This window comes from Pieris napi, chromosome 6 (assembly GCF_905475465.1).
Source record: "Pieris napi chromosome 6, ilPieNapi1.2, whole genome shotgun sequence".
Classification (NCBI taxonomy): domain Eukaryota; kingdom Metazoa; phylum Arthropoda; class Insecta; order Lepidoptera; family Pieridae; genus Pieris; species Pieris napi.
The window spans coordinates 3,257,724-3,546,081 of NC_062239.1; the positions used below are offsets into that span (position 1 = coordinate 3,257,724).

At 32.2% G+C, this 288,358-nt stretch overlaps 15 protein-coding genes and 1 long non-coding RNA gene across 29 annotated transcripts; 8 read left to right on the forward strand and 8 right to left on the reverse strand.

Moving 5' to 3' along the window:
- Positions 1-1,043: 1,043 nt before the first annotated feature.
- LOC125050553 (bumetanide-sensitive sodium-(potassium)-chloride cotransporter) lies at positions 1,044-32,009 on the reverse strand. Its single transcript, XM_047650476.1, has 20 exons — positions 31,802-32,009; positions 26,268-26,412; positions 25,672-25,957; positions 22,713-22,784; positions 22,197-22,377; positions 20,586-20,845; positions 17,045-17,153; positions 16,713-16,852; positions 13,888-14,112; positions 13,177-13,408; positions 12,451-12,572; positions 11,684-11,819; positions 10,527-10,738; positions 9,841-10,082; positions 8,724-8,935; positions 8,274-8,452; positions 5,488-5,645; positions 5,101-5,243; positions 1,812-1,945; positions 1,044-1,603 (listed from the first exon to the last, which is right to left on the reverse strand). Exons 2-20 carry the CDS (start codon positions 26,342-26,344, stop codon positions 1,490-1,492), a joined length of 3,234 nt encoding a protein of 1,077 aa, XP_047506432.1. The 5' UTR covers positions 26,345-26,412; positions 31,802-32,009; the 3' UTR covers positions 1,044-1,489.
- On the forward strand, positions 28,322-35,279 carry LOC125050558. The gene is made up of 2 exons (XR_007117157.1): positions 28,322-28,409; positions 35,129-35,279. It is a non-coding gene; the product is annotated as an uncharacterized LOC125050558 (long non-coding RNA).
- Positions 35,280-35,980: 701 nt separating this feature from the next.
- LOC125050415 (40S ribosomal protein S15) lies at positions 35,981-37,557 on the reverse strand. The gene is made up of 4 exons (XM_047650262.1): positions 37,420-37,557; positions 37,177-37,262; positions 36,733-36,955; positions 35,981-36,173 (listed from the first exon to the last, which is right to left on the reverse strand). The coding sequence occupies exons 1-4, from the start codon at positions 37,426-37,428 to the stop codon at positions 36,048-36,050; spliced, it is 444 nt and encodes a 147-aa protein (XP_047506218.1). The 5' UTR covers positions 37,429-37,557; the 3' UTR covers positions 35,981-36,047.
- A 2,607-nt stretch (positions 37,558-40,164) lies between these two features.
- On the reverse strand, positions 40,165-41,383 carry LOC125050576 (tRNA-uridine aminocarboxypropyltransferase 2). 3 transcript variants are annotated; one of them, XM_047650506.1, is made up of 2 exons: positions 41,053-41,383; positions 40,165-40,848 (listed from the first exon to the last, which is right to left on the reverse strand). In XM_047650506.1, the coding sequence occupies exons 1-2, from the start codon at positions 41,133-41,135 to the stop codon at positions 40,173-40,175; spliced, it is 759 nt and encodes a 252-aa protein (XP_047506462.1). In that variant the 5' UTR covers positions 41,136-41,383; the 3' UTR covers positions 40,165-40,172. The 3 variants fall into 3 exon arrangements, with proteins under 3 accessions (XP_047506462.1, XP_047506463.1, XP_047506461.1); XM_047650507.1 differs by having other exon boundaries at positions 41,057-41,382; XM_047650505.1 differs by having other exon boundaries at positions 40,165-40,851; positions 41,053-41,381.
- Positions 41,384-42,063: 680 nt separating this feature from the next.
- Positions 42,064-87,041, forward strand: LOC125050040 (histone-lysine N-methyltransferase ash1). Of its 2 annotated transcripts, XM_047649593.1 has the most exons (23): positions 42,064-42,192; positions 42,536-42,631; positions 42,907-42,974; positions 43,072-43,569; positions 62,121-62,303; positions 62,879-63,011; positions 63,216-69,054; positions 69,588-69,781; positions 69,969-70,107; positions 71,590-71,755; positions 71,993-72,149; positions 72,756-72,856; positions 73,264-73,608; positions 74,965-75,250; positions 75,816-76,033; positions 77,520-77,619; positions 78,785-78,939; positions 79,959-80,213; positions 80,382-80,551; positions 81,058-81,160; positions 81,542-81,709; positions 82,490-82,618; positions 83,192-87,041. In XM_047649593.1, the coding sequence occupies exons 3-23, from the start codon at positions 42,909-42,911 to the stop codon at positions 83,345-83,347; spliced, it is 9,561 nt and encodes a 3,186-aa protein (XP_047505549.1). In that variant the 5' UTR covers positions 42,064-42,192; positions 42,536-42,631; positions 42,907-42,908; the 3' UTR covers positions 83,348-87,041. The 2 variants fall into 2 exon arrangements, with proteins under 2 accessions (XP_047505549.1, XP_047505550.1); XM_047649594.1 differs by lacking the exons at positions 42,064-42,192; positions 42,536-42,631; positions 42,907-42,974; positions 43,072-43,569 and adding an exon at positions 46,389-47,175.
- Positions 87,042-89,305: 2,264 nt separating this feature from the next.
- On the forward strand, positions 89,306-112,006 carry LOC125050458 (synaptic vesicle glycoprotein 2B-like). Of its 4 annotated transcripts, none has more exons than XM_047650337.1 (11): positions 89,306-89,479; positions 105,692-105,820; positions 106,553-106,612; positions 106,953-107,045; positions 108,055-108,188; positions 108,836-109,026; positions 109,298-109,446; positions 109,600-109,999; positions 110,117-110,379; positions 110,599-110,758; positions 111,001-112,006. In XM_047650337.1, exons 2-11 carry the CDS (start codon positions 105,784-105,786, stop codon positions 111,182-111,184), a joined length of 1,671 nt encoding a protein of 556 aa, XP_047506293.1. In that variant the 5' UTR covers positions 89,306-89,479; positions 105,692-105,783; the 3' UTR covers positions 111,185-112,006. The 4 variants fall into 4 exon arrangements, with proteins under 4 accessions (XP_047506293.1, XP_047506291.1, XP_047506290.1 ...); XM_047650335.1 differs by lacking the exon at positions 89,306-89,479 and adding an exon at positions 95,385-95,530; XM_047650334.1 differs by lacking the exon at positions 89,306-89,479 and adding an exon at positions 98,917-98,998.
- Positions 112,007-112,780: 774 nt separating this feature from the next.
- On the reverse strand, positions 112,781-122,282 carry LOC125050457 (titin). The gene is made up of 5 exons (XM_047650333.1): positions 121,868-122,282; positions 121,481-121,557; positions 120,904-121,086; positions 119,955-120,013; positions 112,781-119,406 (listed from the first exon to the last, which is right to left on the reverse strand). The coding sequence occupies exons 1-5, from the start codon at positions 122,038-122,040 to the stop codon at positions 113,959-113,961; spliced, it is 5,940 nt and encodes a 1,979-aa protein (XP_047506289.1). The 5' UTR covers positions 122,041-122,282; the 3' UTR covers positions 112,781-113,958.
- A 2,493-nt stretch (positions 122,283-124,775) lies between these two features.
- LOC125050291 (ejaculatory bulb-specific protein 3) lies at positions 124,776-131,921 on the reverse strand. Of its 2 annotated transcripts, XM_047650032.1 has the most exons (5): positions 131,040-131,921; positions 130,478-130,637; positions 129,433-129,551; positions 125,346-125,523; positions 124,776-125,226 (listed from the first exon to the last, which is right to left on the reverse strand). In XM_047650032.1, the coding sequence occupies exons 1-5, from the start codon at positions 131,043-131,045 to the stop codon at positions 125,087-125,089; spliced, it is 603 nt and encodes a 200-aa protein (XP_047505988.1). In that variant the 5' UTR covers positions 131,046-131,921; the 3' UTR covers positions 124,776-125,086. The 2 variants fall into 2 exon arrangements, with proteins under 2 accessions (XP_047505988.1, XP_047505987.1); XM_047650031.1 differs by lacking the exons at positions 129,433-129,551; positions 130,478-130,637; positions 131,040-131,921 and adding an exon at positions 128,711-129,299.
- Positions 131,922-132,819: 898 nt separating this feature from the next.
- On the forward strand, positions 132,820-135,207 carry LOC125050292. The gene is made up of 2 exons (XM_047650033.1): positions 132,820-133,608; positions 133,774-135,207. The coding sequence occupies exons 1-2, from the start codon at positions 133,108-133,110 to the stop codon at positions 134,365-134,367; spliced, it is 1,095 nt and encodes a 364-aa protein (XP_047505989.1). The 5' UTR covers positions 132,820-133,107; the 3' UTR covers positions 134,368-135,207.
- Positions 135,208-135,863: 656 nt separating this feature from the next.
- LOC125050214 (protein pygopus-like) lies at positions 135,864-141,531 on the reverse strand. Of its 4 annotated transcripts, none has more exons than XM_047649909.1 (3): positions 141,412-141,531; positions 139,482-140,963; positions 135,864-139,207 (listed from the first exon to the last, which is right to left on the reverse strand). In XM_047649909.1, the coding sequence occupies exons 2-3, from the start codon at positions 140,816-140,818 to the stop codon at positions 139,087-139,089; spliced, it is 1,458 nt and encodes a 485-aa protein (XP_047505865.1). In that variant the 5' UTR covers positions 140,819-140,963; positions 141,412-141,531; the 3' UTR covers positions 135,864-139,086. The 4 variants fall into 4 exon arrangements, with proteins under 4 accessions (XP_047505865.1, XP_047505863.1, XP_047505862.1 ...); XM_047649907.1 differs by having other exon boundaries at positions 141,265-141,519; XM_047649906.1 differs by having other exon boundaries at positions 141,237-141,519.
- A 1,471-nt stretch (positions 141,532-143,002) lies between these two features.
- On the forward strand, positions 143,003-145,402 carry LOC125050217 (39S ribosomal protein L2, mitochondrial). Its single transcript, XM_047649913.1, has 6 exons — positions 143,003-143,359; positions 143,441-143,553; positions 143,689-143,824; positions 144,575-144,655; positions 144,836-144,967; positions 145,165-145,402. Exons 1-6 carry the CDS (start codon positions 143,134-143,136, stop codon positions 145,368-145,370), a joined length of 894 nt encoding a protein of 297 aa, XP_047505869.1. The 5' UTR covers positions 143,003-143,133; the 3' UTR covers positions 145,371-145,402.
- A 314-nt stretch (positions 145,403-145,716) lies between these two features.
- Positions 145,717-149,944, reverse strand: LOC125050216 (ubiquitin-like modifier-activating enzyme ATG7). Its single transcript, XM_047649912.1, has 11 exons — positions 149,540-149,944; positions 149,181-149,376; positions 148,674-149,108; positions 148,341-148,441; positions 148,011-148,155; positions 147,622-147,780; positions 147,311-147,499; positions 146,909-147,061; positions 146,607-146,722; positions 146,062-146,341; positions 145,717-145,893 (listed from the first exon to the last, which is right to left on the reverse strand). Exons 1-11 carry the CDS (start codon positions 149,734-149,736, stop codon positions 145,861-145,863), a joined length of 2,004 nt encoding a protein of 667 aa, XP_047505868.1. The 5' UTR covers positions 149,737-149,944; the 3' UTR covers positions 145,717-145,860.
- Positions 149,945-149,988: 44 nt separating this feature from the next.
- LOC125050215 lies at positions 149,989-155,924 on the forward strand. 3 transcript variants are annotated; one of them, XM_047649910.1, is made up of 9 exons: positions 149,989-150,171; positions 150,480-150,552; positions 150,733-151,529; positions 151,595-152,004; positions 152,075-152,977; positions 153,071-154,401; positions 154,474-154,674; positions 155,250-155,327; positions 155,632-155,924. In XM_047649910.1, exons 3-9 carry the CDS (start codon positions 150,781-150,783, stop codon positions 155,770-155,772), a joined length of 3,813 nt encoding a protein of 1,270 aa, XP_047505866.1. In that variant the 5' UTR covers positions 149,989-150,171; positions 150,480-150,552; positions 150,733-150,780; the 3' UTR covers positions 155,773-155,924. The 3 variants fall into 3 exon arrangements, 2 of the variants coding, with proteins under 2 accessions (XP_047505866.1, XP_047505867.1); XR_007117111.1 differs by lacking the exon at positions 149,989-150,171 and adding an exon at positions 155,037-155,101 and having other exon boundaries at positions 150,288-150,552; positions 155,632-155,686; XM_047649911.1 differs by lacking the exon at positions 149,989-150,171 and having other exon boundaries at positions 150,298-150,552; positions 152,090-152,977.
- A 1,820-nt stretch (positions 155,925-157,744) lies between these two features.
- On the reverse strand, positions 157,745-160,204 carry LOC125050128 (40S ribosomal protein S6). Its single transcript, XM_047649744.1, has 6 exons — positions 160,055-160,204; positions 159,546-159,750; positions 159,196-159,341; positions 158,712-158,882; positions 158,177-158,323; positions 157,745-157,860 (listed from the first exon to the last, which is right to left on the reverse strand). The coding sequence occupies exons 1-6, from the start codon at positions 160,058-160,060 to the stop codon at positions 157,774-157,776; spliced, it is 762 nt and encodes a 253-aa protein (XP_047505700.1). The 5' UTR covers positions 160,061-160,204; the 3' UTR covers positions 157,745-157,773.
- Positions 160,205-160,410: 206 nt separating this feature from the next.
- LOC125050127 (geranylgeranyl transferase type-1 subunit beta) lies at positions 160,411-167,759 on the forward strand. 2 transcript variants are annotated; one of them, XM_047649742.1, is made up of 5 exons: positions 160,411-160,758; positions 160,962-161,089; positions 163,909-164,082; positions 165,262-165,425; positions 166,174-167,759. In XM_047649742.1, the coding sequence occupies exons 1-5, from the start codon at positions 160,652-160,654 to the stop codon at positions 166,651-166,653; spliced, it is 1,053 nt and encodes a 350-aa protein (XP_047505698.1). In that variant the 5' UTR covers positions 160,411-160,651; the 3' UTR covers positions 166,654-167,759. The 2 variants fall into 2 exon arrangements, with proteins under 2 accessions (XP_047505698.1, XP_047505699.1); XM_047649743.1 differs by lacking the exons at positions 160,411-160,758; positions 160,962-161,089 and adding an exon at positions 161,710-161,831.
- A 30,397-nt stretch (positions 167,760-198,156) lies between these two features.
- On the forward strand, positions 198,157-201,587 carry LOC125050434. The gene is made up of 4 exons (XM_047650287.1): positions 198,157-199,176; positions 199,822-199,890; positions 200,240-200,399; positions 201,052-201,587. The coding sequence occupies exons 1-4, from the start codon at positions 198,532-198,534 to the stop codon at positions 201,216-201,218; spliced, it is 1,041 nt and encodes a 346-aa protein (XP_047506243.1). The 5' UTR covers positions 198,157-198,531; the 3' UTR covers positions 201,219-201,587.
- Positions 201,588-288,358: the final 86,771 nt, after the last annotated feature.

Here is a 288,358-nt window from a genome sequence, read left to right on the forward strand (position 1 = left end):
TAAGTTAAATTTGTTAAAAAAGTGTTTAATGATGGAAATAAATTATCTTTAATACAAATGAGATTAGTGACATAACAGACTTGTGTTTGTTTGGTCCTTAAGGTTTTGAAGTGAACAAATGAACGTCTCAACGATGGTCTCGTGAGAGTCACAAGTGATTATTTAAACTGTTCATACATAAATAATAATATTTTACTATGGTTAAAGGCCGATTTACATTATCTTAGTGTTTAGAAAAGTGCTTTAGGATAGTACTTTAGTTGAAACATGTAAACGCTACTTGCTTTAGTACGGTTCTACTTGACTTTCAAGTTGAATCAAAATAGAATCGCTTTTTATTTTTGTTTCAAGTGATACCCCTCCCGCGCCTGCGCACCCCCCGAGATCTTCTCTCGTTGTGTGTAAACACGTAATTTAGTCAAATTTTTAGGAGAGTGCATAAGTGCTGTGAAACGCGTGCGTGTTTTTTGATTTTTAAAGATGGCTAATTGGTCGGAAGATACAACTATCAAATTTGTGTCTGAATATGTTGTTCACGAATGTTTGTGGAACGTTAAAAACAATTTATACAAAAACAAACCGGCTAGGTATTCGGCATACACTGCCTTAAAAGAAGCTATTTTGTTTATTATTTATATTTAGTTTATTTATTTCGAATAAAATCTCGTATTCTATTTGTTCCATAAGTCATAACTACAGTTAGTATTTTGCGGAGAATAGAGCGTATTTGCCGACGTCGTTGCGCGTTCATTGTGGCGCTGTAATGATACTCTACTGGAAGAAATGTAAACGTTCACTCGCAACGCACTAAAGCACTAAAGAACTTGCCTTTCAAGTTGTACTAAAGCACTCTCCTAAACACTAAGATAATGTAAATCGGCCTTAATACGCAAGGGTTTTAGTCGCTTTTGACTTCGCACTAATGTCACACAGTTGGCGCGGAGTGATCGGACTTTTTCGTTCAGAAAATATCACAATCCTGAGACAATGTTTTGTAGGAAAACTTATACTTACTTTTACTGAACATAAAATTATTTTGAACATAAAAATGTGTTTCGTTCACACTCAGGAACTTGAACGCAGCCTCGTGTTAATAATGAATTAGAAAAAATAAACAAATTACTTAATTATTATTTAAATACTGATAAATTAAAATTATTATATCTAATGTTTCTATATGAATAAATAAAAATAAGCTATTATGTATTAAATAACAGTTGCCTTTGGTCAAAATTGCTTTGTATTAAAGGATAAAATTAAGTACCTACCTAAAATATAAGTCAGAGTTTATAAGTACTAAGGGTAAGACCTGCAAGGCCTTTGTGCATATTAAGTTGTACTTAATAAAAATAATACTCACGGCACATTTGTTCTGGTAAAAATTAAAGCTATATGAAATAACAATAAACTTATAACTAATGTAACCTTAGGTTTAAGTATTTTCCTTACAATTTAACACTTAACAGACATTTTAAATATATTTAACTGCCTATGAATAAAAGGTAAGTACGGATGTTTGGTTTCCTCTTACGAAAAGCATCGGAGGGAGGTCTTTGCTCATCATCTCTAGCCAGGACATATATAGCGGAGCTGATACGGAACCCTGGAAACAGATATGTGCATTGTGCAATTAGAAATTATTTCTTCACCTTGGAATTATAATAACATTTTGTATGAGTAAAAATTCAAAAGGAACGGAAAAAAAATAATAGTTCGCTCGTCAAATATAGCGCATAAGGTGTGTATTTATAAAAAAAATAATAAGAAGAAAGATGGGAAGATGTGAGATACATTAATAGAATGGAAATAACCTTTCTTGGCATCGGTAAGGACATGACAACGAGGCGCGCATCCTTGGAGTTAGCCAGAAGCAACTCTCGCAGACGGAGCTGTCTGTTGGTCTTCTCACAAAGTGTCGATAGTTCCGTTTTGCTGATTAAGCAATCTAGAGAAAAAAATAATAATAAATAAAATATTAATCGGTATAAATACATCTTTGGTATTTAATATATGTGACAAGTGTCTACCGATAAACGCGCAATCAATAATATTTTTTTTAAGAATACATTCTGTCAATAGATCCTGTAGTCTAGTCGACAAGTTGAAAATGGAACAAAATAGAGATACTACTCTTAAAATTATGTGCGATAGCTCATTGGATCCGGAATGACGTCTAGAAAAATGTGCTAAAAGCGTGTATTAGCACATAAAAAATTGCAAAAGTTATAGACCATTAAAGATGAAAAAATAATGGCATTTAGTTTTTTGCCAATATTTAATAAACTATTAATATTTAAGAAATTTCAAATAAAGATTCTGAAAGAGGAGGAAATTTCTAATAAAAAACTCCTAACTCCCAGAACTCTATCTCCATTATTTATAATGTTAATTTAACGCTGAAAATAGGTCTGCGGTTGACATTTTTAGGATTCGCGCGTGGCGTCAAAAGCGACTACGGCACATTAATTAATTTATTTAAGGTATTGAATATTTTTTTTTAAATTTGAAAAAATTATGGTGTGTTCTGAACACTATAATTAATTTATTCCCGTTGAAAATTTTAATTAAAGTTAATTTTTCAACAAGTTAAATAATTGTTAACTAACGAAATTTTCTCGAACGACCGTCTTAATTGTAAGTGAAAAAAAATGTTTAAATAATGGTCGTAAAAATATTTCGCTTCGTAGAGCCTTTCTTACATACATACTTAACAAGATCGTGCCATAAAAGTTAAAAAAATATTTATACTTTGTTTATAACAATTTTTTTACTTAAACAAAAACTTAAAAATCCGTGTAATGATGTTAAAAAAAATTTTTTTTTTCTAAATCATCATATAATCGTTTTTTTATTAATACAAAATATTTATTGATTTGCAAAAAAAAAAATTCCCGCCATTTGTTGATAAATTTTTTTTAAACAAATTGATTAAATCAATATTTTTTAAAAAAATTTTAACACAACTTTATTACATTAAAAATTTTATGATTTTTAAAAAAAAAATTTTTCCTTAATAACAATTTTTAATTGTTTATAATCGTTTTTTTTTAATTTTCTATTGTTTAAATAATTAGTTAAGAAATTTTTTTTTTCCTAAAAATCATAATTGACAGTCTTCTATAAAGTAACAGAAAAAATTTTTTTTTTAATCAACAATTCTATTGTTTATTTACTTACCAATTTGTTATAAACAAATATTCAACTTTTGTTTATTTTTTTTCTAAAACTGCTAATATTTAATATAAACAAAAGTTGAATATTTGTTTATAACAAATTGGTAAGTTAATAAACAATAGAATTGTTGATTAAAAAAAAATTTTTTTCTGTTACTTTATAGAAGACTGTCAATTATGATTTTTAGGAAAAAAAAAATTTCTTAACTAATTATTTAAACAATAGAACATTAAAAAAAACGATTATAAACAATTAAAAATTGTTATTAAGGAAAATTTTTTTTTTAAAAAATCATAAAATTTTTAATGTAATAAAGTTGTGTTAATTTTTTTTAAAAAAATATTGATTTAATCAATTTGTTTAAAAAAAATTTATCAACAAATGGCGGGAATTTTTTTTTTTGCAAATCAATAAATATCTTGTATTAATAAAAAAACGATTATATGATGATTTAGAAAAAAAAATTTTTTTTTAACATCATTACACGGATTTTTAAGTTTTTGTTTAAGTAAAAAAATTGTTATAAACAAAGTATAAATATTTTTTTAACTTTTATGGCACGATCTTGTTAAGTATGTATGTAAGAAAGGCTCTACGAAGCGAAATATTTTTACGACCATTATTTAAACATTTTTTTTCACTTACAATTAAGACGGTCGTTCGAGAAAATTTCGTTAGTTAACAATTATTTAACTTGTTGAAAAATTAACTTTAAGTAAAATTTTTAACGGGAATAAATTAATTATAGTGTTCAGAACACACCATAATTTTTTCAAATTTAAAAAAAAATATTCAATACCTTAAATAAATTAATTAATGTGCCGTAGTCGCTTTTGACGCCACGCGCGAATCCTAAAAATGTCAACCGCAGACCTATTTTCAGCGTTAAATTAACATTATAAATAATGGAGATAGAGTTCTGGGAGTCAGGAGTTTTTTATTAGAAATTTCCTCTTCTTTCAGAATCTTTATTTGAAATTTCTTAAATATTAATAGTTTATTAAATATTGGCAAAAAACTAAATGCCATTATTTTTTCATCTTTAATGGTCTATAACTTTTGCAATTTTTTATGTGCTAATACACGCTTTTAGCACATTTTTCTAGACGTCATTCCGGATCCAATGAGCTATCGCACATAATTTTAAGAGTAGTATCTCTATTTTGTTCCATTTTCAACTTGTCGACTAGACTACTGTACGGTTTCTGGATCAACGGGATGCTTTTAATCATAGAGGATTTCATATCATTACTCACTTACAACAATAGAATAAATGCAGATAATTAAATGTTAATTGCTATGGAACAATGTAACATAAATATTGAAAAGAGTGTTTGCGTCTGACTATATTCTCGAGGCGTAACTGCCACGATTTAGGAATTCGCCGCGCTTAAAACTAAGAAAATCTGAGTGAGCAAAATGTACAGCCTTGACTCTCATAGATCCTGAATTTTGGATATCATATAAGAAGCCTATGAAATCGGGTATTTTGTGTTACGTGCCCATTTGTCAAACTCGATATAGATGAATTATAAAATCTTTAGAGTACTTTATCTCTAATACAGTGGCGTAACTATACCATCTGGGGCCTGTGGCAAATTATTTTGATGGGACTCTATCAGTAAAAGTCACGTTGTACTCAGTTTAATTTTAATACTAGTATCGTTTAATTTTAGTACTCAATTACACGTTGTATATGTCCCACTAATGGCCATAGGCCTCCTCTCGTAGGCGAGAGGGAATGGTATGTAGTCCCCAAGCTACCCCAATGCGTATTGGAGACTTCACATTCATCCATAGAACATAATATCTCTTGGGCAGGGGCCCTCTTGGGTCGGGGGCCGGTGGCATTTTGCCAGCCCTGCCACCCTATTGTTACGCCACTGCTCTAATAATACTCAATGCTATGATATTTATTTACTTTACCTTCACCCATAGCTTCCTCAGTGAACTTTTGAATTGTGTCCTCAAATAACTGTTTAGTTTCCGGTTTGGGAGGTTCAGTGATGTCCTGCACCATTGTCAACGAAGAGTAGTCAATACGGAATTTGCCTAATAAGTTTGCCATGCTGAAATAGAATAAACCGGTGTTCTTAAACGTGTCCTAGGAGTGATAAATATATACTATATTTAAGGCTTAATATAAACCAGTGATATATAGATAGGTGCGCGGTGTCTACTAAGATGTCGAATTACTCACCGTATATAATACGCATTAAAGTATATTGTGGAATATTGATTTGATTTTATAGTATACTTTATGCTTAGCTTTGTGTCACAACCTAACAGCGTACTTTAAAAAAAATGACTTACTTTCTTTCCTCAAGCTCCATTTCATGATGTCGGTTGGCGAGCGCGAATATTCTCAACTTACAGTTAGACCAGGCGCTACGCTGAGATATAATGTATGGTAGTAGAATTGTCAGTCCACCATCGTCATATAACCACCACACGTCTAGTGTACCACTTTCCTATAAACATTGATATACATATTTGTAGTTTTATATGTATGTGTGAGTCGGGTAATAATGGCTAGACCAATGCTTCCCATGAACAATTGTAATATAAAAAAATTAAATTGGTTACTTAAATGATAAGTTTTAGTTAACGTTTAATGACTAGGAAATTGGGTAACAGTTAGTAAATTTTCAAAATATAATGAGTAATTCAAATTCCAAATAATTTTAATAAATTTTCAAATTAACAATCAAATTGCCCCCTGTGAGTGAGACCAATAATTTATTTTCATAGAGCTGTCTAGTTATCAAAAGTTTTAAGAATTTAAAGATATAGGATGTCATTTACGGCCAAAATTAATAATGTATCCTCAATCTATGATTATAACCAATCTTGGACTGATTCATATCTAAAGACCGATCTCCAATCTGCATGCCAATAAACATTTCTGCTATCCGATTGTTTATTTGACAAAAGATTGACAGCAATCTTTTGCGTGATCCTTGCCTCTCGACCGCGTTTCGTTCAATGCAATATGTTGTGGTCAAGCATACCAAAAGTTTGCTGTTTTTGGAACGAAATAAAATAAGTAAGACTAATAGGGTCTGTTTCACAATGTATGGATAAAGTAGCAAATAGCTATGCAACGTTTTGTTTGTTTTTTTGTTACGAACAAATAAAGTTACAGAATTCTATAGAAAAACATAGAACCTCAACCTTTTTGTTGGTCATTTAATATTACTTGTAACGAAACGGGCTGTCATTTTCATATGGTATTTTTGTTTGTTAGGTTATTGAGTATTTTAGTACATATTATTACAAATATAAATTTTCTCTGAGTAGTTTGTGTATCTTGTTTTTGTGATTCGAGGTTGGTTCTTTAACTTAAAAAAATGTCTACGCAAAAACGTGAAAGAAGCGTCAATTTCAGCCGGGAAGAAGTTGACCTTCTAACTTCGCTTGTTGCTGACCATAAAAATATATTAGAAAATAAAAAGAGTGACTCAGTCACCTGGCAGGAGAAAGAGCAGTGCTGGAAGACGCTGGAGGCGCTGTTTAATAGCACAAGTGGGGTAAACTTTCGCAGTGCTAAAGCTTAAAGAGGGCTACAAGAAAAACGTCTGCCTTGATACATGCTGAAACATATCGTACAGGAGGTGGCCCTAGTGCTGCTACTCCTCTTACCCCGATCTCTATCGAGGAAAAAGTCAAAGACATGATATTGTTGTCTGTCGAAGGAAATGAAAGTCAATTGAAAGGAAAAGCTTCTAAATAAGAGAAAGCAATGGGCATTTGAAGAGGAAGAAAGAGAGCATAAAAGATAATTATGGGCCATAGAAAAAAATATATTGTTAAATAAATTAGAAAAATAATAGATTTTGTGCCTGGAGCGAGGATGTATTGTATTAAAAATTTGTATTTTTATTTAAATAAAAGCATTGAATTTTTATTTAATTTATCTCAAAAATGTTGTAATTTATAAAATATTATAGTAATAAAGCAAAATAATCACTTATAAGATTACTTCGCACACTTGCATTTCCCACGTTGTCAATTGCGCTTTGATCAATATCATCAGCTTGTTCATCTACTTGTTGCAGTAGTTCAAAATGTTCATCTCGCATATCAATAGCAATATTGTGCAACACTGCACATGCCACTATCACGGCTTGTACACGAGATACTTGAAGCAAAACCTTTTTTGACAAACCGATTTTTTCCAAACACCATATTATGTCCTTTCCACCACATTTCTGCTTCGTATTTGAGATTCGTTATAAAGATGTTCTGCTGGAGTCTTGAGGTTTTGAAGTGGAGTTAGTAGGTAGTATCTATAGTAACAAATATTTTTGGTTGTAGCTAATATTTAAATTTTTTTTACAAAAGTTGATGAAAAGATGAAACCTGCAAGAAGTCATATATGATAGACATCACTTTGTGTAAAAGTGTCTCCAAAGCTTCTTTTGTTAAATGTGAATTCGGCGTCATTCAGGCCCTGGATATAATAAATTCTTGTCTTCTTATGTCTTCGCACAGAAGTACGTTGTCTTCTTCCAGCTTCAGAATTACTATCCCAATCGGATAATTGCATTTAAACTTCCAAATCACTATCACTAGAACTGGAAGATGACGAAGATGAATAAATTTTCCCAATGAATATTAAGTTAGGTCGCAATCCCAAACCCAAATCATACGAGTTTCACCGATAGCAATCCGAGATTGATTTGGCCAATCGAAGCACTGTCAAAATGGACAGATAGGTTGTTGGCATGAGTAAACATTCATTTTCATACAGAGGGCAATCTTCAATCTCTTATCCGCCCTCTGAACGATTGGTTGAATAATTAGATTGGTATCTCAGTCCATGTATTGAATATTGGCATGCTTTTCTTTAGAAATGGATTGAATTGTCAGTCTATGACAGCTAAAATTGGATTGAGATTGCATATTGGTTTTGGCCGTTAGCCTACACGAATAGTAGTCAATGGTCTTTTAAATTTCATGCGGTATAAAACAGAAGCGTTACTTATTGTATTTTTAAATAATAATCGTTTTAAATTCAACAACTATTTAAGTTTAGTCTGTAGGGTATTTTGAATACAGATAGAATAATCTTTTTTTAGAACTGAGAACATTTTTACCTGTTTTTTCTTAAATAACGTCATTTGCGATAACTGTTCCATAGATAACTCTATCCCGGAGGCTGACTTATATATTATATTTCGAGGTATATCTGCTATTTTCTTATCTTTCTTCTTTTCCTTTGTATCACTCTTCTCTGATATAGTAAACGAACGAGATGTCGTCAAAGTTAGTAAATCTGTAGATATATTTTATTTATATAGAGATTTTTTAACTTTCTAGAATACATAAGGTTTTATGATTTTCAAACTAATATATAAATATCTCGGGGTGTTTGTGGTAGTATATTTCATATCGCTAAATAAAATAAATGCGAGTGAAGCCGCGCCCACAGTCAAATATTATATATTTATTGTGGACAAGTGAGAAAGTTATGTGGTCCCGAATGAAGAGACAGATTTATCCAGATCTTGGAAAGAAAAGCTTGTTAGTTTAACAGAAAAACTTACTTAAATTATGTCTACTGCTGGGTGTAGAGTCACCACGTATATCAAGGTCTGAATCTGCGTGCATAATGAGTGGGCCGCGTCGCACACGCAGCTCTCCAGTGCTTGAGGTACCTGTGAGACCACTAGCTGGCGTCTCCTCTGCTACAGACCCAAAGTCCAGACCTCCTGCTATCCGTACTATTGCAACTGCCAGGCGGTTCTCAAATGCTGTACTGTAAGTCGTAGAAAGTTTATGAGTTTAAGTACTGGAACTAGAGAGTTTATTGTTGATGAATTAACATTGGATCTAGTAAAAAAAATATAAGAAAGTTTGACATTTTCAATGTTTGAAACAAAACATTATTTTTTTTAGATTTATTTAATCGTTTCCGAACAATTTCGATCGTTACAACATCTTAATACTGATTATATAGAGAAGAAAAATAATAACCTAAACTTTATCACAACAAATAATGGACAATGCCATTGAATGTTGTGAATTCCGACAGTCTTGAACTACGAGTAATATATTGGAAAATTAAATCAAGTTATTAATAAAAGAGGTTGTACAAGTAGCATACCTTCATGTTTGAAAAATAACATGAAGGTAAGCATACCTAGCAAGCAAGTAGCAACTAGTACAAAACTTATCTTAATGGAAATAATTCAAAATTTATTCTTACTTTTTAGTATTATATACTCTTAAAAACATTGAATAATAAAACTAGATAATGAGGTCAAGCGTACTAAATCAACATTTACGTGTATCTAAAAATCCTGAACCTGTTCTATGACGTCCTTTTGAGGTCAATGATTTGTATAGTATGGCAATATTTATGTGATTTTTAATTAGTTACATGGTCACTATCACTTTAATATATTAAATATTTTCCTACATCTACATACCAAGACTAACTTTCGAAAAAAAACCAACCGAACAGAATATTTCGTAGCAATTAGTGTTTTGTTAGAAATTGAAAACTAAATGTCCCAATTTAAATTCTAATTTTTATACAGTTGAAAAACAGTTTTTAGAAATGAACAGTGTGATATTATATATTTCATAAAGTTGTCAATAATATCGGTATTTCATTGTTCTATTATAGGATTTCTTAAGTGTTGTACAGAAGATACGTACTGTAGAACATTGAAGTAAGATTCCAAGTCGGCTGCAGAAGATGTAGTCCAATCCGTCTTGTATCCCATTAACAATACATTAGGAACAAGTCTACCAACACCGGTAGACTGTATCAATGCGCGTGCGCCGGTCTCAAAGCTGTACCCGTTCACATTTGCACAAAACGCGCGTACTTTGCGCTCGCGTAGCCATTCGTCGCTCGCCCGTAATCGATATGATCTTTCTTTGTATGATAGTTTCTTCTGTAATAATTTATCATAATTTAAAACTTTAAGCAAACAAAAATAACATTAAGATTCACTTAAGGTCGTAACGCCAACTTTGATTGAAGTAATTTATCTTACATTAAGGCGATGTTATATAGATTATCAACAATTTGTTATATAGAATAAATTCATAGTCATAGTATTAATATACACCAAGACTCGTTTCCGCAACTATTTCATTGATTATTTTTCTTAAGACAAATCCGCCTTCTATCTGAGACACATGCGGTTTCCTCACGCTATTTTTAAGTTGAAAATACATAATATAAAGAATTGGTACACAGCCTAGATTGGAACACAGGGTAATAGTCGCACTAGGGTAACACTTCCACATATGTAGACGCAAATAATTTGTTTATTACAAAATATGTACAGTTCTGCCTTCAAACTTATATTTCTCTAATACAAAAATGCTTTTACCTGCTGCACGTCACCCACAATCATGAGAGATCCAGACTTCGTAATGAGATTGCCTAGATCTATCAAAGCGGGCCTGTCTTGAGGCTTTCCGGCTAGTATTAACAACTGTGGCCAATAATTCTTTACGTGTTCACTTGTACGTGCCAAGTTGTGTACACTTGACAATGTCGTCTTGTACATTTGCGCTTGAGTGCTGCTGCCCCAGTTAACATCTATGAAAAGTGCAGAAATTAATTTCGTATGCTTTTACAAATAGCTACTTCCAGCTTGGAGACCATACTTCTTTGTGCCTTTTTATGTCAAAAAATTTATTAGTTCCAGAAGATACTTGAGTAGTTTTGCGTCGTGTTGGTTGTAAGTATATAAAGCAATATCTATAAACCTATTCTCAGAATTTCTATCGACACTGGCCCACAGTTTATAAACAGTAATTGCAATACATGAATAAACGTTGAAATTCTTTAGAAGAAAAACTATTTGAGTCATCTATCTATTTTTATTGAAAATGTAATCTTACGATACAATTCTACAAGGCGATTTTCTGCCATACATCATTGATTTATGGTATTTCTATTCCTAGCAAATATCTAAATGTGTTCCGTGGAAAACGATGCCATTACTCAATGTTAGGAGCATATTTAGTTCACTCGTCACTTTGTTCTCGTTTGTAGCCACTTGAAATGATATGTTTTACGTTCTTTCGCGTAAATTCAAGGAATGTTCATAAGAATTAGATCATGATAGAATGTATGAACAAGAGATCTTTAGAAATTTCACCGTCACTATTAAAAATAAACTCCTTATAATGCGCATAAATTATAATTCGCTTATACTATGCAAATTATTTGGCCCACAATAAATGTAATTTATTGCCTTATTAAAAATACTGGTCAAATATCACGTACATAACGAATGACTGTATTCTTAAGCACCTTGTTTAAGGACTTGACTGTGCTTTAAAAGTTTTTAGTTTAAGTTCCACTTATTAAATATAGATGTACCTATATTCAATGTACCTACTTTAAGTTAACTATTTATATGGTATAGAAATATATTATGTTTTCTCGCCTAAATATTTTGGCAATTTAATTTTTTTGTTAACTAATCATATTTATACAATTATTTTTTTGCAGAAATACAAACATCGTAGACATTACCTGGATGGCGGTAGTGAACAATGAGGTATAGAGTGAAGAAGATCGCGAATGTCACAAGTGACATCACCCAACTGATGAGAAGCATTATTGCCACGCACATTAGGAATCCTACCAGGGAGACCCAAACATTGTAATACTGAAAAAGAAATACAGTACTGCTTTAATGAGAAATATATTTAATTTTATTTTAAACTAGATGATCCGGTGAGCTTCGTATCATATATTTCTGAAAAATGTAGTCAAACCTTAGTACAAAATTCCTATCTGCATCATTAAATGCTTGACAACCAAGTGACAATTTCTAAAAAAAGAACAAAAGACATTAAAAAAAATATATATCAAATGTTTCGAAGCTAGAATTGTATTGGAAAATAAATTTATTTACGCTTATAGTTTCGATTTTTTTAAATTATAATTTATTATATATTTAAGAAATACTAATACTAATCATAAACACTAAAAAGCAAATTAAAGTGAACCATTAAAAAAATATTACATATTAAACATGTTTTGAACGATTTTAAACCTTCCCTGAACATCCGCAAATATTTCAAGATCAATATTAGCTAAATCGGTCCAGCCATTCTCGAGTTATAGTTTTACATTTTATTCATCTTTCGTTTTGTTTATGTCCCCCAATATTTATAAAATGTACTGTTATGTTATGAATATTTGTATTGAACGCATACCTGAATTGTGTACATTATTTGTCTTGGATGTCGTATTGTTGAAGAATAACAGTCATTTTTATTTATAGTGTAACTTACCCGGAATGTAGGTCGCCATCCGAGGGGCCGTACTAGTGCTGCGTGGAATGTGCAGAAGTTGATGAGCGCGTAGGATGCCAGATAGAAATTGGATATCAATGGTGCGATTGTATTCAAATCAGCTGTTTAAAAAAATGTTAGGTACCTCGATTAATCGCGTAAATATAGACGCTCATGTATTTATTTAAATGCCTATATCTAATATCTATTAATATAGGCTATCTAGTAATAAACTCCTCCGAAACGGCTTGACAGATTCTCATGAAATTTTGTGTGCATATTGGGTATGTCCGAGAATCGGACAACATCTATTTTTCATCCCCCTAATGTTAAGGGTACTCCACCTCTAAATTATATTATTTTTTTAATTCTATAGATTATTTTTTATGATACCGCTTTAAAAAATACATACAACCCCTAATTTTCACCCCTCTACGATCAACCCCTATTTTGTATTATAAATGATATACATGACAAAACGACGTTTGCCAGGTCAGCTAGTACTATATATAATAATGGCACTAAAAGTGGTGAACATGTTTAGAACAAAAATTACCAATATGATCACATGGAAAAACCATTTACGCGTATATCGCAGCTTGGTTATATTTGAGCGTAATTTTTATGAACTTTTCCTGGTAAGAGTCATAACTGTTTATAACTTAATTGATTGACAAATATTTTTTGTTAAACGTAGGTTGCTGTCTATATAATTTTAGAGCGTACCTATAAGTAAGAACACGAGAGATACGAAGAAAGTCAGAACGTATCCTCTGTAAGGCTCGCCGTGCTTTCCATAAGGCTTTGAGAAGAAGATGAGTCCAGGATAGATTCTGTCTACTCCCAGGGCTTGAATCAATCTTGGAACTGACAGAAGGTTCGTCAGGGCTGTTGATAATGTCGCTGCCCAACAGCCACCGTAGATGAATGGACCCCATGCGGACATAAGTTGCATCACCTGAAAGAAAACTAAAAACTTTAAACTTTCTAGTTATGTCTATTGTCTATTTCTAGCTGTCACTGTTTATGTGTAAAAGATACTTTTATTGCTATAATTGAGATTTATAATAGCGATAATGTCTTTTATAAAAATAGTGTGGATGCTGTTGTATTTTGTTATATGTCCTGGTTTGGTTTAACATATATATATGTACTTGTTTTCCTTTTACGAAAATGCTTGCATGGTAACACAGAGGAAAAACTATGTCAGTTTTTAGTGAATTAATCAAAGAACTGGCTACTCAAACACATCATTCTTATTTGGGTAGCGAGTACATCTTTTTTTTGTGTCTATTAATAAATTATTATAATTCTCATATTAGATAACTTTTAATTTATTTATTTACTCTTTATTGCACAAGAAGAAAAATACTAAGCGGTTTCTATCAGGCAACCCCAATACAAATTACTTAAGATTCAATGATTTTTCGTACTTACGGAATAACTATTGTGAAGTCCAAACTGACATCCACCGGTAATGTTGACACAATGCGACAGAGCGCTATTGTCTATCACTGATCCATTGACCATTATCAGGTCTGTGATATTTCCACTGGCATCTCTTAAAGCCCCAGCCCCAGATATGAGGACCATAGCCGCATAGCTGATCATAGAAATGAGCAAGGCGAGCAGTGTACCTTTAGGTATGGCCGAGGCAGGGTCCTAGAAAATATAAAAAGCGCCTTGTAAGCTTCGAGCAAGCCAAAAAGAAGGTGTGTTGATGACTCGATAGAAATAGTAGGAATAGACTGACAGACTATTGGCAAAGATAGAAAAATCTGAAAAGGGTTGTAGTGAGCCTTCATCCAAGAGGTATCCATATCCACAGGCAACTAACATTTATTTATAGCTATTGGCATTTAGCTATAAATAAATACTTACTACGGTAGGTTATAATACTAGGAGTAAATACTAACTATAAGAAATAAAAAAGGCTTTATTATTATAATATGAACAACAGAAAACATCGGTACTTGGCAACGAAATTGAGTTTTATATAGACACTGTTCGTGGATATCAAACCTAATCCTTCATGAATATTGTTCGAGAAAATCATAAATGGGTAATAAAAGTGTAAATGTCGATTTGTACATCATGATAATCTTCTTAGAATACTAACCAAAGCTAGAGTCTCAATAGGATTGTTGACTTCTTTAGTTGTATGAATCATTTTATGTGAAATCATGAATCACTCGATTATTATTTTCGTTAAGTACAAAATTCTATTTAAACATGTTAAATCTTGAGTAATGTTTGGCACGTTTTAAGATTATATATGCATGTATTTGTATAATGCAATATCGATTTTGACTAATTGAAATCTTTATATACTTTCGTCTATGAAGCGACGGGCGGGCGGGCGTTCTAAATGGCATGCTTATCAAATTGCAACGAAATGTAAGTTTTAACTCCTAATAAAGTATTATAATCCAATAGAAAATAAAATCTTATAGACCAAATGTAAAGTTTTAACGAGTCGATAAAAGAGATAGATCAAGATTTAGGGTTTATTTATATTAAAGAAATACAATACTTTTTTGTAAGACTTTTTTTTAATCAACTTCATGTTTTTCTTATAACAAGTTTGTTACCAAGGGAACTTCTTGTATGCCAGTAATATACATTATACATATTTCACACCAATTTCTATTCCACGCTTGCTCTTACACTACTAAATTTTAACCAAAACAATAATTTGATACGCATTTTATTCCAAAGCAGCTGTTCCAATGAATCATTCATAAAAAGAGAGTTGAATCATCAATATATTCTTATTAAAGCTTGTAAGCAATTGCTTCAATTCCATCAGCGAATTCTGAAAGCTGAGAGGTTAATCGAAATGACATTTGTAACATAAATTTTCTCGTTGAGCAAAAAACCTTGCATAAACAAGACGCCATGTTTGATCCTAACAGCAATTGTCAATCGGTCATTTCTCAAATGCCATATCGAACGATGAGTGTTTGCCAGAACTGTTAACAAATTAACAGGTTATTCTTTTTTATGCCGCCCATTAAAATATCTGGTATAATAGCTCGTAGATAAAAATGTTATAAATCGTAGTTTATAAATAGTTTTTTGCTTTATACGTACTGTACCTAATTATATAACTGAGATAATCACATCTTAAATATTAAAGTTGGTGCTAAGCACCGCTTATCGTATATTCGGACCTTGGGTCATTAAGGTTTATTATGTTTCCCATCAAAACCTTCAAAGTTATAGAAAAACCAAATTGCTATGAAGCATTATTCGAAACATCCGTAAATTTTAGACAATTACATACAAAAATGTCGTTTAACTACAAGGTAAAGGCCACAAGGAAGGTATAACTGTTATTCTATTTTGCCATTAACCGAATCGAACCAACGTGCTATGTGACGTCACTGTTGTCCTCGTAACTTTTTTTCGGGGATAAAAATTGATTCGTAATTTTTGATTAATAAACTCCATTTATATATTAAAAACCGGCGCAACAATAGTACCGGTCTTCTATGCCCCATTGGGTACTTACGGACGGCAAGTTCTCATTATTGAACACGTGTCAGGAAACATATGACAAATATTGACAGTTTTCTTGGAAGTTCCTGGCGCAAAGTGAGTTAATTTGAGCTTGTAACGTCACAAAATCGATGGGACGACGACAAATAGTCAACATGGACTCATTGATTCGTTCCGACGTAGTATATAGGAATAGGTCAAACATATGTATTAACACGCTTGAGGCGCATGCTAATTTCATTAATTAATTTATTAATCATTAGTTTAGAAAGAAACATGTATTCGCTATTTAATCTAAACTAAAATTGAGCTTCTTAAAAATCCGTTTTTATTGAAAACTCGTATTAATTACAACTGCTTTAAACGAAGCGTTAAAAGTAGGTATTACGCAATAATAACAAATACACTTATCCTATTTATACAATATCTTATGTATTCATAAAGGAACTATACGTTTCTACAAGGTAATTAATGTTTTGTCCTGAGTCTTTTTAAACGTTTATGAATAAGGTCGTCGATATACACAAATACTTATAAACGTCGCTTTTGCGCTTGGCTTAAAATATAGTGATAAATAATTGTATACAACATACGAATAGGCTTCCGGAAAGTGTAATCAGTGCACCATCTTTGAACTCCTTTAAAAATAGATTGGATAGTTTCTCCAAATCTCAAAATACACGCGCATCAGCTTATTAAACTGCTAGTGTGTTTATATACATAATAATACCATAATGTTGCAAAATAATGCTTTTACTTACCTTCAGATCACCAGATATATTGGCTCCAGCTTGGATGCCCGTCACAGATGGAAAGAATATAGCGAACACACTGAAGAAATTTTGGTCAAGATTCTCGCTGTACCGGAAATCGGGATCAAAGTTCTTCGTGAACGTTGTTGCTGTAATACGAAGATTACTATAATTTAAAAACTGTAAGATTGTATTGTAATATATGACAAAACTTAACGACTTCTTTATAATAATAACGAGGGATCTATGAAATGTATATTATATACCTATTCCTCAGTACTTTTAAATATATAGTAATATATTTACATTTATTATTACGAGCGATCAATATATCTACGTACCGCTAAATCCAACAAAGCCTTGAGCTATTTCCGTTGCATCTTTCGGCCCCATAATTGTTCCAACGACGAAGTCGACCAATGCTCCTACGATTATTGCTACTAGGAAATTCTGAAAAAACAGTCCAGTTAAGCAAAATTGAAGGTCGAATTCGTTACAAACATGTGCTAAGATACATTTTATGAGTTAGCTTGCGTATTAACTATCTTATTTCGTATTAAGCTTCAACCTTAAATATAAATAACAATGCGCTAGCTGGCTTCGGACTAATATTTTTTTTTGAAAACTTTTAAGGCTTATAGGAATTTATTCCTTTTAATCAAAATGTTGTCCTTGTTTATTTTGTATAAAACATGGGTATCATGTATATCTACAACTTATGACAAGTATCTGAATATCTTAAACATACATATAAATTGAGCACTTTACATTAATTAGGTTTAAACAGTTTTCTGTAGTTTTAGTCAATTTCCATGGTAAAATTACTTAATAACCGACGTAATGTGAAAAGTGGTGATAGTTTACAAATATGTTAGTATTTTTCCAATCCGTTTTTCCCTTGGACCAAGGTACTCACAACATAATGGGTATCTCTTATTTTTTTACACCTTAATTAATGAATCTGATGTTATTTAATAAAGAATTTTTATATCTTTGAATTCACAGTGCCCTAATAGAACGATAGCATAAAGTTGCGTCTTAGTAATTTTGACCAAAATGCATTAAACATTTAGTACTTAAATCATTTACCAAAAATTTTTGACACGTCGTTAGGAAATTACGTTAATTCAAATAGTATAAACAGATTGTTGAAGTGTAACAGGGGATATAAAAGTTACAGATTCTAACTTATGAAAATAAATTCTATTGACAATTATTGAAATTTAAGTTCGTTTACTTTAGATAGATTTAAACTCCCCAATATACATTATTCTTAAGATATTTTCAGCAAGGTTTTCGTAAAAACTTTGGTCTAAGTATAAATGCGCTTTATACATACTTAAGGCGTAAAAACTAATGTAAAAAATATTTTTACGTTATCCATAGCAAAATATATCAGTATTGAATGATTAAAATAAATTAATATTGGTATATTCTCTTCTATGGATCGGTAGGTATGATTCAGTTTACGCTTAAACACTAAATAACGGTGTAGCACTAATCTTTTACTTAAACAAGAACTATTTCTACGTCGTAGTTATAGAGAAATCAACAAAGAAACAGTAGGAATAATCTATATTTAGTATTATTTTTCTAGAATTTAATACAGTAGAACCTCGATAACGTAAACCTCGGTAACATAAAAACCTCTGTTACTTCAAAAAATACTATGTTCCCTTCCCATCAGAGCCCAAAACCTCTATAACTTAAAATACGCAACCTCTATAACGTAAATAAATAATCTCTGTATAGGCCCTCAGTAACTAAAAGAAATGTTTCCACAACCTCTATAACATAAAATTGTTTGTGAATGAGTCATTTTATAAGAGTGTCAAAACAAATGGTTTCGGTATTTATTGCTTGCACGTGTTTACTAATGTATTGTTAACGTAAACAATACATTACCTATTGTTTGCTTTATCTAAATTCTTCAAAGCTTTGCGGCGGTTAGCTTTGTGACAACGACTTACTTGCATCATAAGTTAATGTGTTAATGTATTCTCCTCTCTATTTGTCATTGAAAATCAAATCGATTATAAACAGTGAATTTTTTAAAACAAAAGAAAATCACAGTTTTTTTTAAGTAGACTAAACCTTTAGTTGTTGTTTTATTTTTATGTAATGTAAGTAAAAATGGGAGGAAGGGTACATAGAAACATGTACATACCTCTATATTAGCCTTTACCTGACATAGAACCTTGATAACTTAAAACCTCGATAACATAAAATATTTTGTGTTTCCCTTGGACTTTATCTTATCGAGGTTCTACTGTATATATAACACAGTGGTGCATAGTAGAAAAGTATTAAATGAACAAATGAATGTTACTACGTATCTTGGCATGACTAAGGTTCCAAAAACATACACAGACACGCTTATAACAACTCTCAGCTACACTCTCACACCTATTCACACTCACACATTCACGCATGTCATAAAAGACTTGTGTTTGATTAGTTGTAACACTAAAATTAATTTTTCTAAAAAAACTGTTTTAAACATGTACCATGTACCTACCACGGAATAATTGTTATCTAGTTACCCACAACATAGGGACTCCCTAGAGTGGGGACTAGCAATAGATGAATTTTTTCACAACCTATTTGTCATTAAAAAAGTTTTTATTATTAAATATTTATGTCTAGGAATTCCGTTTTAACTAATTATAACCTCAATTAAGTGTTACGTATCAAATGATAATGGAATTGTTTCAGAGGGTGTCCATCGAAGGTCGAGGCCCCTCCCTACACTTGTTCATTTGTTACTATTTACATGCTACCATAATGGTAAGCTTGTATTTTAGTATATTTTAGTACCGTTTCGGTTCATATATCGGATATGCTACATGTAAAAATGTATTATTTTAATATATTTTATGTATAAAATGTTGTTTAATAAGTCGCAACTTTATTCGTTACGGGTTGTAAGTAAAGATATTAATTATAAATATCCAGGATGTGAATGTCGGATTACCAACTATAACGTGGTTAATAGAAGATTTAATTTAATACATTTTTATTTCTTTTCTCACAGTGGTTGCCTGGAAGAGATTGCTCGAAAGCGATAAGGCCGCGAGTTGCCTTTCCTTTACATGTAATTATGTTAAATTTGTTATATTATAATTCAAAAAAAATGTAAATAAATAAATCAAAATAAATCAAAAGCGTGAAACTTATATAAATATCTCTAGTAACAGAATAAGTTTTCCAGCCAGCAAAATGTTGGTAAAGAATGTATGATTGTGTATGTATAATGTATAATATAATGCATAAACAATAGCAGTATGGCATCAAAAACATTAACGTACGTTCTATAACTAATTATCAATTATATATGGTGATAAAATAACTTGTACGATGTTTAACCGTAAACATACATTGTTATTGTTTATTGACTTTTCAAATCACCTATAATGGTGTCATACATAAATCTTCTAATGGATAATCTCATAGAGATAAGCAGATGCATTCTTTATTTTGTATTAAAATATACATTGAATTGTTGCTGTTATTACCACAGTTGGTAGTTCGTTATTTTCTTTCTTTGCGTAAACAACAGACTATACAAATTGTTATCAGCTTAATTCGTATTCCATTTGTATAATTTAAGACTAATACTGAAATATTTATTATTTTCACAATAGTTATGTATCTTTCATAATATAAATGTGTATATGTGTATGTTTTTACAACTCAAACACTACTGTACCAATTATTTCTAAATATTTAAAAAAAAAATGTCCATGTGAATCCCAAGGTTAACCAGTAAACCAGTTGTGATAGAAATTTATTTTTTGAATATTCCTTGGCTACTTTCACTTTATTACAAGTTAGTAAGTTTAAGCTACATTTTAATAAATAGAATAAAAAACTTAAAATTACCTGGGCTTTGCTCTCCCAATCCATGCCGACCGCACAGATTATACACATTAAAACTAAAGCTACAGCTCCAACAATTCTCACGTCATTAACACCATTATCTATGATCTTCACACCTTGAGACTTCAATAGGTCATTTAGAGAATCACAAAACCCAATTGTATTCATACTAGCCGCTACCGCGTTTGCAAACGCAAATATGATTCCAACAGACGCTCCAAATTCCGGTCCAAGAGATCTTGATATTATATAGTATATACCACCTATTTAAAAGATAAATTTTTAAGTGAGTTAAAATAGGTTGGAATGTTTCAATGAAAATTTCGCTTATAGTAATATACCTAATAACTTTGCAGACTTAAGTAATTGTTAAAGTAAAATCTTTGTTACGTAGTATTGTCATTCATTGACATAACCTTTACACATTCTTTATTGATATATTTTATATGACATATATATTATTTATACCTTAAGTGATATATATATATATATATATATTATGTATACTATAATTTGAGGCCGTTGCTCTTGTAAAATTCCTTATACATTATTACTAGCTACGTTATAAATGATTTCTTTTTGCATCTTATTTTTCCTTGTGAAATCTCTAATCATCACCTACTGCATACTAAAACAGTCTGCTTCAAGTGGAATAAGTTGTTTATTCAAACCATTTTGCTAAACTCTAAAAACCTTATTATAAAGCGTGTTTCCATGGTTACGATGTTACTTTCATATGAACATTATGGTAGCAAATACTGAACTTACTGAAGTATAATTTAGAAATTAATACTTTGGATTAATTAATCTAAATGCGTGATAATAATGATTTTGAAGAAGTTAAAATATTGACGTAGCATTGCTACGAATAATGTCTACGCACATTTTGTCTATAATTTTTGTAACTATTATTCGTATAGGAATAATGTACATACATATGCAATATGAATTACATTAATTTAATATGTTTTATTATAAATACTATTGAGTGACATAAGAATTTTATAATTATTACTTTGATTATTAAATATCACGGCTACAACACCTTACAAAATGGAAAAATTAGAAGTGGCATAAAAGGTGTTTCAATGTACAATTAACCAAAAATACTCGATCGGGATTTCGAATTTAGTTACAATCAACAAAGCGACCCCTTATTAATTTAGGTGATTTAAAATTATTGTGGGATACGCTTCTATCGAATCCATCTGCCTCCATGTTTTCGGTCGTATTACCTGGTAAACCACTAAAATGCGTCCGTTTTTAGTATCAGGCCAGTCACCTATTTGCTTAATTGAGAAATATTCAGAGACACAAACGGTAGGTTACGGTGTCCTAGTTTATTATAACATAAATGCAAACAATTGACGATCAATTTATGGTGATTTATGCATACAACATATTATGTAATAGAAACAAGTTTATGTCACATAATCAATGAGAAGTAACGTGCTGCGATATTTTATTATATATTTTATTAAAAAATGCAAAATATCCAACTTAATTAAAATGTTTATAAATTCAAAGATTTTATAACTCGCAAGCATTCTATCAGACAGTGACATAATAAAGTTAAATATTAATATTTATGAAGTGTAAACATAACATTCTTACCTCCTTTAACTTCTCCGTTCGTGCAAATAGCACTCATAGAAAGAGTAGTGATAACACACACAATAGCCGATATCGCTATGATGACGAGAGACAAACCAATCCCGGCCTGAGATACCACCCAAGAGATTCTCAGAAACAGCATAACACCCCATATGTTCAGCAGACATGGTATCAGCACGCCCTGTAATACTTTTAATCCTTAATATTAACTATTTTTGATTATAAGGTACGGGTAAAGTACAGGTAAAGTAAGAATCACCAAGAGATAAATATCACTAATGTAAATAGTTAAAAATTATAATCATATGAATTTTGACAGCAAGAAGGACCTATAGAAAATTGATTTACATACAAGAGTCATAGTTCGCACTAAGTCTCTCCTCCAAATATCCTAAGAGAACCCACTGGACCCCCTATTAGATGAAACAACAGGCTCAGACGAAAACCAAAAGATGTCGTACTACTTTTCATAGATTTGAAATAGTCTGCAAAAGTTTTGGTTGTTAAAAATCTTACTTGAATCCATCCTAGTTTTATTCCGATGGCAGGTGTAGGTGATTTTGTGTCCCTTTGACTTTGCTTTTCGTCCTGAAAAAGAATTAATTTTCAAATAGACCATCAATAAAAAACTATAATTACAAACACATCAACAGATCTAATGTTAAATAAATCACAATAACCGTATTACTCATTTACTAATATCATAAAAAAATATTCATTAGCTCATTAAATTCTAATTATATTGTGGCTTGTCCTCATTAATAACAAAACAAACAAATCAGTAAAGTCTTTGCGTCACTAATTATGTATTAGAACATAGATTTAATGCATATTGTTTGGTAGATCTTAAAAAAATATTGCAACATTGGAATGTCGCTTGTTTTTTCCTTTATCAATGTTCGATGTTTGCCATAGTTTTCTTCATAATCTAATGAAAAAACAAGCAAATCGTAGCCCTGTATTCAGGGTCCTTGCAAGGTCAATAATCAATATACGTATTTACCAATATGGCAATCGTATACAGAAACAAGGGCGAACTTATTGAATATTGAATTATTGTTTCTACAATTTCTTATTTTTGAAGCTTAACCATTACCAAGAGAAGTTGAATAATTGCACATTATGCAATAAAGTAAAATCGTTGGTGAATTATCACGCTAATTTAGATAAACTTTTGTCGTTTTAATCTAGAATGTTTTACTTCAAAACATAAAGGCAGACAGACTGTAATACGGCGAGAAAATGCTACTAGCCATATTTATTTATTTCTATTTTGGTACTAAAATTAGTCTTTAAGTTTTTACTTTATGTCATAATGATCTTAAATTCATTGTAGTATTTTATTATTTTACTTATTTCTCAAAACTATAAGAAGTGATTTCGTCATTCATATTTATCTACAAAGAACAAACCAAATGTAAATTATGGATTAAGATCTAGATGCCCTGCATAGAGATAACTCATGTCTTCATTCAAGTATCTCACGATTACGTTGATCATAACAATATAATTATCTCGCACAGTCAGTACATATAATATAATTACATGTTCACAGATAAAGCGCAAACAGGTGAAAATGATTGACACCGCCTGTCCGACTCTCTGTGTTTATATAGTTAATAAAACATTGTTTATGGTGTCACTTTTAGTTGGAGCGATTATCTCAGACTAAACACTGGCCTTGATTACCTGACCGTCTATCAACAACAATTAAAACTATTGGAAACTAATTACTGCGACTGTACAAAACAAACTTATATAAAACTACTAACTTTCGGACTTTTTATACGAAACTGCAAATATTCCGAACTTTCTCAATATTAGGCGATGAATGAAACGTGTTAATTCAGCTTTATATAGTGTAAAATGGGCAGATTTTTCACAAAATAGGCTATTCGGTGCTTGTGAATGAGCATGCCCCTAATTTATCAGTGTGTATAATGAAAAAAGTAATTTTTCGTGTCACATATATTTTTTACGAGGTGTGTAATAGACTCTTGCGCCTATAGTCTTAGGCAAAGTCACTCATGAGTAAGCATAGATGTCTGATGACTTATACAAACAAGCAGACGTGAAACCCGGAAGGTTTCATGATGCTTATCTCTAGAGGGTTGAGGAAAGGTAAGCCTAATATAAAAATTAATCTTTCATCAAAAGCGAGATTTGTTTACAAGGAAAACCATTACATTTTTATAGTTTACTATTCAGATTAATGTATGATTTACAAGGTTTGTTATATAAACATTTCAAAATTTTATTCGTTTGCTGAAATTCTTAACTCGAACAATCAAGGGCGTTATATTCATAAATGTATAAGATTATTTAAGAATGCTTTATCCCGTTTATTTATATTCAAACTGTCACGAGAGAGATAAAGAGCATTTAATATGTATTTAAGGTTTTCGAATTTACGAATCAAGAGGTTATTAATGAAATATAAAACTATAAGTGAAATATTCACGTAAAATTCATTTTTATATTTTATATTTTTTTTATACCTTTCATACGAAACCTACGCTTTTTTAGGTTTCCTAAGAAACAAAGCAAGAAACCGTAAAGGGCCGGCAAAGCACCCGCGAGCTCTACGGTATTGAGAATGTTCACGGTATCACTTAACATCAGATGAACCTCCTGACAGTCATGTGTTTCATCTTGTGTTCCTCCAAACAAAATCAATTTTGTATTGTAGCAATAATTGGTAGCAATGGTGATACTTTTTGTGAATTTCAGTTTTTATGAAACTTGGTCATTAGGTATTATTTATCCAGTTTAAGTCAGTTATTTCTTGTTAATGTCGGATTTTACACTCATTGGCTTAACTCTAAAGATACCTAATCGCAATACGCTAGTAATTCAAGTGCTGCTGTCAAGTATTTCCGTTATGCTTGTAATATTATATTTTACACTTTGTAATTATGTTCTACTCTTATACTGATGGTTTAAAGTTTGACGGCAAATGTATTAAAAGTAGCAATGTTTTAAGGTAAAGAATGTAGTGATTTAATCTCAATAAAATAAACGTTTTTAGTAATAAACGCCTCATAACATGGTATTTTTCCCTTAAATGAGGTGATCATATTACGCGCAATCCCATTAACATTATATACAGAAGCTGATATCAAACCCTAATTACAAAACTGTTTCTATTATACCATAATACTTAATATATTTAAGAAATAAGTAACAAGTCATTTTAAGACCCATAACGATCATTTGAACGCGGGAAATCTATTATCCGCCATGAAATGCGATTTGAATAGTGTACAAATTTTCTGGCCGTTTTTGAATGTAGAATAGAATTTGTAAGCTAAATTTACATGTTCATTACTACCGTATAATGAATTAATTAATTTGTAACCTGGCGTTTATAAAAATATATCATTATTGTAAAAAAATAACTACGACTCACGTCACTTCGTTGAGGTGAAAACAGAAAAGCATATTTAAAAGATATATCTACATAAAGACTACACACCTCCTCGGTTATAAGATGGTCACCGTGCAATTCTCCAAGGCTGGGTCTTTTTAACGCTCTCTTTGAATTCCTATAATTTTCCATACGCGGTAGAGCCTCTCGCGTAAGCTGAGCTAAGGATCTCTTTCTCCGCCAACCAGCGTCATGAAGCCAGGTATCTGGCTGTGGGTTAGGGTCCCCTCTTTCCACAGTTTCTGCAGATGTCCGTAGGGGCCTCGTAATTATAGCAGCACCCATATGTATGCCGTTCTTTTTGCCATCGTTTTCCACTGTTGATACGGAAAATCTAAAAATGGTCGGGTATTTTCATAAACTTGTCAATATTAATAAATTTATTATTGAGTTATACAATAGAAAGGAATTGTTTGAAATCTATATTGGATCTTATGTGAGAAAAACGACAATATTATTTCAGGATTTCATAGTCGTGTTAATTTCAGACCTTTATATGTCAAACTTTAATTCTAGGAAAGCTTATTCCTGGTATTTGTTAAAACGCTTCAGTAAAGTAAAGTAGAAGAAAAATTATGATTTTTAAAATCTAATCTTTTTTCTACGACATGAATTTATGTTTCTATAATTATTTAACAAATTACCTGCTTTCTTCCTTCTTTCCCATATTGGTATACTCCATACCAATATTATTTACACCGCAAGAACTATCGGATACCATTGTACCTACTGACTCAACTCAATTTCATACAATGCTAGCATAATACGTATATATTATACTTTTTAAACCTGAAACAAAAGCATTAAATTAATTGTTTTTCTATATATGGAAAGCTATTCTTAGAAACAAGTGTTAATAATTATATATAAAGTTAAAGTTAAAAAAAATTGGTGAAGTCAGACTATTGATGCAGAACATAGACGGCAAAAGTAGTTGCAATAAGTTTTTATGTGCATTTTAAGATGACCAGTCTTGTTGCCTTGGCGTTGCGTAGATGTGGGGGCTTTCTGCATTTACCAAGGCAGATAACGATTCTGTTGTCCTTCTACAAATGAGCGTCTTTCAAGAGAGAGCGTACCAATTCTTAAAAGGTCGATAACGCACTTGCGAGCCTTCTGACAATGAGAGAGTCCATGGGCCGAGGTTTCACTGAACATCAGGTGAGCCTCCTGCCCGTTTATGTGAAAAAATAAGTAAAAGTTTTTAAAGGATTTTTTTATTACATATTAGCTGATAAAATCCAATATCGCTTTAGGCTATATCGTTTATTACGATGCAGTGAACAGAAATTAAGTACACTTTGTACTGGAAAATAGAGTATTTGAGGTATCATACACCTTGGTTGATTGATAAATCAAGTAGAGTATCCTCTTATATGGTTATTTTCACGGTCATTAATTTTTCATATTGTTATTATTTGCGGTTTTTATAATGGGTCTTGTCAATGTCAACCGAAACCATTTTAAATTGACATCCACACTTCTGCCCTGCGATTCTGTAACTCACTTCACGAACTCACGCAGCGGTTTCGCATCGGCGGTCTCTCTCAAATCAGTCGTAAAGCAGTCATTTTATGATTTGGCATTCTGATAAACAATAAAGTACAAGGTCCCACCTTTTGCTATTGTAAACTCGAGTATCAATATATCTGATGTTTAATAATATTTAAAAAAAAATTAATGTAACAAATAACAAAAAATGTCTTTATATTTACGGTGTAATTTCACAGGACAAGACAACACACTAACAAGAGATTGGTTCTAACTATAATTCATAATTATAGTTGGTAAAGTTAAAGCGATAACTTTTTAAATCAAAGTATAAATGGATTAAAAAGTTTATTTTTTCAAAATGTTATTGAAAGAAAAAGAAATTAATAACTTGATTATGTAATCATTTATTAAGTTTGATATTCAAAAGCTAACATAGGTATTTTTTACTGAAAAGAATTCCCAAATCTTACACATTGAAATGCATTGTTATAATGAATAAACATAATTTTATGTTATATATCCTATTCGAGCAGAGTTAGTGGCTAAAACCTATTCAAAACCCTGAATTCGTTCGTTCGAATACCGCCTGTGCACCAATGGAACATTTAATATTTTCTCATACGGTGACGGAAAATCGTGAGAAACCAGCAGGTCTAACATTTGAAGTATGTTAAGAATGACATCTACTTGACTATAAAGTAAAAAGATCTATAGATTATTTCCTACAGATGACTGAATAATGTATTTATTCAAATATTAATAAACGTTTCCTTGGCTTTTAAATTTCAAATAGTACCGTTTTCGTTCGGCGCTTGCAACAGTCGAGAATTATTTTTATTTTTCCTCCTTGTCAATGCTACGTGAAGGCAATTTTGAAGGAAATAAACTAGGTATTTCTAAACTATTAGTGATAACAACTGACTAATGAGCTCCAACTAAGTACCGAAACGTACTCCTTAAAATATGATATGCTCTTAAAATGTAGCAAGAGCATAAGCTTGCCTCAATAGAATAGAACTACTCCAATTATTATAATATAAAAATAAACATTGAGAATGCTTTTATAGTTAAATAAATAATAGGCGAAATAAGCTCAATAAGTTCATCTAATCACAATGCATTAACTGTAAGTATAATAATTATTAAAAGCTCTCAAACATGTTTCTGAGAACGTCGCCACAGGCTTTCGCGTCAGTAGGATCCAGTTATATCGAGAATTAGCCAGTGTCCAGTATGACGCGACTCCACGCGCCAACAAGAACGTAATTACCATTTGCGATTCAAGTCAACGGGTATGTCCCTAACTTTGTAGAAATTATTCATAAAGCCAATGCTGCCAAAGATGTTGTACAAACTGAACTAATCACAGACAAGAACTGAAAAAATATGCTGGGGTCACTCAGAGCTAACCACTGCCCATGGACACCTGTCTGGACGCTTACCATTCCGTTGCCGGTTAAGAATGCTATTCGCTCTTTTCTTGAAATTTCTAGAGTAGTCTGATGAGCGCAAGAAGCTTTTAGGAAAGCTCATACAATGGCTGGATTGTTTTAAAGATTTAATATTTGTTTTCTTAATGTACTTTTTAATAGAGTGAATTATAAGACTGATGGTAATATAATATGAGGTAATTTGTTTGATGATACCAAAAAGGGACAATTACAAGGTGATATTTGTAAACTGTGAAATAAACAACGAAGATGGCGATTTACGCAAGCGTCAGCCGTTAAAGGACCGTTGTTTTAAGAGTTTAACACCTTTGAGACAACATTGTATTTAACATTTAACGATTAGATCAGATTAAGCATATCGCCATCAATAACAAGGTGCTGCTTTGTTAAACAAACAAGAAAATTTATTTATATTTCGAAGTACCACTGAAACATTCTTAATAATCGTTATTTTTTTCTAATAGGAGTGAATTTTGAACAACCCATGAAGAGATAAGTATGTCAAAAATTAATTTTTGAAAATGACATTTGATTGACTATTTTTTTTAAATTCATGTTTTATTTACCAGGCTCATTAAATTGATTTGTTTCTAAAGATTCTATACCAAAAATAAGTGAAGTAGTTCTTTATAAAACAAAACTTTTCTTTGAATAAAAACTATGCAATATGAAAATAATTTCCCGCCAGTAAATCTAACTACCTACCATTCTCATTATCATCACGTCAGCGTTGACAGGATCCACACGGCTAATTGCCGTCGCCAAAGCATGTGACTGGTATGAAATTCATTAAAATTATAAAGACAATACGCTAACTGATAGGATCTCACTAATTCGAATGTTAACGACATGACAAAAGACAATCGTATGACATTTTACGTAGTTTGATAAATGTAGATGTAACTCAGATAATATAACTCCCGAATTATACAATTTTCGCGACAGTTATCAAGATGATGATAGCAAAAATGTTTCTAGAATATGAATTGATATGTTATAACGAAAAATCGCTTTTCAAAATTAAAACACACCCGCCTGAGGGCGAGACACACTTTGAGCCGCAGAGCCAGAAGTGACTGGTGAATCTGTGATTTTCTTTGGTATTCAGTTTTGTCTTTTAACGGAAAACAGAACTAAGTCCGACGGTCATAAATAAGTTTTCAGCGGAGATCAAAAATTTCATTAAAAAAATAAATTATGTCATATGTGTTGAGTCATGCGTAAATCTTACCGAAATAATAACCCCATATATGTATTAGACATTCGAACGAATTAGAGTTACTTATATAACTTACTAGCGCGACTAAAAAGCGCAATGGAAAATAAATGAAGCCTGTAAATAATTATTAGGTCGTGTAATAGAGGGTGTGTTGCCGCCCGCAGTTTAATCAAGTAATAGACAATAAGTAGAACATAGAGGTATACATTTCTTTATATCATATCATTTTAATCATGATATCTATAGGTGATATACCTACTACCATAATATTATTATGAGATATATAACCTGACCTATAAATAAGAATATAATTTACATTTCGAAGTATCACTGAAATATTTTTAATACAATAACATTATGCAAGGAATGAAAATAAATTAAATTAAATGACACTAGAGATAAATTACTAATCAGACTTCTGTATTTTTGTTTGGAAAAAATAATTACAAAATTCACAGTCAAATAAATAACGACAATGCATAAGTAACGAAACGAGATAATATTAAATTTAAAGTTTCTTATTTAGTTTGTCCCGTAGAGCCCTAATAGACAAATACAAACGGTCTTTTAACACAAAACGGTTAGTTAAAAGAATAACCAAATTTCTTAACTTAGTCAAATTGGCTAGGCATAGCGCATTATATTCCACCTATTTAAACACTGGAGGAAACTAAAATATATATTAGTTATGCCCATATATTTTAAAACGATGCCAAATACTTATATATAATTTCCTGTTTACTTTATGTTAATATAATTTCGTATTTCATATCGTTAAATATACAGGAGACGCTAAACAGACACAAGTTGTTTATATACTGACCAACTGGATTTTACAATAATTTATTTTTCTGTTATTGAAGTCATTTGGAATTTGTTTACTTTTCTCAGTTATAATACCCGATAATTTTGAAGCTCGTGTGGTATTCGGGGGATTATTTTTCCGACCCAAATGTCGGCCAATAGAATTGCACCATGAGACGAAATGTACAGTTAACAAATAAGAATTTCATAATGAATAAAACAACTACTTAATACTTTTCTTGAAGCAACGACCAGAGAAAATTTTCACAAAAAATTATCAGTATAATACCATGTAGGTTGTACCACGTGACGTCGAATGGTGCAATTCTATTGGCCGATATTTGGGTCGGAAAAATAATCTTTGATATTCGTTATTCTATATTCAAAGTTGCAATGAGGGTACTCTGAAAGAGATACTATTAAGCGACCTCTTTAATAAAACACTATCAGTTTTATATTAATAATTAATTGATAAAATATTAGACACTTAATTATTTTTAATTTATTTATTTTTTATAATAATAATTATTAATTTATTTTTAAATTATATAGACTCCATTCGAGATGACAAATTTATTATAATCAAGATAATACTGGTTAATTATCTTTTTGATATCATTATAAAAGGATCTCGTTGAGTACTCTTTTTGACCTAGACCTAAAAATCACATATTGTTTTAATCATGATATCTTTAGGTTATAACATTTTTTTAGTTGTTTTAAAGTTATGATAAGTTAGCGAAATTTATAAATACATATATGTGGAATCAATATAAACTTATTTAAATTTTTAATAGTCGCTCAACATTTCCATTGGTTTATGGGTTTCAGAAATATATAAAAATGTTTCATTTTAGTAAATTAAATAGATTTAATCTAATACATTTGAAGTCTAGAAATAATTAATTATATATATATAATTATTTCTTTTACTTTTTTTATTTTCATAATAAATACGCGGTAAAATGGAATAAAATCAATCAATAATAATTAAATTTAAATATTATTTATCCTACAGATACTAAGTTGAATATATGATAGCAGAAATTGAAGATAGCAGTGTTTCAAATTAAAGCTTAATTTCATTTCTTAGCCATCTCAATTCATAGCAAAATATTAAAAATTATGTATGTTCCATAAATAACAATTTTTGGAAAGCTAAGTTTACAAGAATAAATAAAATAAAAGTTCATATAAATTAAATATTTACCCGCTTTATTTTCTAACAAACACTAGATATGGTCACTTCTCTTCTTTACACTCATCACTTTTGTTTAAAAAATGTAAAACCCGTTTTCGTATTCATAAGCCCGAACGATATACGTTAATCATAATGTATTTTGCAAAGGAAAATTGCGAACAGTGGACGCGTGCGAACGCCAACGCAGTCGTCGCATCAGACTCGCTAAGGCTTTACGCACGCAAATATATAAAGTTATGGCGCCCTTACTCGCACAAACATTTTTAATTACAATAATCATTAGATCTAGTTGGCACGAGATTTCTACCAGTTTCGACTCGGGAACGATCCAAACTTTGCTCCCATATCTTTATTTTTAGTGATTCGCTCATACTCAATTATTATTACTCAATATAAAGAGAATCGATTTCAAAGCGATCATAAATAGGATATACAGAGAACTTGTGTATGTTTTGGCTCTCAAAACGTGGCTTTTTAACGAAACAACCTTATTTGTGTAAATTCCAACTATGCCATACGTATTTAGGTACTAAAGTATTCCTAATACTCTCATGTGTGATGTGGATTACCTTGTCTTGTTTTTTAACTCTTACAGAAATTAATAAGTCTCGTCATAGTATATTTTTAGGTTCAACAAAGATTATTTTGCTATCTTTTGTTAGACATAATTTTAACAAAAACGTTATGTTAATAACAGACTTTTTTCTGTAAAGGTACTTCCTTTACGTGCCGTAAAGTTTTTGTCTTTCCTCAATAAATGGACTAATCAAACTAGTAGTTCCTGAGCACATTTTAACAAACAACCTAACTCTTTAGATTTATAATTTTAGTAGAAATAGTGAACATGTTTAGTTCGATTATGATATTTGGCAACTTTAATCGAATTGAATTTCTAGAGAATCCTACAAGCAAGCTTACAATCAGTATTTTACAGTATATTTTTAGTGAAAATAGCGGTTCAATCCTCCTACGGTTACCTACTGTCGCCAAGGCGACTCGAGTCCATGGTCTAAAGAAGTAGCAAGTTGATATTATAGTTATAACTAATGTATATAGTGTATAGATCATGCAACCATACAATTTGAAGTGCGAATGAAGTTACACGAGTTACTTAACGCACAATTGAAAGATACTTTAAAAAAAGTTATTTTCTGTATTAGACAAATTTAACTTAAATCTCTGGTTTAGGATATGATATATCCACCATCCATTGACGGCCTTGCTTGGTTACTGCTTATCATATACCATTATATATACATTAACCGGGGCCACATACGGGGCCTCCACAAAGCAGGGGAAATAATAGAGATTTCAGAAAAAAAAATTAAATTCCGACTAGTAAACAAGTTTTAGTATTTGTTTGTTTGTTAAATACTAAAAGAATCTACTTGGTTTCACAATAACAATCCCCACTGAAAATAATTGTTCATTTTATTTTTTTAAAAATTTGGGACGTGGGGCCTCTATGCCTTTGTTGCCCCGAGGCCTCCAGAACTCTAAGCCCGTCCCTGACACGAAGCATAATAATATGAACACGAGTACGGCGCACAGCTAACTCAATAATTTCTTAAGTACTTATTTTATATAGTCTTATTGTATTAAGTTACAATAACAATTATTCTTAGGTTTCTATTTATTTTAACTGTCTTGTTCTTACCAAACCTAGCCGCTGCATCTAACTGAATGCCACTTAGCTTTAATTTTTTAAATTAATTTAGATTAACACAAATTTTTAGTTTACTTGCAAGTCTCGTAATGGAACGATACATGTGTCTATCAAGCAGCTTTCGCACTTCCCAACACGAAATAGTAGCCGTTGCCTTGGTATTTGAACCGAAGATTTTCGAACTTACTAGATATACGAACAGATAAGTTTTCAAAGTTATTCAAGCCTTTGGATGGTTGTTGGTGGGTTACTTATTTTATAGTTTCTGTGAAGCTAAATGCCCTACACTAAATGTCTTAGTCTAACCTGTATTAACGAACTAACGAGGAATTTCATCTATTTCATAACGTTTCATGCGATCATAGAATAGTGTAAAATACGTAAATAGAAAAAATCACTATTTGTTACCTCCCATGAAAATGTTTTCAAAAGGATATTTACATAATAATTTTTAAACATTGGCAAATAAATATATTGTTTTTATGATGCACCAAAAAGAAGATAAGGATGGAAGGAATTTTTTATTATTATTACGAAACAATAAAGAAATTTGGTTTGGTGAGCATAATTTTGTAATAGTCGTCTCATTAAACAGTATGCATGCTAAGGGTCGATTCGACCAAACAAGAGTAAACCTTAATCTTAGAATAAATCGTCAGTTAATCGAGAGTAAATCAATTTTACGTTTTACCATCTACAAATTCTAAGAATAGTGGGCCTATTCGGGAATTGAAGATTGAAGATTGAGAATAATTTAATGGCGTCAGTCAGTCCAATCAGCTGATTTCTGTCATTTCACAAATATGTATTCTGTGTTTTAATTTCAAGTCAACGCAACGCACTAAATTAATAGTCTAGCATTGTATAATGAAACGTTTAAACAATTTATTATTTATTTATTTGTTTTTAGATTTTTTATTTTCTATAATATTAGAATGAAATTCAACTGGGCTCAACAGAAGTTCCTTTTTAGACGAAAGCCTCAAACAAACAACAAATAAAAACTTTTTGTTGGCGTTTGACACCTGTTAAAAGCTACTTTTTCACACAATAATACGACGAAATCGAGTTGGCATGATGTATGCTCTTACACTGTCCCGTTGTAGAACAACATTTATTTGCCGAGTTTTATTTTCGTTCACCATTCTCTTTGCTATTCGCGTATTGTTATTTGTTATTCCTAGCGCAATTATACTATCGATTACGTGGAGAAACGACTATGGATTTACTCGAGATTAAAATCATGGAATAGGTTATTCGTGGTATAGTTACTCGTGTATAAATTGAAGTTTGGTCGAATCGACCCTAAGTCGTAAGATAGAAGTCGCGTAAGCTATATTGAACTTAATAAATGGAAATTTTACGAGACATATATTTAGTCACTAGTTTAAACTATACAACATATAATATGTCTCGTATACTAAAAGTTTTATATTGTTGCGGTAGATGTGACCATATATTTTTAAATCAATTATTATTTCATGATAACTTTATAGTTCATTACCTACGTTCTGCAATTGTTGTCAGGAGTTATATGAATAGTTCACAATCACATTCTTAATTAATTTATTTAAAGTTATAAGCATTAGGTGAGTCATCAGCTAATACGACAAACGACGATAGAGAATCGATAAAAAATTTACGATTTATAATTCGTACATCCATTTTAGGAGACGGATACAAGACCAAAAGAGATGTTAGCCAAACAAAGATGTCAATGACGGAATGCCGCGTATTGGTTAAAAGCGGTTTATGCCAGACTCAATCACCCGAGACATCGGAGAATGCATTTGAATTATTAAACTGATCAGACATCAACTAGGTATGCATATCATTTTCTTCGTATTTTTATGAATCATACCGAGATGTCAATTGTATGATGTTTAACGATTAATAACCAATTATTTTAAAAATAACGTTTAAATACGATCAGCGACACGGTTAAACTTCTTTGCTCTTTTTATATAACAGGCGCAACAACCTTGTAAGCTTGTTTAAAATTATATGTAGGTATAAAAATCAGTTTAATTATTATACAGTAACAAAGTGGAAAAATCTGGCACCTCTACATGGTATTATTTTGTTATAGTTTATAATAGAGTAATGGAAACAAACTACAGTTTTGTCTACCTAGATGTCTATAAAGTTTACATTTTATTTACAAAACCAAAAATAATAATTATGCAACATAACAAAATTAAAAGTATGCGGTAGATACTTTATAGCTAAGACCCTCAAAACTTTAATTGTATAATACCACAACTTCTTTAATTTTTCTTTCTTAATACAAACTGCATATGAAGTTGCAGTTAGAAACTTATAGCCAAAATATTAACATTCTATTTATTTTTTTATATCAATTTTACTTGTATTACAAACATACAATAGAGATAAATACTTCACTAGTACTAATTTCATTAAAGATCTACAGTTAAAGTTTATAATTAAATAAAAACCACTTTATAATTAGATGCATGTTTAGGTAAAAAGCAAAATCCACAAAATAGAAATGAAAAAGAAAATTATTGTTTACAATCATTTATTGTTGCAAACACTTTTTTAATAGCTTAAACCTAGGAGAAAGACATCCTACTTAAGAGGAATGAATCTGGAGCTGTGGGTGGCACCAATACCAGGTCTACCGTGCTTGACAGGCTTGTATGTGACTGAAAATTCTCCAAGATAGTGACCAATCATCTCAGGCTTGATTTCAACCTGAAATTAATAAATGTCATGTCACTAAATAAGTCTTATTGATTAATTTATAAATATATATAGGCAAATGGACTGGAGGCTCACCATATGTTAGGTAACAATATGAATAATACCTAAATAAGAAAATTATCTCTCAAAATAAATTACTAACAAATGGCTAATAAACTTCAGATTTTAATATAGTAAAGTTAAATATTATTAAGATAGTTAGAAGTAATGCTAAGGAGATGATCTAAATTACCAAAAAACAAATTAGTGGTTATTATTTAATATTTATATATATCACAAAAAAAATTAGTCACCAAAAAACTTAGATTAGAAAGTTTTAGTATACAATTTTTAACAGTTAATGATTTAATTATGGCAATGTCAGCTTTAGCTAGTGATTTCATGAAAAATTATATAGATATACCTAGTGGGTTGTGAAATTTATATGTAGTCAAATGTAGATATGAGGATGTTAGTGTTTTGCCATTGTATTTCTATGCACAGTATTTTTTTTTGTTGAATTCTCATCTAATTTAAGATTCTGTGGGACTTAAATAAGATACAATTATACCTGGTTGAAAGTCTTTCCATTGTAAATCCCCACAATTGATCCGACCATTTCTGGGACTATGATCATGTTCCGTAAATGTGTCTTTACAATTTCGGGTTTTTCATTTGGTGGTGCTTCTTTCTTCGCACGGCGCAGTTTCTTAACCAGCGCCATTGGTTTCCTCTTAAGACCACGCGCGAATCGCCGGCGAGCGCGGGCATGCATTAACTCCATGAGTTGTTCACTGCAAAATACATGTTTTAAGGTTAGGATAGTTAATGAAAAGAACACAAGGGACAATAACATATAAATTCTTGTCAAATAGTAAGTAGTATGTACTGAATATAATTATGTGGAGATCCTAAAAGTAAATAGATGACACTAATCCGAGTGATACAAAATATGTTACACGAGTAAAAAAAATTAAGACAATATATTTCACATACAGAGCAGAATAGTACTTACTTGGGCATATCCAGAAGCTGATCTAAGTCAACCCCTCGGAAGGTAAACTTCCTGAAGGTACGCTTCTTCTTCAAAGTTTCGTCGACCTGGAAAATGTAAACACCACTTGTCACTCATGAAAATATCACTTAATAAAGATCCTCTACCGACAACCGGGACCGACATTATTAATTAGTTCACAAAACTATAGCCGATTATGGTAGTTGGAACAGATTTATTTCAGAAAATTTATATTTTACGAACCTCAGCCATGTTTCAACACAAATGACAAAACGAAAAGAAATCTATGACGTTGACATCCTACAATTGTGGATTTGGCATATCAACTGTCATTTATCATTCCACATTTGACAACGCTGTTCGGCACTCAGACAGCTGACAATGGTTTATTTGACATATTTATAAAACCTATTTCTTGATAATTTTTAGGGGAACATAAAAGTTGCACTAATCACAAAAAAATAAATAAATAACTTCAAGAATCTGACTCTGCCAAACTCCAAAGGCCAAAGCGTTTCTGTCGTGTGGCAAGTTGTCATGATGGTAGGGGAGCCCAAGAGGGGATTTCGGGATTTACTAAAGCGCGGCAGATTAATATATAGGGGGATACCTTGTACCCGGTTAAGTACCTCCACAAAATATGAGGCCCATATATAAGGCCGCACGTGAAGGAGACAGGATCAGTTTAGTAAAAAAAAATTGACCATCAGAAATTCCCGAGCGCGTCAGATTAAGGTAGGGTGAGTTAATTACATCCTAAAAAGTGTATATTCCACTAATCTGACAATTTGAGAGTGACGGAAAAAAAGGGGAGGGCAACAAAGTTGTAAAAAAAAAACGTCATCTCGACATTCTCGAGCGTAGCTAATTTTTTTTTTATTTTGAAGGAAATAATTCAAGAATAATGAAAAATATATAATCTGACGATTTCCGCAAGCCGAAATAACAAAAATTCGTCGATAAAGTTAAATGCATGCAGCTGCGTGATGCCTACATTTCCTTAAACCGATCGGAATCTACTAAACGGCGTTCTAAATATTTCCCTCAAAATTACATTTCCTGTGAATTTGAACCGATTCGGACCGATAGATTTTGAGAAATTTTGAAAAATCTTAAAAAAATAAGAAATATTTTTTTTAAAGTGGTTTCTTTATCGATCAACTTCAAAAACTAATCCGCCTTTGAGCTTGAAAAACCACGTCGATCGCCACCAAGCTGGTCAAAAGCGGTTGATTCGTTCGAGAGATATCGTACACGAAAGAAACCCGAAAAAGTGTTTTTTCGGGAATACTCCGAAATTTGTGGTTCGATCAATTAAAATTGCAAAATGACTTATGAGGATGATAAAACTGCGTCGAATGCCGCCAACCGCGTGAAAATTGCTTGATCCATTCAAAAGTTATTGCGGTTTGAAAATTCCAAAAATAGTGTTCTATGAAACTTCTATCAGACTTTCGAGCTTGGAGAGCTCAAATGCATAGAAATGTTATTTCTTTGAACTCAGCGAGCTCAAAATATCAATTTTAAGCGCCCAGGAATGGAATTAGCGGGAAGTTGCAGGGATGGCCCTTTAGGTGAACCGTTTTTCTATTTTTTTTTTGTCAGATCAGGCGAATCCCTCTAGATAATCGTCAGATTATGAGACAGTACGTTTAGAACATAAAGATGAACCACATATATCTTAATCTGACGCGCTTGAGTATTTCAAAATTGCGATTTTTTTTTGCAAATTAAGAAAATGGCTGTGGGTTTGCGTCCCATCGAAATCGTCAGATTAGTGAATGAGAGCTTTTTTTTGGTGCACTTAACACTCCCTTAGAAAATCTGACGCGCTCGATAAAAAAATTTTTTTTTTAATTTTCAACCCTTAAATACAACCACCCGCATCATGCAAACGATCAGATTAACATACGTACATTATTAAAAATACGTAGGGCATAGATGCTATCAATATCTGACGCGCTCGAGGATGTCCATGCAACAGTTTTTTTTTACATATTTAACTATCTATAGCCGCTTCCCCCACCGATGAAAAGGAATTTATCATATAACATTTTTTTCTTCTTTTTATGTAAGCTTTGCATCCCAATAGGTCTCTACGACGCTCGAGTAAATCCCCATTTAGCATCGTGGGCTCCCCTACCATGAGTCATCGTACGGCGCCTTAAACGTACAATGCTTGTAACAAGTTAATAAAAGTTTTTTTACGTGTTAATTATCATTCTTAAATTACAAAAATAAATATATTTGATTAATCTGTGCATACATACATATAATTGTCGTATAAAATCGGACATGAAATCAATATTTTAAATTGTGGATTTTTTGTTAAATAAATATCATTTTAAGTTATTTAACGCTTTTAGAAGTTATGTTTTATACAGATTACCATTACTTTCACTCACACTTAATTTTGTATACTGTCAAATAGCGTCTATACATTGTAAATCACATAGCGATAGTCTAATTACTTAAAAAAAACACAACATTTAACCCTTAAAAACAATTTAAAAAAGTAAAGCCAACGATTTCGAAATCCGTCGCCCGATCGATGAAAAAAAATTTTATTAATCGATTTTCATGCTAAAAAAATATCGATTAATTTAAAAACCGATTTTTAGGCGGAATGTCACATCTCTAATATCCAATAGAAAAGTAGAAAATGTATGGTTTGTTAACGAATTTCAATACATTACACAAAATTTTAAATATTTTTTTTAATACTTGTTCACAACTCCGGCAGCAAAAATCAATTGGAGGTGTTCCGATCAAGGTCCCCCGAGACACCTACATTCGGGCGACTAATTAATTACTAGATTAGTTCTAAACCCAACCCAAAGTAAAAGTTCAGTTTATTAAATTAGTTAAAATTAATAATAATTTGAATGTTTACTTAGAAATGTCAACCCTATTGCCAGGGATAGACAAGTGTAAAGCATCAAACAATCCTATGAACTAGTGACACATAGAGTTAAATAAAACTAAGACTTTTAGATTCAAGTTTTATTTTGACTTTCGTCATAATCTTCAGTTTGTCGTAGTAATTTAGATAACCTTTTACCTATCAACTTAGGATATGTTTTAGTTTTAATTAAAAATTCTTTTGATTGATGTGTAACAGCACCATTTTCTAATTGGAATTTGCACAGCATATGCAAAGGTTCAATTAGTTGCTGCCTATAAATTGAATTCCTTTCAAGTTGAGAGAGTGCTTCTGCAGCAGTTTCTAGTGTACTTAAACAGCCTTCTGTTGGTTGCGTCCTTATTATGTAGTTACTTGTACTAGATGTAACAAGCTTTATTTGTTGTATTCTTTGCAATATAGTACTTGATGCATAAATTGCTTTTGCTTGTGGCCATGTGCCATCAATTAATACTATGTTATATGATTTATAGTTATTGTCGAGTTCTTTTATGTCTATAGCGGCTTTACTTGGGTATAAAAGCACAGTATTTTCATGTGCTAAAATCTTCTCTAAGCTTTCATGACGAGGTTGAGGAAACTTCTTCCCTTTAAATATAAGGCACTTGTTTTCGGCTAGTCCAAGTTGTAACATTGGAGCAGTTCGAAGACATCTTTTCTCTTCAGCTGGATGTTGCAAAAGGATTATAGTACTATGGGGATGTAACCTTTCTGGGGGCAATGCAGCACACCAACAAACAGCAGATGGCCTTCTGAAAAAATATTTTGTTGTATAAACTATATATACAGTGCTATAACAAAAACCTATATGCAATAAAAAACAAAATTTTTAGAAATGTAATATTTCTGAATAGATAGCCTGCATTGAATGTTTTAATTTTATTTGTAACAAAATATATTCCCCAGCCATTAAATATTAAGAGAAAATATATTGCAAACATAAAAATTCATACTCGCATTTTTGACACAGCTCTCGCATTACTGGTGGATCAGCAGGTATATTAGATAAATCTTGCCAAACTTGAAGGTCTTCCATTTGATTTTTTAATAAACCATAAACTCAGAGGTAATAAGAATTATTTATATCTTGTTCAATTACACAATTTATCACTTTGTTAGAAAATTCGAAATATTAATAAAATATGTATATCAAAGGTAGAATTCACAGCTTTAGGTATCAGTTAAGCGTATTTAAAGTATTTTTTAAATTATGATAAAACATTCTTATAATAACTTTGGAGCCTACTTTAAACTAATGACAAATTTACAATAATTATAACTTATACAAATGTGAAATGTATGAGAATTATCTCCTACAGAAGAGCTTAGTGTAAAATTAATGTCAACTGCCAACTGTCAATTACAATTTACAATCCACAAAATTGGACCGATTTTTTTTAATATTAAATAATTATAATAGATCAATGTTACAAGAATGTATTGTCAATATCAAGTTGTTAATTATTACAAACTTGGAAATAGTGTAGAACGTTGATTAAAGTTAATGTTAATAATTGTTAACTACGACTACTCCTAACTACATATAAATAATATAAATATTAAAAGTAATATCAAATTCCTGCCATTGGTTGCTATTTATGATATTGAAATTTGGAAATTGAAATCCTGGCGACGAGAAGACTTCGAGTGAGCTGAAAGACCTCAAGACCGAACGCAATAAAGGCTCACAGTGGAAGCCTTTTGCGCCATCCAGGGTGGTAGGATATAAAGAGAAAGGATATTTAAATATATATCATTTCTTCAAAATTTACATATTTCGAGAGAATTAAGAAGTTTACATCAGAAAACGATTAAGACAATCTACTGGAGAAAGACTTTTTTGCCTACCTATTAAAGTATTGTTTCGAAAATACTGTGTCGATGCAGAACAAAAAGTGCTCCTTGCTAAAATTATAAAAATCTTTATTTATACCTGTGGTAATACCTACAATCAAGACTATAATCTGTGATCAACACAAAATTTTTATGTAAAAGATTTGTAAACATGGAGGCCAAGCATTGTGCACTTAAGAACTTGTGTATTTAGATCACAGTAATTCCACAAAAGCAAGTTTTTTTAAGTTTGTGTGCCGGTTAGTAGAAATACGAATACTAAACACTCTAATAATAGACTGTAAAAGTGAGATAGGAAAGTTGTTATTTTGATCTACGACTGAAACGTAGGCATTGTTTGGCGCCAATATAGCCAAAAACCGTTAAACGCTAATTGTTTTCTACATAATCACTGATGATTATTGTTTATCTTTGTATTTGTGTGCGAAAAATCAACTACAAGTGTTATAAGACCAAAATTATATGATGCTTCCTCAAGAAAAACTGGTCCTACGGGTGTCGTCAGATCTGTCATTTGGACAAATTGATGGAAAATTGAAAGCTTCTTTAAGCGTAAATTAGATGTCTTCTTATTTATTTCAGTGTACAGCAGTTCTGCAATGTTTATTTACACCATTATTTGATTGAAATGAAGAGTTACGTCGTACTTTTCTTCGGAGTATCTTGACCAACCTTGAAGTAAGTGTCCCATAATACGATATCCTGTGCGTTCGATCTTATTTTAGACTTCAACATGACTTATACAATGAAATTTTGATTACTTAACAACGAAGACACATTTATAATCCTTTATCATAACTTTACATAATTGGTTTTTCATTGTATATACTATATAGCATCAGCCAGCAATATACCTTTATAATTGATGTGTTAAAAACCTTAACTCCTAAAATGTTAATAAAATTGTGCAATTATATGGAGTGGACATTGTTTCATAGTTTTATGTTTTACAGAAATGGGCACAGAAGTGCCAAAAACACATGATTCAAGTGGTGATTCAGATTCTAACAGTGATTCTGAGGTAAAATATATTGATTAATATATTTTTTATAACATCAATTTTAGTGGTATAAAAAATTTAATCCATTTAAAAACTTTAAAATTCTATTCCATTGCAGAATAGTTCTAGTGACACATCAGGAAGTGACTGGGAATGTTCTGGTTCAAAACAAGTGAACACTAGGAAACCACATTTCTCAGTTACATCTTGTGATACTGGGCTTAAACTTAAAATTGCTGCAATACCAAGAAAAGTAACACCTAAAAAATCAGCAAAGCCTACAGTGAGAAAGAAAAGTAATGATACTATATCAAAGCAAAGACAGAATGAGAAATCTAAAAAGAAGCTGTCAGACAGTAGTTCCAGCTCAGAATCATGTAGCAAATGCTCGTCTGCAACATCAAGTGAAGATGATTTGCCATTGAAAGCTGTTAAAAAATCCTTACCATCAAAAAACTCACTAAAAGTTAAAACAAGTGTAAAGAGTGACTGTGAGGGTAGTGAAAAGGACATAAAAGTCAAGGACAAGTCATGTAAAAGTACATCTACTGTGAAGAAGAATAAGTGTGATGAGTCTAGCCAAGAAGGGAAGAGGCAGGGACGTCAGCGGGCCAAGGTTAGTACTTTGTTATTTTTTACAATTCTTGTTGAGACATCATTACGGTGTGGATTTTCAATTTTATTGAAATGACAATATCGCATATATATGTCATGAGCAAGTAAAACACCAACAAAATATTTCCTGCACCATGTCTTGTTCAATTTGAGCATACATACTAGTGGTCAGTTTCTATACTGCAATGATACTGGTTAAATAGGTTTGTTTGTATGTATGATTGAAAAATATACTTTATATTGGTTTTCACTTGAACTCTTATTTATTTATTTATGCTTTATTACCTTATTCACAAACATACACATAACAAGAATACAAAAAAAAACATGTTACAAAAGTTATAAGGCAACTCTTATTAACTAATAACAGAATATTATATAGAATTACACAAAAATTATCAGATGGAATGTTTATAAATAAAATATTTTGTTTGTTATTCGGGTGAAAGAAAAGGAAAAAAAGCAGAAAATATTCATAGTGCTATGATAGAGAGATAAACTTATTTCAGTTCAAACCTCATTTAAACTTTACTTTAAAATAAAAGTGGACCGTCTTATCCATGAAACCTATACATAGTTTATTACTCCACTGAAAGTATATGTTCCAAAAAAAATTCAGACGAGAATTGTTTTCAGTCTTAATAAATATTTTTTTCTAGTTATTTTTTATAATCTTACATTTTTAAAAAGATCAGTCAAGCACAGCACAACACATTAAAAATTTCATAGTGTAGTTACATATGCCGTTATGTAACTACACTATGAAACCTTGAAATAGCTACAGCAGATGGGGCCTACATTTTAATGTCTTACAAGCCAAACACTATAACTATATACTACAAGACTAAAAATATTTCAATACTACCAACCTATTTTATATCTAAGTCTTAAAACTCCTAAGGTTTGCTAACACTCATATGCAATAAAAAAATAGGAATTCATTATAAATCTTCCTTTTTTACTTGTAAACTAAATTAGCAACTATTTTATCATATATTAGTGATCATATATTTAACTAAATTATATAATTGTATTATAAAACCTAATTATTAAAGCAATGAGCAGTTTGCATGAAACAATTTAAAGTATTCTTTTTATTTTCTTTTAGTGAATCATGCTTCGTGTCACCTTATTACCAATAAGTGTATTTTTTACTTTGTGTTTCTTACCCTTTATTTTGTAACTTGGGGGACTATTAATGTATACGAAGGGTTACCTATGGCTCAGATCTCAAAAGGTACCCCACTTTTCTTTGTGTATTAATCTAATACAGTTATATTCATACATATTTTATTTACCACACTCAGCGTTTTAACTTGGACAATAAAAATATTGAAAAGAATATTTTATTGTTCAAGGGCTTGCAAAGAAGCTACATTGGTAATGATATTTGGAATAACAGATGTACCGTTGACGTACTTAACATTTTAAAATTGCGTCAATGGCTACGTTTTTTGTTTAGCAAGAGTCCACATTTGGTCTTCAATTTTAAATTGTAATGGTAGGTATAGAGACACAATTACACATTACACATACTTTTACAATTTTAATTTTCGATAAAAGCCTCGTGTATTTTTAAAAAATGAATAGAAAAATAAAATATTTCTGTATAAGCAACATATTATAATTTATTAATAATTCTATTACAACTATGAATCTAGAATCAAGTGCTTAGTTAAACAAAGCAATTGTTTCACGACATTTGATGTGGTTGATTTATGTCGCAAGGAGAAAGTTGTAACATGTTTGCATTCCTGGCCTTATTTTCGTATACATCGATTTCCTAAACCTATTGAAACCTATAGAATGGTAGATTTATGTTGGAGGACTGAGTATATATGTGCATTTTCACACTGATATTTATCTTGGGTGATCAATCTATTGTCCTTATATATCAAATTTTGTTTTACCGAGATTAAATTTAGTTAGTACAAAGGAGCCTTTACTTCATAATAGGGGGTGTGTATAATAGTAATTTAATTTCTGTTTAATCAATGTTAAATGAAATAGCGAAACTAATTACAGTGCTATTAATACCGCATTACAGTAAACTGTTACTTTACAGAAGTAGCCAACACGTGTCCTAGATTGCTATTTTTATTCTACCTACACCTAGTTAAATGGAATTTTAAATGGTTCTAGACACGGAGAAATAAAAACATGTCGACAGATTTGTAATAGTCGTGAAAAATCAATATTTAAATTAGCAACGCCTACTACACATTTAATAGCAGGGTCATTCACATTTCGCTTGGTAATACTATTCTTTTGTTGATGGATTTGTCGTGTTTCTATAGCTTTTATATTGCAATTAAATTTTGAAGACGGTATAAAATAAATCCTTTTCATTATATTTAATTTTATGAAGACTAAAAATAATATTATGCTAAGATTTTACCCACATTGAAGGCTCAAGACGATGAATATGTTAAATTAATTTATGTCATCCTGTACATAAAATAATAAAAAAATATTTTGACCACATTGGTATGATATATAATATTTCGTTCCACGACGTATTAAATCTCAATAAAATTGATACAGTTGTGTAATGGTGAAATGCAATTGTATTAAGGGTAGCTTAGGTGTGCGGCGTGCAGGTTTTAATTGAGGCGGTGGGTGCGCTCGGTTCGCGTGCCGGGCTTGCACTTCCGGCGGCCCCGGGGGCGCTGTGCTTTTCCTCGCGGGGGAGGCCGGTGCGAGGAAAGCGCGACCGGTCGTCACCGCGCTAAGGAATTAAAATTTTTCACGTAAACTGGTTTGATAGCGCGAACAGTGGCAGAGTGGGGGTCGCGAATACGCGTCGCGCCATTAGCGGCTAGCGAGCTAGTTAAGCGCGCGCGCGTCTCACGTTTGCGTACGCGGTGTTTCATGCGCACGATATTACGATCGTTGGTTGAAGTTACGGACTTGGAAATTATTGACTGAAATTTTTGTGTGTATTCTGTGTGTTTATTGGTGCCTTGTTGCACTTTTTAGTGTTAATTAAAGCTATAATGTGGGTAAACAATATTATTTTTAAATTTGAGTGAAGTCAACGGTTGGTTTAATGAGTGCGGTGGCACTTATAAATGCAAAGTAAACAGTTTGATAAGGAAAAGATTTAAGCGTTGCCAAAATTCTCTTATCAATTACTTAGTCCGACTCAAGGTCGCGCGTTATCATTGCCATTCGGGCAGAGCCGATGGATTCGTTCAGTGATTGCGCGCAACACTGCAAATTACTCATTTCACTGTGAGACTTAACAATTCAGATCATTTTATTGCAGGATAAAATTTCATTATTCATATTGTTTACCTAGATTTTAGCCGAACACCATATACTGAATCTTTTTAATTGTTAAATAGTATTAAGTATTATTGTTTACAAACTTATATCGTGAGGCCGTGTATGTAGATCGCGACCTAGTTGCGCGTGATTGAGGATAAAACAATATAAATAGATCTACTAGTTTGAGTGTGATGGTTTATAGTTATTCAGTGGCTGTAGTGAATAGTGATGCATGATGAGACACGAAGCAACACCTGCACCCTGGACGGCTCCTGGTGAGGTTTGGGAATACGTCAGCCAACTGGTCAGCTCCTATCACGACCAACATGATTGCCAGGTGCATATTTCATATACTAAACGAGTTTAACTCGGCATTAAAGTCAGATAGATTCGACAACAATTTTACATCTTATAATACAAATTAATCATACAAATTTATTAATTGTAAGGTGACTAGTAAGTAGGTACAATTATTTTTTTTTAAATGACAATTTTCGAACTAAAAAAATGAATTAAAAAAATTATTATTTAAAATCTGTTAAAACAATAATTTAATATGGTGGGCACTATACGAGTTTTACGATTTGATCAACTTAGATTTTTGTAATAGTTTCGATTAATATCTTGTTTATTTAAGGTTTACAGATAAAATTGGCTGGTAAATGTTCAATTTAGAAGCTACGTCACATAATAAAGGTTACCTTTTTTACCTGATTTTGTACATTTCCTACGGGGAAATGTTTTCACAGAATTTTTCATATTTCTACGCGATTGCTTTATTCGGGCCTAGGTTAGATTTAGGAATAATGATAAGCTACGTTCGCTTAAATGATGAATGGATCAGACTATGTCTGTGCTATGCCCCATTTGGGGGCTTTACTTTACATATATTACAAATTCCATCTTGTCTATAGAATATTTAAAAAACCCCGAAGGAGATGTGTGATACCTAACTCATATTTCTTTAGTAAACATATCAATATTAAGAACTATAACTTTGCTAAAGCTAATGATATTCATCTTAGCTCTAAGTATTATTCATTCGAGACCTAGTTACTGTTACTTTACCGATAGGCACCTATCGCTCGCGTGTTCTAACACAGATACGCAAAATTAAATTTTATTACTTTGCTGCGACTAATGTAAACTTTAAACAGGCCAGCTGTTGTGTAAACGAATATATGCAGACATTTAACCGAGTACATACATTTTTATATTAATCGATATTACTAATTTGATTTGGCAAGTATAGAAACATGTACAAATATTTATTTTATTAAAATGCTACCGTATCTTATTAATATTATCCTTAACAAAGTTGAATCACTATGTTAAGGATAATATATTATATAAGTTCTACCGCATTTAACATGGAGAGTGTTCAGAGGAGTTGTTCGGACTAATACCTGCAGCTGAGTTTCATTATCGAAGGTCTGAAGGCAGAATACAAAATACCATCCGTATCACCTCGTCCGTCCGTTCCGTCGTTCCACCACTGAGCGTTTGTTACGGCAGTTTTAGCCGCACACCACCGCTATGTAGAACCAGCTGCCGACTGAAGTATTTCCGAACCAATTCAAGAAAAGGGCGTACCAATTCTAAAAAGTCCGGCAACGCAGTTGCGATCTATCTGGCAATGTGAGTGTCCACGGGCGGCGGTATCACTTGACATCAGGTGAGCCTCCTGCCCGTTTGCCTCCTATTAGATAAAAAAAAACAGTAAGACCAATGGTACAACCCTTTATACAAATAAAAATAATGTTTTAACACCTCTTCGAAAAATTGAGAAATAAAAATCGGACAAATTGAAAACTTTCACCTTATTTAAAATCGTTAAAAGAGGTTTGAATGAGTATTAATTAATATTACATAAATATAAACAAGTTTCTTTTATATTGACACAAAGGTGCACAGATTAGGATTCTAAATGGCGGTATTAAACTATTGACTGGATCAAAACTCGTCCGTAGAATTGTGATCGACTGAGCGTGACGATATTAAAATTGACCGCAACGCGTGTTTAAGATCAATGAACAAATTCGTATATCTAAATATAATTGTTATGTAAATTCATTTGGTTAATATTACGTTTCATTCACGTCATTCCAATCAGATTGATTTATTCAATGGTCATAGTTTTGACCTTTAGTCTCTTAGACTAAACATCTTTAAAATTAGAACGTTTAAAACAATTTAATATCAAAGACATTTATATTTTTATTGACAGCGTAATTATAATAATCGTTTATATTTTGACTAATGTGTAATATGGCTTGACTGCAATACTAGCCATTACCACCTCGGGTGCGTTCTTCATTGTAAGGCATTAGGAAGCCTCCGGGTTCGCTGTTGAGATAATGTTTTAGATAAATAGGAGACTGTCTAAACTAACATAACCTCTAACGCATAATAAAATTAATTAAATTGTTTATTCATCAATGCTTTGTCATTGTCCTCGTGAATCGCAGCCCCACTCGTTCACTAATCAGCTTTAATAAATATACCTTACAAACAACCTCGAAGACAATAAACAACCTATTACCACACTATATTTTAAGTTTTATATGATTAAGAAAAATTGTCTTAAATTCCAATTCCATTACTATTTTAGTTTCAGTTAAGCCTTAATAAATTATGTATTTATTAACTAATAAGAGTACCTAGGTGTTATTTCCAAGAGTTTTTGCTCTATGGTACGATCATTAAAGAAAGGCTGCCACTGTTGATCGAAGCTTTCTGGTCGCTACTGATTGATGTGCGTCGCAGTTAAAGCCCTGTAGATCTTATCTTGTATCTAATAGCTTTAACGAGATTACGGTACCATTCCAGTTCAATTTACATCTCTTCCTGATTGTTATCGCATCGACTTTATCAACGTTTTATTGAACTGTAATATGAGTAAATTGCATTTGTTGGATTTACCAGTTTGATGTCATGTATTATTAAGCTTACCTCGTATGTGTAGCTCTTGTTCAAATTATTTTGACCTTAATGGTTAAATTAAGATATTTCATTCGTCTGGATCTTGCTTCGTTATGCTCCGTAACTAGTTGTAGATATAAACGCTACTAATGCGATAATAAGTTTTATAAAATTCTTATTGTTGCGGTTAAGTACGTGTTTACATTTGGTGTTATATCTGTTTAGAAGTATTGCTTAATGTATGTACTAAAATATTTATCGTCAATAAAATAATGTTGCACTTGACACAGTATTGCGTTTTGCGGTATTTGACGAGTATTGAATATGTAGACGGTCTTATGAAGACGGGAGGTGGTTACTAAACCGGTTCGACACCTTTGAGTCGACGAATGCCGGCTTTTGGTGACATCCGCAAAAAGTGTGCAATACACAATTCAGTACCTTGATCATTTAATCGGTGTGCAGATTTAAGTTAAATGCAAACTATTCACTCTTAACTCGATCATTATACGAGGCATTGATTTCCTTCGCCTCGTCTCGCTTAAACCGGTTAGGCTATCGTCTATGAACATAAACGATTATAGACTCTTGTTCTGTGAAAATAGATTCGCATTGCATTCCCAGTTACACTCGACAGATGGATAATAATGATTCTATTAAAATAACAGACGAGTTCCTTGGCTGTTGAGATCTTTAGAGCGCATTTTTCTCGTTTATGAATCGGTGCCTTAATACATATTATCATGTTAACTGCGATTAAACGCTGCACATGAGTAGGTACGAAGCAAGACCGGTAAAAGTTGTGAGGGAATGCAGGAGGTTTGTATGAGTGAGTGCATTCGACGCATTTCCAAACTGGCACTTTGGTCACATCGATTTTATGCATCATTGCTGCTTACGTATATTCAATCGGCTTTTATAAACAATCGCCGACCCTCATACGGGCTCGTTGTGTTAATAATAAACGCTTTCAATCAGCCTTCTTATATGCCAATTATAAATATGGATGCCCTCATTTTTCCAACTGCCAAAGAGTTAAAACTAAACTTTAAATATAATTCTTGTGAACCGATGTTTAATTATAAGTTATCATGCACGTTTTATGTTATGAATTTTATCAACTGACGCATTATAATGAGTCGGGAAAAGCCGGTCCTACCATCCTCGATCCTAGTACCTCGTTTTCATATATACATGTGACAACTACGCTTCTGTAGGGTTGACAGCCGTATACCTGTTTACATAGGGCCCCGAGACCAGTTAGCAACTACATTAAATTATCCTTTATCATTTACCCAACCTGTTCAACCGTCTATTAAGAACACAGCAGCTATAAACTATTTCCCACGCCTTTTGCTAACATGTGTTTTGTTTTTGTTTTTTACATTTACATCCACGACTTCTGGATGTATGTTCAAGTTAACATGGATCATAAAGAAGAAGACTATAATTATCTGAATAAGATAATATTGTATTGAAACACATAATGCAACGATACAACCCTTGCTTCCTATCGGATAATGCAAAACGAGGCTCGGGAATAAATCGTTTACATGGTTGTCGGCGTAAACTGGTACTGTGCGTTGCAACTAACAACCCAGAATATCGAGGATCTTGTAGAATTTACATAGAAAAGTATCTATTTAAGTTGTATTAAGGTATTTATATCTAAGATATTTAACATATCAAGCGTTTCACAAGATTTATATTGATCTATTTAGTAGATGTAATGAACGGGGAGCGATTATAAAAGGTTCTACTTGACAATTGACATCGAAGTGTACCTCCTACCACTTGCTGCTTATACAGAGTATTATTTACTTAGTACATATGTATATTTGGTGAAGCATGTAGGTGCAGTGGCTTATCTCACCATTAGAGTTATTATGGGCTGGTATCTCGTCGATCGCACCGCACCGCTTCGATTGTTTCTGAACTCGCCACAAAGCCGGGCGCTACCACCGTAATTGACCACTGTTTATTTCCAAGACGAGGTCTTATTTTATGCATTATTCTGTTTTAACGTTAATATTTCAGCACTAACAAGGAAATGTCGAGTTGATTATTGTTGATTGTTCGTTGTTTAATTTTGGTATTAGGCATTGAGAAGTTTTTTTATTTTATCATCTTAAGTGTATTTTCATCAATTGAGGTAGGTACGTTAGGTGTGCGCGGAGAACAGTTTTAGATGTTATCACATGATTGAAACCCACGCTGTTTAAAGCAGACATCGCTCTCAGCTTATGATTATTTGTTATTCTTCATTTATTTTATTTGTATTCGTAGAATTTGTGTTGGTAGCAGATTATCTAAAGCTGTTCACAGAGAATAATTTGTTGTATCAACCCTTTTTAATTTTGAAGGCTCCTTCTTCTCCTTGAATTGTATTGACTTCTCAAATATATTTGTATGGGTTGCATTTGCACGGAACAGAAATTATTTGCTTTAAAGCTCATTCCAAAGATCACGTTCGAAATGTAGCCAGTGACGACGGTAATCGTGCTCTAGCTATCGCATTCAATTAATCTCGAGTAGTTTCTCTGTGACTTTTGACGTGCCGTCCCGATTCCGTGTTGCTGTGACGAGGTACAGTAATATTTTACACATGATTAGAGCGGGCTGTATGGGTAAGCAAATTGCGCCGAACGCGAGGCGAAGTCACGATCTCAACCTCGCGGGAACCCGGGAATTTCTAGAGAATTCCAACGTAAATGCTATAATATATTAATGGAACGATGATATTTAATGTAAAAACACTTTATATGCAACGAAACGAAGGCGGAAACGTCATAAAAGTAGTGAATGATTTAATATTCCCATGGCCGGTATAAGGGAAAGGTAAGGGAATTATCAGGTCGTTGTATATTCAAATTAGACATCGCTCTTAGCCGATTACATCGTTACGGATAAGGAAGTCGCGGCATATCTTGTCATCGCTGGGAATGCTGCCATTGCAGGCTCTTTACAACTAATTTGTTCATAAATAAAATTACTTGAAGTAATCCTTTTTTGGTTTTCATAAATGCCAATAGGAAGTTACATTTAGTTTATATTTTCTATTCTCACCCTAAATTTGTACACCTTAATTAGGCATGGTCAGACTGGGTAGATTGTGATCAGGGCATGGTAATGGGCGCCTAATTCTGAGTCACACGCCGCCGTACCTCTTGACACCCCGATAACAAACATTGCGTGTTATAATATTGCAGTTCTATTATAAATGCAACGTCATAATATTTTTTTTTTAATGTTTAAAACCGTCGAATCGAATATTTCATGACTACGACTGTCTTTTAAAGTCTATGTAAAAGGTTTTATGTATGTTATATAAAGGTATTTTAGAATTAAAGATAAAAAAGGAAAGAAAAATTGCAACAAACCGTATTGCTATGACTACTAAAACTTTGCATAATCATGAGTACTATTATCATGTAAGTAGCACATTTATTTTAATAGTTTTCGACAACCAACAAAAAATATTTATTTTATATTGGATATTGCTCAAAAATTCAAACATCGAACGGGATGTTAGATTGAAAAGATCTATATTAATGTATTGTTATGATTTGTCCGAAGTATTATTCTCAAACAAAACATGTAGAATGAAGGGTCTGCAAAGGTGGGATTTATACATTACCTTATGCAACGGTGTCAATCCGGTTGGAACGGATGGACCCTCCGTCTGTTATGTATGACCTTGGTCTTATTAAAACAGTTGTATTAAATTTGATCAATTAAATATAAGGAATTTTGTTCACTTAAAACTATGACTAATACTATGTGCTAAGTACGCTGCAATGTTGTGACAATTATTGCATAATATTTCAGAAGGCATTTAGTTTTTAAAGCTTTAGAACAAAAACTTTTTAGTATGTTTTAGTAACGCGTCGTAGATTGCCCTTAGAAGTTCGAGATTTCATATCAAAATTGGTACGAATTAGTAGGGTTGTAATTTTCAAAACATCCTTTAGTGGATGCTACGTAATAAAATGCATGCAATGTCTCTTTTTCTTGAGTCTCGTGAAGGTAAACATCGTGAATCGTGGCTTGTTTTAGGGTAAGGTGACACCGGTTTATCAAAAGCGTATTATATTTTGACAAAGTTCGCGCTAATCCTCGGCTCTGAAATTTTACATTTAGACCTAACAACAGACCTTGACCTTGCCTATAAAATAATAAAGAAACAAATACACATAACATAGGCTGTAGCGACACTGGGTTATTATTAACAAGTTATTAATTATGAAAGAGAATCTGATAATTTAACTCTATATTATTCTTGAATATTCATAGTTAAATTATTTTACGTTAGCATTAAAACATAAAACGTTTGTATTTATAATATTTACATCTCAGTGGGTAATTGAAGAAAACGAATTATATTGTTACATACAATCATTATTATTGGCATGCTAATTGCAAAGATAAATGTTTGTCTTCAGATAATAGAGTATTGTTGATGCAACGAGTATTATTCTTTCAAGGAAGTTTTAGTACAGCGGTTTTTAAATCATAGATTAGAAATGAAAGTATTATATAATATGCAATTATTATTGTTGTGATTTATGAATGGATAGAATATACAATTAAAATGGTCACTGGAGATTCGTAGAAAAATAATTGATATATATATATATATAACACTAGCTCCCCCCGCGAACTTCGTTTCGCCTTATTGTGATTTTTTACATATGAAACATTTTGCTATGCTACCCCATAGAGGCTGTTCTCTTTTCAGGGATAAAACTATATGTTTTTCAATTTTTTTTGAAGAGAACTCCATCCTTAGTGTTCAAGGTATAAATAAAATAAAAAAATACTCGAATTGGTCCAGCCATCTTCGAGTATTGCGCTTAGCAACATATTTTGCTATTCATTTTTATTTATATAGATTTTCGGTATTTATTATTATATATATTCGGTTTATACCAATGTATCAGTGATGGTAAGCTTTTGTGAATAAAGTAAGTTTTCTTATTTTGATGGTAACTGAATCAAGTATCTCGGAAACGCGATATTGATACTTAAAGTTTAAAAATGGCCGTCGATGTTTTGATAAATGCATAGGATTTTATTTAAATGTATCTGCATTATCACTTCTGATGCCAAAAATAAATGATACCCTTTAAGTGACTTACAGATATCCTTAATTTTTTATTGTTTTTATTGATTTAGGTGAATATGGTTGGCAAGTTTTTTATTCGATCATGACAGCCATTATTTTTTGACATCACATTAAGGGAGATAAGTTTTTTATGTGCTTTTTAAACATTTAAATATATAAAATGTTTTATTGTGAAAATATACTCAGATTTGCACATATGGGTAGAAAGTTTAATTAGATTTAAAAATATTAGATATCGGTACTTATTGATATTTTAAATTGATGCCATTTTTCAATACATATAAATAATAGACTCTCTGGTAGCGTCTAATTTCTACGTTTAAGATGCCATTATTTAAATGTTTCCTCTTAATATTCGCGTTCCAGTATGTAATGTAAGCCTTCTAAAATTCATTCTCAGTCATTCAATTCATTGCCTATAATTTATCAAACTCATAAAATGTCAAAGAGTTTGACAAACTCTTAAAGTATTAAGTCCGATTATCATTTCAAATCCCTTTAAAAATTAAAACCAGAAATACGACAATGAATTAAATAATAATCAAATGTCCCCTTTATATTTATTATTTATTTTATTCATGTTAACTTTTGACTACGAATATTAACTCGTATTCCAAAGACTTCAAATAGCCTTCATTCAATAGCCTAATATTCATAGTCTTTTAGTCTTTTTACACCTTTTAGGGCTGTGCCTTACTTTTCTGTCATTTTCTATTTATTAATGATATTTATATAGAAATACAATAAATTATCTTGGTAACACAAGACCAATTAATAATATTGTTTTTAATACTTTGTGAGTTGATCGATTTCGATTCGATTATCTTAGTTTTTTAAAGGAATTTAATTTTGAAATTGAATTTTATCACTAAGCATCAGTTACGTAATCGATGTATTCGTCTTTAACCAGACAACCAGATGTTTAATTTGTGATCGCACTGATACATTATATTCTCCATGTTTTGATATTACGCACGGATTGATTATCAGTTTGTTATTAAAGCGAAATCATTATGTTTGGAAATTACATAAAACAGGAATTGTATGGAATAAACAGAAAAAATACTGGATAGATTTCAAAAATTTATTGCTTTGTAACATAGGCTATATTTATATCATAAATGTTTTTAGAAATAAATGTTCAGTCGTGCGAAACCGGGCCATGCATTGGCATTGGAATCTGTTTCGTTATCTTTTTTTTTCTGTGCCTGACACACGCCGTCTGTTTTTGGGTCTAAGTATGGCGGTATCCTCACGATAGTTTTCCTTCACCGTACGAGCGAGTGTACCTAGGTAAAAGTCGCTAAGTATAGAAAGAAAAATCCATTGGTGCGCAGACGTGATCCGAATGCACGACCTCGGTAGAGAGACGCAAACTCAAGCCAATCTCTTATTTTAAAAATATATTTTATTTCAACTGCTAGTGATTAAAATACTGTAAAGTATCTTTTCATGATATTTAAGTCTTCGTAATCAGGTTATCTCGTTCGGCATTTTAAGTATGTGCATCGTGTGATAAAAAGATAAAATATTTGTCTTTTCATCATAGCTGAAAATAATTATATATATACATATATTATTTTCGCCTTCTTTCCAAATGGGTAGGCAGAGAGCACGGTTCTAAACTTGATACGGTCCTGACACATGAAATACCTCTCTCGCTTCATCCACTTTCATGACATTCACCATGCATGCTCATCGGTTACTTTTAACTTGTCTCTTCTCTAGTACCTCCTGGGTTTGATCCAGGTATGTACGACAAGTCCTGCCCAACCGGCCTTCACCATCCACAGTTGCCTTGTATATCCTATTCGTAAGCCGCTTCTACCACCTAAGTATTCCCTTTCGTACCCTTGCCAATACGTTTTATTTTAATCCACACTGTTCACGTATCTACCTATTACTTACAAAAATAATTAAATGTGATATATTGCAACAGCAATACTTATACTATGTCAATTGGAATTGTTCGCATATATTGTTTGATATTTTTAATTCGGGTATAAAAATTTGATGGAAATGTTCAAAAATTGCTGAGAATAATATACATTGAAATAAATTTAGGAATTTGATTTAAAGGTTATCCACCTTTAATAGATATTAGCTGCTTTAATCGTGTAAACATGGTTGCGGTAAACTTTGTCGACAAAATCTTTTGAACCATACACTAAAGGTGGCCTTTCTCATTGCATTAATCTTGTGGCTGCGACTGTCCAATACAACTGTGCCGTTCGGCGACAGAGAGAGAAAAACATTAATCCCATACATTTATAAGGTGCATAACGTTTTCCCTCTCTTTCCTACAGTGGCATAGTTATAATGGCGATACGTGATGTATTGTTTGCACATCACGAGCGTGTATACGCAAAACCGCAGACTACACGTAATGTTTTGATGTCATATGTGTGTTCAAGTGTAATTTCGGACCGTTTTAATAACGTTAAAGTGACCATGCAATCTTTCAAGAATACTTTTTATCTGAATATTCCCTACAATAGCAATTTCCCTAAGCAAACAGAAGTCACGTATCTGGATAATCACGTACGAGGTTTTTTGCAGTTGCAGTTTTTGTTTCAATTAAACACACTGATACTACCTTAGTAATAGTACCTCTGTAGTGCCTTAACAATAGTCTATCTATGTTAAACAATTTCAATTTATGGACTGAGTTATCAGATCATTAAGTTATCTACACATAATCCCAAGGAATGAATTAAATGTATTTTAATATATACAGCGAGCAATCTGATGCTAATTATCTTGACAATCGACACCGACAACATAATTATGTACGATTTACATTGTTTACAGAGATTTATTGCTCATCTTTTAATATGTATTATATTGAAATAAAATAAGCCTATACTTTTTTAAAGAGCCTTAACTTAATATAACATTAATAACTATGGATTGACATGGATCTCAAATAGATATATTTTTTTTATAATTTTAGGACGCTAAAAGTATATTTTTGGTTCGTGGCATTATCTGCTGTTTAAAGGTATGCCGGTATTACTACGAACCGTTAGCTTAGTGACAACATAGCGAGTAAAAAGTATTGTTTTGTTAACGTACCATTATTATTTATCGTAGATTAAAGCACGAAAATTGTCACGATTATGATCAATTTGCAAACAGAGTAATATTCTTCGCGTTGAGGTAACTGAACCGCATTAGATCATGTCGTTTTTTGTTGTTGTCTACACAAATGTCTATAAAAAGCTGTTCAATTATTTATCAAGGATTTTGAGTTGTGCATTTCGCCTAGTGCGAAGTATTAATTAAACGATTAATGTCATGTTGAATAATAACCATTATATTAGTGGTAACATATTATGGTAGTTTTAAGGTCTGTATTTTATTTTATTGTATTATGTTTATATTTTTTACGTTTAGGTTGTCCGGAAGAAGCTGTGTTTAGCAGTAAGACCATTTACATCCTTTGTCTTAATTTATTTTAATAATATATAAATTTTCGAATGTACAGAAAATAAATCTAAATCCTTTTTATTTTGGAAATCCTTATTATACATTTTTTTTAATTCATACTCATTTACGTATACTTCACATCGAATAGACGATTTAGAAACTTATTTACTCCTTATAACTATAAAAATCAAGATTTTTTTATCGTAATAATAAAATGTTATATTAAATACTTAATCTTATCGATCGAGAATAACGCAAAAGAGATTTAAATTGCTCACGGCTAATGGTCGTAGAAAAAAGGTATTTATAGAGATTAACCGTCGATACCACATCATGAATATAAATGAGTCAAGACAAAAACGAGATGTCTGGGAGAAATAATAAGAGTCGATCGACCACTTGTGTCTATGCGTCCTTGAGTGGAAATCCTTGATGAGTACACTCAACCGCCACCGGATAAGCACAGGGCTACCAATTAATATTATTACCATTATACGTGGATAACGCATGATTTATTCACGGCATGTGTCATTATTTTCCTATTGTTATGTATGTTGTATTTACTAAGTACATGCTGAAGTAACTGCAGTTTAAAGATTCGTTTACTAGACATCTGAAGGCATATAAAGTAAATATATATTATTACTTGAATATCTATTTTTATCATTACATATGTGTGACTAAATTTTGAGTTAAATACTTTGTGTTCTTGCTTATTGTATTAATTCAACCCAGGCTAGTATGTTTACTAAAAAACGATATTAATAAAAATTGCTTTGTTTCACGTCAAAGAGTACACGTGGTAAAGCGACCTTTCTCTCGCCCTTCCGCACAATTTGATCAGCCTTGTTCGATTTTCTGAGCATACCGTAGCAGTCAAGTTCACGGTCTCTAATGAATTATTTAACTAGCGTATTTATTCTCATACATATTGGCTATTACTTTGTTTATTTAAGGGCCGATATTTGAAAATTTAAATGTTGATTGTATTTTAACTATAGTTTTGGACTACTGAAATAGTTCAGCATATGACATAAATGTATATTTGGACTCTACGAAATATTAGTTTTACAGTGATAAAATTAGGAAATGCATCAGATTTTTCAATTCTTAAATCACGACTATACTGTTCTATTATAAGATCAACAACGCTTGATCATTGTGAGACGTCCATTATGAGTATTGTTCTCGACATTTGGCGCAGGGTCAACGACTCGTGCAATCAACTATTTGGTTTAGTTTCGCCTTGTCTTAAATGAGCACGATTGTGAGATTTGTCGATAGATATTCTATGCGATCATAATTTTTGGCTTCTGTTGATTATACGGTATCTTACGAATATGAAGATTATGTATCAATTACTTAATCTAAACTGTCAGTTGTAGGTTTTATCTTTTCACGTATATTGGTCAGAATAATTATAGAAAAGTTGTACGCCAAAAGCCGACATGTTCATCTTAAGCTATAAATGTATCTATATACTTTCGGTTCATAAATTTATTACAAGCCTTTTATTTATCTTCGTTAGCTGTCGAGATAAAAAGATCTCATTGTTTGTTCTTTTTTTGGAGAAGCATAATGTGTACGTTTTTTGCTATAACCAATTGTAAGTATTAAATATTAAGCGTTTATGGTCGGCAAGAGACGAGTATTCATTCATTTGTTTTGAAATTTGTGTAAATTGGGCAAATAAAACTGGGCAAGGGCTGGGGTTTTGGACATCTGCAAATTACTCCGCAGATGGTAGGTTAACGTTATGTCGATCAATTAATCAACAGGTGGTGTAACTAGTTCTCATACGAATGAGACTACCAACTACTTAGCAAATATTGTTATTACGTTTTTATTCCTTAATATTAATATATAAACAGCATTATTTTAATTAATTTTATATGTTATACTAACCTTTTCAAAGAAATCTAAAATTGCTCACGCACATCGTATATATGGCTTCGTATAGGATTTGTATGTAAAGAAAGCTATTTGAAAGTATACGTTAAATTCGATAATGTTTGACTGCTTGTCAGATATAAATCTCCACAGATCACGAGGTGGTTAATGTGATATTCGTGTCGGCGCCCGCGCTGTTTCAATAAGTATCTAACCGTTAGACTATTGTTAATTCAAATGCCTTAGGATAACATATTTTCTGTTTGCCTTTGTTGCCGCTATGTTACAAATAGATAATTTGACATCAACCTAACCGGTGTAGGATCGAATGAGCGGACTAAATAGTAATATAATAAACGAAAATAATGAGAAAGAATTAAATTAATAGTCTACTAAACTGTATCGATAAGAATTGTGAGTCATGTTTGAACAAATGCCAATGCGTAAAATTAATAGCACTGTGGTGAAATATTCAAGAATGTTTAATATGCTGTCGAAATTAGATTTAAACTTAATAATCCGACTTTATATGTACTGTCAAGAACGCATACATATTATTTAGGGCATCCTTCATAGTTTTATAGTTTGTATTTTTATCAAAATTTAAATTTATAAAACAACACACTGAGAGCAAACTTTTCTTTTAAAATTTGTATTGACTTCTACCGGAATGATTTTCGTCATCAAACGAATGTCGGGGTAAATGTGTTCGATGCTAGCCTTGATAGCGGCCACACGATACTTTCACCCCTTGAAAAGCTAGGGTTGCATGCCCTTCCGCCTTATTGATTAGCACCTTGCATCTGATTAAAAATACAATACATTTGTTTTAAAGCTTCGTCAGCAATATGTTCAATGAGGCTGCCAGTGCCACGTCGTTCATCATTGAACAAAACGTTTCGTATATTAGGGAAAAATTTAATGCTTAAACGTATATTAGAGATATCTATCGAAACGAAGTTTTTATTCGTTATTTCAAGCGAAGCAAATGGGAATATATTTAAACATATTTGTCAAATGATCACTACAAAAACAGCTAGATCATAATTTATACGTAAAAACAATTATTATTTATTATTACATATTTTGATGATAATATCTACATCGGTCAGTGAACTTATTTGTCACAATATTTAATTATACATATCAAATACATTTTTCTTAGTTGTTTTCCTTTTACAAGCTATATTTGTAACCGTGTTGGCGGATTGCGGTCAGTGAGGGTAGGTTGCGACATTCGTTAGTACTATTTGCAATATATCAATCTTGCAAGTTAATGGCACCTCTCGCTTGGTGCGATTATTGTTGTTACGCTCTTTCATGTTCGATAGTTGGATTAGGTTGTGCAATAAAGGTAAATATTGGTTATAATTGGCTTCTACACGACATTCTTACGAATTATATAATACGACCTGTTAGTGCGACTAGTTAATATTTAATCGACTAAGCGTATTAGCAATCTTGAATTGTTTAAGCTATCGCGGAGTGTGCTTAAAGGAGTACTAAGAATATCCATAGCGCTAAATCACCTGCATTATGATCACACCCCACATACACACCCTCACTTTCACACCATCACACAACACAGCCGAATTAGGTATTAGTTAGTTAAATGTATTTAATATTTTTTATTATATATATAATTTATGTTTGTTTTGTATTGTATTATATATATAATAATGTTTGTTATATATATAATTTATGTTAGCTGTAGGATTACGAAATAAATAAACATATGTTGAGATTTTTTTTAAATGTTTAATGGTGCGATGATGTACGAAATATGATTAATATAGAATAATACACATTAGAGATACTTAAAACACTTAAATTATTTAAGTATAAGTTTATCGTTTCCAGATATCACTTTTTCATAGTTTGTCTGTTGTTACTAGAACTGAAATAATCAATTTCAGTTTGCATCACCGACGGTGGCGAGTGCAGCGTGTGGTAGCAGCTCTTCTTCATCGACTTCCTCGTCGTCGTCATCATCATCATCCTCTTCATCAACATCATCCGACTCAGATACCCCTGATGCGGGCACACAGAACCAGCCCGATGACTCGAATGTTGCCCTTGCCGCGGCCTGCCAGTTACAGGTATTTTGTATTTCATGATCGAGACGAATTAACGTATTTACTAGTCCGTGATTTTATTGTATATATTTTTGATAAAATAAGTATTAAGTTACAATACATATTACTTAACTATCTGATAAATAAATAAACGTTCTATATTACTTAACTATTTGAAATTGTTATGTATAAGACCTTTAATAAATGTATTTGACCTGAAATGATGTTCATAATACAATATCTTTCAAACTGTTTTGTAATTACATACTACATAATTACATAAAATTTCCTGGCGCTTTAAACCAAAATGATTGGATACAATATACGGCTTTGAAGACAGAAAGTTTCTATAGGTACCTTTTAATTATTAATTAAGATATAACATTTAATTAATAAACTATATTATAATAAGTTTACTTGTCTTAAAGTTATTTTTTCTTAAATGTAAGGTAACTTGTGAATATTACAGGATATTAATAGTTGCAGTTTATTTCAATGTAAGATAACTTAGCGACGGTTTATTTAAGTGCTCGCTACATAATTCTTAAATTAAAAAATCTATATATCATATGACGTAAACCACAAAAATAAATTTGCAGGTCATCGACGATGCAGACCTCGCGGAACTATTTCCAGAGCAATCGTCGAGTGCGCCTGTGCAGCAGACTAATTTCACGACGTTCGCTGAACACAGCGCGGCACCGGACGACGATAAATCTACTGTTGATAATGGTAAGTCCTTTGGGAATTTGATTTGGAACGTTAAGCAAATTTCGAGCTTATCTAAATCCAGTGGCTATTAAATGTGACCTTGTAATAGATATTGTGTAAATCTGAATCAAAATTTTCTTGATACGTTTTTAATTATTTCGTATATCGTAAAACAATCATAATTTTAGTGTTATAAACAAAAGTAACTTTATCATTATTTTTCAGGCGACGGATCCAGCAGTGAGATGGAGCTTACGCCCCAGTTAGTTACTGCTGCTATACAGAGAGCAACGGCTGATTCCTCTGGATCGGAAAATGAATGCTCCAATTCGGAGACAGTACAGAATACATCACATTACGCGTCAAGTTTATTACAGCAGTTTGTGGCTCAAACACAACTTTTAAGCAATTCTGCACCTTTAACTAATATAAATTCTTCATCAATATCCTGTGGATTGAATGCAAAAGATGGAAACATTCAATCGACGATCGGGGATTGTGTGCTGGGACAGTTAAATAATCTGCCAGAAATATCACCAATTACACCTAACTTCTTAAGTGGCAGTACTCACTTAAGTCCCCAACATACTGAAGAGTTGTCGCTAATAAATAAAGATCTTGCGGAAATATCATCTGTTGCCGATTCGGTCGATATACCTAACCCACCAAGTTTAGACGATTGTGTTGAGAATAACGACTTTATGAACCTCGATATAGCAGGAACTTCGGTACTGGGTAGTGCAAGTGATCTATTACAGAGTTCACCTATCACAGTCGCCAGCAACGATATTAACTCGTTGAATCAAATTGACGCAAACAAATTGTATACAATCAGTACGAATTCGCTTGAATCTCAAGATGACTCGAAAAATGTTGCCGTTGAATCTAGAAGGAAAAGAGGTCGACCGAGAAAAGTGAAAAAGGTTGAGGAATTTGTTAAGAAAGGAGCTGAATCTCAAAGGGATGACAATCAAGCCGCCAATGTCGTCAATCACTTTCATAATGGTAATGACCCACCAAATGTTTCGCCTGATTCGGGAATTTTATCAAATCATAATTCGCCAACTCAATCACCATTACGTCGCCTTGATATAGATGAGGGTAGCAGCAGAAACCGTAGGAAATCTGTTCAAAAAGAAAATACGTCAGAAAGAAAAAGTGCAAGGTCGAAATCCAAAACGAGATCCCGAACTCAAGATAGGTCTGATTCCAGTGACAATGATTTTAGAAAGAAAAGAATTGAAACTGAGATCAAACAAATCAAAACAGAAGCCCCATCACCCGTCCCACTGAAGCAAGAACCGAATAGATTGGAAAAACCAAAGAAAAACGACCGTAAAATCGATATCGCGGCCTTAGATAGAATGCTATATGCGACGGATAGAGTCCTTTATCCGCCACGAAAAAGGCCGGGTAGGAAGCCACAAGCGAAATCAAAACCTATAAAAACAGCTTCAAAAACACTAAAAGATAAAAATCAGTATAACTCTGGTGACAGTGATAATGATTCAGCTTCTCCGAATAGATCTGTTCTGTCAGGGGTATATGCTAAAAGAAAAGAACTCAATAGTAAACTGGCAGTCTTGCCAAAAAAGAGCAGTAAAACAATAACTAATACTTGGAGGGAAAATCAAAGCGAAAATGAAGCTGCCGCAGATGACATGATTGACCCTACATGGAAAGAAATTGATCTAAATCCAAAGTACAAAGAACTCCTCTCGGGATATAAAAGTGATTATGAATTTAAACCATACAAAAGCTGTAGTAGACTTATTGAATCAGGTTATAAAAGCGATTATGGATTTAGAAGCGGCTATAAAAGTGACTACAATCGCTCTGGTTACAAAACTGATTATAAGTCGGGATATAAGACTGATAAATCGGGATATAAAACTGACTATAGTGTTAGAAGTGGCCGAAGGCGAATCAAGAAGTTGAAAAAGACGAGATCCGTTCGCAATAGGTCATATTATAAAAATCAGAAGCATTTTGTATCTGATCAAGAGATATTATTGTTAAGCAATAAAACATTTAGCAGTCTCACGCTTGGGCATAGTTCAAGTGACTCTGAATGTGATAATTATATGAGAAAATCTGCCGCAAGTCCAAAGTACATTAGTGTATGTACGAAATATCCATTACCATCGAAATATGACTACAGTTTTAAAAAAAATAATCAGAAAAATATATTGCGGGTTAATTCATCAGATCCTTTTGCTCCAGGACCAGTCTTTAGCGGGTTGCAGAGACCAGTTACAACTTATAATATTTTTAAAGTAAGCCATAATAATAACAATACTCTTTTAAAACCTCCAGGGCAGTCAAAGGCTTCAAGTGGAACGTTACTCCCATTAAAACCAGTTTTTACACACAAATTCGGAGTATCGCCTTTAACGTCAACAAAGCAGTCGCAAAAAGAAGTTGATAAAATAAATAGTAGAAATCTCTCTCCGAGAAATCGAAAGCAGGGTAAATTTGCAGCGACAGCCCCCTTACCAACTCCTAAGAAGGAACATGTGAAACCATTACCAAATATATTCGAAAAGGCAAAAAGTTGTTACGTTCCTAATAAGTCTTTATCACGCAATGTTTTTCTAAATTTCAAAAAGTCTGACATCAAACCAACGTATCATATAAAGAAACATAGAAGAACTGTAGTACTTGCTCCACCCAAGATCAACTTAAAACCTACAGAGAGGCCATCTCGAATCACAATTAAAACAGAAAGTAAACATCACAGACATCGAAGTAAAAGACGACACAGGTCGAGATCAGTATCTCGGTGCAGAGAATCTGCTAACCGTAATGAAGCTGAAACAATTGATCAAAAATTTAATACTGATATGGACAATCTCATAAACAATTTTATTAAGCTGTGCCAGGTTGCACCAAAATTATTGACAAACGTCGGATTAAACTCTCCAAAGCATGTAGAGAAGGAAAAGCCTCCATCAGAGACCGCTGCGGCTAAGGTAGTAAAACGAACTTCGAAGAAGCGTAAAACTTCTGACAATTTAGAAACTGCGACACCTACATCAAAACGAAGACATAAAAAGCAGTTAGCAGAATCTCAAAATAAAGGTGGAAAAGATACAAATGAACATAAACTACCGCTTAAGAAAAGGCATTATCACATAAACTCGTCAACCAGCAATTCATTAAGTTTAAGTTTGGTGACCTCTGAGTTTGATGAAAATTTGAAGAATGAAGCTGGATCTGAAAAGTTTTTGTGTACAGAATCTGATTGCCTTGTTGATTTACAAACTCAAGATTCTGAAGATTCACCTAAATCTAAGTCGGTTTCTGAAAAATCTAAAAGACCGGGTGAGAGTTTAAAAATTGTTACGGCATCTGAGAGTAAGATTATTTCAGATTCAATGCCGAAGGAAATTAAAACAGATGGTGATACTAAAAACATAATAATAAAAAATGATGAAAGCAACTCTCCAGTCATGGATGATTCTGCTTCAAATTCAATTAACATTACGGACGATGATTTGTTGATAAAGAAGCCATCGGCAGAACAGTCTGAACTGTCAAAAAAAATATATGAAACCTCCGAAAAATTAAAAGCTGTCCATAAAATGGTTCATGATTTGGAGAAAAGCTTACCGAAAACAAAGGATGTCGATGTTAAACCAGAATCATCAAAATTAGACAATAGTCGAATTTCCTCCCCTAGATCTGAAACGAAATCATCACCAATGCGAAATCCCATAGTGACGCCGAAAAAGCGCCATAGGCTGGAAGCTGAAAAGGATGCATCACACTCCAACCTTAATAATGTTGTGCAGTCTCTATCTAAAAAAATATCCGAAGAAAAGCCTTTGATCTCCGATAAGAAAGATATAAATGAAAATACGTCTCAGGAAGATATTAAGGATGATGAAAAAACGACATCTCCTTCACCAAACACCACATCAGTTCCAGCGTCAGGTACCGGAACTGATCCTTTAAAGAGTATGTCTGCCAGATCATTATATAAGAGTGCAATTCCACCTGCACAGAAATCGGAAATAATGACTCGAAAGAAAAACAGGCTCGAAGGCTTAACGAGCAATTTAGTTTCCAAAATTAATCCGAGTGCCGCTACTAAAGTACTTGATACACTTTTAAACAACAACATAAGAAAATCAATAGAATCACGAATATTGGAAAAGGAGAAAAGTAATTCTGACAGTAGTTGCAGTAACAAATCAGATGATAAAATCAGAGGAAAAGATTCACCGAATAATCAGATAAACACTAGAGCCAGCGTCATTAAATCTCCGGTATCGAAAGGGAAGCTATTGGAGACTAAATGTAAAACCAGAACATCTGACTCCTCGTTATCGGGCAACACTGTGGTTGTAAACGTCGATAATCCCACTGGAATTTTTGAATCCTCTGTAGACTTAGAAGACCAAATTCCTAAATCATCTATATGTGTCAGTAACATACTAGCCGAAAAGAATAAAAAATTGAAAAACCACGATTCGAAAAGTTCTATATTATCTTCTATCGATACTGAATCGGATTTACCATTATCCTTTATCGCAGAATCTTCTGATTCTATTTTAAGACCTAAACGAGGGGAATCTATAGCGGCAGTCATATCTGATAAAATCCAAGAGACTGCTGGTGGCCACAACTTACGACAACCTAAAAGAAATTTAATGACTGATAGTGATGATGCAAACGAAAAGAAAAAGAAGAAAACTTCTAATAATATCATAAGAGAAAGTAAATTAGTTCTTCCCTCTAAAATATTAATTCCGAAAGTTCAAGCAGAGAGGATGCCAATTGGTAATATAATAAAGAAATCTCACTTACAAATTAAGAAATCTGAACAGACTGCTGAAGAACCCAACGATCCTATTAAAACCATTGATCCTGTCAAAAAGAAACCTCGAAGACGAAAAGCTTTCAATAGAACGGGTTTCCCAAATGTCAAACGCAAGAAGAAAAAGGTTGAATCTAATAATTCGGCTAACAGCTCCCATGATCAATTAGGTTCCGAAGATACGGATAGTTCTGCATTTGAGAGAGTGCCGAAAGATGGTGAAGCTATGAGTAACTTCTTAGAACGCACTACTAATAAGCAACCGGAGTTAAAGATTGTTTTGAATAAAGAGGAATGTCCGAAACAAGGGCGGCTGACAGTTGTTGCGCTTGAGAAACTACAAGGAAGGGAGGCGCTAAATAAACCTAATAAACAAGGTGATAAAGCTGTTCCGGAAAAGAAAACTTCATCCATATTAAGAGCGCCTGCTTTACAATTAAAACAAAAGACTGATAAAGAAATTAAAAACCACGTCAATAAATGGGAAGTACTAAGTGAGACTGATAGTATACCTTCGTTAGCGAGTTCTCTTGGCAATGACCCTGAAGACAGTATTCCTTTGAGTTTATTGAACTTGAAGCAAAAGGCCAATAGAGTAGAAAATATTGAGCGATTAAAAAGGAAAAGTCGGGTTCTTTCACCTTCTAATGAAATCGAACAAATCTTTTCAAAACGCAAGGTCGTAGAGAAAACTTGCAAAGTTGGACTTCGGCCGAAATCGAGTCTGGCCGTGTTGTATCCCAGTGAGCGAAGACATACGAGAAGTTTTGATAATACTGCTGATGATGGGAAAATTAAGACAAGAAAATCGGAAAACAAGAAAGTTTTAGAGGTTACAGAAAAAGAAAAGAATAAACCCATGGGCATAATAACTAGGAGAAAGTCGAGATCATGTCAGCTGAATAAAAAGGTGGCTAATGATGTTGTAAACAGTTCAAGAGAGAGTTCATTGGAGACGATTGTTAGTCGTAAACTGCCGCCGTCACGGGAACCCTCTATCGACACACTCTTAGACCATGATGAAAATGAGCCCTTACCGCTCAATGAGAAAGAAATTGATTTCGAAAAAAGCATAGATGTTATATCCAAGAATATTATTTGTAAGAAGAGGGCCGCTGCTTCTCGTGATGGAAGCCCGTCTAACGGAGTGGATAGTAAAGAGAGAATTGTGTCCAAGAAAAATCCAAGGCTACGAAAGAAGTTCTTATTAGCCGGCTTATTCTCGGAATACTACAAGGAAGAGTAAGTTTTTTATTATTTGTATTGTTAATTAGATTCAAGGCATTTCGTGTGGTGGCCATAGAATAAATATTTGCAATAATAGAATTAAACTATGATGTAGAAATAATTAATATAACTTATAAAATACTGTTTTCATGTCAAAAGGAAGAGACTGGCTGCCCACAACACAGGGAATCCTAGTGTGGGGGCCAGTGCACTTTACTTTATCTAAATATCTTGTATATTGTGCATAATAAAGTTTTCTTTCTTTCTTTCTTTCTTAATTAATAAACTTATGTTTTCTGGTTCGTATATTTTGTTTAACAATGCAATCTGTTTTGGCTTTGTGTAACTGTAATAAATAAATTAATTAATTAATAAATATAAATATGTGTCAAAAATTTCGAACTGTATTACTATAAAATAATTAAATTGTAACAGAAAAGTCACTTAAGCAATAAAAATATGTATAAGACATTACAGGACATTAGTCCTAGACATTATTCCAATAATTTTATTTATTAATATAAAATATTAAATTGTATTACTTCTAGTCCAAAGCCAGAAGGAAAAGGAAAGAATCTGGTTACGCAAACAGAATTTCCCCCTGGGCTCTTGGGCCCGCCCCCATACTGCGAACGTTGGGTTCGAAAAAGACTCATTCACTTCACGCTGCCTTACGATATTTGGTGGGAACAACATTATAACCAACCAGTGCCTTCATGGAATTATAAGAAAATACGCACAAGTGAGTAAAATTCTATTCAATCTTCGAACATTGCCCATGTCATTTGATTCAAATAATTATAGCATCTAAAATATCAAATTCCAAATTAAATGCGTTGTAATTTAGTTATGAGTGTAATAACTATTTGCAATAATAATTTAGAATTATCAAAATCTAATTTCCACTATAACATTAATTTTTATTCCAGACGTATACTACGACGTAAAGCCATCAGCTGAAGAATGCGAAAGTGTCGCCTGCAATTGCGCGGCGTCTTCCGGCTGTAACGAAGACTGTATCAACCGACTGGTCTATTCTGAGTGTTCACCTCAATTGTGTCCTAGCGGGTGAGTTTTCATTTTAGGATAAATCAATGGAACTATACTTTTAAGATAAGGTAAAATAAGATACACAAAGTAACCATTTTTTTTCAATTTTGTATTGTACCTCTACCAATTTTTCATAATAAAGAAGTCTTTAATACAAAAATGTAATGTATTCAATAATTATTAGTGCTCGACTGATATTTCACTAATTGCGTAGGTATTCCGTGATCAGTCATGTCAGGAATTAATAGTTTTAATGAACATTTTAGGTCTCGCCCAGTTCGAGGATATTTGTACGTGTACATACTTCTAACTGTGATAGTTGCTTGTATCAACTTCTGCACTCAAATTCAAATTTTGCAGCCTGAAAAGTTGGTTAAATAATATTTTCAATTTGTGTGCACCTGTGGACTTTTATATGTGCCCAATACGCATTCCTACGGTGTAGGAACATCGTATGGATTATAGTGTTGTTGCACTGGATTATTACTATTATTATACCTAGGTAACACTGAAAATGTTTAGAAAATGGCTTAATGTAGAAAGTTGCCAATATGTACTTTTATTGCTTTACTCTCTCTAAGTAATCTCCGTTCCTCTCTACACATCGTCGCATTCGATGAAACCTTTGAGAAAAGCAAACCCATTTTATTATTATTTATATGGCATTTTCGTACGCTTTCACCGCATATTCAAGGGTCGTAAAGCGAATACCTCGAATTTAATCTTTGTTTTCGGTTCGTAACAATATATCCAGCTTTCATCACCTGTGACGATGTCAAATACAGCATTGGAGTCACCGCCATTGAACTTCTAACATTTGGCGACACCAGTCCATGCGAAGGTGTTTCTGGTCGTCGGTTAAAGTATGGGGAATCCATCTTGTACAAAGCTTCCTGACGCCTAATTGTTCGTGTAATATTTTTTGAACTTGACTTATACCAATGCCTAGGCTTGCCCGTATCTGCTGATAGGTCACTCTCTTATCTTCCTCTATCATGCGTCGCACAGCACTGATGTTATCTTCAGTAGTCGCTGTTAAAGGACGTCCCTCACGCGGATCATCATTGATATTGCTACGTCCACGCCTAAACTCGTTAAACCATTTGTAAATAGTGGCACGAGATGGGGCTTCATTAAGCAATGCTAATCCGCAGCTTATCATAGCTTTGTTGTTGAGTAAGCCCACAACGAAAGTCATAATAAATCATTGACCAAAAATTTTCTCGCGTTAGGTTCATTTTCACGTGTAACAAGAGTTTTAGATTTGCCGCCAATTCACAAAAACAAATGACAAATGAATGCAATATACTACATTAGGTTATTACCAAAGAGTTCTAAAATTTAAATTAAAAAAAAGTTTCCATTAGCAATGTTCCTAACTGGCCAGGTCTAAACATTTTCAGTGTTACCCACGTATTTAAATGTTTATTTTTTGTTTCTTAAATGTAATAAAATGCGCTATTATTACTATGAAACATTGCACAAAATTAATATTTTCAGTGATAAATGCAAGAATCAAAGGATTCAACGCCACGAATGGGCGTCTGGTTTGGAGAAATTCATGACTGAGAACAAAGGGTGGGGAGTTCGGACTAAACATAGGATAACGTCTGGAGACTTCATATTGGAGTATGTGGGTGAAGTCGTCTCTGATAAGGAGTTTAAGGTTTGTGATCAATTATTGTTGGTAAAGACGTTTAAAATAATGTAAAATGCCGATAAAATTGCAATGCGATGTTTTTGTAAAAAAATTGTTGTCAACTGAAAAAAAAAGATTAAAAATCATATAAACATTGTTGTAATATTATCTCTTGCCTGGTCGATATTGCTTTAAAAATAATTTAATAATTTGGAATATTTCAAAACCAACCAAAATACAAGTAATAAAGACGAAAATTTTCAGGAGCGGATGGCAACCCGATATGCCAGGGACACACATCACTACTGTCTACACTTGGACGGTGGTTTAGTGATTGATGGACATCGCATGGGCGGAGATGGACGCTTCGTCAACCATTCGTGTCGACCTAACTGTGAGATGCAAAAATGGACAGCTAATGGTATAATATAAATTATAATCTAGCATAAATCTAGAATATAATAAATACTATCAATGTGCTACAAGTTGACATTGTAACTGATACATTTTTTAAAGTAAATTCTTCTAAATGCTTATTTGTTATTGGTAGTATTGTATTGGTAATTGTTATTGGTTTTAGGATACAACAAATTGAGAATTTATCTTTAATTAGACTAGTAGACGCTGTTAAACGATTTTAATTACTATTGAAAAAAAAAGCATAATTTTGATATTTTAAGTTTTTTTTAGTTACTATCTCTGATATAACTTAATCAAAGTTGGTGTTATTTATGTTGCAGCTAAACATCTAAAAAATCTTTAAAGTTTTGAAAACTCTTATTAATCTGTTACAACCCCTATGATGACGTCATTAAAGTCTATTCATCTAAAGACTGATAATTAGGGTGACTCGTTAGAAAGTTTAAAATACCGGAAAGCAAATATTTCTATTTGGAATCGTAAAAGCTTCAAATTTGAAGACAGTAAGGTCTTAAAAGGCCTGAAAGAACTTGATTGGTCTGGCCATCTCGCCTAAAGAGATATAAAAAAATATGAAGTATACAATTGACGTGTAACCTTTTTATAGGTACTTTCAGGATGGCGTTATTCGCACTAAGAGACATCGATCCGGATGAGGAATTGACTTATGACTACAACTTTTCACTGTTCAACCCAGCTGTAGGACAGGTAAACAAAATATTTAAAAATAACTCGGTACACGTTGTACGTATACTTCCGTATACGTTGCTCTTTTGCGTGTACCTCAGAATCGGTAAGGATTCTTGCGTCAACTACAAACTCTACTTAATGCGTCGTAAATGGCTTTAACTCAAATACATTTTACTTTATTTGGTTTTAAATATTTCTCGATTTACATTAAAATTTATATTATAGTTAAATACAAATATCATCAACTAATACGTAACAAAGGTCTTTTTTAACTGGTTTAAAAATTCTGTATCCTAAAATATATTGTTAAAAAATATATAAAATTAAGATTATTTCACAAAGATAAAGATAAGATTTCCAACTTATTTAATATGCATAAAAAAATCAAAATAAAATATAGATAAATATACATTTTTATATTTCAGCCCTGCAAATGCGACTCGGAAGATTGTCGCGGCGTCATTGGTGGCAAGTCGCAGCGCATAACGAAACAGCCACTTAAAACTCAATCACGGACACCGTCTAATGCCTCAAACCAATCCAGTACCTCTAACCAGCCACGGGTTGGAAGACCACGAAAAGCAGTGAAATGTAACAAGAAATCTGACCAATTGAACGTATCGGCTTGCGACATCAAGAACATGACGATTTTGAAGTACCAACAACATTTGAACAAGCTCTGGCAAGAACCGCAGTTAAAACCTCTGACGGCTAAAGAAAGGACGCTGGTTAAGGATAGGCATTGCTTCTTGTTTAGGAATTTGGAGAATGTAAGGAATTTTTATAACTTAGATTTTTTTTTATGAAAATTAATACAGATTTTTGTGATATTGCGTCTATACGCACTTAGTTTTCTGTTTCTGCAAAGGTCTTTAAAGGGTTTTTTTAAATGCGCATTTTAGAAAAACTTAAATTTATAGTCCTAATCCGTTAATAAAGATATAATTGTTTTTCGTTTTTTTTGTTCTAAATAAAATAGATACTACGAGTGGATTGATTTTTTTCTAGTGCTAATTTAGTTTTATTTTGTTGACTACGTTAGGAGACTATCGCTAATCAATATAATTTTGGTAAATTTGTTGTACAACGTATGTATATTTTTAACATACAGTGTCAACTCTTTATAACGACTTTCAAAGGGACCGAGCATGTTTATGCGGGAGGCATTGATATACAAAAAATCCAAGATGCACAGTCTCGAATAAAAGTAACGCTCGAAAGTGTCCCGAAACACTATTTATGTCCCTTTCTATAACAGTATGTCTATAACAGTATATGTTACAAGCATATATTATTGCAAAATCAACCTTACGCGAATTGCTTAAAGTTGTTATTACAACGCAGTGTATACGTACTTAAAGCAATAAAATTTTACGACCGACCGTGGTCGGTAGGACAAGGTATTGAGTGGAGTCGAACATGACTTTTTTATTTACAACTATTTAACATAATTTTAAATTTATCCGACTTTTCGGGTGCTTTACAGCGTGCGTGGTCACGGTGACTGAAGACAAAAGGTGTTGGATGTTAAATAGTTGTAAATTTATAATAAAACATAACTTTAAATCGGGTAAAAAAGTTTTTCTTTAAATTAAAAAAAAATGTTAAATTGGCTACCTCCTGACCTACACTTTATATAGCGTAAATATATTTGTCAAAAACTACACACAAAAAAGTTCAAAAGTACATAAATTTATTTATAAAAAAAAACACAAATAAATAACATCGACTCCACTTATTAGACGCGAGACTATTTGAAATGAGCGCACAATTTAGAATGTTGCGCTCATTTTTTGAGGACGTTTTTTTGACGTTGATTGTGCATCTTGGGTTTTTTGTATATCAATGGCGGGAGGGAAGAATTAATGTATGGGTATAAGGTATAATGTAAACAAATTTAACTCATTTTTACGTTATAGACAGCTTTTCGTTATATCGAATGGTGTTATAAAGAGTTTACACAGTACTTACATTTCCTTACCGCCTTTCCGTATATCGTAGTATCTATTCGATACCTTGCAAAATAAAAATGTGTATTGGTACAGCATACATATTGGACTATTTGCCTTAAATATGCCATTTACTTTAAAGAACAATATTCACCGATTTTTTTTTATATATTTCAGGTTCGTCGTACCCGCGAGAAGATAACACTCCCCATGCCCCCATCGCCCGTATCTAATGTCCCAAGTGTCAGTTTGCCCCCCGTTCCCGAAGTTATCAATGTCGATCCGTTAGCCTTACCCGATACAATGAATCCTCAAGTTTTCCACAAAAAATTGCAAAATCTTCGAGCGTCGAAGGATGAAATACTGAAATTGGCCAAATTCGAAGATGACTCTACATTAGATAGGAAACAACGGTTGGGTCGAGTGTTCAAGGCCCTGTTTACAATTTTAACCACTTTTAAAGGTAATTGCATTTTCACCATTAAAGTAGAAATAGTAGGTTATATGCGGTCCGAGTATTGGACTAATTTTATTTGTTAGACTGTGAGTGAAGTTTAATTATTAATAAATTGTAGATATACTACATAATACTTTCGGCTATACTATAAAATTAATCAATTAAAGTTGTCTTAGTTACCATGGCAACGTAAATCGCACTAACGAAATACATTTTATGCAGACGTGCAATTATTGGGTTATTGAATAATATTTTAAATTGACGTTTTGAATACAGATTTTTTTAACTGAACTGAAATGGGTTTAATTGTGAGTGGACAAATATGATTACATCAACTTGGTTCTTTTCGAGAGAATTCATTATAACGAACCAACACAAATGGTCCTTTAATGATGGTTGACAAAAATTCATGAAAACTAACGCATTTACACTTGAAAATATAGCGTAAATCGATGTTTTAAATAGTTCATTATTATTAGTGTAAAAAAGGCTTAATTATTTCGGTTCACTTTCTTGTACATATACATATATACAAACCTTTTTTAGTTCTAATTTTTTTTTTAATTTTCAGGCGACGAAGACAAGCCAATCTGTACACCATTACTCAAACTTAAGAACCAGAAATCGGACTCTACATCAGATTTAAATGGGATTCAAAATAAAATAGATAACAACGACTATGAAAGCATAGTACAGTTCGACAGCGATGTTAGCGGACTGATGTCTATGCTAATGAGAGAGTATAGTAAAGCCACTGCTGTGGGATCGGCTGCTGCGCAGTTGAAAAAGGTATTTGCCTTTAAACGTGTTAAAATATGCTGTTTTAAAGTATATTGTATTAGTATACAAGTATAGTAAGGGTCGATTCGACCAAACTTCAATTTATACACGAGTAACTATACCAAGAATAATCTATTCCATGATTTTAATCTCGAGTAAATCTATAGTCGTTTGTCTACGTAATCGATAGTATAATTGTGCTAGGAATAACAATACGCGAATAGCAAGAGAATGGTGAACGAAAATAAAACTCGTCAAATAAATGTTGTTCTACAACGGGACAGTGTAAGAGCATACATCATGTCAACTCGATTTTGCCGTATTATAGTGTGAAAAAGTAGCTTTTAACAGGTGTCAAACGTCAACAAAAAGTTTTTATTTCTTGTTCGTTTGAGGCTTTCGTCTAAAAAGGAACTTCTGTTGAATTTTATTCTAATATTATAGAAAATAAAAAATCTAAAAACAAATAAATAAATAATAAATTGTTTAAACGTTTCATTATACAATGCTAGACTATTAATTTAGTGCGTTGCGTTGACTTGAAATTAAAACACAGAATACATATTTGTGAAATGACAGTAATCAGCTGATTGGACTGACTGACGCCATTAAATTATTCTTGGAATAGCTGTTATTCCGTGCGAAACGGCGGTATAGTAGCAATTCCCGAATAAGCCCATTATTATTAGAATTTGTAGTTGGTAAAACGATGATTTACTCTCGATTAACTGACGATTTATTCTAAGATTAAGATTTACTCTTGTTTGGTCGAATCGACCCTAAGTAATTTAAATTTAATAATATAAAAAATAAAAATAAATTTAAATCGAACCCAGGACCCAATTATATGCCATGTATGACAACTAAGAAATCAAGTAGTGTAATTAACACTATATAATTATATAAATTTATTACGATCCGACAGCGTCGTCACCAAGCAAGAGAAATTGTGGGATGCATTAAAAGAATAGAAATATAATATTTTAACATATTTTAATCCTATGAAGGTGTATTCATTTCAAATCTGTATTTATTTATTTTATTTGGGTAGGCAATAATAATTACAAAACCTAATGTATTAACAAAGAATTAACGTGAACCCTAGGAAAATATAATTCTTATAAATATTGGTGTGTCTGTACGGACGTAATAGGACTAATAATGTAATATTCCTTTTGAGACAAATTTGCGCGCCACTGTGTGTGGCAGAATATGCGAACTTACGATTTTACCACCTTACACATTTTTATACCATATCCTTCCAATCAATTATTATTATTACGTATGTATTTATGTGTGTGTGAGTTGTGAGACTATTTACTTAGTATATTATTTCGTAAATCATTCTGGCACATTCTATTTATGGAACGCTCCCAGCGTTATAAGAAAAGTTATTTTTAATTTTGTTAACGGAAAAATGTTATGACCGTGTTAATGTCTCGTTCAGTGTGAATGCATTTAACGTTTTGAAATTACTGAATATAAACAATTTCAGGTCTACACAACCGCCAAATTGGAGTTTGCCGAACATCTAAGTAAAATCCTTGGCTCTCAGGAAAGTCTACCATCTGGATTTATACAAAAAACTAAACCGGGTAAGTTTAATTTCTCATTTTTTAATGTTCATAAGTCATAAATATTAGACTGTATAGGATAAAGTGTATTCTATTATTTTTAAATTACTTCAAAATACTAGTTACTTAGAGTTGTAGATTTTTATATAGATATATAATATAAAAGACAATAAAAAGCTACGACTTAGCAAGTGACAATTATAAGAACGATTTATCATAGATAGAGTAACACAAAACAGGAGAAAATAAAAGTTAAAACTTAACTAGTTAATATAAACTTACATGCAAATGTATAAATAACAAATGTCATTATTGATAGAATATTGTTAAATGTTGCTAAATCGTATTTTTGCTCTGCGTTTAGCTAAATTATTTCCGATATTTTATGAATTTTCTTATTTTTTATTTTCTCAGTAACTTAATACTACTAGACCAGTGCAGATAGCCTTTAAAATAAATAAAAAGTGAAAAAAATTACAGTAAGATGAAACCCATTAGAAAAGCAGGGGAATATGATCAAAATGAAAGGAAAAATAAATTACGGTCGATCTGAGGTTTGGAAGGGGTAGGGGGGGGAGTTTTAAGGGTAAAAAACGGTTTATCTCGATTTCCGGCAAAACTACAAGTCCTATTGAAGAAAGTTAAATGGCAAAGTTGGAGGTAATAAAAAGATCTAAAACTTTTGTATTCACACATTTTTCACATAACCTCAAAATTTATGTGAAAAGTTCAAAAAACCAAGTTTTTGGTTTTTTATTTTTATCTTTAACAAAAATATTTTTTTTTTAACGAAATTTGGTGAAAACTTACCTTTCCATGTCCCAAATACACTGTAATTTATTTGATTAAAAATATTTATTTGTTCCTTTGCCATTTAACTTTCTTCGATAGGACTTGTAGTTTTGCCGGAAATCGAGATAAACCGTTTTTTACCCTTAAAACTCCCCCCCTACCAATTCCCGACCTCAGATCGACCGTAATTTATTTTTCCTTTCATTTTGATCATATTCCCCTGCTTTTCTAATGGGTTTCATCCTACTGTAATTTTTTTAGGTTTCAAAAATTATCGGCACTGGTCTATACTGCAATAGAAAACGTTTTAATACAAACAAGTCAACTAATAATGTTATATTAATCATTAATTTTGTGTTATGTGTGTGTTTATTAAGTAATGGTACTTTTACAGAGGAAGTAATCCTGTGCATCTGCGGTCTACACGTGGAAGAAGGACTAATGGTGCAATGTGGCAACTCGCGTTGTGGTGTATGGCAACACGCGCGATGTATGCGACTCGCTGATACCAGCTCTACGCACTATTGCCATCTGTGTTCTACGGAGCCTGTGAGTTTTTAACGTTGTATATAATAATTCGCTTCGATAACCTTATTTATGAAACTAACGGCCTGATAAAACATTGGAGGCTATTCAAATGATACCATATTATTTATTACAGCAAATGTAGTATTGTAGAACGTCAATCATACTTTAATCTAGTTTTAATACCCGCCTTCCACTGCGAGCGGAACGGACCCATTACGGACTCCACTATACTCGTAACGATGATTTTCATACATGTGCTTCCACCAAAGCGGAGACGAGCGTAGCGGAGAGAGCGAGTTGAAAGAGTCACATATGAGGTTAGCGAGTTGACCGAGTTTCCCACGGAAATGAAAATGTGTGAAATCATCGTTACGAGAATGGCGGAGTCCGTAATGGGTCCGTTCAGCTCGCAGTGAAAGGCGGGCATAAGAGCTGTGAAACCATTTCTGTATGAAGTTTAAGATATTTGACAGTATAAGGTTCGATGTAGGGAATCAAGTAAAGCCGTCCATCTCGTATGATATATCGAGTATAACTCAGTTAATAATTATAGTACATTTCTCTTATAGACTAAAGCGTTACATATACGTATGTTAGAGGTATCTTATTTTATACTGACACCATAACATCGCTCAAAAATAGATTGTAGCTTGAGATACGAATTAGAATATGGACCTTAAACTTGATGTGGCAGTCATTCGCTGACTGTGTTAGCTGATAAACATAAAGACGAGTTATAAAATAATCCAATAAATTCACGTCAAGCCAATGATATCGTCATTGGCTTATAATCTATAATCTATACTCTAAACCTAAAATAAATAAATGTTTGGTCCATTTTATATCGATTTGAAAAGAAATGTTACTAAAGATATTCTACTAAACCAGACTTATAATTCAATTATAAATAAAATCGTTATCTATACCAATAATAAAACTTTCAACTAATATAATTAAAAATAACACAATTGCTTTTGTTTTTCTTTTTTTGTATATGTATCGTTTTTTATTTAATATATGTATTTGATTTCCTGTTATAGGTGGATCGCGAAATTCCTCTAGACGAGTATACAGAGGAAGGCCATCAATTCTACTTATCGCTGATGCGTGATGGCCTTCAAGTAAGACAAGGCGATACAGTTTACGTGCTAAGAGATATACCCATTAATGATAAACATCCCGATGTCAGCCAAAAAACAGGAGATAAAACGGATTCGCCGAAGACAAAACGCGTCGACAGGAAGAAATTAAAGAACATTAAGGGAAAGGAAAAGGAAGATATTACGGTTAATAAGGTAATTTATTTCGCATAGCGCCAGAAATAATGTATGATTGAGATTTTTAAGTTATGTGGCTTATTTCTTACACTCGCACACAGACACACATGCACCCACACACAAACGAATATATAACGAGCACATAAAACGAGTATAGATAGTTAATAGTGTAAAATATATTTTCAGGATAACGAGGTACGAAAACACACATACCAAACCATCGGATGCGTTCCAGTCTCGGAACTGGATATATTCCGCGTGGAACGTTTGTGGAAACACAAGGATACGCAAGAGAGATACGTGTACGGGCATCATTACTTGCGGCCGCATGAGACATTCCACGAGCCCACTAGGAAGTAAGTGTATCTTAATGTTTTTACCTAGAATTTATATGAAAATATGTTTTCAAAAAATAATTACTAGGGAGTAATTAATTGGAGTATTTTTATAGTGAACCCCTTTTATTGATAAGGACTATACTAATGGGTTTTAATACAGCTTTTTATGGTCGGTTAAAGTGCTTTAAGATGATTAAAATTACTTACATTTAGTGACGGATATTAGATATTTTGTTTAAGCCTTTTAGTATAAACGCATGGTTTTATATAAGAAAATATTTTGATCAGAAATTCATCAAAGCTTAAATAATTGTTGGTCTAGGATTTATTACTTTAATTTTATTAACAAACTTGAAACTGTGTTTCCACAGACGTACTCCACATAGAAAACATTTCGAACAAAATAATCATACTTAATAGAAAAAAATGTTGGGGTCAAGAGGTCACTTGCTCCAGTATAAAATTTGTCAAAAGCTCTTGTTTTAATTTACAAGTATCTAAATGTAAGTGTTATGTATTTCCAGATTCTTCCACAATGAAGTAATGCGCGTACCCTTATATGAAGCCGTTCCCATAGAACTTGTCATGTCCCAGTGCTGGGTCATGGATCTCAATACATTCTGCAAGGTACATTTTTATTTTTTTATAAACAAAAATATTTATAAGTCACTGAATACTATAGAACTTCCTTTAGTTTAGGTAACTTTTTATGGTGTTTTTATTGGCCTTGAACAGTCATAGTCAATCACCTAATTGCAGTCTTAATGAAAGTACTACTTCATCTCTCTCTGTCAAATAGTGTTTAAACTGTGATGGAAAGGGACAGATGAATACTTTAGTTAAATCGGTGCCAATGATTTTAGTTTAACAAACAGCTTTTGATTGATGAAAAAATAGACCTACCTACTTTTTAAGCAAAATTATTCGTAAACGTACTATAAATCTCAAATACTACAAGAATTATTTGTTTTTTTTTTGTAGTATTTAAATGCGTTTTTGTTATATCAGGGTCGGCCAGTGGGCGCATCTGAAGCCCACGTATACATCTGTGAGCTACGCGTGGATCGTACGGCGCATCTCTTCACAAAAGTGTCTCGACCGAAATATCCGTTGTGCACGAAGCCTTACGCCTTCGACCATTTCCCGCAAAGGCTTAAAATTTCAAGGACGTACGCGGTAAGCTTATAAAGTCATAATTTATTCATATTGCTAACTATGAACGTTAATACTAAAAAAGGGAATAGGGTCTAAATTTACATTTCGTTACATTCATTTACATTTAATTGCAAAGTTAGTTAAATAAGGAACTGCAATCACTAATGTGGCATTATAGTGAGAACAAAACACAAATACTAGTCTATAAGTTTGAGACATGCTAAGTAACTGGTTGAAATTATTAATAATCTTTGACTGAAATACAACGCGTTTAAGACAATTATATAATTTAATTGGGATTTAAAATTCGTAAATAACTCACTATTAGTAATTAAAATTTTTATTTAGAATTTTTATGAAATGTTCATTTTATTTTTTAAAGTACTTCATGCTAAACTTCGGTTCCCCGCACCAGTGCGCTGCGAGTCAAGGACGCGAGAGCACGTTTAATATTTTTAAAAATCATTATGTCATATTTCATTGTATCAAGTCAATAATAATAAATAGTGGTGTTCTGTAAACATATATATTTCTTTTTTAAAATATAATTGAAGAAACAGACTACCCTAAAGATTCACATTTCTGCGTAATGTACTCGCAGTATGCGCGTATGATACTTCTGATCCGGCGAATTAAACCTAGAACGGATTAAGTAAATAAAGAATGTCAAGAAAAAATAATATAAGTCGACCTCTGTGTTTGTTATACTCAGAACATTTTACTTTAGTATTTTGAAAATATGTATATCATCTTAGTCACTATAATACAATGTTATCTATTAATCATTAATGTTTTTTACAGCCTCATGAGGTGTTGCCGGAATATCTTAAAGGTCGCGCTGGCAAGAATTTCCTCGCTACGGACAAACCGAAAGCAACAAACGAGATTAAGAAAAAACCATCAACAAGTGCAATTTCTAGTGTTAATAAGGTAATTAATATATTATTCATTCACATACAAGTCCCAGAAATTGTAATATGTTAATTTTATTAGTCCTTTATTTAGATTGTTTAACTTGAAATTAACAGAACTAATATATATGGCAATATTTAGGCTCATATTTGTCTATCAACTTGATACGGCGAAACGTAACGTGTAAAAAATTTAATATTCTTGATTTCATCAGTTAAATAAGTTTTAATGATATGTGCAATAAAAATAGCATTTATTTCGGACAAGTTCCTTTTCCTTACACACAATAAATTAGAAAAAACAAACTTAGCCCGTTTGCCGATTCCGACAAACCTTCTGCCCCTTCTCGCCCTCACTCCTGACCAAACCTTGCCTGCAACCAGTTTTATCTTCCCATATCTTGTTCTGTCCGCTTTTTTTTTCTTCTTCCTATATGTGGGTATCATCTCATAGTTTTACTCCACTTCTTAGCTTGCAAAGTGTTCCGTCCGCCTTGTCCTTTCAAAATCTCTTTGTAAATTCCTCTATTCTTGTCTTTTCTTGATCTCTTTTATTTGAGACATGTGTAGTAATAAAGCTTAAATCTTTCAGGCACTATCCCCTGCCCAGCGACGCGAGCAGCAAAAAGAGCGAGTGAATGAAATAGCTCGAGGTCTGCTCACACGGGGAGGTCAACGTGGAGCAGTTGACGCATCGTATCTATTGGCGCCTCGCGTTGCGAGGAGACCTCGCGCCAGGCTCTCCTGACCACCAAGGAGTACATGCCTTACGTGCACCACTTGATACGTAACACGTGCGCAACGTACGAAAATTAAATAATTTATTACTAAATGAAATTCGGATCTATGGATATAGAGAATAACTGACTATTTATATTAATACTAAATGCTGAGAAGCAAAATGTCTAATATTGTAAGTGCGGACTCTAAAGTTATGTATTCGCTTATATCATGCATTTGTGAATATTTATTTTAGTTAAACTGCTTCTTATCACGTATTGCAAGAGCGGTTCGAAGTATATCCTGTACATACATTTCGCATAATCACAAGTAGAATATTAATTGCACGTTATGTGTAAAAATTTTGTTACATATAAGTATAAACATTCCTTATGTTGAAAGTGGACAATAAGAGGAATGGCATGGATTTTCATCGGAATCTCTTGTATATAAAATATTTTTGTAACTTAACGTATTATTTATTTTCTTAGCTATAGAAATCTCAAATTTCGTGTGCTTATGCGTTTACAGATGTATTTCTATATAAATTAGTTATATATTTTTATAGGCTAATATTGTTAATTTATCATAGCGTAATTACTAAACGACCAGTGGTGCGAACTGATGTTGAGAGTTGAAAGATTTATAGTTAGGGAGTTGTTTGGCGGTTGTTATAGTAATGTTAGTATTTCTTCTAGGTTTTTTTAAGGTTTTATTTCTGGTCATTTTCTACGTCCCGAGGACAGTACTTTTGACTTTTCGTATGAAAATTCAGTCGAAAGTTTCGATACTTGCAAAACGTTATACACTGCTATCATGTATTAAAATCTCTCTATTTTTTACAAGTTAAGATTAAGTATGTAGATGGGGTCGGTTGTTTTTAATATATTCGGTTATAAATGGCCGCGCGAAATCTTGCACTATGGTACCCTAGTAATTATCGTTTATGGTATTTATTATGACTTTACGTACGTTTTATCTTTTCCGATCGTTACGTTTATCGTTTTAAAAGTTTTCTTCCCTCTTGACCTTTGCTTGTTTAGGTTCTAGCTTCAATCTATTAAGGGCGTGAACATTTTACTGATATAATTCAGGATATTAGTCGAAGGTGCTAAGTAATTATATAATCGCTTAAATTTTAATTCAGTTGAATTGTTTTGTGTTCGTCCACCGATTTTTCAATATACTAGGGTGACCATAAAGTAGTATGTGATCGTTCGTGAACAAATTGTTTTTGTTTCTAATTTATTTGTAAAAACTGTTTTTTTAATCATATCGCATGCTTTAGTTAAGATTGTGTTTTTATTGCTTTTGCACTTGCTTATACACGATAGGTTTATTGATCCCAAAAGGTTTTATATGTTTAATATTATTTTCCGTGGTTTTAGGATGTAGCATTGACCTAGCTTCTATTATACAATTAAAATAATTCATTTTGACAGTCCGTTTTCGACAAGCGACTTCAAGATTCAGGGACTCGTTTAAGTGGAAAATAACTCGTCCACCTGTTGTGTGCTACAGACGGACGAGTTATTTTCCATTTGGGCAAAATCCATAGCCGTTGGATGATTCAGAGCATAAGGAAGATTAAAGGTTGGATTCAAAATCGAAAATTAGTGCGAACTGACGTATGTCAAAAACGTGCTGGACTTTTTTTGATGCATTTGCCAAATAGTTATAGCTGTTGGCATATAAAAGGTTAAGGATGAATACTTAGGTTATATGGAACGTCCAACTTAAAACAAGTTTAGGAACTCTTAAATTTGTATATGAATTTTGAGTCACTACGAGATTCTGACTTGATCTTATGTTGTCATAATTCTTTGACTAAGCAATTTGTCTCTGAATATTATAGAGAATGTACTGTCAAAGTGTGTTTCTTTAAAAGTACAGTAACACCATTATTCATAAAAACAATTGCACTCTTTTAACAAAATAGTTTGTCTCTTTCCGTCTAGTTGTATTTAGCCTATGATAAAAGAGATATCAATGATTTTGGAAAACTTGGATTGTGTAACTGATTTAGTTTTTATGAATAAGGGGTTTAATTTTCACTACTTCTTGATCACATTAGGTTTCGATATTTTATAAGACAGTAAATGTAATAACTTATATTACAGATAATTAATTTATTAACAACACGTAGTGTTTTTTAAAGATTTAATTTTAATTTTCCTTAAATAGCTTAATATCCGTGGAACTTTGTACAATACAACTTATAGTGTTAATAAGTAAGACAAAATAGCTAGAATTGGTTATAGACACATATTTAATAGGTTGGTGAATTGATACAGTATTTTAATAAGCTCCTCCAAAATTCAGCGGCCTTATAAAACGTAGATAAAAGTATCGTGTTTTTGACTATGGTTACCATAGATAAAGAATGGTATCCATGGTCACAAACAAATTTAATCCACGTTTTAGAGCCGCAGATTTGTTCTCAAGTTCAATTGAGTTCTTGAAACGCGGGCTGAATAGTTCCGCCTGTATATCGTTAATTTAATGTATTCGCCCTACCGGGTGCTGATCTTCCAAATGAAACAGTTATTTAATTATCGAGTTTTATATGATTATTTACGACAATTTGGTGGTATGAATCCTGCACTCAGTTAACCTTTGAATGTCACTTCTTACAATAAGAAATACATACAGTCAATTCTATATAGCGATGCTGAAGTGCTAAAGAGATTATTGAGTTATGGAGAGATATCGTTGTGTGGAAAGAAACATTACATGAAGTTTACACTGTAACCTCTTTATTAATAAAACCTAAATCACTATTGTACACCTCTGTCTCTTTCAAATTATGTGTACCTGTGATGAATAGAGACAGATGAGTACTATAGTTATAGTAATGCAATTAGACATTTAGTTTTTCTGATATGGAATCAGTCACACTGTTTATCGATTTGTCTCTTTCTGCCACGTTGCGCTTATGTTTTGATGAAAGAGATCATCATATCAACGTTACTTTAGTTGATATGGGTAAAATTAGGTCGAGACTGCGGTAAGCATGAGTCCCGTATATCAAATCCTATACGGGTAAGACAAACGGGAGTTATACATACCGCTAAGACTCTGTATCGTACCCGGAATTATTATTAAATTTAATCGGTCTAATTACAAACTAAAGTACTCATCTGTCCCTTTTTATCACAGCGTAAACACAATTTGACAGAAAGAGACGAAAATATACTAAACTTAACAGAGATAATTTTTTATGAAAAAAGAGGTTAGTTAGTCTTTATCGTGAAGTAGTGAACAGAAATTACAGATTTTTCTCTTGCACAAAAAAGCACTTCTTTGCCTTGTAGTTAGTTAAGTATATACCACGTTACATGTTCATGTTTCACACCATATGTACTTAATTACATAATAGATTCCATAGTCAATATTATAAGCGATAGCGTAGATAATACATGCTTTCAGTATTTCAAAGTGTTTAAGGAAATACATATTTTGGGATCAAAATTATACATGTAACATTCGGCAAAACAAAATTGAAAATTGGTCACTTGAATCATTTTTGCTTTTTAGTTATTATAAGCTGGTCTTAACATGCATAATATTAATAAAATTAAAATATAAGCCAATGTTTAAGCAAAAATTTGATTCAAGAGATACAAATTATTGAGCAGCTTTACTATTTTCTAAGTAATATTTTGTTTTAAGATGCCATTTGTTGTAACTCATGTTTTAATATTAAATTAAAATCGATAAAATATTCGTTTTTTATTTCTAAAGTACCATGACCGTGCTATGAACGTAACGCACAGTACGAGCTACTATACCCGAGCGTTTCAACAGCGCATCAAAATATTGCGTAATGATTTTAGAGTACCAACTCCAAAGCCAACGCACTGGCGAGTCTGAGTTAGGCAGTTTTTGTCCATGGGCGACTTTACTTAACATTAGGTGAACCCTTTTCTATATTAAAAAAACCCGCCACATACCAAAATGATGCCGGCGATGTCACAAGAACACATGTGTTAATTTGCCTATAAGTAGATTTAAATAATAAAATATATTTGTGCAAAAGATTTAATGCAAACCTTACAGGTTAAGTGTTGTGCATACAGCTCACAAACAGAAGGATAATGGGGGGATGGCCATTGCGCAGTAATATTCAGAATTAAACTAACATTGACCTTAAATAACAATTTATGTTTACTGTTTGTACTGGCCGTGTGGTCCCAGTGGCTGGGGTCAGACGCAATGAAAAGATTAGGCTGGCGTCCGCCCGTAAATATTGTGCACTGGACTTGTTTAGGTGTAATTAAGCCTAATACAAGCAAACTGAATCTGAGATATACGTAGTCTTTAATGTGATTATCACGAATACAAGATAAGTCAGTAAGTAGGACAGTCGAGTCAAAATCAGTTATATAGGTAACACAATGTATACACTTATGAACGTCAAAAAAGAAATATATTATATTAAATGCTTCTAATTTTACATTTACCTGATAGTAAATGTATCTCAAATCAAGGACGTAAACGAAAGAGAAGAAATGGCAATGAACTCTCCGCCACTCTTTAATGGCCAAGTTTTTGTTTTACACAATGTTTGTAAGGAGCTGCAACCATTACACCATGTTTCACATGACATCTTAAGTAATCAATAGTTAATTAATCATAGTAAAATAAATTAAAAACAAAGATTTGTCCTCTATCAGCATGGTGAAATAGGAGCACGCACTTACATTCTCGTGGGAACAACACGCAAATACATAGTCGAAATAACTAGCATCACCGCATACACGAATTCAAGTCCGACCAGTCACCAGTGAGATTTTGCAAATTACAAGAAAAGTGAATAATTATTATATACTAGCAGACCGGCCAGGCGTTGCCCTGACTAAGGTTTTTGTTATATGTATTACATAGTAGTAAACTATTCAAGGGAAACGGTAGGAGAACTTATGTGAAAGGTAGATAGCTTATGTGAAACGTTGGTACTTTTAACACAGCGCCATCTGTTAGAATTGTATCAAATAATAAACAAATATTTGCAATAAAATAATATTGCGGGTATAAATTGAGATGTAAGCTATCCTATCTTTTAAGTTGGATCAAACTACACACGGTGTGCAAATTTGATTGATATCGGTTTGGTAGTTTAGGAGTCCATTGAGGACAAACATTGTGACACGAGATTTATATATATTATAAAGATAGGTGCATTATTTTGAAAAATATCAAATCAACTACACAGACTTACGTATGTTTTTCTTGTACACAATCCATTGACTACCCAAAAAAATTCATCTGAGCGGTGTGTCTTGAAAATGATAATCAGTGGGAAAATATATTTAAATTAAAATGTCCTGATAACTTGATAGATATTTTAATCAGTACACAATGTAAACCACTCCAAGATCACGATCAATTTAAATTTATTTGTATTATTTAATAATACACACAAAGTGGTTCACACTTTCAAAAATATTGCGATGGGGATTATTTGTAAGTTATGATGCCACCAAAATCTATCCTTTTCATCAATACTTAACGTAAATGCAAAAACTATCTAGTATATTCAGGATTTATGACTTTACTAAAATTCCCATCCATCATAGAATATGAACAATACAAAAGGTAATTTTTATTAAATCTTAGGAATTTTTGGCCCATTCCATTAAGAATATTACTTATATTCCTCGGTCGATCTTAATCCTCGGTCTTCGAACTTAAACCAATATGTTTGTTAAAAATAAAATAAAAAGCATAAATAATATATATAATAAGTATAAAAATATGTATAATTACAACGTTTACCGTTGAATCGTGATTTTGTGCTTACTTAACATGCAAATTAGAAATTCCGTTCATACAACATACAATTTTCATTTAAAACGATATCGAAAAGGTTGTCATCTTGTCCGATGAATTGTCGGCAGGATGTAATCCCGCACTATTATTTTGTCAGTGGCTTCGACTCACGGCTCAGTGCCCTCACACAAGTACACGTATTGTATTACGAGACGCACGTTGACCTACGAATAGCTTGATTCCTAAATTTTTACCATTGCGAAACCGCGATCGTTAGTGAAACCCTCTTATCTCTGGAGGGATGCAAACCGCGTCAGAGAAGCTTGCAAAGGTTCTTTCTCCACACGAAGAGTTATCCGAATTATTGCTGAAGGGAAGCTATGTACATGTAAGTCATTTTAAAGATTATCATTAGTCATACTTATAACAATGGGTCAGTGTTCATCAAGCGTTGTATGCGAAATAATGGCAATAAAATTGCCGTATAATCTTAAACAGTAAGATGTATAGCAAGAATAATAAAAAAGTTAACTTTTATAACGGATGCATACATATGTTGTAAAGCACTCAAAATGTCGTAAAGTTATGTAAAATATCTTTAATAGTCAAGTAAAACAAAAGATATTGTCTTTGAGAGTGTAGATATGTTTTAAACTTTTCGTCCGAAGCGGTCATAGGTCACGGTAGTAGATTTCACAAAAAACTATGATAAGTTATTGTAAATTTAAGGCAATATGTGTATTTTTTGTTATTTTATACTTTAACGGTAAGCACTGGAAATTAAAATTTTCAATACATCTCAAATTAAAATGGTTCTCACGATTGCCTACAAAAAGTGCTCAACTGTTGTATGAGAGTCGCAAAACAAAATTAAATAAAACGCGAATTTGTTACATTAATAACTGTTGCCTGCTTATTTCACCTGCTTTTGTTATATGTATGTTTTTGTACAAGGTAGCGAAGTGTAAATTAAAAAAAATTACTCGATTTTTGAGTTATTTACGTGAACTTTGCACGAGTCACGATATAACGTATTAATTCGTTTATATCTCAAAGAGGTTTTAAATGTGTACGGTACACCAAAGACCTTCTGTTTGTTTTATATTTATTAATGCGATTCTGGCAGCTTTCATTCTATATCCCCCATTCGTCCTGTAAATAAACTACACGACGACGACGACTACGACTTTATCCAATCGATAAAGTTACTGGTCAACAAACAATTTTACTATTACCTAGATCATTTAAAACACCGCCAGTGTAAGGTAATTGGAGTAAAATTGCATAACTTACACGATTATTTGTTTTGGGTTCAGGAAAAGCAAGAATACATTTTCTTATAATTTCAGGGTTGATCCCTTAGATTTCGGCATTTCAAAGGTAAAGTAAGTAGGTGGTCGGCGTTCGCCCTTCGGTACATCGCGGCTCACTTTATAGGTAGAGCAATTTATGGCCACTCTCAGACAAGAACAAATGGGGTCAGTAGTGAATAGATAATTGCGGACGATCAAAACTCTTTATTCATAAAAGACCATTCGTTTAACGCTAGATAAATTTTGTAGTTGGAAAGCACATATTGAAACATACGTTTTTGTGTTAAAACTAAAGGAAACTGTTAACCATGATACGGTATTAGCTGCTTATCATGCATATGTTTCTTCTATACTTAGATATGGAAATATAGTTTAGGGAAATTCAGTCGAAGTAAATAGGGTATTTAAGGCTCAAAAGAAATTTATTCGAGCAATTTTTGGATCAAACTGTTTTGATAGTTTATTTAAGAAGCTCAAAATTTTATTTCTTCCCTGTATTTATATTTTAGAAATGTCCTTATTCGTGCATAGAAACATACATATTTTTAAGTCGAATGTAGAAGTCGAAGTACGAAGTAGACATGGGGAGAAATTGCCTGTCTCAAAAATCCATTAAGGTTTACAATAATTTACCAAAAAAATTAAAAGATCTTCCGACTAGAGTCTAAAAATCAACTTGGTGTATTACTTTTGAAAAAAATAATTATTCAATAAATGATTATTTGCGTGAGACACTGTAGTTGATATACATTTAATAACGTATGATATGATATGTACGATACAAATAATATAAGAACTGACCCATTCATATGTATGACTAATAATGTAAAATTCCTTTAAAGACAAATTTGCGCGCCATTGTGGCAGAATATGCGAACTTGCGATTGTACCACCTTACACATTTTTGTACCATATTCTTGCAATAAATTATTATTATTATTATTTTACTCATTTTTAACCGACTTCTATTTTTTTATGTCAAAGCCTAGGGGGTTGTTTTTGCGGCCAAATAAAGATAAACTTTCTCTGTGTGACTCCAATTGGATGAATTGTTTCCTTGGGCAAGTTTATATGAGACTTCTTTGTTTTTAGACGAGAAAATAATTGATCAACCCCCTAAAGCCTGACGATACATTTATAATTGCTGATTAGCGCAATGCAAAACATAATGTTTGTAATATCGATTACGAACATTTACGACACGTGATAAAGTACACGAGTGCAATTTATTAATTACTGTATAAATATTAAAACTCAATTATAATACTGGAAAATGTATAAAGCCGCCCACGTGCTGCAATAGTTTGAATTATGTTATATTAAATTCAGAGAGATTCTTTAACAACATTCAAAAAGAAAATTATAAGTTGTGTTTTCTTCACAATCTAACAAAAAAAAATACGTTGAATTTCATTCTCTTATCATATTTTCTGTTAGATACATTTAACACGTTGGCAATAACTAGTATAGCTATACATATTTATGTATCAATCATAAATTTAATAAAAAAAACAGTTTTACTGTGAAAAACATAATTTTCGGAACATTTTGTCGAACTTACATCGCGTGATGTATGTGACGCATTGACATCGAGCTACGCGTGAGCGAACGGACGCCTGGCCGAAATCGAGTTACTCCGGAACACTTTATAGTGTCGTTATTGATAAATTGCCGCTGAGTCAATTTTCCCCTGTCCAATCCGTTGCCTGCAATGTATGTAAACGTTAACTCAATTGTCTATAGTGACAAGTAGACAATTTAGAAATAACTCAATAACAGGGCTCTACTTTGCGGAGATAAATGTATGTAAATAATATAATGTAACAATGTATAAAGGACACTACAGAAGTCATATGTTAAAATAGCACTAAGCCTTATGTACTGGAAGATTGCCTGAAAAGTTGTCTAGAGCACACAGATACACCCCACTTAATTTGCTCAAATCTACGCACGTTATGAATTCAAATAGAAGTATACCACAGGGCCTGAACCCATAAGTGACAAAATGTGTTAATGAAATAAATAAACACTTGACCAATGATTAAGAAGACTACCCAAAAACACATTTATATATTTTGGTAATTCCTCTTTGAATCCTATATGTATCCAACAGGATGAAACAGAACATCCCAACTGGAGATTCTTGACTTCGTACTTATACTTATACTCATATACACATAAAATGTATTTTTAAGCCAAGCTGGGATGTGATTACTTGACTCCATAAATTTAAGATAAATGTAATACAATAAGTTACGTATAAGGTATAGAAATGTAGTTTTTTTCTCTGTTTTTTATAATGTTTTCGTTTCGATTTTTTTGAAGTTATACTTCTTTTGGCGCATTAGGAAAAAATGATGATAGTAAATTTTTACGATGCGTGCGCACACCGTCACATAAAACCGACACCCGCACACCGTCACAAAAAACCGATACCCTGGAGTTAGCATAGTCAACATTTTAAAGTAAAAAAGTCAATGTCTTTAATTATGTAGAAATATTTTTTTCGTGAATTTTAACTTAACTTTATTTAACTAGATAATGTGTTATAATAAATCTTTCAATGTATTAAATACCTTTTGTTCTATTATTTGTGTCGTTATTTCTACAAACGTAGAATAAGGCGATAAAATTTTTATCTAGATACCTACGCCAAAGAAGTATAGCTTCTAACGTGTGTACATGAGTAAACACACGTTTTTTTTAATTAATTGTATTTCTTTTTAATTCTTTAGTTTATCAGGAATTTATATTTGTACTGTAGTGTGGGCCTTCAGACACTAAAGTTAACCTTAGGGTTTTTTGTACTTTTAGTTTATATATAGTAAGCAATAAAACGTTAAAAAATAATTATTAAAACATAATTATTAGAATATAAGCAATATATATAACAAAGTTATGTCATGATTTAGAAACTATTACACAACATTACATGACACGTCAATCGTTTTGGACTGTATTGGTTTCCACCATTTGGTTTCCACAATTCGGCCATGAATCCTTCACATTGTCAGCGGAAGTAGATATACAATTTATTATTATTTACTCTAATTGTTATGTATGCTCGTGGTAAATAAAACTACCGGATATTTACAAATCAGTTATGTTAGAAGGAACTTGACAATGGTACGCATTAATGCTATAGTTATAATACTTTTGATCTTGAATTACAACTTTGGTCACACGTAGGTATGTCTAGAATCTATTCAAACAAATATTCCCATTTTTAATATATTTAAGTAATTTAAGACGTTGGCAAACATAAGAAATGTCCTGTTCGTAAAATTAAAACAGAATTTTGTTTTTTTTTGAGTCTATATTTTTTTTAACCTGAAGTATTATCAGTTTAAGAGAAAATACCTAGGTATCTAAATGTGTTTTTAACAATCAGACTGAATGAATTATACAATCAATTTAATGTCTACCAAACCGATACAAAAATAGGTCATTCGCTACGTACCTAGTCATTAGATACTCAAATGTCCGGTTCACATCTCTAATAATAGATAATTGAGTCTATAGTCTATATACAGGAACAATACGGGATATAAACCTTTAGCGAAAAAGTAATTATAGTAGATATATTCTGAAATAAAAGTAATTCTTTAGTTTGGACAAATCCTATTTCGAAATTTTTAGGCGGCAGAATTATGAAAATGATTTAACGAAGTTCGGATGTAATCAAGTAAATTTGAGGTTAATGAAGTTTTTTTAACGCTACGAACAAACTTATGTTTGTAACTTTATAACAAGGTTTTACTCAAATGTTAAAAACACGAACAAAAACTTAAAATTAAGAGTTCTTAACTTAATACCACAGACACACAATTTTTGTAGGACATTTTGGAGTCTTACATTCACAGACAAGTTTCAGTGAATCCTATATCTATATATATGTTTTAATCTTTAAGCCTTAAAAGTTTAAGGTATAGGAAATTTAGGTTCCCACTGAGTCCTTTCTCGAATAATACGATCAAAATGTCATTGGACTGTATATATCTTAATTAATACACATAAAATCGCGAATAAAGTATATATGTTTAGGTACTTCAATTATAGGGATTACATGATTGCCTTGCTGAACATGATCTGCCATGGACGATTTTAGGTTCTTGAATTTGATGTATTTTGTTTAAGACAATAATTTTTAATTTTGACGACAAAATTTGTTGATATATAGGGACCACACATATTCATTCATTCAGTATACATTTTTACTGTTATGGTAAAACAATATATTTTAATTATTCTGATATAGATAAAACGCAAAAAAACGTTTTCAGGTCGTATGTAACGAATATATAAAAAAAATACAACAAACATTTCTTACAAACCAAACAAGTGTTGCTGTGAAATAAATATCATTTTCTAGTGAAAGTGTTCATTTAAGTAGTGTTTCTTATATGTAAGTGTAAAATATTGTAATCAGGCTGTTATTTGACCATAGTAGGTAGATTTTTATGATAATATAAGCCTCCGACTTAATCACTATCTCCTAAACGTCATACTTTGTTTGCTAAGTATTGACTATTTTAAGATTTTATCTTAATTGTTTATACTTTGATAGCTTTCACAAAAATGATTATCTTATAGAATTACACTAAAAAACACAACTTTTGACAATATATGTCCGTTGATAAAAATGCATTTTAATGATCTTAATTTATATATCTATCAATATGAATGAATGGCAAAAAAGGATTAAATTTGCTTAAATTAACATATGTACTGCTTTTCAGTCATTGAATTAAAATGTAATTGTAAACATAAAAAAAAGATAAAATTAAAAAAACACGACATAAATAAATATATATAAATTTGTTTTGTCATCCAAGAATAAAAACAATTCGCACGAACATCTACTTGCGTGGTGTTAAATCTTGAATCCTTAACCAAATAGTATTTAAATGTTGTGTCGTTGTATTTACTGGAAGATTGCCTCTGTTGACACGACGAGGCCTGCTTTTTGATATATACCCGTCGCAGTATCGTCATTACTAACACTCGCACGAGTGTGTCTCCGTCGAACCAAGTTCATCCCATTCTTAGTCACTATCGTTCATAGCCACTTTGTTGGCGGAACACTCAATCTCCATCAGCCAAGAAGAGGCTCATCAGACCGACCGGTAAGTGACCTATGTTAATTTGCAAAACACGACATCTACCAGCCACTGTTCCGTCATTAACACGTTTAGAGTCGATAAATATCTTAGCCTTTAACAATTTAGATCTTAGTGTTATTGAAATCTTCCATGAATCACCTGTCCTTTGTGCATGTACGATGTTATTTGACAAACTCGCTATTCATCAACGTTATTTGTACATACATTAAGTAACAAAAACTGCAATTGGTATTTTATGAATATTTTAATTACTCACAAAGAGGTTTTAAAACTTTATACACGGTGAGTCAAGTTCAGTTGAAACCAATTCATTATCCATCTTATACAGTTTATACTTTTATTTATTTAACCCAATATCACAGTGAATTCTGATCTAAAGAAAAATATGACATAGGTAAAGAATTTAAAAATTCTAGACATAGAAATTAATAAAAATTATAACTAATGCGAAAATTATAATCTAGCCTGATCGTTGAAAAAAATATAAATATCGGGCACCATATTTGGTGATAGGACGGAATTAATAATTCTTGTTCTGTATGTAATTGTAAGTAATTCCAAGTTTATTCGCAATATTTTCGGACCGATATATTTATGTAACCGCGTCGTAGGTAACATTGTTAGATGACATGATATTTGCTTTTACAAATTTACACAAGATAAGTGTCATTTGTTTACAAGTAGTTCGGTAGCTGACAGGCTGCATCCTTCAGTTGATCACGCATAGCTCAAATATGGACCAAGATAATATGGATCATTGTGTCAATATGAATTTCGACATCGCTGTATCTACGTAGATTTCTATCTGGTATTATATGGTAGGCATTTTATTGTACAAACGTCAATTATAAGGTTAACTATTATCTGGTTGACCTTGCTGGCTTGTTTAACACACTTAACGAAGGCTCTAGTTTCGATTCCCAGTGTTTCCCATTTTTGAACTACACAATAGACTTCCTAACGAATTTTAATACATTTATACTCAATTAATACCTATGTGTATTTGTAGAGGAATGAATTTGCTATCCACAATGTTGAATATTTGTATAAGAAACAAAGTAAGGTATGACATGTTTATACCGGCTTTATAAGTATTAATTAATTAATAAAACTATTAAATGCAGTCTTTTACTTGTATATGCTCTTTCTGTCAAATTGTGTTTACGCTGTGATGAAAAGAGACAGATAAGTACTTATGTAGAAACAGCGCATTTAGACTAATTTGTTTTTTTTTAATAAGGGGGGCCATATCGTATATCCCACAATTAACGTAATAAATACGTTGTAAATTACGTAGAAATGCAGCAAAAAATATTACTTGTCAGAAAATATTTCACGTACTAAATTCATATCGTCTTTTTGTTTTAAACAGGTTTAAGAAATACATTCGGTATATAAAGACTAACTTATCATGTAGTTAGCATGTTTATTGAGGGAATTTGAATACTGATCTCATTAGTAAAAAAAGAAAAAAAACATAAAAAAGATAGTGTACCCTCAACTAGGTCGAGGGTTTTATTTTCTACGCCTTTTTTTGGGAGTAAATTGTGTGATGTACAACTTATAATTATATAAAAAGATTTTTTTTATATTGCAAACTATAAATTATTGTTTTTAAATATACAAAAATACAATAACTAGTTAATAATAGTAGTTTAGGTTAGGTTTAAATAGAAAAAAAAAACATATCAAGAAATATACATTCTAATACTTACTTTTATTTGAAATAAGTAAAAGTCTGAGTAGGTACTCATAAATATACACATAAACTCTTGCTTAAAATATTTTCATTTAAAATTAAATTATTTTTTGTCATCAACACAGATTATAATTTATGCAGAACTGGTAATAAAAGACCCAATTTTGTTTTAGTCTTTTACCATTAATGCAGGTATACATTCAAGTTTTGACAATTTTAAATATAATCTTACAAATATTTATTGCAAATATACAAACTACTTTCAGCGGTCATTAGCCTAGTAGCCTTAATTACTTAAATAAATATATATTTGGAGAAAGTATAACGTCAATAAATATAAGAATAAGTTAAGCAGAAGCGATTCTAATACTATATACGAGATACGGATGGAAGGCTACTAATTAATTATGAATGATAAACTGTAGATCTTACCACTTTATATATATCCCTTACTACGTATATACGTACTATAAACTTCAAACTGCTACTGTATGTCTTTATCAGTCTCTTGTCACTATGCAAATTAATAAATGAGACAAAAAATATTTAAATAATTCTACGTATTTTAATTGTCTTTGTTAAACACAAGATACATAAATGTAACAAAATTACCCAATCACACACGGACTAAGGTTGATATTTAGAAACAAGAGTAATCGTGACTCGTGTATGACAAAAAGTATCGAATTTTGACATACGGGAGGTCATACTTCGTACTTTTCTGAACCCTTACTTGACTAAAGTTATTACGCTGGTACCATGGTTTTATTTAAACAGCGTAACCATGGTAACAAGCACGGCGACTATTGAAGTGGTACTTTAATTTTAAATTAAAAATAATATAACTTACTTCTATCACCAAATGAGAGCTACGTAGACGTATGCATTACCTTCACCTTGACAGACCGGTCTACTCATTCACGAGACACCTTCGGAGGTCAGCTCGATTGATTACTTTTAAATCAGTGTCATGTCGGCCCGTCTCTCAACCAGTTATTTCATTTCCTAGTAGGAATCTACCTATAAACTATTATATTACACCTAAATTAAGTGTTTAAAGTAATGGTTAAACTAACAAAACTGCAACACACGGAATTCAAATAAATTTTTATATATTTTACGTAACCAAGAAAATAAACAAAATGACCTTTAGTTAAGAAGTTAAAACTTTAAACAATAATACCATCAAACACCTGTAAATCTAATCTTATCTATTTCGTTACAACATACTGACCTTTCGTCTAACAAGGGTGTCCACATTTGTGGCTTAGTAGTTATCGTTCGAAGTACAGCCAAGGACAGCTCGATTCCCGACAGAACAATTATTGTTTCGCACTAGGCTTCTTGCCTGTATATATGTCCTATGGGAATACTGGACAGCAACGATCTTATTAAATACAGGATACATAAAGGATAATTTTTTGATAGAGCTTTATAAGTATTGTTTTTGTTGTAAAATACCTTTCATAATACAATTATACAACTTCAATTAAAACAGTGCAATGAAACTACTGTTTTGTCGTCGTAATTATGCGAACCTGTACTTCATGATCCACCAAGTTCCCGATGTTTGAACCTTGAGTCAACCGCTACTTTCTAAGGACAAAGCTTTGTTTACAAAAGTTGTTTTAATTAATCACTTTTACATGTTCTTAATCCTTCTTAGACTTCAGACGAAGTTTTGATGTGCTCGAGGGAATTAGATATGAAGACAAATAAAATGATTTATACAAAATGGTTCTATAGTAAATCTTCAAAACGTAACGTTCCAGGTAAGTCCAAAAAACCTGTCCGCTCCGTACTAGAAAATTAATTTAAACTCTAGAACTATTTGTATTAGCCCTCAAAGTAGATACTTAGAGCCTAATGAGGCTGTTAATAACAATAACAATTCGTAAACCACAAGCAATTATTACGCAATTCGTATATTCATTAAATGTAGTAATTTAAATTGAAGTAATTATTTTTAAATGAATACTCTAGATAAATACTTGATAACATAATTAAAATATATTTATTCAGTTCCAATAAAATACTAAATCTATAATAATTTAGTCTCAGTATTTCTAACTAATTAGTTTAACTGTCCTATACCATGGTAACGAAAAAACGAATGGAAGTAGTAACTTTGTTTGAGTTCTTTATTTAAGCAATATAAATACTTATTAGTTTACTTAGTTGAAGAACTATGTATAAATTACGGAATATAGGGTCCCATTTTCAAATTGGTTTAATCTTTTTAAGTTATCATTCACAATACAATGAGTACGGATATTATGTTCGTTGATTTCGTAATTGTTTTCATAAGCAACCCTTTGTTCGTTATTACAACGCTGACAATGGTACATTTGTAAAAGTGTATTATTTTAATTTTATTAACTCATTAGGGACTCCTAATATAATTCACCTTCTTCAAGAATATTCTTGTGAAATATAATAGGAAATAAGTATTGCCCATACAACTCCCAAAACCACCAGTAGTTAATTCTAGAGACAGATTTTTTAAGTTGCCACAATAACATAGAATACGCTACTAAACTCCTCTATATAAAATCCATTTACAAATAATTCCTTATGCTAAAAACATGTGCTACAAATGTTTTAATGTATCTCAACTTCTCTGCTTATTTTGACGCTAAACCTTAAAGAATCGGAAGATGCATATTTGTTTATCAAAAACGTCCTCAGGTGGGGCGGACCGTAAATTTAGCAAGCAAACAGTTTAACAGAGCCTCCACATAACCCGTTGCGATCTCACTTTGATAACACGTCTCAGAATCGATTATAAAAATAAAATTGTGAGCGAAATTTTATTGACGGCCAAGACTCTATGCACTTCTGTAGGACTGAGAGTGACGTGAAATGGTTTACCCAAGTGATATTTGATAAACGTTTTGTTTTTGTGCCTATTAGAACTTGAGGAGATAATATGCTATATTTATTCACGTGCTAACTTATATGCTGTTCCTTTTCTGGTAAGAATGCTACTTGTTTTATGCTAATGAATGCATGAAGGCATTTATTGTAGTTATATTTTTTGACTGTAACTTATTAAAATCGATGTGTAAAACCTTTCGAAATGTTTTAATAGCAGAAAAGCCTGTTTATGTAAAAATAAAACACAACGAACCAAAATTTAGTATTATCGAATAAATGCATTTTCGATAATAAAGATGGTTTTATCAGAAATAAGGAGTAGTATTTACTAACTAAGTTATATGTAACAACAAATTACTAAATTATATATATGAAATTGAAATTACACTGACCAATAAAATTAAACGTTATTATATTGATTTTAAAATTAATTTTTTTTAAATAGTTATTATGTTTGCAAATATCGCATTATAAAAGAAAACGGTTTTTTAAACTATCGATCGATAAATTCCTCTAAACAATAATTTCACTATGAAGCTTCATGTGTAAAATAATTTCAATTTCGAATGAGGATATAATGTTTGTGACACATGGTAAAAGTGGTAATTAGCTGTGTTTGAACTGGCTGTTGGTCCTGCTCTAGCACTCGGAGTATGAGAGTTTTGGATAAGGGGACTTGTGTCTGTGCACAAACTTGTCTTGTATATTTTGGGTATGGCCGGTCCCCCTTGGGACTAGGGATGGACGGGGTTATTTGCCGTGGCGTGGCCCGGAGAACTTATTTCGTAGTAGAACGTGGCCAAGACATATTAAGTTACTGTTTCTCTTTATATGTTAAGGTAGCTTAAACGTGTGAAGTGAAAATCCTTTGTATGAACTACAGGTCCACTCCTTAACTTCGAGAGTCTATTTTCCGGATCACATTATTTGCGTTTGTTTTTACGGAATCTTTAAACGAAAATTATTAATATTTGTAATGCATATAAATTGTAATGAACTTTGGTTGAGATATTCCTATTTCGACCCAAATAATGATGCGCATATGAATTAAATTTTAAGCTTTTTTCTATATGACCCACTTTCACTGTTAATATTCTGTTAGTATATTTATGGTCAGTATTTTTGTTAGGAGAAAGTACCATATCTTTTATTTAAACAGTAATTCAGCGAAGCAAAGTCTATAACACGAATAATTGAAAATGTAATAAATTACAAATTATCCGAAGAAATCTGAACCAAAACCAAGATAACAATCGTAGGTACAACATGTTTTTATAATATTTTTAAGAATAAAACGATGTCCACGTTTATTACTGAAGACTGCCTTTTTACTCGTAAAAACTAAAGTTTTATTAACTTAAGTAGTTTTTTCTTTATTTTTGCCAAAAAATAGTCATTATTTTTTTAAGTACTTTAGATTTTAAACTGCGGTCACTGTTAAACTTGTAACATACTATATATTTTAAATTTATTAAGTCGATTGTTTTATTATTTTTCAATCATTAATATTTAAATCTTGTTTCTACGGTGTCTTAATTAAAACCAATTAAATATGCAATTATTGTTACTCTTGCATAATATTTAAATAATAAATTTATTTACCATTTATAAAATATTAACATGATTAAAGCAATCTCAATTACCAATATTTAAATAACTTTAAATAAATCTGTTCCTATTTAGTCTTCCGTATTTACGTACCTTAATGAAACGCAATCGCAAGTTTGAGAAGTTAGATATGGAAATTAACCGAAGGTGAATTCATAAGATTAAGATTGGATTCAAGTTTTAGACATACAGAGTCACCCAATCCCACCAACCCAGAGTCAGTCAATTAAATAATAATGAGGGCAACGGGCGGCTCATTGCGTTCAAGCGATCTCTCTGGCAACATTTTACTCTAAAGGTAAGGTCAAAATCGAGACTTCGACTTACGGGAACAATTGTTTTTAAGTTTGCGTCTCGCTGAATCTTTCTTACCAGTTCAATCTACCAATTATTATACAATTTTGACAGATTATTTTGATTTCGTTTATCAATCCATCAAGTGCAACACGTTTAAGTAGCCACATTAATAACCTTCAATGAAAATTAAAGCATTTTAAATATTCCGATAAATAAAAGAATAAAGTTACGCTTATAGAAAACTTCATATCGTCTTTCTAATATATCTTTTTCGTTACGTTTAATTGTTCACAATAGGAATAATATAATTTGTTACGAATAATAGTCAAATTAACCTTCAATAGAATATTTAATGTAATTATGTGTGTGCAGTTTTATAAACAATGTAAAAGAAAATAAGAACAAAGTATAACCGGGGTTATAGAAATTTGTTGGTTTATGGAGAGAAACTGTGAAGGAAGAATGGTGAACAGATCCTCCAACTTAACAGGAGGATCCTCGACCAGTTTAACTAATTACCGGCCGGCCCGAAGGTAGATAAGTTATATACCTAACCTTAAAAGTCAAAAGTCAAAAATCAATTATACATATAGGTAACAAAATGTACACTTATGGTACTTTTACATTCAAGGGCGTAGAACGGAAGAGAAGAACTGGCAATAAACTCTCCGCCACACTCTTAGCAGTCGAAATAACTTCTTTAGCGCGTTTCAGAGTATGACGTTATCGCAGTAACTGTAGCCGTAGATTATTATAGGTGTCGCTACAAAACGTTATATTGTATGGACAACGCAAGCTAACCATCGTTTTAGGCAGTTTTACGTGTGACCTGCGTTTCAAGCTGAAGATGGAGTTGAATCCAATTGGATTACCTATTTTTAAATAAAACTATAACGTATTTAATTTACGCGTATGTTTATGAATATACATATGTTTTTATTATTAAATTATATCAAACTAATAACTAACGTCCAATTATTTCTTATAATTATGTAGCAAAGTCTAAATCAATGGGGTCGCCAAGAAGGTTTACATAGAGTTTATCAAATCATTGGCAAAAAATCGTTTAGGATTTGTAGGTCACATACTTGACTTAAAAAAAACATAGACGCATAAATCTCTACCCCGTGTTTTGTGTTTATGTAACTAACTACAAACACATAAACGCTTTCATTCATGATTCGCTAAGAGTTTTTAAACTTCAGTATTTTTTTTCATACTTAGAATGCATAATGGTAATAATTCAACAAACTGATCTATCATAACACAATCACTTCCTGCAATCAATTGCTACTCTACAGGGACGAACATAGTAAAATTTCATTACAAGAATGATTCACACGATGTAGACGTTGTTATGATAAACTACTTTGTAATTGAATGAATTGTTTATTTTTCTTACGATTTTTATCAACGAATGCTGGTAGGATACGCGTGTTTCAATCTATTGTAATTAAAATGAGAATCTGATGACAATCAGGAACTCGACGTTCGTGTCAATTTCAAACATATTTTATACTAGTTAAAATTGTGAAATACTAAAACACGACGCTTGGCATCCCGCAACAAAAGCTTTCTAAGGCATTTTATGCGCCTCCGTAGCTTTCAAGAAAAGGCCGTACCTTTCGTTTAATGCCCGTGACACACCCCGTAAACTGTAAGCCTCTTGGCGTTGCGTACCAACGATATTGCTCGATTGTCCCATAGTCAACCCAAACAAGTTTTCTTTAACACTAGCAAACGACTTTTTTGTATATAAGCAACATGTGTTGCATATTGGGCATCAAATAAAACCTCACCTAGGTTTTATTTGATGCTTAATCTTAGTTCTCAGACCTAATAATATATTAGACAACTTAGTGTGTGAAGAAAGACAAATGAAGCTGCCATAATTAGCATTATAGGCGATATGTGTAATCAGGGAAGGATTAGCTAAGTATATACTATAAGTAAGAGTAAAGAATGCACCACTTCAACATACAATAATAAATTTGACTTTGATTTATAAAGTTGTAGTCGCTTTATACTACAAACTTATAGGATACTAACGCCCTTGAGAAAAGGGCCTTCATACCTTATGAAGCAAAACATGCACTGCAGAAATTTGAGATTCAGTATACAAAAACAGACCATATAACAGTTAACTTTTACGAAAAAATAAATATGATCCTATAAAACTGAAATCGTTTTTAAATTTGTGCAAAGTTGGAATTTATTCATACACACGTTACAATTACAATCGGAATTTTTCGATGGTCTAATTTCAAAAAGGATTTTTTAAGCGGTACCGAGATTTGTAACGGATCTTTAACCGTTGCTTGAATATTGTGTTGTGCAATATTCGTGTGCCTATAACTGTTTGGCTGATGCGTCCTTGTTTATGAACTTCTTATTTAAAACATTAAATAAGCAGATTGGTGTTCCTCTTGGTGAAATAAACTTCGATTAACTAAAAATAAACAAGCAATTAAAAAAGTTTAAATGAATAAAGTTCGAATTTATGTTGCCTTGAGGATCTAAACCTAAAGCATTTTGTTAAAATTAAAATTGGCACGTTCTACTTTGCCTATTATATTGTGTAGTCTGTGGTTCTTTTGCGAACTACACTAGTTACTCTGTTACTTTCTTCTTCTATAACTTTGATACTCTGGCTGTACCAATTGTAATCTCTGCTATATTAGCAATAAAACTTATTCAACAATTAAATGATAATTCATTTACAATCACACTCTGCAAACACATTGAGCCATTAACTTTTTCTAGCCTGAAAGTCCTTGTTTCGAGTTTAGGGGAATTTTTTCGATTATTATTTAACAAAAACAAAAATAATAGTCTTTCATATTTTGCAGCAGAACGTTGTACATGTAAATAGAAAAATTTGTAAAATAAACATAATACAAACAAGTCATTTTATTTCAACTACTAAAAAATACATCGTTCATAAGTGTCGGTAACCCTCAATACCTCAATATTTACTGGTGCTGTGCAGACGAAATAGGTATTTCTGTTGTCCTAACAATGAAATAACCGCAATGTCTTAGTTGCATGATAATTGCCAAATAGCTATTTAGGACACCTATACATAATAAAAATAAACAATTTTGAAATTATCTACATGAAGTTATATATGTAGAAACTATATACTGTGTCTGCCCTTAAATTTAATTTGTTTTGTTGAAATTGTATTATTTTACGCAGTGTTTTTGCGAGCAACTTTAGCTCTATAGACTTTATTGCGCATCACAGGAACGACATAGGCCTAAGTAATATATCTTAACAATAAGTAGATAGCAATGACTGAACAGGTTTCAAAGTTTATTTTTATTGTTTAAAAGCTGTATTGCCTAGTGGCGTGTTACTTTTCTTTAAATATTCTTGTGACAAGACAATATCGTTATCATTAATTTCTTAAATATAAGCTGAGCCACCAAGAAGGTTCCATTAATATTTAATTCTAATTGAATGCATATACATTATACATAGTTCGCCATCTCTAAGACAATTTAAGTTTTTTATTTACACATACCCTTCATAAAAGCAAAAAGAAGAAGTAAACAAAAACTCATACATCAGTTACAATATAAATGATCAAGACTCTTTAGAATATACACATGCAAACGAACATTACAAATTTACTCCATTTTACATATTTTTATTTAAAACATTAATTTATTATTTTGTAGACGAGCCGGACGCCGTTGGAATCGAACTCCGAGCCAGTGATCGTGTGGTTGATCCCAAGCCGCAAACATACATAGTTGCCCGCACGCATAGGATGGTAGAAACTGACCCTGGGCCCAAGAAACCTCACAGTAAGACTTTTTTGTGATTGTTATTTATGAATATCATCAAGATACGTGGAATATAGGCCCCAACTCACACTTGGCGGATGGCACAATACTCAGTTTTTTATTCTAAGACCTGCTGGTTACGTTACGATGTTGAATGAAAACTCTATTAGTGAACAGACCTAGTTTATACACATGATCTCAGGCTTTAGAATTGCGTGCTGAAACATGGGTGTAAAAATATTTAAACCTTAATTTGTTAGGCTAGAAGTTTCTCATTTATGTATTACGATGTTTATATCAGTAGAGATTTTCCAGTTATTCCTTAGTAAACACGCAGCTTTTAATTGTAATATTGACCTTGCATTTTACTCGTGATACACACCTATCAACATAGATAGCAAAAACGCAAGTTCAACTCACGCACATAGCTTATAAAAATTTAATATGATGTATTACATGTAACTTATTAGATTTAATTAACAATCTTCTGTAAAACTTTGGCCACCTGATTAAAGCCCTAAAAATACATATGGACATTAATAACATCAAAAAAATGTACGTCAATCAGTAAAGTTCTGTCTTCAGACTTTTTAAAGTCTTAAAAAAGAGCAGTGATAATAGATAACACTTGAAGAAGGAAGGTTTCAGGCTCAGAGGGCTGATCCATTGATCCAACCAACCAAGGTCATATATTCTCTTCTTTCGAGTTCTAAAGCTATTAAAGTCCTTTTCTAATAATACTATTTTTTCTAGATTGTGATGTAAAAATTGACCACCAGCTTAACGGACCAGGTTCCAAAACTACCGAGCTTGGTAAGTGATAAAATTGAATATTGTATAAGCTGCTTATTGTTATATGTGTAAACTATACTGAACTAAAATATCTCGTTTACATCAGGTAAATAACGTTTTAAACCAATTTAGACAAGCCAATTGAATGTCTGGCGGTGACAAACGCCATTGCTACGAACCGTTTGCAATGAGTCGTAGATTGAAACGTCTTTAAATTTTTTTTACGGTACTACTCGTATATAATATGGTTGACGTTTGATCCGTTTTTGTACTAGTGAAAAATCGTTTATAAAAACATTGTAGGTACTAATAACTATGCTATCTAATTAGATTTTTTTGTAAATTGTATGAATATTTACAGGAATCTCCCCACTAAAATCTCCAACAAAATTCGACCCGGAAAAAGGCGGCCACACTGAGAAAGCTGACTTTGAGAAGGCGATCGAACTAGCCCGTGAGTAAACAACAACAAACGACACGTGTTGCTTACGAGAATTATGATAAGCCTTCGGGAATTGTTTTGATCAGATTCGAGGCGGATTCTTTATAATATTCATCCATGTCTGTGCATAAATATACTGTAAAGAGAGAACTTTTGACCAAATGTTTTATGAAGATTTTGTAAAGATATTTAATATTTTGAACATCATATTCTAGAAATAGTTGTGACTTTTGACCAAAACTTATCAATTTTATACCATGACAACGTAACAATAGTTGTTACGGATTGGTGGGCCTCAAACACAGAAATGTCTCTAGCTTGCGAATAGGAACTTATACGACAATCATAATTATTTATAATAATAAAATCAGTTCATTGTCACTAAGACAAACAACGTGCACAAAAAACTCAGTTAAGCTTAAGGCTAACCGCTGCCCGTAGTGATGTATAAACATTAAAATTTAAAATTCCCAGACCTTTAGAAGCCTTCAAGTAATGTTGTCATGAATGAGTAATTAATGAATGAGGTGTGCAGAGCGCTCACGTAGCAATTCCTTGGAGTACGAGACTCGTAGGCCTTCTAAGAAATACTTTGACACGAGTAAGCTTTGTTTACGTACGTACAGGATACAGTGGCGTGACAATATTATGGTCGTTTATCTGCAGAATTCGAAATACGATCGTTTTTATTGGGACGTTCTCATACTAAGCGTTTCAATTAACAACAAAAACAATTAAATTTTATTGCATGCGCTGTCGAGGATCCAGTTTAGTTTAGTTATATAATATGAATACGTACTATTTCTCTTAAATTATTTACTTTTGATAGACCTATCACATGTTTAAAGTGCCAAAAAAATTTAATAGAACGAGACACATGTGGGCTTTCTATTACAAACTCAGGATAAACAATTCCACTAGGCATCTAATGTGTACCTACTTAATATGACTTATTATACATATACAAGTATTCCCTCAAGTGGTTATATAATTATACAAGATTTTGAATATGGAATTACAGACTATGGCCGCTTCCATTACCTGCTGCTGGCCGTGTGCGGGCTCGTCAGCACCTCAGAGGAGATGGACGTCATCTCCATGTCTTTCATCCTACCATCAGCACAGTGCGACCTAGACCTTACCACTCAGACAAAGGTAAGTGGCATTGAGCATTTTATAAATGCATGTTTGAAAACTTAAATCAATGGGCAAACTCTGGTTCTTATATCTAAAGTGAAATTCACTAAATAATTTAGTTAAAGAATAGTTCTTCCCAATGCGGGCGTCAGATTTCAATGAACATCTCTTTACAATGTAATGAAAATGACTCCACAAGTGCGTTTGAATACAATTTACAAGTTCCTAGATATGTTTTATTAAGATTTTATTAACCTACCAGGAATTGTTTGATATATTAAAATAACCAAAGTTTCTAAGAATAACTATTGTTAATGTTTGAACAATATGTGTTAAAAATGCTTGTTAGGTTATGTGGTTTTGCAGTTAACCTTTTGGGAAATCCACTCATCGTGTACATGACGATTTCGTCAATGCTTCAAATTATTAAAATGTGTCGGTTATACGTTTCATGACCATCAGATGTAATAGTGATATCACTATGTAAACAACTTTCAGCCGTGCGAATTTAAGAACTATAAAAACAATATATCTATTTACGTAATATTGTAGCTAACATAATATATTTAGCGGACGTTCGTCACTTTAAAGGTTTGTCCATCTCATATACAACTATAGACTAATTGCGCGAAGTGAAGTTGAATATTTATATTGTTTGCATACAGGGATGGCTAAACAGCATAATCTTCATCGGCATGATGGTGGGCGCGTACGCGTGGGGCTCCGTAGCAGACACTTTAGGTCGCAAGCGAGTCCTCATTGCTATATCTATCATCAACGCCTTGGCCATCGTCGCTTCCTCCTTCAGCCAGAACTACGAGCTTTTCATGCTGTTTAGATTCATGAACGGAGCAGCGTAAGTATATTAATGTTTCGAAGTAAATGTTTCGTGCTTCAGCTACTGACGTGTTTATATTTTAAAAGATAATATTTGCGTACCCTAAAAAGTAGCGATAAAAGTGTAAATATTAATTTAATTATGCCACAAAACACGGTTTCTCTGTAAGGTTAGCAATTAAATTTAAGAGAAAACATTGTCACTTAAATGACTTATTACGACCCATTAATCGCAATTTTTTTATAGATAAACATAATATTTAAGAATAAAATGTTCATTTTATGTGCAGTTTGGGAGGTTCAGGCCCGGTCATCTGGTCATACTTCGCGGAGTTCCAGCCGAAGAAAAAGCGTGGTGCTATGTTGAGTTTTATGGCTGCTTTCTGGACTCTTGGCAACCTCTTCGTGGCCGGACTCGCTTGGGTTATCATACCAAGTGGTGCGTATCCTAAATACCTATAATTTAAAGTATTCTAGCTTAATCTTATATATACCTAGATTTACTTTTATTAATTTTAAAGTGAGAGTATATTTTAAGAAAAAACTCCAATTTACCTATTAATTGATTTCTTAATTTTCACTTGTTTTACAGAGATCGGCGTACAATCTGGTGCTTTCATTTACAACTCGTGGCGTATATTCTTACTCGTGATGTCACTGCCATCGTTCATAGTGGCTGCGCTTTTATTTCTTTTGCCTGAATCACCAAAGTTTTTGATATCCACCGGTCGCCATGAGGATGCCTTAGAAGTCTTTAGAGGAATCTATATGATGAACACTGGTAGGAGTAAGGAGGAGTACCCAGTTAAGCAGCTGCTAGTAGAAGAGCCGATGCATCCTAAACAAGAAAAACAGATTGAAGCTAAAGAACCGAAGTCTAAGTTAAGGAGAATGTTAAGTGATATTGTGGAACACAGCAAGCAGTTATTTGTACCGCCTATTCTGAAGTTTACGACGATTTCTATCACAATTAATTTCACTTTCCATATCGGGTAAGTAATTTGTTTATTGAAACATTTAGTTTTAGACCATAAGCAATTTTGTTTTTCCAATACAGCGATATATAACCTTAAGTTAATTATGGAATTCTAGAATTTTTATATTTTCAGGTACTACGGTCTAATGATGTGGTTCCCTGAGATGTTTAACCGCTTCGACGAGTGGTCCCGCACGCACGATAACGCTGAAGCCGACATTTGCCAAGTGACGTCTTACGTGACACAATACGGAACACATTCTGCAGAAGCTCAATGCGACTCCCACATAAACTCTGACGTCTTCATGGAGTCTCTAATCACTGTTGCTGCAGCGATACCTTCTAATATTTTCGCAGTTCTTGGAATGGATAGACTAGGCAGGAAGTTCTTTTTAGGTATGTCTAATTATAGCACGTAATGTAGCCAGAGTTTGCGTGGTGAGAAAAAATTAGCACACGTACAATGTACATATTTCTATAGAATAATAGTTTAAAATTTCGTAAGCCCTTACGCATTTCTGTATCTGTTAATTCAATTTTTACCGGCTTACAGTGCCCAACCCAAGCCGGGATACACAACTTCCAGTGATGTGTAATTTTTACCGTAAATTTCAGTATTCGCAACGTTCTCAGCGGGCACGTGTTCTGCCGCCATGTACTTCGTGTACAATAAGACTAACAACTTGATAGTCAGCGCCATCTTTAGTTCGGTAATATCTTGCGGCAACGCGTCACTCGACTGTCTCATCACTGAAGTCTTCCCTACAAACTTACGGTAATAGAAGTGATGAGAAATTGATCAATTTGTACTTTAGTATTTGGCATGTAATGATTTAAAATACTAACCGAGATTCTACTATCGGTAAAAACTTTCCATATGCTCGATTACTGAAAAGTTCTTTTGAGAAAAAGTTTCTTAGAATTTTAAAGGCTAGTATTTTGTGACCCGACTTCGGATCTTATAACTCCGTAACATTTTGCTACATTCAAAATTTAAGATGTTCATAACAATTACAGAGCTACTGGAGTAGCCGTGTCTATGGTAGCGGCGCGTCTGGGAGGTATTATCGGGAACGTGGTGATCGCCACACTACTGGATACCTACTGCCCTGCCCCTACCTTCATCGTAGCTGTGCTGCTGGCCAGCGGCGGTCTGATGTGCCTCTTCCTGCCCAACACTACACGACAGGCTTTACAGTAACACACTCTACCGTGAGTCATTAAGCGATAACGTATTAGTTGTATCATATTTGTAAACAAATGTAAATTAGGAACCACGTCTCAAATCCTTAAGCCCTGAACTTCTATGTACAACTTTAAATATTGCTTATGCCATATATGAAACACACTCAATCTATAGCACCGTTTTTGTGAAGTTTTTTTAAAGTATTTTTTACTGAAGTTTAAAGGCGTGGTTTGATCTTGTTAAGTTTCTTTCACGAACAATGTATATATTATATTTATGGCGAATTTTATTTTAGACAGAGTTCGTCAGAATTTCATCATTCGCTGTATTAATACGTTATTAGCTATGCAACTCATGGTATTCAAACTTGAGTGTTATCGATAAGTAGAAAGTTATTAAAAACACTTTCCAATTAAATAATATGATTGTAAGTTTTTTAATTTGCTAACATTGTTTACGTCAGTCCTAATATCATTATGCATCTAAAACTTTAAAAAATACTTGCCTGTCGCTCTACCATTGGGATTAATGATTGTATAGAATACTTCGTTAATCTCATAATAGAGCTATCTTCACAAATTATCGATATTATAACTCAATTTGTATTGTGAGCCTTGCGCGTATGTGATATTTTTAATTATTGATGTAGATAGTTGTACAAAAACTTTTTTACTAATTATGTAACAGTATTTAAGAATCGTTGAAGATTTGGCATCGTTTGACCTGTCAACCAATCTAAAGAGTATTATAGGTAAAACTTAAGTCAGAAACTGTACAATTATGTTGTTACCTACACATATTTAAAAACGAATTTATAAATTAGTAATTGTTACTTTAGTGTGTAGTTTTATTTAAGTTTAACCCAATAACCATACCCATTACCCGAAACAAATGAAAAAAAATATTTTGACGTTTACGAAAAGACGAGTTTGAAGATATTATACTGCATTTGAAACAGATTATAGCATTCAAGATTTTTTGATTCACCAAAACAGTATAATAGCTCGTTGGTACTACTTATTATATTTTTGTTGCATGCAATTACTTATAGGAAAAAAAATCTTAAATAATGTGATATTTTCTAATACACAAAATAAAGGATATTAAATACATTTCATGATTTATCTGGTTGTCAAAAAGTCTTGAATTAAAAAGAATTGTGAGAATAGACATTAATACAAATAAATACTATAACATATTCGATGTTTTAATTTTTCTATTATGTCCTATGAATAACTACATATTTTTATTACACTTAAATTTTCTTCTTTTAACAATCTTGATTGACCGAAGAAGAGGATTTAATATTTTATTTAGTTACAAAATTTGATTGCCTCTCTTAATAAATCCACTAGCCACATTTATATCAGAGTTCGGGTTCTAAAATGCTAGTAGTAATAATTACAAGTACTTAGACGTACTTTTCTATAAGAGTACGTAACATAGTTCGACATCACGAATGGCACTTTAACCTTTAATATATCTAGTAGATATATATCATTATACAGTACAGTATTAAAAATAACGTCAATATATGGGTTGAAGAATTAGTTGTTCAGTCGAAAGCAAACAGGTAATAAAAAATATAAGAGATACAAATAAAACGATACATAAAATGTTTTTATTTATTAAAGTTTTAAACTACATAGAAGTTCACTTCATTATATTACACATATCAGTGCACTTCAAACTCAGTTTAAAAATTACATCAACAAATATTGTACTTAATATTTCTAGATTACGATAATCATATTCTAACAATTCGATTACCAAATTCTGTCTATTAATCAGAGAGTACCATCGAGACCTACATTTATTGTATTGACTTAGCTACATATTTCCATCACTTTATTTGCTTAAAACAGGCAATATTGGCTGGATCGAGATTTTGTGTCATGAACTAATTATTCAATACTCGTAAGAGGCTAGTAGAAATATAAATAATTCGGTCGTATTCATAAACACTATGAGAGTGATAGCTATCATACTCGCGTCACAAAAATCTTGCACTCTACTGTTATTTGATGGTATAGTACGTTTGTAAATTAAAATTTCGCTGTGGAAATTAAAAACGTGTTAAATCACGTAAAAATATATACCTCTATAAATATATATAAAAGTATGAAACATACTTATTTAATAATTATTTACACAACCAACCTTCGAACTTAAAAAATATGATGGTCTAATATTCTAGTCATTTCGTTTACGCGAGGATTTATACGACCAACACAAACCTAGCACTGTAGGCTTTAAATATTTATTTAAATCCTCCATCAGGCAAATAAACTAACGCAAATACATAGTATTTCTATAAATGTTTTGTAATTTATAATGATAATTTATAAATGTCTCGATGTAAGTATGTAATGCTAATTTATCCACAATTTTGATTGACATAAAAAAATATTACAATATAGCTAACTTTCATATATTACAAATATGATCCAACAATATCATATAGTTATAATAAATTTTTAATTTACATTTAAAATCCTTAAGAGTAAACATGCATTGTGCATATATAATTAATAAAAATGTTGAGATGAATAGCTCAATGATCAGTCACACTTAGTGAAATATTTACATATTTTGTGAATGTTTCTAACACGCACATGATATTAAGCCATTTTCAATACCAATTAGTCCTTTCAAATGTGTAACATTAGCACAAAACCAGATCACATGAGTCGGAAAACTTTTTTGATCAATTGGTGTCTTCCTATTGCACCTTAGCGTCCATAGCTCTCTATCAATCTTGTATTAGCATTAGTTATTAACTTAATCTTTTAACTATTATTATGAGATAGATCACTAACAGAAAGCTGAATTGAGGGCTGCATTGGGATCTCCACTGAAGTTTCTGATATATCTGATCCGGGCGTTAGCAACCTTCGGGGCCACTGGCCATCTTCCGTTTCCGATTCTCGTACGTCGATAGACGACGGCGAGCCTACTGTCGATTCCACAGACGATATCGTTCTCTCCGTTATCTCGTCTATTAATATGGGCATAGATTTACCTACGGAGTCCTCTTCCGTTAAAAGAGGCATAGAAATAGGGCCCACCATCGATACATCACTGTCTTCAGTAACCGCAAAAGTCATCTCTGTACTGGGCGACGGCAACAGGGACGTTCTGTAGTTACTGTTACTCAAAGGGTCTGTAGTTTTAGGTGCTATGCGCGGATCTGTCACGGTAATCGGAAGCTCCAGAGACGTAGGCACAGTGTGAGGTGTCACGCCAATCACAGCCAAACCATCATCTAAATTTGAAGGCACGGCTGGTTCAGAGACCACTTTCGACGGTACTTCGACTGGGGTCATGATTGGCTGATTTAGCGTAGTGCTAGTTTCAGACACTCGGCAGTGAACGGAGACGTTAGCATTGAGATCTCGAAAATCAGGTGCCTCTTCGCGAGTACTTTCAGCGTGAAAAACATCGCTGTTAGCTAGTGCTGCCTCTAGAATATCCCTTCTCTCGGGCTGAGGAGGTATGACGGGAATTGTTTCCGGCATCGGAACTAGTTGATTATTTTCCAAAACTAATGGGCGATTATCAATAGCAGTAAAAGTGCCATTTTCCTCAACACAAAGATAAAAGGACCCCTGAGGTCCCCCAAAATGCTCTCCAGGCACTGCCAGCAGTTGCCCATCGGAAAGGGGCGCCGCAGGAGCTTGTGAGTTTTGTTCTGTCGGAACAAGAACACTCTCAGCAGGACGAGCGATTGCTGTTGTCGGAAGCAATTCTTCGAAATTGTCCATGTTAGAATAGAGGGTAGAATTTGCATTGGTTGGAACATTATTATTGGTTGCAAGTGGCAGATTGGTTGTGGTAGAACATATTGGTGTAAGGGCTGGGACAGGCACAGGAATTAGGGCAGGAGCAGGGGTAGGTACAAGAACAGGGGGTGGTGCTGGCGCAATGTTAATTTCATGTTTAATTTTTTTTGTCGGAGCAGCCGAATCGGTCTGCTGCTTGCGTGCTCTCGGTTTCTGAGCCGGAACTATTGTCTCAGTCGGCGACATTGTAATTGTCTTCTGAACTATAACCTTTTCTTGTGCAGGAACTTTTTGTATAATTTGACCTGTTCTTTGCAAATGTTCAAATTGAGAAGCAGTCAATTGCATTACCGTACCCGATTTTTGCAGGAAAATTAATGGTTCTGGCGACTGTTTTTGAATCATAGGAGCGATCTTTTTAGGTTCAGCAAGACGCTTTGTAGCAGGCCTAATTTCTGGTAGTGGAGCGATATTTTGAGTACTAGGTGCTAATCGTCCACCTACTATGAGTTGCCCTTTTGAGGTTATAATAGCACTTTTTTGTGGCTTTGAAACAATCCTTGTTGGAGTCTTTGCGGCCGCTACTGACGTGATAATGCTTTTTTGCTGTGTAGAGGCATTTGTAGAGATAAGGTGTGTAATTGTTTTTAACTGCGAAACATTTGGTTGTTGTTTGTTTGGGAAAAGAATTTTCTCATGTTCCGGCGTAAGAACTATTCTCGATTGCGTACCTTGCTCATTGGTAATAATCATAACAGTACTTCCAGGAGTCTTTGAGTCTGCAGATGAAGGTATTAGCTTTGCCGAAACAGGTTTACTCTCAGATACAGGGACACTTTGTGGTCCCTTTTCGACTACAACGTGTGCTTTCCCAGTCTGTGGGTCGATGACGATTTTCTGGGTTCTTGCGGGTCGCGGGGAGTTAGGTTTAGGTAAAATAACAAATTTCTCAGTTTTAGGACTATTCTGGGAAGTTTGTATAAGCTTTTGAGGTTGTTTCATACCTTTATTAGCAGCATCAGACTTGGTCATGATTAATTTTTGTTTTCCCGTAGCTTTATCTATCACTAACATAGTTTTGGAAGACCTTAACTTAGATGATTTAGATAATATATTTGGAGTCAATTTATTAACATCATGAACAATATGATGGGTTGAAATTCCTTTATTATCCTGTTTATTCGAAGATGATGTAACTGTTATTTTTTCACTCGTGATTATTTTTTTATTCTTTATTACTTTAGAAGCCGATGAAGTAATTATATTACCATCTGACATAACAATAGGCATTTTTTCAATGCTTTCTGGCGTTAAAACATCGTCAGATATAACAATTGGCATAGAATTTATATCGAAAACTGTATCAGCTTGTTTCCCTGACTCTTTAGATAACTTGTTATTAATTATTGTAGGAAGTGATGTTATTTGTGGTTTAATTTTCTGCAATTTGGGGGCAGTTTTAGTAATTTTTCTTATTTTTGGCTGAATTATAATTGTGTTTTTCTCCGTTTGAATATTGGGTGTTGTTTGAATAGTGTAGCTCTGTACTGCAGATCCATCGGCAGTGGCTTTATTGGTACGTGACAAAATAATTTTATCGGCAGTTGTGACTTCCGTAACATTATTAAGTAATTTGCTTGGTGTCGTACGTCTAATTATAATTTGTTGTTTAGCTACCTGTTTAGGTTTGATCACTGATTTGTTAACATGAGTATTTAAAATTTTTCCCTTTGGAGGAACAATTACTTTTTTATTGACAATCGCATTATTTGTAATAGTGACTCTAGAAGTGCTGGGTTCTTCTAATATTTTTAAGAGTTTCGATGTTGTTTCTATTTTTCCTTTGTTTCCATTTAGTTTATCATTTTCCGTGACATTTTCATTTAATAGTTTAATAGGGGTTTTATCATTATACCTTTGTTTTTTAATATTAATAGGGTCAACCGGACCGGACTTGTCTTTGCATGGAGTTGTAACCTCAGGTATATTTATTTTATGATCAATTGATTCCGACATTTGTACCAAGGATTGAGCTGCATTCAAATTTTCACTTTTTTCTTCTTCGCTCTCAAATCGGATGTCTTTTGATAGTAATGGAACAGAAGTATTTGTTTTATTATCTTCAATAACCTTTTCATGCAAGTCATTATTAAAATTTTCAATAATAGAATCTTTGGAGATAACATCTTCAGTTGATTTACTTTCAAAACTACCTGCCGACGTTATTTCATCTGTATAAGCTATAGAAACTTTATTTTGCATGGTTGTAGAAGGTAAATTAATTAAAGCTTCTGCAATTTGCAAGTCCGATTCAGATGGTGTATTTGCAATAACTTTTAGTGTCTCGTCGTCTTGTTTTAAGTCAACTTCATTTTTCTTTTCATCATCACCATTCTGTATTTCTTCGGAAATTGGTTCGTTATTTTCTACATTTTCATCGGTTTTCGGTAAATCATCCATTTGGATATTTACTTTTGATAGATCAGATTCACAAAGTTGTTGAATAATTTCTTTTTCAGAAGTAAAAGGCTTATCTGATGTGTTTGTATTAAGATCTGTGGCCTGCTGAACTGGTGAGTTAATCCTTGGTATCTCATTTTCTATGCCATTTGATGATATCTCGAATGTGTTAATATTAGAAGTTAGAGCGCTTTCTTTGAGATCATCTTCAAAGAGGTCTTCTGGTGGATCAACACTAATAACTTTTGTTACTCTATCAGCTTCTCTTGAAACACTCAGTAAGGCATCAACGGCAGATGCAGTAGATTCACTCATATACGACTTATATTGTGTTTCAATAACTTCCTGTGCAGTTTCTACATCTTCGTTCATATCCTCCTTATCTATGCTTGATAAAGTACATTCCTGATGACTATGGATAACATCGTTGGATTGCTCTCTTTCAGTAAATGACTCTTCTGGGCTGTTATTTACTTCAGTGTTCAGGTTTTCAGCTGTTGACATATTTTCACTGGAATCTTTATTACTATCATCATTCGAAGGAATATCATTAAAACTTTCTAATATATTGGTTTCAGTAACAATTTTTTGAGTAGTTATTTTTTCTATTGTAGTATCAAGAATCAAATTTTCTTCATTACAAGATTCTTTTTCCTCACCGCCATCTTGTAACTTTTCTAACTCATACTTTTCTTTTTCACGCAACTGTGCTGCTTCTGCATTCAATTTTTTAAGTTGAATTTTAGGAGCTAATCGAGCAACCTTTATGTGTTCTATGGGAGGGGAAATAATGGGCTCTGGCGATGACGACATTTCAGAACCATTTATATCATTATCAAGCATGTCAAGACGCTCGGCTGCATTTAATTGTTCTGCAACATATTTCCCTATTGCATCTTGACTTCTTGAATGTCTACTACGAAAAAACGTTTTAGTTTTAAAAATAGGTTTTTGACTGTTAGCTTCACCATCGACTTTTTTTTCGGGTGGCTCGCCCAATCCAGGAGAATTTTCAGTTTTTTTATCCGGAGATTTTACAATCGAAGGTTCCGGAAAATTTTCCTCTACTTTTAAAGGCTCTGGAACAGATGGTAACTCGGGCACATTGGTTTTAGTTAGCAATACTGCTACTTCTCTAGCCACATCATTTTCATCTATACTGAGGCTCTTCGTGTCTTCTTTTCGTTTTAAGGGTTTAACGCGAGGAATTTTTCTTCCAACATCTGCCTCTACAGGCCAATCTTCGTCTTCACAAAAGTCGTATTTAGCATCATTAGATGTTTCTGGTTTATCTGAAGGTAGAAGTTCAACCTTTTTGTTGTCTGTCGTTTCCTGCTGTTCACATTCACTTGATACTTGATCGGTAGGCAATTCAGCCGATGTAGGAACAGCTGGGGATCCGGCAGCCACAGGAACATCAGGAGAACTGGCTGTGGCAATTGTTTCTTCTTCATTTGAGTCCTCATCTCCATCATCCCAATCAGCTAATAAGCTGCTCTTAATTTCTTCGTCTGTTTTTACTTTTTTTGTATCAGGTAAATTGTTATCAATCCCATTATTTTCTGCTTCTCGTTTCTGTCCTTTTTTATCTGTTTCTATATCTATTTTATCTTGTCGGGGTTTACGAGGCTTTGTAGATTTCGAAGTGGCGGATGCAGATTTTGGTGACTTGCTTGTTTTTAAGGGTTTCTTTTTGATTGGTGTAGGTATATAAGGTGTAAATGTTGTGCTGTGAGTTTTGTTATGTAAAATGAGGACATTCAGACGAGAAGTAGAAAAGGGACAAGAATGGCAAGCATAAATACCAGGACTTGACATTGTGGGAGTGCTATTTGAAGGAATTGATTTTGAAGGGCTACTGTCTGTTTCCATTGGCTTCTCTTCAGGTGGTTCTGAACCAGCTCTACTTGTAGACGGCGTTACTTCTTCCGAAGGGTTTGGTGTTTTAGAACCCTGTACTAATATGTGTACTTGATAGTTGGTCTTCTCTTTGAGCTAGAATTTAATAAAATACATGATATTATATTGACGTGGAATTTTAAAAAAAGAACTGAATTTTAGCAGATATAATAGTATAGATAGTATAGACTAGAATAATAGACTTTTACCATATTATACTTGTATAATATATTATAATTTCATACAATTTTAAAATAAAATATATCTAATTAACTGTAATATTGGCCTTGGAGCTTATTTAACTGAAAAATACAAGAATGAGCATGAGCAATAAGCAGATATAACAGCCAAAGTTCTCATAATGTCTTACTGCAGTTGTAGTGTTTAATAACAGGCAAACCTATTAACATTAACTTAATTTTATATTATCATTGGTAAAAAGTATACAGAATATCTTTATACACAGAATTTTAATACAATGTAAAAAAGGAAAGCAAAGGATTCATTTTAGGTTAATTTACAGGTTATTTGATAAGGTGAAAATTTTGTTTTAAAAATTGGTTCAATGATTTTAGAACTTAAATTACTACAAACAAATAACAAAAGGGCATTATATAATAAGTAAAAACATAAAAATAAATTACCTTTCTAATTGGTGTTGAAATCTTAGAAATATCAGAAGGCCTGCCTTTTGCATTCTTTCCTGAAAAAAAACGGTTAATATATTTATTTATATTAATGACTTATTTATTAGCTCCATCATTTTCCAGATCCTGGTTTTTATATGAGTATAAAAAAAATATTTTGGGAAATCGGAATAGGATTTATTCCACCATAGATTTTACTAGCAAACTATATACAGTGGACTCACAATAATTTGACACTCATTTTCTCCAGTCCCTTAAAAATACTTGAACAATTAAATAAAATCAATGGTAATTCATCCCCTCATGAGTTTAAAATTGAAGGGATAGTTTTTGCTTAACAACATGCCATAATTTGAAGTCCGGGCTTGCCAACTCAATATAATTTAAAGTGTTTATCATGCACAGACCTGTTGTTTATTTACATACATGTGCAGACCTGTCAATTGCATACATAAATGAGATTTGGGTTAGTTAAGTGGGCATTCCAGCTTTTCAAACTTTGTTTATAAGTCATGTTAATGTTTGATGACATCATGACAATGACTGAAGTCGCTCACTCATAAAAAGATTACGGACGTCTTTTCGAAATAAAAAATTGTCAATAATAATTACCGTATTTATTTGTTAATACATAATAATAAAGAAATATTTAGTCACGAGATTTGATCAAACTCTTATATACTTGAGTCCCCTCTTCCCCTCATGATTATTTAAACGCATGTTATTTTGAACTCTTGGTAAATTGAAATTTATCTATCCTTGAGTTTTAAATTATTGTGAGTCGACTGTAAGCAGAAAGATTCCAATTTACACCACTAATATTTCTCAGATACAATATTAAGACATATAAAATAAAAATGTTATAAGACATATAAACATTGATTAATTAAATTGACTTTTAGTGTATACATGACAAGGCGGCGCATAGCAGTAGATATATTTATACCTTTTTTGGTAGAAGCAGGTGTTTTTCTTCTAGGGTCAGCAAAAAGATCAGCATAGCTTTCTTTTTTAGTCTCTTGAAATTCATCTCTTGTCAATATCTCAATATCGCCCCCTACTGCTGTTTCTGCACGGATAACATCCTCAGGAAACTTCTCCATTGGTCCATGTTTCTTTCTGTACATATCTGTAAAATACAATAATAAGTATAAGTAAGGTAATCTTTGCAGACAGTTTCTATGGTTTTTTGAATTAATTATCATACATTTGACCAGACAGGGGTCAACTATTAACTCTATGGTATTGTCTGTCGTAAAATTAAAATATTTCAGTCACAGAACTAGCATTGATTTCATTCAACTAAGAGCAGAAATACTGTAGTGAGTGTTGTATTAACTACATTTTATAACTACTTTTGAATTTTTAACAGTGGTGAACATACTAAATTATAAGAGAATTTAATTAATAAAGGCAAAAGATCAAGTGTATCCCATACATAAATATATTTGTGGTAATTTAAAGTGATTTCAAATATATAAATTTATAAAAACAAAAATGCATAACTACCACATTTTACTTACCTAATCCTTTAAGAATGAATTCATTTTTGCGACTGCAGTCATATTTGTAAATTGCATAGTGATTCTTTACATACTCACTGAAATGAATAATATAACAGTTGAGTGGCGAAGCTAAAAATGTATAATGGTCAAGATGGCTATGAACTGTTCTCGGTAGACAATCTCTATATTATAAAAATAGTTTTGCAATGTCTCAGAATCAAAAGTTGATGCGAAACCCTAAAAATAGTTAATCTAGAAACAACAGTAAGGCTTGTAGTGGTAACTTGCAATAAGTCATCTTTGTTTGATTTTGTTGGTGTATTTAAAAGGTATCATATTGTAAACAAAAGGAGCGTGACATTATAACTATAAAGTTATAAATTATATAATGTATGCCATGCTTACTATGTATCTTCTTGAAAGAATTTTACAACAGCTATAGGTGGCTTCTTAAAAGACGTGATGAAGTCGGTGGGTAGCTTCTCTATGCCAACGACCTCGCCAGGCCAAAAGCAAGAACCCAATTTTACCCACACAACGTCTCCATCAGCATAATTTACTTCAGTTTGATCACACATCTTTTTCACCAGAATTCAAGCAACACACACGACCATATTTCTTCAGTTACCCCAGCAAGAACACTGTCACCATAACATTTCAGTTATCAAATATATATATATATATCAACTGTACTTAACGTCTCATAAAAATCACAATGAGTTAAATACAATCAAAATATATTGCTTCTCAATTGTCATAGGTTGCAAAATAATAGTTGTAAATAAATTCACCGACTGCGTACTCATATACCTAAATTGTGTTGGTTGGTCAGCCTGATGCAATACATGAATTACTTTTAATTTAATTTATTAAAAATATTCAACATTACAGTTCTAATTCTTTTATAATATATAATAAAATATTAATTTTTAAATTAAAAAAAGATTTTTATTTTTAAAACTGTATGAAATTACGAGATGTAATAATAAACTGAATAAAACGACTAACGGAAGTAATTAAGACGACAGCGTCAGCATACACCAACATTAAAAAAATCATGAGATCTGGACATTATTATTACTCTGTGGCCGCACAGTATATTGTGACATAAATTATAGCCTATGTTTTATTTTCCACAGACTCTTAACTGATTTTATGTCGATACTTACAGAGCTAACTATAATAATGATTACGTTTAAAAAAAAATCGTTAACATCACTTCACACTTGGGAGATAAGCATCAATAAATCACATGCATTATTTTGAAAAAATAGTATATGACTAAGAACAAATTTTTTTTATAGGTTTACTCTAAAATAAATGGAATAATATTTATTTTCACTGTGAACTGCCAAAATTTATTATTCTATTTTTTACATATAGCGCAGCGCTGGTAGGCTCTTATTGAGTACAATACAAATATGAAACATGTTTAAACAAATTTTAGTAAGTACCTATATAATATATGAATCATTAGTAATTTAATAACGAGTCTAAAACTCAGTTTCTTGACTACACTTAAAATGACCACTACATTTACGGCAATTAATTAATTACCATTACTTTACTATCCAGTATTTATTTACCTAATTATTCTAATCGTTTAAACGTTTACATACATTAATAGTTTATAGTATTGTTGATAAGACATTATATTATCAACATTACTTAAGCAAATGTATAGTTCATATTACTCTAGGATACAAAATAAAAATCAAGCCGTTATTTTTGTAAATTTATTGAGAAATCGTAAAAATATAGACGGGACGTTAAGCCTTTTTTCTTTATTATCGATCTCAATAGGCTTGTTACGGTAACCTTTGTTGTACCTAATTTCAATGATATTATAAATTATAATCCAAGTAACATTTACTTGAACAAGAGTTGTAACTATTCTACTATAAATCTAAAGACTACAATATATTAATATGGATAACTTTGCTCAAGTCAATGAATATTTTTTAAATACTTACAATAAATTACAATGATTAAGTACGATCGATCAGAGCGATTTAAGAGCGATCTGTGGGTTGTCCCCACGGGAGTCGGTCCGAAGCAAATTTAAGGAATTACATATTTTGACTCTGGCAAGTCAATACATTTATGAGAATATTTTGTATGTGCGGAAAAATATAGATATCTTTAAAAAGAATAGTAGCTTCCATAATTATAGTACTCGTAATAAAGACAAAATTTGCGCACCAACCAGAAGGCTGCATAAAACGAGTAATTCTTTCCAAGGCAATTGTATACGTTTTTTCAACAAAATCCCTAGTGAAATACAAGCGTTGTCAATAAATAAATTTAAATCGTACATTAAAGTAAAACTGCTTACTAAGGCTTATTATAATATAAATGAATATTTAAACGATCCTAGTGCTTGGATATGAGTTGCTCCAGTATATATTATAGGTAACACGACTGAATCTCTCGGCTGCATTTCCAGACTCTGGGGCGATCGTCAACATCCACGACTGTTTTAATGTAAAGTGGGAACAAACCGTGATCCATGTGGTATCCAATTATTTCAGTATTATTATTATTTTCTTATGTAGCCAAGTCCACATTTCAAGGATCGTCATGCTCGCTTAAATGTCATTGCTTGTGGCGGCGTCCATGCGTCGGGTTGTCTCTCTCCCTAAAATATGGCGAGGGGGCCGATGGCTGGCCATGCGTCATACTCGTGAACGGGTGCTGCTTGTGGTGACTGGTCGTACTTGAATTCGTGTATGCGGTGATGTTAATTATTTCGACTATGTGTTTGCGTGTTGTTCCCACGAGAATGTAAGTGCGTGCTCCTATTTCACCATGCCTCCTGCTGATAGGGGACAAGTCTTTGTTTTTATTTATGTTCTTATTATTAATTACTTAAAATGTCATGTGGAACATGGTGTAATGGTTGCAGCTCCTTACAACCGTTGTGTAAAAAAAAAAAAAAAAAAAAACATGGCGATTAAAAAGAGTGGCGGAGAGTTTATTGCCAGTTCTTCTCTTCCGTTCTACGCCCTTGATTTGAGAACTGGCAGTAAATGTAAAATTAGAAGCATTAATATTTATATCTTTAATGACGAATCACAAGTGTACATTGTGTTACCTACGTGAATAAATGATTTTTGAATGATTTTTGAATTTGAATTTGAATTTACGTGGAGAGGATAATATAAAGCAGAAATTATCCATATTTACAAATAATACATCAATCAACTGATTTTAATAATTTGAGGATTTGAAACGTTATACCTAATTAACAAAAAAACTTTGCACAACAAAATTTACCTAAAAATATTTCGTAACTTTAACGCTATTTCTTTTCTTTAAACTGTGAACTTAAATTTAATAAGTAGGTAACTTAGAATAAGAACTAAACTATGCTAATGCTAGTTCTTATTCTAGAGTAGGTAATATTGTAATAAGTACTTATACATTACGTACGTATATATAATACGATATTTTGCAAAAAATTTGATTATTATTAATGATACTTCTATAAACAATTTCCCGCGCTTTTTTTAAAAAGGCTGCGTCTTTATTTTTGTCGTTCGTCTCATAAGTCATAGTCATAATGTACTTTCATAATTAATAGTATAAATAAAAGTATTTCCTTATCGTTAGCTAATTCTAGCTTTAGCCAGAATACTGACGTACAATTTTAGCCCATTGTTGTGGGAAGTTTCTTTGAACATACGAAAGCGTGCGTTGTATTTGTTTTGTTTCTTGCGGCGAGCACTGAGGACATGCTCCTCGCAGGACCAATGGTGCCAATGCTGTAAAAATTAAAATTAATAGGTATAAAAAGAGGAATTTTACCAGTATTTCTTTTTTAATATTTTTTTGTTTTCAACGGCCATTTATAGTAATATATAATTAAATAATATAAACTTACTCTTTAGTCTCTTCCCAATTGGATCACAGGGCGCTTCACCAAGCGCACATTTCAGCTGTCGTTGTATGAAACGCTTATCATTGAGAGCGTCATCTAGTGCTGTATCTGAGACTGGCGGCCGTTGTGTTTCGGCGACGCAAATAGCTACTAATGCACATAACACGAGTACATGTGCGGCCTGAAACAAAAAAATAATAATTGTGACTTAAATTATAATTGAGGATCGTAATGGTCGTATATTTTCTGAATGCAGATTTTGCTTAGTTTTGAATACGCTTTTGACCTCTATGAATTATAACCCGAGAGTTACCTCTTCGCAGAGATTCCTCGAGAATATATAATGTTAAAAAACTTATTTTTGTTAATTAAAAACCAAGCTTTCATAATTTGTAAAACATTTATTCGACTACGTATAAACTATTTTATTTAATATGTAGGCGTAACATTTCTTTATCATGTTCTTTACATTAGCATTTATGGGATTTCCTCGAGCGTTCATTTGACCTCGCTTAGTAATAAAGTCGTATCCTTTGACACACAAACTAAAAGCCCAAGGCAGATCTATGACCCGAATCTTCAATGACGTCATAGTTGAGCTGCGCTATCGGCCTATGGAGTAACATCATTATTTCATATAATTTTGTCGTTTGTTTCATATCACAGATCATGCTCGATTCACAATATATAAATAATATAAAAAATCCGAAAACCTAGCTTATAATCAAATACAGTATCTGCTATCATGGTGCTCTACTTTTTTAAACATCGTATAAAACTAGAAAAATATTTTTATTACGTCCTTACGACTTAACAACGTATTGACACCGTCTCCATTCGGATACGTAGATATTACGTGCTTAGAAATTTAATTGTTGAGTAATCTTCGAGACATAAATCTTTGGAACCGTAGCTTTCAAATTTTCATGCCATTATCTAGATTTCTTAATATCCTAGGGTACCTTTTCGAAATAACTCATTAAATTTTTGCAATGTGGTTCGCCTTAAGCTTTCTGCTTGATTGAAGGTCGTTTCCCGGGCGTTGCGTTGCGTCTGTGTCTTTGGATAAGAGTGATAGCCTTTTTGTACCTAACAAACCCAAAGTCGAATTCATACACCAAGACTTCTGGATTTTATGCCACGCTCTGCACCCTCTAATAATAATGGCTGAGCCCAATTAATTATGTACACATACACATGATTAGGAAACCCCAGACTGTAGATCTGATTGATTGATTTACTAGTTTTCTAATGATTTGTAGAACGAACAATCTTTGGGAAATCTTTGGAGAATAAGAAATAATGCGGCCCTGACCTAAGTGTATGCTAGACAATTGTGTGAATTGCATGAAAAAGATAATAGTTAAGAATCTACTGTCTTACCACATCGATATCCAGTGGCGTAACTATACCATCTGGGGCCCGTGGCAAATTCTTTTGATGGGACCCAATAAGTAAAAATCGTCACGTTGTACTCAGTTTAATTTTAATAAACTTCGAGATTTCACCGTACTCAATTACACGTTGTATATGTCCCACTAATGGCCATAGGCCTCTTCTCTTAGGCGAGAGGGAATGGCCTGTCCTCTGTAGTCCCCCACGCTAGCCCAATTCGTATGGGGGACTTAACATTCATCCGTAGAACATAGTATCTCTTGGGCAGGGGCCCTCTTGGGTCGGGGGCCCGTGGCATTTTGCCAACCCTGCCACCCTATTGTTACGCCACTGTCAATATCTAAGATTGTTACTCTCATCGCACAGTAAATCAAATTTAAATAGAAATTGATATATGATTAACCACAACAATATTTATACGTAGATGGGTCCTATCTCTTGTATACACAAGTTATACATATGTGGAAATGACAATATGCTAATGTTCAAAATTAGAACTCTTTATTTGGTAGGCCTGATAATCTAGAATAAATAGAAAATATATAAAAGTAAAAAACGACACTGAACTAATTGTTTAAACGTGGTGCGCGAATACCTATACAGACAAGGGTTCTGTAACAGTTTGCAATGATAACCAATGCTATCTATCATTGCAGCTTCCACCTCTCATGTCTCAATTTTTACTTTTTTTTTATTTATTTTACTTGCTAGATCTTAAAGCTCTTTGTCTTTTTAGCCTACAGTTCCTCCTAATAACCTTCAAAATTTTGTGCAAATTTTAGATACAATCGATGACTACCTTAAAATCAGAATATGTTTTACTTCATCTAATGAAATAACAAAAGATTGTTGTTAAATTCGTTTAAGCTTTTGTTACGAAACCAGTTTGGTTTAACAAAGCCGCTTATCGCAAATCCTTGTGTTAAACTTTATAGGATAATGAACTTGGATGCGCTTTTAATGCTTTGAATTAACTTTAAAGCTCATACTTACTTATATTCTTACGGAAAACAATTAATGAAGTAAAATATATGTACGATATTTAAGAAAATATGAACCTCTGAAACAAATGAAACTTTAATCACAGCGTACAACAAACTAAACTAAATTAAATCTATAAAACGAAATATTTTTAACACTCTTTATTTTATTTTAGATAAATTATTAAGTATTCGAATTTCGTGTTAATGTATGTATAGTAATAACATAACTACAGGAAATACGAATTTGATACTTTTCCTTTGCGACCTAATAACTTACCAACCTTGAATGAGCGGAAACTTAACAATCTACATATTGGGGTTGACATTTTTGAGCCAACTAAATTACAATGGTTTACCGCAAAATGCAGCCTTTGAGTTTAAATTGTTTGAGTATTTATATTGTTATGTAAATAAAGGGTATGACTCATTTGTTCACTTTTAACACGAACCTATGAATTACCAAAGTAGGCAAAGGAGATTTGCGAACAAAAAGTTATGAACAGTTTATGGCTCCGAAATTGCCTAACAATAGTTGCTGGTGTTCTTGAGTCTTTTATATTAAAATACATGTACATGCTCCAATAATTTAAAAAAATAGGTTAAATATGAGTACACTTAAATGCTAATGGTTTAAATTGTGAAAGTCGCTTGGATTTTTTAATCAGGATCGAGCAACGGGAAAACCCCAATGTTGCAGTTTTTCCTTTTACTTATTGCTTAGGGTATTGGCTTGATGGGATGCAAAAACAGCTCTTATATCGAATGAAATAAAATAACAAATAATAAATAGGTCATGTTTTAATTTAAATACAATTTATTTACTTTAAATTTGTTGTTATGAAATATTTTAAAACAGAATTGAATTTTACGGAATTCATTACAAACTTTCTATCTTAATCGTATCTCATGAACATGTTTCACACCAGACATTGACTTAAAAATTACTATATTGACATAGTTAATTAGTGGAAAGTATAGAAAATCGCTCACCTGCATCCTGTCAGTCACTTTTACGTCTTTATTCCGGATTTTATTACTTAATATTGCACGTTGAAGTTGTCTGTATTCAGCGTACGCCACGAGAGAATGCCGACCAAACCAAGCTGGTGATGCCGTAACACCTTACTCAACAATCCCCCTCTACATAGAGGCTCCGTATTACGTGACAAAATAAAAACAGAACTTGTAGTACCCATTTTATTAAGATTTGGCAATAATTACAAAGTGCTTCTTAGAAAAATCGCTAAGGAAATCTATTAACAGTCGGTTAATTTAATTTTTATACAAACAATAAATTCAATTAGAAAATAGTTCTTAGAAAACGTCGCGTCTACTACTAACGTATTAAATCTATATTCATTTGATGCTTTTTAATTTTCAATGTATACATTTACAAACAAAACTTGTCTTGAATTAGAAAATATATGCCACGGATGTAAAAAAACTGTCACATTCAATTCTCTTAATCTTATAACACATAATTGATATTTTTTTTTATTGTAATCATTAATAATAATTAGAACACATTGAATATTAGTAATAATAACTATAGTAATGATTCAAAGTTTTACTATAATTATTAATTACCTTATTAATTATCTGTGTAGTTACGTAGTGTCAATAAAGGGCTTTGAATAAATAGCTAATGAATATGATAATAAATAAATATTTTAAGTTTCCGTTTGGCCTTTTCTTCAGCCATATTGACGAACAATCTTTGCCCACTCCCAAGGAAAGTTTCTCTGAACAAAAGCCAAGGTGCGACGAATTTGTCTCGTTTCTTGAATTGTACATTGCGGACACGCTCCTCGCAACACCAATGGTGCCAATGCTAAAAAAACATAGGTTTATAACTGCTGTATTGTTTAATTTTACATTTTTAATGTTAGTTGGGTCAGTAGAAAACCTACATTTTTGTTTTGAAAGTAAATAACTTTCATTCGTTTTTCTCCTTGAGTATCAAAGAAATCAAAGAAGACAAAACACATCTGCCACACTAGACTACGTGGGCGGTTATTATTGAACTACATAATAATTTTTATGGAAACATTGTTGTGGTTAAGGAAAATTGAACTGAATAAAAAAAACATTTAAGACAATAAATAGATAATACCTGCCAATTTTAATTCTTTTATGTTCAGTTTATTATATAATTAATCCTGTAAAAAATTATAAACGATGCTGATAGCAATAAAATATATTTATAATTTGTTATAAAGATCGAATGATTTCGATACATAACAAAAAATACTTAGCCGATATTCAGTCATTTTGGTAGTTATTTTAAAAACTCGAAATCAAGCTTACAACTAGACAATCGACGTGTTCAAGATAAGTTGAATATTTTAGTAGCAATAAAAAAAATTAATGGCTTTTAAACACTAAAAATCTACTAGGTTGAAATAAAAATAAATCCTTATTAAACGACATTAGCAATAAAATTATCATTTGCAGCAACTGTTGTTAGTTACATGTACATAGTTCATAGGAGCTTAGCAACTTCAGAACCCAAAAAGCCTTACAAATTATAGTGCCCCGACCGCGTCTACTTGTATGAAAGTTATAAACTGAAAAACTACCAAAAGGAATTTTCACGACCAATAGAATTCTTAATGAAGGTTTGGTTATCTAATTCTTGCTGGTTTTACTTAAATAGAATGGTAATACGATTATTGTTACAGAGGTCGTAGAAGGATCCTACCAAAATACACGAACTCCACGCGGGCGAAGCTGATGGCTTAAATATAAAATACATACTTCGCAGTCGTATTCCGACGGTATCACATGGACCTTCTCCAAGAGCACATCGGATATGTCTCTGCATAGTTGGTTTATCGGCTAACGTCCTTTCAAGTTGACCATCGGACATTGTTGCTCCTAATACAACACCAGCACATGCTAATAGTATAATTAAGTACTGAAAAAGAAAGAAAATAAATACATCTCGCAATACGTGTGAATTAAATCGACGTTTTCCCCGAGATTAGACAGAATAACAGTATTATTTAAGTTAATTTTATCAAAAACTATGTTCTGTCTATCGATATTTATGCTTAACCTTAGTATTTAGTTTATTTATAATTTATGGCAAATAGCTTCAGTTTAATTTATTCAATATATAGGTATTTATATATTTCGTATGCATGCAAGGGATATACGCAACATAAGAAACAATAAAATCGAATTAATTTAATAGATAAAGCTTAACTAGAAAGATTCGCCTTTAGAAATGGCTGTCTGCAGTAAACTATATAAAATCTTTTATAGTATTTCTAACAATATAACAGATTAATAAAGGATTAATATAAACTAAACCTACCTTCATGTCTCACCGAAAACACACGTAATGTATCAGGAAGAAATCTCCAGTAATAGTTTTAAATTTCGATCCTGTGAAAGTAACTATTTGGGCAGTGGCAGGTCAACGGGTAGAGACGGACTGAGGGCAATCTTCATATTAAATAATTCTGGGAATGCTCCCTCCCTTTGTGTGGTGATTAGGCGACAACGAGCCTACGATAACGATCTTTACGACAATTCATCCGGTTCTTCATTAAACGATGATGTTTATATTTATTGAAGTATGTAAAACGGGAAAGGAATGCGTTAATGTGCATACTGTACATTTTTAAGTTAAATATGCCTACGTATATTTAAAAACTCTTTAGCAAAAAAATCATTTACGGAAATTTACGTTCTAACTTCGATTTCCGTTAATTAAATGATATAATTATTTGTTTGACGTAGTCTGTATACTAATAATCGTAAATTAATACGCGTGAAGTGAATATTGGCAATTTTTTCTTTAATTTATTTATGATGTATATGTCGGCAATAGAGTCAAGAAGAATGATTGTTTTTAAATTAAATAAAGTTACAAATGTAAAAACCTAAAGTTCTCTTGCCAAAATCACAGCTTGAATTCTTCTGGGCATGCTTTGTACGATGTATTCATAACGTTTTGAGGAATACGTTCCCACTCTTCGGCAATGACTCCCTTTAGTTCCATGACGTTTTGTGGAACAGGGTGCACTGATCTTAGTGGTATTTGTACATTCCGTTATGTACCGGTTTGCATTTAATCTTCCATTTTCAACGAAAACTAACTCCGTCGCTCTGTCGAATTAATTGCTGCCCAAAACATAAAGGAGGCTCCGGTATAAGGAGCGATTTCTTCAAAAAATCCGCATAGCGTTCCCGTGGACTTCACAGCACTCACCAGCCTGCTCCTCTCCACCGAAAGACATTCTAGCTTCATCTGAAAATAATACTTTATTACAATCCTCTAGAGTCCATGAAGCGCAGTTTCGAGCAAACTGAAGTCAAGCAACAACAACGGTGCTCACGGAGTACCTAAGTGCCCTTTGTCTTTATTGCCGACCACTTCCTATTGTTTGGCCATGTACATCATAAATAAATTATTAAAAAATTGCTAGAATTCACTTCACGCGTATAAATTTACACGATACGTCACAAGTGGTTCCAGTTTTGAATTCCGGATTATATTATAAATATAACAGTTTTGACTATTGAAAAAATTAATACTGTAAATAAAATAGTATGTATACAAAGACTGCATCAAATACAAAGGTACATTAATACCTATGTATTTGATAATGTCTTCTAGTGATGGTCACCCAAAATTTATCATATCATCGCAAGAGTGACAGTGACAAAGGACAATATTGTAGCAAGCCGCAAGGCTCCCGCCGATGTATAGGAATTAGGACTAAGATCAAACTCAAAGAAAGAAGCTCCTTTCTCTATGAAGTATGAAGTCTGAAGATTTTCTTACGTAAAACATTGTGACATGCTTGTGAGTTGTGTGTCGAACCTTGAATCCACAGATCAATTAGAGACTAGTCTCAGATCAGTAGGAATGCCGATATACTCTGAGATTATTGACGACTACACACATAAAAACTCACGATGATTACGAAATGTTACCAGAACCCACCTTCTGGTTTAACACCTTAATGCCAAATATATACAAATTCTGAAGGAAAACATAACATTATTAAATAAAAAAATAGTATCATCAGTTATTGAGAGGCCGTTTTAAAAAACTATTAAGTGAATGATGAAATAATGTAAAATGGTAACACTTGTAACTATTTTGTATTACATTGTGTATTTTATCGCAGTGTATAGTTTCTAATTAGAGAAAGAAAAATCTGATTTACTTTTAATAATCAAAAAAATTTAACAATCTAAAATTTTATAACATTTTTATATTTGTAAGTCTTCATCTTTTTACGCTTGCCTCATAGAAAAAGTCTAATTAGTGACTTGTCAAAGCAATCATATGTTTCACTAATTAGTGATGTCAGTGTTTGTTTATTATTTACAACTTTAGCATTAGTCGCAAGTTATTACGCTGAAACATAATGAATGTCCCTGGAAGCACTGGGGAATCTTCGTGTAAACGACAAGAAAATGGCGACGGCCCTGTGGAACCAGATCGCCCACTAAAGAAAGCTCGTTTTGCTTGGCAAGTAAAAGGAAAATATCACTTAAAGAATGAAACTTGCGAATCAAATACTACAAATATAATGAAAGATAGTGGCCATACCAGTAGTTCATCACAAAGTCTTCAAGAACAAAAGGACTTAGTCGGAAACACTGAACAAAATCTTGAAATACTAGGAGACTACTTACTTAAACAGGATTTCAATACACTTGATTCCATAACAGACTCGGATAAAATTGTTCTTCCTAGTACATCTAGTGAAAAGCTGCCATATCCAAGATATGTTAGTTCCTTTGAAAGTTCTTCCAGTAAAGACAATAGAAGTAGTGATGATGAAAACTCAGTAACACCCATTTCATTGTTACATTCCAATAGTTATAGTGAGGATCAGTGTATTGCTCGATGGCAAGCAAGACAAGTAAGTACTGATAAACAGAGGCCACTTCAATTTACTCAGCAAAATAACTAAAACTAAATAACATCTGGCATGCTATTAAGCCATAAATCAATCAGCTGAGCATGATTTGAAAGATAGAACTGGCTAACTACATTTTCAACTATACTAACAATTTGTATTTTTCAGATGGCCAAATGTTTTGTGGATAATACAATAAATCGTGTTTTGGATAATTGGATGATTGCACCATTACCTGCCGAAGTAGATAACAATCGATTTTTAGCATTAGATGTTGCTGAATTCATCAATAATCTTCCAGGAGATAATACAATTGAGAATGAAGGTATACTTATGGCGATATCAGCCCATGGACTTCAAAATACAAGCACAAGTAATAATCAAGAAGGAGAGCAAAAACAATCAAGTAATAAGGATATGTTTAATACTCCACCTTGTAGTCCTGTACCATCTGAAGACTTCACATCAAATAGTAATAATAACAATGACCCTAGCTCCTCTAGTGAACTGGATATGTCATGGTCGTATGATGATGAAGCAAAACAGAATGAATCTAATGATATGCAGTTTTCATACTTTCCTAATCATTCAACTTCATATAAATATTATGGAGAAAATGAGCTTGATAGTTCAACAGTAAATAATGATGAAAATACTCTAAACTGTGATAATGTTATGGACAATTATGATTTTCTAGATACTGCTGTTACATTTGCAATTCAAAATAAAGGGCTGGCATCTTTTGGCTCTGAGTATGGGTAATACTAAATGGATCAGGGATCCTGAAGTATTATAAAATAAATCTACTTAAGGTTATATTTTATAAAATTGTATTAAAATCTAAACTGCCATAAAAAATATTTGTTACCTATAAAGTATAATAATTTTATGCAACTTAAATCTAAGGAAATGCACAGTTTACATCAATTTAGATGTGATTGACTAATTTTGTATACTAATTAACTTTAATTGGGAGCATTATTTCATGCTTATTCAGATAAACAGTTATCTATAGTTATGAAAGTGTAAGAAACTATCTTATTAATTATGTTTAATTATTTATTGAGATCTGAAATTCTGATTATTTTAAGTATATATTTTGGTGCTTTTTACAATGTATCATCAGACTTTTGCTGAAATTAGTTTTTAATTTAAGTGTTCTGTTCTAGCAGTTTATAAGTGAGCCAATATAATGGAGTTTGTAATTACATTTACAGGCATTCAAAATATTGGTTGGATACTGAAACTATAGTGATAATACATCCTAACTCCTGTGTTGTAAAAATAGAAAGTACAAAACTAATATTTCCATATTTCTCGCAGAGATGCTAATTCTGACATGCAACTTTAAGTCTTATTCACAGCTGACATGTCTGTATGATCTAATTATGGTACACTATTATTGCAATTGAGTATTATTTATAAACATTAATTACTCTTCTGCCCTTTAAATTTATATTACTTAGACTTCGAAGAGATTAGTGTAATTTGTGTATGTCAGAATTAGCACCATTGCATTATAAGGACAAATACTACAATAAGTTTACCTATAAGCTATAGGTCTGTTTACTAAAATAAAAGGATTATAGCGGACTGATTCAATACATTGCATTTTTACTCTAAAACCTTGATACCGTTAATATTTTTACAAAAGTATCACGAAAGAGTTTTTATATGTACAGAGCAAGTGAATAAAAATTAAGAAAACAACTTCCATTATACTTTGAGACAGTGAAAGACTAACTGCGGCATTGATCTAGTAGTTAGTATGTTCGACTGAACATCATGAGGAGTCTGGTTTGAACCCGGTCAGTGTCTGAAATGAAAATAGGCATTTAATTTTTTTTATAGGAAGTTGAATAAACACAAGCTACCGGTACTGCGCCGGCTCATGTGATACTTCTAGGACTCCTTTAAATAAAGTGCACTACTTATCTCAGAAAAAATTTAAAAACCTAAACATCACGTCTTTCAAAAAAAAGACATAAGAATATTACTTATCCATACATAAGTAACATTCTTTCTTAATGGGCTACAAAATATATTTTAATAACATTTATACGAAAAATTTCTCTTCTTCTCTGAGATTTTGTTTGATTACTATTTTATTTTCTGAATGAAAAACAAAACTTATTTAGAGTGCATTACAAACTATATCGGAAAAAAAATGTACTCGATGTGTATTTGTATCGAGATTCGAGCCTTAAGGAATGAGTGAATGTAGCAGAAGGATTATGGGGTGAGGTAAAATTAAAATCTTCACTAACAATTTTATTATTGCTTGTTATTATTCACATAATACAAAATAAACTATGCACAAGTTTAAGACCACTGACTTAATTCTATTTTGACTTTATAAAATATTCAGAATTACAACGTGTTCTTTCATCACAACATGACGACTGTAAAGTTATTTCAACATAAGTATATAATTTATGTACATAGCAGCAGTCTCCCGTAAATAATAATTGTGATGCTCTCACGTACTTAAATAATTTTACATTAATGGCCACATTACACTAGATATATAAATCTAAATAATGTAACTGTACAAGTGGCTTCATAGTTCATATTATTTACATGAGTTTAATTCGGCAGCTAAACTAGGCGACTTTAACTACTAGTATTTTTTTCTTGATGGCCATTTCTTTTAAAAATTATTATATAAACTAAAATTTATGTAAAACCAGGCCAATCCATTACAATGTTAAAGGTAAAACATTTACAACGATATTAATAGTATGTAGATGGTTAGAAATTGTATAAAAGTGTATATAATAATACTTATTCCTCAAACGTGAGTCGCGATTAAAAATAATGTCATGGTTTTGATAAATAAAATAATCATGTAATCTCATACAGATAATGCTGCAATCCTATATTTTTTTAATGCATAAAACAAATATATGACGTTACACTGCGGTATTTTTTTACAAGTAAATAAAGTCAATATTTAATTGGATTAGGGTCAGACCAAATTTACATGATACAAATATGAACAACATAAAGTAACTCATTCATGCTTCCCAATCATACCGAGGTGAGCATATTAAAGTTATCTGAAACATAAATCCATATAGTAAATAAATTTCACAACCTATCAATAAATTATTATTCGCAAATAAGTAAAAGCTGCTTGGTTCAGTTGCTCTATTTTAATTATCGGATTATAGGAAAATGGCACAAGGTAGAACATAATATGCTCAAACTGTTTTGAAAATTAAAATGAAATGTCCCAATTTAAAACATATTAATACACGATATAAAACATTAAATAATCTTAAAATAAGGCATTATTCACATACGATAGAAAGATTCGAAGATTGACATCAGAGGGTTAGACGGCGTAAATCACGCACTTACAATTCACAGCCGCGTGTACCCAAAGTCAATCGAATTTATATAATCTCATTATCTACTCGCTATTATGTTATTTACACAACTTATTTTACAATTTATCCTTAAAAAATCTTCAAAAGTTAAAAAATTGACAAACACATTTTAACACTCCTATAATTAAGAAAGCGTATGGATTCATTATAGTATGTACAATTTCATTAACGCGCTAATATTACATGCAAATAAGGGCACCAAATAATAAGTACATGACTTGCCTAGCACTGGGTTGTTTATTTTGATACATTTCACAGCGGAAAGACTTGACTTACAAACTATATGAAATTTTATTATAAATATATTGATGAATTTAAAAACATTTATGGCCTTATTATAAGCGTACTATAAGCTTTAGTCTGAGTCTTAGTAAAGACGGTTTTTTTTTAATACACTGTATTTGCAAAATAGTCTATATTCAGCTTAAAGTATGTTTACAAAGGAGGTAGTTAGTATTAAATAATTGGTAAAAATGCCAAAATACAAATAATAATTTAAAATATAGTTCAATTTTAATCTGAAATCTTTCCGCTTGGATAATAAAGCCTTTTAAGTTCACCATCAAATAATTTATATGATAGTGTATGTATGATTTTTGATTAAAATCCAATCGCAAAATTAAAACCCACATTTTAAAATGTATTCAAGCCCTATTTCAATTCGATAATTAAACATTATTCGCATTATCAAGAGTAAACCATCTTTAATAATGGGAAATACAACCTATTAGGCTACACTGCTATTGCTTGTTTTAGATGACAACTATCCATATTTCCCATAAAAGGCTTTTTAGAATAACATCAGAAGTACCGATTATCTTAGTAAGGACTTTATAGTTTACTGGGAAAATGAACAGATATTTATAAGAAATCTTACTCCCCATGACTTCTATAATTAAGTCAATAAGTTAAACAAAACCAAATATTTTGATTACATCAAATGATAAAGACAGTAGATCACTTAAATAGCATATAGCCCTACAGGTTTAAAGTTTAACTCTCAGTCTAGACTATGGGTCTTAATTTAAGTTAATTGCTCATATACATATAGAAATAAACTGGTGAAAAATTCTATATAAGGTGACTTAATTTAAAGCTCATATTGTGTGTGATTCGGTTTGTGCTTCTAGGGGCAGAGATTTTATTTTTCCATAGTGTTCTTGGTAAATTTTTTGAATAGATAGACAAAAACAAAGTAAAAATTGTGTCTTTTCATATTAAACTCAAGACCTGGGGTCTAATCTTCACTAGATGGAGTTCTGCAAATAGGAAAATAAAGTGGTGTGCTTTTTAGTATGTTTTAATATAACTTAAGCCTTAACATGCGTGGACCTAAATGTGAGATTAAATAGCACCAGCTATTTATAACGAGAGAATACCGCTTCTGTTTAATTATAACTATTATATTTTCATCTAAGCTATTTGACTACAAAAATCTTTGATTTGTGTAAGCACATCATTAAATTCCATAATAAAACCTGCTGCCACTAGACATACTTGTACATGTACTTTCAAACTAAGATTGAGCTTTACTATTTGCTGAGCAAACTGTTATAATTGTTGAAAGTACACTAAGTCACAATTTTTATAAGGCGGAAGTTAAATCTTAGACTATATGTACACTATGCACAGACTAAAGCGCACATGAGCCACAAAATGGCATCATCATAATATTGCTTAAATCAGATTTAGTTTACTTCCTAATGAAAGATCACATAAGATTGCTTTTTGTATGTATCATTTAACATGTATTACCTTACAATTTGTGTATACTTCACGATTTGTAATTGCTATGATCATGTAAAAATGCCAAGTTGGTACAATTAAACCCACAAACCCAGTATGAGATCCTTCTATGGCCTAAATTCATAAATCTTAACCCTTGAGAATTGCAAAAACCTAATTTAAAAATGGTTTGCAACTCTCATAGTTTAAGAATTTATATAGAATATGGACCCAAAACATATAAACCATTTCATTTTTAATTTACGATTAAAAACAAACTAGATGAAGTGAAATAAATACTTGTGATGAGTGGCAATGAGCATACTCAATGGTGTGGCAGGACGGGCGAAGGTAGGGCGCATCGCTATGGCTTAAATTTTACAAGAGGTATGTTTTTAGAGTGCAGGCACTTGTCACAAACCCACTCCGCGTAGACTTCTGCTGTCAAAAGCTGAAAAGCAGGCTCTGTTAGACCTGTGCATCCCCTGAAAATGTGAGATAAAAGTTATTAATACAAAAAAATTAATACTTATTTTATAGTTCTTGGCTCTAGCAGTGAGTCATTAGATGCACTAAGGTAGCGTTTCAGAATTTTTGAAACAAAGTACATGTTATAACTTTTTCCCACACAAAGTCACTTCCAAAATTTACTTTTTATATTACTTAGCAGCATTATTTTTATATTACTGAAATTCTATAGATTTATTTAACTATGTTAGAAAATGAGCAAATTTACTAAAAATTTGATGGATTCCTCACCTGTGAAACCAAAAATTGCACCCAGATTCACATAAAATAGCCTGATCATTATCATGTACTTCTTTGTGACAAACACCACAAGGATATATAGGTGGTGCATTTGGATTCTGTGGGTTGAAGACCATGGGTTGATCCGGTGGATACACTTTCCCTGCACTCACTGGCATTGGCTTAGGCCCAAACATACCCATTCCTTGCCCCATGGGTCCTTGACTTCCTGGTCCTCCCATTGCCATTCCACTCATGCCCGCCAAAGGTCCACAATTACCCATATTTCCTGGGCCAGGACCCATTCCCATTGAACCACTTCCACTCATTCCCATAGGCCCACCATGCCCCATATGGCTATTAGAATATGGCGGCCCAGGTCCCATTGAGTTCATTGGACCATTAACACCCATAGGCCCACCGCCAATTCCGGAGCCCATTGGACTACCATGTCTCATTGGTCCACAATGTCCAGGCCCCATTCCACTATTTTGCATAGTACTTGGAGACATAATAGAATTGCTTGGGCCCATACTACCATTAGAACAATTAGGTCCCATTGGCCCATTCATCCGGGGAACATTCATACTTGGTCCTCCGCCACCCATGGGCCCATTCATAGGACCATTCATAGATCCTGCTCCTAAAGGACTATGCATTGGTGGACCCATTGGACTGTTACTCATATGACTACCCGCCATTGAACCCATGTTCATTGGACTTCCCATTGGTCCTGTTGACATAGGAGAACCCATTGGCATAGAGTTCATTGGGCTCATAGGACTCCCCATAGACCTTGATCCTCCCATACCAGGCCCCATACTGTGATTACTCATACCCATGTTAGGACCACCCATAGGTGACATACCACCCATATGACCCATGGGGCTCATGTTACCCATGGGGCTGATTCCTCCTCTAGGTGGCATTTGTTGATTCATTGGACTTATATTGTGGGGCAAGGGGCTCATGTGTCTCATAGGTGGTCCTCCCATACTGTGCATAGGTCCCATCATTCCCATCGGGCCATTTTGATTCATCATAGGTCCATTTTGACTCATCATAGGACCATTGTGTGATACAGTTGAAGGTGAATCATCAAAAGGGTTTGAAGCAACAATTGTATCTCCATAACCTGTCAAAGGAGGAGGTAGTAAATCTTGTACAGTAGGTGGAGTCTGTTGTGTAGTTAAGGCATTGTTGGCATTTGAAGTTTTTCTTCTCTTCTTGGGATTACTAGGTGCAGGAGCAGGAGGTGTGGGTGTATCCATGGGTGGTTTGAAATCTGGGGGGCCCAAACCAGGACCCTGCAACCTGTAGGAGGGCATTCCAGCCAAGTTGTGACTCATATTTGCTTTATTCTGGTACAGCTCTGACAACCATTATGAAGTTTAGATATTTTGTAAAATTATTTAAAAAATACGATTGTACATAGGGCACACCATTGTCACAAGAAAGCGCAATAACTTGCCGGAAGACTGCTTGTGTCTATTTCTGTAACAAAATATTTATCATGAAAACGTTGATTTATAACAAACCTTTCGCAATTGTAATAATTGTGATGACTTGTAACTAAATGTACACGTAAAATTACCAACCATGTATATATTTGAGTTCGACGAGCATCAATGATTACGATATCATAAAAAGAGTACAAGATCATGAACCATCTCATTTTATATGCATTAATTAATGCTTCGAGGAATTTTATTGGTTGTCATAGGGCTATTTCGGTAATTTAATGCCAAATATTGACATATAACTTACTGCATTATCTATTTAGCATCGGAATTACCGATTATTTTTTTGTCTTCATCGAGACCCCAAAGGCGTGCAACATATGATAAAATATCAAACGATTAACACTTTTAGTCTAAAGTTCGCTCCGTCACTAAAAGGTTTCTGAACAGATTTTTGTTTTCCTTTTAAGAATTACACTTACAACAATAATTTCTAGTCTATTGAAGGCATTTTATTTACGAATCACGAAATACCAAACAACACACGCCACATTCACGATGTATTTTTTGTCACAAAGTTGCCGCTAGGGGTCGGTATCGGTAATTACGTAGTGTTACTATAAAATATTTTTAAGTTACCCAAAACAATTTACTGAGTTTAAATTTTATGTTTATTTTTGTCAATCTAAAATCAAACACTAAAACCTTATGCGAAATTCATCAAGATCATGAAACATTTATGTTATTTCTGTTTAAATCTAAATATTTTTTAAATAGATTTGCTATTTTCTAAAACTTTAAAATATTTACTTAATTTCATGGCAAAGGTTGCCAAAAAAAAAAACTTTACTTAAGGAAGTAAGTTGTAGTAAAATTGGCACATTAAATAAAGATAGATGACGTACTCTACTATTCCGACTGAAAGACTAGTATCCATGGTAAAATATTAAATTCAATTTGAGAAAAAAATTAAGATTGAACTCAGAAAAATTTAACAACGATTTCTAGTGCATTACCCAATAAAAATTGTAAAAAATATCCTATTATTAATATTTTTTTTAATAATATTCGATCGACTAATATTTGCAAATATTGTATCATACATACATCTAGCTTTTATAACAAATTGTCAAAGCACTAAAAGTCTTTAGTTTATTGGTTTACTACTTAGTCTGTATAGTAGAGTCTAGACTCTAGAGAATAGAGATTGTTATTTGACTTTTGAGGTTCTACGAAAGACTAGGCGGTATTGTCGAATGACTATAGCCTGCGCCATGGGCGAAAAAAAAAGACTTTTGAGGTTATGGTTTATATAGGGATGTGACATTCTGCATAATAAATCGATTTTTTTTATCGATTGTTTTATCAATCAAAATTGACTAATCCTATTTAACCTAATCTCGTTTTAATAGGTTTTATATGAAATTTGATAGATGCTGAGTGTATGCCTTTTCAGTAGCACATTGCAATATTGTTGTTGTCTTTTTGAAGTTATACTTCTTTAAGCGCGTTATGAAAAATTGATGAGAGTGAAATTTTACGATGCGCGCGCACCGTTACACAAAATTAACAGAATGAAGTTAGTTCTAGGTGGCATGAAAATCGATAATAACTACGTCAAGTTGTATATTCTAGTATTTTTATATTTAGAACACGTGTTTCGTAACAGTACAATTAAACAGTGCGAATAAATAAATATTATTTTGGTGTTTTTATTAAATTAATTTCATATACGACGGTGATAGTATCTACTTATAATAATTTTATTGATTAATTTTAATATTTATCGTTAATCACTACTGCATTTTTTTTCCATACGCCAAAGAAGTATAACTTCTAACGCGTGTACATAAGTACACACACTCTTTTTTTTATTGTATGTAACATTATTATACCGGGTTATAAAAGACCAGACATAATATCGAGAGGTGGCAAATAAAATTTGATAGATTTTCAATTAAAAAAGAATCGATTATTTTTAAAATTAAAATCGATTACAAAAATCGATGTTTTCCAAAATCGATTATTTTTTCACATCCCTAGATTTATAGATTACCTTTTGCTAATTGCTTTTCCCAAATCCCAAATCCCATTAGGGAATTAGGGATAAATTAATATCATCATTCATCATCATCATATGATTTATAGATTAGGAACAATATTGGGAACACATTATTAATGGATACTTTCTATAATATTTGAATATGGCTTTAAATAGGTTATTTTCGAATCTTTCAATCTCGGCTTCTACTAGTTTTATTTGCAGACGGACTCTGCATGCTAGTGCTGTAAAATTTGCTAGTAAGCCAAATATTGTAAAACCAAAGCCAGGATTTGGTAAAAGTTACAGAAGAATTGTACATTTTCCAGAAGAGTACACCGTAAAACCTTTAGAAGTAACAAACTTAGCTGGTAGGGATCCTGAAACAGGTGAGATATAATTGTACAATTTGTATTAAATAATTTGTTATTAAATAAAAATATCTGAGGTTTCACATCCGTTTTTGGAAGGTCGAGTTGTTGCTAAAGGAATAGGTGGTGGTATAAAACACAAATATCATTGGATTGATTGGGTCAGAGACGGACCAACTGAAGGAACTCCTCAAGAAGAAAAAGTTATCCAGGTATTAAAAATATGTTAATGTGAAGACTAATAATGTGTTATTATTGTTCTTAATTCATAGTTCATAAAAATCTAAATATTTCCAAATATGCACCATATTTTACAAATAGTAGTTATTTTTTTGTTGCACTTTTAGGTATTGGAAGATGGATGCAGGACAGCACATGTTGCTCTTGTAGCTATTGGAGATAAACTCAAATATATTCTTGCTACAGAAAATATGAAAGCTGGTGATATTATCAAAACATCAAGGCTTTTACCTAGAATACCAGGTAACACGCAAATCTTATACTAATATTATAAATGTATTCTATAATGATAAATTGGTTAATTGCAACCATTTGAGCCTACTCATATATATAATTTTGCCTAAAAATAGAGGTTCAAATGTTAGTATCAGTTAGTGCACTATTATTATTATTATAACCCTCTTTATTTCCATAATGAATAATATATTAAACAAGTATATCATATGATTAATTATTACATAATATCTGCATGCATTAAAAAAAAATACTCTTAATAATCCTTAAATTTAAATTCCAGTCATAATTAATAATTTCAATGTATATACATTTTAAATGATAAATTAAAAAGACTCAAAACTAAAAAGGATCATATATATATGATATGGGTAAAGGCCTCCTACATTTTGCTCCGCATCTGTCTGTCTTTTGCTTTGGTGATCCAGTTTTCACTAGCTTTTCTTTTTATCTCATCAATCCATTTTTCCTTTGGTCTACCTTATGTTAGTGCACTATTATTTACTTAACACTGGATACATGCACATTTTGAACAATAATAAAATGCTATGCTATGTCCATTTACATACACTGTTACAATTTATACTTATGATTGTTTTTAGGGTTATGTCTTCTGTGCCTGATCCTTCTGATAAATTTTTGAGTCTATAATATAATACAAGGTTTTCTGTCATCATAAAACAAAAATGTTGATTTTGCAACTGTTAATTAATTTCTCTGATTCTATATTTTAAATTAAATGTTCTATAATTTTTTCAGTCAGAGCTAACGAAGGTGATGCTTATGTGTTGGGTGCTCTTCCAACAGGAACAATAGTTCATTGCATTGAAAAAGAACCAGGTAAATATTTATTGATAATAAGTTACCCATGTTACATAGTTGTATATAGATACTACACAATAGAAAACAGTGTCATCAACAAAATCATAAAATCTTATAAGTTTTTACAATATTATGAATATTCAAAATATATTTTGTAATCAAATTACTATTTTAAAAAACAGCTCGTTTTTTTTGTAGGACAAGGAGGATTATACATCCATGCAGCTGGTACATTTGGCACAATATTAAGGAGGCAAAATGATAGAATAGTAGTGCAGATGCCTTCGAAAAAGCTTTTTAGTTTTAATGAACATTGTATGGCTGTTGTTGGTGAGTCAATACATGTTACTAGCACTATCTAAAACCTGAAAATATGGTATAGGGTTTCTCTGATAACTACAAGACTAGTAAAGGTTACATACTATTATTTCAGTACAACTTTAAGTATGTAAAGCATTATAACTAAATTACATACAATTAAAAGTAGAATAAGATGTGTTCTCAAAGGGACAAAAATATTTTTCTAGGTCGTCTATCCAATGTTGATCATGGTAATACACCAATTGGTTCCCCACAGCGAAACAGATGGCTTGGTAATAGACCTCGTTCTGGTCTATGGAAAAGAAAAGATGGCAGACATGGAAGAAAAATCAAGCCACCGAAGCCAGTTAAAGAAATTTTTAACCCAACAAAGTTTTCTTTGCCCGCAATAAATTTGGACATGCGACCTTAATTTTATTATAAATATTGTAGTTAAATGATTAATTTTGTTTATTTTTTGAGCTAATAATACCATTTGACTGAATAGAAAGAAATCTTAATAAATAGAAATCTAATGAATGGAATTTGTCCACAAATAAAGCAATGCTGGTTGTTAATGTGGTAGTATATATGTGGTAGCCATATTATATTTAATACTTGGATAATAATCATTAGGTATCTGAAATGCAATACCTATTGTGGTTAAGCATTTCATAATAATAAGTGAAACAAATGTAACAAGAACATTGGCAACTTTTAATCTTTGTTCTTCCCAGAAAGAAATAACATTATAAAGTATTCAGTAATATTAAAAAAAATAACTTTTTAAAAGTTTTATTGAAATATCATTTTGGAATTATTTTAACAAACATTACACATTTTTTCAATAATTTAAGAAGTAGGGTAAAATATCTAAAGATGAAAATGACTAACTGTAGAAGTGAAACAATGGTCCACATTTATTACTCATGGTCATCATCAGAAAATGTCAATATCTGAAAAACAAAACTTTTATTAATAATCTCCTTCATTCAAAAATATTTTTCATTCTGCTTTACGCTTTTGAGATTCAACCTTGAAAACACAGCACAAAATTATTAATTAATTATCAAATTAAAAATCATCATTTAATGTTTTAAAACATATAAGTATAAACAACTCACGTCAGCCATCTCAGCACTTAAATGCAGTTCTTGTAAACCAGTTATTTCCTCCAGATAAGTACCACTATTGAAGACTTTTAGAAGAAATTCAATTCCTTCATTTCTATAATTAGCTATCACTATATCAGAACAAGCGATACACTGTTTAAATTTGCCACAAGTTGGTGTAACATTTTGGTATGTATGGAGAAAACCCCTGATTGAGTGAGGTATTGGGCCAAGAACCCCATCTATAGATGAATCCTCTTGGGTTATATTGTATGGGGCTGGGGCGTTTATTCTAAAAAAAATAAAAAATTGTGGTATGCATAAAGGTGTATTAAAAAGAGTATGAGTTGTGTGAGCCAGAATTAATTGAGCTGTTTGAGCATATAGTAAATGTGTGTAGCTGGGGTTCTAACGCACTTTACCTAGAATTGCGCGTTTTTTAGGTCAAAGCTATAGTACCGGCAACGTTTGGATCAAAGTGTAAAATGTACAAACAAATAGAATTATTTTTGGTAGATGGCGCCAAAAATCGCGTTAAAAGCGGGTATTATAGTTACCCGAGTGGATGTTGCAACAGCCCAACTAGGAGTTCAACGGCTAATCCGCCAGCGATGGCCGCTACTCCCGGCCGAGTCACTGTGCATTGCTGGTCTAATGTACGGTCTTTTACCGACTGTAAACAAATAATAATAAGTTAATACTATTTAAATAAAAAGTATTCCATCCTGCAAATCGTGTTAGATGCCATTATTGCGACTCTACGAACCGCTGGCGCAGATGATTTATTTAAGGAAATAAAGGCGTACTAGTGTCTAGTTACTAACTTAAAAAGAGATATATGTATAAAGTAGGTACTTACATTACCGGGTGCTGTGACGTCATTGCAAAAATAGCAGCCAAGTTGAGCGCCGTCTACATGAGAGTTCTTAATATCGTTCGGCGCGGATGCAAGCCCCAGACCGTGGCGCATTACTAGGTAAGTATCAAAGCCTAGCGCCGCATTTATTGCTATCTAAAAAAGTTGAAAAATTACTGTAACTTAAATCAATTGTATTATTTATCATACACCAACTTCACTAATAGACAACGGCCTTCAAAAAATTTCCCCAAAACTTAATAATGACATACAGAATTTTATAGAAATAAAATGATATTTTTAATCCTACTTTCTCAATTATATTTTATATATTTATAGATCGCATTACAAAATACATGTGACAAAACATTAAATTCAATTGTGATTAATTATTTTAATCAATACCTTCCCATAATGTGCAGCAATCAAAGTAGGCAGCCACCTTGCTTCCCTTGTGTCCAGGAGGAGAAATATAACATCATGTTCTTGTATGGCATCAATTATTTGTTTTATATTAGAAATGGTTTCTTCTTTAAGAGATTCACCAATGGGATGACCAGGCATCGGAATGTGTAAAGCTGATCCATGGCTAACCTGGTAGTTAGTTTTATTATTTTCTTTTATAACAATATGAATCCAATGTTTTACCAAATTCTCACTTTTGTTGTTTCACATTAATTAAGAAATAGTTTGTTTATTCTTTAAAATATACTTACAACACTTGGCAATATTTTCTTAAGGTTATCTGCGGCAGCATTTGCTTTCATCTTTCCACCATTTAGACAGTCCTCATAATTGAACAAAACTTGTCGCGTTGGATTAGAAAATGACACTTTTCCATTATCTATGAATGTGATGTGTCGGAAACCCCAAGCCTGTAGAACAGGAAATTTTTATAAACATAATAATGTATGTTTAGACATTCTATAGAAATAGCTATAGAATGTCTTTTGTCTTTCTCTACTGGCACTTATCAGTTACCATATATGCCACATCTGCCTTTATAATTAACACACCAACCTATTGCTATTTTAATAGAAAATATGAACAAAAAGGTAATATAAAGGGTTTTTGAAGTTATTTAAATGTGTTAGTTATACATTACCAATAAATCTCTTGCCACATGACAACCCAAAGTCCCAGCACCAAGTAGCAAACACTTAGTATTTCTCATAATATCCACATTAAGTTTGGGAACTAGTCGCCATTGCATCAACCTTATATTCAAATCTGATGATGTATCAGCTAATCTGTGGTAAATTAATTGTAACATTTAAATAAAAACCATATAAGTATTTTTTGCATTGAAATTTATAAGTAACATAATAAAAACTTAATAAATTTTATTTGGAATCAATGAAGAAAATGTATATCATATATTATGAATTTAGATAGCTCAAAATAAATATTTACATATGAAAACATGAATTCTAACCGCACAGGGTCCATAGATGCAGACATATTTGCTAACTTTGGCCCAAAGTTGCCCTTATTGTTTCGTTCCCATCCCACCCAACCTTTACCCGATTCAGGATTCTGAAAGATGTCATATTTTTTATTATATAGGTAGATGATTTTAGTTAAATTGATAAAATAAAAGCAATACACTTCTGAGTATATTGGTTGCCCTAATTATTTCTCTCATTACAGTGAAATACAACAATAATATTACTATTTATCTCAGGAATGTGATAATTTTGCATTCCTTGTACCAATATAATAATTAAAACTTTCTTGGTATATCAACAATTTCAATTATTAAACTAACCTGTTGTGCCTTTATAACAAATACTCTACTGTTTTCAACTGAACCATTTTTATCCATCCTTATTCCTACAACTTTTGTAACAGTTCTAGCTAATAATGGATTATGTTCAAATATAGCAGCAAGAAGTATTCTCAGCGGCCATCCTGGATTATCAGTATTACTTGGATCCATAAATGCATAATACATATTTGTGGAACCTTGACTTTTTTCAAATACATCTGATATTTTAAGTACTTTTAATTTGTCATCCTCAATAGCAATCACAAAGAAGTATTTCTGTGTTGTTTCTAAACTTTTGAACTCCTCTGCTATTTCATCTAGTTGTTGATTATTAAAATGTGCTGAAGCTAGGCTACTTTTTTCATTTAGATATATTATAGGTTGGCTGGGGGTTGGAAATGCAAACCAATAATAGTAATGAAATTTTTTCAAGTCCTGAAATATTTAACCATTTTTTTTAAATCTTTCGGAATAATATATAATGAGCTCATAATGATTAAAACTTACAGCAAATGAAAGTAAGAAGAAGTTTAATAATGAACTGGGATTGTCAATCCATGATCCAGTTTTTATATTCTGCCATAAAATTTCTCCTAAACTGTTTAGAAGTGATGCTTTGTCAATATTTTTGAAATCTTCAATAGTATTCTTGTTCATTACAGTTCCAGTTACATTCAAATAGGAGTGTTCTTGTTCTGGTGTCCTTAAAAATCATTAACTTTAATATAATAACAATGTATTAGATGTTTCTTACAATAATAGGGACAAAATTATAAAAAATAATAGCAGCAAAGATAGGTACACGAACAATTTTATATATTAAATACTTTATCCAAGCAAACATTTCTTTAAAATATGAAACTTACTTGTTAAAAGATGTTCCATCAACTTCAAAAACAGGTCCTATATCATTTCGATATGTAAAGCGTCCATATATTTGTTTAGTGTTTTCGTTTAATCTATCAACGTTTAGTTTTAAATCAGTTAAAGTATGCCAGAATGAAGGGTGTACAAAAGACATAAACGGTACATATTGAATGATTTGATCATCGGTTGACGACATTTTAATCACTGGTTATATAGGATTAGGAAAGGCTGTAGGTGTGGCTGCTAGTAAGGTAAACAATGCGTCCTTTGCCTTTCCAAAATAAACATTCCACTCTCTAGTCGGTTTGATAAATAATTTAGTCATAAAATGCTATGTTAGTATATTGAGTATAGGAAATGTTTTATTGTTTTGATGTATTTATATTGATTATAATTTCATTATTTCAATAATAATAATGCGCAAACTGTAAATGTCAAATTATAGATTATCTGTCAGTGTCCCTACTCCCTGTGTGTTTCTATGTTTTACGTTGCGAAAAAATACTTTTTGATTTATAATAGGGCTAAACGAAACCTAGCACTACATAAAATAAACCTTAGATTCAGGGTGAGATTCGCGTAAATCAAAATCCAAAACGTTTTTGACATTCCTGAGTCATATAAGAGTAAAGTAGGTACACTGAAGAGTATTAGTTCTTCTTTTTTTGTTTTCTCACAGTGGTTGACTGGAAGAGATCGCTCGAAAGCGATAAGGCCGCCAGTTGCTCTGCTTTTCATTTAATTATATTCAATTTTTATATTGTAATGAAACGAAGTGTTAATAAATAAATAAACTTCTAGTCTGTAAATAAAAAATACTGATGTCTGGCAGCATATAACAACTGAATTTTTAAATTAATGTCATATTATTCCGTTACTTTATAATGTTTTTCTCTTACTCATTTATATTTTATTTTATAAATTTGGTTAACGTTATAGGTCAGTGGTGATATTTATGTAGAAGAAAAAGGTATTTTTTTTTATTCGTCGAAATTACTGTGAAAAAAAATCTGTAAGTATCTATTTTTCTTTTTTTTACCAGTTCAAATTCATCTTATCAGTTCAGATTACTTATTGTAAAGATAATCTAGAGAAATCTGACTTATTTAATTTTCCTTAATACGCGTTAAATATTGTATATGTATATTACCGCAAGCCGCATTACCTACATAAAAACGATGTTTCCTTTCAGAGAGTTGAGGTATTAATACCTAATACCATTATTTTAAAGATAACTAATATGGCTATTAACTCAGCTGAGAACCAAAGTAATGACTCAAGGAATTGGCAAGTTTCGAATAAAGCACCTCATAGTTATAATGAAAGTATTACCAGTAGTGCTAGTAGTAAACGACAAAGAAAAAATTTTGTATCGCCCTATCTTAATAGCGACAAAGTCAAGCTTCATTCAAGAGTCACTGAAAAAAAGGTAGTACAAAGAAAAACTACAGATTTCACGTCTTCATTCCCCTTAGCTATTAACATATATAAAGCTAACTCAGATGAATTTAAAATAGCTAAGCGGGCTTCGAAGAAAGGCAAGAAATGCGTTCACACTTTACTCAATGACCCTACGCCCCAACCGCAAATTTGCACTGTTAGTGACATGAATGATTCGGAATACAACGAAACAAAAATTTCAAGAAAACCTAAACCTAAAGTAAAAAAACGAAGGGTTAATAAAAATAACCCAGACAAAAATATCGAGATTTACGACAGAGATGCAAAATATTGCTCCCAATTCAATATTAATTTAGATAGTAGTTCGTCCGATATGTTTCAACACTTAACCGGCGACGGAAGAAAGGTTTTAAAAAAGCCAAAAAACATTTATGGCAGAAATCAAGTGATTGATAATGATGTATGGGCTGTGCTTAGGAATATAAATAAAATGCACTTCATACCTTCTCCACCATTGTCTGGAACAAGTGTAGAATCATTAAAAAATATGTCTACAAGGAGGCGAACTAGTGACCGCAACGACGCCAGGTACATTTCAAAAATTTTAATCCAAATGTTTTTGAAAAATAAGAATTAATTATTTTTTATTTTAGCTTCATCGAGACCTGTCGCACAGAAGAGTTTGCCTATATCTCCTATGATAACACTTCGCTTAACAGTCCCTCTAGATCATCCAGTTTTGATCGTGTAACCGTGATAGGTAAGCAAGATGATGTGACAAAAACCTATACTTATACCAAAAGAGGTGTTCGTGACCAGCAGCGTAAACGAGAAGTATTAGGAAATAAAAAAAGTAAGAAGGTCTCAAAAAAATTAAGTAATTCCAAACCAGAATCAAATAACAAAAAACTGCAACAAAAACTAAACATTAAAGATGTCTCACTTTTACAAGAAAATATAATACATAGAGATGAAAATCTGTACAGAAATTCTGAACAGAAATTAATGGCGGTTTGTGCCAGTGAAGTTAAGCGTAATGCAGAAAACATACTCACGAAAGCTGGTAATTGTTTTAATTTTTTTAATATTCAGTTGCAAACTTCTGCTATCATTTTAACATTCTAAAACTCTAGGTACTTTATTTTCAGACCCTGAAAAGTCGAGCATCGCATCTGAATCAGAACGCCAAGAGCAATTAAATGGAATTACAAGAGTAGTGTTGAGTAAAGGTATAGAACTTCATGATAGTAAAAATGATTGTAAACAGCGAGAAGCTAGAAAGTGCCAATCCAAGTCAACCTCACCAATCGGTAAAAGAACACAAATAACAACAGCTGAAATAAGAAAACAAATAGGCAGTTTGAAATATCCAATAATTGTAACTGGAAAAGAAAAACTGAGTTCCTATACACTAGTTAATGATTATAAACCTCCTCAATTTCTGGGTCTAGATAAACATATATGGCCATTTATGATAAAATGGTTGCCCGAATCGCAAAAAGCTACAATATCTATAGAAAGAAAGCTACAATATCCCCCTGAGATAGCCCGGACAAATAAGCTGAGAACAGAAGTTGATGGATTTCGAGATGGAGTTCCACGGAACAATAGTGCAAGTTGTAAGTTGCATAATAATGACAAATTAAAAAAAAATAAAAACCTATTATCTTCGCCAATCAGTGAAAAGGAAAAACCAATGAGGATATTTAAAGATAAAATGTTAAATTTAATGTATAGTAACAAATATTCGATTATGCAAAATGCAAAGAGTAATGGCATAAATAATAATGCTGTAAAAGTTAAACATCATTCTTTTAACATTGAAACCCAAACGCCCTATTCTAATATATTTGTAAAAAAAGATAAATACGCTTCACCAGCAGTGGATACAGATTTACCAAATATCAATAGCTTAAAGTCAAAATCAAAGCACTCTTGGTCAAAAGCAAAGTGGGCTAGTGATTTTATAGAAAACGTTATAAGAAAAGTAAAGTGTGGAGTTTACTACGGTCAGGAAAGTAAGAAAATTATAAAAAGTAAGTACATAATATAATACATATATATTACACGAAAATAGATAATATTTAATACATTTTAAGATATTTAGTCCTCTCATCGTTGATTTTTAGGTATATATGCTGACAGTAAATTAACTCAAACAGATAATTTACTTACCGACGTTAAGGATGATGAAAAAGTTCTAAAAGAAGATATTATTTCCAACCAATTTTGTTACAATGGAGTAATTCCTGGTTTTGAAGATAAAATCCAAGAATTGAAATTAGAAACGTTCTCAAAGAGCCAAATTGCAGTTAAACATTGCAACACGAATGTTGTTGTACAGTTTGACATCGCACTTCCGATAGATACTAATGGAATTTTGCAAAAGGATTCTAAATTTCTTCTTCCTACAGAAATAAGTGCTAGTAGAATATATAAATACAAGGCGACTATTACAAATGCTATTTTGCCAGCTGAATTGTGCAGTATATTTCCAAAAATGCTTAGTAATATATTCGATTCGAATATTACTCCACTTTCACCTCAACTAATAATTAATGATATTCAATGCCATGATCTTTTCCCGATAAAAGAATTAACGCAACACGAATGCCTCAATACGTTTAATAAAGTTTCAATGTTTAATCTCCCTAACACTTCTCCCCCGATATTACTACAAAATGGAAGATTTTCTGATACTTTTAATAATGTTCAAATTTTTAGACCAAAAATGTTAAATCACATTCTTGGGCATTCAGAGTTTAGTAATATTTTACCACAAATAAAAACAAAAGCTTTATTTGAGAATATTTCGCACGTATGTAAAATACTATTTAAATCTGAGCCTTATGAGCCTAAAGTCCAGAAATTAACGGTGCACGATGTTTATGCCGACAACATAAAGATTAATACATGTACCGCTATTGTTCCATATGTACAAAATCAAAGTAAAATTTTAGATCTAAGTGATCGAAAAGAATTAAAACGTGTCAAGACAAACAGCTATTGGTGTGTTAACTTTGATTTAGGACTCCTGAGCACGATTAAAGTAGAACGTTTCGGAACCCAGACCGTCGTTTCGCTAAATAATAACTCGGACAACACAATTAGTTTTATCGTGAATAATCTAACAGTGGAACTGTTATATAAATATTACGAAAATGTTTGTAATAAAGCAGATTCTTTCTTCTATGACAAAACTGATTCAGACGGACTCAGAGATACATTGAAATCTAGTAAAAGTAGGCTGATGATTAAAAAAAATAATAGGAGAAGTAGTTGCGTAAAGCTTTGCAAGAAATGCAAATCAACATCAAGTATACCTCATTATAAAAGAAACACTCCGTTGCAAAAGATTGCAAATTTACACGAATTTTTCCAAGCATTGGGTTCGGCGAAAAGTTTGGCTGATGCAATCGATGGAGATACTGAAAGGAAAATCCTATTGTCGGTTGTTGAGGTATTAATTATATCTAAACAGTAGAAATTACAGCAGTATTGGTACTAAAATGTATCTTGTTATTTTTTTTAGATGAAAGCTTGGATAACGGAAATTACTCCTAGACAAGCGCTTATGATTCTTCTACTGGCAAATAAAAAAGAAACCTCTAATATTATTCGCTTTCGCAATGTCATATTGCAAGGCATTGCAACGAATAGAATCACCAAAATATCAGAATTGGATATGGAAATAGAAGTTATTGAAAGAGAGAATTTGAATAGTTCCGTACTAGTAAGTTAACATACTTAGTCAAAAAAAGTAGTGTATCGTTATTTGGGTATGAACTAAGATTATCAGGTTATTTAATATTGTCTTTTATTGACATAACTTTTAGACATAGAAAAGCACTTTTTTAACGGATTTGAAGTTATGTATGTTTTATTATAAATTTACAATTATTTTAAATTTAACCGACGTTTCGCGTGCTTTACAGCGTCACGGTGAGGTCGGTTAAATTTAAAATTATGTAAAATAATTGTAAATTTATAATAAAACCTAACTTCGAATCCGTTAAAAAGTGTTTTTCTAGGTTATATTTTAATGTTATGATTTAGTTAGTGAAACTATATATCTTAAAATATAATGTATTATAGTTGTACAAAATCACAATGAACACTGAAATTGGATATATTTGGGTGTCTTCGATTGCTTGAGCAAAGTTAGTTTACAAAAATCTTTATTTCCCCTTTAACTTTTAGTAGCCAATACTTTCACATTTAATATAATATTTAAATGGTTTTCTTATTTTATTATATAAACTCTGGATCGATATGCCATATCCTACTAAAGGATTATTATAATTACAGTTACAAGGAATATCATATGTGCCGGCTTCCACGGAAGATAATTTACTGGAGGAGTTGTGCTGGATAGCGAAAACCACTGTAAGTACTATTGGACTGTATGGTTGGTTAAGTCTTTTAAAGCATTGATTAAAGTATGGTGAAACATATTCTGCGTAGTTTAACTCATTAGCCATGGTATTTGTGTATATCAGGCTTACTCTGTAACTCATAATGGCGACTTGATAGTTATCTAATTATACATAGCGCGAGATCGCCATTGGAAATTCTGAGTATGGGCTCGAATGAGGACAGTGTGAATTACGTTGCTCTTAAACAGTTTTGATGGGAATTGTATTTCATCACGCATAGCTAAAGTGACTTAACATAAAACATTTATTTATAGGCGTCTGACTACCAGAAGCCTTTCGATAAGACATCAGAGCGCCTACTAAAGTCCCTTCTAGGTAAACGAAAGAAATTGAACCCTTCTTATCTACGAGTTATGGCACGTTATGTTGGACTTGGCTTACTTAAATCCAAATGAAGGTGTACCTATATAATTGTCTTGTACTATGAAAATTGTCTTGTGATTAATTTCTTATTATTATACACTTTACTAAATTATGAACTTTTTAATGTTTTAAACTTACACCTTTTATTAAACGTCATTGATTAAATGAATTTTCTAAACACTAATCTGTTTCTTCGCCGTAAACAAAACTTCGACAAAAATACGAATGAGTACTTTGTGGTGTAATTACCTAGATCAAATTTAGGTTTTTCAATACATGAGAAAACTTCAATTATTCCGAGAACCTAATTCTAGCATATAAAGTAGAGATTGAACCGATATTCGGTAATCATACTTAACAAGCCTAACTGGCTCAAATTTTAAATCCGGCGGAATACCGGATTTCAAATAAACACGGCATAAAGATTGAAGTCACTTTATGTTACAGAGAATCATAATTTTTTAATAACAGAACATATAAATTAATACTCTAACTGCACTGAGGGCAACAGACGCTTTCGCTTGTCTTCGTATAATAGGCCAACTTCCGAAAGTCGTCACTAATATCCGGCATCAAGGTTAGCCGAATTTTGGTTTTCAGGATAACATCTATCTTTCATTTCTAATATAAAGTAAATTCCACATTTGCCTCTAATGTAATTGTGGTTTTGTATCCGCATACCGATATGTATATGGTATATATGTCACCGTAATATTGTAATCTATCTCGCGAGATTGTAAACTGTCGAAAGATTGTGAACCTCAACGAACTGCTTACTAATTAACGTATTATTATTCGGTAGTTATATGAAATTGTTGGGAAGTAAAATTAATCTGTAATTGACCAAAGAAGTTTGAATGATAACTAAGTTATTTAATTATAAGTTAATATTATAGGCAATAAAACACATAATGAATTAGTAATATACTTAATTATATACTGATGCGGTTCTGTAGCTAGTAATGAAGCAAAATACTTAAATAGGTTTGTATGAGCTGCTGTCTATATATACTCTTGTTCTTGTATTTTATTTTTATTTAATTATAATAATTATAAGTTAATATTATAGGCAATAAAACACATAATGAATTAGTAATATACTTAATTATATACTGATGCGGTTCTGTAGCTAGTAATGAAGCAAAATACTTAAATAGGTTGGTATGAGCTGCTGTCTATATATACTCTTGTTCATTGGCAGTTTAAGATCATTCCCAATTTCAGTAACAATCCAGAGCACTGTTCCCTTCGATAGGGGGTAACAGTGACAAAAATCTACATCATCCCAGGTTTCTAATGGCGGATGACATTGCCTAAATATTTTTGGTCACTCATTAACACATTCTCATATAATATTATCGTCTTCTTCATCGTCTCATTAATTAAAGTATCTCAATATGTTTAAATTCATCATTAGATAGTAATAAACGTATTTATCATAGTTTGATTTCTGTGACAAACAGCTGTTTCTATATAAATTACCAGCGGCCATCTTTTTAACCCTCCGATACTGAGTAGTTAACTTTTTTGCCTAATGGTTAGATATTTTACCATTGGATGCTCTTACCACGGATCAAAAAACGCATTTTGCTGATATTTAACTAATAGTAACGATTTTTTACCAATAGTTGAGTTAACTACGGATCAAAAAACCGGCCCTTAGTGTAGTACACTCTACCGAATACCGATAGATTACAATCTAACGGTTTTTACAATTTTACGTTAACATATCCATTAAAGTTCTTTCAGAAATGACTACTGCACTGACTCGCGCAAATCAATATTACAAGCAAAGTATGTGTGGACAGTGGACGTTCAGCGTTATCTACGTATTTTCAATTCATTTAAGTATAGCACAGACCATAAATAAATGAAACCATTTATATATACTTGGTCTGGAAGGGTTTTTTTTATAGATAATATATTTATCAAACAAATATTTAGGTAACAGCCACTTGAAGCATATTTATAATTTCAGGGATTTAGCTGCAATAAAAATCTATAGAATTTTCTTAAGAGTTTATTTTAGACATTCACTTTTGTGGTGCGCTCTGATTTGAGCTCTTTGAATCACGAATTGAAGCTGAACGTCTGCGCTTGATCTCTTCTTGGCGACGTACCTGTAAAATAATATAAATATTGCAGCCCTTTTTAACATCAAACATTGGCCAAATATCTAAAATAGTGCCTATATAGAATACATATTATTAGCTAATATTAAGGGTTAATTTGTGGCTGATTTAATACCTTTACTAACATCAATGGTAAGAAAAGGGGTAAGACACAGCACTTTCTATTACAGCTTGGTACAATTATTATAAATTGAAAGTTACAATTATATGGTACCAACTGTGAAATCACACAAAAAATAAAATACATCAGTGTATTCCTTAACTGATCAATTTGTAGAAAGTCAATCAATATTTCATTAGTTACCTTAGATTCCTTCTTTCTCTGAGCAAGCAACTTAGCATAGTCTGCTTCAGATGCCTTGCGTTTAGCCAGGCGTTTCTTCTTAAGGGCCAGACGGTGGCGTCTGCGCTGTAGAACCTCAGGTGTTACTAGCCTTTGAATCCTAGGAGCCTGTAAAGTATTGTATGTATATTAGATCTACTAGTTATTTTTGGTGTAAATAAAAATTGAGACTTCAACCACGATGCTTCAATAATCATTGATGAATTTCTGAAGAAACACTTATTTTTCATTTAATATTAAGCCTAAATTCATTTATTAGTTTTGAGTAGATTTGCTAATTATTTTATTGATTAGCCTAAATTAAAAGATTGTAGATATAGAGTATAATAAAATTTAAATGTTTTGCTCACTGTAAAAGTAGACAGACATGATATCTGAATCTTCTGCTCGGAGCTAATTTTATATCCCCTGGTCTAAATTGAACAAGTTATCATAACTTGACCAGAGAAATATGACCAGGGTAACTTACAAATTAAACAACATTAATTATGCTCACCTTGTATCTAGGTTTGGCATTTTCTTTGCCTTCTTTAGCAGGCAGGAGACGTTTTACAACATACCGCCGAACATCATCTTGTTTGGTCAAGTTAAATAGTTTGCGGATCTTGGAGGCTCTCTTGGGTCCTAGACGACGAGGTACATTTCCATCAGTAAGTCCAGGAATTTCCTTAAGAATAAAATAATAATAAAGTTACATTTCTGTACTAAACAATTTGTTCTTTAAGTCTCACAAATTTTCTTGTTAAAAATTTAAAAATTAAAAAGTTAAAAATTTTAAGCTGTCTGTTCCTCAAAATGGAATAACCACAACTATCAAGTTGTTGCATTTCCGGAGAACAATATAATATCCCCTGCCGCATATAATTACCCAAATTTGAAGATTTAGGAAACAGTAAGAACAGGGTAAAAGTTTGATCAATTGTTAGACTGCATAGAATGTTTAGGTTATAACATATGCTTTGACATTAATAGCAACTTACTTGAGCACCCTTGCGTACAATAACTAGAGCCAATACAGACAAGTTAGCATCAACAATGCAACCTCGGACTGATTTACGCTTTCTTTCTCCGTCACGACGTGGTCTGTAGCAAGAATGACCCTTGGACATCAATAAACGTACACGACCTGAAATAGTGAAAAACAAAATAATCCTTAATTAACTTTCCATCAAGTCAGGATGTCTGATATAATCAAACTAAATCATATATGACTAATACTATTCTACATACTAAGTAAGGTTATAAACATTAAACTTTAATTTTTGACACTATAAACATTAGACTTCGATTTAAATTTTACGTATTAAATAGAGATTGTTGAAAAACTTACTGTTTGTAAGAACTCCCTGTTTCATAGGGAAACCTTGCTTGTCGTTTCCACCGGCAACACGGAGTATGTAGCCCTTCCATTCGTCACCTAGTAGGTCAGCTTCGACCTCAGCACCCATACGCTTCTCATAGAAGATACGGAGCTTATGTTCATCTACCACTTCAAATAGCTTCTGGCATCCCGTTGCCGGGTACGAAACGTTTAACTATAAACAACAAAATCAGGTTAAGATGCTGCCACCACATCGTAAGTTTCCTGTTAACATAAATAAGCACTAGATTGATTAAGACCATGCCGCATTGTTCCTCTTCAGTTTTCACTAAACATTTGATAAGTAAAACTTAAGCATGATGATTGTAGGTCACTTCATCGCACTTTACCCAAAGTATCACAACACCTATTAAAGATATTCTTGTTTAATATAATAGTAAAGCTATAGAAGGTAATTCATTGGATAGTATTTTGTTTAATTTTACTTATATTTATTAATAAAAACATTTTTTGAGAACCTTCATGACTGCGGCTAGCTCCTTTGAACGTCAGCCATGAAAAAGACTCAACTGACAGATGTCAATACTTAACAGAGATAGTGGTTCATAGATTTCAAGTTTTGGTCTCACACAGATGATATCACAGACTACATTTTCCACAACAAATGACAAAACTTCTGTTGTACGATAATAATCAATATGCCAAATGAAATCATAATTTTTTTGTGCTTGAAAACATAAAGAAATCGATAATTTAAAAGAACAATGTCATTCAACAATAATGTTATTGGAGTTTTGATAATTTACACAAAAGATTCTACGAATGTCAGAATTTCACAATTTTAAAAATGACATTGACACTATTGACTTACGTCTGTAGTCTAATGTCAAATGTGTAATGTCTATTCAATTTCATAATTCATAGTTTTAAGATTTGTTTTTGTATTAATAATTAAAGTAAAATTGTCATCTCTTTATAACTTCCTTTAAAATGTCTGAATAAATTAATGCAATACCAAAGTTCCTCTTATCGCACACAGTCGTATCTGACGTTGATAGCTATATATATTTGAAGTAATAACAGTTTAAATCTATCTAACCTGCTAAATTATTACCATGAACAACGAAGAAAGTATTATATTAGCTAACCGGCAGCATGGAAAATACTTTATGCGATTTTTAAATGTTTTACCAGCGTCTCTTTCATCTCATGATACCACTAGGTACCTAAATTTAAATTATGTTTTTTATTTATTTTTTTGTAGTGAATCGACAAGGCTAATAATATGCGTCTAGGTGCCTAGTTATGGTCCTAAGTAGGACTCCTATGAGTAACATATGAATATTTTATTACAGTCATTTACAGTTTAAATGATCGTATTTTATATGTTCTGTGAAATGATCAGTATTTTTAATTAAATTTCAGGGTAACCATAGCATACTTTGCCGTGTCTGGACTAGATGTGTTAGGCTCCATTTCTACTATGTCTCTTGAACTTCAAAATAGGATTATACAGTGGATATATCGACTTCAAGTGCATCCAGATAAAGACAGTGAGTAACTTATTTAAACTCTTACTATTACAATTATATATCTCATCTTTTTTAATTTAATTTGTTTGAATGTGTTATCTATTTATACTGACAAAACAGTTATGTATATATTGTGTGTTAAGTAAGTTTTATTAGAATAGTTATGTTAAAACTGGATCTAGAGTTTTTGTTCTACTTGATATGTACTGACACAAATTGATATTTACATATAATAATATACCAGATTTATATAGGTTTGCATCAAAGAGGTACCTAAATTGTACATAGTTAAGATACCTAAACTATATAATGTAGTTTTATTTAATCTAAATATCCTAGGTACCATTTGTATAAGCAAGACTAAATAATCTCATTGGAAACAATGGATATCTAGAAACTAAATAAGTTGGATTCGCATTTTTTGCTGTTTGTACATTTACAAAATATTATCATATTTATTTTTAATACCATGGGTCCGAAAAAGATGATGTCTATTGAATCAAATTGTGATATCATTTTCTTATTGAACATAATCAGCTAAGGTGGTGTTTTGGGTGCTGGACCGGTTAATGACATTTTAATTCATGTCAGTGGGGTAAATTGCTTTGCAATATATATAATAATAAGCAATTTGACATATGAGAAACATTATAAAAGGAATTAAACTTGAGTTTGAGTTACTACTGTATATCCATTTTACATTTTAACTAAATGTGTACAGTGTGGGAACATAATTGTATAGGCCAGTCAATAACACTTCAAGGTAACTAAGAATAATAATATTTTAGTTATTTGGTTATCCTTCTATTTATATTAATGTTAATTACTGTATTATCATTATTAATTAAAGGCAAGTAACCAATTATTATCAATTACAATGTTGTGGTGTTGTTATAGAATGCTTTATGTTATATTACAGATTGTTTGATCTACATTTTTGGTAAAATTAAAGTATGTAACATAAGTATATAGGTTCAAAGGGTTCATACACTTTTAAAATAGAAATATGTTTAATCATAACCTTTATTATGGTTGCCTTGTTTGAACTGAGATATCCTACAGTAAACTTAATGTAAGTGTTTTGTCTGTCTTTATAACTTGGAAAAATACATTCATTAATTATATAGGAATAAAAAATGGATTGAGAGAATCTAATCTAGGAGCAGTGTTTACTCTGTGTTTAAGTGCAATTTTCAATTCAGAGGTTGTGTAATCACAAGTTCCTAGAACTAAAATTCTTATATATGTACCTACGGCTTGCTTATCTGCTACTTTTAATGGTCTAGTGAACAGGCTATCTCTTTCTTACAACTTAATTACTAACATTGATGAAAATATTGATAAATTTTACAACAATCTTCCTACTTACCGTAACTTTGTTTATCATTCACATAATGAGGTTTAAGTTTCTATTTAGTTTTAGTTATTATTATTATTTTTGCTAGCCTGCTTATGTTCTAATATAATTGATGGTATGGGTATATGTGTAAAATTAGTGATCTCATATTTTCTTGTATAATTTTATGGATAGGTTTGTATCTATGTGGGCCATAGCCAATTGCCTGCTCGCCTGTACGGTGAAGGAAAATATCGTGAAGAAACTGTCCGAAATCAGGCACATGTAAAAACACAACTAATACAGAAATTTGTCTGTCCCATACCCTATTCACGTGACTTCAAATGTTACGTGGAATACATTAAAATATAGTATATATTTATTATAAAACGTTATAAAACCTTAATGTCATGTAATTAAAGATAAGCTTCTGTAATGTTCTTATTTATCTTTTAATTAACTTAATTTTTTTAATACCTATGAGGACAGAGTAGCGTGATATCTTTTATGGTGGTTTAATATGTATAAACATACGTGAGGATATTTGAGTATGTCACGGTATCTACTGACGGTGTATTTACCGTTATGCTATTTTCGTTTTTGATAAAGTTTCACCTTAATTGCATTACAGATGTTTAACCTTTGTTATGACGATGAAAATAATTCTGCGCCGATTTACTGATAATTATAAATTTATTATTTACTAGCGACCCGCCACGGCTTCGCACAGTATTTAATTGGATAAGGATTAATGCTGTATTGGTTAAAATTGCTTCGAAAATTAGTCGTTATTTGTCGTAAAAAGTAAATGACAAAAAATGTTATTGTTGGATATCCATAAGAGATAGACATATACCTGTAGACCTTTTCAATGTGTTCAATACTTAGTACATTATTTTGATAAATCTCGTAGGGTTCAGCCTGCGTTTGCATTGTAAGCGGAAAAAATGTAATTACATATTTACGACATCACATTAGAAACCTCAAAAATAACAGTATTTCTCCAATATTTAATGGATGTTATAATACATATAAAGTATAAACCTTCCTCTTCAATCACTCTATCTATTAAAAAAAAAACCGCATCAAAATATCGCATCATATAAATTAAGTTAAAAGCCTTAAACTAATAAGCACTCTATTACCTAAGCCTTTATTAGGATAATATACATTATATATCATGTGCCAATGTCGTCAAGGACCTGTCCTTCCTTGCTTACTCTCTAAAAATATCTATTATACACCGAAATACATTTTTTTTTATGGCACGATTTCTTTGCAGAAGTTCATAGTATGACTTTTCATTCACTAAGAATCTGTACGCAAGCTTATGTGGAAAAGCACAAAAAGTTTCGAATTATATATATATGTATATACCTATTGAAATCTGTTTAATAATTTTCTTTACCATATTTTATGAGTAAGCTATGATAGATTAGCTAAGGTAAATTTGACAATTATTTTAATGAGAGTAGGTTCAGATATTAATAATTTATATTTTCAGCGGGTGACATGTCTGCCTGTGGGTTCCAAGGATCTTCAACTGTGAACATAGATTTCAACTCAAGGAATAAGTTGTATAGATGTGGCCATTTAGCGATGACTTATACCGGCCTCTGTATTCTACTGGCGTTAGGTGATGATCTTTCGAGAGTTAATAGAAAAGCAATTATTGAAGGCAAGTAACTATAAAAAGGTAGAATTTATTTCGAAGTTTATCGCACACTTTACATCTAAGTAACTAAGTAAAGGTCACCAATGAAGTAAGGACACACTGTCTATTTTATTTTAAATTATTCATTGAACTCTGAGGAAGGTTTTTATGTAGACAAAGATTGTAAAAAGGCTAAGTATATTAAGGCGAAACCTAGTTGGCAGAGCTAGTAATAATTAAAAAAGTATCGTTCTTTTTTGTACCAGTATGACGCTTTTAATATAAATTTTTTCAATATACTTAATAAGGTATATTATGAAATAAAAGAAATTTGACCTTCAATAGTTTTCATTACCAAAACAAGATATAAATGACGCTATATGACCTTGTATGTGTGTATATTAATTTTGGCTACCCGTCGCACTTCGTCGACCTCTGTTAATAATGAATGTATTTTTTGTTATTAGTACAATTAAACGTTACAATATAAAATATTGTATGTATATATATATAGTTATATACAGACAAAACCGTTTACGACGACATCGTTTCGAACAACATGCCGGTTATATTGACCAGAATCAAAGGTCCCGGCTGATTTCTATTGTATTAGGTACTTAATGACAACGTCATCGGCTGTTACGACTATCGGTTTTTACGACCAAATATGAGTAGTCCCTTCGATGTCGTTATAACAGATTTTTACTGTATATTTATTGATTTGGTCTTGATTAGGTTAGGTTTTGATCTTCCCTATCTTTTGCGTGTCATTCCGTCCTTTTTCACACCTAGAAAGGTTCTTCATTAGTCCTGTTGTTGTTTCCTGAAAACTGTCCTTTTGAAAATTGTAAATTTATTTAATTAAATTTTTCAGTATCCGATAGAGCCGCGCTTGAAAAATTCATGAGTCTTGTAAACGTCTGATGTCGAAAAATCTAGAAAACATTTCATTCAATCCGTCTTTGTAACAATATAAATCACCTTATGTTAATAATTATAACTTTAACTAGAAAATACATTAATCTCAGTTTTATTAATCATTATTTACAATTGTCTCAACGTCCTAGGTATCCTGTCATCTGTATATTTGTTGTGTGACATAAGAACTTTCATTCCACTGATATGATTTATAATCATATTTTTCTATAATCAATCTGAACTTGGTGTCTTTATTACGAAAATTAATAATATTTGTATTTTTAGGTGTAAAAGCGTTACAAACTGAAGAGGGTAATTTTGCTGCAACTTTATCGGGCTGCGAGTCAGACATGCGCTTCGTGTACTGCGCAGCGTGTATTAGCTACATACTGAACGATTGGTCCGGGTTCAATATTAAAAGGGCTACGGATTATATTCTTAAGTCTATAGTAAGTAATAATACAAATTCTCAAATGCCTTCCGTCTTGGCCACTGTTTTTTTATTTTTGTTTTATTCAAATTTCCCAATATCCCCGACTGTTGTGGTGCGGGACCTTATGTTATACACATATTTTGTACAAATATGAATATAGTAAGAAATTTCCTAATATATAAAAACATATATATATATTATTCCTATTCTATATTTATAGGCGAGTGGGGGCCCGTCGTCTCGCCTCCGCTACGCTCTTGTTATAGTGCGCGACGCTTGGCCACTGTTTGTTATTTCATGTTCATCGTTCGACCACCGACTATGCCTGTGAATGCTTGTTTCTATTTACGCAAGAGCTAACTAGTGGCTTCAGTTCCCTAAACTGACTCGAATCCCCGGTTGTGCACCAATGGACTTTCTTTCTATGTGCTCATTTAACATTCGCTCGAACGGTGAAGGAAAACATCGTGAGAAAACCGGCTTGCCTTGGACCCAAAAAGTCGTAGTAGACGGCGTGGGCCAGGCACAGAAGGGTGATCACCTACTTGCCTATTAGATTAACAAATAATCCTGAAAGAGAAACAGAAATCTGAGGCCTAGATCTAAAAAGGTTGCAGCGCCACCGATTTTATTTACGCATTACACAATTTACACTTGCTATTTCGGCCAAGAAAAATAATCTCAATTACATTAATTTTTTTGAGAATTGATTAAAATTTACATTGACATAAAGTTATTGGTGTTTTAATATGAACAAATTGCAGGGGTACGACTACGGAATTGCACAATGCCCGGAATTGGAGTCACACGGCGGGACAACATTCTGTGCTTTGGCAACCCTGAGTCTAACGAACCAACTAGACCAATTATCAGAGGCCCAAATCGAGGGTCTTAAAAGATGGCTTCTTTTAAGGCAAATAGACGGTTTTCAAGGGAGACCTAATAAACCGGTTGACACCTGCTACAGTTTTTGGGTTGGGGCGTCCCTAAAAATTTTGAACGCATTGCATTTATCGGACTATGCGAATAATCGTAGTTATGTGTATGAAACTCAAGACATTGTTGTTGGGGGATTTTCAAAATGGCCGGACACGTGTACGGACCCGATGCACACGTATTTGGGCTTGGCCGGACTGAGTCTTATTGGTGAGAGTGGTTTGATTGAAATTGTACCTACGTTGAATATAAGTAAAAGGGCGCACGAGCATTTAAAGAAATTGCATGAACAGTGGGCAAGTTCATAGTTTTAATAATATGTATTTTAGACTGGTTAGGAGATTTTTGACGGGTTAATGTATTTATTTAGAATCGTCACGTTATCATCGCGAATTAGAAGATGGTCTGTGCGGAAATTATCTGAGATCTGTGGTCGCAGCAATGCTATATTACCATGAAATAGTCGTCGTTATAGTGTGACAGTAATCATTTTGAAACAAAATTTAATGATGCGTAGCGAAAAGAACTATTTAGTTAGTAAATAATTATAATTCGTTCGAATAGCTGCCACACTGGTTGTCTTTCCGCACAGACTAGTAATATTTGATTTAAATATTTTAATATGGCAACATTAACAATCGTACTACGAATAACAATACGATAGGAATGTAAAATATCCATTAAACGTTATCATCAGCTCTGGGTTTTATAAAGTAACAAACTCGAGTCTTCGAAGAATGTTTACGAGCCGAATAATTTTTTTCATATAAATATTTTAGAGGAAATATTTTTTTACACTTTACACGGTAGTTTAATTTTATACGGGATACTTAGGATTTTGTAATTACAATCTAATCCCACAACTGACGGTTTAAATCTAGTCGGTATGTCAGATTTTGCGCGTGTCCAAGACGTGTCTCTGGTAGACAATAGATTTTGACATTTATTTTTATCACATAATATCTTAAATATTATGTCGTTCATGTTGGTATAGCACATAGCTACAATACGCCATATAATTAAAAAAATACTTTGGATATTTTTTCAAAATATTTAAGACAACGTTTTTGCAGATTGCTTTTATATTATTGTCATTCTGAACGTGATTTGTGCGATGCTGTCGATCTCCTAACCAATGTAAAAATCCCGGTGCTGCCATAAAATATCAGTGTTGTCAGTCCACAATAAAATTTTGCCTACACGCTCGATTAATTGTTGACTCATGTTATATTTTGCAATTGTTAGTACTTAAAGAGTTTAGATATTAGCTAGGTGCTAAATTATATCGTAGATATGCGAACAACGATTTTTTTTCGACTTTCAGAGATTCATTTTCTTGAGATAGTTTAAGTCGTGCCATATGTGACGGGCATTTTAAGGAAGTATTTATAAATTGCACAAATTTTAGTGTAAATTATACAAGTTTTATTATAGTGCAAAATAAATTGCTAAATATATATAACGCACAGGGTGTCAATCAATTTGTAATTTAAGTGTGCATTTTAATATTGAATACATATTTTTGAATGTTCTAGAATAGGAAATTGGTTTATGGTACACATTATTTGGCTAATATATAATTTATGTACTTTAAAATTTGGTCCTAAAAAAATAATATTATGTCTTAAAAATGTTAAAAATGCCATAAGCATGTTTAAAAAAAAGTTTTGATTCCATATTCGTATGAATATATATATATTTTCTATAGTCATATCTGTTAGACATTAACAGGAATTGTTTGACAGTTTACAGAATTGTTATTTTGTATGACTGTCACTTTCCAATAAGTAACAATAAAATAAGACAAAAGCTATTATGTGTTGCACATTCTTGATCTTAATGTCATTCAATTTGTTTGACAAATTTGTTGCTCTAGTTACCATTTCTTTATTAAAATAGCCGTAAGAGTATTCCTAAATTATTTTAAAAAATCCAAATTATTGATATTTTAAAGTAATAATTATTGGATCTGTTAATAATACGATGATCTAATTAGTAGTAATTCTAAAAAGTTAATTTAAAATTCTCTTACTAAACTTTTGTAGTGGCTTTCATGGTTAAATTGGTCTTAACCATGTCTTAACAGAGATGGCGCTATTATAAATAAGTCGTAAACCTGAGCGATTTCAATATATTAAATCCGAATATGACGAATCTATTTATTTTTAATACACTTTACCCGTTTCAAGACGAATATTTATAAAATGGAGTTCCTTACACTTACTGGTAAACTAGTCGAACTTATCATAAACAATATGATTGTTTTGTTTCTACGTAAGAAAGTGTTGGTTGAGTGAATTTTAATTACTACTATCAATCTCAAATTTATAGTATTAAAAGGTTTCTTATTTATTGTCAATTTGGAGATAAATAATCGCGACAAATGTTTATGAATAAGACCGCAAAATTATGTGTGATGCGGTAAATTTTTCGACTCAAGGTGTTAGTGCCCAACATTTAGTTGTTTTAAAACTCTTCGAAAGTTCCATAGATGGCGCTTATAAACATTATTTACAGTTATATTAAAGATTACTTAAATAAGAATGAAATTATAGTAACCATCAATGGATTGTCGACTTTTTATTTTTTTTGAAACATTACGTCATTTTATATTTAGCATTATTATACAATGTTAATTTCTAATTTCGTATTAAAATACATAGTGTTTAATTATTTTTTTAAATTTTATTTTACATAACATTGTGCGAACCAATTTTTTGTAGATAAAAATAAACTAATTTAATAATTTATAAAGTTTTTTTTAATATTTTCTATAATCTACTTGGTGCGCCCGACCTGAATATGATGAATTAAAATAGACACTAATTTCCATTAAATATCTTTAGCATCGTGGTCTATGTTGTTCGGTACCCGGAACGCATGAAACACGTGACTAATATTATACAGCGAATATTCGTTCTTTCTTTCCTTCGAATTGAACTCTGGACCTTGCGTAAATGCTGCAATAAAGTGAATGCTGTAGCAAGACCAATAATTATTTAGCTACGGACTAATTAACTTAATGCAGTTTGTTTTAATTATTGTGAAACAAAAACTAATAATCACTGTGGAAAGTGCTATAAATCTATATAAACAACATTCCTTGGAGGCTCTTTTTATTCTGGCTGAAATCTAATCCAAACAATTATCCCAAGAGTTTCCTTGCTTATTTCCATTAATTAAACAAGAAAACAGATCGTCTAGATAAAAGGACTATAAATCTAAATGATGAATAGGTGAGTTCAGTCCACGGATCAGAATTGTAAATTGCTTATTTGTGCGTATTTGCGGCCGCGGCCGAAATCTGGGCTTAGTTTGATAAAATGTATTCGCTCGTATCGGTTGACATTCCGTTATTCCTCTCAACTATTTGTATAGATTTTCCCTGATTAATTTGCTTACCGATCCCTTAAATCCCCCTGAATGGGGGTCGGAATTACTATTTCGTTAAGATTTATAATTTGCCGTATTACTTTATCTTAAGAACATTTTCGCTTAAATATTTGTGAAATTATAATTTTTAGAATTAAAACAGAAGGTTAAAATAGGCTAGGAGCTGACCTGGTGCCAAGTGTTACGGCCACCCATGGCCCTCATGGCCTTTTAGGACACCATTATATATTAAGGACGGAAATATTATGCTCGTAAGTTTTTTTTTGTTTTTTTTGCTGATGTCGGTTTAAAAGTATTTTAATCACAGCGGATTTGTAAAAAATATCCACCCAGGATCATAGAACAATAAAGATATCAGTTAAATTTTCCAGAACGGTTATAAGGTCTAAAATTCCAACCCGAAAGGGCGGAAAGTATAATAACAGAGAATTTATTGAATTCTGAATGCTGCGTCCATACGGAAAACCTTTGAAATACGAGTTCTGCCGTTCATTGAACAGCGCTTACCTAAATCTTAAATGCACAAGTGTGCTGAGGAGATAGGATAGTTCCCGCTAATACTTCGGTAAGTCGAGCCCCAGATTTAGTTCCCCCGAGCTCGTTTCCGCAGATAACTGGAAACCATACTGCTCGTATAAGTAATGAAGCGTCGTTTTGAATAAAGCGCGGATTTCGATGAATTTGTTCACTTTTGTTAACGTTTAAAAAGGTGACTTAGCTCTTTGGGGCGGTTTCTTAGTTATATTGGTACTATGATAATTTAAATGTATTTTGTGTAAATTTTAATGTGATTAATTAATATATTATAATATACTATCGGGGCCACCTCAGCAGTTAGGCTAGTGTTTAGGCGAGCGGTTATAGCCCTGAGATCGTATATTTGAACCTCAGCAATGCATTAAATTTTTTTTCTTTCTGTGCAATTGAAGCTACGGCGAAGGAAAACCGCACGAGAAAAGCGGGTTTTCTCAACAAAATCATCAATGAAAAACATTCGCGCTGGATTCTTATTAAAACTCTCGTCTCAACAAATAATCATGTCTACATAATCTTTGATGGTTTTTGTAAACGTTACGGTTACAAAATTAAATACATATATGAAAAGAGATTGAGTTTACATCAATATTCATATAGATTATTACTTTTTAGGTATCTTCGAATCAACATAAATTAAAAGTAGAATTAATTATGTACGTACGTATATTAAAAACATAAATAATTTTTAATATTATATCGCCTGGTTTTATTATACTTTTTCATTTTATGTTTATTAACGTATGTAACGTGGTCCCATCAGACTCATTAAGAAATGACTTCTATAAATAGAACATGAAATAAATATGAATGAAAGATTTTTATAAAAATTAGACCATACCACTGCAACGTTACCAAAATCCACTTATAAAAGCAACTTCTTGGTCACTTTTAGATTTGATTCCGATTGAAATCAAAAATATATTATAATAAATAAATCATTTGAGAAGTTTACATTATGGTGCATACAAAGTGTGAAAATACTAAAATCTTTAGTATAATTATTGATAGTAACTCCACAGATACCGAAGATTTTGAAGTACCTATCCATAGATGCTGTTGTTTTATTTAAGTTTTTAAACGGAAAAAAACGTTTTTATTTATTTTAATTCGTTACTGATCACATCGAGAATCATTCGAAAGTTTATATTTATAAAACGTTTGCATTGAATTCGTTTGCTTCGGAACTCGAAACTGTTGGTAGACCTGCTGTATATCAGTACACGTTCGAGAAAAACATGTTTATTTAATCAAGTACACGCAATTTGGGTTATAGTCCTTAGGGAATGTCCTTACGAGACCAAAAGCAGTAACTTTGAATTGGTAGACTCAGGGCCCCTTTGCACTCCAACCTTTTCGGACCTTAATTACATCATCTGAATAAAATAACTACTTAGGTACAAATTTCTGTTGATGTACGTTTTCACCTGACCATTAAGAAAATTAAACTCTTAAACGCGCTTATTCAGGACTGTAAAACTAAATCACTAATTACATATAACTTTTAATGTAACTATTTACGTCTTTTGTTTATTTATATCTTTTATCCTTATATAAGTCAATGTTGTACTTTTTATATAAATGTATTACGTATATCGTGATGTTTTATATCTTGAACAATTAGTCGGTACCTTAATGCACTATTTGCCGGTGTAATGAATCCTAGATTAGGGAAATGCGATGCCATTACATTGTTTTTATAGAATAAACTTATTCTATAAAAACAATGCGTGATGCGTAACTACGCATACGAGCCTACGTCCAAAATGGGCAGTCATCCCAGCCCATGGATACCCATTTTAACGGATGCGTTGCCGGCTTTTGTGGGAGGAGATAAAATAATATAATATTATTAAACGATAAACTCTTTTTTGAAACTCACGTTAAAAAAATTGCTTTTATCTGTTTTATTAATTAAAATACAACTATATGCATAAAAGTCCTTAATTATGGTGACTTCAATTAAAACGGACATCGGAAGAGAATAACAAGGAGGAAACTCAAATAGATTTATGAGATTTTGAAAATTAAATTAAAACTTAGTTCATTTGCATTCATAACCGAGTCAAGTATAGATGACTAAAATGTCGAGTATTGATTGGGAATTCATAATTATTTGCAACTGGGTATGCCGCTTTAAATGTAAATTTAAAGACATTGAGGCGTGCTCCGGGCGAAATGGATAATGTTCTTCACGTTCCGAGTGTAAAACGGATTGTAATACTGAGAGGTGTGTGAAAACAATCTCATTTAAGAACGTTTATCGGTTGAAATCTAATGTATTCGTATCTCTTTAAGGTATTTTTTAGGGTTTAATCTACCTAACAAACGGAAAATATTCATTTTATTATATTATTTTAAAAGGTTCGATTTTTCGTCACGAAGAATTGTTTCACGATAAGAATGTTACATTTTTATTATGAAACAAATAGGTGTGAAGACAGAACATCCTGAATATCTAATATATAAAATTCTCGTGTCGCGGTGTTTGTAGTTAAACTCCTCCGAAACGACTCCACCGATTCTCATGAAATTTTGTGTGCATATTGGGTATGTCTGAGAATCGGACAACATCTGTTTTTCATCCCCTAAATGTTAAGGGTAGTCCATCCCTAAATTATGTCTTTTTAATTTTTATTTTGAATTTTTTATGATACAACATTAAAAAATACATACAATCCCTAATTTTCACCCCTCTACGATCAACCCCTATTTTTTATTATAAATGATATATGGCAAAACGACGTTTGCCGGATCAGCTAGTGTTACTATAAATTTATTTACACAGTTCTATTATGATACAAATGGAATCACTTGTAAATTAATTAAAAAATATATTTTCAGTTGAAATACCTGTTGTATTCTACGCTAGGCCGAGTGTCACTATTCGTTCTAAAATATACACAAAGCAGACGCAGGAATGCAAAGATTTGCCGCAATATTACACTTGCGTTTCATCATAATCAAAATATACAAACATTCCTTCTCTTTATATTTTCACCCCTCCAAGGCAAGGGTCCTCTTGACCTAGGAATTGAATAATAGAAAACACTTGAAGAGTTCAGTTAAAGCGCCTGTTTCTATTCTTAAATCCAAAGCAATTTAATTTTCGCAACTCTTCAAACATGTTTCAATTCGAAATGATGGTTCAAAGATGCTCTAAATCTATTATATTGTTGTTTACTGTTCCGGAACAAACACGGAAGTTTAAAGTCGAGGCTGAGAGCCAAACTTGATAAGATCTTAAACCTTTATAAAGTTGGAGACTGACTAAAATCGATTCGTCATACTGATACACACTACTGCTATATTTATTATGGAATTATTAAGGAAAACGTTATAGAAATGAAATTCTCATTGTAAGCGTTTAGCTGTTCAGAAATAAGGTAAGTGGAAGCGAGGAATTCTGAATTGTATTATTGAATATTTTTTTTTACTTTTCATTATTGTAATGTTTGCCTATAAGTGCTCCCATTCACAAAATTATTTATCACAAAATTATTCTTTATGCACCAAAGAACCAGTGTTTCGAGCGTTGGCAAGCTTTTAATAATAAAAAGTAAAGTAATATTTACAAGTATCTATCATGATCTAGCCATCACTAGAGATTAAGTGATGGGCCACTGGTGCAATAGATAGTTCAATCTATCTACGTTCTATGATTCATCTAGTCTCAATGAGCTTCCGCAAGCCTATCGACAAACGATGAACTGGCAAAGATAGTAGAATAAGCTTAGTTCCTTCTCTATCACCGTATCCACATCGTATCCCTAACTTTCGCACTGAAATTATCGTGATTCATGTGTCCTTTTTTCATTGTCTGCATATTATGTTTTTATTGATTTGTTTTGTTCCATTCTTGATGTCTAAGTAATAGTATATCTTATGTAGTTTTGCACGTACCAGTCTCCTTTTATTCTTTACATTTTGTGGCAACTGAATTAATTCATAGTATGACCGTCGTCCAATGAATTATGAATTCCGTATTCAGAATTAGAAGCGATTACTCCATATTTAGGCTAATTGAAACGTCATCAAGCGATAAGCGAATCGAAATGATTTCAACATTTCGATACCTGTGTATTATCTAATTATTATTTATTTTGTAAATTACATGAATGATATTTGTACTACAATAAGGTTTAAACCTGTGGTTAATTAAAGTACATTATTACCAGTATGATAATAATATATTAGTCATTAGAGGTAGCTTAGGTTTAGCGTGTATCTCAACCCAGAGGTTGCAGGTATGTTTCTTTGTGCGCGGGTATGTTTCATTCAGAGTCGAGACTTAGCACTAAGTGTGTATGTCAAAGTATATTCAATTATATTGAGTACTTAGTTTTAAGTTTCGATCTTAAATTATTTCCGTAAGAATTAAAAATTTACGTCTTGCTGACAAAAGAAAATTGTTAAAAAGAAAACATAATCAAACTCAGAAATATGTCTCATCCATCGTCTCTTTAGGAGTTACATCATGAATATTGCACTGACCGTACAGCCTTAAGGTTGTGAGTTTGATAGTGACGTAATAATAATTGTTACGCATTGATAGACACAGAAGTATATAAATAGAAGAGAATTGTTAACCGGTGGTAAAAAACTCAATGTTTCCAAATTTTTCGAACTAAGGATATCTAACAGTAGTAGCTTTGTATGTATCGAGAAAAGTGTGAAATGGGGGATAGCCCATTTTTTCATTACATGAAAAATGTATATTTACAGTTTCATCAAACGATTCTTTTGTGGTTTACTTCGTGTCGTGACATGTCTTGACGACGCGACTTTATTGTGTTTCAAGCGTTGCTTTTTATATTCCAATACTTTATCACACTTTTGAATGGACTGTTGATTACTAGGGGAGATTTAAGTTATAAATAACATATAAGTTTACCGTCTTAATTCGTCGTACACTTGTACATATGTATATTCTCGTGTCACAGTGTTTGTGGTTGGTCTCCCCCAAAATAGATCCGCCGATTTGTGTTCTTTTTTTATGCTTATTTGTTAATTTCATACCTCGAGTCAAAATTAACGTACTATAAAATTTCTTACACTTTATTTACTTTTTGCTATTTAATTATAAAAAAAACATTGAGTGAACTAATACTTCTTGGTAAACAAAGCAAACTGTGTAAGAATCTAATTCTTAATTAAAACATTAGGGTAAAACTTAATACCCTCAAGTACATTACCTGGGCATGTAATGTATGTACTTGAAACAAAAAAAAAATTATCGGAAAAAAGTTAGTAGTTTTATCAATAATTATCGAAAGTGTGTTTTACTTTCTTTTTCAATACGACATTTGGTCCCTGCAACAGTAACAGTAACGTTGGCTACTATCTTATCTATAACACATCCCTGGACATTATTAGAGATAAAATTCTTAACATATGCAATTATGCATTCATAGAATATTCGTATAAACTTCTAATACATAAAACGACATGATGCAATATCGACCTGTCTATCATTTTACGTAGTTCATTTTGTACATTTTTCCCGTTCATTTTGAAACATCAGACGGATTAAACTCCAATTTTGCTTCATAGACATTGTTGACAGATTTATCCGACGCTTCGAATTGGATTAATGGTTTGACAGTCCACATGACCTTTGTAGATATATTTTACATGTTAGTGTTTAGGTTAGACTATATCTTAGTCTCGGTTAATGGGCGCAAACCGAAACAAATGATTGCCATTCATCGTGCTCTCCCAAATGTAGTCGGAAATTATTTTATTTGAACCTACGGCCGAATAAACTTGTATTCTAATTTTAGGCTCTACCCAAATAAAATTAAATATTTGTATGTGTAACATATTCCGATGCTTGCTTTTCGGGGTTCGTAATTTTGGCGCGCTTTACAGATTTTATTACGTTAACTTAAAAATCTCTTTTTTTCTAGAACTGTACAGATTGCCCCCTACAAACGGGCAGGAGGCTCACCTCCTGATGTTAAGTGTAACCGCCGCCCAAGGACACTCTCAATGATAGAGGGCTCGCGAGTGCGTTGCCGGCCTTTTAAGAATTGGTACGCTCTTTTCTTGAAGGACCCTAACGCAAATTGGTTCGGAAATACTTCAGTGGGCAGCTGGTTCCACATAACGGTGGTGCGCGGCAAAATTTGCCTTGATAAACGCTCAGTCGTGGAACGGCGGACGTCGAGGTGATTCAGGTGGAATTTCGTATTTGGCCTCGACGTCCGATGATGTAGCAGCATTAATTCGAACAATCTGTACATTTAAGATGTCATCTGATGAAATTCATTTCCTCATTATATAACAGTTTCAAAAACTATTAAAATAGGTGATGACATAAATGAATAATGACACTAATTGATATAACAATGCAAATCAGAGATCACATTGGTGGCTGATTAGAGGCTAGTTAATGCCGTGGTCACAATCGGCTATAAATCACTGCGAAGATAACATTTACGCATCGGATGACGGCTTTGTCGACGAGTAATTGGATTATATTACACATGCCTTAGCATCGCAGAGTTAGGATAATGCCAGGTGGAATTACTTTGAAGTTATTAGTATGTTGATTTTTAAATAAATTTCTTTAACATACAAAAATAAAAACTAAATATTCAGTGTATTCTCAGATCTTTATTTGACGCCTCTCATTTCCTCAGCCCAATGGCTTACAATGAATCTATGATGATGATCAGACGAGTACCTACCCAACCTGTGTTAACAATAAGTGCACTTAATTAGCCAAATATGTACGTTAAATGTATTAAAATATCATAATTAAATAATATAAAACTCGTTATATTTATGCGAACAATATCTTGCTTCTTTGCCTCATTCGTCCATCAATCGTCATCTATACTGACAAACAGAGTAAGTCGATATTTAAAGGTTAAATAACTATTTCGAAAGCGTTAAAAGTTGCAAGCTGGTTGCGCATTTTATTGCGCTGTAAAGTAAGCAATTGTTTAGACCACACATGTTGTGGTCTGAAGAGGTTTCGGGGGTCACACCGCGTGCAAATAATTGCTTTCGCCCGTGTCTGTTTACAAAAGCTCATATATTTTTCGCTTAGTGTTGATTTTAAAACGCGATAAGTATGACATTACTTTGAAGTACTTACGTAGTAAAAGTTATTTACTAATGAGGTAAATAGGCAGCCAGTGACTGGCCACGGTGTAGTAAAAGGAAGGCTGTTTAACGCACGTTTTTGCGTAAACTACAAACGTCGTATATAACAGAAAAATCTTGTCTATACACAAAAACAGAAACGAATCGACGATTAAATACGACGTAATTTGAATACAGAACCCGGCCGGTCATTGCTCCTTGATTTGAAATTACGCCCATGTACCACAGTTGTTGCAAAAGTTATTTTAAATAATTGCGATGCGTACAAGTTGTGAATGTAGCTCGGTTCGTGCCAACAAAATACCGCAAACGGCCTACTGTACCCTAAAAAGGCGAAATTTTGGAGCTTAGCGTTCGCAGGAGCACTTTGTAAAAACATAAATCTTAAAACTTCATTACTTACTCCAACCACAAGTTGGTTTTTCTTGCAACAAAGCTGATGTTTACGATTTAAAAGGTTCTTGACGTAAAATATTACTGTTGGCAACATTTTACTGCGTGGCATTGGTTGATAGCACCGGTGGCATATTTATATACCCTAAACATATCTGGTTTGAATGGCTTTTTTATGAAGGAATTATGTATATGACGTATAAATCTCTAACTATATAGTCAGTGGATATAAAGTATGTTTTTAAAGACAATAGATAAAACTAAAAAAGGAGATTTTATAATACAATTGTAGATACATATGAAAACCCCACAGCCATTTGCCCTACGATCTCAGTAAAAAAGGCTTTCAAGCTGAGAACAAAGTGTCCGTCTGACCCCAATCTAGCACAATTTAAGTATGGCACCTAGTTTTACGTCATCGTATTAAAATGCAATCGAGGACCTTTAGTAAAATGAAGAGTCATCGTTTAGGACCCAAGGACTGACCTCTTGTGACGTTTAAAGAGGTCATTATAGGCTCGTAAAAATAATGGACCCTCAGCGAAATATGTACTGTCGGATATTTTATTACAAGTAGTTAGTTGAAGTGTCATAAAGCCCTTTTTGTTTAATGCCATTCTCAGATTTTGAAGGAATATTTCACCAGAACAAGTTATTTTTGTTTTTATTTCAGCTTTCATTGCTTTTTCAAACTGTCTGCTCTACTGCCTCGTCTTGACACATACACTTGTTGTTTAATATATTATAGGTTTAGTGATCCGGCAAACGTCGTTTTGCCATGTTTATCATTTATAAAAAAATAGGGGTTGATCGTAGAGGAGAGAGTGAAAATTGGGGGTTGTATGTATTTTTTAATGTTGTATCATAAAAAAATAAAATTTATCTAAAAATAAAAATAATTTTTTTAGGGATGGACTTACCCTTAAAATTTAGGGAGATGAAAAATAGATATTGTCCTATTCTCAGACATACCCAATATGCACACAAAATTTCATGAGACTCGGTCAAGCCGTTTCGGAGGAGTTTAACTACAAAAACCGCGACACGAGAATTTTGTATACTTATGTATTAGATTTAACATAAGTAGAATCTGATAAAATTAAAACTTGTATCGAGATTGTCTTTATTGGTTTGTACCATATAATAATGTAAAATAGACTAGGTTTTTTAAATACATATCCAAAATAATCTAGATATTATTTTTGTACCTATATCTCTACCTCAAGTTTGTATAATTCATGTACATTGCAAGTAGCGTAGTTAAGTTCTCAATTGCCCAATTGTTACTAACTGGAGTTAGAGGAAGTGTAAATTGGAATTAAACTATATCTTTAACTAACATTCACGGCAGATCCGTCAAGTTATCAACTTTATTAATATTGTTATATACATACGTCATATATATGCACTTACAACTACAATACATTAGTAAATATTTCTACATTTTATATTATGACTTCGAATTGTAAGTAAGTTACATTTAAATCTAAGAATGTGAAATGGAATGTTCTATGATTATTCAGCCTTATAAATGTTTTTATTTTCTTTCTTTTTGACAGAGATTTGTTTAGTTTTGGTTTTAATTTCTAATCCCCTTATTAAAAAAATAATAATCAGTTAATTGAATAATTTTAACTAAAGAATCTATTTCTTTTCATAACAGCGTAAATTCAATTCCATTGAAAAAGATGGAGCACTACTTTTGTATGGCATTGAGATGGATTTGGTTTGGATGAATACTGGGGTATTAATCCTTAATTTCATCAATTTCATTAAAATATTTAAAATGTATAAATTGAGACAAATAATAAATTTATTTTTTAATTTATTTCTACGATAATAAAAACACGTGGCATTTTAATTTACAATTCGTCATTTGAAATTTCAATAAATTATTTGTATAAAATATAAAATACTAAATTCTCGTTACGAAATTTCAATTTTTAAAATAGAATTTCTATAAGGTAATTCGACCTTCTCACTCTCTCAATCGGATTCAATAGCTCTCTCCCTTTTCGTCGACAAAAACGCTGCACATCTTCGCGACGTTCCGTAAAAATGTTACCCTCATTCGCCTAAAGAACACTTCAAAAATATGATAAATGTGATTTAAAACTTAATACAAACAGCTACAGCAACTAATAACTTTTAAAACAGTAGCCAATTAAAGAATTTTTTATTTAAAATACGGTCTGATTTTTCCTGGAACCTTAATAAAGGATTTTCAGATGTAAATGAGTGAAAAGCAACAAATGACACACCGTATCGGATGCAGGTGTCCAGCCGTGGATTATTCCGTGCAGGCTAATTGGTATGCCGCTAACAATGTTTGCGCTCTGTATCCACCATAATTGTATTGTTTTTGTTTGTATGGCAAAACATATGTTGCAAACCTGGAATATTTATTTAAGATTTTTGTATAAGTTCTGTTTGTGATGGTTATCTTAATTCTCTACCAACTTTTAAGTTTGTATTGAAACAAATGGGAAATAGGACAGACTGATAACACTTTTTCATGTTATTATATATCGTTTATGATTATTTTACTTTTTATTGGGAAATGATCAGATTTTGTTCTTGCACAATTCATCTGTATTTTAGGTCTTAGATTCACAAGATATTTCTTTATCGCACAAGTATTAATCTTCCTAAACTTAGCTTTCATTCCTTAATACAAGCCAAACACACAACAACAAACCGCAGACAAACATACACCGTTGGGCCGCAGGTAAACCACTGACTTTTTTATACAAGATACACTATAACACTAAAAGCGAGTGCGTTGCTGGCGTTTTGAGGATTTGAGGCCCATCAAAAACGTATCAGTAAACAAAGGGATAAATTACTTTAAAAATATTCTATACAAATATTGGACATGTTCTACTGAATTGTGTAGACAATACACATCAGACGGCATAAACTCGATTGATTTTATTATCCCTTCGATATTCTTTTTAAATTGAATCTGCATTTGCACTTAATTCCACATGTCTAGACGTCAAACAAGTGATATTTTTTTACATAGAACACTTACTATGTTACACTTAAAACATATTAATTACACTTTTATGTATTTACGCTCTATATAATTGAGCGTATTATAAAAAAAGATTGAAGAGGAGAGATAACCAAATAGAACAGAGACATTTCTTAGTTTGATTGAAGATAATGTTTTTTCTACTCATAGTGATAATCGTATAGATGATCTTCTTATTATGGTTTCTCCTATGGGATTCAAATTCAGTAAAATATTAAAGTAAAATATTCAGAGAATAATTCGCTAGTTAGGTTAGGTTAGTTGTTTATGTGACTTTAGTATCGGCATGATTGATAAAACACATTTTTTAATAAAGAATTTTATCATAGGAAAACGTTAGAAACATAAATAAGTCGCCGAGCAAAAGGCAATACATTTACTAGCTATTTATTTTTGTTTGATATTTTCCCGTCACATAAATGATCTGCGGATGCTGCAATCAAAATAAAATTGGGCTCTCGTGTAAAAGGGGCAATCTCAATTTGGGGCAGATTAACAAGACATCTCTGTCCGTAGATATACGTCATTGAACAATCTGTGCAAATTGTTCCCATCAGTTTTGGCAAAGCTTATCGTTTGGAGTATTATTATCAACTTATTTTCTGGACCTACAAAATTATTATAACTATGTCTTTGATTATATGAATGCAATGTAAAGAAAATTTTGCACTTGGGTCTGGAATTTAAAATAAAAAAAAAACTTTTTTTAAGATATAAGATTACTTAAATAATAATAATATAGTTCCAGTCTCTTTACCATTTTGCATCTTTAAATGTATTTTAATACATATATTGACTATCTTTGTGATAGCTAGAATAGGATTATGGAATTCCTTTGGTAACAGGTCAAAAGCCTCGAGGATACAAAATATGCAGCATTGTAGAGAAGACTATACTAAGCTCAAGTAAAAATAAAATATAACTAAATCATTAGTGGTATGTGTTAACATTATGAAAAATTATTCTAAACCTAACCTAGGGTAGGTTCTATCTAATTCTAATTATTTTAAAACATGTGCGCACAACAATGGATGTATATATATGTACGAAATTTCATAAAGACTGAGCTGAAAATCTGAACCACAAATTCTGATCGAAAATATGGTTCGAAGTGTGGATACAAAAATAGGTGAATTGTATGGATTTATTTTATTTCCTTCCCTCCGCATTTGTAGTTTCGCTGACATATTGAGTTACAAACTGAGTTTTGTCAAATAAAACCAACGTGTCTTGCCTTACTCGACTCATGGCTTGTTGAGTCGTGATATCCAGTTGACTCAGCTTATATATTTCTTCCTATTTCTCATATATGTATTATAACTTCATTTATGTGAAAACAAGGAATGGCTTTTTATATTTTATTGTTGTACCTAATTAAAATATGTATATAAAGCCATATAATATATGTATAATTATATTTTTTTCAAAGAAAAAGTAAATAATTAAGCGCAATGGTTGCCTGAACAATGTTATCGCAACGGCTTCAAGAGTTTAACAAATCTGCTCCGTAGTTTCAGAATCTTTCAACAAACTCACAAACTTTACTTCTAATGCATAGTAGATTAATGAGTACTATTTCTTAATGGAAAATTCTAACTTATTGTAAAATATAGTGCCCATACGATAAACCTCAAAAACCACCTAACGGATTTGTAGTGACCAGTACCAGTGTGCTTCCTGAGGAAGGTTTAGATGCATAATTAATTATGGTTTATGTGAGTTTCCTAAAATACATCAATTATTATTGAAATAGAAAAAAAAAAATTGCCGCAATACACGTAAGGAAGCTTAAATATGTATAGTATATGTCAGAGACAGTCAACGAGATGCAATTCATGATAGAATCTCTACAAAAGGTGAGTGCGGAAGTTGGATTGGAGATTAATCTAACGAAGACAAAGATAATGAGTAATACACGAAAAAGACCTATAACTATCAATGGTAACCCTTTAGAATATGTAGAAAATTATACCTACCTGGGAAAAAGAATAAGTTTCGAGGAAAACAGTAACATTATAGAAATAGAGAGAAGGGTCCAACAAACCTGGAATAAATATTGGAGCCTAAAAGAAATATTTAAGAGTAACTTACCAATAACTCTCAAAGCTAAAGTTATGAACTCATGTCTACTACCCAGCTTAACTTATGGAAGCCAGACTTAGAAATTCTCTACACAAGCTGTGAATAAAATCAATGTATGTCAAAGAGCGAAGCATGTTGAACATAAAGAGAATGGACAAAATACGACACACAAAGATAAGTGCCGTCACTAATGTTACAAACGCTTTAACTTTTGCCCGAAAACTAAAATGGCATTGGGCTGGCCATGTAGCAAGAATGTCTAGCAGAAAGTGGACCAAACGAGTTACCCAATGGAAAGGACCACCAGGCAAGAGGCGGAAGGGGAGACCCTTAGACCGCTGGGAAGATGATCTGAAAAGATCAGCTGGCAAAAACTGGCACTCCATAGCACAGGACCGACAACAATGGGCATCTTTGGAGGAGGCCTTTACCCAAACCGGGGTTCCTGTTAAATAAATAATATAAATATATATTACTAACATAATATAAGCTAACCTACTAACAAAATCAATATTTTTGGTTACTTTAATATAACAACTACCAACTATTGTAAAACAGGAAATAAAAAGGCTTATTATTATTATTATTATTATATACATAGTTTTCTTTGTTTTGTTTCTCATTTCTCAACCATTCAATCACAATGTGCCACAGCGAAGCGTAGGGAACAGCTAGTATATATATATAAGTATAATGCTAAATCAGAACAGTTCCGCGTCCGCTTTACGCACTGTCAAAAGTCAAGATGGCTCCGTCAAGTATTACGTCGCGCAATTTTTGGAGATTATTCACACACCCCCCCCCTCCATTTTTTAGTAACGTTTTTCTGTACCAATAGTAAAACGTTTCCTGACCACCCAGTGACTCTTTATACCTAAAAGTTGCCATTATGTGCTGTAAAGTACTACTACTAGTAAAGTACTGGAAAGTCGAAAATAATATTAACAATAACGCGTAATTGAATCCCCGCCCGCATCGTAACGTTTTACAAAAGGACCCCCCCCCCCCCCATAAAATTCTTTACGTAATACTTGAACGCTCCCTAACGATATTCGTACTTTTATTCGTTAAGTAATGATTTCTACCTATGAAATAATCAAATAATAACGAAACAAGTTAAATTATGATTATTAAAGGTAAAAATAAATCTCCATGATATTATACATAACATTTTCAGATATGGATTTTTTTATTACTGTAGAATTTATATTTATAATGAAATATTATTGGTATTCTTATCTTCAAGACCATTTCAAGACCAGCCATTTCGTTTCATAGGTAATATATTTATTAATTATAGTGTTATGTTATGTCTGTTTTATGTAAATAAAATGGAACATGTTGTTCTAAATATAGCTTCCAAATGAAATATGTATTTGTTTTAATAAAATAAATAGGCCCGAACCTTTGAGAGGATTTTCATTCAACATTTTTCCTTATTTTAATGGTATATTTTGATTTAAAGAGGATTTGATTCGATCAAATACCATGACAAAAGAAAGAACATTTATAAAAAAATAATATTACGTTGTTTATAAAGGCAAAAGATTTGTATCAGACACGTGTAGCAACGTTCTAATTGGAATCGTATATAAACAAAATTATGTACGCCCTAACGAATTGCAACTCTTGTCTATGTTAGACAAATTCTAAAATAATTATTTAAGAACCACCAAAGTTACCTTCCGTTCCATAACCCGTTATTTTAATTTGATTCAATAAGTTTTTTCTAATACAACATATTAATGTCAAGATTTAGATAATTTAGCTAATAATAAGCTAAAACCAGTGACGCAAAAACTTTTTTAGTTCTGGGCCTCAGATGTCTGTATCTCTTTCGTGATCATTTGTTTTTAGTAATAGGCAATTTGATGATCAGCCTTCTATGCCTGACACACGCCGTTGACTTTTTTTGGACTATGCTGGTTTCCTCACGATGTTTTCCTTCACGAAGGAATGTCTAATTCGCTTTTAGACAAAATGTCCATTGGTCCAGGGAATCGAACCTGCGGCCTTACGGATGACGCTAAAGCGACTAGGCTTCAGCTCGTCATAAACATTATAACGACAATATTATTTTTTTACTCGTGTAACTTTTTTATAATCTTTACAGTAACGACTTCTTTAAATATTTTTTTAATAATCATCAATATTAATTGTGTTAAAATTTTTATATATTTTTTTATATCTACTACCAACATAATTCTAACGTAGTACACGAAAATCATGTAAATCGGACAAGCGTTAGGCCGTTTCTCCACTGCTCCGGTCCGGCAAACGTTATTTACTGATCCGATTTAGAAACTCACAACAGTACTTACGTACTTCTCCACTACTCCGGTATCCGGTTTTTAACGATCCGGTAACTTGCTAGATCGGAACGCGGTGTTTTATCGGTCAAAGTATCCAAGAGGTTATAAATTATTATTCACAGGTTTATTTATAGTTTGTTTAATTTGAAAGAATCTGGATAACCTGGACCAAACCAAATTATGTTGCTATTTATTTATATTTTTATACCATAGTATTTATTAAGTAGATTATAATATTTTAAGATAGTCAATTTAAAAAAGTAATAAACTTGCCAGGGCAATAAAATATTCAGAATTTAGAACTATTGTCGGATCGGATATAGTGGAGAAGCGCAATCCGGCCTTCCGATATTTTTCTCAACGTTAACGGAGGACAAAGGATTGTGATCCTGACGCCTTACCGGGTGTAAACACGACCTATTTGGAAAATTTGCGGCAACGCCTGGCCAAAGACTGAATGCAATTAAGATATATTTGCCTTTTGTTTGTTTGCCTTAATGTTTTTTTTTTGTTTTATATTATACACTTAACATATTATGAACGGCGATTTCACCCTCGTTGTTGTTGTTGTTGATAAATGGACTGTTCAATACAAAATATTTTTAAATTCGAACAAGTGGTTTCTCATTAGCGCGATCAATCAAATAAACATGACTTGAATAATATTAGAAGAACTAGCAAGTGGATATCCATGAACTCTGCCTACAACTTCGAGAAATAGGCGTGAGTGTGATAGAAAAAACTTGAGTTTCAAAAGGTCAGTTCTTTTTTTATGGTTGAACTGACCTAAGTTGTAATTAAATATAAGTATAAGGCCAAGGCCATTATTATGAGGTAGGATCTACCATCGTTATGTAAATTATTGGGCAAGACAATTGTTTCTCCGAGGTTCAAATTCAGTAAACGAAATTACTGAAGCACTTCATTAATTTCTTACTATGCACACATTTCACGCAAAAATATAGTCTCCTTTTATCTCACAATACGCGTCGGACCAATAGGATTTAGAAGGTCAAAGAGCTCGTTCGTTTTTTGAATCAGGCAATATATTTTTATAGATTTAAAATGTAGTTGTGTACGTATATATAGCCTCATTAGTCAAATCAAGTCATTTATTCCAATTAGACCACCTAAAATAGCACTTTAAAGGTAACATATAAAGATGATTTGCCAATATTTCATAGTTAATAAAGCGATGATTTCTTAATTATCTTTAAACTGTTTGATCAATGGAAGATTCAAAAAGTAAAAAGGAAATTATTTATGATTTTTTATAATTGTTGTATTAAAGCGTTTAAAACAGTAAAACCCATTTAAGACGATTTCAAAGGAAGTTTTATTATTTGGATATCTATTTGGAGAACTGAAAATAAACAAATTTATTTAAAAATACCTTGGCATTTTATAACTAAGGTGTAGGATCTACGAGTATGTTATTTGTAAAATAGTTACCTAGAAATATAAAATATTAATGAAGGAAAATGTTATTATGTCTTATTCTCGTACAATGGGTACTTTGATTAGATTAGATTAGATTTATGATAAAGCTGTCTTTATTAGTTTTATAAAACTTCTTTAACGGAAATAAACGCGAATTTATTGTTATAAATACTGTAGTATTACTTGCAGCTTTGAGTGCTATGTAGCAGACGTAGGTATCGAGATATTCATAGAGTTTACTATATTATGTTCGTAGAAAGACGACTGCTACGTTGCTGCGTACTATCTACATTCGAATCCCGATTTTTTTAAAATCGAATCTAAGCCACAGAAAGTAATATCTTGAAGCAATCATATATATATATAAAAAAACACTGCTAATACAACATTGAGGTTTTACCAATCATCTTCAGAAAAATAGAGTTCCAGAACGTAAGTACAAGTTGCCATCAAATTTGTACCGAAAAATTCACGTGACAGGTCTCATTACCATACAATTTTGTACTCTAACAACGAGTTACGCCAAAAGATGTACAAATGTAAACGCCCTTTCGGATGCTAATACATAAATATATTACTTTTGTTTGTTCGTAATGTATTTGCATATATGTTGTGATTTACATAAGATTAAGAAGTTTTAACTCCTCATAACCCATATAATATATTCGCAGGATAAATACAGGTTTATGTTACTTTGTCGCTATCTGTCAGTCACGCTTTGCAGGTAAAGTTAAATTTTACCTTTCATGCCCGTTCGCAGAGGAGTAGAAACTCTATTTCAACTTATAATTGAGTAACAAGTGCTATGTAAGTCCAGACGTGTACCACGTCCCTTTATTCATTAGATTTCGGTTCACGATTTGTCTTACCGACACTTTTACACACGACACGACACAACTGTATTCGAGTAACACTGTTTTTACTTACCTAACCTTAAAAGGCGACTTAGCTTAAAAGGCTCTCGATTTCTTTATGAATCATCTCAAATGAATAGCGGACATTTTAAATGTTTTCAAGCATGCTACGCAAAAGAAAGAGTTTTATAGTATGTTCACTAGCCTAATTATTACGTTATATTTGTTCAAGATATATTTATTCATTTGTAGTTATACATTCATTAGTCTAGAATCATGGTTTAATAAAATTACGTGTGTGGTCAGAAATTGTAACGATAAAATGTAAACGTGTCCCAGCGGAACAAACTACGTAGTTACGTACGTCCCGAATTGCGTTAACTCACGGGATTGCCGGCGTTTCAATTTACATGCTACGGCTAATTTGCCGTCGCTTCTCTCACACCCCTGTATTCGTTTAAATCGTGTTACAAATTAGTATGGGTGGAACAGCAAACGTCATTTCCTAAGAGGGGCTCATTTTCAATCATGTAGGGTTGTAATATATTTTTATATACGCTACGCAATTAACGTGAAGTTTTACGAGCACACGAAACCAACAAGCGCTACAACTTTTTAGGTTTTTGTTTCGCGATTATTTGTTTTTTCCAATAGACAAGTAGTTAGTCATCTGTGCCTTAAACATGATTTCTCATGATGTTTCCCTTCACAGTAAGAGCCAGTGTTAAATGCGCACAGAATTGGTGCATAGCTGGGGTTCGAACCTACGGCCTCAGAGATGAGAGTCGTGCGTGGAATTGTTTGTGCTGCCCATTTCCATTTTATTTTTTTGTAATACCGTCTATAATTTCTGTTTTCCTATGTAAATGTTGGGTTTCATATATACTAAAAGTAAAAGACCAAAACCCTTCAATAAAATATGATAGCTTATTTTAAAATTTATTGTTTTGATGTGAGACTGCGACCACGGAATAGATATTTACCCAAACCTTTTGTCGAATTTTATATTACGACCAATTCTTGAATTTTGATTGCTTAACACATCCCGCTTCACACTTGCTTGCGAGTGTAGACTGTTGCGATATATACTCATTAATATATATATATCTCAAAAACAATTATTAATTCCCCCTTTAATATTAAATTTCGTACTTCATATTACCGCGAGAGAACGTAATTAATTCTGATTAAACAACAAAGTTAACTTGTCGCTGTCTTTATTTCAATCTCCGTCATATAGCTTTGAAAATTAATGTTATATTATTCCCGGAAGTTCGTATGAATATTAATTTACTAGAACAGAACCACGATGCATGTATTTCATTCCTTTGTGCAGTTTTTACTTGAAAATTCAGTTAGTAAATAAATTGTCCCCTAAATGGTATCAATATTTTTTCAAATTGTATAAGGCCTCAATAATATCTGCCTCAAAGTAAAAACATTATCTATTTGATGAATACCGTGAATATAAATTTAAAATAATTTACCAGTACCTACGATGAATTAAAAAATAATTTTATAGTCTGAACCACAAATGCCACAGATGTAGTCCTTAATTAATTTTGTTAACATACAATGGAATTCATAATTTAAATTGCTAATTTACAAACCCCGGTCATACTTTTAAATCAAGATGTAGAAAAACCCATTTGTATCTATAAGATAAATGCTACTACGAGTATATACTAAAATAGAGATTTAGACGGAATAGTAGTGAAATATATGTATTCCAAAAATTTGTCTTAAACTATTAACATCGATACATAATTCTAATTTGAAAGTGGCTTTTAAGTAAGTAGCCTTGGACACCATGGTTTCCATTGCCAAAAGAGTGCAGCTTTGCGATTCTGTAACTCACTTTTCGAACTCTCACAGCGGTTTTCGCAGCGGCGCGGCGGTTGCTCTCAAATAGTCGTGAAGCAGTCATTTTACGATTTGGCATTCTGATAAGGATGGAGCTTAAGTTTGTTTAGTTGAATGCTGTAATCTCAGGAACTGGTTTGAATCGAATTATTGTCTTGGATCAGGAGATCGAGGAAAACAGTTAAGCTTATAATATTAGTCTAGATTACATTATATACAGTGCTCTATTTATTCCACTTCAGCGAGTATAATATGACACAAGCAACCTCTATGATGCACAGTGATTTGTATCTGCAGTTAGCCGCAAATCGGAAGACATATCAGTGAATCAGTCTGTCTGTGGCTGACCCTTGATGTGTCCTAATTTCCTGTTAATTTGATTTGAACTAACTCAATTAATTGTATATTTTTTGAGTTTGCTTTAGATATTATAGTGCATGCGAAAAAAGTCGTAGGAAGAGAAACTCACCTTTTTATTTTGCAGGGTCACTCGCAGTTTGGACAGAAAAAAATTTACATGACTGGCCAGAAATGTTTACATTTTAAACACATGAGAAGTCAAAAAAAGATTAACTTTATGAAGTCTCGCATACTTAATAATAAGAATGTAATGGTATGAGTATTTGCAATCTAATCAATATTTCAAGCTAATATTTAAATGACATCTTTAAATTAAATGAACAACAGCAAGCGCTGTCAAGCAATCTACATGTAAAGTGAAGTCTTCGACTTTCCAAGTTTCCATTATCTACTTTGTTTACACTTTACGGGTAAGGCTTTGAAATGTCTACAGCTCTCAATAATTGCTTGAGAGGATAATCTGTACGGAGTGTCATTTTATCGTCGATAATAAAAGCTAATGGAATGGAAGGTGTAACTGAAATCTTGGTCCTTTTACGATTTTCACTCCTGTGTCCAAAACTCCCACTTTTATTTGTAACTTTATACCTGCCTGTTTTATTTTCTCAGGGGATCTTATGAGGAAAATGGAAAGTTCACACCGTTTTGAATCTTATCACCGCTCGTTAAGGATCCTATTGTGTGAAGTTTACAGGCTTTTAAGAATTGGATTAGGAAAAAAGATACGTTTCATAGTAATATTATTGTATGTCGTCAGTGTAATCTATCTCATGCCTACTCGTCGGTGAATGAATCATGAAATTTTGTGTGCATATTGGGTATGTCTGAGAATCGGACAACATCTATTTCATCCCCCTAAATGTTAAGGGTAGTCCACCCCTAAATTTTTTTTTAATTTTTAGATAAATGTTTGTTTTTTAATTTTGTTATGATACAGCATTAAAATAGGTATACATACAACACCTAATTTTCACCCCTCTACGATCAACCCCTATTATTTATTATAATTGATATACATGGCAAAACGACGTTGCCGGATCAGCTAGTTTTATATAAATAAAACATGGTACATTTAGAAATGTAACACACACGTAAGGAATTTCTGAATAAAATTGAATCTCTTTTAATTATTTGAATGCAAATGAGACGCTTATTTTATGCCGTTGTTTGTTTAAATAATAACTATGTTATAATATTAAAAGAGACAGTGTGTTACGCGTTTTGTAATCACAACCAGGGCGGAAAGATTCACGTAGTTCTTATTATTATTTCCATAAATTGTCACGTTTTTGGTCAAATCCAAGCACAATCTAGCATCTGTACTACTGTCATTATAAATATTACTGCCTGATTAACGAATATTGTCATTTATCCGATTATTTACATAGCTAGTCGCGTCGATAATATACCTGTTAGAAATGGTTTATTTCAATAATTTAAATCCTTCCACGATCTTTTTGCCATATGTTTGCAGATCTTTTTGCCATGTGTCCATGAATTAAATTGTCTGTCAATGGTAATATAAAAATAAAGATAAGTAATAAGCATTAAAACAACATTTATGCTTTAATAATATATGTATCTTTATTTCCAACACAGAATTGTACTTTAGTGACACACATCAAACTTTTTAATTTTGATGCAATATTCTATAAATTTTTTAAAATTATTTTTATGTTTGATATCTGTTTACTTTAGCTCAGGATCGATGCATGATCCTGGTAGACTGTCGCACACGGGCCTAAGCCAAGGTAACACAGTTATATTATTATTTTTATAACCTACTACTATTATAAACGCGAAAGTTTGTAAGTATGGATTACAATTTATGTCTGTTACTCTTTCACGTAAAAACTACTGAATGCATTTTAATGAAAACTTTATAATAATATAGCCTTTACATCAGAATAACACATAGGCTACATTTAATAAATATATTTTGTGAATTGTCCAAAATATCAAGTAAGAAGAAAAAAATCTACCATCTGCGAGCTATTCTAGCGTGCGCTGCCAAAATAGTTAGAGTTACACATATGTTATGTATGATGAAAATGTTTATCTTAATTAGTCCTACAAAAAAGCCCGCCACAGTATATATCTATGTCTTATGTGTAAGCCATAATAGCCAAATAGTGAACCATAACTGAAATAAAAATTGTTGTTTTCCAAATGCACATTTGGTAGTAATAAATTGGTTCCTACATGAAAATAGATACTTTTATTGCTTCTGGTATTTAAAGTAAATAAAATATGTCTTTCACACTACATCGTTTGGAAAAATATTATTTTAATCCTGCGCAAAGTAGCTTGTATAAAATAAATATACATATAGCATTCGTGATAAAGTAATACGTGTATATCAGCGAATTCCCAATAAAAATGACATAATCGTCACATAAACGAAAGGGTGCCAATAAAAATACCCTCTAACGAAAGATATTATTTACTGGTGCAATATCAAGGCCGTTCAGTTGGAATAAATTCTTGCCAGTTGATTTTATTTCCTGAAATCTTAGCCAAGTATTGGTGAAAATCTTTTGTTGAATTTTACGATTCCTTGCGCTTGAGTTGACTACTTGTTTAATTGAAAGCGTAAATATTTTCATATGATTAAATTGTAATGTTTACTGATAAAAATATATCATTTAAAAAAACATGTTCAAATGAGCATACTTTCTAACTTTAAAGTTGTCTATTCATTGCATTCTAAAACTTTTTCACTTTCTTATATCTACGCCTCAAATACTATAGCCATAAGCAGGGCATAAAGGAATGCGTCACTAAATCTAGTATTAAAATAAAGGTACATATTAAAATCATAATAAAAATATCCAATTTCAAACTATTGTTAACAATAACAACAATTATTAACAATAGATACAGCAATCTCATGCATCTAATTCGAAACAATCTCCGTAATAATTGTCCTTACAATAACCCGAGCGTTTGTGGCGATTCCACGAATGAATTGGACAATATCAAAGTCCTTTATCCCAATAGGTTTTAGACAATACTCCAATTAAACACATCAAACAAACTTCAATAGGTAACATTTGTTGAAAATCACTAAGCTTCAAGCCGAAAAGGGAAAATTTACATTTTATTAGCATGAGATCGGAATAAAAATGTGTTTATTTTGGGCTGAAAGTGAGATGGCCGACCCATAAAAAGATCGAGTGCCAATACGGACAAAGAATGCTCCGTGAATCGCATTCAGAAATTAAAATGAGGTTTTATGAAATACCGAATCGAGGTAATATTCATATTAATGTTATTTAATGATATTGGACTTTTATTTGGAAAATAAGGGAATGGATTTTGTTTGTATTTGGAATATCAAATTTTTTGATTCAGGAGTAATACAATAAATAAATTATTAATGTGGTTTAATAATTTATCTAAAATATTTTTATTAATAAAATTAGGTCAATAGTAATTCTCTACAGGGACACTGGAAGACTCCATTTGTTGGAAGCCTTAACAAAAATAAGAAGGTATATTAAATGGTAATTATTTATTTTAAAGCAATGATAATATAATTTAAGTCGATAAAGTATGGTTCATAGTCAATATAAAATAGTCTACTTAACACGGAGGCTGTAACAGCATAGCAGATTTAGTTGTTTTGAATAATTTTCTAGCTATATATGGAACGTTATATTAGCTTGTTAAAAGTTAGTACTTTGAATTACTCACTCGCACATCTACCCGTCACTATCAGGTTAAAATTTTTAATTAAACATGTTTCTAATTTCAAGTTAAATTCAGTATAGACTTGTTACGTGAATTATTTTGTTCCCATATTTACAAAGGTACGCTACGAAACGAACGAATACAAAACTGCTACAAAGTTATGACTATCAATTGTTTCGTCACTATTTGTTGATTTTCCTGGTGCAGAGTCCGAAAAATGTTTATCAAGCCAAGCCTTGGCCTTAATATTATTGTTTTCGCAAAAAAGCAATTTGCTTTAAGATACGACACGCTTTATTACATTTTTTTTTCGTAATAAGACCCCTGTAGCACCGCCATACTGGTACGAATGACCAACTATTTTGTGTCACTATCTCCCGGCCTATGTAGTACGACTATCAATGAGGATTGAGGGCTGCTCTTAATTTAACACTTTACACGACATAGTCATACTTTTGTTATTCTAAAAATACAACAACACAGGACAATTTGTGCGTCGATGTTCATATAGGTATAACTTTATACATTTTTCAAATGATTAAGCATTTCCATTGCGTCTGCCTTTCCGTTATCTATGCCTTCTCTTTGATGTCAGAGCCATCGCAACTGATGTTCTAAGAAAATAACTAGTCTCTACGGGCTATTTATTCCGTGATATAGTGCTGGTATTCCCAAATCGGGAGCCATTTTGAAGATTGCGAAGATCGTTCGCCTGCACAGTTGGCGTCGTCTACAAATGGCATAATAAACTGCTCATGGGTTTTTGCATAAAATTTCTTCGACGTACTCGCTGTTTTCTTTGTTATTTATGTTAAAATGTCATTACATAAATACCACTCTTTATTTAAATATCCTAACGTTTACTTCATTTGATCGAATTTTATCTTTTAGGTAATAATTAAAATTTATGTCTCATATAGTTACAGCGTATAAGAATTGCATACATTGAATAAGTAAATGCAAAATATAAACTATATTTGCCAAAATTATAAACTGTTCTACAATAATTAAAGTACTATAATCTCAGTCTCCTCTTCCCCTTAGCACCAGGGTAATTTGTTATTTTTCTTTATAAATAAAAAAGTAATGAGATTTGTGTGCATATTACATGTTCGAAGCGATCTGGTTTCCTCACGAGTTTTCCTTCATCATGCGAGCAAATGGTAATTGCACTCAAATAAAAGTCTTTTGGTACATAGCCGGGAATTAAACGCTTCATCGCTAGGGAATTATGTGGTGTGAAGGGAAGAGAATGTAATTTTGTTTCGAGATTTTATTGATATGTCTAAATTTAATTTATCGTATTTGAATACCTATTAAATGATTATGTTTCTTAAATCAGAATTTTAATGGTCAGTATTTTCTTCAAACCGCTAACATCAGTGACTAACTCTAAGTTTCTAATAAAATTTATCCTTGCATAAAAAAAATACTAGTTTGTAAGGACTAAAGAAAGTGGTTATTGCTACCATTATTATAAATACAACTCAGATGTAAAAAAGGAGGATGCAATTTTTTATATTTTTATAGATTTCTAGGATTTTTTTATCACTATGTATATTGTATACATATAATTTTACATTTCTAAATGTTATTTTTTTGATCAGAATATATTTTACAATAAACTATTATATATATGTACTATTTCTAGCTTACAGAAGGGCATTTATTACAACACATCAGTTGGTACTAACGAGTCGCGATATACGTTCTATATATACGATCTACGTCTTCCTTATAAAGGATATAGCTAACTCATTAGATGACATTGGTACTAAAACGAATGATGAATGATTGAACGAATATTAAGATGCACAGGTAATTTTAATAACTAACTTTAATCCAATTTCTGAAATACAAAACAAAATTAAATTTTTAATTTTGTAGAGATTGATTTTTTGACACGGCCAATCCCCACATTTGTTTTCATTACTTTTCATTTCGCTGTGGTTGGAAGATATAACGCTAGATGCACCTAAATTTGTTTAGATTTTTGCCAATTTTACTTATTATATATTGCACCCTCAATCAGATATTATCTCGCGAATATAATGGACTACTTGTAGTTTTACTTAAAGGTAAAGTATTTGTAATAGTAAATGCAACCCTTTCTTTGTTCCAGCTCTTATTTTTTATACTACTATTAGCTTTGAATCAAGGATATATCGAGGTATGCACTCAGGGCTATTTATTATTAAATCATTGTGTATCAACGGCCATCGAACTTACTACTAGTTATCTGAGGTAACATGGTACCGGGAAGACAAGCCGAATGACGAATTAATGAGACGATAAATACTTTTTCAGACAAAAATATTTATAAAGAAAGGCCTGAAATTCACTGCAAAGTTCTTTCCAATAACTCTGTAACTCTGTAGGTACTTAGTTAATTGTCTTGCATGCATCTAAATCACGTTATCTTTTCAGATGAAAATCGGAAAGTGGAAATAACGGACTTTCGGTAATTATTGAAAGAAAAGCCTATTAGCACCCGGATGCTTCGCGCTTTCACAATTAATAAAACCTTTCCTCTGCAAATAACTTCTTTAAGTACTTATTTACTATTTAGTATTCATGCTTCAATATATCCGAACTTAACCATGGAGAATCTGTAAAATAATGACCATGTTTCTCGCATTATATTGTCAAACGCAAAGCTACAGCAATACATAATTAGTAAAATAAGTAGAAAAGGTCAGCGTATTGATCACTGCACGTATTGATTATGAAGTGATTATTAATTATTATATGCCTATTAAGTGGCTGTTGTAAGTACTATTTCCTTGAAATTACAATGAAATTACCTATAATTTACATGATATTATTGTCGTGGTCTACTCGTAGATTATATCGTTTCATGATATGGCAAATTCATTTGTGAAACATAGCAAGCATGTAATTACGAGTATATTTCAATCAACTTTTTGCCTATATTTTATTGAAGCCTTATCTATTTAGGATGTTAATGTAGGCTGCCATTTTCTGCTTTTTGTTGACGGATTGGGTTCTATGACTAACTACTCGTAAATACTCAAATTTTAATAAAATTTTCGAATTGAAACTTGTCAAATTCGTTAAAAAATGTATAAAAATCATAATGTTAGTTAAAGTTACAAGTTTTCTACTGTTATGGGTTTAAAATAAGAAAAATAATAATTGATAATGCTTGTATAATTTGTAGATGTGAATAAAAATATAGTAAAAGTTTCAGCATTTTGTTATGTTATGCATAAGTTTAAGTAACTTTTATACAAAAAATTAATCTTTGCTAACCATTTTTATGTACATATATATAAAAACAAGTATTGTCTACTATAATATTGAAATGTCAAGATTCAAAATATTTTAGCTAAAAAATACAATAAATAAAAATGATTGACCTTTACATTTCTGTGCCTCAGATATGAAAGTGTTTCTTGTCATTTGTATTTTCTAATAGGCAATTAGATGACCTGCCTTCACACGCCGTTAACTTTTTTGGATCTAAGGCATGTAGGTTCACGATCACGATGTTTTTCTTCACCGTACGAACGAGTGTCTTATGCGCATTAAGACAAAATATTCATTGGTCCACATCCGGGAATCGAACCGGCGACCTCGTTAATTGTCGAATGCTGAAGTGACTAGGCCAACACTGCCAGTAACAAAAAATATAACAGAGATATTATTATACGGACTCGTGTAACTTTTTTATAATCTTTGCAGTAACGGTTTCTTTTAACCTTCTTATAACCAACCATCAATATTGTGTTAAATTTTTTATATATTATTTTTTATATCGTCATATTTCTAACGTAGTACACGAAAATCTTGTAAATCGGACATCTTGATCTTGTAAACAAGCATTATCCAAACGCTAACGGAGGACAAAGGATTGTGATCCTGACGCCTTACCGGGTGTAAACACGACCTATTTGGAAAATTTGCGGCAACGCCTGGCCAACGTCTGAATGCAATTAAGATATATTTGCGTAGAGTTAAATTGAATGAATTTGATAAATCCTTAGTTTTCAAGTCAAGATCCGTGGTCGGCTTTAGGCAGTTGACGATTTGAGCCATCAAATGAATCAGTGAACCCAGTTCTGGGGGGTGCGAAATTAATTATCTTAAGGAGAAGGGATTTGGATGTGTCGAATGTTTGTGTATGATTATGTCTGTGATTATTAAATCTTGGACTCTCCTCTAGCAAGTGTTTCAGTGTCTGTATAGTGTGGTCGTTGTTAACAATTTTAATACGGCTTAAATGATCTTTGCCGAAGGAGTGTCCTTTGTGTATGAGGCAATTCCTGTGAGTTGGAAAAGAAATGAGTGTCGCAGAAAAGAATGAATGTAAATCATCCAGGTTCGGAAATATGTTTGCCGCAAATCGGCATGTGCTGTCAGATATATATCTGCTGTTGCTTGTGCTTTTGATTATTGCCTTGATATAGGAGAAGGGATATGCAATAAAAGATGGTGCGGGTTGGCTGCTTTAGAAGCAGCTGCGTTTGCGGCCTCGTTGTCAGAGTGTCCTTTCACCCATTGCAAAAGTATTTCGGATAGTTTTTGCGTGATTTCAATCTCGTGAATTTTGTGTGTTTGTGCTACAAGTGGGTGCGTGTTAGATGTTTGTTTGAGTGCGGCTAGCGATGATTGTGAGTCAGTATGAATGAGCGAGTGCGTTATTTTGTTTTTGAGGATGTAAGAAACTGCTTGGTGAGCTAGTGCTGTGTAGTTTCAAAGTTTTGTTGGTTTGGGTGTCTGGCCGTAGGGTGGAAAGACAACAAATGCCGCTTGATGTGTTAAGTATTATGTGTGTATTGTGTTAAGTTACTATTAGTGTCTGCGATACATTTACTGATAGTTATCCTGTGCGCAGGGTGAATGAGCTCCTGGAACAGTAAAGGTGTTTCTACCGGGAGGGAGGGATCATAAGTCACTGGTCATTGTAATTATGCCACAAATTACAATGGCAGCTGACGCTAACGCCATTGCTTCGACATACTTTTTGACCCCTAGTACATCTTGATAACAAGTGGCCCTATAGATATCGATAATATTAATCAAAAATGAAAGCATAATAAGTTACTTCATTAAACAAAGAGCACCTTCGCTGTCATTTCAACGGAAACAATGGTGAAATACGTGTACGACTTTAAAAAGTTTATGATACTAAGAATTATATTAGGCTGGTACAATGACTACTTCATAGCTGGATTAATGCTAAAAATATATTGTGGAATTTCTCTATTGGTTCAGCTTGTCTTTTTTATACATTTAATAATTCAAAATAAATTGTCCTATAATATTAACATTATATTGAAGATTTGTGGTGTATTGTTGGGGACTATACCAAGTTTTATCCTCTCTATCTTGACAGGCGATCGCTATCTATTTCTATATTGTAGGTGGGATGAAATAATAGACTCTCATAAACAAGCCAAGCGTATTTTCCGAATCCACCAGCTCATGTTTGATTCAGTACATTTCTTTGTTATTATTTTTTACATAATATTCTATATTTGGTGGTATTTGTGCTGTACAGAATTTAGCTTGGTGGCTTATATTTCTGGAATTATACTTAGATTTACAATAGAAATAGAAAAGATACCATTGTTTTTGATTTTCTCCGTGTTGCTCTGTCGCGTAAAGTTGTTTCAGCGGAATATTTGTTTGGATCTAAAATTTGGAAGCGATTTTCCATTGGATCGCCATCGTCAAGTTTATTTGAAAATTCTTGATAAGTTTAAAAAAACTTCTGCGAGTATAACAATTTTGGTAAGTCCTTAAATCTCCTTTACACTTTTGAATCGACTTAAGAAAACGAAGAGTTTACAATTCGGTATGTATGTTTTTCTGTGTATGCGTGGAACATAGCTCCGCGGTCGGACCAGTTTTAATGTTGGTGGTTTTAACATTTTTTAGACAAAAATTTTCTTGCGTAATAAAGATGTTGTCCAAATTTAATTTATCGTGCTTTATTCGGTACGTATTTATTCAATGATAATGCTTCTTAAAGCGGATTTTATACTGGCCATTATCGGCTTCAATCACACTTTGTTGTTTTACATATAACAATATACTAGCTAAGAGATTACCTTTTTTCTTCTACATCACTACATCGTAGTCTACATCACTGAAGGTCGTGCGTGGTTTGAAAAGCCCTAACCGATACGCCAATTTGCTGCCCCCTACTCTATCCTCAGCTTGTCTCAGTGCATTAGGAATGTCTTGTGTCTTGACATTGAAGACTAGCTTTAAGTTTCTAATAAAACCTCACCGAACACCCGTTGTTTATATGTATAAAAGACTCTAGTGCTGTATAAAATGTTTATTGCCCTTATTTTCTAATAAGTAATACAACTCAGATGTAATCAAGGAAACATATTAAACTCATTTGTAATGTTTTTACCATAATTTCAGATGCTGACCCAAACATCTTTATTCTTCTGGGATTCTATTAACACTATGTATCTGATTTTACATTACTATGTAAGTATATAAAGGAGTCATTTCATGTTACGGACTAATATTTTTTTGAGATCACTGTATATAAACATTACACGCGTGTTTCAATACGTGGCAGTGTCGTTAGGATAATCCCAAAAAAGTATTATGTATTATTTATGTCGAAGGTAAGAATGGCGGCAAAATCGAAACATGCCATAGAGTATACAATTCCATTAAAATTATAGAATTGGCGCACCCAAAAAAAAAACCGAAAGAATACTGTTTTCTATTTTGTTTGTCGATGTTTAACTATGGTATAATTAGGGAAACGTCAAAAACGTCTATACTCACACATTACCTTATGAAGGATAAAAATATGTATTATTTCTAGCTTGCAGAAGGTCACATTATAACATATCATTTATTATTAACGACTCGCTGTATACATGGATATGTTTGTGTTGTATTTCCTGTCTTCATTATGGAATATATAGCTAACTTATTAGAAGACATAAAAATACAGATGATTGAACGGAAATTGAGATGCACAGGTAAATATAATAACTAACATTATTCCAATTTCTGAAATAAAAACAAAAAAAACATTGTTAATTTTGATGATGATTTTTTGACACTGGCTGACAATCGCCACATTTGATTTAATTTAATTTCATTTTGCTGTGGTTTTTATTTAACACTAATTTAAATGCACTTGGAATTGTTACATTTCTAGATACGAACCATATATTATTTAGTGAGTATACGTACTTATGATTTTACTAAAAGGCTTATTTTTATAGTCAGTGTAACCCTTTCATTGTTCCTACACTTATTCCTTATCCTGCGATCGACAATTTTGTGCCTTTTTCCGTTATTAACAATTTGAATCAAGGATATGTCGAGGTATGGTAAGGACTTACTATTTATTTTATTATACTACTACAGCCATCGAACTTACTAGTTATTTGAGGTGCAATACGGTGAGAAGATAAGCATGTGTTTAATTTTTTTAATAGTTGATTATTGTTGGGTAAAAGGAGTTTTTACTAAAGGAGGCGGTATATACTTTCTCAGGCAGATATTTATAAATAAAGGCCCGAATTTCACTGCAAATTTCTTTCCAAATACTCTGTAATTCTGTAAGTGCTAAGTTGATTGTCTAGCGTACATAGTACGTACTTCTAAATTACGTTATGTTTTCAGATGAAAATCGTAAAGCGCAAATAACGGATATGTTGAATCTACTGAAGGAAGAGCCTATTGGGTACCGGATGCTTCGCGCTTTCCCAATTAATAAAACTTTTCCCTTAGAAATAACTTCTTTAGGTATTAACTATTTAGTATTCATGCTTCAGTATATTCGAAATTAACCATAAAATTCTCAGTAACACTATACATAATTAGTAAAATAAAAAAGGTGGAAAGGTATTGTCACCCCTTTGTATTTGCCGATTAAGTGGCTGTTGTAAGCACAATTTTATAATAAAGTGGTAACTTTTCCCCTTATAGGTATATAATTTACTTATAGATATTACTCGCGTAGCGTACTCGTAGATTCGATCGCTTCATGATATGGCCAATTCATTTGTGAAAAGCAATCATGTTGATAATGATATTTTAATCAACTTTTGGCCATTATTTTAATGTGGCATCAGCTATTTAGGACTTTATTGTAAGGCACTGTTTCCTCGGATAACCACCATGCCTATATTGGCCATCTTTTATTTCGTCTACGGATTCATTAACGGATCAAATCCTCTAAGGACACCGGTGACTGCCCGCCCAGCATTTAGCTTTAATGACAATTTCTTGTCTATGATTTTTGTTAATTCTGGTGGATGTGCTTTCGACATATTAGTGGTTTGAAATTGTTATGATTAGTGATTTCGATAGTTGATAACAATATCACAATACAAACTTATTGCAATTGAAAAGTAAAGACAACAATTGCCATTTTCTGCTTTTTGCTGACGGATTTGGTTCTATGAGTAACTAAATACTCAAATAATAATAAAATAAACCATAGTACCTACTTGACAAATTCGTAAAAAATATAGAAAAATCATATTGTTAGTTAAAGTTTTTCTCTTATGGATTTAAAATACGAAGAAAATAATTTATATGATATATAATTTGTAAGTTAACTTCGCTGATCATTAGTGTTGAAGTAATTATAAATTTTGTAGATGTGAATAAAAATATATAAAAAGTTGTCGCATTTTATTATATCTTTTAGTTTAAGTAACTTTTTTACAGAAAAATACTCTTTGAACTATTCTTATGTATAAACCTCTGTGTACATGAATGGAGTTCTAATAGTTTCGTATGTAAAGCTTCTCTAGGTCCGTGATAATACTTACAACCCAAATCCACAGTAGGTACCTTTATGCAAACATCTATATACGTTATTCGTTTTCTGTTTCATAAATCTCCATTTAGAGGTATTTCGCCTCTGAATAGGCTCGTTAGTCATAAATATCCGAACTCTGGTCGTTATGTCTTATTCAAGATAGCCGCGTGTGTTGGGAAAAATGAAGTAATTTTTTCATTTGAAGAAATTCAGACTGCCTTAAACATATGTAAAAGTTCAAATTAAGAATATAAGTGAGGGTATACTAAAGTTTTGTTTTGTTTTTTTTAATTTGCATGTTGTATCTTAAGTAGCTTTTGTAAATTGGTTAAAGTAGTGTTAGGTAGGTAGTTGTATTTATATTGTGCCTACCCACACTTTTACAAAAGGTTAGCTTAGCTCGGAGATCCACAGACCCTTAAAAAGACGTGTACCAATTGAGAGATTACTCGTTTTTGGAAAGGCATACAATGTTTACAAATATAGGTTACCTCGTGCAATCAAAAGATCTTACAAACTTGATATGAATAGAAATTAATTAAAATATAAAACTAACCATATACAGTATACACATAGGTTTCCTACGTATTAAGAGCTGTCACTATCATTATAGTTAGGTGCACAATGTTGTCAATTTTAAATATAGAATATAAAAAGTAAGTCACTATTCAACACAACAGTCTGGAAACAGGGAATGGAGAAAAGAATATACATCGCTCACTGCAAGTACTTTGGCGCCACCGCTTTGGCCTTCTTGAGCATTGACTGAAAATTTCTGTTGAAGAATAAACCAATACTTAAAACGATTCATTAATGCATTGTTATGATACAAAAGGCCTTTGAAGTCGGCTTCTCGTTTGCTTAACTTTTTACCCTTGTTCAGACCCCGCAGGCCCCAAAATTAAGTAATTGTAATTACAAAGTCATTTTACCCACCCGTCTCCTATATTGTGCTTGTTTAAGTTGCGGTAAGGTTTTATGTTCGTAATTAGCTTTGGTATTTCTCTAATTTTGTTTATATCTAAACCTTTACGGACAATTAATTTTCACGTATATAACTTCAAGAGAAAATGAGACTCTAGGTTCTTAGGATTAATTATATAATTGAGTTATAATAATTATAGCCTTAACACCTTATTGTATTAATTACATAATATTGTTGTATATACATAGAACAAAAACAGGTTGTATGACATTGACGTTTGTAACGTCAATGGGTAAAAAGCAGATAAAACAATAGAGGAAGAGTAATTTGGGCGTTAGCTTTGGTTGACGCACGTGTTAGTGAGATTTCCGTGTTTTTCTCGGTGTTTCTGTGATTTTCCTAAGCTGAAATAGTTGTTATTGTGCTATTTAGATAAAACTAACCCTATTGGTGCTGGTAAAGTATAAAATTTAAATTAATATAGTTGCTGCAGTTTTAGTAAAATGGATCTAGATCCTGACCCCGAGCCTCCTGACCCGGGAACCTCTTCTACGTCTCGCAAACGACAAGGAGAGGAGAGAAATGAACCATCCTTTAAAAAAACTATTACGGATCCCGCTCAGGCGAACCCGTCTATACAACACCTTTATGTCCACCCCTCCTTCTCCGATGGACCTAGGTCTTACTCTAATGAAGATAAAGGTCCGTTCATTGTCCAAGTCTCCCGTGAAGTAGAAGACCCATCTTCCGGAGCCTCTTTACGTGCTATTACTTTCGGCCAGTTTATGCATAAGCACAAAATTAGTTCTATCATACACGATGGTGTAAAAAATGTAGGCCGTAATAAAATCACCGTTGAGTTCTCTTCTGCTGAAGCTGCCAACAACTTTCTGGTCAACCCGGTTCTTAGTATGTGCAAGTTTAAAGCTATTATCCCCACTTATAACATTACCAGAATGGGGTTGGTCAGAGGTGTACCGGTGGACTGGTCAATGGACGAACTCGTAATTTCATTAGAGCTTCCTCCTGGATGTGGTGAAGTATTAAAATCAAGGCGACTGAACCGAAAAACAGTCACTGAGGGTGTCACCACCTGGGTGCCTACCCAATCTGTCGTCCTTACCTTCAGGGGGCAAATGCTCCCTGCCAAGGTTTACTCCTACCACACTTCCCTCCCTGTCGAAACCTACCAACTCCCAACCATACAGTGCCTGAACTGCTGCCGTTTTGGACATATCAAATCTATCTGCCGATCTAAGCCCAGATGTTACAGGTGTGCTCAGCCCCATACAGGTGATACGTGTGAAGTCACCTTAGAAACATCCACATGTTTACATTGCTCAGGCAAACATTTTGCTTCTGACAAGGGCTGTCCAGAATTTACTCGACAGCAATCCATAAAAATGGTGATGTCCCAGGACAACATCTCATACGTTGAAGCAGCAATTAAGTTTCCTCCTGTCCGACGTTCATATGCTGAGATAACAAAAGAAATGTTTACCCCTCCTGCCTATTCTCTAAAATCTACTCAAAAAGCCCAAACTCCTACCAATGCTTCCTATCGCCAAACAATTTATCGCTCCCCTCGTCCCCAAGCTCCTCTAGCAAAGGGGTACGATAGAACAGCTCACCAGACTATTGTTGGTGAGTGCTCCTCATCCCTCCCAAATGGTTGTGGCTGAAACCTGGTTCCCGATTTCGGGTGCCTGGCTTTTCCTGTCTGCGGGATGACAGGAATGATGGGTATGCGGGCAGTGCTGTCTTTGTACGGCATTCCCTCCCATTCTCCCAAATTCCTCTTCCTACCCACAGCGATCAGATTAATGCTGTTGCTGTTCGTACCTTAGACATTTCTTTTGTATCTTTGTATATTCCTCACCCTTCTCCTTCTCTTCTTCCTGAGATACAATCAATTTTATCATCCCTTCCCAGCCCTATCATAGCCATGGGTGACTTTAACACCCATCACACTATGTGGGGGTGCCATGCTAGTGATAGGTTTGCTCCACTGCTGATTGACTTACTCGACGATGTCAATCTTTGCATCCTCAATGATGGCTCTCCAACTCGCAGGGTATACCCTAATCAGAATCCCAAATCTGCAGTGGATCTCACCCTCTGTTCCCCTAACCTAGCCTCGCAACTAACTTGGAACGCCCTTGAGTTCACCTATGGCAGTGATCATTTTCCTGTAATTATTTCATTAAATAACAAATCCTTACCCCCCTCTTACCACAACCCCCTTTTAAAATATAAACTCAAAAAAGCAAACTGGAAAGATTATGCCCAATCCGTTGATTGCATGGTAGACACTCTGCCTGATTTGGAATGCGAAGAAAATGTCTTGTCTTGCTATGATCTTTTTTTAAATTCTCTCATATCTTCGGCCGATTCCCAGATCCCCAAAAAGCACTCTCCTAAAAATCAGCTGCTTTCCTCTCCCTGGTGGGATGATGAATGCAGCGATTTGTTTGATAAGAGAATGGCTGCAGAGAAATCCTACTCAGCCAGTATGTCACAGGAGAACTTTATTAATTACCAGAAGCTTGATGCTAAAATTAAAAGGTTGGTATCCAGGAAGAAAAGATGTAGTTGGATACAATTTTGCGAATCCCTTAGCCCTCGTTCTCCATCCTCTATTGTGTGGTCTAATGTGAGGAGATTCCGTCGTTCCCTGAACCATGTTAATCCTTCTTCAAATAACCCTTCTGACTGGCTTAACAACTTTGCAGATAAACTGGCTCCACCTTTCGCTCCCTATGTGGACTCATTTCTAAGTTCTACGCCAGCTCCGGCTAACAATGAAATGGATGCTCCCTTTTCTTTCTCTGAGCTTCAAATCGCTCTTAATGGTCTCAAAGATTCAACTCCAGGGGAAGATGGCGTTCCATATTCCTTCCAGTTTTGAAACTGGTATTATACCGACATCTTGGACATCTCAAATAGTCATTCCCATTCTCAAACCTGGAAAAAACCCTTCAGATTCAAATTCTTATCGTCCCATAGCTTTGTCATCTACTTTAGCTAAAGTAACGGAACACCTTCTTAAAAACCGACTGGAATGGTTAATGGAAAGTAGAAATATTCTCCCCTCATCCCAATTTGGGTTCCGGAAGGGTATGAGTACCACAGACAGCCTCAGTATACTGACAACAGACATTCGCCTAGCCTTTACAAAAGGTGAGTACCTTGTGGGTGTGTTTCTTGATATTGCTTCTGCATATGACAGTGTCCTACTTCCAGCGCTCAGGCAGAAACTGCTTAAGCTGAGTGTTTCTTCGAGGATGGTACATCTCATATGTAATCTGCTATTTAGCAGATCTATTTTGATAAAGCATCAGAATACCTCTCTTCCCCCTAGACTAGTCTGGAAAGGTCTCCCTCAAGGCTCAGTTCTCAGCCCTCTGCTCTATAGCATTTATACCCATGACCTCGAACTGTCTGTTACCAGTTTTTGCAATATTTTACAATATGCTGATGATATTATCCTCTATCACAGCTCAGGCAGTATAGGGGAAGTATCCTGTCGTATCAATTCTGCTTTGTATTATCTAGGCCAGTGGTTGTCTGACCACGGCTTGTCCCTGTCAGTGGGCAAATTTCAGGCAGTGGTGTTTACAAGGAAGAGATACATTCCCACTCTACTCATTTCATTTGAAAATCAAGCAATCAACCTGACAGATAAAGCAAAATTTTTAGGTATTTATTTAGACAACCGGCTGAACGGAATTGCCCATTCTGAACACATTATCAAAAAATGCGAAAAAGGTATTAACGTACTAAGAGCATTAGCGGGAGTTTGGTGGGGCGCTCATCCCTATTCTTTAAAGTTATTGTATAATGCCTTAGTACGTAGTCATATGGATTACTGTATGTTTGTTCTGGATCCCTTTAACAAATCAGCTGCTGAGAAACTAAACAAAATTCAATATAGGTGCCTTAGAATCATTCTAGGTGCAATGAAATCCTCCCCCACTAATGCTTTGCAGGTTGAGTGTGTTGATCCTCCTCTACACATCCGCCGGCAGTATTTATGTGACCGCTTTGTTAGCAAGATGTTACAGCTATCATCCCACCCTCTTTGGCATCGATTATCCCAACTATCACATTCTCCTTGTACCCGCAACTCCTCTTCCTATCTGCTAGATAGTTATCTAAAGTTCACCAGCCTCCCTAACCCCCTGATATCTTTTCCAATAAATCCCCTGTATTCTACTTCTTATAAAGCCCTGGTATACAAACCTCCCATCATCACAGACCTTGGTCTGATCAAAGGAGCCCCAGATACCAACATCAAATTACAAAGCTATATTAATCAAAATTGGCCAAATCATCTTCTTATTTACACTGACGCATCAAAGCTGTCTCCAGACGGCTGTGTTGGTGCTGCCTGTTGGGTTCCTCGGTATAGAATTATCCTGAAATTTAAATGTCCTCCCGAATCTTCAGTGTTCACAGGAGAGGCCACTGCTCTATTGGAAGCAATCCTGTTTGCACACTCCCATAACATACAACAGACAGCTATTTTGACAGACTCTTTTAGTTGTTTAATGTCCATTAAAGAAAACCCATTTCGCAGCAAGTCACGTTTTCCCATTATTCTAAAAATCAGGGAGACTCTGCTCTCTTGTAATCAAAAAGGATTGTCTATCATACTAGTTTGGATTCCTAGCCACTCAGGTATCCCTGGAAACGAGACTGCTGATTCATGTGCCAAATCAGCTGTTGAGTCAGGTTCTCTAGATCATTTTGAAAATTCAGCACAGGATCTTTGTACTCTTGCAAAGACATATTTGGACAGAACCTGGAAGACATTTTGGAATGACTCCAAATCGGTTAGGGGTAAGTTTTATGCTTCCATCCAACCAAACATACCAAGACAACCCTGGTTTTGTCATTATCGGAATGTAAATCGCTGGATTACATCCACAATCTCACGTCTTCGTCTTGGTCATGCTTGCACTCCTGTTCATCTAGCCCAGCTCCGGATAAGGGATCACTCTATCTGTGAGTGTGGCTTGGATGAAGGCACTGTATCTCGCATTCTATTTAATTGTCCCAAACTAACCTATCCTCTCTATGACGTTCTTCCCCGTAAAGTCCCCCGTCCTTTAAGTGTTAAATGTTTGTTAATGTTTGTGTTTAGTCCATATTGTAGATTTTTATGTAAATATATAGAAATCAATAAAATTAAAGTGTAATATATATATAAAAATTATTATAAAGAGGAAACAGTATTTAATAATGTTATTATTACTCACTCATATTTGTGTTGTCTGTGCCGTCTTAAAACTAACAATCGAATTGCAACTATTTTGTTTTTGTTTAGGTGCATATTCAAAATTAACTTAATTATTATTTTCACCGATCAATCTCCATCGTGCCTTCTCCATCTACACGACACTGGCGAAGTACCTTGTGCCCAGTTGGCACAAATAAAAGCCATTAAAAAAAAAAAAAAAAAAAAAAAACAATAGAGGAACACTTTTATGGTGTCAGAAGTATTGTCAAAATTGTTATTAGTCGAAAATTCGAAAGAGCACATCAACATCTATAAAAATAGTTTTGAAACAACAAAACAAAGTCTTATAAACTTTCTAACTTTCGTTTTAATAAGTAGTATTAAATGTTAAATTGATACAAAAAGTGTAAGTTTTTATGAATGCTAATAGTGTAAATCAAATGCAGTAATTGCCGACAGCATTTATAAGACAAATTGTATTATATTACCGCCGGGATAACGAACGCAGGCAGCAATGCGCTAATGAGGACAATTCATTGTGTTGACAGGCAAACATTGAATAAAATCTATGAAGGCAACGCTCGTAGTTTATTCGAGAGCGATAGTTCACACAGTATGAATCAGTAAGGATAATAGAAGAGTATTTTAAGAGATCAAGAATCAATATATATTCGAGATATATTGTGAAAATTATTTAAATTTTTGATATTACGAGTACTTTCTTGAAGTTAGGCGGACATTTCATTTATTTATTTATGTATGCTTTATTACCTTATTCAAAAACATACACATAACAAGAGTACAAAAACATGTTACAAAAAGTTATAAGGCAACGGGCGGCCTTATCGCTAACAAGCGATTTCTTCCAGGCAACCCTAATGTGGAATAATGAAAAAGAAACACCGACAGAGGGTAGAGAGTACTCTCTAATATATATCGAATTACAAAAATTATTAACAAAAACAAAACTCAAAATAACCCGTTACTATATCTAAAAAAAGTAAAGTCTAAAGGAAAATAACAATAATAATAAATAAAAGTATGTATAGACAAAATTTTTAAATACAATTAAAAGGTTATCAGAGTCAACAATAATTAATATATATAAGCAGAGGCAGCTAATTACGAGGCAGAAAGAAAATGATCAAGAAGAAGCTTTTTGAATAAATTTAAGGACTGAGCCCGTCTAATGTCAATTGGAAGAGAATTCCATAGCAGAATACTTTGCACAGTAAAGGAGGAGTGATAGAATTCAGTTTTATGGATAGGAGTTTCAAGAATAAGGTTGTCCAGAGAACGCAAGTCAAAACTACCGCCAGAAAGAAACATAAAATTTTGCTTTAAGTAACTAGGAGTTTTAGGATTAAAAAGAACATTAAAAAGAAGTTGTAGAATGAATTTTTAAGCTGATAAAGTATTACTACTGCGAAATGTTTTCGGATCACGGACCATCGAATTATGCTATGCGCCCAAATACAGTTTTTAAACAATGATATAATTTCTGACATTTTAATAAACAAAATTTCTATACGTTTATAGAATCACTATTTTTTATATTCTATGTTCTTCAATCTTTTCTGATATTCGAGGTAGAAATGGCCTGCGGATATGTGGGACTCGAGCTCCCTCACTATATATGTGTTGGAGACAAGGCCAACATAAATTGTTTAAGAGATCCTTACTGCTTCTAATTCTTAGTAATGTACTAAGAACCTACTAAGAATCACTATCAGATATATGATTAGTTATTTTAAGAGAACAGAACATTTATACTAAATACATAATATTGGTTGTTTGTAAAGTAGGTTTACGATCGAGATGTTTACGTGATAACGTCTTATTGGTGATATAAGTTTTTGGGAAATAAGGAATTAATGAAGATAACAATTTTTTCAAATTTTAAATTACATCTATGGTTTTATTCACACTTTTGATGATAAATTTCGGGTGTAAAATGACAAGTTTACTTATTCGACTATGATATACATTTTTCTTCATACATTCACGGAATGACTGGCAGCGCTCGAGATGAGACGGGAGATCGGTCCGTCTCTCTCTCGTTATACCTGCGATCGCGCACGTGAGGTTTTGGTGTGACACAAGTTTCTGAACATGTCACCCGACTAAAACGATTATAAAGACGTTATCACGTCAAAAACGCATAATAACTAATAATCATTGTAAGTAAGCACTGCGCGACAACATCCCAATGTCTTTTTAACTATTTCACAGTATTTTTTTGTAATGATGATTTTGAATGATGTGTTTTATGGTTGCTTAAATTTTATGCGTTATATATTTAGTTTTAAGTTCATCTTTCGTAAAATAGCTAAAATGTATATTTATTATTTTAGTAGAAGTAACGGCTTGAGCCACTATAACTATAATTTCATTAATATTTTTCTTTATATTCAAGTAAATATAATGTCCCATTACTGACTTAAAAGATCAATTTCTACAACATTTTTGGTAAAAACTGCAACTACTTAAACCTAACAAATATATTCTAAATGTACTATTAAACCGCTATTGCTTAGCTGATCGCTATAGCAATTGTAACCACGCCGTAAACTCTGCGGCCGGGTGTGACATGAAAGTCAACTCATTGGTGTGCACTCGCAAACAAGGTCCATATCCAATTACGAATAGAAACTGACATTTCGGACTAAACTATATTACCTTATTTGCTTTTCAAGCTTTCATTTGCGTACACAGGTCTATTGTCTACCAGCAGATTGTTAAATAAACTATCTGACCTGAAAACTGTAGGATTTGTTGTTTTATAATTATGGAGTCCAAAATGAATTTCATGTTTTTGAACTGGCTCTCCACTATTGTGTGAACTAATTTAATATCAAGTGTAACCAATAAGTCTAATACGAGTATAAGTGCTATATCTTTTTTGAAATTAAATTTAGATTTAGACATTAGACTTATGTTATAAAGGAATAAGAAGCATACAACCAACCATTAGAACCAAATCAGGACCAGGCTTTAAGGTCGCATGTAATAGGATTACGAGAAACAAATGTGTTTATTTTGTTCAAAGGGCCGTGAACAAACGAATCTCTATTGGATTGGAATCAAAATCTGTGAGTTATTTCACGTCTCAATAGATACTAATTTGTTTAATTACGTACCGTAACGAACAAAATCCTTTTCATAAAATTTATGTTCGACGATTTGTAAATATTTATCTATGCGATTACACTTTTTCATTAAATTGAGTTTCATGTGATTAATTACACATTTTATCTGAGATAAGTAATTTTAAATTGGAAAATAATGGTTTTTCATACACTTCAGAGAAGTACTGGCATAGTGATTAAGCAGCGGCTCTCATGTCTAAGGTGCGTTCGGGCTGTGAAATACGTTCCATTTCACGGGCACTACGGATACTTGCTCGTACGACAAACAAAAACACCGTGTAAATTGCATTATAACATACGGGTCTATAAAAGAAAAAAAAACAGATGCATATAGGGTTGTAGCGCCACTCTATTATTAATATACGATATTTTTCTCTTCTTAATCTTCCTTTCTCTCTTTAATTTAAGTAATTCATTCCCTAACGTGCCCAGCAAAAACGCTGATGGGTACAAGAACGGGTAATAGTAAGATTATAAAATCTCCATCCGCTGCTTTGTTCTGTTTTCATTTATCTATTGGTGTAATATCTAAAACGTCTTTACCTAAAATGGGACCCTATATTTCTTTAACACAAAATCACAATATCAATTACTAAACTGAGTTTCACTTGGTAAATATAAGAGAACACGAATAAGCCATATTTCATTTCAACATCGTACTCATTTAATTAAAGTACAGATTTTTTATTCAAATTTTATTATTATACATGGAAATTCTCGGACTGGTTAGGGAACGCAAATTGAATGTACTTTGTCTGTTGCCATGGCTACCACTTATATAAACCGTGGTAACCAATAAAGTACTGTATTTAGTCCATGTTTTATAATAACGTTTCACGTTAATTGCACGTAATACTTGAGGGCCAGCCATGCCCCATATTAATTCAATTTAGATGAAGTAGAAGTCAATAACATCGGTCAATAAAACCATTAATATGTTTCCTAAGCCACGTAATAAATAAAAGCCGTTATTGTGTAACACGCATTCTTTGATTTGCCAATAAATCACTGTGCTACCTCCAAGGTGTATTTTTCCGTCAAATCCCGGACCCTAAAAACGGATAAAAATATATTTTATTGCGCTTTATATGCCACCTTTGTTGTTCGATCAACGAAACAAATATTTAGAATATTAAAACAAACATTTTCGCTCCTTTGTTTTATTCCTTAACTTTTCTAAGCCATAAATAATTGAACTAAAGAATATATGAAAATTGTATCGCGCATATCTTATATTCTAATATACATTGAGGCTAAAATATGTTTTTTCTGTTGAGAATGGCAACGTTTATCGTGTGGATGAAGGTACATCCAACCCTTCATGTTAGACCTAACTCCCTATTTATGATTTCTAATAGGGAGTGATATTACAATAACGTAAGTATAGTCGACATCAAAGTCAAAATATATTTATTCTGGTAATTACATTTATGAACGTAAAATGTCATGAAATGGATCTAAAGCATTTACTACGAATTATTAAGTTAACGGCGTAGAACGAAGGATAAAAACTGGCATGAAACTCTTTTGAATCGTGACCTATTTTATTTTACAAGATACCAAATAAGATAGTGCAACTATTACGTCTTGCTCCACACAATATGGAATCAATCAATAAATCAAAATACGTTTATTCAGTTTAGATGCGTCTTTAGGGCAAGTCTATGAATGTCAAAAACGTTTACAAAATTCGCGAAAGAGCAAGACTACGCCATCCGTTCGCAAAACTGCCAGGAGGGCTTGTTTGAGAAGAACGGGCAAGAAACTCAGCAAGATTTACCCTCCCTCTACATTACAATTTTTCAAAGGAAAATGTTATAAACCATAACGTAATTAAAGTTACATAAGTAAAAAAAAAACGTTACAAACGAAACGTTATAATAAAAATAAATATAAGTCGCAAGAATATGCGATAATACGCTATGATAGATGAGGTAGGCCTCGCATACTTACACACACATACTTATTCAAATTCGCAATAAAGCGCGTATTGCAATTAATAAAACACGAATGCAGTTGAAGTGGAAACGAATTTTATATTATCTACGATACCCTTATAAATATACGAATATTTAAAAAACCTGCAAATATTTTGTATACATCCGATTTTGAATAGTAAAATTCGTGCATAAAATAGTCGGCTTAAGATAGTGGTCTGCCAAGAGAATGTTGGCACGCGTTAGAAATGGCGTATGTGGCGAGCCTTCAATTAAAAGTGTTATGTGTACTGCGCAACCGGCAGTATGGAGTATTAATACAATATTCTACACGTTACAAGCAGTTATTTCTTCGTTATTTTGAAATGTGTCCTTAACGTGGTTGGGATAGACGTAGCGAGGGTTTTCAAAGTTTTTTATTATTTGTTTGTTTTCTTTAAAAAAATTAAACGGTATTTTTAGATACAATATTGTTTAACGTGAAAATGTAAAAAAGAAAATACACTAACAAATTGTTAGTGTATTTTCTTTTTTACATAAATTGTTACTAAGAATTTAATAAACAAAATTTTAGAATCAAATTTGAATTTAGAATTGTTAAGTTCGCTATGACTGGCGAGCTGTGAAGTACGCAAAACATGCGCGGTGCATAAAAGTAAATTTAAAATAAACATGACCTCTACGGATTGATCTTTAAGTTATTGACGATAAGAAAATAAAATTATAAGGTTGAAATTGCAACGTTTCTATTCACATAAAAACAATTCTGCGGTTATTAACAAGCGGTTTTCTGTAAGGTGAATGTTTTTTCCTTCCAGTTAAAGAATATTGTATTGTCGGGGAAAATCCATTACTGCGGTCATTCTTTGTAATTGAGTTCTTTTGTTACTGTTCAATACATTTAGTTGCATTCAGCGAGAATTCTTATCGGTTAAGCTAAAGATAACGAGTGTTTCTTGAGAAATCTAGATGAAGGGATAAATCCTATTTTTAATCCGGAAATAATCTTTTCAGAATTGTAAGATTTAGTACCTTGTTAATGGTTATAAATAAAAAATTCATATATACCTGAGATGCATGCTGAAACAAAAGACGGGTTTCTAATTTTATAATAAATAGTTTAAGTGATGGCGTAGTGAAAATCGTAAATATCGTGAATGACGCTCAGATGAAAAACATCTGATCATCTGCTTGCTCAATTCTCATATCATCTGAACAAAGAGCCAGCCTTGCGATTCTGTTAAGTAAATTTCAAATGAACTATAATTCCTTGTTTGTTGCATAAGCTGACCGTTTACTAAATACAATCCTCATGATGACTATGTCGGGACTACGTAGTTCTCTTAATCTTGGTATGAAGTTATTCATGACTATATTTCACTTATATTAAAAAGTTCGCATAAGCAATTTTTCATTGATACATTTGCCTAATCCTTGCCGAAACTTGAAGTGAATTCCGATAGTTCGGTTCGCATGAACTAAATGCATTTTTCATGTTGTGAAGGCAACTCTGTCTGGAGTTTGCGATGAACACTTGCAGTATTGATACACGGCTCCCAGAGGATCACATGTTTGCGAGACGTGTGAAACTTTAGGTATTAAATAACAATGTTTTTTCGAGCTTACTTTATTTCCGTGACATAGAACAAACAGTAGTAATTTAGAAGTTACCAAAGGGTGGTGGATCCAGGGAACCTTAGAGAAAGTCCGTTTCACAGGGCATTTTCTTTTGCGAACTAGCGAACTATGTAATCGATCCAAATCGTAGGGCTAATATAAATAAGTATAACTTTGTTGTGCACTCTGTATTACGTAATAAATAGATAATAATTGAACTGTGCATTTATGTAAAACAATTTTGTAGGTAAATAAATAATATACCTAGTATTTATTAAACCAGATTACAGTACAAACATTTAATTATACTAATTTGGTATCCAGAACGAATGTAAAATTCAATTAATTCGGGATTATTTATTCAACACATCTTTGTTTGATTTATTATGTATCACTGCAGTAATGTATCAATTCGATACACCAATTAATTTAACGTAATAAATGAACTGAAAAATAATAATGATTCAAGCCTATGATAGGCTTATATGTTAAATTTAATTGCTATTAAAATATTATAAATGGTTAACGTATACACTATAACATTAAAACTAATGAATTTCATTGTACCTACGTACACTACTTATTAGATTGAATTTTACATACTTAACCTAATAAACAAATAATCTATAATTTTGTAATAACATACGTAAATACCACCTCCATAGTTCAATTAACGCATACTCTGATGTAAGCCAGTTGTTTGGTTCGATAGCCAGTGAAACAAAAGATTTTTTGGTGATTTGATACAGAAGCCTTTATTTAGTCTGCCTTATTTATAAAAAGAGGTTGTTTCTGGTTCACGTTGTCTTTCCAACACCCGGTAATCACAATAAGTCAGAAAGAAAAACTTTAACAAAGTTATATATTACACTCTTTTAGTTGTTTTGAATTAATATTCGTGAAAATCGATAATAGAGTCCGCACCGTCAAAAAAGTAAACGCGGCCCTGCAGCTGTCACCGCACAATATAGCAAAATGGTCCCAACAATTCTCTTCAATTTATAATTTATTTATTTTCGATTAATAAAAGGTTTACAATAAATTAAAATGTTCGTTCTCGCGTAGTGCAAAGGTAAATTAATAAAAATTTTTTTTATTAATTTACCTTTTTTAAAAAAAATTTTCGCCGCGGGACTTCTCAGTATCAGTGTAATGCAGAATATACTAAACCCTCGATATTTCTATAATACAAACCTAACACACATGGGTTGGCACAGCAGGTGCGTTTAGTGAATCTACCTTATTTATAATATTATAATTACTTAAGATGTCATGTGGAACATGGTGTAATGGTTGCAGCTCCTTACAAACGTTGTGTAAAAAAAAAGAGTGGCGGAGAGTTTATTGCCAGTTCTTCTCTTCCGTTCTACGCCCTTGATTTGAGAACTGGCAGTAAATGTAAAATTAGAAGCATTAATATTTATTTATTTAATGACGAATCACAAGTGTACATTGTGTTACCTACGTGAATAAATGATTTTTGAATTTAAATTAAAAAAGGAGTCTTTACACTCGTTTAACGTTGCTTTTCCATCACAGTGTGATACAGTTTTCCAAAAAAGTTGAGTTGAGTATCAGTGTAATGCAGAATATACTAAACCATAGATACTTCTAAAATAAAAACAAAACACATCTCATAGAAACAATCAAGATAATATGATTGTCAGTCATTCAACTCCCAATGAATGAATTGCAACCAATTTTTATTGACGTCAGCAAACAAAGTCAGCGTCTTCTAGTCTAATCTCATCTAATTCGCAGTCACGTTCTAGTTTCATACATTTCGAAGCGAAATCGTGTTGAAAAATATCCGAATAACCTCACCCCTATATCAACAATTCGAGGAAGAAAATTGTTTTTATGGATTCGATATGCTTCAATTTCAATCGGCGCTGTATGTACCGTTTTTCGGCGAGAGTACGGAATCAATTTGACTGCGAATGAGGTCCCAGGCCTTGAATAAAGCCTCTTTATTGAAAGAGATGTGCGTGATTGGAATAATATACGATCAGGCGGTAATTAGTTATTAGATTCATGGTTTGTTATTCGATCTATGGACGATAAATTATCCGGAAAATATAGAACCAAATAAGCTTTTTAAAAAACAATAGACATGCAGCTTTAGTAAAAAAAAAGCTGTTATAATTAACGAGAAATTGTGCTTGCGTAAGATTTAAAACGAGATAGAATTTAAAGTTTTCATGATATAACACACTTACATAGGTATAGCCTATACAAAGGGTATAAGTGGAAAAGAAATATTGATTTCATGGCGTAGAGGTTAATGCACCTTATTTAACTTGATTTTTTAAAATCTTGTTTAAACAATATTGCCCGATAAATGCCGAAATTATGATTTCGATACAAAATTATCTCCCATAACTAAGATATAAAATATTTGGGTTCTGAATTTTAATTAATAATTTTAGGTTTAAATAAAGCATAAATATGTATTATAACATTATTTATTGTGAACCAAACGACGTGGTTTTTGGGTTAACGTTTCAATATGATGTAGAAATTGGCGTGTGTTTTGTAATCGTAAAATTTTACGACACACCGCATTCCCATATAAGGTAGTCATTTGCCCGTTTAATCAAGCCTTTTCCTCTTACATCTACTATGCATGAACCTAATAGAATTTAATCCCATTTGACAAGGCATGTTAACACGTCTACTAACGTGTGACAGAAATGCATTCATGCAGCTTCCGGTAAAAAATCACAAGCTTTTCAAATTTGGAACTACGTTAAAATGATTAATGTCGATGTAATGGACAGAGGTAGATTTGATCACTTCATTATGTGGTTGACCATTTCACGAAATAGCCAACTAAATTTGACCATATCGTTTAAACGTCAATGATTGGTGCTATTTCTAGCATTAGGGATGGTTGATATAGGTTATTTGTGCCCTTTGTTTTTAAAATATCACGTAATGATTTTTTTTCGATAAGATTTGCAGAGAGTGGAATGCGTCTACAAAATCAATCTTGTACCAATCATTTTATTGGCGGCCATTATTCGATGACAAATTAATTCGCCTATTACTATGAATAAACAGTTTATTATTTAATCATTAGTGTTTAACTATCTTAATGTTCTTCGATCAACTAGATAAAAATATTTATCATTAAAGAGAATCTCTATCTGCTGAAACGTTTTGCCTTTATACTTATGTATAAAATGTTTGAGTTTTATGCATAACATCTAACCTAACCGTTTGAAAAACTGATTAGCCAAACAAGTACGGATGAATGAGGCAAAATTTCATTGTAAATCTATATGAAGATCGGTTAAAGATGTATTTATGAGAACATTTAATGAACTTCACTGAGGAAGTTAGAATCAATATCAATAGAAACATTGCGAGAACCTATTTAGTACTTAGTGCCTTAGTGTACGCTTCACTGGCTGTAGTTCCTAATTACGGGAAAGTCCAAACTATCCCTCAACCGCTGACTTTATCGAACTTTAAATCGTGACTAACTCAAATAATTCATAAACGTATTTATTATTTGTGATTTATAGTAAGTATATAATAATATAGCCTTTATATTCCGAAACTCTGTGATCTGTGAGTGTCTTTTAATATATTTTAACTACACTAATTATCGGAGTTCGGTGTGCCTCTTGGCAAAGACCTCCTTTAACCCTTTCCACTGTTCTCTATCCTTTGTGACTCTTCTCCAGTTGTAGCCTACTGTTAATTTGAGTTCATCCTCCCATCTTTTGCGTTGTCAACCTCTTCTTCCGTCAATATTTTGCCCCATTTTTCATGGAGGCTCCGTAGCATATGACTTGTCCATCTCCATTTCATTTGGTCTATCTTAGTGAGAATGTCTGTCACACCTATTCTAGCTCTTATGTCTGTGTTTCTTTGCTTGTCTAATTTTCTCATTCGATATAAGTATTATTTAATATTTGCTATATGGAAATATCATAATAATGCGGTGGCGCTACAACCCTCTATGGGTCTTGGCCTAAGACTGTATTTTAGATGTTTTATACATAGACAAGTTGGTGACCTGCCTTTTGTCGCACATATGTAGATTGTTGGATTTCAGACATGCCAGTTTCCTCACGATAGCTTTCTTAACCACACCGTACGAGCGAGTGTTAGATGCTTACATAGATAGAAATACCAGTTGTGCAAAGCCGGGGATCGGACCTACGACCTCAAGGATGAGAAATATACGCTGAAGACACTAGGGCAACACTGTTTTTCTTGATATGTAAATATATATATAACTATAAAAATGTTTATAACCTCGTGGTAGTGTGCTAAATGCGCAATTATCGACATTCGATACGAAGATTTCCAGTCAAAGATTCAAATTATATAAATAAAATAATATGTACATGAACTATTATTTATAAGCTTTAAATTAGACTTGTTGTTAAGGCTCTTATTTAAAAAAAGTTTTAATACTAATATAATAGAAAAAACACAATTCAAATAAACATTAAATAAGTCAATGAATTTAAATGGACTAGACATAATAAGCAAACCTATATTTTTAATCCACACAGAAAAAGCAATTTAGCCATTTCGAATATCGGTATAGGTTAGAATACAAGTACGAATCCTTTGTCATATCGGACTTCAATTTTTCGAAGCAATTCGAGTCAAACTCGGGAGCAACAGGCGTGAAGAGATGACATTTACCGTTTCGTATTTGCCTTCGTTGATTTCATCTAATTGAATGACTACAGCACCCTTATAAAGGAGCCTCTGCCAATTTCCAATTTATCCAACGCTGAAATTTTACACTGAGATTAATCTGGGCGAGTCGTGCTAAGGCCTAGTTTGCATAATTTTAATATTTGGCCAAACTTGGTTTTCATCTGTTGTTGATTTTCTGATACAAAGAAGAAGTTTATTAAGGGTGTGTTTAACCGTTAACTCTTATGGGACAAGGTCGTAATTCTCATTCGGTTTAATTGTTTTTTAAAGGTATCAATCGCGAAAAAAGGTTAGTGAAATGGGTCGAAATAATGTTAATAAATTACATTAATATTTTATGTCTAATTTTCGTGTCGAAATGGATATTTAGGTAAAAATAAAGTGCACTAGCCCCCTCCCCCTCTGCCCGTCTCTTCCTTTTAACATGATAACGGTACTTGACAATAATTTCTTCATCACACATTTTACATTAAAACTATTGTTGCACAATAAGAATATTTTCTGTTGCAGCATAGAACCGGTTGAAAAGATGTTTAAGATTGTTAGTGAATGTATAAAGTTTTCAAGCGTTAGTGAAAATTTTGTTTTTAAGAAAGTGGTTATAGATGAAATTGATCTTAAGGAGAAAAAGCGTTAAGCGAAGAAAGTGCGTTGATTGGATTGCTAATAATAAAAATACGAAGTAATGACAATATTAGTCAATCAGATAATGTGTAAACGCCTTTAAATTATTGCATTTCACTGATACGTTTTCAGTTAAAAAGCTGTACGCGCATGATAATAATTAATCATTCGTGTAGACTCATCAATTTTTTAATTATACAGGGTGGCCAAAAAGTCATGGATCAAATGCAAATAGGGGATAGATGAGGTCATCAGCTGTAAAAAATTGTTCTACGGGAGGTCTTTAAGCTCAACCCCTGCAGAGTTATAATTTATTTTGCGTTTTTATAAGAAAATAGTCAATTTTCTTATTAAAATTCTAAAAAATCTACACCCTGTATCTTTTTCATAATATCCACTAGATCGGTACTGATTGCGTTAGACCTACTATTTATAGTTGTTTATTGAGTGTATTGAAGATAATATTAAGTTATACGATATATATTTTTTTTTAATGATAACTTTTTGTTTACTTCGGACCCCACTGTGAAAAAAATTACTCTACCGAAAAGTGATCCTGTATTACAAGTTTTGGCGCATTTAATAGGGATTCAGAAAAGGTATTACACATGGCCATGAGTCGCTCTAATATCTTTCTAGGAAGAATGACTAGTGAAATAATTGTATTAAAACAATTATTTCTCAATGGTTGTTTGTACGCCAATTAATTTATTAACAACTTCAATTTTGTTCCCTTTGGAGTAGAAATCTTTGGCCGTGTGGTTCAAGTGCACAGGCGCTAATTAAAGATTTTAGTTGGCGCCTGGTAGACAGTACCGGTGATCCCAAAGCTGGTGCTTTCCTCGCTCCACTAATAAGTATCGCAATACGGCGAGTCTGGAAGCGTTAAAGGGACACTGCCACAGGGACCAAACTTTTTAAATTTGTTTTAATTTTATTTTTATTAATTTTAATGGTTTTTATGATTACTATATAGGTTAAGAAAATTTTAAATACTGTATAATTGATTGCTATGATTACTAATAAACATAATTTATATTTATTTACATTTACTATGAACTATGTTTGTTATTTCTATCAGATTTTATATACAGAGGGCAAACGGGCAGGAGGCTCATCCGAGGATAAGTGACATGGACTCTCGAGCTTCACAGTGTTTGTCGGCCTTTTAAGAATTGGTACGCTCTTATCTTGTAGGACCCTAAGTCGAATTAGGTCAGAAATACTTCAGCGGACAGCTGGTGGTGTGGCAAAAAAGTGCCCCAAAAAGCGCTCAATTGGGATTGATAACTTTAAATTAAAAGTAACACATGTATGTATAGGGAAAGTTAAGTAGAAATTGTTTGGGTAATGTTAATATGTTTTGCTTCAGAAGTTTGTTCTACATATACGAGCCATGGACTAGGTCATGACAGCTCTTGAATTATTTATTGGGTACTTAATTTCATTCTGGTTTAGTTAAGTATGTTTTTCTGTTTTAACTGAAGAATTTTATATATTTTTGATCTACCAGTTCTAGAAAAACAACTAACACTTTAAATGGCCAAAGAAAACTGATCTATAATACAGACGCAGAATAGAAACATTACGATCACTGATGACTATTTACAAAATGGTGTTCAAAGTCAAATCATTTATTTCAATTAGGCATATTAAAAAGGAATTTTGAAAGTCAAAATTACAAGTTAAAAATATTAAAAAAATGACTCTAGTGGCCCCTTCCAAACGGTAGAGATATGGAGAAGAATGGAAAAAGAAAGAGAAAGAAGAAACTCCATACTTACTCTTTTAAAATAGTTTTTACAATATTTTGTATACATTGGTTTGATAATTATATGCGAAGACCATGTACTTAAATAAAATAGGCGCATGGTGTTATAAAAAACAATGCAGCAGATAACTAAATTATTATGTAGCTACATGGTGCTCACATATTCACAAATATTTTGATTTAGATTAGTTAAACACACATTACACAAATTATTTTATTGTAAAAGAATTAAATCAGTCTAAATTCAATTCAATTAATTTGATTTCAAATAATTGTTTAATATTGATTAAACATTATTTAGGTACAGTTGCGGTTTAAATTTTAGTGAAATTAGTGGTTTCATATATTTAGCAGAGCTAGATGAAATATCTTAATCAAATACTTCAAGTAGAATAATTAAAAGGGTAAAGACGCAACGAGCGATCGTAAATCAAATTGAGCGTTCCTTTGACGGCCGATCTCACTAAAGATTGTCTTATGTAGGTACATCGTGTGGAGGTAAAGTTTCAGTATAAAAAACGTAGAATACCTAAAGTTTTGGTATGAAGAAAGAAAATTGCCTATTCATTTTGTTTTAGTGTTAAAATAGTGAATTTTGCAAAATAGTTTCCGCTGTCTTTTGAACCTTCCGATAGTAAACCCCAAATATGGTCTTGGTACTCATAGATAAAAAGATATTATAATTAATTTACCAGAACATCACTCCAGATAAATATCAGTAAAACATTTAATAATAATTTAATTTAATTAATAATAAACTTGACAATAAGCTTAAAGCTATGTATTATACTGAGAGACTGGTGCTTGAAAAAGGTTGGGAAAACCTGTTATTACAAGTCACCAGTCCCTCTTGAACATAGTGGCGAAAAATATTGCTAATACAAGTTTACACATACAAATATATAATAATACATTGACTTCCTACGCTTTCTTGAATTTGGTTTACCTTCCCGTACCACAATTAAGGGTTCAAAGCACTTTCTGAATTGCCTGTATGGACCCAGTCGTAGCCACTTTACGTCCTCGTGCGTTTATCTGTTAAAATACGCCACGCAATAATTGAAAGTATTGTGATTGGCCATTCGTATATGTACTAGTAAAAACTAGCAAAAGGGTAGTAGATTAGGTATGGCGTTTAAATGAAACGTAGCTAACGTAATTTCTGGAGGGCTGAACGCGAGGGGAGGATTCGTCAGTTATCCCACCAATTAAGCTGCCTTCTAGACAGGAAATCCACTCAGCGAGACGCTAATCGTGTATATACAAATAACTTTTTCATTTACCAGTGAAAATGGAACTTTATCGAATTATAGGAGTTTATTGCCCTTACTAATTTGAACAAAGTGGAAGCTAACTACAGTTTTATCTAGTTTTAGTTGGGAACATTGCAATTAGCTCGCGTTTAATTAAAACTTATATGCGTTATGAAATTTTAATATGATTTATTAAGCCGCATCTATTAGCTTACCGGATTACTCGTATAGATTCTTATGATCGGATCGTGTAAACAATAATGGGGCCGATGTCTACATGGATTTAAGAGACTAATAATAATATGAAGGCAATTTGTACGTCTTGTCTTAACAGGTGAAGCCTAATAAACAAGAATGTATCAAGAATTAATTAGGTAAAACAAACTAAATATACTAACAAACAGTAGAACCTTTACTCAACTGACAATAAAAAAGACCCGTTAACCTCTGTAATTTGTAGACTAATTTAATGTGTAGCAAATAATATGTACCCGTTTTAGAAGGTTAGTCCTAGCTGTGGGCACATGAAGTGACGGCCGCCTTCTGACATACCCATCCGGCACATACGGCCGAGCTGTCCTTGCCGTGTAACAATTTAATTATGTACAAGATGTGTACAGTAAACATTAAATTATATAAGAAATCGTTTATATGGGTGTAAAACGAGAAAGCTCACTAACGACATCTCGCACCGGCTCCAAGTCTTCGTCGAATTCTGGATTGTCTTCAACGTTTAACGAGCAACTTTGGGAACGCTGCTGATTAGCCAGCAGCTCTAGCGACGCAAGTGGAAATGGATAGGCCATACATTCGAAGAGATTCCAAATATATCGTCAAGCAGGTGCTTGACAACCGTAAGGAAAACGGAACTTCGCCGTCCCAAGCAAACCTGTAATGTTACAGATGAGGCAAAAAGAGCCGGAAAGAGCGAGGGAAACACGAGCCTCAAGACCGAACCCGATGGATAATCACTATGGACCCCTCTACTCCATCTAGGGGTTATTGGACTTTAAGTCAAGTCAAGTTACAAGGTTTGATTCCTACGGAAACAAAAATTCAAGGAATGTATCTTGCATGTCGGGAATGATCAGTCAAAGCACACAAAAATATATACCTAGCGAAACCGGTTCTGTGGATCAGCAGTAGTTACTGGTTTCGCTTACCTATAATATTACTTAATGTAGGAATAGAACCAATTAATAGCAATATTACTTTAAACTGAATTGGGATCTTTATGAGGTGAGCTTTGTGGCGTTACAGCCCTATATGAGTCTTGGTCTAAGTTCTAAGATTATTAAGAAAGTCTTGGTCTTAGTTTATTATCTAAGTCTTTGTTCATTTTTATTTTATAGATAAGTTTTAGAATTCATAAGTGCACTAACGGGTTTCAAACGCACTTACTCAGGCTTGAATCACGCGCTTTAACAGCTTGGCGCTGAACACCTACTTGGGTATTAACATCAAAGAAGCAATATATGCCACATTGATCATACTTGATCCAGCACTCAATATGCTGGCAATAAACCATATATTAATTCCCGTAGTCAGATTGCTAACATAAAACATTGCAATTTAATCTCCACCAATCAATACTTCGAAAACGTAAATCTAGCTCGTAAACTCGCTTTGGCACACTCGCATTTCTCCGAGGTTTAAATCTTTAAAATCTTAGCAATGCGGAAATCAATAAAATTGTTGAGACAAATTCTCTTTACGTATCCGACTAACTTTGTAAGTTTACACTGTACCCGAGGAAGTAGATAGCTCGTTTCAAGTTTTATATCTTGTGAAAAGAAACATATCACATATAGTATATTTAAATAAGATACTATATACAGATCACTCCATCTTTTGGGTTTCAAAAGACGGATCAAAAATTATTTTGTACTTTTAATATAGTTGATTAACTAAAGAAATTGAAAAATTACAATACCTTTCTTAAGATGGCGAATTTATCAAATTCTCTCAATATTAAAGCTACGTTCCAATACTTCATAATTCTCATTAAAAAATCTGGTTTATAGACATCTAGGTACTCATTTTTTTGACAGCACCACAGAAAAAATTTGCTCATAGCCTTGGGGCTGATTGCAAATAACCGCAGAAAAAAAAAAAAAAAAAAAGAGGTACTCATTTAAAAGTATATGATAACATCAAATCATCATCAAGAATTCATCAAAACTATGGTTCATTTGTTGAAGCGTTAGATTTGTGTTCTTGAAATACCGCTGCGTTTCCAAATTCAAAATAATGTAATTGTTTGTGTGAAATTTTATTTTTTGTGTATAGTTTTCTATGTATTTAAAAAAAAAAAACATCTGTTGCCTTATTCATAAAAAATAAATCTCTTTTCATCCCGACATCAACAGACGAATGAGTAAAATTGTAATACAATTTTTTTTGACTTAACAAAGTACTATTATTATACTGATTTTAACATAGCTTGTATCTTTTCATCTCAGAGTGAACTTAGTTAAACAAAAGGAATCGAATGAGTACTAAAACAGTGTAAATATCTATATATATATTTTCTAAACTAAATTAATCTACTAAAGTATGTACTTAGTCGCACTAAAGATGCCTTACAATACAAATATGTAATAAGTTCTCTGTTCAACAAAGTATTTTCCACAGAGTAGCAAATTGAAAATGTTGTTATAAAGAGTATACAGGATCAAATTAACTACGCATTCTATAAAATGGCTACAATTACCTCTATATTGTTTTACTAAGGTCGGTCTTGGACAGATTCGTAATGCAGCCGAGAAAGCTGGGTGCACATTAATATTTACCTTCACAGTAACTGTGGTACAAGTTACAAACGTATTGTTTTAATACTCTCAATCACCAAAGATTTAATTATACTTTAGCGTTATATATGTTAGATACTTGTTTTGTCATACTAATAGTCTTAATAAATATGAAATGCCCATTTAAACCGATTCTGGACCACGGATTTCTTTGTGTAGTGAAAACTCTACGAAAAGATAGCACAAAAATCGAAAATGGAATTATAATGCCCAATCGCAGACTTGGTTACCTTATAATGTAAGCAATCTTATCGAAAAATGGCCAAATAACTCAAAATACGTAAATATATTCATCTTTGCCCGCATTTTGTGTTTTTCCAAACTACAATTGTAAAACTTCTTAAACATTCCACAAGTATCACACTACATAGAGATTGATGTACAGCAATTAGTGATCAACGACAGGCTGATCGCCTTGCATCTAAATAATATGATCAAGGAACGTATACAGAAATTCGTGCCACTACTTCATTATCAGAGCCTTCAATATTGCGTTTTGGTACCGGATAACCACCAGTGAAGAGAAGTGAAGGTGAACCACCAGTGCGTTTGCCCCATATTGTAAGTTACAGTACCTACTCGGAAGCCAACATTCAAGACCCAAGGGTTTTAGCGTCACGTGTGTACACTAATACTAACTAAATAATTGTATGAATATTGTACCAAACGGAGTGTACGCCCCTACCAGGTGGGCTAGTACGTGAGTGGTTTTCCAAAGAAATCACAACCAACAATTTAAGATACAACTCTTGTCCAACACCTTACGACTACTGTATTTTTTGCTTGAATCTGTAAATAAATGTTTATTACCAGTAAGTAATCTAATTCAGTGCAATTATAAAAACGTAACATGTAGGTTCTAGCATAGTGTTAATAGAAAATGGTTTAGGGTTAAACATGATTCATTAAATGATGTCAATAAAAGGGTCACGGGTTTTCAAATATATGTAAATCGGTATGGTTATTTAGTAATATCCGTTATAGAGGTATTATATTTTGTTGAAGGGGTTTGCGTGTGTATGTATAACTTATCTGTTATATATTTGATTGTCTATCGAAAAGATTTATATTAAAGTGACGTTAACTCGATTGATAATTGCGATTTAATAATTATTTTAACAATTTAATTAGCTTCTAAAAGCTTCAATTTGGATTCATTATCACGATTACATTGTAATCGCTAAAATAGGAAAGATTCATAATTTGTAACGAATAAACTAAAACTTAATCTTACCATTACATTAACCCCAAGTTACATAGGTTGTATTAATTTCTAAGATGTTTAAGTATAAATTTTTAACAGTGCGTAGCCGAGACAGGCTGCTATTTACTATAACATTAAATAAGAAACTATTAAAAACTCGCTAATCTCAGTACAAATTAGCTAGATTTTTCATAAAGATGTAATAATAAAGGTACTCCATTTATCTTTAAGAGTGGGATTAAAAATTATACTGACGTTGTTATTTCAGACAAAGGCTTTTGTTTAATCTCTTTAAATCAAATGTATGCCACTCTTTTCAGGATATGTAAAATAGGAATGTTAACGCATCTTTTAATGGTTGGTTTAAATGTAATGTTTATAATGTATGTGTGCATGTGTAATGTATATATATATTGTCATATTAAATTTACTATCGTAAAATTAACTTTAAGATGTTGTAATTGGAGAATCGTAGAAAATTTATTAATATATCGTTTGAGTTTAAGATATTTAATAATCAGATTGATTTTCCCAACCTGTTTAACTAAAAATGAAAAGGTCTGGATATACATAGTTCCTCACACTTTAAAATCAATTCTTTTATTGTATTATGTTTTCTTATAGTTTGTTATGTTTGCCTATAAGTGCTTGTCACATTAAATCATGTATATGAAGAAATAAATAAGTTAGTGTGCGCCTTTCGAGAATCACGCAGGGTCGACCTTGAGGCCATGTGTTTAAATCCCGGCTGTGTATTAACGGACTTTTCTTTTTATTAGGGCTATAAGCACTTACTTATACGGGAATCAGTATACTTTACCCTAAAATAGACGATATGTACATGGGCCGCGATGACTGCCACTGCCCCTGTTATATAAAAAAAATGTGTCAGGCTGAACAAAAATGATAAAACAACTAAAGTATGGCTAAAAGACTTAGAACATATAGTTACTATTCACTGAAATGGGTATCATACCTTTATACCAAAGTAATAACGGATAAAACGTGGAGCAGAAGTGAAAAACTAAGAAGTGCCGGTCCAAGAGGCTTTTAAAAATGTACAAATTCCTACACCACTCAGGGCGATAAATTGAAGAACTACAGAGCTCTCAATCTTATCATGTTTTATACTTCAGATCATGCTAATTGTTGGTTTATTCTGAAAATATTTCATATAATATAAAATCAATATTTCTAACGCTCAATATATAATTTCATTTTGCAAATAAATATAAAATTTCATCATTTTTCTTTAATATTACTGAAAAACTTTGTTTATTGCGTATTACTTATACGTTAGCATTCTATGGACCAGGTACATACACAAAAAATATATTAGATAAGGCTGGCTGGCTGTAAAAGCATTCTTTCAATGAAACAATTTTGTTAAATTTCCCTAAAGTTATTTACGAGAGAAAATTTTATACCAGTAGTATGCAGTGTTATAATAAAAATCCAGTTGACATGCATTTCGAGATCACGATTCGCGTGCACTATGATTTTCATAACAAAACGTTCGTGCCCAGACGGACAAAGGGTGCCCTGTCGACGCGAAGCTTTTAGAATACACAACCAGAGGCCTTTATACAGCCAAAATGATATTTTGTTGAAAATATTCACCTCTTTGTGTGCAACTTCGCCCGTGGCGCTTGAAATACACTTGTGAAAAATATCTTACCATCGTAGAGAGATCAAAGATGTAGTTGAGGATTTTCATCTAAGCTCTAACTGACCGTTTATATCTTTATTTCAATTTTATCATTTAAATACTCTTTTAACATTGGAGCGAATATATCGAGATTTCTAGAAAAGCAATGTTGGCCAAATGGCTAAGCGTGCGTCCATCAACCATGAGGTCGTGTGTTCAAATCACCAGTCTGCACTAATGGAACTTTCTTTCTTTGTTCGGTTGACACGTACGGTGAAGGCAAACATCGTGAGGAAATCGGCATGTTTCAAAACCAAAAATTTACTAATTGTGTCCTAAACAGAAGGGTGATTGATCACCTACTTGTCTATAAAAATAAAAATGATAAAAAAAACGGATACAATCTATGACCAATCTGAAACAACAAGGTTGAAGCTCCACTACATTATTATTATTATTTTATATCGAGTACAATGTGCTTCTAGCTGTAATGAAGACCTTGCGTGAGACTAACATAATTTAATGTACCTATTAAGCATTACTTTAATCGTTTTTTCTATATCTATTTATACGGTTTTACATGTCTATTTTAAATATAAATATAGGGTAAGGTCACATTACTAGGTCATAAAATTTACGATTTAGTCACGTTGCATACAGGATTTACCACTAAAACAAACCGATTTATAGTTAGCAAATATATATAAATGGAATTTAATATTTTCTTCGAATATATTACCCTTGCAATACTAAATTAAGTAAAAAAATGTAAATGTCTGTTGTACAAAAAACACTAATCTTGAACACGTATTTATAATTCAGAACTACTAATTTATATGTTTTATGGTTATGAAAAAATATCTATTGAACGGTGTCTATCTAAAGGTCACCTCCTAGATGGCCTTGATACAAAACGTGGATTATAGTTAAGTTACGATATTATTTCCGAGGATGGTAACAATGATAACAAATGTAGTAAAAACTTTAATCCATCCATATCTATGGTTTATTGAAGTTAATAAAATAGAGCTATTGTTCAATGATAATTGTATTATGCTACTAAAACATATTTTCTATAAATATATTATGAAAACTCTTGAGACACGTGGCAGATATATCCTATTTCTATTTATACATTTAATAAAGTTATACTTCATATATTAAAATAGAGAGCCGCCTACCGAAATATACGCATCAAGTAGACATGTTTTGTCACGTACAAAATCACACCATGATATAATTAATTCGTCTCTCTCCAGCCAATTTATAGAAGCGTGTAAATCGTACAGGATAAATGCTATATTTGGAATTAATTACTAATATACATAAAGTACATAATATTATGTGTGGAGATTATACTAATTGAACATGTCATCTATCTCAAGGGTATAATTTAAGTGATTTATGTTGAACTAGCTGATGCTTTCGACTTAGTGTTATTTTAGATGTTATCTTACAATAATATTGCCTCATCAGAACCATAAATAAAGCATATACTCCTTGAAATCACACTTACAATAAATTGTTAACTAAATCAACATAATACATTTTCATAAATTTAGAATTGTTTAGTAGTAATAAAATTGAAATAATAAGCTTTGGGTCAGTTTTAGTTGTATTCGTTATATTTATATACGTAGAGCTCTGATAACGATATAATTTGAGAACTATTTTTTCTTACATAATATAATAAAATATTAAGACAAATATTCTTTCTATAATAAAATATTAAGACTTTATATTATGCAACATAAGCAAAATCTGCAAATTGTATACTAAACAAAACGCCTAATTTTATCGTTCAACACAACGACGGTTCTTCTTCAAATCTTTGTTTAAGGGAATTTAAATTTACCACAGTCACTAGCAAAAGTTGAATTGTGTGTGGCGGCAACGCCCTCGCTAGGCTTTAGTATAAGTGTTCTTGGGTTGCGATATCATTGAATCGCAAAATGGCTTTTACACGCACTCTAACACCACTGAAAAAACGAAGGTATGTAAAAGTTCCTGCTTCTTAGAGGTGAGTAATTTCCACTAGAACTACGTTGGGAGGTGACCGCACTGAAAGTTCCAGAGTCGCTTTCACATTCTACCTACCTACAGTAGGCGATGTTAACGGAGTACGTATTACATGAACATGTCACAACAAATATTTTTCTATTAAAAAAAATCATGATAATATAAACGATAAAAACTGTTGCTTCAAAGGTTATAAGTGAAAAGGGTTTAATGAACAAAGTTTAAAGTCACTGTATAAAATTGTTTGCCATGGAAATGTATGGAAATTTATGTTCTCCGCAATGGATAAACTTTGTAAAACATCATTATCTTTTACTCCTTTACTTCACTAAGATTGTGGTTTAACTTTTTTGAAATTTTTGGGCAAAAAATAATCTTAGTAATTGTTAATTATAGCTTAGCGATTACAATCTTGAAATGTTATGTATCAAACACATATGTATAATCTCTTACGACCAATTAGATATATCCAACCTGTAACATGCACATTTTTCACAGTAGTGAGACCTACGTAACACTCTCGCACAAAAAATCGCGCCGAGGGTAATGCGTAATACATTTATTAAAGAAAACAAAATGTTTGAATGAACTGGCATGAGAACAGATACCAATAACATTAATATACTTCACTACTAAACTCCGGGCCACCGCTTGTAACTGTATAAAGCGCAAATTCGGCCCCACATGGAGTACTGTCCTAAACTCTGGGCGGGAGCTCCCCAGTACCTCCTCCTTCCACTTGACCGTATTCAACGAGGAGAAGTTCGAATCGTCGACGACCAATCCCGTTCCGAGCGGCTTGAACCCTTGCCGTTGCGTAGAGACGTGGGGTCACTCTGCATCTTCTACCGCATTTACCATGGAGTGTTCAGAGGAGTTGTTCGGATTAATACCTGCAGCTAAGTTTCATCCTCGGACGTCGAGGCAGAATACGAAATTCCGCCCGTATCACCTCGACGTCCGTCGTTCCACAACTGACAGTTTTTTAAGGCAGTTTTTGCAGCGCACCACCACTATGTGGAACTTGCTGTCACTGAAGTATTTCTGAACCAATTCAAATTATAGAGCCCTTCCAGAATAGAGCGTAGAGAGTTTCCATGGGTGGTGGTATCACTTAACATAAGGTGAACCTTCTGCCCGTTTGCCCCCTGTTCTATAAATAAATATAATATTACATGAGATGTTTAAATTTATTTTAGTATAGTCTACAACGTTATGAATCTACGAGAATAACTTTTTTAAATCACTTTTATTTGTAACGAGGGTATCGCTCTCAAGTATTTTGAGTTTGTAGTGAAACTACTACCAAATACATAAAATGCTAGAACGCACGCATACTGCGTAGGAATCTCCAAAATTATTATTATTAGGGAAAATAAAACATATTGTTTAAACTAAAAATAAAATTTTATTCTAATTTGGCATTGCTTTTCTCTGATAATAATTCACTCATTTTGACATTATTTAGTAAATCAAGAAACCGCATTTTCAATTCAGTTCAAAGTATTTCTTTATTGTGGTTGTAACCGCACTTTGCAATTAACGCGTTCAGTTTCACCCAATGTATTTTCCACTAGTATCTCTCCTTTGTCTGCTAAGGAAAAATAATTGTCAATTCTATTGAAGAAACGCTATTTTTAATTGGAAACCCAAGCTATAAAGACGTATTTGTGGTATTCGATACAATTCGGAATTTAATTTTTTCTTTTTTTTGTTCTTATTGTGGGGTAGAAGCCCGTCGGGAACGTATGCTACGTAGGACCACAAAAATCATATCAAGTCTCTTAATGAAATCCTCCCAAAAAGTTCTCGATGTTCTTAATCTGCCATCCCTTCGAGCTTCATTTGTCTTTTAATTGTTTTACTTTTTAATGTAGCAAAGGACTTTAACATTAAGGAAAGCTTATCCTTAGCGCGAAGTGTCAAAGCTGATATATTTTTGACAAAGGGGAGTTATGCTTAGCGTAAGTCTCGACAAAAATGGGATTATAGTCTATTGCTATGCATATCTTTACTTTGAATTTTTGTTATAATAGCAATTAATTTTATTAACCTACTTTTAAATACTCGTGTAATACTTCCGTATCGTATTGATAATAAACTATCACATTCAAAACTCACAAAAATAGAACAGCATAAAATCATTAAAACATTACAACACCGAGTATTAATTTCTCTTTGTCTTCCGAGCGCTGTTTAGTTTCGAAATACAAAAATAAAAGACAAATAGACCAAAAACAACAGCGGTATTGTTTTACGTAGGTACTTAATAAAACGAGCTATAAAGTAGCATGATCTATGAAATAAGTTTAAAAATGTTTTTACTTCACGTTCGTAAAACTTCAGTACTCCGTAAAGTGTATTTTCTTGTAGGCTTCCACTTATGATACGATGTGTTTTGAACCGAAGTGAAATTTGAGGCTTTGTAGGTTTCATTGTAGTGCAATTTATATATTAAACAAAGTAATGTCGCAAGGAAGAAATAGTGGTTGATAGAACTAATGTTTTATGTGTATATCACTTAACACAGTAAATTTGTATTTGCTTTTATCTAGAGCGCCAAATGCCATAGATAATAAAAATAAAAAATAAATGTGAAGAGCCACAGAGTATTAATAAGAATCTGAGATATATATATACTATGGGGCTTGATTATAATTAAATGTGTAAGGGATGAATACATAGAAACTAAGAGGAACTTTACTAGTCTAGAGTTATTGCAATATAATTTCTATTTTCTATTCAGATCTACTTTCTATGTTCTAAACCCAAAATTCTAGCTGGAAATGTATGGATTTTTCAGAACAAAATAATTTAAGATTTCTGTATATTTTATATTGCTTTTAAATAAAATTAAAATACATATATAATTATAACATTAGAGAAACATATGAAATTGTATTTTATTCACTTGCCACTACTTCACTAATGAGTGAACCTCCTACTCTGCACTTCATGGCATAGAAAATGTCTATTGAATTTCTTTTTTTCATTATAAAAGCGAACAAATCTAATTATAGTGTGACCGAGTTTCTGTGTAATGTTGGAAAAGGAACTAATGCCATTAGCCAATAGCACTTTGTCGCGATTTGTGAATAGTCTGCTCTTTGCGCAAGCGATTACAAAAAAAAAATTACGGAACAATTTTGTTTAAATTATTCGTTTGCGACATTAAGGCATATATTTTGGTCATTATTTCGCAATCCAATCATAACAATGATCATTTTATAAAATGTTGATAAATTCCATCAACTCCATAAGAATAATCTAAATAAATATCTAAAAATATAAAACAAAGTCTTGTTAGTTACGCCACTTATAACTCAAGATCGGCTGGACCGATGTTAGTTATCTATTTTTTGGTGGATTCTTCTCCGCTCCGAATAGCAGAATAAGTAATAAAATATCGGATAAGTTATCGAATAACAATAAATAAGTAAATTAATTTTACGAACGCAAACAGCATGTGGTGCCATCCGTTAACAAAACTACGCATCATTTTACGTCGAATTCGTGTCAGTTCAAGAAATTCCGATCTTGAAGTGAATGAAATTAATAATTGTTGTATATCAGAAAGTGCTTTAACATGCAGTATCGCAATATTGGCGCTAGATAGAAGAGGCCTAATGTGTAAAACTGCCATTCTCTTTCGCAATGGCAAGCAATAAAACATTTCTGTATTTGCAAAAAAAGTTGTATTAATGTTGTATTACCTTAATGAAATCCTAAAATAAGTTTTACTAAAGGAACAACGATATTATTATACTGTAAGTCGAAACGAAGTTAGCCAGGTCAGCTAGTAATACTAATAAAATGTAGTAGGTAAGTAAATAATTAACACATATGTAATTATTGTAAGTCGTATACACGTATTTTAAACGTATTTTGTTTAATTTTTGTCTGTTTATTTAATTAAATTTGTTGTTTCTTTATCTCGTACAATGCCAAAATGTTTGCTGCACTGGGAAGTGCCGTATTATCATTTATTTTTGAAAATTTTAGTATTTTTTTTATCAAGTAGATTTCAATGCTTACCAACCAACAAAAGGATGTTTATTTGCATCCTCAATAAGCCTCTGAGATATTCCTCAATAAAAACAATTAATAATTATTTCACAAGTTTTAGTAATTAACGTCTTATAAGATATCAATTACTAGATTAAATAAGTAATTTTCAAGCACTAAGGTAGTATTTTCTAGGTAACCTTCTCTAAAAGTAATTTACTGAAGACGGTGCGGTGCAGTGCAACAAGATCTAATTAATTTCTTGCTCGGGTCACACTGCTAACAAATGCTGTAATCTTTTGTATAGACTATAAAATTACTACCCAGTCTGCTACCTTTGTATGTGATATTTTTTGTTAGTGACACAAAAACTGGGGAGTTAAACAGTCCTGGGTTTCTGTAAGAAAATTGAGAGTTAAATATGAATAAAATCAACATTTGAAATTTACGGGAGTAACATTATCTATGTGTTTTACTACAACTATTTATTGCAAAGCAACCTTCTAACAAAATACCTGAAAAAAACAAGCTCTCGTGGAATCTAAGAATATTATGTAATGTATCTACATTTAATTTAGATGTCTCTTTGCCATATTTATATGTATTTAAATTAGGAATTCAAAGCTGTGTATATCTAGTCGGTCATGCCTAAGCAAATATAGAAAACACGCCTTAGATGTATATTGCAAACATAGAAAAAAAAAATCATTTTTTAATCGATTTCTTTCTGTTCGCAATTAAAACTTGCCAGTACGGTGGAGGTTATAGCAAAACTGGCATTAAATACAAAGTTAGACGGCCAACACAGATTCCTACAAGCCTATAAAAAGGAAAATGATCAAGGAAACATATGCATTTGGAGGTCAAGGCTCTTAAAGGGTTGTAGCGCGAGATTATTATTATTAAGTTGGATCCGTAAACCATCAATCAACTTTATCGGAACTTTTTCTTTTTGTGTATAGCTTAATACAATAAAAACTTGTTCTTCTCAAAGAGTTGCTTCAAACCTAAATCGACATTAACAAGGCCTTTTTGTTTTTCGTGAACCGTCAATTCCGACCTTTTCACAAATTCGCCACATATTCGGACATGGGTCATGATTTTTTCTCTCGCCAAGGTGCTTCACAATATTGAGTTTTTTCGCACTTAGTCAGCGTAGACGTGAGATCCTAAATGTCTTGAGAATTCTTAAATAAAGTTACCCTTTGCCCAAATTGGATCAAATAAGACGTTCTATAGAGCAGCTTTTGAATGTTAATATAATAATTTTTCACCTTAAACTTGAAGTGTCATGCAAAAGAAGTTCATTATTACAGCATTCTTAGAATCAAATTACTCGCAATCTAAAAATTCTAAAAAGAACATGACAGTTCTTCATACGAACATATACGTTTCGTATATTATATGTGTAGTAAACTACACACAGTTATGACAGACAACTGTAATTTTTGTTTCGACGGATTACTTGCCAATCAAGGACAGTAAAAGAACCAACGTAAGGAAACAATAGTCGCAGATAACGCTAATATAATGTAGTGTCGCCGTGTCGGCGTTGGAGGCGGCTCACAGATTTACCGATAATTTATATCCGATGATGTATGTTCTGGCTTGCTAGCCTTTTGGTTCCCATTTCCATCCACCAGTTTCACGCTGGGTTCTATTTAGTGCGCCAGACAAGATAATACGTCGTAGATAACATTACACTTGTCACACTGTATATCTATGTTTATGGGCTTGATTATAAATAAACTTACGTAGCATCAAGTAAGTTACAATTAAATCGACAAAATTACTTAATATCGATTAAATTTAATTTAAACGATGTCAGAAAACCAAAAAAAAGAGGGTACCAATTCGACGTGTACTTTTGTTTCTTTTATGTATGTTCAAGCTCCAGCGTTCTTGAACCGATCCAGATGATCACCGAGTGAAATGATTCGAATATGCAAGAAATAGGTGATAAAAATGGCCTACAATATCTTGTTACCTCTTCTATAAATAAATTATTATTTTATGCATTTATGGTAATGCAAGACGGTATTCGGTAGAGGTAAAAACAATTCATTTAATGGAGTTTACTCTCTTGCAAAGTGATACAACATAAAATTACTAAACATGTCTGCATGTATTATGAATTAGAGGCGTCCGTTTCAAAGCATCGAAGCTACAAATAAGTACGAATTGTGTAGCACGTAGTGCTTCTACGAAAATTGTAGCACGTAGAGCTTATTTATTGCGCAAAGTAAAAGTATTTGTAGTGTTTAATTTTCATTACAATGTGTTGTGGACGCTTTGTAGTATTTTGTAATAGCAGGAAATTGCCGTTCCATTAAGGCTCGCTTTAGCCAGCTACGTTTATTGAAGCTTCAGATTAATATTATAAGACAAGAGCATAATATATAAGAAAGGAAGAAATGTATAAAAACACTTAAGATATATTTAAGTTAAGAAAAGCTAAATTTATTTTTATATATAAATGCATTGAATCGATGATTATATTGCGTGTGTCTAGAAAAATAAACGCGCCTAAGGGTACCGGTTTTTCTACAACATTCGATAAGCCTTATTTATAATCAATCAAGAAGGCGCAATAATATTCAGTTTATAAACTCAATAAATAAGTATAAGTCAGATTGGTAGGAAAATTATAAGTTGCAATATATATAATTCTATTTTATGGCCAATTTCACCGGCTGCAGTGCACCATTCATTTTCATCATATATCAAAAAGGTAATATTCGAGAAAATCAAAAACTGTTCATAGTATATCAAGGCGTTATAACGTTATTTTGACTCAACATCAATATTACCAGTTCACGGGGTTATAACTTCAATTTTAATGGTAATTTGGTATAAAAATATAGCTCAGGGAGAATGCTGCTTTAATGGTTTATACAACACTTTTAATAAAAAACAATCCTTTGCAAGAATGAAACGTGGTTGTAATAAATACATCAAGACGGATTGACTTAAGCTTGCTGCAGGAGGAAGAACGTAAATGATGTTTTATTATTAAAAAAACGAAGAATAGGGTATTTTCTACTATTTAAAAAAAAAAGCAATGATGTAAAACTGTACGTTACGTAGCTAGGTTCATTAGTTCGAGTATTTACAAATATGTAGATTTCTGTAAGAAAGTAATTCCTGGCAAGTGCCTCACGGGTAACTAGATAAATATTTCATATATCTGAGGTTTAATTAAAGAAAATGTTTCCAATTTATTAATTGTATAAGAAACTGCTTGATCCACTAATCTATAAATAATAGTTCTTAAGGGACTCATTAATTTTATACTACGAGCTTGATTTATCAGTTAAGGTTCAAAGGATAGAAATAAAGACAAAAGAGAACTTTGTTTTAGCTATTCACTAACAATTTGTTTTGTTTGCTACTATTTCATATAATCACTAAGTAATACGCTTACAACTAGATTAAAATATTGTACCGACTTTAGACCTCTTTCGAATTAAAAAATAGACTTCTCATATATTTTTTTAAAATGTATAATCGACTTTGATATATTCATTATTGTACTGTAACTTTATTATACATTTAAATATCTTAGCAGTACCTATGGTTAGCAAGATTATGATTTTCCCAAAAGTAATTGGGAGTACGGGATTGGCCTGGGCCCACCACGATCAGCATTTCTTAACTCTCTGGATCTCTGCGTGTTATATGCCCAAAAAATCACAGAATGGTAACAAAGTGTCGAAAGACGACGAGACGCGAGAAAGCATTTCACGCGGATCAAGCCCTGAATGAAATCAATAAAAAACAATTCGATTTAAAAGTCTGTATTTCAAAGATATTGCAGTTTTATGGCTACGCCAGTACGTGAGTGCTGCGAAATGAACTTAGAAAAATTGCGCAACGATTTGCAGCAGCTGTTAGAGGAACGATGTCTATGAGTTCGGGTTAAGGGGACGACTAAACAGGGCTATTTTGACGTAAAAGTAAAGCTTTATAGGGGTGGAGGATATAACAATACTACTTTAATTTAGTATGTATACAATTGAAAAAAGGTTTAGGCTCGCCAGATATACTAAAAATGACTTGATAAAACTTCATACTGAATACCGAAATATTATGGTTTAGTATTTTTAATATTTTTGTGGGTTTTATGTCTAATATTAATTGCGTTAATTATATCCTATCCTATCCATATGCTCCATTGTGACTCTTGTTATTAATTTTAGTTGTATTTTCTACATATAACTACTTCCTAGAACTTCCATAAGACAAATCTGTTTTACACCAATTGGTATTGGATTAGATTTTGTCTAGATTTTGAAAATACGTGTAGAGGGCTACACTGCTGTATTTTTCTCACGCCGACATTTATAGGCTATAGTAATCTACAGAATTACGATAATTCACTAACGGATATGTTTTACTAAGGTTATAAGGTGTAAAGCTCCACAAAAATTTGAAAGTTATCCCGTGCATTATCCCAATATCCGTATATATTTTAAAAAGTTCCTTATTATTCCTTATATTCCAGTTCTAATATTGGGTGAACTAAATGACTAGACCATCGAGTATTCCGTGTGGTTGCTTTCCTGATTTTAATGACTGAAATTGTTGATTTAGTCTTATTAATAGCTAATTGATAAATATTCATATAGAGAACTGATTATGCTATACATACATGAGGTAATACGATATATAATTCATCAAATTATAATTGCCATAATTTGAAATTACATGAAATGATATAATTCTCAATATAATATCTAGAACATTCTAATTGGATTCTCGTTTATCAAATTACAATGGAACATAATACCGTTGCCGCTTAAATGGAAAGTTAACGATACAATATTTAACTGCGTAATTTTATCATTAAAAGTTTAATACTGAAATCTAAATGAATTGAATGTCAGATTCAAGTAACAGTTCAAATTCTACTACTACTAGGTTTACATACAAAGCTTCGTTACAATACTGGTCAACTGTAACTGATGTTACATAATAGCATAGCATAGTTAATGAAATAATCTGAACTCACGATATTCATGAAAATAAATAGAAATAAAAGTAAAAACAAAATTTAAAAGACAATATTCAAAAGGATGTGTTGTCAACGTACTCAGTTGATATCGGCAACTGTTGGCATGGTCATTGGTCACTGCAATATTGAACCAATGAATATATAATGCAGACCCAAAACAATAAATACAAAACAAAATATACTATGAACGATAAATAAAACACAATGTTATATTTTACATGTTAATATGTTAGGACGTGTCTTGTGTTGTAAATAACGCTTGAATCACACGATTTATCAAGTGATTGGAGATAAACTAGGACTAAAGAAAATCAATCCCAAAGCGGTCCTTATCCAGATAGGGGAGAAATGTTGGTTCAGTGTATTGTAGAAGATGGATTGAACTCGAAGGATTCACTGTATCGTGGTAAGTTTTAAAAGTTTGACTATTTATTTATATTTAGACGTTATTTCAACGTTTCTCTGCCGTCTTTTGGTAAATTTTAATGATTCAACGTTTCGTTTCGTTTTATTCGTTATAAAATAGAATCTATAAAATAAGGGTTTCTGTGGGAAAAATATTATCTTTCTACATATCTATACAGTTTACTATATACTATCTGAAAATGTTGATTAAAATTGCTGTAACTAAGTACTTTAGTCTAACCCTATTTAAAAACTTACTATAATTTTTGAAAAATGCTATTTGTTTAATTCAATTTACAATTTATCCACGTTATCTGCCTTTATAGATAGCCTCGTAACGGATGGTAATCCGAAAAAAGTGTATGTTACTCCTGTCAATGAAATACTTAATGATTTTGATTAGTAATTTTAATTTAGCATCAGATACTTTAGCATCGAATACATTGGTTTCCAAAACTTACTTGATTAAATGCTCAAATTATTTCAGAATCGCATATTCGAATCATGTCAAAATAAAGATTTAAATAGAATTGTCGAACTTTCGTTTTTACCGAGAGCAGTGTTGGAGGCCTAGTGGCTTCAGTGTGTTCATCATCCCTGAGATCGTAGGTTCGATCCCCGGCTTGGTGTGGACTTTCTTTCTATGTGCGAATTTAACATTCGCTCGAACGGTGAAGGAATACATCGTGAGGAAACCGACATGTCTTAGACCCATAAAGTCGACAGTGTGTGTCAGGCACGGGAGGCTGATCACCTACTTGCCTATTAGATTGAAAAATGATCATGAAACAGATTCAGAAATTTGAGGCCCAGACCTAAAAGAGATTGTCGCGCCACTGATTTATTTTATTCGTTTTTACTGCGTACATGATTAAATTTATTCAGAAATACAATTAACAAAGATGTGTTTCTGAATAAATTAAATCGTTCTTAACGCGATTTAGAACTGTGTTTTCAATTGGGTTTTTGTAGCTTCACATAGAAGCTACACGAAATGTTCGAGTGGTTTTTTGGCTTTTACGAATTTTCCGCACCACGGAGGATATATACGACTAAACTTACTTTAGGTAAACCTTCCGGTACGCAGAATGCTGATTAAAGATCAAAAAAACCGACTCGGGTGTTTAGCGTCCTGAAGGGTTTGCTAATAGGTATGTAGGAGCTAGAGGTTAAAGAAAAATATTTTAAAATGTAACTTGTTTACAGTCTGTTTAAGACATTGATAGATTGCCAATAAAGGGTACAATTGAGATATTTAAAAACTTCATCCCACTGAAATATGAAGCGTGGCTGAAAAATACGAAAGAAAATATAGACATAAAATATCCCCCGTAAACAGATGACTTTTCGAATAAGTTTTTGGTTCATGATTTATGTTAGGTACGCGTAGAACTAACGTTTATTTGAGAAATAGGTTGGCGTTTCCGTTCAGAGGTAGACATATTTTTTATATGAAATATTTCTAAGCGTATTTGTGTCGCAAGTGTTGGCCTAGTGGCGTACGGTGCTGTACCCAAGATTCCAATCACGGTTGTGAACCTGGAATGTGAACCTTTTATCAAGGAAAACGTGCAGTTAGATGAAAATGAGAAAATGTCGGAGATCCAAAAATTAGCGTGTGTCAGACAAAAGGAGTGATAACCTAGCGTGGTAGCGCCGGTGGTTTGGTGCTAATTCATTAATAAATTTATAATTTGTACTTTTTTTTTCTTATGACCACAACATATGTAAAATCTATAAAGTATAATTATTAACTAAGCCTTAACATGAATAAAAAGTAATAATTATTTTCTCGTAAAATTATTTAGAATCAGTCACAAATTTTTTTTAGCGGGAATTGAACTCCGTCGAGACCAGACCATGACTATCAAACTTAAAGTGTGTAACAAAAATTCGTTAAAAATCCCCTATACAAATAGAATTCTTGTTTTAAACCCCTAATTATTAGGGGTTTAAAATGTTAGTAGGCGTAAAAGGCTATTACGATTTTATTTCAAGAGACTAATAAAAAATTCCATTTTAACTTTTCAATTGGGTCGGAAATGTAACAATACCTTTACAGTTAAATAAAATATTGTTAATTATATTACGGGGTTTAATTAGTGTGATATTTGGGATCCATTAAAATCCTTTTTGAATTAAACGGATTTCTTGTGATTTTCAATTTGTATCCAAAATTATTAACCTAATGCTGTGATAACGTCAAAAGACAAACAAAACCAACCAATTTTAACTTTTAAATCAATTTTATTTACTTCACACCACATTACACATGACTTCATTATTTATACTGCTAACTTATACTAATATTATTATTATTATTTTCTACCAAGTATTAATATATTCTTTTTTTTTGCGACTGAGGCGCAAACTAGCTGTTGTGGTCTCTGGCAGAATGACCAAAGCTGTGGAACATTCTGCTCGTCAGCATAATGCTAAGCCAGGGCCAATTACAAAAACAGCACACACGCATTACATACTTGAGACGAACCGAATGGGAAAAGGAATAAATATAGTTTAAAAAACTAAAAAACACGCTTTTAAAGCACATCAAACTAAAAAGTGAAAAATAATTCCTAATTTTAGTATAAGATCCTGCTATACAACGACCTTCACCGAGATGCTTATTTAATGAAACTTATTTTATATTTAATTTAATATGTCAATAAATATAATCCATATGGGTTGCCTAGCAAATTTCAGTCCAGAGTATGTTTAATTAATATTAAAAAAAAAATTTTTTTTAAATAATTTGCATGTAGTAAATTTTTTGAACTTTTTTCAATCAATATTTTTAATCAGGGTAATATTATATATGTATCACTATAACCTTCATTTATACTAAAGATGTATATATACTTTAGTGTCACATAAAAAAATTACACATAAATAATTAATTTATTAAAAACAACCTAACATTTGCATATTCTATGGGCTTCATACTTTCGATTGGTATAGAATTTATCTAATAATCATACCGGTGAAATGTTTAAATTTTTTTTTTTTTTAAAATTAATAAAACATACTCTGGACTGAAATTTGCTAGGCAACCCATATGGATTATATTTATTGATATATTAAATTAAATATAAAATAAGTTTCATTAAATAAGCATCTCGGTGAAGGTTGTTGTATAGCGGGATCTTAGACCATTTAGGCTGAAAATGGTAATGAACAAAAAATACTGGTATTATTGTGAAAAAGCGTGGGTTGTTCGATAGACGAAAAATATGGCACAGAGTCCTTGCAGCAATACGTGTTGTCTCAATTTAATCGTTTTGCTTTGTGGACTTAAAAAAAATTTCATTGTTTTTTCGAGATAAACCTATGAAATTATTATATTGTCGCTGATTTAATTTAATTTAATATAAGTGTACAAAGTTTGAATTAAATCTGTCCGTTTAATGTGGGTCAAAATCGAGTCCGAAGGAGTCGGTTACATACATACATACATACGTACATACTTACATACATACATACATACATACATACAGGTGAAGCTATTATAAAGCGTGTAAAAAAAAAATATATATCTCTCATTATATCTTTTATTTAATTTTTTCTCTTTGATTATTGTTATTTTGTGTGTTTATGTGTGTGTATTTTTGTTTGTAATAATTGATATGTCAATATAGTCTTTAAACAATAAATAAATATAATAATATAAATAATATCTAGTATTATAAATTTCAATACAAAGGAAATACAATATTACCTTAGTTACATAACTCGATGTTTAGAGTGATTTTCAGCAATCGTAGTCAGAGACAGACTGCCTCCGTTGACAGATAACTATTCGATATTATGATTAATTAGTCTATTGAAACATTGATTAATTAACGCCATCTATTGCGTGAAGTTGGTATTTCCAATATCCCGCTCGATTTTTACATAAATTACTAATGAGGGTTTTATTTACATCCGAACCCCAAGAGCTGGAAAGTATTAATTTATTAAAGTTTGAGTGTTTTTTAATTTTTAGCCGTGAATATTAGAAAGAAGGAATTTCCTTTGCAACGATTTGGAATTATCAAAATTCTTGCGTAATCATTGGTTTTTCAAAATAATAATGGATATCAAAATACGTATGTGCATTACCTAGTTATGTGTACTCGCATGCCTAGTGCTCCATAAATTGCGAAACTAATAAATAAAAGATCGCAGCATATGAATGGCGCCAAAGCTGGTGCAGCCGGCCACAGATCAGTAAAAATTTGAATATGTCATTGACTAGGGAAATTGCACGCCTCCTAGCAAAAAATATAGTGCAAACTCCTTGATGATTCAAACTTTAGTGAATAAACCTGTAATTAACTATTATAACAATGATGCCTCTATCTGAGCAACGATGTTTTTTTTTTAATTTAGATGTAATTTAGATTAGACGAATGTGTATGAAACACATTCGTGTATCTATACAAATGTTAGACATTAAAAATACAGTACTGATGTATTACAAATTTAAACATATACACGCGCACATTAAGATAGTATTATATTTTTACATAAAAAATAATTTTAGAATTTTGATATTTTAGTGGATGAATACTGAAAGGCTTTTTAAATAATAGCATACATTGTATGTATGAAAGGGCAATTTGACAAGATTTTAAAAACTACTTCTGAATATTTAGGGACTATAGAACTTACCAACCTAGTTCTTTTAAGTATCGCACGATGCCAATAAACACGTAAATGTCAATTATCATTCTTGAATTAGACATATCTTATTTTTGGACAAAAACAGTATCCGATAGAATTAAATTCCAAGATGGTATTAGGATAAGACAAGCGAAAACATGTTATTTACAGGTAGGTTACGCCATAGTCTATTTGGTTAATCTGCGACCGTTTTGTGTCATATGACTATTGCTTGGCCTAAAGGTACCAGGATACCAGGCCATAAACTCCAAAAAAAAAATATTACTATCGAGTAGATGACGAATTTTTAATTATCGACGTTTTGATAAAATAATAAAGGCATTTTAATACTTATTATTGTCAATAACACTTAATGTTTCATACTGTCAAATAGCCTATTAAACAAATCTAGCATAAGTGCTAGGTTATTAAGATTAGGTTTCAGTTGTACTAGAGTTTGTGCGGAAAAAGTAGCGTCGTTGGATTTGAGATTTTGGAAAAGACTATGTATGATTCTCAATCTTGATAGTGAAAATTTAAACTCAGATTTGGTTCATCTGGTTTCAGAAACTATACAGAATCACTGTAATAAATTTATTAGTTACATTAGCTTCAGAGAAAAATCGTTTCTTTCTCATCTTAACAGTATGATTATCCCAGTCTATCATAAAAAGCACATTATTTAATTTACGAAAGCTCAAAGTAAATCGCTGGTTAATATGCACATAATGCTTGGCCAACAGCCAGACGAAGAATATATTTCCATATTGGTCCCAAGAGCCTTGACTAGGGCGAAAATTGTAGTTGATAAATCGCCTAAGCCGTACCACGTGTAACAGACTATATCCTATAATCAAAAACGTTTAAGTTTTAATATGTTGATGAATTGTTACATTTATTTATAAATGACGTTTTCTATTTTTACTTTTACAAAGGAAGTATTATCGCAGTTTGAACAGTGCTGTTTTTAACCTTTTGGTCACTGAGTCACAGCGCGTCACACAATGCCACACACATTGTGTCGATTTACAGTCACAGTCAATATAGTGTCATAGGTTTAGAAGAATTATAGTTCCAATAATGTCTGAAGATGTTCAAAATCCATAGTTGTTTATTGGGCACTGCAGTTGTTTATTGCCAGCTTTTGAGGAAGAAGTGAGCCTTTTAACACTAGTGGTCGTTTCTCCGAGGAAAGTCCTGCATTGAGAAGCAACTCCACAACTTACTAGTTCGCAATAACAAATGCTTAGTGAAGTGGAATGTGGCAGATTTCGTGTTTATTAAATATTTTTTGACAAAAATTCTTTAACAATACTCGGATTAAAACATTATAACTCGTTTAGTTTTAATAAAACGAATTTCTCAATCACGCCCCGTTTCATAGATCTCAAATTTAGCAGATTATCAGATATGAATACCCGTTATAATCAACCATTTTCCGACTATGTTCACCACAATCTGGAATATTCAAACAGTTAATTATCAATCTATCAGCAGATTCAAGCTTGAATATTTTGACGACCTTTACATAAAGGAAATTATTCTTGATTGCGCTCTTTATACACTAGCGGTCAGGACCGTCAACATTGGGCTAGTGATTAGATTGTTTAAATATTTTGAAAATAAATGTAGCCTATGTTACTTAGTGAAATTATTTTGATATAATGAACATACATTTTTGAATTCATTCGTTTCAATTCGTAACAAATATACAGGGTGTCCCAAAAGTCGACGTCAAGTCGAAATTTTCTCATAGGTAATGCCACACCAGTTATCAGAAAAATTTAAAAAAAAATTAAGTCATGTATTTTTGAAGTTATGGAAATTTTCCTTTTATTCCAGAAAATGTACACCATGTGACAGTTTTTTCATTCCTGTTGTTACAAATATTTACTTTTTGCCAATTTTTTTTCTCTTACGTCATCCCGAATAGTGCTTTATGTAACCTATGATCCTAAACCCTGTGCCGATCACTCCAACTTGTAGGAAAATGTACTACTCCAGTTTGGCAAGTAGCTTTAAAAGTTAGCGCATTTAATAAGGATTCTACAGTGGTATAACACTGAGTCCATTATTTCTTAGATCGGCCATAAGAATTTTTTTTTGATAAACAAAGTCTGTTTTTAACAATCTCTTTGAAATTACAACAAATGATTCTAGCGCACCCAAAACGTTCCTAATGACCACAGCGTGGTTATATTAGTATAGCGTATTAGCATAGAAAAATAAATGTTGCATATAAATAATTTTTTACATATTGTATGTAATAGAGTAACGAAAATAAATTTTATATGAAAAAAACTATTAATGCTCTGCTATGCTATAATCTGTAATTATGTACAGAACACTAATATAATTTAGATTGGATATGTCTAAAACTGACAGAGCCCGATTGACATAACGACATTAGTGCTAAAGTTAAACTACTTATAAATATTTTAAAATCTGCAGCTACCGAGAGAACTAAAACGTCATACCCGGAACCTATGAAGTGTCGTACTTTATGGTACGGTATACATTATCAATGAATTAGATGTAGAAATATTTCCCAATGCCCTCTAACACTTGAACGAATTTTATATTGCTTTTAATTCAGCCAACCAATTTCACATAGAAGTCCAAATACTCCAATACTCTTAGTCTGAAGGAAACTCCAGGCGGTTGCTAATGAGTTTACCAGGTTATTTGGTAAGCACATATCTCACGCTTAAACTGCACAACTAAAACACAACAAATCGGTAGAGCTATTCAATGTTTGTTCAAGCTCGGTTCTCGTCTTGCAAGAAACTAGTACTTGGTGGAAACTTGTAACTTAGTACTGATTCGGTGGTTTCATTGAATGTACTAATTTCGTATTTGAATAATTCATGATTTACATTATTATGTATCTTATTAGATAAAGTACCAATTACTGCGTAAAATTGATTAATTTATAGTGAATTGTATGACCCTCTAAAGACGTGAGTTCGAATCCCTGCTCTGCCCAAATGTATTTAAGTGTATTTGGTATTAGCATGTCTTATACCCCACAATATCAACATGTAGATAGTAGAGACAGAAGATAGATACAGAAGGGTGATCATCAAACTTCCTGAAATCATAGCAATAAAAGTAAAGAAATACGTTCGCGTATTGGGCCCTTACAGCATTAAAGAGTATGAAAACATACAAAAAAATATCCGTAATCATTCAATCATTAAAATCAGATCCTTATCAATAACTTTATTAAAGGAACGTCCATTTTTAAGTCAATATCGATATAATTAGTGATTACGAAAAATTCGATTGAAATTTTAGGTATCCCTTGACATGATTAATGATTGTAGGTAGATAACGATGACGTAATTCGCACCAGTAATTTAAAATAAAATTTTAAGTAGGTCTCGAATTCTGAATGAAAATGTTGTTCTGAATTAAATTATTGATGTGAAGCTTCGTGAATTAGGCTTCTATTGCAAATTACAAAATTTAACCGCATGATTCCGGCTTTCGTCTTTTGTTTTCCGCTTTTACCACTGAGGTTGATGTACGTGCTACGTTTACGACACGTTACGCTATGCTATTCTAAAACCCTTGTTGCACGTATGAGACATAGGACCTATAAGTATGGAAATATAATTGATGGTAATATAAGCCATCGGAATTTAATATTCAAGCGAGACAGTAGGGTCCAAACAAAAAACACGATCAAAGCATACATCTCAAGGGTCTTTATTTTACGATGCCGTATTCAAAGTAAACTGTTTATGGCAGCGGCCTGAACTTTATCCTTTATTATGAAGACTTGCTTTTTGTGTTATTTTTAGTACAGTTGGCTACAGTTTGCTGATTTTTTTAAGATGAAACGGCTGTACATTGTTATGAATACAATGCTTGTACAAAATTCTCAGATATCATTTTATGTTAAATAACAAATTAATACTTCTAGACCAGTGCCGATAATTTTTGAAACCTAAAAAAAATAATAATAGGATGAAACCTATTGGAAAAGGAGGAGAATATTATAAAAATTAAAGGAAAAATAATTTACGGGCGATCTGAGGTCGGGAAGGGGAAGGGGGGGGGGGGAGTTTTAAGGGTAAAAAACGGTTTATCTCGATTTCCGGCAAAACTAAAAGTCCTATCGAAGAAAGTTAAATGGCAAAGTTGTAGGTAATAAAAAGATCTAAAACTTTTGTATTTACACATTTTTCACATAACCTCAAAATTTATGTGAAAAATTCAAAAACCAAGATTTTGGTTTTTAATTTTTATCTTTTACAAACTTCTTTTTTTTTTACGAAATTTGGTGAAAACTTACCTTTCTATGTCCCAAATACGCTGTAATTCATTTGATTAAAAATATTTATTTTTTCACCTTATTTTGAATGAATATCGAAAAAACACCCTAATTTTCAATCTAAAATTCACCCGTCAAAATATCAGCTTTTTACAAAAAGTTGGTGTGCTTTCAGTTCGTTGAAATCTCTACTTTCCTATGGTAAAAAAATATATATATATATTACCATAGTAAATCTTCTCAGAAAATGCAAAACATCGTATGCAGTAACGCCCAGACCCGTCATACCCTTCCCTACTTCTCTATGAAATACGAAAATTTTAGCCCATCTAAAGGCTAAAATTTTTTTTTAGGTCACTCAAGTATATATAAGTTATCTTAAAATAGTAATAAATAGGCATCTAATTATAATTTAAAGAAGATTCGTAATTACGAAATTCTCGTATGGATACAGTGACCTTACTTCTTTAGTTAAAAAAATTAAAAAATAACAATATTGCCCTGTAAATAAAATTTGATTACAATTTTTTTTAACGCACAGTAAGAAAAATTGTATTATAAAACGGTCGTAACTTACACTCCGTTGGGTTTGTTCGGAATCTTTGCATTATTGGCCTTCAATGATTTGGAAGATATGAAAGTATAAAGCTGTTGTAATAAAATTTGATTATGAGCAGTGTTGGCCTAGTGGCTTCAGCATGCAGCGTGAACCTACGTCCCTGACGTCGTAGGTTCGATCCCGGCTATGTATCAATGGAGTTTCATTCTATGTGCGCATTTAACAATCACTTGTACGATGAAGGGAAACATCGTAAGAAAACCGGCTTGCCTTAGACCTAAAAAGTTGAGGGCGTGTGTCAGGTACAGACGCCTGATCACCTACTTGCCTATTTGATTGACAAATGATCATGAAACACTTACAGAAAACTTATGCCCAATTAATGCCCCACATTAATGTAAATCTTACCTTAATATATATAAATTACGTGTCACGTTGTTTGCCCGCTATGGCCTCCTAAACTACCGAACCGATTTCAATCAAATTTGCACACGGTGTACAGTTTGATCTAACTTAAAAGAGAGGATAGCTTACATCTCAATTTATACCCGCAATATTATTTTATTGCAAAATATTTGTTTATTATTTGATAGTCACAATTCTAACAGATGGCGCTGTGTTGAAAGTACCAACGTTTCACATAAGCTACAATTTAATGACATAACCATGCCTGGCGTTTGACGTTTCCCTTGAATAGTTTGCTACTATGTAATATAACAAAAACTTAGGCCACAGCAACGCTTGGCCGAGTCTGCTAGTTTAATATAAAACTTAAATATTATACGTATAATGTATATACTACCCACATTATTAAGAAATTTATCAATGGAGCAGAAGCCGAAATGTGACGCAAAGATTTCTTAGAAGCCTAATGGTTTTAGCGTGTCATAACATACACACCTTGAAAAAAATGACATCGCCTTGTGACTTATTGTGCTTGATTGTTTACCTAAACTTCGCGGAGAAAATTTTGCAATTCGCCCAATACATTTGCTGCGCTTGAAGTGTTTGCAGCGCTGAACTCAGCTTATATTGCATTGGCGACATAGGACCCATTTCCGTTCCATTTTCACGATTTTTAGCCAAACTACGTACGACATTGCCAAGCCAATATTCAATAGGTCGAAAATTTGGCTAGAGAAGGCTTTTCACAGAATTCTAGGACTTTCAATATGGGCGCAATAGGAACTGCTGAAAAACTAAACAACTTTGTTTTGGTACGGGTTTTAACAATAACTTTTTGACGAATGAGAATTATTTTTATAAAGTGGTATTGCCAATTTGGAAATAAAATAACGCAAACTAATACGTTGAATATAGGTTATGGCAACTTCTTCAATTTATCATCTACATCTTTGGGCAATTAAATTTCATGACCTGAAGTGAATCCGATAAAATAGATAAAATCTCATACGCATACTCTGTGATTTTATTTGTGTTTCATAATTCTTGGCCGCAATAAGTAAGATATACAATCAATGACAGCCAAAATAGCCCGAGAATTACGCTGCTCTTCTGTGTGCCCGTCGAGGTATTTACCAATATTACTTAAAGGTCTTGAAAAATAGATGGTTTCTTCACATTTCTTAAAGAGTACAAAAATAAAATATAATTTTGTACACGTTATTGGTATTTAATAACGTAATTCATTTGTCGTTACGTATCCAAATAAACCTAAGATTGCGCCTCTATAACGTTATACCAAAGCAATACCAAGTCAATATATTCTATTTGAATTCAAACAATGTTCAAAGTGTCCGCATAGCCGCATACTAACTAGTCATGTAAGGGAAACACAGCATTTACTTATTAGTTCAAACTACGCTCAACTTGTGTAGTTTCTAAAGTCAGACATGGTTTCGCTAAGATACTCGGTCAGTTAGGACTGGTCATGAATCTTCTATCGACATATAATACCTCCACTCAGTCATAACACGGTAACTCGTAACTCCATAACGCTGGTTATAAATACTGCTTCAGTTTTAATTAACTTTTTATAGGCTTCTGTGCACACACACATGTCTATTTTTGGTTTCGAACATTCTCTAATTATCTACATCCTTCACCGCACGATGCGTACAGTGAATGAATTGTCATAGCAAAATATAACATATGATGTTTACAAACAATTATAATATTCACTCATATCAAGGAATAATAATGGTTTCCGGTAGAACGAAGTTAATAAACAGAACATTAGTATACATATTATATATAAAATGTAAATGTCATTCCTGTGTACAAATATTTGATTAAATTACTTTTAAATGCTAAAATTAATGTTTTTAAAAATATCAATGAACATAGGGCACTGTTATTTGACTTTAGTAACTAAGATCAGTAGTAACAGAAAAAGAAGAAATAGTAACAGCTAGATAACATTATAATACATGATTATAACCATTATCGATTATTAAGATACGTATTACAATAAATTATAACTCGCAGAGTTCATTCTGCTTAAAACGGTTCGATCATCGAAGAAAAATGAATAAGAAAATTAATTTCCGTAAACTTTCCCAACTGACAGCCCCTGGTATGAACCCATTAAATTTCCTTGCGAGAAGAATGAAATGATAAATAATTCATCATTCCATCCTTACTTAGACTAAGTACACCATAATTCACATTCGCGAGCCCTTCCGTGAATACGACATAAAATACAGCCGAGGTAATCCTATCCATCCATGATTTATATCAAGGGTCAATGTAAAAATTTCATAAGTTATATATCATTTTACTAGACATGCCACTGTCATCAAACACATAATATTTAATATTTCTTCACTTAACTCGTATTCTTATTTTAAAGAACAAACCCATCCGTACTGTCATATTGTACTTATAGTGGTAAATGGAACGTTGACAAAGCCCCACCATAGCCATTTTCGTTAACTTACTAACATAGCATAGTCTAAATTACTCATTGTTAGTTTAAGCATTTCCCAAGTAAAAAAGTTTGTTACAACCGTAGTCTATATATATAAAAATGAAACCCGTTTTCCGTTGTCACGACATAACATGAAAACGGCTTGACCGATTTGTCTGATTTTTTTTTGTTGTGTTTGTAATTGTCAGGAGAAGGTCCTTATAAAAGAAAAAAAAGAAAAAAATTGCGCGGAAAATTAGAAAATTGAAGAATACTTAACCACCATACAATTCGAACTTTTTTATGTAACCTTATGGCGTTTGAAATAACATTGACAGAATGCGTGCTGCAAATATCGTCAAAGAGGATGTAAGAAAAATTAATATCGTTTAAAATAAATGCTTCGATCGGAGTTATTATATTGATAATATAAAAACAAACAAAGAATGTTGTATAACATAAAGCATTAGAATAATAAACACTCTGTTTCTGAAATATTTTTTAATGAATTATACCAATTTGAAATCAATATTCATAGTTAAGACAGGACAACGTCTGTCGGGTCCGCTAGTAAATTATAAATAAAAACTTCTGAGTAATATTAACAGTATTTTATCTGAAATACTTATTCGTATTCTTTCAAATTGAGGAAAATGGTGGATCAGTCAAAACAGTACAAAAAGACTTCTTAGAAAATCTTTAACGGATGAATGAAGTGTATTAAACGCGTGATTACGCTTCTTTAAATTCAAGACGCAGAACTAAGTAAATAATGTAATTCGCGTTAAAAGACGGACTACCTTTATTTTGATGTAAAGTGAAAATATAAGTTTATAGAAATAAAAAATAATAAGCCTTCACACCTTCTAACAATGCATCACATATACAATTATGAGATGAATCCCACTGTTACTGTATGTTCTTAACAAAAAAGGTCGGTAAGCTCTATCTACTTGGCAAGTGAGAAAAAATATCAGTCAAAACAGAAGGAGCTGTGTCAAAACAATTAGTTACAATATGTTTAAGAAGTATTAAATATACAGATTTTTTTGAAGTTATACTTCTTTTTGCGCGATGGAGAAAAATGATGAGAGTGAATTTTTACGATGCGCGCGCACACCGACACCTAAATTCTACATCGTTAAGTTAGTTCTAGGTGGCATGAAAATCGATAATAACTATGTTCAAGTTGTATTTTCTAGTATTTTTAATTAGATAACAAATTGAAGCAAATTTTTATATTTAGAACACGTGTATCGTAACAGTACAATAAATAAATATTATATTGGTGTTTTTATTAAATCAATTTCATATACGACGGTGATAGTATTTACTAATAATAATTTATTATTTATAAGTATATCTATATATGTATAGTGAATCTTAGTGATAAAACTGATTTGAATAAACTGTTTTGAGTGCATTTATAGATTTGAGGTTAATTGTCGGTATGTATAATTTTTAATTATTGCTTCTGTTGATTCCAACTATGTTGTTCCAAAGAAGTATAACTTCTAACGCGTGTATACACACACTTTTATTAAAGTACTAATAGGTTCTTCGGTATTTCATGAAATACAGAAACGGCACTAGAAGGAACAGCTTCTGGCTTACAGAAATGAAATAACTTGCATAAATATAAAAAGATTCACTATATGAATGTCGAGGTCTTCCTACTACTTGAGGGACGACGACTTAAAAGGATCTGTCATTTGAACTAATTTAGTATTTCAACAACGAGTAGCGTGGAAATAGCTTATTTCCTAGTGAATACTGTGATATGGAGCTATTAAGGTATATTTTATATGTATATAAAGGGAGAGGTTGGCAAGTTGAGCTCAGTGGTTAAGTGTGACTCACAATTCTGAGGTCTTGTGGTCGATAACAACAGCAGCAGAATTGTGTCTGCCCCATACCCTAAGTATCGTTACGGTATTTCATGCAGTTAGAAGATTATATATTTTTATTAATTAACACATTATTGCCAACATATAAACTCCTTTTTCTACACACATACAAGATATAGGTCAATATATATATAGTTATATATAGTTATAAGCGATTTCATGGGGCATTTCAGCTAGTATCCTTATATCTATTATACTTCTCCAAAACCCTTAATATAGACCTTTTATCACTAGAGATTAGTCGATAATTGATTAATTAAAATCAGACTACGGACGGCGAGCATTCATAATAAAAACCAAATTTTAAAATTGGGTAACTTCCAAAATCAAAACTTCTTATCCTTCAAGTTTTGTAGGGTAACAACAAAACATAATAATTATATGTACAAAAATATATACTAATGAATTATGTTAACTACATAATATTGCGCCTTTGAAATCAGTTTAGAATGAAATCGAAGAACAATATTGAGATTATTTGAAGGAACAAATCAAGTAATTATTTTATTTATTGGATTCGTTTGATCAAAACAATTTATGCTATTTTATATACAAAGGAATAACAATAGAATTGGATATCTGATGTCGTAATTAAGAATCCCCTGTTTCTCATTTTGAAGATTGATGCTAGTGAAGAAATTAAAGCTTATTTTCAAAGTTCTCATATTTCACTTATTATTCGCTCTCGAGAACAACATTTAATTTTAAAGTTTTCGTTTTAGCTTCGTTCTTTCAAAGTATTTAATGATTTTCTTAGCTCTGAGATTTGGAATATAATTTATTTTAAGTTAAGTGTTTTATAGCTAGGTATTAGTCTCGTTTATGTAAACGGTTTATATACATTTGAATTCATCTCTGTCACACATACAAAACAAAAACAACAAGATAATTCATTTTTTTACTATCCCGTTAACTATCGCAATATATGACCGACTAAGTAAATGTTAAAAAATGTTATTATTTATTTACTAAGCGTATAAAGGCTTTTCAAAAATATAGATATGTTTTTCAATTTAAGGTCTTAGCAAATACTACTAGTCCATTCATATTAATTCTAAATTTGAATGTTTACATTTAGATATTTTGATTTTATTTGCGAGTAAATGAACCCATACTCGCATCTATGTCATACCAGCCCTAAAGAAGTAAAAAAGAATTTAACCTTCAGTTTGTTTTGTTTCCAGACTTTATATAGAGGCCTTTCGCCACCGGGCTATAAATAATAAAACACGAACTGTAAAAAAATTTAATGCTTGACAGAATTTATAAGCGCATCGCTTTAGTCTTTTCTAATAAAACGTTTTTCAAATAGCATTTTTCACATAAGAATCTGGATAATATGATGTCGTAAATATTTATACGCTCTCAAAGCGGGACCGTTTACTGGAACCTTCCATAATATAACTTATATTTCGAGCTCTTCTTCATATGAGCCTCGAAAGTTGTTTACGCAACTTTTGATTGCCTTCTTCACTTAGTTTACTTTTTGCTTTAAATGGAATTATTATGAAACTTTTTTCGTTTATAGGCATAAGTGGATTTCGGGAACGCGACGCGATGATGTCTTTTTACTTTTAATTTATTTTCCGTTATGGATTAACTTTGAGTAAGTTTGGCTTACCGTTCATGATGTATATTCACACAAGACTAAAGTCATACAGTTTTTTATAAATTAATTTTTAATAGTTTGCGATCGTATATAGTCTTATTTCTGCTACTGTTTCCCTGAGCCAGGCCAGTAGATGATGAGACACGTGTAATAATGCATAGCATGATCTTTAGGTTTGGAGTAGTACGCCAGCCACTACACTGTGGATGCCTTCCATCATGCCGGGGGTTATGGCACGAACTATGACTTTCGTGAGTCAAAAATTGTTTTGGATTTTGTTTGGAAGTCATCTTTGTTTTTGTCATAGATTTCAACTGTAGCTTCTGTTAGCCTAAAATCCTTTTTCTATTATATTTCTCTTCTGTCTCTTTTTCAATAGATATAACAAACAATATCTTAATATATATAAATTACGTGTCACGTTGTTTGTCCGCGATGGACTCCTAAAGTACAGCCTTCGATTCTGTAACTCACTTCACGAACTCACACAGCGGTTTTCGCATCGGCGGTCTCTCTCAAATCAGTCGTGAAGCAGTCATTTTATGATTTGGCATTCTGATAAACAATAAAGTACAAGCTCCCACCTTTTCAGAATGCCAAATCATAAAATGACTGCTTCACGACTGATTTGAGAGCGACCGCCGATGCGAAAACCGCTGTGTGAGTTCGTGAAGTGAGTTAAAGAATCGCAGGGCTGAACCGATTTCAATCAAATTTGCACACCGTGTGCATTTGGATTTAACTTAAAAGATAGGATAGCTTACATCTCAATTTCTACCCGTAATATTATTTTATTGCAAATTATTTGTTAATTATTTGATAGTCACAATTCTAACAGATGGCGCTGTGTTGAAAGTACCAACGTTTCACATAAGCTACAATTTAATGGCATTACCACCAAAAAAGCATGGCATCCTACCGTTTCCGATGAATAGTTTACTAATTTGTAATATAAAAAAAACCTTAGCCACAGTAACGCTTGGCCGGTTTGCTAGTATATTATATATTCTGCACTGTTTATGTAAAGTAAAATTTGTAAGTTACTAAAAGCAAAGTATCGGAAGCTCCACATTTTTTGTCATTGTTCCGATAAATAGACCGCAGAGGAGTTTAAAACCGATGCTGTTCAAGCGTTAAACTTTTAAAACCATAAAAAGCTGGCGATAGATTTCGTTTTGGTTAAGTGAATTCGGTTTTGTGCTTACACAATTTAATTGTGCTGAAGTTGCTAATTGTTACAGCTATTTTGTATTTCGAATTCCAATTATAAATGTTTAAATTTTCGCTAAACATCGCTCATATTGATTTCATTATTTTCAAATAACAAGTTTCAAATTTCGATTTAGTTATTTCAGAAGTAGTATTATTATTCATTTGTTTTCAATGCTTTTAAATCGGATTGGGTTTAATTCACGGTAAAACATTGATTTTCGGTTTGTAAGGCGATAATCGATCAAAGTTATCTTGATCAGAAATAATAATTGTAAGTAAAACAAATACAGTAAAATATCGGCTGACTCTATAGATTCAAAATTGAAAAAAAACTAAAATTGTGGATGTCTTAATCACATTAAATGATTATTATTAAATATCATCATTACAAGTAAAACATTGTTCCATTTTAAAACTTAATTTGGTTTTCGTGACTCGTCAGTTCCAAGTTTCTAAGATAAAGTAAATGTCATGAATTGCAAAAATTTACGAACACCCCTTTAAAATATGTTTATCAAACTAATACTGACTAGCATAATTAGGGAATCTATTTGATATACTCATTTGTTTTCATTTGGCCTTTTGTGACGAAAGTATTCACACTGTAATAAAAAGGTTTATTTTTAATGTATTTAAAAATTCTAATATGTTAGAAAACAAATGGCTGATTTCTTTTTAGGTCAAATGAAGAAGCACTAAAACTAAATATAGTTTTTTCATAAAAAAAAGGAAAAGAAAACAATTTACTTTAACTTTTTTTTAAATATATGTGTCTTTACTAAGACATCATGGAACATTACAATCTAGCCTAACTTAAGACTAATAAGTAATTTAAGTCTAACCTAAGAAAGTGTCCAATAACACTACTTACAGTCTCTATTAAAGGTAAGACACTCTGTTGCACTAACACTAATTCACTAGTTCAAATGGTTTTGTCCTTTTAAGTCTTCTCACTTGGCCCGTGGTGTCAAGGAATTGAATAGCCTCGACATTAACTTGACATATGATGTCAAGTGTGTGATTAGGGAATTGATAATTTGACTGACCCACTGATAGGTATAGATTTTTCATATTTATTAATTGATAATATCTATAAAAACTTTATACTTTATTAATTGATTGTTATAGTTTTATACGTTTTCGATCATATTTTACGCCCTTATATCCTTTCTCTAGATACGTTTTATAACCCTTGGCAAATATTATGGTCTCTTATTAAATCTAAATCATCAGTATGATACTCGTGCGTGTTGGTCCTTCAGAAACTACATTTGACTTCCATTCTGTTCTATAGAAAAACTTATGATCATAGAAATTATGAATCTTTTTTGTATATAGATAGTGAGTGTGTTGTCAAATTCGCAAATAAGGAAAAATATGATTATGAGCTAAATACGGAGTAACGAGGGGTGGTAGATTAGCTATCAACTGAAAATTGAATTTTGAATCAGTAAGGTGTGCCTAGGGGTACAGTGGAATTGAAGCGCAACGTATCTAAGTTAATAAAGTTTTATTTATTTATTTATTTATTATTAGCCTTATATCAAAATACAAAATATATACATTATAACTGTTATTTCCTTAATCTATGATAACTGATTCTGTGTGCCTACGGGCAAAGGCCTCCCCCATTGTCCTCCATTCTTTCTTATTGTAAACCAATCTTGTCCAGGTCTTAGATTTTCCTGCCATTTCCACGATTTCATCGGCCCACCTCTTAAATTGCCTACCTTTGTTTCTTTTATGGCCTCTTGGTTGCCATAGTGTAACGATTTTGCTCCATTTTTCTGCTCCTCTTATGGTATGTCCAGCCCATTTCCATTTTAGTAATTTTGTTTTATGCACAACGTCAGCAAACCCTGTTTTATCTCTTAATTTTTTGTTACTAATTTTATCAATTCTTCTTTTCTTTATTATGCTTCTTTCCATGGCTCTCTGGGTTACACTTAATCTTTCGCATTGTGCTTTGGTAAGTGCCCATGTTTGACAGCCGTATGTAAGAATTGGTAGGATGCATATGTTGAAAAGTTTTCTCTTGATGTGCATGCTTGTTTGACTATTTTTCATAACTTCTTTTAGGGACCAATATCTCTTCCATGCATTTCCAATTCTTCTGTCTATTTCCTTTGTAGTTGAATCATGGTTGGATATCAGTTGACCTAAATAAAGATATTCTGATACATAATCTATTGTGTTGTCATCTATTTTTATTACTCTGTCATTCCTGCCATTGGTCATTGCTTTAGTTTTTTGGATGTTCATTAAGAGTCCAACTTCTTTGCTAGCTGTATTCAGTTCTATGAGCATATTTTGTAATTCTTCTGCCGTATTTGCAAATACCACTATGTCGTCCGCGAATCTCAGATGGGTCAGTTTCTCGCCATTTATATTTAAGCCATATTCTGTCCAATCTAACTTTCGGAATATTTCCTCTAGAACAGCTGTAAACAGTTTGGGCGATAGTGGGTCGCCCTGTCTTACTCCTCTGAGGATATTTATGTCGCAGCCTTCCTTTTCCATTTTGATCTTTGCTGTGGTACCTGTGTAGATGTTCTTAATTATCCTTATGTATTTGTGCTCCACACCCTGCTTTCGCAAAGCTTCCCAAATTTTTGAGTGATCCAGTGAATCAAATGCCTTGCAGTAGTCTACAAAGCAACAGTAAAATTGGATGTTATATTCTTTGCACTTTTCAGCTATCTGTCTAGCAACGTGCATGTGATCCACTGTCGAGTAGTCGTTTCTGAAGCCTGCCTGCTCCCTGGGTTGATTTTCGTCCAAAGTTTTACTGATACGGCTTAAAATAATTTTTGAAAATACTTTATATAAGTTGGACATTAGGCTTATGGGCCTATAATTGCCAATGTCATCTCTGTTACCTTTTTTATGCAGTAGTTTAATAGACGATACAGTCCAGTGTTTTGGAATACTTTCCGTTTCCAGGATAGTATTGAAGAGTTTAGTCAGGAATGGTGTAATTATATGCTTTGTTTCAAGTAGCACTTCATTTGAAATATTATCAGGACCTTGTGCTTTGTCTCTCTTCAGTGCGCTGATTGCTTTTTCGACTTCGCGTATCATAATGGATGGTACTTTATCTGAGTCAAGTAGTTCAATGTGTTCAATTGTTGATCTTTTTGAGTACAGTTCTCTGTAATAATCTGTGGCAATACTTATAATATCTGGTCTTTTAGTTTTGTCTTTACCAGATAAATCTTTGAATTTGGGTATCCATTGCACCTTTTCTTGTAGTAGTTTTATGGCTTTTTTAGTTCCTCCAGTTTTTTCAATTAGGTTTTCCAAAGTTCGTAGTCTATATAATTTCCTGTCCTTTCGCATACTCATTCTTAGATCTTTGCTTAGTTGAGCAATGACTTTTCTAACTTCTACTGTTTTAGGGGAAGTTTGTATAATTTTTTCCCTTTTTTCCATTATTCGTTTTGTCTTTTCCGACAGTATATCTTTTCCTTTTCCATGTACTTCTTTTTTCGTACTAAATTTACCAAGAATATCTGAGAATTTGCTGTAGATTTTCAGTGTATTCAGCTCTGATAGATCTTCTTCTATGTTCTTCAATTCTACTTCCAGTTGTTTGGCTGTTAGTTGTGATCCTTTATTTTTCGTTGTTTCTTTTTGGTGGTTAGTGAATTTTCTAGTACATTTTATTGTTGTAGATTTAAACTGGGTTCGCACCATTCGATGGTTAGTGTTAAAATTTAAATTTGAAATGACTTGACAATCTTCGAATGATCTGGCACGATTGGTAAGTATATAGTCAATCTCATTTTTATAGCGCCCGTCAGGGGATGACCATGTCCATCTTCTGTTTTGTTTTTTCTTGTATAGTGAATTTAAAATGACTAAGTGTTGTTCGAAAGCTAAATCTATTAGTTTCTGTCCATTTCTTGATCTTTTTCCTTGGTAGTGAGGTCCCATTATGATTTCTTCGCCGTCTTTCCTAGTCCCTATTTGAGCATTAAAATCTCCCATCAGGATTAAATTTGTTGAACCTAATTCGGTTAAAGTGTTGTTTAGTTTTTTATAGAAGGATTCAATGGTGCTGTCAGAAGATTGCTCTGTAGGCGAGTATACTTGTACTATGGTCCATTCCTTTTTAAATAAAGGTAGCATGATTTTTAGGACTGCTATACGCTCTGAAACCCCTTGAAACTCAAGGATATTGTTTTCTAATTCTTTATGTATCATGAAACCGACGCCATATTGTCCTGGTGTCTCTCCCTTAGAACATAGGACAAAATCGCCATAGTCTTCTATTTTATCGCCCATGCGTCTAACTTCACTGATTCCTATTATACTCCACTTTATTCTCTCCAGTGCCATTGTCAATTCTAGCAGACTATCTTCTGTTCTCAGTGTGCGTACATTAAAGGTTGCTATATAAATCTGGTTCTTTTGTTGGTATTCTTTTGGGGGGGTGTGGTCTAATTCCCCACGGGGACCAGCCGGGTTGGGGAATGCTTCTTTTGTTTGATTTTGTTTATTTGATTGATTTTGTTTATTTGTTTGATTTTGTTTATTTGTTTGGTTTTGTTTATTTGTTTGATTTTGTTTATTTGTTTGATTTTGTCTATTTGTTTGATTTGTTATGTAAATATTGTTGTTATTTTTGTTTTGATTTTCTATTGTTGGGTTGGGTCTCCTGTTGTTGTCGGCGTCTGTTGAGCGTTTTTTGATGCTGAAGGTGAAGGTAGTGACAGTGATCTGCCACGTGCTACGTAATCTAGCATGCAAGTTTTATTAATCTTCTTTGGGCCCGCAGTACGTGTGTAAGTTGGAGATTTGCTTGAGGAGTTAGTGGAGTCTCTTTTTCTCTTATCTCTTTTGTCCTCTTTCGGTTCTTTCACGACTATTTTATCCTTGAAAAAGTAACAAATTTTTCCCATTGCTCGTTCCTCCTTTAGTTGAGGCAGAAGTTGTTTCCTCTTTTCCAAGGTTTCCTTGCTAAGGTCCTCCTTAATATAGATATCAGAATCTAATTTCTTTTTGTTCCTAAGTACTTCGTTTCTTCTCCAGTTTGTTGTAAACATTACAAGGATAGGACGCGGTTTGTTGCCTTTTTTTTCTCCTAGTCGATAAGCTTTATTTATTTCATTCGAGTTAAGATGAAGGTTCATGTTTTCTTCAAGTACTTTTTTTATGACTTCGATTGGAGACTCCATGCGCTGTTCCTCTTTTATACCAAAGAAGATTATGTTGTTTCCCTTCCTGTATTCTTCCATGGACTTAATTTTGTCATGTAAGATTTTTACTTCAGTCTTCAGGCTTTTGTTTTCTTCCACCAGAGCAGTCAATTTCTCGTTAACATTCTCTGACACGTTTCTAGTGACAGCTTCGGTTATTGCCTTTGTTTGCGCAGCCATCTCCTCCTTCAATCTGTGCCAAAAAATATCCATCTCCTTTTCCATTATTTAGTTGGAATACTTGTTAAGGGTTGGCAACACTAGATTCCGGTTTCGGTGTCAGCCAGTAAACATCTGTTATCGTTAACTCGTCCGAAAATAATTACAATTCGCTTCGAGCTCGGGAGCGGCGACGGCGATTTAATTCCTTACAGAATTATTTTTCCTTTTATATTATATCTGTTAGAAATAAATTAGATATCTTCGTAAAAAATTATAAAACAAAAATTAAAAATATTTGATCTTTCAATATCCCGAGTGTAGGTTTGAACTCAGGCCGATAGAAATGTTCGATTCAGGACACACAGCTTATCTGCGACGCCGAGGCACTGTATGACGAGGAGGACGAATTACTCGAACAGTTTCTTTCTTGAGTGACGTTTACAAACAGTGACTAATGCAATATTAGGTCGTCACGTTCACACGTTTATCATCACAAATACAAAGTCATAGTTTTTCTTCTTCTTGTAGTAATATCAACAATAACTGACTGATCTTTGTTATAAGTCACTTGCACTTGGTTTTTACACGCACTTTTGATTGTTTTAGTCAAAACGATAAGTCACCGAAATCGAAGCCACGATAACACAAATTAAAACGTGATATTTTTATATTTTTTACACTAATAATGAGGCAGATACGTTTGCCTGTGGTATATCTTCTCCTGGTTCAGTTCAATATTTGCTTTTTATTGTGTATTCTCACTTATTTCTATTTTTAATTGGTTATTTTGTGAGGACTCGATATTCAACTTGCGCCTACCCGCAACACATTATTATTATTATTAATAAAGTTGCATACTAATAAATAACTTACGTAATAAGAATAATTGCTATTCAATCATTAAGTTACACTGATCAACACAAACATAGTAAAAAGTTTAGTTTCATTATTTTAATAATGGTGTTTTGTCTATGGAATACATCGTAACCATGCTAAGAAATATGGTAACAATATGGTGATGTATGTTTCAACTAGTCACAACCTTTGTATACATAAAGCATTATTCATATAAAATCAATCTGATTAAGGTGTTGTAATTAAAGGACACGTTCAAATTCATAATTTTGTCAAGTGGTGTTTCTACAATGATAACAGATTAGTTAATATTTTTTAAATGAGTAAGGATATAATAGATATACATAATAAGAGATATGAATATAATATAGAATGTGATCACACTGAGACCTGGTGACGTTGCTTTGTCAAAACAATGAGCTATGCTCCTCGATAGGTGAAAAAAACTCGAAGACATTGGAAAATTTATGGCTTGTGTAATAAAACACTGTTATCTGAAATGCGAATATCTTGAGTCCAGGGCGATAAATAAAATGCGAAAAAATTAAAAGCGGACGGCGAGGAATGTAGATCTGAATATTATAAAATTTTCTGAATGTTGTTTTCTATGTAGGTTTTACGCTTCAGTTCTATAAAATGTTTTTTAAAACAACATGAAAAGAATTTGAAAATAATTAAGTATACGTTATTTTATATAGAAATAAAGAGCATCTCAACTGTCTTTTTCATAGTTATGTCTTATTAATCATATATGAGGCTTTCATTATAATAATCATTACGTTAATAGGCCATAAACAATAAACTACAAGGAGGGACCTTATCAGAATGCCAAATCGTAAAATGACTGCTTTACGACTGATTTGAGCGCGACCGCCGCTGCAAAAACCGCTGTGTGAGTTCGAAAAGTGAGTTACAGAATCGCAAGTAATAAAATCAAAACTACTTGGAATGTTATAAATCGAGAAACAGGAAACCTTAAATCCCGTAATAATTCATTCTTTTTAAAGGTAGATGATAAGATTATTGTTGAAAGCTCAGAGATTGCTGATATTTTTGAAGATTTCTTTACAAACATACCTGTAATTACTACATCTTCTCTTAATTCCTCTCCCAAAGAGGCTATTAGTTTTCTTAAAAGTCACGTACCGGAATGCAAAATAAATTTTCAGTTTAAGCACGTTAGCGCTGGTGATGTAGTTAAAACATTTAAATCTTTAAAATTAAAACATTCTGGAGACTTGTGGGATGTTTCTATACGTATTATTAAGGACATTATAGATATTATTGCCCCAGATCTTGCGTATATTTTTAACAATTGTATTGATGAAGGAAGTTTCCCAGATTTAATGAAGCATAGTAAAATAATACCTTTATTTAAATCTGGATGCAGGACAGATCCTACTAATTTTAGACCCATCTCAATATTGCCAACTTTAAGTAAAGTTTTTGAAAAAATTATACTAGAACAATTAATTACATTCTTTAATACAAACAGTCTTCTACACAACGCACAATACGGTTTTACTAAAGGTCGCTCCACTACCGATGCTGGAATAGCTCTGTTACGACATATATTTGATGCATGGGAGAAAACTCAAAATGTACTGGGAGTTTTCTGCGATTTGTCCAAGGCGTTTGATTGTGTTGATCATGGGACTCTGCTTTGCAAACTTGACCACTATGGTATAAAAAATGTAGCTCTTAACTTAATAACCTCTTACCTAAGTTGTCGAACTCATAAAGTTGATATAAATGGAACTAAATCTTCGGGATCACATATTAAAATGGGAGTCCCGCAAGGATCAATATTAGGACCATTTTTATTTCTTATATATATTAACGATTTGCCTTCTTATGCAAAGCCATTATGTGATGTTGTATTGTTTGCTGATGACACGTCCTTGATTTTTAAAGTAAATAGATATAAGTCAAATTTTGACGATGTGAACAATGCACTTTCTAAAATAGTGTGCTGGTTTTCTGCAAATAATTTACAGTTAAATGCCACAAAAACAAAATGCATAAGATTTACTTTACCTAATGTTAAAACTACAACTATAGAGCTTAAACTGAACAATGAAAAACTAAATTTAGTTGATTCTACGGTATTTCTGGGCATTACAATAGACCAAAAACTTCAATGGAGTCAGCATATCACTAAACTTTCTGACAAGCTTAGTTCTGCGGCATACGCTATTAGGAAAATTAGGCAACTCACAGACGAGGAAACTGCCAGAATAGTATATTTTAGTTACTTTCACAGCGTTATGTCGTACGGAATTCTTTTATGGGGCAAAGCAGCAGATATACAATCTATTTTTATCTTGCAAAAACGTGCTATTAGGTCAATTTATTGCTTGAAACCAGGCACTTCACTTAGAAATTTGTTCAAGGAAATCGATATTTTGACGGTACCTTCCCAATATATTTACAACTGTATCGTTTTTGTGCGTAGTAATATTAGTTCTCTTTTAAAGAACAGCGACATTCACAATAGGAATACAAGAAATAAGGGAAAACTTTTCAAACTCAAACTCAAACTCAAACTCAAAATATCTTTATTCAAGTAGGTAACCAAGTACACTTTTGAATAGTCAAGTTAAATTAATCGTAAATTTACATTTACTACCAGTTCGCAAGTCAAGGGCGTAGAGCGGGTAAGAAGAACTGGCAAGAAACTTTCCGCCACTCTTTTTAATCGCCAAGTATTGTCATACAAATTGTTTGAACTGGAGCAATTCAATCCCAAGGATTAGGATCATTTAAGTAGTCCTCAAATTTATAAAAAGCTTTGTTGATTAATTTTCGTTTAACGAGGACTTTGAATTTATTTAGTGATAATTCTCTAATTGCGCTTGGGAGTTTGTTGTAAAAACGAATACAATTTCCATATAAGGAGTGGTTTATCTTTTGGAGCCTGGTTGGTCGTACACTCAAATTAGTTCTATTTCGCGTATTATACTGGTGAAAGTCACCATTTGTTTTAAAATCGTTTATATTTTTTTGGACATACAACAAGGCTTCAAGAATATATTGACCAGATAGTGTCATAATATTTAATTCCTTAAACTTATTCCGTACCGACTCCCTCGGAGAAACACAACAAATACCCCGAACAGCCCGCTTTTCCAGCCGTGTTACAGGTTGCAGAAAATAAATACTTCATTTATGGGCCTAAGTATACGCTGCTATAACATGATTCCTAGTGAAATATTGGAACTGCCTTTAAACAGATTCAAAACACATATCCAAAAAACCTGAATGTGTAAAGGTTACTACACAGTCAATGACTACCTGGAAGATAAAAACGCTTAACAATAGTTCTAATTATATTCTTATAATTTGATTTGTTATCTTTGAAGAACACTTCAAGGATAACAAATCAAATCAATTTTCATAACATATGAACACGTGTGTAATGGTGAATGTGGTAAATCACAGAACATATTCTTTTTTTTTTTTTTTTTACTTATGTAACTTTAATGACGTTGTGGTTTATGACATTTTCCTTTGAATAGTTGTAATGTAAAGGGAGGGCAAAACTTGCTGAGTTTCTTGCCCGTTCTTCTCAGAACAAGGCCTCCCGGTAGTTTTGCGAACGGATGGCATAGTCTTGCTCTTTCGTGAATTTTGTAAACGTTGCTGACATTCATAAGCATGCTCTAAGAAGCATCTAAATTGAATAAACGTATTTTGATTTTTTTTTTTTTTTTTGCAGGGCAGTAGTGAAAAAAAAACAAAATGAACTAAATTTTTTCTGATCGTAAAATATTTGTTTAAGACTAAGAAACTTATTTCCCTCAACAATACATAAGAATGAAAGGTTTAACAGACATAATGAAGTCCATTAAAAAGGAACATTGGATAATCTGTAATGGTTAAAAAAAAAGTATTTTTTTAAATTTATTCCTTTAAATCTGAAGAAGGTTTTTATGGAGAGAAAATTTTAAAAATCTACTTTTATTTAGTACTTTGGTTTTTATTCCGAAAAACCAAACAGTCTCTATGAAGTATCAACTAACATGGTAAGCTAAGTAAAAATCATATTAAGGCGAAACGAAGTTCGTGGAGGCAGCTAGTATACTATAAAATAGAATTACCTTACACACGATTAGTTTAACAACGTTTCATTGTATACATAATTTTATGTTTCTATTTACAATAACAAACTCAAAAGAGATATTGACTCGTAAACTTTATTATCTGGAGGTTATGCGGAAAATCCATCAAGATGAATCCAGATAAAAACTTCACTTGGTTATCGCAGAAATCCATTTGCAACTCAAACAAATCTTTTTACTCGATTCTGTTTGCTTATTGAAATCTGCAGGTGCTATATACTCTTTATGTTATATTGTGCTAAAAGGGTTAAACTGTTATCATACTAATTATAAAACTTTTTGAGTTGTTCTCAGGAAGATTAATTGATGAAAATCCTTAGAGAATTCTATTCGATCTTTGAATCTGGTTTCGGTTCAAAATGGAACCAATATACTTAGATTCGTTGAATTCATATGGTATATATGAAATGTTTAATGTATATAAAAGGATAATAATAATAATAAAGCCAATTTAAATTCCATACTATAAAAATTACAAATCAGATGGGTGTTAGTTTTGCTTATTCACTTAGTCTACGTTAGTTATTGTTATTTCCATTCGTGTTCTGCAGTATAGACCCCTTTTCGGTAAAGGACTCCTTTTGAACTTACCATTTGCATCTGTTCTTTGCTTCCTACATCCATTTCTCCCATAAAGTAGGATATGCGAGACAACCCTGATTATTGCTAGAATCGAAATTAATTACTTTCCCTATTTTTCTGTTTCGTGGTACTACGTTGTTTTACGTAAAAATTGTGGGAGAAAAGTAATTACGAGATTACCTTAATGTATTAATTCTTTAATTGACTGCTTACCACGTAAACTTAGTTTCGGTTTTTATCGAAATTAAGAAATCGAATGCTCAGCCATTGTGTTCGAGCGATACCTACTTTACAAACACATCTAAGATTTTTATTAATTCTAGCGTTTAGTTTTCTTAAATCAAATAAGTAATGGTACCACAGCTAATTAAGTATTAGTTTAATTAAATTAGGTAAGTATAAAAAACAATATTTAAGTTAGAAAAACAGTGTTCATTTCTAGTGATTACAAACGCAAACGCGCTAATCACTAAATATCATTAGTTTGATTCGTATGGACATTCCTCAATAATTATTATTTATGTATATATTTATCGCGCAAAACTTTCTTGGCATAGAAAGCGGACGTCTTGCATTCTATTCCCGGTGAAAAAGTATTCTTTTAGCTTAGCATACATAACTAGTTGTCTTATATAACGATTGATGGAAGAAAATAGGGCTTTCATCAATCAATTCAACTGAAATTAATGTTGTAATTTATGCAAGGAATAATAATATTTCGCAGCAATGTCATGGAGTCAATCCGTTACCATGCTGCATTAACCCACTATAATGAAACCAGAAAACTGTATATACCAAAGTTTTATAAAATATTTATATTTAAGATTGTCTTGGTTATAAACATCGCGTGAATCGTAACTTATGGTGAGAAAAATACGCCTGTCCTGTCGAGCTAAGATTATTAATTTGCTTGATAGAAGAAAAATATGGTTTTCATCTCCAATCTCTCTTCGCTAAAGCATATAAAACATTTTCTTTTCTCATATATATGCTGTAGAATGTTTATCAAGAAAATGCATTAAAAGAAAATAATATTTTTGTCCCAGTTGGAGAGATTAATTAAATACGAATAATATAACTAGAAAAGTCCGTTGACAGAAGATTTGAAGTTGAATAAATTAAACCTCATACAGTTCCTTCTTATTCAAAAAACTTGGCGATTAAAAAAAGTAGCGGAGAATTTATTGCCAGTTCTTCTATTCCGTTCTACGACTTGATTTGAGAACTAGCAGTAAATGTAAAATTAGAAGCATTTCATATATATTTATATTGTTTGACGTTCATAAGTGTACATTGTCTTACCTATATGAAGAAATGATTTTGAATTTTGAATAGGGATTCTGATCTGAATTAGCATCAATCATGTTGCAGTTGCGCCTTGGAAAGGCTGTAAGCGTGCTTGTTAATATTCTTTTAAGATTATCATTGATGTAAAATCAAAGGACTAGAATCACACTAACTTGTACGGAAAATATGCTGATTTTTGAGAATCGTGTCAACTGTCAAATAACATTGACATTTTACAGAAGATCTCGCGGCTGTAATTTTCATACACTACTGTTAAAGCACCTTGTCAAAGCACCCAGGTCTTCTGGCATACGCTTAGATCAAACGGTCAACCAAGACACCCTATTACTTCTATTTAACTATATAATTCCTGATAACACGTCATAGCTGTATTTAGGTCAGCCATGAACTTTATCGAATCATTGAATAGCGGGTCGATGTTCGTTCATGCATCGTAAATATCTCATCTCTCGTACGCGTGGTTAGTCGGATTGCAACCGCAGGAACGCGGTGCTGAGACCACTCAAGTATAAATATTATTTCGGCTCCATAGTTTAGTTCATCAACATGGAAATCCATTTGTGAATCGCCTATTAACATTGTATCTAGGATAATTGGAACTGCATTTCAGAAACACGCTTGGGTTATTTAAAGCGTAAACAATAAACTACAAGCTCCCACCTTTTCAGAATGCCAAATCATAAAATGACTGCTTCACGACTGATTTGAGAGCGACCGCCGATGCGAAAACCGCTGTGTGAGTTCGTGAAGTGAGTTACAGAATCGCAGGGCTGGGTTCAAAGGTCAAATAGGTTCTCGGAGGTATCTCTTGTGAATTGTGAGAAATGATGATGTAGCATGTAAAAACCGCACAGTAATTGGTCAATTAAATACATTCAAGAACAATTAAGGTACTTGATGGATACCCGGGTTTTACATCTGCATTTACTTCCAGCAGATCTTTAAACGAATAAAAAATAAATGTTACCATCTAGCGTCTATTTTTGAAGTGAAAACTTCTTTAGCGGCGTTGTACACTTTTTTTCTAAAGGGTAAAAAATGATAAACTCGCGTCAGGACACGTGACCTGATCGAAAATTCGTAAGACGGATGGAGAGTAGACAGCTGGCGCGGCGTATTTAATGTAATATAAATTGTCATGTTTGTGTACGATAGCGCAATAAATAAATATTGTATTTTACCACATAAATGATAGTACTTTTGTACTGATAATTAAAGCAATTCGTGCAAAATTATTCCCTAACCCAACCCGCGTTCTTTAAGAGTCACCATTATTGTCGAATGCTAGCTATAATACTAGTCAACTCTTTCCTTGGGTATGGTCCCCGGATAGATAAGGTCGGAAAGCTCTTTGTTTGTATTTTGTACTGGAATGAGTTTAATCTCATAATTCGTTTTACACGTGCTCATCTAAGAAGTATTATTAATGACGGCACGTTTTATACTTGCGATGATAATGTCGTCTACATAAAAACACGATTTTCTTTTGACCCTATAATCGTGATTCAAACAACCCAAGCAGGATAATGGTTTTAATCCGAATATACTCCAATGAAGCGCGAGGATTAGATATTTGAATAATTCAAGTAAATATACGACCACGATAATAGATACTGATCCTATCATATTTCGTTCCAAACTTCATTAACTCGTAATTTAACGATCGTTAACTGAACTGCGCAGTATTGCATAATGTTAACAAAATTGCTTATTACAATACCTATTCAAAACTTTATTGTGAAGTCCTGAAGTTTTACCGAGACTTGACAAAGTATTAAACAATAACGTTAACAATGGAATTATGAAAATATTTACGCGTATTATTGCTGTAAAATTTTTCATATGAATATCACATAGAGGTTTAAAAGATATGTATTAGGAAATGAAGTTCTTTCATAGAAAAGCCTCAATGGCGTATTTTTGTTTCGACAACTCTAGGTTTTTGAACACAATAAGAGAGTTAGTAGATATGTAATATAATATATGTTAGACTTAAAAACGGGAAGAGAGAAACAGCGCTCGAAACATCTAGTTAAATTAGTAAGACACAAAATATGAGCACACATTTTGATCTGTATGTGGTATTTTTGGTTTTGGATATAATTTAGGTTTTCAAGCACGCGTGCTAAGTTTCGTAAGTGTAATGTGTATGTTTATCCACAATCGGAAACTCGAGATAATCCTCAATGTTTTAAATCGAATATATGCCAGTAAATACGTTATATAAGTGGTATTTAAATATAACTAGTGTAAACCACAAAACACTATTAATAACGAAAATTTATTTTTGGTTGTTTGGACAGGAACCAGTCGTGCTACAACCTAGAAGGTCTCAGATTTCTGTATCTGTTTCGAGATCATTTGTTTTTTTTCTTATTACTAGGCTAGTAGCTGATCAGCTTTCTGGGCCTGACACGCCGTCGACTTTTTGGTTCTGAGCCATGGTGGTTTCCTCACCGGTACAGTACACCAGTACAGAACAGTACCTACATTGGTGAAGAGTCGGGGATTGAAACTACGTCCTGCGGAATACGCTGAAACCACTTGGCCAATACTGCTCTTTTATCTTACATAGTCGCACAAAATATCTTTATTTCTAAGGACATAAAATATATAATATACAACTTGTCTGTTGTAGATCATGTAATGTGACAAAAACTCGTAAATGTAACAAACGGAACGAGAACGATGTCATCAAACATCTATCATTTGATGTTTTTCCTTGAATTATGTGGACACGTCAAAGAGACTGTTTTAACACGACTATTAATTTTTAGAATGTTTTAGAATTTTGAGTGATAGAGTTGTACTCCTTATGCATAAAAACTAAAGTAATCTTTCATTTCCTTCTGTCAAATTATGTTCACGATGTGATGAAAATACTTTCGTTAAAATAGTGAAATTAAGCAGATTTTTTTATAATTTATAACGTGTGACTTAAAGGCCGCCAACGCACTCGCGAGCCTTCTGGCATTGAGAGTGTCCATGGGTCACTTAACAACAAATGAGCCTCCTTCCTGTCTGTTCTATAAAAAAAAAACAAAAAAGTAAGTATTAGAAATGGGGAAGCGAAATTTAAAGCTTGCGTGTGGAACGTAGAAAAGGACAACCGAAAAATTTGTGCCTGAAGCGCAACTTCTTAAGTAATCGACGGATTCATTTTGTCTTCATATGATAATATACCAAAATGGTCTTAATTAAAGGCATTGTTATTAGGAAGTACAAAAGATATTATTATGTTTTTAAAATTCTGAAGCCACTCAATGGGGCACTTTTATTGATACCTAAGTTAAAGACATTATTACGAGAAACATTTTACTACATACACTCCCATCGAGGTGGCGTTTATTATAAACCAGAGTATTTAATGTCATTGTTACTTATACTTATTTAGGGTTGTAGCTTACGCACAATGGAACAAATGAAGAAATTGATTTCACAATAAATTAGGATTGTAGAGCCACTTGTTTTTATAAATACCTATAAACCACAGACTCGTTAAACAATGTAGTAAGTTAAATATCTTCTCAAACAATCTCAACAGTGTCCTTTTATAAGCCAAAGGATTACACAAGTCTTGACCCAATTGCTCCGGTCCAGAAGCGACTGAGACTTAAGACCGGGAACACGACACTGAGTTTACTAGTTCTTTGTATTTCACTACCAATTTATGGTCCTCGAAACTTGGCCGGCGATTCAGGTTTAAAGCGGGCTTTCAATTTAAATTCCCCTTTAATATTTCAGAATTGAATTCCAGTTGGTATCCTTTTACACAAAACTAGTAAGGAAGCTTACGTATTACGCATGCAATCTCCCAACAGGCAGTCGTTCTTGCAACTAATCATTGTTACAATCTGTAATTACAAGTTATGAATGCATAGTGGATAATGTAAACTGTTCGGTAAACGGTAAATTTATATTCATGATTGAAATAAACGTAAACAAATAAAAATATTAATAACTTTTATATGATTGATTTCGTCTGTATTTACTTCTAATTAAAACTGTGGACTCATGTGGACAAATATGTATATAAATTGGATGGCAATCTACCAATATAGAATAGACTTGAGGTAAAGACAGTTAGGCATTGATCAGTTTAGTTCAATACAGATAAGTAATTACTTGAATAAAACTTATTTACGAATTAACTTTTACATTACTCAACATTTCGAATGCATTCTAATAATCGTGATCAACGAGCGATCGTGTACTTTGTAAATAATTGAATATCTGAGTTAATGTCCTTTAAAGACATTACAGACATTTGACTTTAAAGACACACATATATATATATAAGGTTGGGAAATTTGCACCAAATGGCGGATGACAGAACCCGAAGATCCTTTACTAAACTCACAACCCGGTGGCAAGGAAAAACCCGGAAAACTGTTGAGCAAGTCAATTATCAATTTTCATCCTGTTATTTATATACTTCTCAGCAATCATAGGAAAAATAACTGGTTAGTAATAGTCTAGTGATTATAGCCCTTTGTTGTATTGCATTTGTCTTTTTAGCTATCAAAAACCAAACAATTCACATGGGTAAGATTTAGCTTATATATTCAAATATAATTTATTCATGTAGGTAACCTAATGTATACTTCTGAACGTCAGTGACGTAAATAGTCCTTGATTGCTCAACCGGGGATTAAAGGCACGACTGAGTTACACACATTTAGCACTGGACCAAGACTGCTTCAATGAATATAGCTAGTTTTAATTACACTTTGAAGTATTAAAGGCTACGAAGTCAAAAGGTCGAGAAGCGATTTGTTAGAGCACGTTAGTCTTAAGTGCTACACAGTCGTAAGTGAAAAAATAGAACACAAGAAGAGAGTGTTAGACACATTTTCTTCTTAAGTTAAATGTCCTTAATAGTCTAGTCGACAAGTTGAAAATGGAACAAAATAGAGATACTACTCTTAAAATTATGTGCGATAGCTCATTGGAACCGGAATGACGCCTAGAAAAATGTGCTAAAAGCGTGTATTAGCACATAAAAAATTGCAAAAGTTATAGACAATTAAAGATGAAAAAAAAATGGCATTTAGTTTTTTGCCAATATTTAATAAACTATTAATATTTAAGAAATTTCAAATAAAGATTCTGAAAGAAGAGGAAATTTCCAATAAAATACTCCTGACTCTCGGAACTCTATCTCCATTATTTATAACTTTAATTTAACGCTGAAAATAGGTCTGCGGGTGACATTTTTAGGATTCGCGCGTGGCGTCAAAAGCGACTACGGCACATTAATTAATTTATTTAAGGTATTGAATATTTTTTTTTAAATTTGAAAAAATTATGGTGTGTTCTGAACACTATAATTAATTTATTCCCGTTGAAAATTTTACTTAAAGTTAATTTTTCAACAAGTTAAATAATTGTTAACAAACGAAATTTTCTCGAACGACCGTCTTAATTGTAAGTGAAAAAAAATGTTTAAATAATGGTCGTAAAAATATTTCGCTTCGTAGAGCCTTTCTTACATACATACTTAACAAGATCGTGCCATAAAAGTTAAAAAAATATTTATACTTTGTTTATAACATTTTTTTTACTTAAACAAAAACTTAAAAATCCATGTAATGTTGTTAAAAAAATTTTTTTTTTCTAAATCATCATATAATAGTTTTTTTATTAATACAAGATATTCATTGATTTGCAAAAAAAAAAATTCCCGCCATTTGTTGATAAAATTTTTTTTAACAAATTGAATAAATAAATATTTTTTAAAAAAAATTTAACACAACTTTATTACATTAAAATTTTTATGATTTTTAAAAAAATTTTATTTCCTAAATAACAATTTTTAATTGTTTATAATCGTTTTTTTTAATTTTCTATTGTTTAAATAATTAGTTAAAAAAATTTTTTTTTCTAAAAGTCATAATTGACAGTCTTCTATAAAGTAACAGAAAAAATTTTTTTTTTAATCAACAATTCTATTGTTTATTAACTTACCAAGTTGTTATAAACAAATATTCAACTTTTTTTTATTTTTTTTCTAAAACTGCTAAAATTAACAAAAACAACCATATATAACAAAGTATAGAAAAAAAAAATTTTAATTTTAAATAAAAGTAATATTCATGATAATCAAAAAATTTACAAAAAATTTTTTTCTATACTTTGTTATATATGGTTGTTTTTGTTAATTTTAGCAGTTTTAGAAAAAAAATAAAAAAAAGTTGAATATTTGTTTATAACAACTTGGTAAGTTAATAAACAATAGAATTGTTGATTAAAAAAAAAATTTTTTCTGTTACTTTATAGAGGACTGTCAATTATGACTTTTAGAAAAAAAAATTTTTTTAACTAATTATTTAAACAATAGAAAATTAAAAAAAACGATTATAAACAATTAAAAATTGTTATTTAGGAAAAAATTTTTTTTTAAAAATCATAAAAATTTTAATGTAATAAAGTTGTGTTAAAATTTTTTTAAAAAATATTTATTTATTCAATTTGTTAAAAAATTTTTTATCAACAAATGGCGGGAATTTTTTTTTTGCAAATCAATGAATATCTTGTATTAATAAAAAAACTATTATATGATGATTTAGAAAAAAAAAATTTTTTTAACAACATTACATGGATTTTTAAGTTTTTGTTTAAGTAAAAAAAATGTTATAAACAAAGTATAAATATTTTTTTAACTTTTATGGCACGATCTTGTTAAGTATGTATGTAAGAAAGGCTCTACGAAGCGAAATATTTTTACGACCATTATTTAAACATTTTTTTTCACTTACAATTAAGACGGTCGTTCGAGAAAATTTCGTTTGTTAACAATTATTTAACTTGTTGAAAAATTAACTTTAAGTAAAATTTTCAACGGGAATAAATTAATTATAGTGTTCAGAACACACCATAATTTTTTCAAATTTAAAAAAAAATATTCAATACCTTAAATAAATTAATTAATGTGCCGTAGTCGCTTTTGACGCCACGCGCGAATCCTAAAAATGTCACCCGCAGACCTATTTTCAGCGTTAAATTAAAGTTATAAATAATGGAGATAGAGTTCCGAGAGTCAGGAGTATTTTATTGGAAATTTCCTCTTCTTTCGGAATCTTTATTTGAAATTTCTTAAATATTAATAGTTTATTAAATATTGGCAAAAAACTAAATGCCATTTTTTTTTCATCTGTAATTGTCTATAACTTTTGCAATTTTTTATGTGCTAATACACGCTTTTAGCACATTTTTCTAGGCGTCATTCCGGTTCGAATGAGCTATCGCACATAATTTTAAGAGCAGTATCTCTATTTTGTTCCATTTTCAACTTGTCGACTAGACTATAATAGTAAATTAGGTAAGTAACCTACCTAACTAAAGACTAATAAGTAATTTAATATTAGTCGGAAGTTAGGCTAGATCGTAATGTCCCATGATGTCTCAGTGAAGAGTTCAAAAAAATATTTCCTTACAATTTTTTAATTTTTTATCGTAAAGAAGATAAATTTTACAATTGTTAACATTTTTATCTGCAATAAAAATAATATTTCAAAATTGAAATAAATATTTGATTGATACATTTTAAATGCGAAACGGGAGAGGTTTGTTATCGGAAAATAATCGTATTATTTCCTTTTCAGTGGATATAAATTTAGTTGGTCAATACGCAATAGCGAGGCTGCACTCAAATAAATATTTCATGTTTTTAATTGTTGTTACAAATTACGTCATTCAGTCGAACTATTGCAGATCAGCGTTTTGGTGATTGGAGATATTTATTGTTTAACATGTTTTATATGTATTTTCATATCGATTCTGTGACTGGTTTAGTGGGAATTGTTCTACGCTTTTAGTTAGTGGAGTCTAAGAAGATTGTTAAAAACAATTAAACAACGGTAAATAATATTTCTTATAAGATATTAATTGTGGTAAAATCACAGGATAGATTCTCATTCTAAACTCGTTTTAGAGTTCATGACTCAAGCTCCTTATCGCATGTTAAAGCAGTTAATTATTGCAATTAAATGGAAAGTAATGGATGAATAAATAACAAAACCAAACGTTACTACAAAACTAAACTATTCCTTGGTTTAAACTCGAGATCATACATGACTTTCTTAGTCTATCTTGGATATATGACAAACTTGTCCACGGGGAATGAAACGTAGTGTACTAATTTTAAAACTAAAGACAATTAATAAGCACAGTAATAAGAAAGAAATCAAAAAATATTGATGCACTATCCCGTTGTAAAAAAAAAACTATGGGGCGTGCCACACTGCTCATATCAACAATGACAGATGGCCAAGCAGGGTATAGAAAGAGAGGTCGGTTTCTTAAGCTAGCTTAAAGAAGTTTGTGCGGAAGATTGGGGAAAAATGCTTAAGATAGAGATGCAGCCAGTTGGAGCCTATATTCTTGGTCATTGAAATAAAAATATTTTTTTTTAAGGGGTGTCTTTTGTAAATATGGATGAATGTTTCAAGGAATTAATCAGACTTAATTATTATTATTCCTTGGTTGACGAAATAAGTTACATATGTACTTCTTCTACGTCTTGTGATTGGTCAACGGCTCTGATCTCGTTCCGCTTGACCAATCACAATCAAATGAACCGCAGCATAGCTTTGGAAAAGACACTCGCTTGTGTTATTTGTTTTCTTTCCATAGATTATACTAACCTCAGAGCATATTGCGATCATATTATATATCCCTTCATCAAACTAATGATAACACAGCTGATAATATTAATAACAAAATCAAACCACGAAATAATAAATACATTTCAAAACACCGATAGACCGTAACAGATGATTGACAAGGCAACTGTAAGTAAATTTAAATAATTTCCGATAATAATAGACCACGGAATTCTAAGGAGGAGATCAAAGTGAAATATCAATTACTCCAAGGAACCCTAAAATGCGTCACTAAGGAAATATCGATGTTATTGGATCGGAAGGTAAATGCCGTTTCATTGAACATCGGGTTGACCTTTTGAATCGATAATGAATCCAATTTCACCTTATTTGGTTTGTGCAAAAATTTATTGAAAGAGAAAACCCTAATATTTGAATAAGATATTATAAACTAACCGTGAAAATACCTTCAGTAGAAGCTTGGTTTCAAACCTTGGCTTTACTGAACTTAAAAACGAGTATGATGTTTTTAAACTTTTGCTTCTCACTAAATAATGAAGATGTTAGAATGTTGAGTTAAGAATGTTGTTCTGTAAAACCGACAAGAAAATATAATTGTTAAATTATGTACGTTTCTGACGAGTGCTTTGGTGGATTCGCCTGGACGGTGAAAACATTGTATCGAGTTCGATTCCCGGTCGAAAGGCAAATTGTTGATTAATAATTTGTTCTCCAATTTTAGCTTGTAAGGACTTGATCGAATGTTCATGGTGGTTGAACTGATGATGACCATATCTCTCTTTCTCGGAGACAAAAGAGAATATTGGTACGTAGCACTTGAATACATAGAGGTATAGGATACTTAAAACGTTGAAAAATATCTTCAATTTTTATAGTCGATTAAAATTGAACGTACTTTTCTAATATATGAAAAACTTCAGCTTCATATTAAGAGAAAAAGTAAAGTAAAAGTATGTTTAAAAGTCTCGAGACATGCATAAGTTATAGGAAACAGGAGATGCCGTGAGTTACGAGAACAATTTCGAGGTATTCACTATTAGCTATATTTATATTGCGATGGTGAAATACGAGGCTCAAGGCCGAATGCGATGGAGACTCTGTGTGGAGGCTCTGCCCCATCTAGGAGTTATAGGATATTAAGTCAAGTAAGTCAAGCTTTGTTAATTTAATTTTTATATTATACTAGCTGCCCCCGCAAAAATCGTTTCTACTTAATGTGATTTTACTTAGCCTTCCTTTTTAGAACATACCAATATGGAACATTTTGCTATGCTACCCCGGAGACTGTTCGATTTTCCGGAATGAAAACTTTTTAGGTTTTTCTGTGAATTTTTCTCTATATATAAACGTTTGAGTTCAAGCCATAAGTTTTAAATTAAGAAATAGACAATAGGGGTTGATCGTAGAAGGGTGAAAATTTAGAGTTGTATGTATTTTTGTATCATAAAAAAATAAAAACATTTTTTTTTATCTAAATCTAAAAAAATCTAAATTTAGGCTTGGACCACCCTTAACATTAAGGGGTTTGATAGTAGCCCATTTTCAGACTTACTGAATATGCATAAAAAATTTCATAAGAATCGGTCGAGCCGTTTCGGAGGACTATGGGTACGAACACAATACACGAGAATTTTATATATTCCTTGATAACTTAGCTTCATCTTAGTTGAATTACACTTCATAGAATAAAATTCACTTCGTTTTTTGACAGTTAACTAGGTAATACCTGGGTAAAATGAACAGAAAATAAAACATTTTCTTTGTAAAAATTTCAGCAATCAAAAAATTAACAGGCTTGTATAATTTTATTCGACTGCATATTTTTATGATATCGCATGCTGACCTGGTTTAATATACACATAATTACGTTAATGTTGGCTGCACATAAAAGTCAATGACTTGGCCCTGCTATATTAGCTCCAGAATCGTTACCTACCGTTAATAACGACAATCTCCACGAACTATTATTGTTATTACCTTCATATTTTCTTTTAATAACCTTTATAAATGTATATATTTTTACACAGAGTGAAATTAAGATATTGATAGTCCTTTAAGTATTTTATTCCTTCCGTAGTGTCGACAGACAACCTGACCAAAGTGGATGCTAATAAATAATTAATATTGCTATGTAAATTAGATTTAAGAATGCTACTGTTAAATAAGAATAGCATGTAAGTTAAAATGGTCAGTGAATAAAGGGCTTTTATTATTATTATTAAGTATTTTATTATGTATGTGGCCTCTGTGCCTAAAAACCCGTCAATTATTTCGCTCGAAATAGAACCGAATACAAAGGTATAGTCTTGTACGTTGAGCACTAAGACTTTATATTATATACAAACTGCCATTGTGTAAGTTAAATTTTAACTAAACTATTGATATGTTTTAATGAGAGCCTTAAACCTAAAAATCACCCACGTCCACAATTAACTGTCAAAGTTTTATGTCTTGAAGTTAATGGATTAGGCTCGGATAGATCAATCAAGACAAGCACTTTTCCATTATATATTTTATACTTTATATATTTTGTTAATACCTAAGTATTTAATGGGTTTAATTAAATATTATCTTTTATTACCTTTTACAAATCTTAATATCAATATCTTGATTTGAATTTCAAATTTCGAACATTGCGATATCGATCGAAAACATTTACCTTGTAGTGTCTTACGGATGTAGTCTTACGGATATTAATTACAATACAAATATTGAATTGAATACTTGAAAAACATCAGCCTAATAAATAGCATCATGAAATTTATTAACATATACCTTAATTGCGTAAGTTGTAAAGTCCATTGAAACTTTAAGTAGGCTCGTCATTGTACATACAAATAAACTCGGCCCTAATTAAAGGGTTAATAGGAACAAGATTGTGATTTTAAACACGTCTTAACTTAACCCTGCACTTGCAATGAGTTTGTTCATTAGCAGTCGCGAATAAGTCGAAAACTTTCGCTGAGTTAATTATATGAGTCAGAAATTAGTGTTTATAGAAACATTCGTGTCGTCTGGCGAGATAGCAATTAGGCTAACTTAGAAGGGTAAACAAATGAATTATGGCTTAATAGGGGTAAAGGTAAAATTTATAGCATTGTTGATTTCTAGCTAACATCTACAATTTTGTAGCCCTGCATTGAAGTAAACAGTATGATGTCTTTAATAGGACTATCTCGGTCATAGAGTAAAAACGAATAGAATAATTCACAGACTATATATATATATATATATAATATATGTATAAGTAATAAAACTGGATATTTTTATTACACTTACAATCTGTGCCTACGAATCACTACGATGAAATCATATCCTGAAACGCGCTAACGAAGTTATTCCGGCTGCTAAGGATATATACAACAACTCTCTGTTTGGCCAGTCAGTAGTTAAAATAAATATAATATGTATACCAAGTCATATTTTTGTCATAAAGTGTGTCTACCTTATCTATTATCTGGGAATCAAACCAGAGTCATCGAATTAGATGTTACCAATTAAACTTCAGAAGTGAGTTAAAATGGCCTTGTAATGATTTCTATGGCTGTTTGTCTTATTAGTTCCACTTCTCTCCCAATAAACAGAGTACTCTGTTAAAATATTTACGAGTTATTTAGGTTTAGTTGGAATTAAGAAAGTTTAAAATAGATCAAATGGAAAGCTGAAAATATTTTTAGACTACCTTACTTTCTTCATTATTTTACCCACTTCAATACACCTCCATGTATATAATTAACTACAATTCTATATAATAGAGTATAGACGACTCTGTAGCAAATATAACACCAAAATAGCACTTAAACGAAACCCTTTCGCGTTTTATTCTTGGATAATTGTTTCGTACTTTTATCTTCAAATTGCAGCCGGCTTAAGAACATTTAAGTCGCAATTCCAGCCTATAATTAGAGAAAAAGAGTAATCAAGCTGAAAGTATTTGTTTTAACAAAAAGCTCTTTTGTTTTTGTAAATTAACTATATTTAGATAACTTCGATTTTGTTCTCTTTGGAGTAGAGGCTCTTGGGCCGAGGGGTTCAAGTGCATAGGCACTAATTAAAGATATACGTTGACGCCTGGTAGATAGTACCGGTGACCCTAGAGCTGGTGCTTTCCTCACTCAAGGAATAAGTGACGCAATTCAGTGAGGAAATGCTGCCAGCGTTAGGTACACTGCCACAGGGACCAGACTTTTAAAATTTGTTTTAATTTTTATTATTGCTATGTAGGTTAAGAAAATAGTAAATAATATATATTTGATTATAACAAAACTACGAATGCCAACGTTGCGTGTAACAATTTTAGTTTTGTTAAGATTTACTTAAAATAATTACGTAATGCATTACTTTGAAATATAATTTATTGTATTTTTCTATTATGATAGATTTTCTAAAAATTTATTATTAATAAAATAGTACGCATAGCCAACTAAATTCGTCTTTTATATTCACGCAGTCTCGTGACATTATTATTAAGCCATTAATTATTTCCAACCTTGTCCCCTATTTGCGTTTGATCCACGACTTTTTGACCACGTGTATATATATGCCTTGTTATATGTGGCTTATTATCAAAATAGTTTTTATAACCCCGAGGATTAACCGCAGGAACCAAGTTACGAGGGTAAACATATTTGATTACAATAGTTCCAAAAATCCTTTTAGTATAAAAAATAGTAACATAAATATATTCAATAAACAAATCTCAAAAGAAAATCGCTATACAAGAATTCCTTTTTCCATTCGCGTTTTTTATTTTTTCCGGCCGCTGTAAAATATGTTTTAATAAAATGTGCATCAAGCAACTTTAATGAATTTCTAAACGCAAGAAAATTTATAGAACACCCTGGTTGTAATCATTCACCTTTGCTGATAAAACTATAAAAAGCACATTTACAGATCTTTCAAGACTAATTTTGACAATTGACATGTGAGCATGACGTAGTTCGCATGATGTTGTTTGAATAAGGAATGCGCACTGCGGAGGCGGTCGATTAAACTATAGTAAGAGTCAATAAATTGTTTCCGATATTATTTGTCGATGTCACACAAACGAGCTATTGAATTGAGTTTCAATTGCAATCTGTTTACTTCTAGAAATAATGTACAGAGTGGAGCAGAAATTAATTACCGTTTACTGTGTATTTAAAGTAAACTGTGCCGTTGTTGTTGAATAGCTAACTTTATAAAAAGCAATGGATATTGTTTGTCATTTTGAAGTAATGAATATTGAAGTGTTATTCCATGTTATATACGTTGCATAGTAAAGTAGCGTATAAACAATTCATTATGAAAACGAAAAAATATTTTTAAAATAAGAAAAAGAATTGATTTCAAAATGTACTGTTGGTAATCAAACGTGGTAAACATCCAGTAACGTTGAAGCAAAATGTTTCCTCTACTCGCCAAATGATTTTTATCAGCACGTTTCGTCGGTTTAAAGATACAAACACGAAGGAATTTTTGTTCTCAAAAAAAATATCGGATACCCACTCTGATAACGTTACAAATGCTAACGTACATCGACAATTCTATAGACTTGTCCTCACTGGCGCATTATAAAAAGATATACGTAGATTGACGAAGAGAGACAGTTGAACTGCCTTTCGTTGACCAATCGCAGTGCTGAATTATATAACTAAAATAAAGATATTATTAAAAAAAACACGTTTATATTCTATACTAGATGACGTGGTGAAGTTCGTATCACCTACATATTTGTGTCAAAACTCAATACAACATTTTAAAATAATCTTTTTTAAAATTATTGTTTATCTGGACCAGGCTATGATTTATGAAACACCAATTTTGAAGGCATCTACAAATATATGATAACCAAGGGACAATTCTTTATTTTTGAAAATACATAAGACATCAAATATCAAGCTAAGAACAGATTCATTGGAAAATTCAGTTATAGTTTTTAGTATTTTCCCTAATGTATTATTTATGTTTCCCACCGCTTAAACCTTCATTGGACTTCCACAAATTTTAAACACCATAATAAGCCAAATCGGTCTAGCCATTTTTTGTGAGACAAACTAACAGCAATTCATTTATATATAAATAAATAAATACATTTTATTTTAATGTGCGTACACGAATTTATCAAAAACAAAATGACCAGATTTTTTTAATAACAGTATGAAACTTAGGCTTCGTTGTTTCTACCGCAGGCAACTGGGAATAGTGCAGCATCAACCATGGCTAAAGAAAATCGTTCATGTTTGACGTGTGTAAGTCCCATTGCGTGGAGAGTTGTATGAGCCACTTCCGCGGGCAATGTACATATTGGTGTTATTACGACTTGCTGTAAAAAATAGCGGCTACAACATTTGTATATGGCCTCATATTTCTGCACCAACAGACTAGATCCCCTCCTGTGTCTGATTCACGCGTTTATTTTCTAGATTTCTCACGATAGTTTTATAAATAACTAGCTGACCCGGCAAACGTCGTTTTGCCATGTATGTTATTTCTAGGAAACATTTTTTTAGGTCAATAAAAATAACTATCTTCTGTAATAAAAAATAGGTGTTGATTGTAGAGGGGGGAAAGTTAAGGGTTGTATGTATTTTTGTATGATGTATGATAAAAATTAAACACAATTTTTTTTTCTTAAAAAAAATTTGTATTTGAGGTGGACACCCCTTATCACTTAGGCGTTTGAAAGATAGTAGCCAATTGTTAGACTTACTGAATATGCATACAAAAATTTATAAGAATCGGTCGAGCCGTTTCGGAGGAGTATGGGAACGAACATTGTGACACGAGAATTTTATATATTAAATTATGTTATTCAAGTGCTCCTTCGAGTATGTTTTATAATCAAGGTAAAAGTTATAACATTTAACTATACTATTAAAATTGTAGTTTGAACTAAATTTAACAAAACTCCCAGTGTGTTTAACACTTACAGCAGCTAATTACATTCTGTCTATTACGCTGGTTATTATTTTTCCCCTGGGAAGCCCGAGAATACACTTTCAGAGCTCATACGGAACATTGTACTAACTATATCGCCTTCATTTAGTAGAAAAAAAGCCGCTTTATATTAAGGCAAATATTTGTTTCTACCATCTATAATTCTTTGCTTAAAGAAATATTTGTATAATTTTCATAACTCAAAAACTACTATCTACTATATAAAAATAAGTCGGGTTTTTCTTCCTGACGCTATAACTCCAGAACGCACAAACCGTTTTCCACGGTTTTGCATTCGTTGGAAAGGTCTCGGGCTCCGTGAGGTTTATAGCAAAGAAAATTCAGGAAAAATTTCAACAGAAAAGCGGGATCACCAAACGAAATGTTACATAAAACGAAGCCATCTGGTGGCGAAACGGCGTTCGCCGAGTTTGCTAGTTATCTAATAAGTTTCTATGTTTGATTGAAGGCGCTAAGCTTACGAACTACTTTTTGTTATGGATAATATTTTAGATCACCTCCACCTAACTAGCGCAGGTGACAAGCACAGATTACTAAGATATTACAAACAAAACTTACTCTTTTTCCGTAGGGTATTGTGTAAAACTGCAAACAACAACTTTCTAAGACATCCGAATAGTTGTAGAATAGAAATGTGAAATTTTTACGATCCACCAGCTCTAAAGGGTTGTGTTCAATGAATTTAAGACAGGACCGTCTTTCGATAAAATCTATCCCCTTTTTAACAATACTTATTAACCGTTTTGGACCTGAAACATAAGTTTACTTTCTTGTACCAAACGTTGATAAACATTTATATAAGTACTTAAAACAATTTTTACAGTGCACAGTGCATTTTCTTAGAGTTAGGAGTGGTTTGTAAACCCACAGGGGCAGAAGACTCAACTGATATAAAGTAATGCGATGCCCATAGACAATCACCTCTAACCTCTCCCTTTAGCCAAGTCATTGCCACAGTAATAGTTTAAACAACAGTTAATAATATATACATTAATTATGTAAATATAAATATATATATATATATTTTTATGTAAATATACATTAATATTCCTAAAAAAAATGTACGAAATATAAATTTACTTCTAAAATATTTAAGAGACCTTTCACCTTGGTAGAAATTCCAAAAAAGTTTTCATTTCGCTAATGGAAGGCGTAAAAACTTCAGCTTTAAATGTTAATATAGCCTTACAGCAATGAGCATGTTTTTATATGGAAAGCGAGCTACACATATGAATCTAAGATTTAATAATAAATATTATCTTTGTTTTTAACTTATATCATCTATTGTTTTAAGGAATTTGTTTAAGGATGTTAAACTGTTTTATATTCTAGCTTATTTTTCTATCTATATTTATATATGCAACGGACAGTCCCATCGTATGTAAGCGTTCTCTTCCTGGGTAGGTAAGGTACCCTAATGCAACATTTCATTAAAAACAATAATATAATATAATATAATATAATATAATATAATATAATATAATATAATATAATATAATATAATATAATATAATATAATATAATATAATATAATATAATATAATATAATATAATATAATATAATATAATATAATATAATATAATATAATATAATATAATATAATATAATATAATATAATATAATATAATATAATATAATATAATATAATATAATATAATATAATATAATATAATATAATATAATATAATATTGTTAGCGGACTAAAGCCATATTGTAGCAGAAACCTATATAAAGCGTGGCAACACCGGCGTTGACTCACTTTTATTTGGAGACTTCGTGTGGAACGGACTTGTTACTAACCTAACCTCAGTAGATTTTAAAAGTCTAAAGTACCTACACGTTCTAATCTTTTGTGTTGACTAATAATAATAGAATATAATATTACTCCTGTGATATAGATGCACTATAAAAAAAAACTCGATTATGTTCGGTACGATTAGTTTTTAGAACGAACATATTTGGAACCGACTTTCATTTAAACGTAAAACAATATTTTTTTAATGTATTGGGCTATAATTACGTAACTAGATTGAAACATCTACTTACTTATTGAATAGTAATTGAATGTATAAGGTATTATTCCATTGTTCCATTGACATGGCCAAAGCGGCGGTAGATTTTCATTCGTTCCTAAGGCAAAAATATCATAAGGTAAAACTAACTAGTTAGACCAGGCGCCATTCAATATTAGTGTACGTGCGTATTACACATTTTAATAAAACTTTATTTCATAAATTTATCTAATTAACATCACATATGACACACAAAATTATACTTATAACATCTCATAGCCATATTTCCCAAACACAATGTATCACCTGAAGACTATAGGTAGGAATTTTAGAACACAATTGAATTAAAGAATAACAAAATTGGCAATCTCATGTATTCTAAACAACACTAAGCAGGATTTTTGTAAAAACCTTTCACATAATAAACTTTTATACCGCTGTCGTATATAAGCTATATATTTTGCGATGTTATTCAACAACTTATATATTTTTTTAAATATACTAGGTATTTACTAGAGGTACGCATTAAGAAGCGATATAATTTTGACATATATTATATTTTATTAAATTTATTTTTTCATAAAAATCTATACTACAATTGTAAATATTTGCGCAATTATAAGAATGTATAATTTGTAAACTTGTAATTACCAATTTCTTATATTCTTTAGTCAAAATTAGTATCTATATAAGAATACTGGTTAGGCGCTGAAGATCATGTAAAGTCAACAAACTAGACAGTTTATAATTGAAACATATTTTTTTGTAATTGCGTTTTCCACTTGTTGGTAATGATGTGTTCTGTTTGTCGTGTCGAGTGTACGTTATTTTAAGCATATGATTGAGTGTTGCCATTTAAATAACGGAGAAGCAATTTATTTAAAGGACACTTTAACTGAGATCGTGACAATCGATTTGTTAGGTATTGCCATGCAAATAAAATTATAAATGCGGCTGAGGCTTGGTAGAT

Bases quoted from the DNA above. Each gene is read 5' to 3' on its own strand.
- LOC125050553 (XM_047650476.1), bottom strand. From the start codon at position 26,344: ATGGTATCCGATAGTTCTTGCGGTGTAAATAATATTGGTATGGAGTAT. The intron at 14,113-16,712 runs GTAAGTAAAAGC...TATATTTTCTAG, and splicing joins ATATATCTGGTGATCTGAAG to GACCCTGCCTCGGCCATACC. The intron at 11,820-12,450 runs GTAAGTTACACT...TTTCTTTTTCAG, and splicing joins GATGGCGACCTACATTCCGG to TATTACAATGTTTGGGTCTC.
- LOC125050415 (XM_047650262.1), bottom strand. The intron at 36,956-37,176 runs GTAAGTACTATT...TGTATTTTGCAG, and splicing joins CAGCTTCTGGATATGCCCAA to TGAACAACTCATGGAGTTAA. The intron at 36,174-36,732 runs GTATAATTGTAT...TATTAATTTCAG, and splicing joins ATGGAAAGACTTTCAACCAG to GTTGAAATCAAGCCTGAGAT.
- LOC125050576 (XM_047650505.1), bottom strand. From the start codon at position 41,135: ATGGAAGACCTTCAAGTTTGGCAAGATTTATCTAATATACCTGCTGAT. The intron at 40,852-41,052 runs GTATGAATTTTT...ATATTTTTTCAG, and splicing joins GAGCTGTGTCAAAAATGCGA to AAGGCCATCTGCTGTTTGTT.
- LOC125050040 (XM_047649593.1), top strand. From the start codon at position 42,909: ATGGGCACAGAAGTGCCAAAAACACATGATTCAAGTGGTGATTCAGAT. The intron at 69,782-69,968 runs GTGAGTAAAATT...TTTTTATTCCAG, and splicing joins TTATAAGAAAATACGCACAA to ACGTATACTACGACGTAAAG. The intron at 72,857-73,263 runs GTAAACAAAATA...TTTATATTTCAG, and splicing joins TCAACCCAGCTGTAGGACAG to CCCTGCAAATGCGACTCGGA.
- LOC125050458 (XM_047650334.1), top strand. From the start codon at position 98,932: ATGAAGACAAATAAAATGATTTATACAAAATGGTTCTATAGTAAATCT. The intron at 110,000-110,116 runs GTAAGTAATTTG...TTATATTTTCAG, and splicing joins AATTTCACTTTCCATATCGG to GTACTACGGTCTAATGATGT. The intron at 110,380-110,598 runs GTATGTCTAATT...CGTAAATTTCAG, and splicing joins AGGCAGGAAGTTCTTTTTAG to TATTCGCAACGTTCTCAGCG.
- LOC125050457 (XM_047650333.1), bottom strand. From the start codon at position 122,040: ATGTGTGATCAAACTGAAGTAAATTATGCTGATGGAGACGTTGTGTGG. The intron at 121,558-121,867 runs GTAAGCATGGCA...TATTCATTTCAG, and splicing joins TTCTTTCAAGAAGATACATA to TGAGTATGTAAAGAATCACT. The intron at 121,087-121,480 runs GTAAGTAAAATG...TGTATTTTACAG, and splicing joins ATTCATTCTTAAAGGATTAG to ATATGTACAGAAAGAAACAT.
- LOC125050291 (XM_047650032.1), bottom strand. The intron at 125,524-129,432 runs GTTCGTCAATAT...TTTTTGTTTCAG, and splicing joins CTTGGGAGTGGGCAAAGATT to GCCGCACATGTACTCGTGTT. The intron at 125,227-125,345 runs GTAAGTTTATAT...TAATTTTTACAG, and splicing joins AATTGGGAAGAGACTAAAGA to CATTGGCACCATTGGTCCTG.
- LOC125050292 (XM_047650033.1), top strand. From the start codon at position 133,108: ATGAATGTCCCTGGAAGCACTGGGGAATCTTCGTGTAAACGACAAGAA. The intron at 133,609-133,773 runs GTAAGTACTGAT...TGTATTTTTCAG, and splicing joins CTCGATGGCAAGCAAGACAA to ATGGCCAAATGTTTTGTGGA.
- LOC125050214 (XM_047649909.1), bottom strand. From the start codon at position 140,818: ATGAGTCACAACTTGGCTGGAATGCCCTCCTACAGGTTGCAGGGTCCT. The intron at 139,208-139,481 runs GTGAGGAATCCA...TCACATTTTCAG, and splicing joins TGCAATTTTTGGTTTCACAG to GGGATGCACAGGTCTAACAG.
- LOC125050217 (XM_047649913.1), top strand. From the start codon at position 143,134: ATGGCTTTAAATAGGTTATTTTCGAATCTTTCAATCTCGGCTTCTACT. The intron at 143,360-143,440 runs GTGAGATATAAT...CGTTTTTGGAAG, and splicing joins TGGTAGGGATCCTGAAACAG to GTCGAGTTGTTGCTAAAGGA. The intron at 144,968-145,164 runs GTGAGTCAATAC...ATATTTTTCTAG, and splicing joins ACATTGTATGGCTGTTGTTG to GTCGTCTATCCAATGTTGAT.
- LOC125050216 (XM_047649912.1), bottom strand. From the start codon at position 149,736: ATGTCGTCAACCGATGATCAAATCATTCAATATGTACCGTTTATGTCT. The intron at 149,377-149,539 runs GTAAGTTTCATA...ATGATTTTTAAG, and splicing joins GATGGAACATCTTTTAACAA to GACACCAGAACAAGAACACT. The intron at 147,781-148,010 runs GTAATGTATAAC...CCTGTTCTACAG, and splicing joins ATGTGGCAAGAGATTTATTG to GCTTGGGGTTTCCGACACAT.
- LOC125050215 (XM_047649910.1), top strand. From the start codon at position 150,781: ATGGCTATTAACTCAGCTGAGAACCAAAGTAATGACTCAAGGAATTGG. The intron at 151,530-151,594 runs GTACATTTCAAA...TTTTTATTTTAG, and splicing joins AGTGACCGCAACGACGCCAG to CTTCATCGAGACCTGTCGCA. The intron at 152,978-153,070 runs GTAAGTACATAA...GTTGATTTTTAG, and splicing joins AAGTAAGAAAATTATAAAAA to GTATATATGCTGACAGTAAA.
- LOC125050128 (XM_047649744.1), bottom strand. The intron at 159,342-159,545 runs GTAAGTTTTTCA...TCACTATTTCAG, and splicing joins ACAGGGAGTTCTTACAAACA to GTCGTGTACGTTTATTGATG. The intron at 158,883-159,195 runs GTAAGTTGCTAT...TTTATTCTTAAG, and splicing joins TTGTACGCAAGGGTGCTCAA to GAAATTCCTGGACTTACTGA.
- LOC125050127 (XM_047649742.1), top strand. From the start codon at position 160,652: ATGAACAACGAAGAAAGTATTATATTAGCTAACCGGCAGCATGGAAAA. The intron at 160,759-160,961 runs GTACCTAAATTT...ATTAAATTTCAG, and splicing joins TCATCTCATGATACCACTAG to GGTAACCATAGCATACTTTG. The intron at 164,083-165,261 runs GCAAGTAACTAT...TTGTATTTTTAG, and splicing joins TAGAAAAGCAATTATTGAAG to GTGTAAAAGCGTTACAAACT.
- LOC125050434 (XM_047650287.1), top strand. From the start codon at position 198,532: ATGGTGAAATACGTGTACGACTTTAAAAAGTTTATGATACTAAGAATT. The intron at 199,891-200,239 runs GTAAGTATATAA...TATTATTTCTAG, and splicing joins ATCTGATTTTACATTACTAT to CTTGCAGAAGGTCACATTAT. The intron at 200,400-201,051 runs GTAAATATAATA...TTATGTTTTCAG, and splicing joins ACGGAAATTGAGATGCACAG to ATGAAAATCGTAAAGCGCAA.